This window comes from Dasypus novemcinctus, chromosome 4 (assembly GCF_030445035.2).
Source record: "Dasypus novemcinctus isolate mDasNov1 chromosome 4, mDasNov1.1.hap2, whole genome shotgun sequence".
Lineage (NCBI taxonomy): Eukaryota > Metazoa > Chordata > Mammalia > Cingulata > Dasypodidae > Dasypus > Dasypus novemcinctus.
In genome coordinates, this window is record NC_080676.1 from 111553893 (window position 1) to 111842250 (window position 288358).

General features: G+C 35.0%; 1 non-coding gene and 2 pseudogenes across 1 annotated transcript; 1 reads left to right on the top strand and 2 right to left on the bottom strand.

The window, feature by feature from the left end:
- Positions 1 to 13579: 13579 nt before the first annotated feature.
- On the bottom strand, positions 13580 to 202812 carry LOC101424906 (importin subunit alpha-1 pseudogene; annotated as a pseudogene).
- Positions 202813 to 266780: 63968 nt separating this feature from the next.
- LOC101447807 (ADP/ATP translocase 3-like) lies at positions 266781 to 269243 on the bottom strand (annotated as a pseudogene).
- A 7787-nt stretch (positions 269244 to 277030) lies between these two features.
- Positions 277031 to 277137, top strand: LOC111763413 (U6 spliceosomal RNA). The gene has a single exon (XR_002796290.2). It is a non-coding gene; the product is annotated as a U6 spliceosomal RNA (small nuclear RNA).
- The last annotated feature ends 11221 nt before the right edge of the window (positions 277138 to 288358 follow it).

Here is a 288358-nt window from a genome sequence, read left to right on the forward strand (position 1 = left end):
TTTTTGATGTACGATTTATGTAATCTAAAGCTTCTTTAAAAATAAAAAAATAAATAAAAAATAAACCATGAATCTTTACCCTCTAGGCATTTCCTATAATTTGAAGCTACATTTGGGCAGAAGTTAAAAAGGACTGAAGGGAATAACTGAAATCTCCTCAGTCATTCATGAGGATAAAAATGTTTATAGGCTCTCAGTCAAAACACTAAAAGGGCAATGTTCTAGAAACAAGGGTGAATCAGGTGAATATTGAATATTAACAAAATATAACCCAACCATTATTCCTCCCAATTCTTGGTTGGATTGAGATACTCAGCACCTCATTTTATTTGCCTACCAGAGAAAGGGGATACACTCTCAAATAGAAGATTAAATTATTTAAAGCAGAAGTTCTTAACCTTTTTGTTCCATCAGCTCCTTTGCGAGTTATGTGAAAACCATGGACCCTTACGAAGTTTGCACTAAACACTGTGTATTATTTAACAAATATATCACACCCATGTGAAGACATCCTCACAAGAATAATGTTTGTTTCTTTTATTTCAGTTCAAGCTCATGGACCTCTAGTTAGAGAACCCCTGGCCTAAAGGCTTTACAGTTCTTTATGTGCAGTTATTATATAGCTGGCATGGAAAAACTCAAGGAAAATATGAACACTAATGAAGATAAAAAGTAGTCAACAACTGAAGACACATATGTCATATTAATTCTGAAGGTACTAAATAAAGGCTTTAATACAAACATAGCTTATATTTGTATATGAAAACATAGATGGGAAGACTGAAAAATGGGTGAATGATGGAGAATTTTGCAAGAGAATAGGAATCCAAAAAATAATCAATTTGATGTTATAAAATGCATAATGCAATATCTGACAATTAAATCCAAGTGATGAGTTTAAAAGCACAACATAGCATAACACAGTGTGATGGCTTTTGGTAGTTAATTGGACTAAACTGAACTACATTCTCCAGAATTTTCTGTCTAGCATGTTTCCAACTAGGGTGGGCATAGCAGTTTGGCTTTATTTATGAATTCCAAAAATAGATATCAGATTATGTTTGTAAATTAGTTCTTCCCTCCAGGTATATTAGCTTATATTGGACTCAGAGGTTTCACTTTTACTTCATTAAACAATGATTAAGGTTTTGACTGGATCATGCGAGTGGGACATTGCATTGCACATCAGTAGGACTCACAGAGAAAAGACATGGCAAAGGAGAGAGTTGGAAGTTTTTTGAGCTAGAGCCCAGGAAGTAACCACAAAGTTTAATAAGACAGAAGAATAGAGACAACTCCACAGACATGGCAAAGGCTCCAGAAAGAGAGACAGAAAGAAGCCATTCACCTGATGGTCTACAGCTGACCGTGTAGAGAGAAGCAATCCTGAGCCTGGGAAGAATTAGCTTCAGGCAGAGAGATAAAACCTAGATAGCCTGATGATATGGAAGAAACTGGGACCATGGAAGAGAAAGGCTGAACAGCAACTATCTTTCTCCAACATGTGGCAACAGACTTTAGTGAGGGAAGTAACTTATGCTTTATGGCCTTGTAACTGTAAGCTTCTATCCCAAAAATAAATACCCTTTATAAAAGCCAGCAGGTTTCTGATATTTTGCTTCAGCACCCCTTTGGTAGACTAATACAGTGGGTTACAAGGGGAATTCTTTCCTTTGAGAGTTGAAAGACAGTAGGAAGTCCATGGCATTTTATAACATATACATACTATCTCCAGTTCTTTCATTGTAACACTAATATAGACGTTGTTGCAAGCAGATTTTGAAGATGTGATTCAAGTCCTTAATCAGTTGAGTTTAAATTAATCAAAAGACATATTCTAAGCATGCCTGACAATTAGTTGAAGACCTTTAAAAGAAGGCTTAGGTCTTCCCCAAGTTAAGAGACTCCCACATCTGGACAATAGGATTCTTTGCGCAATAAGCTTCAGCCAGTGCCCCTGGAGTAGCATATCAGTCATGATGTTTCTACTTGTTCAGCTTCTCTGGGTGAACCCTGATTTATACACACAGTAAAAGTGACCTGAGGCAAAGGTCAATAGAAAACACCTAAATTAAAGATGGATTCATTACTGAATGTAAGACAACTCAAAATATCATAAATAAATATTATACAATTGGATTTCCAATGTTTGAAAAGAGAGAATGGGTAAGAATTGGTATTTGTAGAGGCAATCTCTGATAACTATCCAAATAATAAGACATCAGAAAACTTAAAGAACACCAAACAAGATTTTTTTATTATTATAATCTATTTTATTGAAACATACTCATAAACCATTCAATCCATCTAAAGTATACAATCAATGACATTTGGTATAATCACAGAGTTGTGCATTCATCACTTCAATCAATATTAGAGTACTCTCATTACTCCAAAGAAAGAAAAACAAAAACAAAAATGAACCCCAAAACAAACAAAAAAATCCTTCCCTTAATAGTCATGTCTCAATCTCTCTATCCTTCTCCTTCCATACATAACTACTAATCTATTTCCATCTCAGTAATTTATTTGGATTTACATTTTGTGTAGATGGAGTCATACTTCCTTTTTTACCATTGATGGAAGGTTATTAGTGTGTTACTATACTGCCCATAGTTTTCTTTTGTTGCATTTTTTGCCTATATATCACCCTGATATTTATATCTTGTATCACTAATATACACTTATTCTCTTTCAGAGGAAAACATTTTTATGTATACATGATTAACCATATTCATTTTTCACAAGGTTTGTTATGCTATATAGTCCCATTTCTCATTTTTTAGCTTTCTTTCTGGTGATATACATGACCTTAGACTTTCCCACCTACCACTATCATACCTATTTATTAGTGCTGCTAATTAAAAACATTAAGATGCATTTTCACCATTTCTGTTCATTTTCAAACATTTACAAACAAACTTTTTACCAATTCTGTACAGATTGAACCTCAGCTTTCCATTCTCTAACTTTATTTTATTCACTGAGTTTGCCCATTTTATTCATTTCATAATAACAAAATCATACAATATTTGTCCTTTTGTGTCTGGCTTGCAGACAGGAGCAGACATAGCTAACGTAGTTGAACACCTGCTTCCCATGTATGAGGTCCTAGGTTTGATCCTGGTACTTCCTAAAAACAAACAAACAAATGATAAAACCAATTCTCTTTGGGAAGCAGATGTAGTTCAGTAGTTGAGCACCTGCTTCCTATTTATGAGGTCCTGGGTTCCATCTCTGGTACCTCCTAAAAGCAAAACAAAACAAAAAATATTAGGTCCTCTGGGTTCATCAATGTCATATGCTTCACAAGTTCATTTATTCTTATTACTAGAAATATACCATTGTATGTATATGCCACAATTTGTTCATCCATTTGTCAGTTTTGGATACCTGAATTGCCTCCATCTTTTGGCAATTATGAACAATACTATTATGTGCATCGGTGTGCAGATGTCTGTTAGTGTCCCTGTTCTCAGTTCTTCTGGGTGTATACCTAGTAGTGGTATTTCTGGGTCACATGGCAGATCTATATCTAGATACACATATTTGCAACTAACTCTGCTGCAAAGAAAAGAAAACTAGCAATAAGGCAGACATTATTTTGACTGAGTGATTCATTTTTAGGAGATTATAAAATGCATGAAATGTACATATAAAATTAGGAAAAAATAGAAATATCTAGGAATAGAGGATAAGTATGTTCTTTTATATATGATGTCATGTTTTGTTATATATCCAAACACATTTATTCATATTAATGCATTCATAATCACAAATATCCATATGGGCTATATTCATGGTACAGTGTACACATATGATGACTACTTTCTTATGCATGCAGATATATTTATATATTTTTATTTGTATATACACAAACATGTATATTATGTGCCCACATAGACATTAGAAATGTATTGTATGATATATGTAAAGGCAGGCAATATTCATAACTTAGAGACAGAATAAAATGTATTACCATAAGAGAAAATACTGTACTGTATGTTTTCACATATACCCACACATGCACATACACACATGAAAATAAAGCTACCAATGTTTAATCCTTTCATCTCTCAAAGGTGAATTTATGAAAATCTTCAAAATTTCATACACTGAGGACATGCTACTTTTATACTAATATCATAATAAAATATAATAAACATTTTAAAACATAGACTATAACCATAAAATACTTGCTGAGATGTTTAGACATTTTAAACTCATATAAATTATTTTAAACATAAGTTTACCATATTAAAGATTGTGAATTCTGTATTAGGCAATAAAAACTTGTTTTGAAACAAGATTCATGAGATCAACTGTATAATAGATTTTTTTTCCTTAGGAGGTATGGGGGAATGAACCCAGGACCTCATATATGGGGAGCAGGTGTTTAAGAATTAATGGAAATGCTGGATAATGTTTTGAGTATGTGGGGGAAATTAGTATTAAATCTTTTTCCAAAGTGCTCATATAAAGTCCCGTCAACATTGCTAGGGAGTATACCTGCTGCATATTTTTACATTGTATGACTGCAGTTAGTAAGATCTTTAATTTCTCTCAGTTTTAGAAGAGAGTTCCTGGGCATTTTTAAATAGATTTATTATGAGTAGTAAGTTTTATGATGCTATTGTAAATGACTTTTTTCAAATTTCTATTTTTAAATATTCATTATTATTATATGGAAATATAAAGGATTTATTTTTATTGACCTTGAATTCAGCAAAGTTTCTGAATTTGAATATTTTCCAGTGTTTATCAATTCTTTTTTATTTTCTCTATACCCAATCCATTCATCTAAAAATGAGTATTTTATATTTTTATTTTCTAGTCCGTACTCTGACTTTTTTTTTGTCTTGGTGCACTAGCAAAAATATCCAATACAACATTGTATCTAATAATAGATATCTTTGTTCGCAAGTATGGGGAAAAATATCAATATTTCATCATTTAGTGTTGGCTATAGATTTTTTGAAGATACACTCCCTTTTTTTCGATTAAAGACATTCCAAGTTTGTTATTAGTTATTCTGTTTATATGAACTTGCATTAATATTTTAATGATTTTCTAAATATATTGAGATTATAATATTTGTTTTCTACTTTATTCTCTTCATGTAGTACCCTGTGTTGTCTAATTTTTCAATGTTTGAAACAAATATGTCTTCTTTGAACAATGCAATCTTAAGGTATTATTCTTTTAGATATATCTGGATTTAACTTGTTAATATTTCATTTAGAATTTTCACATCCACATTCATTGAGTATCAGTGTAAAATTTTCTTTTCTTAATAAGTGCTTGTGTGGTTTTATTATCAAGCCTCTGGCTAGCACATAAAATGAGTTGGCAAGTGCTCACTATTTTTATATTCTATGGAAGAATTTGTGGAAATTAGCTGTACTTTTCTAAATGTTTGAAAGAATGAGCCATGAAAACATTCTGGCCCAGAAGGTTATTGTTGAGGAGACTTTTAATTACAATTACAAGTTTTTTGATACCGATGACATTATTCAGATTTGTGATATTTTCTGGTATTAATGTTGATAAAGTTGCATTTTTCAAATTATTTTCCATTTCATATATATTTTCAACATCCTCGGCTTAACTTTCCTTACATTATCTTCTTATTTAATTTATAATATCTGGAAAATCTATGATAATTTTATTCATTGCTGATGACAGTAATTTGTTGTTATGAATCAGCCATATTAGTGCTTTATCAATTTTTTTAGTCACTTGTGAAAATTACCTTTTCCTTTATAATTTTCTTTATATCGTGTTTGTATTTTTACTGGTTTCTGGTCTTATTTTTATTGTTTCCTTCTTCCTCTTTTCTTTGGTTTTTATTTGTGCTTTATGTTTTTTTCAGCTTTTCATTTGAAAGTTTATGTTATTGTCAAGTGCTGTAGTTAATTAATATATGGATATAAAATTTGTGTTTTTCCCTAGCTGCTTTACATTCCACAAGTTTCAGTAAATCATATTAACATTCAGTTCATAAGAAGTTTTATGTTGCATTTTAGTTTATGTTTTGACCCACATAATAATTAGAAGAATACTAAATAATTTTATCACTTTTGGAGATTTTCAAGTTATTTTTTTTATTTTTGTGCTCTAATTTAAATAACATAGTTTTCAGAGAGTATAAACTTTCTTCAATTTCAAACTTTAAAATATTTTTAGATTTTTTTATGGCTCAAATGATGTTCTATTTTTGTGAATTTACCAGATAGACCTCAAGTGATTGTATATTCAGCAATCTTTGGAACTAGTGATTATTTATGTACTTGTGTATATGAATGTACGTATGAATACATATATGCATATATACATACATATTCCATTTTTCCAATCTGTTCTGTCAGTTGCTGAGAAAAGTTTCAATAAATTATGAAGTATAAGAGTAGATATATTGACTAATCAACTTTTTCTTATAAAACTTGAAGATGTCTAAAAATACATACAACTTTTGGATTCTTATATTTTCATGCTAAATTGATCCTTTTACTATTACATAATTTCCCCTTTATCCTTGAGTTCTTATTGCCTTAACTTTTTCTTATATTCTTTAGTCAGTGTTTGCAGTAAGTATCTTTTTCAATTGCCCTCAATTTAAAGTTTGTCTCTTTTAAACGTCATACTTCTTGGTTTGTGAATTTCAGCCTACTCTGCCTTATGAGCTAAAACAGTAAAAGGGAAGTTTGTGGGTATTTTTATCTAAACATAATGTAGGAAATTTAGATTTCAATTTTGGGTTATAGACTTGATCACGTTTATTTCAATAGTGGAAGTCACGATTGAAAACTGACTTGCAGCATTTGGATTTATGTGAATTTGAGACATGGTAGGAGTGATTCTGACCTTGATGTATTAGAATTTGTTCTCATGTATGTAAAATTATCATCAATTTTTATACTTTCATGGGCATTATATAGCCTCTACACTGTAAAGCCATTTGCATCTTCTAAGGGAAACCCAGGCTATGACAGTCACTTCCTCCATTCCACACCTCTATTGGGAGAGCATATTATTTATGATTGAGCTAATTTGTATACAGCTATACAATAAATTGTTGTTGTTTAGCTCTTTTCTAATGTAAATTCATGTTGCATATGGGAAGTATTTTTCAAATTATATGAAAGCTACCATCTTCCAGCTAACTAAATCTCTTCCATATATTCTGTTATACATTCTCACTAAGATTTTGTACATTATTTTTAATCACTTGAGTAAAAGAGTCCATAGCAGATTTAGTTGGCTAGAAATAAAAAATTGGGTCACGTTTACTTATTAGGTGTTAGGATCAGTAACATTAGATTATCATATGATTTCTAAATATTTGATGCAATAAGTAGGCATTTTATGATATACATCACATAGAAATATCTTGCATTAATTTAATTTAGCATACTAGTTCATCAAATAACTACTGTAGTCCACTTCTACAGAATAATATATAATTGAGGAAGTTAAAATGTGTTTTTAATTTAAATATTATCATGAGAGGTAGGTTTAATTTGTCACATGGATATTTTTCATAAATATGATTTCCTTTTATTAAAATACTCAGGTCTAACAAAATTAAATCACAGGAATATAACTTAAACTCTTTTACTTATTTATTTGGTAATAAACATTTCTCTGTTAGGCTTGTTTTCATTAAGATATGCTTTTATTTAAATTGTGAAACTTTGTTATTACTAGTTGAATTGAATCCAGAACACAGAGGTAAAATGTAATATCTAACACGTTGTGTCTGAAAATTGGAGATAGCAAAAATGTACCTTAAACAATCAAGACAAGGAGGCTGATCAGCTTGAGGCCTCTCTTTTCTTTCTCTCTCTTTTTTCTTAACCACATATTCTTTTCCCATTTAAGTAACTGAATGCTCAAGGAAAAATATTCCTTAGTTCTATCAGAATATAAATCTAGCAAGTAACAATGAGTCTTATTTTAATTATATTTAAACTGAGTTCTTTCAATTGCCAATAAACATAACAAACTTTCAGTTGCCAATAAACATACCAAAAAGCTAGAGCATAGCTTTCAGTATCAGCATCACAAAGCTCCTATAAAATGAGAAATAAAGTGAAAAAAAATTATGACTTAATTTGTATTCCATCCAAACAACGTTTAAAAGAGCAAAAAGAAATATATTTAGATTAGATACAAAAAATACTTATATTTAAGAAGGAATATTAAAGAAAAGATTATTAGCATGGAACATATATAGATGGTGGGGTTTTTTTTTTGAGAAACTTTTTTCTTTCAATACTTCCCTTTTCACTGCCTTACCTCATCTGGTGGAACCACCTGTCCCTTATAGAATCAAATGTGAAATATATCTCCACAGTATTTGTCTCTGGCTTTGGAGAGACTTGCAGTTTTTAAAGAGGAAAAAAGCCAAACCTAGAGAATGTACCACTTGGAGATGATCAAGCACAGCATGACAACTGAGGAGGTATGAGAGGAAGAAAGTAGTTTTTCTAGTAAAGGCTGTTTCTATGAAATGAAAAAATGGATTGATCTAGTGTAGAGTTTAGGGGGAAAATGTGAGATTCTGATTAGGAAATATCTCAGGATTCTGTGTAGAAATTCTAGTGAAGAAATCAGAGTTTGAAGTCAACATTAGGGTGCTTGTTTGTACTCTCTACCCTACAAGCTATTTGATATTGGTAAAACCATGAACTGTGAACTTATATTTCCTTACCATTAAAGGAGCTATATATGCCTTCCTCCTTCAGAGGTGATGTGATCATAAAAATAATATGTGATTAATTGCAAATTCATCACACAAATATCAGGCATTTCTGTTACTGTCCATTGTAGTTGTCTGGTTTTCTCTCTGGTCTCTTTGCTTCTACTTGCATATTTTAATAATTATTTACATGACAATTAGTGAGATTTTTAAATCGAGTTAATGAGATAGGAAAGTGAAGATTAACTTGCTTTCTAAAAGAATAAACTAGAATGATGTGTCTGTGAGTGTGCAGAGATAGAAGGGGAGAAAAGAGAAAGAGAAAGAGAGAAGAAATGACATGCATATAAAATAATTTCCCAGGAAGTTATTTGCTTCAATCAGTGTAATATTTATTTTTGAAAATATTTAAGTAACCCCTTTTAGAATTTATCCTTGGTAATTTTCTTGTCTGCTACAAAACAACTTGCAAAAATTGATGGTATTCTGAACTATTGGTAAACTAAGACACGCTATGCATGAATTGATCACATGAATTTTGGCTATTTTAAAAGAGACGGTTTACCCTCAAGGATGGAATACCTACTGAGATTGTTTGATATAAATGTAACCAAATTTGATTTCAGGGATAAAATATATTGCCAAAGATAGCTTTGAACAATTAAAGTATGATTAAAGAATATATGGATGAAAAGTGAAAAGTCATAAAAAATGAACTTAAATGAAAAATTCTTATGTATATTGATACAAATCAAACAACCAGTTTACTTTCATACTATTTTGCTTATAAATGTATTCATTCACATGAACTTTATTGAAAGCTTTATTTCCAACAAAACGGGAGTGATATTGGAAATAGTGAAATCCTACCCTTCTCTTATAGGGAGTCTGAGAAGCAAAAGTGTGGATCATATAGAAATATGTGATAAAATATCCTGAAGAAAGCAAGGTAGCGCTTTCTAAAGTAGACTAGGAGAGAATGTATTTCCTAGCCAAATTGGCAGTTTCCTAATAAGTAATTTGAAGTAAGTGCCAGTGAATAATATTAGAACAACATTTAGGAGAATACTGGTTAAAATGGAGTAGAATAGAGTGTGCTAAATTGTCTCTACAGAGATTTGAGACAGGTAGTAAGTCACCTGTCTTCCCTAATTTCTTTCATTTCTTCAGTTTTAAAGTGGGAAGATAATGCAATATTTTTTTAAAAGATTTATTTTTTTATTTATTTCTGTCCCCTTCCCTCCCCCCCAGTTGTCTGCTCTCTGTGTCCATTCACTGTGTGTTCTTCTGTAACTGCTTCTATACTCATCAGCACTGGGAATCTGTGTTTGCTTTTGTTGCATCATCTTGCTGTGTCAGCTCTCTGTGTGTCCAGTGCCATTCTTGGGCAGGCTGCACTTTCTTTAGCGCTGGGCGGTTCTTCTTACCGGGCACACTACTTGCGTGTGGGGCTCCCTTACTCGGTGGACACCCTTGCGTGGTGGCAGGGGACTCCTTGTGGGCATCAGCACTGAGCATGGGCCAGCTCCACAAGGGTCAAGGAGGCCCGGGATTTGAACCGCGGACCTCCCATGTGGAAGGCAGACACCCTATCCATTGGGCCAAGTTTGTTCCCAATAATGTAATATTAAATCAAATCATATGCTCAATAACTAAAACATAATGCATACAGTAAATGGAACAATAATAATAAAAATTTAATTTAATTTACTGGGAAGCTGTGTAAGATTTTGCTTTTACAGAAAGGGAAGTCTACTTGGAAAATCAACTTATTATTAGAAGTTTCAGTGCATGTTCCCAGGAAATCAAGGACAGAATCTATATGTGCCATTTGTGTGTTTTGTTTTTTTTTTTTTGCAGGGAAGATGGGAACAAATTTATCCTTAGGTCATTACAAGTAACAGGAAACACTTTAAAATATTTTGAGAATAATTTATCAGAAAATACGTCATTGAAATATTGCAAAACTTAAATAGAAAATCTTTAGTAGTCTAATATGTTTAACCAAGTAAATGCTTTTGTGTGGGTAAGTCTCTCAAAATGTATTGAGTATTTTGAAATTACTGAATTCAGTAGCACTGAATTCAGTAGCACTGAACTGGTGTTATGACTTCAAGAGCATACCATCTGTGGTGGTCTGGAACCATATGTTCCCCAGAAAGTCATGTTCTTAAATCTAATTCATTCTCATGGGTATGAACCCATTGTAATTAGGATCTTTTAATGAGGCTCCTTCGTTAAGGTGTAGCCCACCTAAATCAGGATGGATCTTAATAAACAGACTAAATTCAGACAAAGAAAGAGGAAACTATGGAAGCAAGAAGCTGAAAGCAAGGAAACCCGGAAGAGAAGGGAGAGACCAGCAGATGTGACCATGTGCTTTGCCATCGGGCAGAAGAACCAAGGATTGGTGGCAGGTGGTCTTCAGGAAAAAAGCGTTTCCTTGATGATGCCTTGATTTGGATATTTTCTCAAACTCAAACTTTGTGAAAGCATTAAGCTTTTATCAACCCCATAAATGTCATGTCTTTAGGGCTAATGCATTCCTGTGGGGGTAAACTTACTGTAGGTGGGGACTTCTTTTGATTAGGGTACTTCAGTAGGGTGTGACAGTGTGGGTCTTAATCCTCTTCCTGGAGTCTATATAAACTGGATGAATACAAAGAGAGACACAGAGAGACAGCCATTGGATCCTACAGAAAGTCACAGAGATAGAGAAAAGCCATAGGAGCTGAGAGAGAAAACCACAGGAGAAGAGATATAGTCAGAGGAAGACAGAAGCCGAAAGCAAGGAAACCCAGAAGTGTAGGGAGAGACTAGTAGATTCTGCATTGTGCCTTGCCATGTGAGAGAGCTGTTCAGGATCACCAGCAGCCAATCTTTGGGGAGAAAACATCACCTGATGAGGCCTTGATTTAGACCTCTAAGGTTCTCAATCAAAATCTACAAGACTTAAACTTCCTATGGAGTCTACTTTAATGCAATATGTGGATGATCTTCTAATTTGTTCTAAAACTAAGATGTTTGTGAGGAGGATTCTCTTTACTTACTAGAGGTCTTGGGGTGGCCCTACCATCTCCCAATTCTTACTGTCCTTTCCTTAAACTGTAAGCTAGATACAGCTAGTCACAAGACATACTTCAGAAAACAGGTGCATGAAAATAAGTAGATCTTAAAGTCAGTAAACCTATTATTATATGATCTTTCCCTCCTTGCATAAACAATATGAACATCTGCTTCTTTGCTTATAATCAAAGAAGCATTCTGCAAAAGTCACATACAACCATACAGGCCTTGATAAACATCTTTAAATATATGTACATTTAATCTTGACCAAAGTGAAGCATTCTTTTAGAGTTAAGCTTACGCCTCCCTTGTAAATAACAACCATGATAAACACCCACCAACTTCTCAGTAGGTGAGGACAATTGAGCTCATAACTATCATCTCTACTCCTGCTGCTGAGAATGAAGACCCCATGTAAGTCCCTTAATAAATGCTCATTTACTTGACAAGCTGGACTTCTCTGAGTCATTGTTTGATCTGATGTATCCCTCTCAGTTCAGTAGGAAGCTGTTGTTTTATATAGCTCCTCAATATACTCAGAAAACTTAGCTAAAAAGGGACATAAAGCTTCAAAAGATAAACTACAATTTTGTCAAAGAACTGTGCATTATTTAGGTGATGATCAAATTCAAGAGGGGAAAAGATTAACTTCCATTAGACTCAGTACCATTCTAAACTTCCCTAGGCCAATTACAAAGGGACAATTTAGAGGTTTCTTAGGGTTAGCTGGGTAATGGATAGCTAATTTCTCAGCAATAGAAGCTCTATATCATGACCTTACTAAAACTAGTATTCCAGAACCAATTTCCTGGACTGATGATGCAGAGAAGGCATTTAGTCAACTAAAGACAGGTCTATCATAGCCACCATCTCTAGGACTTCCAAATTATAAAATTTTCTTCCTATTTGTACATGAAGGAGATGGACATGCTTTGGGAGTCCTAACTCAGAAGCATAAAGACAAGCAGAGACCTATCACTTATTACAGTCTAAACCTTGACCCAACTGTCAAGGCCTATCTACCTTGTCTTAGAGCTATTGTTGCAGCTATTGGTTAAGCTTTCTGAAAACATGGTTTTAGGCTCTCACCTGCATCTAATGATTCCCCATGCAGCACAGACTTTTCCTTTAATGCAAATTCTAAACATTTTCTGCTACCAGATGAACCTCATATGAAATCCTTTTACTGACCTTTTCCAATGTAACTATACATTGATGTATGTCCATAAACCCAGGCATGCTCCTTCCTTTCCTAAAGGAAGCTGAGACCCACAACTGCTTGTCCCTTGTTCATGAACTTTCTATCTCTAGGATGTATCTCAGAGATACCCTTCTTCAAAATCTCAATCTGATTCTTTTTCTAGATGGATCCTAACTTAGCACTGAAAATGATAATTATCTGGGAAGGCAGGTTATACAATAACTACTTCCCAGGAAACTATTGAATATAAATACTTCCCTGAGGTTAAGTCAGTCCAAATGGCTGAATTAATAACTTGGACCTGTTATTAATTCAGCTTATAAAATGGCAGACTTGCAGAAAGTGAAACTTTATACAGATAGTAGATAAGCTTTTAGTGTAGTCCATGATTTTCTGCAGGAACTCCCATAAAAAAAATGGCCTTCTTGTAAATGACCTCCTTGAGATGCTAAAATATCCAAGAAAAGTAGTCATTATACAAATAGAAACTTAGTCAAGGAGAGACACTGAGGAACATAAAGGTAATGCTCTGGCTGATCTCTATGCTAAAAAGGCAGTTCAGACAACAGTGTCATGTCAATAGCATATGATTTTAACACCTGTATACAAGATTAAGGAAGATTTTCAAGGCTTCCTGAGTACAATTCAAAAATCAACTTCTGAAATTGAAAAGCAAAATTAACCAAGAACTGAATGTTTCCTCCATTCTGACGGACTCTAGGAGTCTCACAACAGCTACTTGGTGGCACCTTTTGTACCTTAAAGTCTGTCTTAGAGGAATGCTAATGAGTAAAGGGACAAATTCATAATAAACTACTTGTTGTATCTGGTCTGATGGCCATATGTGATGTTTGATATTTTCCAGGTAGCTTCTTTCTGAATATTAGTTTTGGAGTTAGTTAGCAGTCTGGAAAGACAGTAAGTGCTCTTGCATCTATTACAACCCGAGTCTGTTCCTCTGTCCCAGTAACTATATTCCCTGTGAATCCTAGTGGAGGATTTAGTGGAGGAGTCACAATTGGCAATTCAGTAGCCCCTAGGAGCTTCATAAACTGGGGTGCATCTCCAGTTTTCACAACCATTTCAGTCAGTTCATGTGGACCATAAGTAAAATAGGAAATGGCCCAGAAGATATCTGTTAATACTTCCATACCACCATGATGCAGGAGATGAACTAGAATAGTAAGAATTTGCTCAACAGCATCTAATGGGGGTGCAGGATTCTTGTTTCAGCAAAGGTTTGAAAGCGTGCAGGTAAGATTATGTAAGTAACCACATGCTAAAGATGACATCAGGAACTACAAGTAGAGCCAACAGAGGATCAACTGCATCATACCTGATAACTAAATCTCGGAAAGATAGGCTGTCACCTGCAATGTTTCCTAGAGCCCAGACAGCTTGTTCACTGATGTAAGCATGGGGAGATGCCAACAGAGAAATGAATGCTGGGATAGCACCACCATCTAACACAGCTTTGGTCTGTTCGAATGCCTCAGAAGCAATGTTAGTGAGTGCCCAAGCAGATTCTAACTGAATGGGAGTATAGTCAGTTTTGCTGAAGAAGGACAAAAATTTTGGAATCAGACCAACCTGGGTTATGTTGTCTATGGGGGGCTGTTTCTCCCTAGAAAACAGTTTCCTAGCAGCTTGAGTAGCTTGGAGCTGGCTTTCCAAATTGTTGCTATTTATGCCTTTGACAATGCCATCAACAGACCTATTTACAGTCCCCTGGTTGTTATGGGTTTCCTGCAGTGGAGAAGTAGCATCATCAGGAAAAGAGCTGACATTTCTCCTTTCAGCATCTGGTCATCCTTAACTTTCTACAGCTCCACATTGACTTCTCTATGCTGTCGCCTCATTTCTGTACAGTCTTTTCCCTTCTTGAATCTGTTAAGGTGGACATCTAGTGAATTAGCATTCTCATTGGTGGACCTTGCTGTGAGACAAAGAGAGAAAGTGTGCAGTGGGATTGGCCTTCCACAAGAGGCAGTGTGGGGCTCACGGGCTGTGGGTTGACTCCCCTGAAAACATCCAGTGTGAGCTTTATAACCCAAGGAACAATTTTTTTTTTTTTTTTTTTTTACTAGAAATCAGAAGGATAGAATAGCCACATTCTGGGCATAGGAAATGTTCAGTTTCAATATGTTAAGACTCCTTTTACTTTCATGAGGTAGGAGCATACTCCAGGGGCCAGATCCACCTTTGGAGACACTATTTTTCTCCAAGTACTTCAAGGTTTTAATAACATTAGAACTTATTACAGTCAAGGAACACATTTCTGGTGGGCTGAAGGGTCAGGAAAAAGAAATTCTTAGTTAAATAGGACTAAGATATCTGCTAACCATGATAATGGTTATGATCTTCCTTTGGAATTTGCATCCAATTAGTTCTACATGCCAATATTCCAATTCTTAGAGGCAATAGATAGACTTATTATTCTCTTCAAAGACATGGTTTTGTATGTGGACCAGAAACCAAAATACTGCCCATAAATTGGGTTTGTTTCTGCTATACGGCCTATGCTGTTGTACAAAAGGGAAAACTAGAAAAGAAAATGAGGGCTCTTATGACCTCTCCTATACTATGGAAATTTGTAAAGAGAATATTGCCAAACTAGAGATAGCTTCAATGGATGATGGAAAACCCCACTAATGCTAAACTCACTGGGTGTTCTCTTTTTGGTATTGTTCTTGTCACTAGGGCTACCATTTCCTGTGTTGTAAGGTATACTATAAGATTACAGATAGTATTGGAAAAGGTAGCTTTGAGTTAGACAAATCTGTCTCCCACCCAGGGCTGGCTATCATCTCATTAGCAGGCAATATATCAGAATTTTATAAAATTACTTTAAAAAACTGATTGGTATTAGACTATATTCTGGCTTCCCAAGGAGGTATAAGTGCATTAGTAGTGACCCAGAAATGTATATTTTTAAATAAGAAATTGATCAAGAATTAGTCAAGCAGAAGCCCATTCTAGAGAAGGAGACAAATTGGATTATACACTTCCCAAATAAGATTAGTCTGATTCTCTTTTTGGTTGGCTTCAAGAGCCATGGGGAATTAATGTCAGTGATGTCTTAATAGGGGCTCTTGTTATCCTTTTAATCATAATATTTATAATACCCCTCATTCATTGTCTAATCTCTCAGTTCTTAAATGTCACTAGACAGTCACTGAATCAACATATGATACAACTAAGGATATACAAAAGCAGTATGAATAAGGCAATGAAAATCTTGAGCTTCAACTAACTGGTAAAATTGTCAATGTGATCAAAAGAGACTGTAAAATACAGCGTAACCTATAATTCATGCTTAGTGGCAATGCTTCAGAATGTGTTGATCAATTGCAATGAATGTACCACACTAATGAAAGAAGTTGTTTATGAAGGACAGGTTGGAGGTATGGAGAGTGGGACATGTGGGAATCCCCTATATTTTTTAATATAACATTTTATGTAATCTATGTATCTTTTAAAAATAAATAAAAAATATATTAAAAAAAAAGACTTTTAGTGGTTAATGATAAAGGAACAACATCTTTGGCTAAGCCTTGTAACCAAAAGGGGAGGAAATTAATAAAAATATATTTTAAAAAGCCTTGGTGATCCATCAGAGACAAAAAAGCTGGATCCTACTTCTTATTTGAGATAGCTCTTGAGTTTATATTGAAAGACCCAGTTAGGCAATTAAGCCCCCAGTTCATTGCACTTACTACAGCTAAGGGTGATTTTTGTTCATGCTACGTTCACTGTGATTTGACCTTGACTCTTATTTAGATTTTCTTCATTCTGGGACCAGACTGAAAGGAGCAACCTCTGGTAGGGATGAGTAATTCTATTAGAAGAGGGAAAAAAAGCAATTTACAGAGTCATGGATGGTCTCCGGTGTTATTTTTGGAATTTTCTATTGTCATTTTCCTATCCACTGATTGTTTCTTAAGGTATGCTCAGACTTATGTTTTTTCTAAGTTCAATCACTGAGATGAAATTCTCCATTTACTCATGCACATTGTTCATCTTTTTCACTAGATCTTTTATTAATCAGTCATTTTCAGTTATTTTTAATTTAAAAATTATTATACAACAAATTTGGTTTTTGTTGGAATAATGTACACAGAACAGCCAAAAACTTAACAGAGAAATCAGGAAAGAAGGAGTCAATGAGAACAGTAATATCTGATGATCTGGAAGATGTTTATAGATCCAAGACTTCATTCTCTGAAGAGTAATCAGGAAAGAAAATTCTGAGAAACAAGTCTCTGGCTGAAATTCTTTTGTTAGATACATGCACATTTAGGATTGTTATATATTCTTGCTGCTTTGATGATTGTATGATTGTGAAATACCTTTATTTCTGGTATTTTCCTTGCTATAACATTTATTTTATTTGATAGTAATATAGCTTTCTTGGTTAATTTTTGCAAGGTATATCTTTTCTCAATCTTTTATTTTCCACCTATGTAAATCATTATATTTTAGTGACTTCCTTGCATATTGTGCATAACTGGAGATATTGATTTTTTTTTACTCTTTAAAAATTTTTATTACAGAAATTATGGGTTTATAGGACAATCATGCATACAATACAGGATTCCCATACCCCACCCCACCAACAACACCTTGCATTGGTATGGGATATTTGTTACAATTGATTATAGCACATTTTATAATTGTACTATTTATTAACAGTAGTTACCTTTGCTACAATTGGTGATAGATTATTAAAATAGAACTATTATCCATAATTTACATTAGCTGTATTTTTCCCATATAACACCTTATTATTAACACCTTGTGCTAGTGTCATACATTTGCTACAATTCCTGAAAGAACATTCTTATACTTACACTATTAACTATAGTTCATCTTCTACAGTGGGTTTCACTGTGTTATCTACTCCTATGTTTTATCTTTCAAATTTTATTCTAATAACAAAGGCAACCTAAAATTTCCCTTTTTAACTGCATTCACCCTATAATTCAATGTTGTTAATTACACTCACAATTGTATGTTACCATCACCACTATCCATTTCTAAACTTTAACAATCAACCTAAATAGAAATTATGTAGAAACTAAGCATCAACTCTCCATTCTCTAACCGCAGTTTATCCCCTGGTAGCCTAAATGCTAGATTCTAACTATGATTTTGTTTATTATAATTAGTTCAGACAATTCTGATGTATGTGACAACATGGATGAATTTTGAGGACGTTACGCTGAGTGAAAAAAGCCACACTCAAAAGGACAAATATTGTACGATAGTGATATTTTATCCTTTCTACAAGTCTCCTTTATTTAACGTTCAGACCTTTTACATTTGCTATAATTCTATATATGTTTGGATTTAATTATATAATTTTATTTGTTTTTGGTTTTCCTGTCTTTTTCATTCTTCTGTTTCTCCTGTCCTGCCATGATTTAGTCATTAAATCTTTTTTAAGTATTCCATTTTCACTTGCTTATTTTGATTTTGACTATCTCTCCCTAAATAATTGTCTTCAGTTGTTGAAGAAGGGATTAAACACACATATTTACCTTTGCACAATTTAATTAGAATCAATATTTCATCATTTCAAACAAGATTTAGAAACATTTAATAATATAGGTCCCTTTACCTTTTATTTTGTGTTATGTATTATATTTGCATAGGTTGAAAACTCCAACAATGTTTTAATTTCCTCAGCTGATCAAGCAAATACCATGAAATTGTTCACTTTAAAGAATGGAAATTTATTCACTCATAGTTTGAGGCCAGGAAAATCTTCAAATCAAGACACCATCCAGGTGATGTTTTCTCCTGGAAGACTGTGGCATTGTGGGGCTAGCTGCTAGTGATCCCAGGGCCCTTAACTTGTCAAAAGGCAAGGCACATGTGGCATCTCCTTATCTTCTGGATTCAGCTTCTTGTCTCCTGTGGCTTTACAACTCTCTGTCTGAATTTCATTCTCTTATAAAGGATCCAGTAACAAGAGAAAGACCCATCAATACCTGAACTGAAGTAACCTCTTCAAAATGTTCCTATTTACAATGTGTTTACACCCAAAGGAATTGAATAAATTTAAGAACATGCTATGTCTGGAGTACCTACAATGTCAAAGCACCATACTCCACCATCTGGACCACAAAAACACATGTTCTTTCTATGTGAAAATTATATTCGTTCTATCACGATATTCCAAAGGCCTTAAGTCATTTCAGAATAATGTTTAGTACAAAGTTCTATCAAATTGTTTAAGCATATGTCTTTTTCTGTGGCACAAAGCCCCTCTGTCTGTAGTCTTATGATACCTAGAGAACAACTTATCTGCTTCCAATATACAATGGAGGGACAGTCATAGGATAAATATTTCCATTCTTACAGAGAGAAAAAAAACAGGGCTCATAAATCCCAAATAATTCTGAAACCCTGAAGGGCATACTCCATTAGATTTCAAGGCCTGAATTTCATCTATGGAAAGATCTTTGTTCTCTGGGCCTGATAAATTGGTAGCCCCACCTCGTCCAAGTGCTCGCCCAGCAGCTATGATTTCTTCAAGGTCTGGGTGAAGGTGCCACACACTCCATGCATCCCATGTTAGCCCCTGTCTTCCAACACTGGGATACAGGTTCTATCCTTTTAGAGCCCTGGTGTGAAGGCCAGACTCTTGGCAAATGCCAAGGCACAGGCTCCATCCACCCTCTGAGCACTGGGTTGACAGCACTCTTTCTGAAGAGGGGGGTGAAAGGTTCACCCTCTCCAAGCACCAGCCAGACTCACACTTTCCACTTACAGGGTTGGGCCTACTCTTTTGGCATACAAATATGTCTTTGATTCAGACTTCAGCTTCCATAATTCTACCTAAGAATTTATTTTACTTTCAATTTTTCCCTTCTTTGTCCCACTTAGTCCAGGTGGCAGTGGTTCAATTCATACAGATTACACAACAAAACTTGTCAGTTTTCTACTTAGTTTACAGTGGTCCAATCTATCATGTTAAATAACTTTCCACAGATCTTTCCTGGATAACTGTTTCTCCAATCCTGACTTGCGGTAAAAGGGCTGACTGGTTCCAGGCTAAGTTTTAAGCCCACACGGAGGGCACTATTCTCTGGGGATTGACTTTCTAGAAGCTCAGAATTTTCCAAACCATAAATGTCCAGTATCCTTGTGTCCAGAAATTCAGTTCTCAACTTATCTCTCTCCTATCACATTATACTATAAGCTACAAGGAGAATCTAGACTGCACTTGCCACACATAATTTGGAAATCTCTGTAGCTAAATTACAAAGTTCATCACCCTCATGCTATATCATCTATCCAACATTAAAACTCAATTTTGTCAAGTTCTCTGTCACTTTAAAACAAGGATCACCTTTCCTTGTTTCCAGTAATACATTCATCATTTCCATATAAGACCTCATTTAGCATTCATATTTCTACAATCAGTCTATTCATAGCAATCTAGGTATTCTCTATCAAGAATCTCACAATTTTCTAGCTTCTACCCATTTCCTAATTCTATAACCATTTCCATATTTTGGGTATTTGTAATACCCCTCTTCCTTTGTATCAAAATCTGTTTTAGTTTTCTAGGTTGCTTAAAGCAGATACCGTAAAATGGGATGGCTTAAAAAGGGGGGGGAAAGGAAATTTATTTTCCTACAATTTGAAGCCAAGAAAATGACCAAATCACGGCATCATCAAGGTGGTGCTTTCTTCCTGAAGACTGGCATTTTGGGACTAGCTGCCAATATTCCTGAAGTCCTTAGTTTGTCACATGACAAGGTACATGGCAGCTTCTCCCAATCTCTCCCTTCTCTTCTGGGTTCAGCTTCTTATTTCCAAGCTTTTCTCTCGCTGTGTCTGAATTTCATTCTCTCATAAAGGACTCCAATAGTAGGATTGACACCCATCTTGATTGATTTGGGACACATCTTAACTGAAGCAAACTCATCCAAAGTCCTATTTACACTGGGCTTACACGCACAGGAATGGGTTACATTTATGAACATATTTTTTGGGGGTAGCTACAGCTTCAAACAACTGGTATTAGTCAGCCAAAGGTGCTGATGCAAAATATCATAAATCTGTTGGCTTTTTTAAAGGGTATTTATTTAGATAGAAGTTTACAGTTATCAGGCCATAAGTAACAATTTACTTTATTCACCAAAGTCTATTGTCACGTGTTCTGGCAAGATAGCTTCTGATGTCTGCCAAGAGTTCAGGCTTCTTGGGATCCTCTTTTTCCAGGGCTCTGTTTCTCTCTGGGCTCAGCTGCTATGCTCTCTCCACAAGGCCAGCTGTAGACTATCAGTCTCTGTCTCTCTCCCAGGGGCTTCTGCAATGTCTAAGGAACCATCTTCATTCCTCTGTGTTCTTCTCCTGTGTCTTCATTTCCCAGGCTCCAGCTCAAAACTTCCAACTCAGTTTTTCCATGTCTTTTCTCTGTGAAAAGACCCTGTGAAAACTCCCCTTGGTGGGTGGGGACTCAATACTCTACTGAACACCCAATCAAAGTCCTAATCATAATTTGATCAATTAAAAGGGATACCTATGATAGACCAATTTACAAACATAATCCAATAACTATTTTTGGAATTCACAAACAATGCCAAATTGCTACACTCAATGCCCTGTGATTAAAGTCCATGGAAAATTGCAACAACCCAATCCAAACCAAAAATGGTACTGAATCTTCAGGAATGAAAGATTGGGTCATACCACCAGGCAAAGAATGATGGCCAGCTGAAGTGCTTGCTGAGAGTAATGGGAACATGGAATGGATAGTGGAAGAAGGTAGTGATAAATATGAACTTCAACTATGTGACCAGTTAAAGAAACAAGGACTGTAATAATCATGAATCTTTCTTCCTTGTTTCATTATGAGTATGATTGTATATGTACACAAAAAGAATTTCTTTGTTTTCTTCCCCAACCTTTTCCCATATCATATGACAAGTTGTATTAGTTTCATGTCATAATATTTAAAGATGTCAAGTTAAAGAATGAATATTACCCAAGGAGTTGCCCCCTATTCTGTAGGGAATTAATGTTTTTCTGGTTGTATGCAGGAGAGTTGAACATTGTTAGGTGGAAATATATATATATATGCATGTCTATTATTGTTTTTACTTAAATACTAAGCATGGTTTAAGGTAATGTGTATGGTTGCTGAGTTGACAAGGGGTGGACTGTGATGGTTAGGCTAATGTTTCAATTCGGCCAGGTAATTGTGCCCAGGTGTTTGTTGGAGCAACCATTGGGCTAATTGTAATACAAGGACATTTATGGATTTAACCACCTGTGAGTTTACTGCATAGATGACTGATTACATCTACATCAGTCAGGGAAATTGCCACCAGCAATGAGTGATGCTTTATCTAATCAGTTGAATGCCTTAAAAGGGGAAGTGATTTCAGCATTCAGAGAGAATTTTGCAACTTACCTTTAGACAGCCAAGGTCTCCTGGAAACTCATCAAGGACCTTCACTGGACTTTCATTGGAGTCCCTTGTTCACAGCCTGCCTGCCACACCTGGACTTGTGTATCCCCATGGTCACATAAGAGACTCTTACAAAATCTCATACTATTTACAGATATCTCCTGTTGACTCATTTCCCTAGAGAACCCTAACTAATACACCATCACAAACAATATAATACTTTTTTTTTTCACTGCCAAATTCCTTTATAAAAGAACAAAAAGAGAAGCAAAGTCTTTTATGTTTATCTAGATTTTTATTATTTCTCTTGTTCTTTTGTCTCTCCAATATTTCAAGTATCCTTCTGGTTTTATTTTCCTTCTGTTTCAAGAACATTCTTTAGCAATATTTTAGAAGCAATATTTTATCTGAAAATCTCTTTCCTTAAACTGTCTTCCATAAAAAAATTTTTAATAAATGTTAAGTTTTATACTATTTCTTTCTGGCCTCCATGGCTTTGGAATTGATTTGTGTTTGGATAATGTGCCTGAATGGCAATCAGTCCTACTTAGTAATAGTGTTTCTTTGTAAACATGGGTATGAGGAGTTTCCTGGCCATTTATACTAGTTTATCAGATTTGTTCATTCATAAGGATGATAATGATGCATTGCATCTGGTCTTGGTCAGATCTCTCCAGGACTTTGTGTTTGAGGCATATTGTAAAGGTAAAATATACCTGTGTGACCAGCAGTGTATAAGAAACCCTAGATAAAAATACATTTGGGGCACCCTCATTCTGAGGTATTCCATTCACGTGTTGGTGGTTTATGATTAAAATGAGAAATCTTGACTTGGTAAGTTCATTACAGAAGTAGGATTATAGGAACTTCAAGCTTGGCCTCTCAGGCCACCCTGTTGTGAATCAGCCTTTGCCTGTGATACATATTCTAATTTTAATGCTATTGTTGTATTGTATTTTTCCTGAAATATTTTAAGATTTGTCCTTTTGGATCCTGTACAGCTTCTTTAGCAATTAAACTTGGTTTCCATCATTAGCGCAAGTATAAATATATATAATTTTTATTAGTTTCTTCCAAAATTTTATAATTTTTACAAGTATGAAACTTAGTTTGTCTTCTCAATAGGAATTTATATGTTACATTAACTGACAGCTAAAATAAAATATTGTTCATTTGAAAAGACATTTGGTCATAGAGTAACTTGTATATACTGGTGAGAACTTAGAGTATATAATTCAATCTTTTGAATGATGCATTTATATATATTTGGAAATATGGAAAGTTCAAAGCAGCCTTATGAACATCAGATCTTTTGGCAGTTTGAAGATTTGTGGATCCAAGAAAAGATCATGCTCTTGGAATTTACCTATTTCTGTGGGTGCTGGGTCTTTTGATTGGACTGGATTCAGTCCGGGTATCTGTTGATTGGATTGAGGTGTGACCCTCTTACTGAAATCCTTTGTAAATGGAGGACTGAAAACAAAGACACAGAGAAAAAGTGACAGAAACAGAAAACCTGAGAGGATGTAAGAGATGAGATCTGGAGGAGAAAGAAAAGAGAGTTATATACTTGATTGTTCACAGCTGAGCTGCTAGAAAAAGGAAGCCTGGAGAAGTAGGCAGAGACTCAGATCGGTAGATCTGCTATCGTGTCTTGCATCTGGCAGGAGTCCAGGATCACCAGCCGCATCTCTGATGATGTCTTGATTTGGACATTTTTACAGACTCAGAACTGTAAGCTTTTAACCTAATAAATTCCCATTATATAATGAAAGCCAGCATATTTCTGGCATATTGCATTGGCAGCTTTTCAAAACTAAAACCAGTCTCCTGATAGCAACAATTTAAATAACCTGAATGGACAACTACCATATTTCCACCAGCAGTGGACTGACAGTTTAATCTACAAAGTAAAACTTTTCTTCAGGGAAATATTTAGGACCGTTTTAAAGCATAACTAATCATCTATTTTTCTAATTGGTATACTGTTGTAATGGGAATGTGACAAAACATGTATTGATTTTAAAAATACCTCTTAGTCTAATGGAAAATGTTTAAAGGTTTACTGGGACAATGACTGCACAACTCTGTGATGAAAGTGAGAGCTACTGAGTGTATAATTTGGATAGAATGTACAAGGCATGGGACTATATAACACAGTGTACCATGCGGTAGAAGATGGACTGTGGTTAACATTACCAGTATGAGAGTGTTTGTTCTCTCATGAACTATATCAAATGTGCAATACTAATACAAAATGTTAATAATAGGGGGGGTATATGGAAAAAATATACCAAGTGTACACTATGGACCATAATTAGTGGAAATAGCCTGATGATGTTCTTTCAAAATCTGTAATGAATGTTCCACAACAATGTAAGGTGTTTGGTGGAGGGGTGATGTACGAGAATTCCATACATTACATGTATGATTGTTTTGTAAGCTCACAACTTCTCTAATAAATAATACACCTTATTCTAGATAGCTTTAAGGGACAATTGATGAATTTTGTAAGTCAATGTCAGAAATAATGACAAAGTTATCAGTAGTTCAATTTTTCTCTTAATTTTCTAGTTGTTAATAAGGAAATGGTTTGGTTTAAATTTATGTCTAACAAATCCCAGTGCAGGGAAGAACATTATATTTTCACTTTTTAATTCTAGTGTTACTTAATAAGGAAAACAGGTACCTAAAATATGCAGAGTGAAATGTATTCTGAATTACAGTATCTGGCATTAGAGCACCTTTACAAAATTCTCAGTGTAGTCAAAGAAGTTGGATAATGAACAGTTTAATATACTTTCATTGACTAAATTTCTATATAAATTATAATATGGCTGGCTGCTGTAACAAGTCAGCTCTACAAATTTAGAGAATTTTATTTCTCACTCAACAATTCTGTGCAGTTCAATATTTAGACTCATATAAATACTCTCTTTTGGTCTTTCTACTTGTACTCAGCATGTTTATTAGGAGATATATTCATATTGTTGCATGTAATAAGCATTCATTATTTTATCTGTGAAGTTCATGTTCACATAATTCCTGAGCTTATTTCTTGGGCTGTTTCTTTTCTTGTTATAAAGTTCAGATAGTATATTATGTATACAAACTACAAATCCATCAGATATCTGATTTGCAAACATTAACTCCTAAACTGTGGTTTGTCTTTTCATTCCCTTAATGGTATCATTCCCATTGTTCATGAATGTTTTTATGATATAACTCATTGGAATTTGTGGTGGTTTGAAGCTGCAGGTACCCCAGAAAAACATATTCTTAAATTTAATCCCTTCATATGGGTATAAACACATCATAAGTAGGACCTTTTGATGCAGTACTTCAGTTAGTGTTTCCCCAGCCCAATCAGGATGGCTCTTAATCCTATTACTGGAGACCTTTATAAGAGGAATGAAATTCAGAGAGAGAGAAAGCCACAGGATGCAAGAAGCTGGAACACTGATGGAACCCAGAACCTGGAAGAGAAGAGACAGACCAGGAGACATCACCATGTACCTTGCCATGTGACAAGATAAAGACGCAAGATTGCCAGCAGTCAGTCCCAGGTGGCCATAGTCTTTGGAAAGATAGAATTGACTTGATGATGACTTGAGTTGGACTTTTTCCAGTCTCAAGCCATGAGCAAATAAATTCCCATTGTTTAACCACGCCCATGTCATGGTATTTTCTTGAGCAACCCAGAAAACTAAAACAAGACTCATGACATTATTGTTACAATTGCCCTGTGTAATTGTGGCTGAGAATTCTGCGATGGTACATGCAGACAAATTAAGGCAGTAAAGATGGTTACATTTCATTGATTTCAACTTATTATTCAACAACTGGCTGTTGGATAACATGTTCTTCTCTTCAAGAATGATTCATTATCTTCAAGCTATTTACGGAGGCTGATGTACAATGAATATTGCTTTTTGAAAAGTTCATTGTTTCATCAAATTCTCATTAAAACATGTTTAATTCCTTTTCTAATATATTGAGGTTTAAAATTGTTCAAAATAAATTTAAGTAATAACTGTAAAATCTGAGCTTTTAAAGATATTTGGACTTAGGGAACAAAAACAAAATGATTCTATGTGCATTTTTACCTGCTAGTGCTATTAAAAACTTTCAAAGCTTTTTTTCAATGCTTAATTATAAAGCATACTTTAAGAGTTGAGTCAAAATCAGTTTGAAAGAATGCTTCCTTTCTGACTTTCTGTTTTGAAACATTTTCTAGCTTCCCTCTTCTTTGTTCTTCCTGTCGACATTGCAGGGAAATATTCATAATAGAGCATTTTCTTTTCAGAGTAGTGTCTTTATTTCTAAAAACTAAAGTACTATAGTAGAAATTTGTTTTCCAGTGAATAAAGTAGAAAAGCAAATGTGTAGTATTTATCCTTTTTGAAGCTGTGTTTGTTTTGTTCTCTTTAATATGAGGAATATGTTGTAATTGGTAATATCTTTTTTCAAATCTTCCAGTTACTTCTATTTTTGAATATTCAATGACTTGAATTCTCCTATTTCTCTGAGAAAAAGTAGATTCAGATGAAGTGTCTCAGGAAACAACTTGGAATATATCAGTATTTACTGTATGAACCACAAATATTTGCTCTTTTATATTCATGTCTTAATGTCTGCACCTGAATCTCCTGTCTCATGTTTTTATATGTTTGTCTTTGAAGTAAAAGACAGGAAATCTGAATGCAAATATTTACATTTGGAATTTTAAGGGAGCAATGGAATTAAGTATCTGAATATTTTGTATTTTAAAAAATATTTGTATCAGAGTCAGCCTTGTATTTTTCAATTATTTTTAGGAGACATCATATTGTAAAGACTAACCAATATCTAATAAGGGAAATGAGCTTCAAATGTCATTGAAAGTTATAAGAGTGTAGGGACTTATTTGTTTCTTAAAAATACTTTCAATGTGGTAAACCACCCAATAGAAAAATTTATGTTCAAGTCTTTTGTATCTGCTTACATCTTATTTTAACCTAGTGAACGTAATTTTATTATCTCACTATTAATATTTTTATAATAAAATGCATACTATTTCATGGTTGAAATTAAAGCAAGTAGCCATTTTTGTCATGAAAAGATATGCTGGATGATCTCTATGATTTTAAGAAATTATTTTGAATGTTTTCTAATATATTTATAGAATTCTGTGTGTAGATGAAAGCGTGGTCTGTATACATGTGAGAGGGTGAGAGAGAAATGGTTTTGTTTTCAAATATTATTTAGATATTTAATGTTTATTTTAATATGAAAGAGAATAACAATAATCATGAAATAGATAAAACTAAATTCTATTTCCAGTTCTGTTATTCACTTCCTGTGTGACCTTGGACAATTCATCTAAATTCCTTAGACATTCATTTCATTTTGAAATGCTCATTTATAAGATTTCTGAGTTATGTACAATATTTTGAAATTTGATTATTAAGAAATATATTTTGGTTTGGATAATTTATTGTTAGAAAGAATAATAAAGTAAAATCCTTATAATTAGGGTACATTTGTACTATTAAAAGTTCACATGACTTATTAAAAAAGGAACTTTATAACAAATCTGAGAAGGGATATGAAGGGACTAAAAGTGAACTAAAGGAATGGACTCTGCTAGAAATAAACCACAGGGGTTTTAAAACAAAAACTATCAAGAGTTAAAAATAAATTATTGAATGTGATGAAGAATGGCTGGTTTCAATTTTAGGTAATTTACATAGATACATAAAATACTGACCCTCTGAAGCACTGTTTTCATAATTTTACTTCACTTGACCCTCTTCCACATATGAACTGTAACCATTTGCCAGCTGATTAGAAGTTTGAGCTTCTTGACCTCATAAATTACTAATTACCACTAAATTGGCCTCAATCGATTTGAATGTAATTTAAGCAGCATGGTTCTCTGTAATTGAACTAGGTGAACATTTTATTGAATGCTTATTTTGTTACATCAAGCTGAAAATGTTAAATGACAAACCAAAGTACTTCCTGAATCAATGTGAAGCATGTCTCAATCCTCAGTAGTGAGACTTTTCAAAATCACATTGTTTATTTTTTCCATACGGTATAGCTAAGGGTGGGTTAGTGAGTTACCAACTAAAAATCAAATCTATTTGTAGCTTAAACTAATTAGTGGATAGTTGCAGTTAAGTGTGATTTTAATATTTTCAAGGACTGGTTGTATTTTCAAAAATGAATTTAAATATTCACTGCAGTCCAATTAAATACCTAATTTAAGATATATAATATTTGAATAGAATTTCATATTAAATTCTTGAATGTTATCTTTACAATTTTAGTGAAAATTCAGTAGTAGATATCTTGCCTATTACAGGTTGCAATGTTGAGAATGTAGCAGAATTTTATTTTAATCTACTTCAAAATAAATGAGAATTGGGTTAAGTACATTTCATTCTAGTATTCCATATGTTCAAAGTAGCTTTTATCCACTATAAAGATTCATATACTAGTCTTCAATGAGGATATAAAATATTGTATTGTTTTTTTAATTAATGATTTTTAGTGAAAATATTCTTAAAAATTTTCACAGCTTTATTGATATATAATTCACATAAATTCTTAGGATTGTATGACAGCCATATCACCATCTAATTTTAGAACATTTATCTCCCCAAAAGATATTTCATGGATATTTACATGGATAATTCATATAAATGGAATTATATATTAGGTGGGCTTTTCTTGACAGTTTTCTTTCAGTTAGTATAATGTTTAAAAGAAGCAGCCTATCAGAACTTCATTTATATTGATAAATATTTTTTCATTGTGTGAATATACTACATTATATTTATGCATTTATCAATTTATGAACATTTGTTTATTTCCACTTCTTGGCTATTACAAATAATGCAACTCTAAACATTCACTTATAAGTTTTTGAGTGGACATATGTTTTATATCTCTTATTTATATGTCTAGTAATGGAATTGCTGGTATTGTCTAGGACTAAAATTGCTGAAAATTCTTTGTTTAACATTTTTTAAGGAACTGCATTTGCATCATTTTATATTTCCATCAGCTATGAATGAGGTTTCCAATTTTGCCCCATTCTGGCCATCTTAATATTTTTTCATAATAAATTAGATATGCAATGCAAATGCCTTGCTTAATGCATACATTTTGCAGAACTACTTAATTTTACTATAATAGCAGCAACATTTTCTGATAAATAGACAGAAGTAAATTTTCATAGTAACAGTTAATTATACGATAGTTGGTCTCAGGTTATTTTTATGATCTAGAAAGCATTTGAAGAAAAATAATGATACATGCAAACAGCTGCATTCATTTTATTTATAGGTATTATTTTGGAACAGAAACATAGTTTGTACTTTTTCAAAGATTACAATTGTGTGACAAAATAGTATTTTCTAAGGCACCAATGAAATTGTAATAGTGATATATTTGATAGTAAGTTTCATGCCTGTTTGTTTTAAATTTCTATTCTCTTACGATAATTATAATAAATAAGAAGATACATTACATGTATGTTGTTCAGTTCTAAGGACTACTGAATACTAGTGGTTAAATTAAGAATAAGGAACATCTTTTAAAGAAAATAAATAACATTAAAGAAAAAAGGCAAGAGTGAATGAATGTAATTTTGAATATTTATTACATTGACTTTTTTCTAAAGAGAATTTATTTTATTACACTTTTTGTGATTTCATTATATTGGTTTTTTTAATCTATTTATTTCTTGTGTAGTCTCACATACCTAAAAAGAGTGCGAAGTTTTTAAGAGAATACCATACTTTATGGTATTTTATTAGAGTGTCTGATGAATCATAGGGTCACATTAAATATATTTTGCATACCAACTTCTTTTAATGTGTAGAGCAAGTGGGTATTTTAGACTTATGTGAAGGGTGGAGGACACCTGGAATTTACAAATTATATAATTTCAACTTTCTATTCAAACCAAAAGCCATTACTTGAATTACATGGGTATCCAAGATTAGTAAAATAGTAAATTAGCTTATAAAATTGGTGCATTTTGGATAGGTGGACAATGAATTAGTTTTAAAATTTTATTTCTAAACATATAGCCCACAATGATAAAATAATTTTACTGTATTTCGTATTTATATATATACTTTTTCGGCATTAAATGGGGGTTTCTTTTTTTTACATCTGAATTGTGTATATAGATATTCCGGCTCTAAATTCACATAAACTTGACCATCATTTATGCCCAAATACAAACTCAGAAAAATTATATAATTGAATACTCATTTTGATAAGCAAAAATACACACATACACAAACACATATACTATATGTTGACATTAAATTTTCTTCGGCATCTACATTTCTGTTGCTTACATAATGCACATAATACTACTATGGAATTTTCATAGTTTAAAATTTCAAACAAAATTCAAGGATGATTGTGATTATTTCAAACATATAAGAAAAAATATGTTATTCAGAGGCATTAAGTATTAAAATACTATATAACCACTTGAGCTGCTTATATATTTTCTTAAACCAAAATCTTGCAAGCAAAAGAGACTCAGTCTAAACTATTAATTGAATGCCTTTCACCACTAATCCAGAGGCCACATGGAAGGGTTGATGACCTGAGAGTATTACTATGTATAGAAAATGCCAAAGGAGTATACAAAATTCACTATACTAAGGAATGATACAGATAATACCTAAAGCTACCCAATTATCTGGTGATTGGTAGTAATCCCTCAGTGCCAGGGAGGCTCATCCCTGGAAGTCATGCTGGGGGAAAGGTAATGCATTTACATGTTGAGTTTGGCTTAGAGAGTGGCCACATTGAATAACATGGAGGCTCTCAGGAGGTAACTCTTAGGCACTCTGCAGCTCAGTGAATGGACTGCGGGAGAGTGTAAAATACAATGTTAACTATAATCCATGCAGTGCAGTAGTGCTCCAAAATGTATTCACCAAATGCAATGAATGTGCCACAATGACGAAAGACGTTGTTAAATGAGGAAGGAGTCAGTGGGTTGGGGTATGGGGTATATAGGAATCTCTTATATTCTTTAATGTAACATTTTTTGTGTGATTTTTGTATATTTTTTTAAAAAAGACAATTAAAAATAAATTTTTTTAAAAATTACCCACTTAATATTTTAAGCTTTAACCTCCTTTAGTCTCTTACATGAAGAAAATGATACATCTAAAACTTCACAATTTTGTATTTAAAAAGTTATTAATCTATGGAATTTGGAATTTACAGTCTTAACCTACAAGATTTCTAAAACTATAATACTAAAGAAAATTAATAGCCCTACAGTATTTAAGAGTTAAAATAAAATTTCAAATTATTTATGAATACCTGAAATCCAATTTCTCTCTCTATAGTATTTCACAAAAACGTGTGCTTTGTCATAAAATGAGTGCTGAGATGTTTTATTAAGATATTATATATTTAGTAATATTAAATGTTATCTGATATCTCTTCAATGAATTGGCACTTCTTTCTGTATCTAGACCTTTGCTTTCAATTAGATACACAGGTGCACACACACTGTCATGTGCATGCACACATGCATATGTAGCTCTTTGTCAGAGAGGTCCATGACATTAAAACCTTAGAAAATGATAGGCATGAAACAGTAAGTGTTAAGATCTTCTTACATCAAGACTTTCTCCTGAGCCTCGGGCACACATTTCTCAATTTTAAGACACATTAACTGACATTAGTTTGTAAGGATGGAAGAATTTTTATTTTAATATTGTTAAGGATATTTTGTTAAGAAAGAGGGCATGATATAAAAGATTGCAGAATAATGATGGCATTTTCCATTCCTGTTTTTGATTATCTGTTGAAAACAATAAGGAGAATGAGAAAAGAAAGCACAAACTATATTTCGGGAAACTACAAGACAGCAAAAATTCTAAATACAAAGTAGAATTTTTAAAAAAGATGCAGAAAGCAGTGGTTATCAAGTAGTGCTGGTGTCAAAAGGATGAATATGAGAAAACTCTATAGCACCATATACCCAAAAGAGCTATAAAAGTACATTTCAAAAGTCAATTGCAACACTTTCATGCCAAAGCCAAATCTCTTATTTATTTTATTTTATTTTTTTATTTTATTTTATTTTTTAAGGTTTATTTATTTATTTAATTTCCCCCCCTCCCCTGGTTGTCTGTTCTTGGTGTCCATTTGCTGCATCTTGTTTCTTTTGTCCGCTTCTGTTGTCGTCAGCGGTACTGGAAGTGTGGGCAGCGCCATTCCTGGGCAGGCTGCACTTTCTTTTCACGCTGGGCGGCATTCCTCACGGGCGCACTCCTTGCGCGTGGGGCTCCCCTACGCGGGGGACACCCTTGCGTGGCAAGGCACTCCTTGCGCGCATCAGCACTGCGCATGGCCAGCTCCACACAGGTCAAGGAGGCCGGGGGTTTGAACCGCGGACCTCCCATATGGTAGACGGACGCCCTAACCACTGGGCCAAAGTCCGTTTCCCCCAAATCTCTTATTTAAAACAGCAACAATGGAATTTCTACACTAGACCCAGTTTAATTCCCCAAAGCCGAAAACGTAGGGGTTACTGAAGAAATCACACAAAAAATATTTATTCAAATTAGCCTTTCCTAGTGGCTATGGGGCACAACAGAGTTTTTTCATTGTGGAAAATTCACAGCTTCTTTCTCTAATGGGTAGGGAGTTAAAACACTTAAGCTTTCATGGAGAAAAATGGGTTTGGGAGCGTAGTTCGGGGGTTTTGAACAAAATTCTGTGTTTTTACTCCAAAATAAACTTTAAAAGACTCAGAAAAAAAAAGCTAATTTTCTTCTAAGAACTGCAATTATATAGGAATCAGAAAAATATGTACAAAGAATAAAGAAAAAATTGGAATTAACAGAAAATACAAATTCCAGACAAAGAGCTAACCTTATCCCTCATATATTGCTTCTGAGGCAATGAAAGCATTATAAGATATTCTGCCACATTTAAAATGCTAATGAAGGGACATGAGTCATGGAAATATGATACAAAGGATGACATGTCTTAACAGAGTATAGAAATATGTGGAAAGAATCATTAAAATATAATAAAAAGTAGGCAAATTTGGAAAGAGTACAGGGAAAAATAAGTACTGATGAAAGCATAGTAATGAGCTTGGGGAACAGACTATGATGAGAAAAATGAAAGAGTACTGAAGAACAAAATATAAAGGAATGTAGGGAAACTAATGTATATACAGAAAAGGAGATCCAACATATCTAAAACTGTCTTCCTGGAAAAAAAAGTAAAATAATAAAAGAGAAAAAATATTAAAAGTACAAGATTTTTAAAAAATCTATACTAGTTTATAGATTCATTTGAAAGGGAAAACTGCTTTATTTGCAAAAATCAATTTAGAATTATTTACTAAGAAAATATTTTGCTAATGTTATTGGGTTTCAAGATAAAAACTCCTTTGTGCAACTTGGCAAAATGTAATGTTACATGTTAATAGATGTCTATATCTTTCAGATTGTCCAGGTCAGTGCTAGTTTAGTCCTGTTGTCCCAATATTAGACTTAAAATTCACTTGTTACTCTTTACTATTATTATCATTATTGTTATGAGTTGCTTTAATGAGTGGTTTCGTTAGGCTGCTTAAGCAAATACCATGAAATGGTTTATCTTTAACAACTGGAATTTATTTTTTAATGATTTCAAGGCTGTGAAAATGCCCAGACAAAGGCATCATTGAGGTTATTCTTTCTTCCAGAAGACCCAGTGCTACCAGTCCTTGGTCCTCTGCCACGTGGAAAGACATAATTGTAGCATCTACTGGTCTCTCCCTTTTCTTCCAGATTTCATTGCTTTCTACTTTTTGTTTCCATGATTTCCTCTCTCTTTTTCTGAATTTAGTCTGTTTCTAAAGGACTCCAATAATAGCATAAAGACCCATCTTGAATGAGGTGGGTCGCACCTTAACAGAAGTAGCCTCATCAAAAGGTCCTACTCAGAATGGATTCACACACACAATGGATTAACTTTAAGACGATAATTTTCTGGGGTACATACGGTTCCAGACCATCACAATAAGCTTGATAGAATCCCATTTTTACTTCTAGGTTCTGTCATGATCTCTTTAATAGTGTATGAAATGCAGGTACAAATAGGAGTCTGAATGCTTCAGCTACACTGCTTTATTTTTAATTTACCATTTCATGTTGTAACATTTTAACTATTTCTTTTATTGCTTGGTAATTTTATTTTGCATTTAACTCTTTGTGTCAGTGAGCTAATAAATACACACATGCATATTTACTTAAAAGCTAAGAACTGAATTTCCATTGTTCAAGAAAATTATTGGTGAACATGTAATTTGCATAATGTTTGTCAATATTTACCTGTACTTTTGAGTGCCATATCGATATCCCTGACGACATGAAAACCAGAAGACACAGATGTACTAAAGAAGCATCAGCATCTACTTCAAAAGACAATAGTTTCAATGCTGCGTATGTGTTCATTAATTGTAACAAATGTACCAAACTAATGAAAGATGTTGTTAATGGGGGGGGGGAGGGGCTGGGGTTCTCCAATGTAATTCATACATCATGAACAGGTTAAGTAATTTAGTTCCAATTATGTCCCAATTAAAAATGAAAATAGTACTTTGGTTCCTAAGATAGTATTGCTTAAAAAACATGCAAATATGTTTTAAATCTAGATAGAATTATCCAGGGAAATCTGTTATACAAGCACTTCTGGAATCTAGCATTCTCCCTCTGGGTCTAAGCATGCATGAAAATGGTGATGCATGTCACTGTTTTACCCTTTAATTCCTCACTTATACTTTTCACTTCAAATATCTTGTTCTTACCTTTAATATTTTTATTAATCTTCCCCAAAAAGTAAAAAAAAAAAAAAATTGGCAGTGGAGTTGAAGATAATCATGGTTAAAATTGTAATTAGTAAATGTTGAGGAAATTTTTAAAAGTATCTTTCTTTACACCTTACAACTTCCCTTGCCCAAGAGCTAATGGATTTCTGATTTTCTCATTTTAGGTTAATCTAATTAATGATATTGTTGGAGAAATGATAAACTACTATTGAAATTAGGTTTGATTTAATCTCTCTCCCACTGAAAAATAAGATTTTACATTTGTTAAATTAAATTGCCTTTGATTTTATCTATACTGGGACTTGCCTTTGAATTTTAGAAGAATTATCATAGCTATAATATAGCGCAGTTGTATTATATAGTAGGGTATTACTATAGTAAGTACTTGGTAATTAGATTATAATAATGATGACTGTAATAACATTTTCAATAATTTTTATCACATTACATAATGAGTTTTTTCCTGGTTTAATTCACAAGCAGAATAAGAAAATAAATTTCTTACATTAAATGGGTGATTATGAAAAATAGAGACGATAGTTCAAGAGGATATATGGAAGTATTTATACTTGGTTCTTAAAGTTAAATTAAGTTGCTTATAATTAGTGACCAAAATTTTAAAAAGAAACACAGTAGTTGCATTATATATATATATTTGGAGGTACTGGGATTGAAACAAGGACTTTATACATGGGAAGCAGGTGCCCAAACCACTGAGCTATACCCACTCTCCCATAATATGCTTTTAAGGAAAATAAACGTGAGTGGAGGAAGATGATGTCTGAGATCATTGCTGGCTATGCCTTGAATGGGGGTCATTCCAACAACACAATTTGGTTCATACAGTCAGAGAAGCAATTTGCTATTTCTATAGGGCTGGCTGTGTGAAAGGGAAAAGAAACAAACTGTCACTGTGAAAAATAGTAGCAGTTTAAATAGATCTATGGTTATTCATTTGCATTGGTACTTACATATTTGCTAATACATTTGCCATGTATATTAATGAAGAATCTTTACTTCATAAATTCTTCTCCATTAAAACAATTTTCATGGGCACAAACAAAAATGATCCTTGCATATATGTACTGGTGCTTTAAGAAAATTATCTCTTTGATATAAAAATAATCAGAGTTAAGTCTCAACATGGAAATGTATTGTCTTCAAGAATTTTCTTATTTAAATAACATACGTTATTATGCTAGAGAGTTTATGTTCAGATTTTATCACTCAGAGTGATTCTTAACATATTTCCCATTCAAAAACACCTCTGGGTTATGCTGATATCCCATTACTAAGTGTGACTGGAAAAGGGTGACTTACAAAGTAAGAAGGGAAGAAAAAAGGAGTACTCTAAATTTCTTTCATATGATAGAAAAGGAAATGTTTGGTGATTCTAATATGACCTCCATGGTAGTTGAAAATAATTTTACATGTTCTTCATCCTCGACTTATTCTCACATTCTTTTCATTATTTTCCTTTCATTAATTGCTCAAATACTAATACTATCAGCTAGAAGTAAAATACCTTTTTTCTTTTCTGGTTATTTCCCTCAATTTCTGATGTTTGTTTGTTTTTGTTGATCCCTGCAGTCTCTTTCCAATGTTAGGTAATATATTACACTCACTGCTGTCATTGAAATACAAGAAGAATTTATCCTTCCTTTTTAAATCATGATGTAATTAGCTCAAGTTGAACATGTATGATTTTTTAGTTTGCCAAAGGCTTCCAAAAAAAAAAAATTACCATAAATGGGTTGGCTTTTATAATGGGGACTTACTGTACAAACTTACAGTTGCAAGGCTGTAAAAATGCCCAAATCAAGGCAACTTCATGCTGATTCACCAAAGGTTGGCTGTTGCCAGATCCTGGAGTCCTGCCACACAGCAAGACAAAATGGCAGATCTCCATCTGGGTCTCTGCCTTCTACCCCAGACTGCTTTGTCTTCAAGCTCAGCTGTGGGTGATCTCAAGCACATGGTATGGCCGCTCTCTTCAGTTCTGAGCTACATCATGGGTCGAGCCTCTGAGGAGTTTCCTTCCATGCCTCTGTGTTTTTCTGATTTCAGCCTCCGGCCTTTCTCTCAGCTTCTCATGGTTTCTCTTAGCCTTTCTGTCTCAGCTGTAGCTGATCCTGGAGTCCTCTTTCACAAAGTAGGGTAAAAAATGGAGGCTGTCTTTCACTGTGTGTTTCTGCTTTCAGTTTTCAGTTTATACAAGATCCCAGTAAGAGGATGGGGACCCAACCTGGGTCATGCCTTACAAATGCAGCCCAATCAGAAATCCCCACGAGCATAGGAATAAATTTATTCCAAGGACATGATCTTCTTGGATTGATGAAAGATTTTTCAAGCTGTCACAATAACTCTTATACACAGTTTACGTTACTATATTAGCACTCTATGATCATTTCCTGTTTCTTAAAGAAGCTCAACTACTTATCCTTGATATTTTAGTGTACGTATCCAGAGGACTTGCTTTTCCAGTAGTAACTTCCATAATTAAAGTCAGTTGATCCCTACCGGTGAAATATCTGATTATTTGGTTAAGTTAAATGTCTCCTATTATAATTCACCAATAGTGAGGGACATATAACACCTAAGTAAGAGAAGAAATGTGAGCTTGGAAGATTTATCTATTGCATTTACTTTTAGTTTTGGGTAAAATAAGATCAGCCACTTGCATTGAGGATTGCTGGGAAATACCGCTCTCCAAGAAAGGATTAGCCAGAAGACAAAATCAACTGAACTGCAGGGCTGTCTGAGAAAATGGGAAGATGAAATGCACCTTGCAAGAATGGCAGGTGAACATCATCTGGTGATAAACCAGTTTCAGTCTAGTAAAGATAGCTTATCAGAAATGAAAAGCAAACATAATAATCAACATATATCTGCTCACCACTTTGTAAGACCCCCTTTGTACTAAGGAACTTGAATGTCAGATATTCATTATAACCACCTCTCCCTCCAATTTGGAAATTCACTAAATGTCTTCATAAGAAGCTGTTGCCAGATGGCAACTGAGACTCACTTTGCGTCCCCCAGTTTGAGGTCTCCCTGCTCAAGCAGTTTCTCCTTCATTAAACCTGCAGCTTTGATTACACTGGTGACTTTGTTTCTATCTTTCTTTTGTAACTTCACTCCAATTTGTCATTTATTTTAATTTTAATTTTTTTTTTGCTTATATGCCAGCTAAAATGTTATCTAAAAAATCTAATGCAGGAATTCTGTGATCAAATGATGTCAGACAATTAATGAAATTATACCTATAAAATGACTGTCAAATTGGTCAGCTAAAAATAACCACTCATAACTGTAATGAAGCATGTGGATTTGTCACCATTTATTACTGAAAGAGAATCTAGTATGAACTTGGGCTACTGGTATTTTGAACAATTGTAGAGTCACTTGAATAATATACAATATCAGGAAAACTCTACCCATCTATAAAATTCAGATCAAAATAGAGATATAGGTAAATTTTGTCTCTTTCTTTCACCTCTAGGTCACTTGTCTCAAGGAGCCTAACTAGCCTATCCTCCCTTGGCACAAGTAACTCATCCTTGTATAGTGTTAGCTGATTATTTCTTAGATTATTGAATCCATGTCCTCTTATTAGAAGATATATAAAATTGATTAGCCTTCAAACCCTGAAGAAGGAATTTTGGGTGGTAGAATTTCAAGAAACTTCATGGGGCAGTGATGCTTTCCTGCACTCACTAGGCACTCACCTACTCCAGCTATTTGTAAAGTCAAACCTGTTTTAGTAGTTTTTAAAAATCTATTCTGGGCGGCGGACTTGGCCCAGTGGTTAGGGCATCCGTCTACCACATGGGAGGTCCGTGGTTCAAACCCCGGGCCTCCTTGACCCGTGTGGAGCTGGCCCATGCGCAGTGCTGATGCATGCAAGGAGTGCTGTGCCACACAGGGGTGTCCCCACGTAGGGGAGCCCCACACACAAGGAGTGCACCCCATAAGGAGAGCTGCCCAGAACAAAAGAAAGTGCAACCTGCCCAGGAATGGTGCTGCACACACGGAGAGCTAACACAAGATGATGCAACAAAAAGAAACACAGATTCCCGTGCCGCTTACAACAACAGAAGCAGACAAAGAAGACACAGCAAATAGACACAGATAACAGACAACCTGAGTGGGGGGCTTAGGGGGTGGGGAGGGGAGAGAAATAAATAAATCTTAAAAAAAAAATCTATTCTGGGAAGCAGATGTAGCTCAAGAGATTGAGCTCCTGCTTATCACATGGGAGGTCCCAGGTTCAGTTCCCGGTACCTCATGTAAGAAGAACAAGAAAGTGAGCTGGTGCTATGGGCAGGCATAATGAGCTGACTCAACAAAATGGTGCAACAAGGAGACGCAAAGAGTAAAGACAATGAGAGACACAACAAAGCAGGGAGCTGAGGTGGCTCAAACGATTGAGTACCTCTCTCCCACATGGGAGGTCCCAGGTTTGTTTATCTATGCCTCCTAAAGAGAAGAGCAGACACAGAGAGCACACAGGAAATGGACACAGAGAGCAGACGCAAGTGCAAAACAACAAGGGGAGAATAAATAAAATAAATCCTTAAAAAAAATCCTATTCTATAATAATAATATATACACAAATAGCATTTAATGAACAATTAATGTGTACTATGCATTATTTTTGTCATTTTACTTCTGTTAATCCATTACCCCTCAAAATAATCCCATGGAATGGGAATTATTACCATACTTCTTTTAAACAAGAAAAAAGCCTGAGGAAGAGATACTAACTGATGCACCAAGTTTGCATTACAAAATAAGGAAGAGCATATCTGGAATTCAAACACAGTCATGATACAAATAATTCAGTCTGAATTAAGACAGCTTTCTTAAATCCAGTTGATGTTAATATTTTATATGCTCTGGTTCCAGCCTCAGATCTTAATTTCTATGTTACATAATCTCAGAATACACTTATAAAATAAATAGACATGTTTTAAAAGTTAAATGACAAAATTTTGTAAAAATTTATTTTCTATATAGCATTATGCTTCTAATTTCTGTGGAATTATATATATACACCACTTATAATAGACAGTCTAATTTATCTTATTGCCTCTATGTGTAAGTTTAACTAATAAAGTGCCTTTCATTTCTAACTAATAGCACCAATTATAGTAGGGTCATTATCATATAGTATTAACAAAGGAACTCAATAAATCTATGCATTTTTCATTGTTTATGCACTTTCAATGCTCAACGGATAACTGAATGGCAGGAGAGTTCAGTTTCCTCCTTTATCAATATCAAAGTAAAGTGGAATTTAAAGTAACTTTCAAATTTGAAACACAATTGAATCAATTTTAGGCTATTGGAGGGATAAACCAAAAGTAATTTCAAATGAAAAGAGAAACTGCATTGTTTATGCTAATAATTTTCATTTATTCAATAATTAATCATTAACATTAAAATATGTATCAGAAATTTGTGTCATACTCATGTACATTTTCTGATAAGTAAATGAGAACTTGTCTACTTTGTATTTGTTTTCTGTTAACTCATCAACACTAAAACAAGAATTTATAAGAAATGCCTTGAAAATGGTAATTTAATAAGTCCTGAAAAACATTTTGATTTCTTTTTATTTTTGTTGATGGTATTACCAAAGTTTTTTATTATTGTTGGCCAAATGTGACCAAAAGTCCAAGGAAAAATGAATCATTAGTTGTAATTTTTTTGTAGGAAATTGAATATGACCTTTGATTGGTCACTCTCAGATACCTATAATAGCATAATTTTCTTCTATACTACTATGTAATTGTATATAATATTTTATATAATATTAACTATAATTACATTTATCAGTTTAAGAAAGAACATCCATTTTTCTATAATGTTAATTATATTCTATAGAACATTAATTATAATTTTATTTACCAGGTTTCTAAACTTAAGTTACACTGTAGCAGAAAGTTTATTACATCCTTCAATTTTTTTCAGCTTCCTTCAATCAGAATATTGTGTGTGTATTTTATTTCTTATTCTGGTCAAGCAACAACCATAAAATGAATTGAGTTGAACAAAGATAATTTACTAACTTGCCATTGAGGCTGGGAAAGAGTTCAAATCAAGGACGCTTCAAAACAATGCTTTCTTCCAGAAGACGAAAATTCTACTGGCTGGCTGCCAGCAAATTTTGGTTCTTAGTTGGTTATGTAACAAGACACATGGTGGCATCTCTGGATCTCTCTCTTCTCTTCCAGATTCCACTGATGTTTTAGCTTCTGATTGCTCCTCCTGTGGTTTTCTTTCTATATATATAGACATATATTTGAAATCCATCCTCTTAAAAATGACTCCAGTAATAGGATTAAGAACCATCCTGGACCACACTTTAACTGAAGTAATCTCATCAAAAGGTCTTACTAAATGGGTTCACACCCACAGAATGGATTAAATTTAAGAATGTTTTCTGGGATACACAGAGCTTCAGCCACGATGGAGTGCATATGGTATAGAAGGATAATAATACCAGGTAAGCTAATGAGTTGATTATTGAAGAAGAAATGGCTACTATTTGTTTGTTTTAGCGGGGGCCAGGTGGACCATGAGGGACTTGCAGCTCCCTCAGTGCCCAGCTTGATCACGCACTTTATTTTATACCACAAGTGAAAACATCACATTCAACCACTCTCACTGAAAGCTTTTGTTTCTAGGTCACTACAAATACAAAAGTTGCTCTTCTTTTCATTAGCCCTCTGATAACAGTTTTCTTAGAATTCTTATCTATACTCAGCTTATTTTTGTTCAGCACATAACCTTGCCCAGGGGCACCTCCTTCTTTATCTACAGTCTTCCTGTGAACCTTGGAGTCTGCTTCACAGGCTTCCGGGGACCCTTCTTTGCAGGTCTCCCCACAAGTTCACTTCAGGGATTTTGGTTCCACTGGTGGTTTCCTCCTTAGAGAATAAATAAATACGAAATTTCTTCATTCCAGTAACTCAAGGAGATGTAAAACATACGTAACCACATTTGGGATGATGTATCTCAGAGCTATGTGGGTGCTTCCAATTCTTCGGAAAGGGTGATCTGGAAATGAGCATGGTAAGAATGGTGTCATTGGGAAAAGACACTAGAAGATGAAATCTAGGACCTTCTCATCTAATACTGTTACCCTAGCATTTGCTTTCCTTCAGAAGTCAGCTTTTGGCAGTGGAGGAAGCAATCATTACTCTTATGTGTGACATAAACTCACTTTGACCCTAGTTACATTATTATGGTACCTTGTAAGAGGTAAGGGCTCTATTATTATTATTTTTCTTTATTTTCTTTTAATTGTTACGTTAAAAAAAAACGAGGTCCCCATATACTCCCCACCCCCCCACTCCACTACTTCCACATCAACAACCTCTTCCATCATCGTGGCACATTCACTACACCTGGTGAATACATTTTGGTGCACAGCTGCACCACATAGACAGTGGTCTGCATTGTAGTCTACACTCTCCCCCATTCCACCCAGTGGGCCATGGCAGGGCACACAATGTCCAGCATCTGTTCCTGTAGCACCACCCAGGACATATATATCATACAATGGTGGAGTAGATTGATGAGCATAATTTACTAGTGATACTATTTATTTGGTTAAGTTCAAGGAGCTCATTCTTCACTTTATAGCATTTAAATAGTTAAAACGTAGCATCACTTAATACACATTTTTAAAAGTCAATTAATTATAAAAATGAAAATTGTAAAGTTCAAAATAAGACTGAAAAATAGAATATCTCATATTACCAAGTTTGGTAATTTGGATTTATGTATTATAGAATACCAGTCCTCTTTTGTGAACCCATTATAAACTGGACCTTTTGATGAAATTATTGCAGTTAAGTTATGGCCCAATTAAATCAGTATAGTCTTATTTTTTTGAATTGGTGACTTTTAAAGATTTTACTGCTTTTTAAAATATATTTTTCTTTTTAAAGAGGCTTCAGATTACATAAATGATACATCAAAATATAGAGGAGGGAGAGGAAGTGGCTCAGGCAGTTGGGTGCTGGCCTCCCACATGGGAAGTACCAGGTTCTATTCCCATTGCCTTCTAGGGAAAAACAAACAAAAAGCAGACAACAAGCAAAAGCAATGAGCAGACAGCAAGCAAGCAAACAAGCAGACAATGAGCAAGCAATGGGCAAACAGATGGAAGCCAATTAAAAATAATAATAAATAAATAAAGCATAGCTTTTACTAAAAAAAAAAAAACCTCTCTCTACATATAGGGGATTCCCATATACTCCACCCCATCCCTGTCCCACACATTCCCACATTAACAACCTCTTTCATTAGTGTGGTTCATTTTTTACAATAGATGAATACTGAAGCATTATACTAGCCAAGGACTATAATTTATGTTATAGTTTACACTTTGCACCACACAATTTTATAGGTTGGACAAAATGTATAATGGTCTGTATCTGTCATTGCAATGTCATACAGGACAATCCCAATGTCCAAAAAGTGCCCCCATGTTTCACCTATTCTTCCCTCCTAGAAACTCTAGTGGTCACAGCCTTTACATCAATGATACAATTTCTTCTATTGCTAGAATAATCATAAGTCTACTTTAGTCCATAGTTGCTTTCCATCCTTATGTTTGTTCATTCCTCATTCTTCAGGATTTGGGGATGGTGATGCCCACCCTGCCTCCAATTGAGAAGGGTGCTGGATCCCATGGGTCAGATGGATAGAATTGTATTGCTTGCAGTTGCAGACACTCTCTGCTTCCTGGGGGGTATTGTCCATCACCATCCTTTTGTTAGTTGTTCTAGGTGAGTCCAGTGAACTGGTGAGTACGTGTTGCAACTCTGTTGAGATGCAGGACTCAACTGGCAAATGAACAGACTGAAGATAGAGCTAATTATAGGCTCAAATAAAAGGGGCAGAAGAGTCATGTGTAGGGAAATTATAAATGAGTCTAACTTTGTTACATTGGGGGGCATATATTCCAAATTAAGGCCCATTGACAGGGTGCCAAATCCTGGAGATTGTCTGCCCTGCCTACAGTGTCCAGATGTCTCTAGATTCCTTAAGAGCCATGCTGTTTGAGGCACTGTTTACTGTGGCAGTCAGCGAGATCCTGCTGAGACATGCATAACTGTAACCTCTGGAACAACTTCCCAACACGCTCTGAAATCTCTTAGCCATAAAGCTTGTTTGTATTTAATGTTTCCCCTTCTGGTCAAGGTCTATTCCCAGATGTATCGATTGTTGGTGTCAGTGCCAGGGAGGATTATCCCCACTTGTCTTATCCCATGCTGTGTGGAAAGTAGTGCTTTTGTATACTGAGTTTGGCTTAGATAAAGTCTGTATTTGTACAACAAAGAGGCTTTCAGGAGATAAGTCTTTGGCAATATATAATACTAGGCTAAGTTTCAATTTCACAAGAAAAGGTTCATAAGTACAACCATCAATATCAACAGCCTGGTGTAATAGTCTGTCCTCCTTCTCTAGGCACCTATTGCTGGAGGCTTTATCAAGAATGACATGGATAAAGAATCCATGGGGAGCAGCTAGAGGCTGGAAGTCCAAGGAATCCAGAAGAGAAAGGAGAAGACACTGCCACATACATTGCCTTGTGATGGAAAATCCAAGGAACCCCAAAGATTGCCACTCAGCCAAAGACAGCAACCCTGGGAGGAAGTAAGCCTTCTAGCCTTGATACTGTGAGCCAATAAATCCTCTTGTTAAGCCAACCCATTGTATGATAATTGTTTAGCAGTTGGGAAACTAAAATCCAACCTCTCACTATTACCATTTTTTGTTTTGAATTTCTTTCCATTTGTGCATATTTTATTATATTACTGAGATTGTCCAGTATATACTTTTGCCAACTGTTATAAAATTAAAAATTTGAAATGTTTTGGGTAGAATCAACTCTAATTCAACAGTAAACTTCTTAGGAACTATCAGCCTTTGCTTGTTATGTGTCTCCATGAATCTTATTCCATCTGCTTTTTATATTTCTGGAATTCCTTAAAAAGTCTGTACATTAATAACAGCATTCCAAAAAAAAGTTGAATTTGATATTTTGTTGAAACAATTTTGAGGGGGATTGTGACTTATCATACCTTTTACAACACATCTCCATAGTTGTTTTCTTAAACATAACTATAACAACATGAAAATTAAATACATGAAAATGTACTTGTATCTATAAATAATATTTCCCATAGCTACTTTTCTTATAAACTTAATTCACACTCATTTATTTAGCAAACATTGAGTATTTACTTTAGGCTAGACCCTAACAATTTAGTAGTGAAGTAAAAACAGGTTTTCTGCTTTAAAAAAGCTTATACTATAGAAAGGGGAGCTAGATATTAAGTGAATAAACAAATAGATGACCACGATTGTTAGATTGTTTAAAATAACTGTATTTCCTTGAAGTCGGTCTGGTGAGGATATGAGAGAATATGTGACTAGCTGCTCAAGAAGGATCCCTACTTGTTGAGGGAACAGAAAGATTTTTCAGGGTTAAGTTGTTTGACCTGTGCCATAATGAAAGGAGCCAGTGGGCTGAGCATTCCAGACTTAGACAATGGCAAGTAGAAAAGCACTAAGATAGGCACAGTCCTGGCAGTTTTAGAAAAAATAAAGAGAATGTAGAGGAAGTATAGTGAATGAAGTGGGATTATCAGGTGATAAATTTGGAAGAGGAGGCACTTGAACATTGGCTTGTTCATGCAAGCCACATTAGTTTTGATAGAGAATTTGGTTCAGTGCCATGGGAAGCAATTAGAAAGACAGTCTGATTTGAGAGAAGAAAGTGACATGATTTCAATGACTATTCAAGATGTACTAAAGGAAAAACATTTTAGAAAGGCAAGAAAAGAAGTAATTAAACCAATACAAGGAACTTTCAACCTCACAGTTTAATGTGAGTAGTTCCTCTGCTTAATAATGAATGGATGTTACACAATTCATTGTTACTGCTTTAGAGTTGAACAATGTACTGTTTTCAGATTTTGCTACTCTCCATAGTACTGTGGTAATTTTCTGACACATATCTTTCATGTTTACATTTATTTCTTTAGGATTAGATTATTCAAAGAGGACTTTTTCATCATAAAGTCTGAATCTTTAATGTTCTGGAAACTCACTGGAAAATTAATTTTCCAAATTATTTATGAAAATGTACTCCCCAAAACCCTGTGGATTTCCTATCTCTTCTAATTCTGCAAACACTTATTTTTCAGTATTTTCAAAATATCACACATGGAGCATATGCTTTAATGGTGCCTCTTCTTCTTGAGTACAAATAAACACATTTGTATAATTCTATCTCCTTTTGTAAATTATCCAACTATTCCTTTTGCCCAATATTTCATTGCTACTTCTGTTAGTGATTCAGAGTTCTTTTACTATTAATGAATTAAGTGATTTAACAAATAATTTCTCTTAAAATATCTTATTTTCAAGAAATTTACTTTTCATTTTTTTCTTTACATTTATTGACTAGAAATTTAAATAATTTTGAAAACTAATTTTTTTATATCCTGACTTTCCTTTTATATTTATACTGCAGTTTTCTAATGATGCTTAACAAACCACTCCAGATTTATAAGATAAAAAATAATTAGCTGGAGGATGGGTGACATAGGACTTCTTAGACTTGACAGCTGTTTTCTGTTCCATGTTGTCTCACTCTCCAGTAAGCAAGCACAGTCTTCTTTACAGGGTGGTTTCAGGGAAATAAAGAGAGAAGATCCAATGGTGAGCACTTTTGAAACCTCTTCTGGTATAATGTTTGCTAATGTCTCATAGGTCAACACAAGTCACCCAACCAAATCGGCATAATGATCAGTTAGCATTCATCCATAAATTACCCTAGGCTGCTCTAAAGAATCAGAAACTATTATTATATACATAAATTACAGATGCTTCTATCTTTTAAAATCTGTTACATATGAATAGTCATTTAAGAAGCTATTCTACTGAAAATTAATGTCATTAAATAAGATCATTATGATTTTGTATGTAAGGCTAATATTAAAATCTGGTACTTAATTTTTTCTAATAAATTTGTTTCTATGCATTTGTTATGGCTTTCAATTTGGAGACTTAAGCTTCTTATATCCTACATTCTGTTCTTTAGGTGACTATTAATTTGAGATGTGCCAATTAGCCTCCTTTTACCAGATTTCCCCAGAATGAATTCACATAGATCTTCAGTGATTCAATCTTTAACATATTCTCCACAGGTTCAGCTATTCATAGAGCTCTCATTTTGATAAAGTATTTTTAGTTTTTTGCTTTGGCTTCCTTTGAATTTGCGTACGACAGAGCTCTTCTCCATTTTGGGGCATATTAACTCATCTGCAATATTTTGTGTTCACAGTTGTTTCTATTTTGTATTTCATTAAGAGTTAATGGCGCTGCCCACATGGAGAGCTGACACAACAGGATGATGCAGCAAAAAGAAACACAGATTCCTGTGCCGCTGACAACAAAAGAAGTGGACAAAGAAGATGCAGCAAATAGACACAGAGAACAGACAACCAGGGTGGGGGGGGAGAGAAATAAATAAATAAAATAAATCTTTAAAAAAATTTAAAAAAAAGAGTTCTTTAATACATTAGAGAACATAATAAAGTATTATCCTTAGTACATCTTAATCTGGCTAACAGAATGTTTAAAAAGAGAAAAAAAGTTTTGAGAATAGTAGTTTTATTAAAACTTTGAATTATTAGTTGCCTCAGACAAAATTTGGCTGAATAATCACAAGTTTAATCACAACTGATTTGATTTCAATAAAAGTAAAGAATAAATCAGACTAAGATTAATCACTATCCCTACTGATCAACTGAATGATTATTGTGTTAGTAGGTTGACCAGTATTATAGATGAATTCTTGTGTGAATTCAAGTGGAGGAGGGTGATTTCCTGATAAATGGTACTTAAGGTTTTTATTATTTTCTGGAGTTTTCTGTCACTTATGGAGCACATAATAAACTTAAATTTTAAATTTTAAGTCTAAGAACACTAAATGAAACTTATGAATACCTGTAGAGATAATGAGATAAATATTATCATTTTATCTTAGACACCACTCTGAATAACTTGATAATTTATTCTAACTACTTCAATCATATTTTACTAAAAACGGTGTGAATATGTTTGTGACAGAAGTCATCTGTTCAGAAGTTTTTAAATGCTTAGTCAGCATTTTGTGGGTAGTCAATTTGACATCCAGCAATAAGATTTTTAAGTATTTGTTTTTTTAATTTTAATTTAATTTAATGAATTTATTGTCATTTTGATGTTAAACAGATAAAACATGAGATTTTCTATTTAAAATAAAATTGAAATTCATGGTTTGATATCAGTATAAACCTGAGATTAATAAATCATAATTTCTGTATTTCCTTTCCAAGTAAATGATTTCCTGATTTTCAAAGTGCAAGACAGGACAAAATAAGTTTAATGTTTTAATTCTAAATTCTTACAGAGCAATCTTCTGGTGGTCATGTACATATGTATAATTAGATTTAAATGTTTTCATATAATTTGAAATGTTGAAGTAATTTATATGCTGAGGTTTAAATGATAATTTTCAAAGGATGTATTCAGTATAAAATTTTTTTGGCATCTAATCTATGTTTGAATATTTCTATTCACAAAAATTAATAGCATTTTTGGTAAATGTCATTTATTGATGCAAGAAGATTTTCTTTAAATTGTTTAATTGCTACAAACTTTTGATGGTGGCCTCATATACTTTTAGGGACTAATCAAGTTTTATTTTCCAAAACATGTTCATCTCATACCCTTTTTCTTTTTGTTATTTTTTCAATGATTCCTTCATGTGAAGTTTTTCCCTACATACATAGGATAAGAGAAATTTGTAACTTAAAGGAAAGGTTATACTTGCTAAATTACTTGCATAATTGTTTGGCACAGGAAATTGTGCAAATACCTTAATTAGATTCACATTCTTCAGCTAAGTTCTGAAAATTTATCATTGAAAAAGTAAATTTACGTTTAAATGTACTCCTGCTACAGCTACAATTTAAATTCTACTTTAGTCCTGTCAATAAAAATTAAGTTTATATATATATACAAAAGACTGGTCTGATGGAGTGACAATCAGCTATGATGTATATGACTTTCCATCTGACGTTAGTTAATGCTTTCTGATAGTAAATAATTATAAGGTAGAGTCTGAAGGCTTAGAAACTTGAGTGCTGTTTTATAAAAAGTTTCTAAATTGAGTTTCACAAGTTTGTGATCATAAGCTGCATTTGATTAATATGTGACTAAAGCAAAACTTTGAACAAAGGAAGGAAATGGTGGTGAATTAAAAGAATAGATGGCCCTACAAGATGTGATTAAACTATAGGATATAAGATCAATACTCCCACTAAGGTAATTTATTTCTTGTTTGGAAAATGTTATAAATTATTTAAAAATGATAGTTAGTTGGGTTTATATGTAAGTAAACATTTCAGGGCAATAAACTCTAAAATTGTTATTTATAAATCAGTGAATATTAAAAAAATGTATATCGAGTTTCAGTTGGGGGTGATGAAAAAACTTATGTAATGGTAGCACAATCCTGTGAATGTAATTAATGCCACTGAATTGTATACCTGAAAGTGGCTAAAACAGAAAACTTTGAGTGTGCAAGCAGTTGAATGCCCACCTCCAACATGGGAAGTGCCTGGTTCAGTTCCCAGTGCCTCTTAAAGAAGACAATCAATGAGCAAACAATGAACAGGCATCGAGCAAAAATAACAAGCAGGTAAAGAGAAAAAACAATGAGCAGACAATGACGGAGACTACATCACCCTTTATAGTTGGGATGCAAATTCTGCCCCAAAACATCATTCTGTACACAACTCAGGAAACTTTGTCCTTCACATTTTTAAAATTGGGTTAAGAATGTTTCAGGTTTCAGTTATTTTAACTATTTCCATTACCATTGTGATTCTCATTCTCTTTTATGTGAATGTTAATTTTTCTTTAAAAGCTGTTGTAATAGTTTCTTTGTACATGCAATATTGTACTTAACATTACAAATGTGAGAGTGTTCTGTCATGAGCTATAACAAATGTACAATACTAATACATAGTGTTAATAGGAAGCGGTGTATGGAAAAAACATACCAATTGTATGCTATGGACCATAGTTAGTGGTAATAGCCTGATCATGTTTTTCATAATTTATAACAAATGTTCCACAACAATGTCAGCTTTTGATGGAGGGGAGATGTATGGGAATTCTGCACATTATGTATATGGCTTTGTAAACTCACAACTCCTCTAATAAAAAAATACATATATATATATGTATTTTATATATATATAAAATTATTTCTGAGTAGGGTACTTTTTCCATCAATGCAACATTTCAGACTTGGTAAAAATTCTATTTCCCCCTAATTTTTTCTGAATTAAACTACAAATAAAATTGAAGAATATAAAGATATATTCAAACATGAATACATAGGAAGTCTTTTTAAATAGGATATTTGTGAGATTACATTAAAAAGATTGAGAAAATAAGACAGGAAATACAAAAATTAGGTTAGAAAATAAAGACTCCAACCTTAAAGAAATGTTAAAACAGCTTCCATGGAAAGACAAAACAGTTAGAGCCAGAACCTTGCTGTCCACCATGTAGCAAGAGAATGAGGACTTTGGGGGTAGACCTCTGGCAAGAAAGGGCATTCCTACATAACATGATGATGGAGAGCTTAAAATTTCAAAGTATGTTAACAGCAAATAGTAGAGAAAAAAAGAGCTGAGATCATTTTAAATAATGTTAAAATATTATTTGAATGATAACAGGAGTAAGAGTGTTCATTTTTAAGAAAAATAGAGAGGATGAGATAAAAAAGGGAGATGGATAAAACAGAGGCTAAAAATGCACCAGTGGCATTAAACTACACTATCTGAATAAAGTTATAATGGAAGTTGAAGAAAATGAAGGTGGAAAATAAAATCTTATTGAAATAAACATATGAAACATAAAGATGAAAAATAGGACAGAATATGATACAGGAGGATGATAAAGGATAGTTGTTGAATAATTGGATGTGGTGTTTTAAAGTTTTATATTTAGGAATTTAATGTTATAGATAACAATGGAAATTAATTTCATTTTCAATGTTATTTATAACACTAAATTTCTGAACACAATACGATTATAAAATAACTTAGATCACAGAAGAAACTCACACAGTGCAGGTGGTATGAAATATGAAATAAACAGTCTAAAAATAAAGGTTAACATAAATAACACAGTGGTATTACTTTTATTTATTACTGTATTAGCCAAAGGGTGCTGATGCAAAATACCAGAAATCTGTCGGCTTTTATGAAGGCCACCCACTTATTTGGGGAGGAAGCTTACAGGTACCAGGCCATGGAGCATAAGTTATTTCCCTCACTAAAGTCTGTTGCCAAGTGTTAGAGCAAGATGGCTGCCGATGTTCAGCCTTCCTCGTCCTCTTAAGGCTCTGTGGTCTTAGCTTCTTCCATGATCAGCTGTAGGCCATCAGGCTCTCTGGTTTTTGTTTCTCTCTATTCTGTCCAGGCTAAGACTTGCTTCTCTTCATAAGTTCAGCTGTGTACGATTAGGCAACTGGCTCTGTATCTCTCCCTAGGGGGAATTTTCTCCAGCCTCAGCTGCTCTGCTCCTCAGTGTGCTTACCTCCTGGGTTCCAGATCAAGACCCCAACCTCCATTCTCTGTGGCGCAATTTCTCTGTGAGTCCATGCCCACCAAAGGGACAGGGACTTGACCTCCTACTGATGTGGCCCAATCAAAGCTTTAATCATTATTTAATCAACTAAAAGTAAAACCTCTCAATCCAATATACTCCAATATGCCCAGAGGAAAAGACCAGTTTACAAACATAATCCAATATTTCTTTTTGTAGTTCACCAATAATATCAAACTACACAATTATATTACCAAGTATTATCATGATGCAAGGAAGTCTTTACTATTTATGTCCTTCTGGTCAGCTTATAAATTGAGACAAGTATGATGCATAATTTGTCAATTATATACAAACTTGAAAAGTGTTATAAAATGGATTTTTATAAGAAAACAAGCAAGTTGAAAACTTAAATTTTAAGGATATTCATCATCCAATTTAAAATTTTATCTAATGTCTAGACTTGAGGACTGTTAAACTGTAGTCCATCAGTGATATATATTATTTTTAAACCACATACTTTAAGCTGCATACATATATTTAATGCCATGTGAAACTGCTCAAGATAAATTGAGAGAGGTAAAACAACTCCCCACCCTTTATGAAGCATTGGCTCTATATCGAGGACTGTAATTATTACTTAACACATATTGTCTTAAATAATATTTACAATAATCCTTGGGAATTAATATATTTAATCTTTTCACAGGTATGAAAATTGAGATACAGAGAGGTTAAGTAATTTTTCCAATTTCTCCAAATAAGGAGAGATGGAATTCAATGGGATCTTCTGGACTAAGAGGCCTGTGCTCTCTATTATATAATTGTTTATACAAACCACTAGAAGAATTGGACAGATTTCTGGTTTATATAGAATATATATCAGCAAGAGAATGCTACATGTCAATAATAATGGGAGTGAGTTTATACGCTAGAATTGTTTACTATATTAACAAACATTTATTTCCAAATGGATAAGAGGAATATAGGTGATGCCAAAAGTATTGAACTAAGCATTTTGGGGAATACAAAGAAACCACACATCTCCCCCAGTATGGAATACTTTATGTAATATAGTATGGAATTCCCCAATATGGAAACATATTGACATATCTGCACACAATAGGAAAGGAAGGGGTATAGTAGGCAAGATGGCTGCTGTGTGGTCTGTGACTTCCCCAGGAAGTCAGTTTATTCCAGGCAAAGACGAGAGCATGTAATAAAGTGTCGCATGCTCAGGATACTTCAAGTATTTCAGGTCACTGAAATATAAGGTTTAGTGTTCAGTGAAATAAATCATACATATTCTATATAATTTAATATAAATATAATGCATAAAGTACCTAACTTAAAATCTTGGAACTATATATACAAATCATAGAGAAGAACATTTTACAAACTATTAAAATTCTAAGGTAATCCCCCAGTCCTATATTTTACCAATGTATGCACAGCTTCATTATAGTATACCAAGAAAAGAACAACTATGGTTGGGCCTATAGTCAACCTAGTAGAAGCTGAAATGCACTGAGACTATGAGAAAATCACGGCCTCTAATACAATCTTCCATGTACTGATAATAACTACATTTTAATATATTAATATCATTTTTTAAATATAAAAATTTGTGAGCTATGGTCTTTATGAAATTGTTTTCTTATTAAAATAAAGCTGTTAAGAATTTATAATGGTAATCTGCTAATCACATTATTTTATAGTAATGTCCAAGAACAATAAATTAAATTAATATACAAACAAACTGCAGGATCTTTAAATATTATATGACAAACATTTCTTGATAATGACATGGTCTGACCAAACAATTTCTTTGAAAATCCACTTAGAATGAGCTATTGTTATACACTGATAAACCACACTTGTGAATGTCTGATTATGGTCTTGGATTTATTCCTGAATGTGCAAATTTCACATCAAATAGGAATAATTTAACACTCTCTTCAAACCTAAAGTCCAAATATAATTGAATGGAGCAGTAATCCTTTACTTGATAAATGACAAAACCTAGCATTTTTATTTTCATTTGGTATGCTGTTGGATATTGACTTAAGATGAGGAAGGTTTGTGTTACTGATTAACAATCAATACTGATCATGAGGTATCAAAAATTTTGTAATTTTCATGGTGATTTTAAATGCATTGGTAAAAATCCATTAAAAAAGGCTAGAATGGAAAATTTGAATGATAAAATAATTTTGGGTTGTTGGCTTATGATATTTTACTTCTTTAAACAATCTTGTAGTTCCTATAGTTCCAACAGCCAATACATATTAATATTACATTCTGAAGTGGACCTCTAAAAGAAATATTAATATAATATTATTGAGAATATTGATCATTGAAATTCTTCCAAATTAAGAAAATTCTCAAATTAATCACTTTTATCCATGGCATTGTGGCCTGATACATTGTTTGACTTCAGAGAAAGTAGCATGTATTATGCATGATATTCAATACCTAGAAAGAATAGGATATCTGAAATTATTATAAATTGGAATTAGAATGTGTCTCATGGATTAAAATATTTTAAAACTTGAAACCAGAAACATTATTGCTAGAAATTCAAGGAAAAATTTATTTAGTGAGGCACTATCCTAATGGAAAGTCAATTTATAGATGGAATGAACACTCAGACAGAACTTCTTTAACTGTGACTTATTCTCCAAGATATTAGAATTTATAGATTTGGAGTATTTTGAAAAACACACTAAAATATTAGTACATATTAACATATTTCTAAATTTACCTCTTTGAATAATTTTAGAGAAAATAAAATTTCATTAAAAAGTCATTAAATTAGTTATACTCTTTATATTTTATGGGTATGCAGAGTTATTATTTTACCTTAGTATATATAAACTTAAGCAATAGTGAATAATTATAAATATACCATAATTATGAACACAGAATAGCACACCATAAAATTTTCAGGACACTTAAATGTTTTTTTGTATTACCCAAAATGCTTAGTTCAATACTTTTGGCATCACCTATATTCCTCTTATCCATTTGGAAATAAATGTTTGTTAATATAGTAAACAATTCTAGTGTATAAACTCACTCCCATTATTAAAAAAACCCAACTGTGTGAATTATCAAGGAGATGATGTTTTATACATAGTATTTTACATCATTGTATTCCCCAATGTGCCTAGCTCATGTACTTTGCATAGTAGGTGCTCAATGACTATTGATTAAATGCAGGTAATTTGATATCTATAAATTACATAAGAACCTATTTCATGCTTCTCACTTGAGTGGAACAGAATAAAATATATTTCAAACAAGGCAGGTCAATTCCTCTTCTTCATTTGTAATCTAGTAGAAGTTAATAGACCCCATAAGTCACTCTCTGGGAATAAGTTACTTAGTTGGGAAGTCATCTTAACTCTTTCAATACTCAACAGACTATTTGGTGTTTTGGAGATTGAGCTGCTATCACAAGGTACTTGGGCAGTGGAGATCCTAATGTTCATTAAGTTTGGGACATGAACTATTATTCAGATGAGCAAGATTCCATTTTAATGTACAATAAATAAAGAAAATTAAATTGCCAATATTTTACCAGTAGTTCAGTATTGTTATTGAAAACAATCTATAAATTTTAAAAGAACTTAGGAGTCAAGCCATTATTTCCTCACACTACTTTTAAGAGTATATGGTTTGATTTCAAGACAAAGCAAAAGGTGTACAAAATGTTCTTTATTAATTGTTCAAAGTTAATATGGTCTCTGAATGTGGTAAGACAGAAACCCAGGAAATAATAGATGACCCTGACATATAAAAGCACATATACACATACACACACAAACACACAGAGCTCCTGAGCATTTAAGATACTAGTGGAATGTATGTTTTAGCAAATAAGAAAAAATTCTTAACAATTTATTTTTGTTTTTCAAAAACCTATCAATTATATTATTGTACTAAAATAATTTCAGCACACACACAATAGTACTCAGAAAACTTGAGCAATACTCATACAATAATGTATCCAAGTGAGCAAAATGATTTGTCATCTTATAAGATAAATACTATATTCTAGGCCTTGTGTTCTAATATAAATAAAGGCATATGGACATTGCTCTTATTCCTTAACAGCAGATGCTGACCTAAAAGTTAATTAAAAAATATCTACAGCTATTTAAGCCTTGTAATTTGATTTTCTTTATAAGTTTTTAGGAATAAAATTTATATAAACTTCTTTCTAAGTTGTTATCTATGTCTACCTAGGTGTTTATCAACTTTGGGTCTATATTTAGGTAGATACGTTAGCAAGTTAAAAGTAGATGTGATTTTAAGTTTCAGAAAATGTAGTCAGGTTGAAAAAAAATAAATTCCTCTACTATTTCACTATTGTGTTTATAAATTTTATCAAGTTAATGAAACTGTAAACCTTGGTTTTCCTCATATATAATATTCACATATTTCATAGAGACTCTCAATTCCATGACATTCTATACATCAATCATTTCCAATCTATATTTCTTCAAGTATTTATTAGATTCCATGATTTCTCATCATAATAATTTCAGTATAAGTAATCTCAATTCCCTTACTTCCTTCTCCTTTTGTTATAACTGCCCATAAATACCAAATTTGCATGAATCCAACCATTTGAATTCTCTACATATACATTTCTGGAATCAGTAAAAATTTTAATTTAATCAATACTTGATCAACTTGTTTGTATCATGGAATTTCAAGGTTCTGGAGATACTTAAAGACAAAGATCCAAGCCCATGTGGATTCAAATGAGGGAGACACATAATAAACAAGAAAATGAGTACAGTTGATAGTAAGTAAATAGTCATGTTTTAAGGGAAAAAATAAAAAGAAGAAAGTATAGGGATTATGTGTCCTATGGTCAAAGGAAGCTTCACTGAGAAGGGAACCTTTACTTAATACCTGAAGGAAGTAAGGATGTAAACCATGCAGATATATGCAGAAAGAGAATTTCTTTCAGAGGGAACAGCAAAGTGCAGAGTCCCCAAGGCAAGAGCAAACTTACCATGTTAGCAAGTAGGCCACTGAGATGAGTTTCTGATATCATCCTTCACCAAAGGAAGCTGAGATCACTAAAGAATAGGCCAGGGAGCACAGAAGATAGGCTTGGGACAGCTTTGCATCCGAGTAAATAAGGAGATGTTTAAGAATATTGGAGATATGTAAACAAGGACACTGACATCTGCTTGAAGGGACTCTAAGCAGTCAAATCTGAGACAATCTCTCTATGTGAAATTAGAGATATATATGTCCTGTTAATGTTTGCATGCAAGAATAAAATGATAAATGGAGGAATAAAAGTAACAAGGAAAGAATGGTAGATTTAAAAAGTGAGTGCTAAAACTTGGAAGTGAAATTTAATAAAAATGTTTACAGAATTAAAGTAACTTCCCTTTTTTTAATTAGCAAGAGGAAAATATTGACTTAGTAGGTAAAAGAAACAAGCCTGTCAAATGCAATGAATGATACTGGATTGGCTCTTGTACATGGAAGAAAAACACCTAAATAGGATATTATTGGGAAATTGATAAAATTTTGATAATAGTTATTATAGTTTTGATAATAGTTATTTCGATTTATATTTCTTAATTTTGATACTTTTACTGTATTTGTGAAAGAGAGAATGTCTTTATTAGGGAATACAAACAAGAATTTAGGGATTAAAGGGCATAAAATCCACAATTTATGTTCAAATTGTTCTGATTATGCACATAGACATGTATGTACATACATAAAACATACATATATATCTTATATGCATACAGCTTCATATTGATGATAAAAAATGGGGAAGATATAAAAAATAAGTGAATATGTTTAAAGTATATTCATGGGTTTTTATATTACTGCTGCAGCTTTGGTGTAAATTTGAATTTGTATCGAAATATATCATTTATTTTCTCTGCTCATTCATCTCCCAAATGAAATTGTTACTTCCTTTTAACATAGTCTTCTATTTTGATGATAGTAAACAGTTAACACATGTTTGTTAAGTACTTGAGAAGAAAGAGATTGTGAAGTAATGAAAGTTTATTTGAAGAAGATTATGTGCTTATCCTTTGATAGTATATATTTTCAAGCATGCTTTCCTGGATAGTTTCTTCTCTGCTTTAATCAAAAACATACTTTAATTATTTTTTCATCAAAGCCATGACAAACTTAACATGTTGTCTATGGGAGGTATTTGTTTAAATCTTTAGTTTGTAATATTTTATGTTTATTTCTTCTAAATTGCTGATTTTTTTCAAATATCAAGGAAATTTTAATGTGTAATTGAGATGAAGAATAATGATAGATAAATAAATAAAAATAGACATAAGAGGACAATGATAATATATTTAGTCCAGGGAAAAAAATTGCTTGCTCTGTTTTGATTTGATTTGTTTGTCCTCCTGCCTCCTACTGTTTCTGACTTAACACGGTGCTTCTTCTAGACTACACTTTTGATAATAGTTAAAAACAATATTTCCAAAGTGACTTTTTTTATTTCTAAAGCAACTGGCAAGATTAAAAATAGCTTTAAGAAATCGTACAACTAGAGACAGAATGATCATATTATTGCTGTTTATTGTAATTGACACTTTTTAAAGACAGTTTTCCACTAAACTATATTTTCAGCGTTAGAGTGAAAAAGGTATCTTGGTTCTACATTTCAAATACATGTATTAAAAAAAATGGGCCAACTTACTTTTTAAATCTAAAATAAGAATTCAAAAGCTTCATTTGTTAAAAAAGGTATTTTGATTTGTGCATTCTATTCAAAGTGTACACTCATTGGCTCTCACATTCACCACAGAGTTTGTGCTGTCATCACCTTAGTCAATTTTAGAACGTTTCCATTGTTCCAAAAGGAAAAAAAATCCCAAACTTCCTTATACTCCCTTATTGTTGTCCCTTAGAATTGATGTATCTTCTTTTCTATTTCTGCAAAAATATTACAATATACTGTTAGCCATAAGTTACATTAGTTACATTAGCTGTAATTTTCCCATCTATCACCATATACGTAATACTTCATAAAGGAAGAACATTCTTACACTATTAACCAATCTGCATCTACCACACAAATCAGTGTTATATAGTCTCTACATTATTCTCTAGCTTCCTTTCAACTGAAATGTGGCATCCACAGATTATCCCTTTCAGTCACAATCACATTTATAAATCAGCAGGGGTAGTTATATCCCTATAATGTATTACCAGGAAGGTTAGGGGAAAAAACACATCAAATGTAAGATATTGGCTATAGTTGGTAATAATGTTTTCTTTCATAGTTTGTCACAATTGTTTCATGACAATGAGAGGTGTTGGTGATGGGGTAAAGTATGAGATCCCTGTATGATGACATGCATGTTTGTTTTGTAAGTTCACAACTTTTAATATAGTTTGCTTATTGTTTATGGTTGCTCATGGATTAATGATAAACTTCAATAAAAAAATTTTAAAAAGGTATTTTATACTTTGATATTTGTTACCTCATGATATATAAATAAAATTAGTTTTTTCATATATTGCAGATTAAAAAATCATGAAATATAGTGCTAAATTTCAAATAATTAGAAATCACAGTTTATATTTTAAAATGCTTTGTAACACCTATTTTCTTTTCTATAGAAATTAAAATTACATAGAAGAGAAAGTCAAAATCTACCAATCAAAGAATTATCACAAAATTATTATCTTTAAATAGAGATCACAATAAAATTGGGTGGATCTGTATAGAAACAATTTCAGAAAATTTACTCCTAAATTTAGAATTTAAAAAATCCTCAAAGTAAACTTGCAATGTCATTATGTGTGTTCCCACAAGTACTAGCTTTTTGTACCAATTAGTTCCTTAACTAACAATCTGCAACAAATTAAATATAAGTAAATGCCTTTAGCATCAAATCAAATGCAAAAGAAAAAATTCACACTGGATCCAATATATACTTAGTGTGAAGTACTATTATAGTTTTAATAATTGTTTAAATAATTAACAATTCTTTAAAAGATTTTGGAACATCTCTGAGTTTCTTATGACTAATATCCTATGATATGTGATACTGCATCATAGTACTCAGGTTATTAGGAAGATAATTTTTTTTCAATCTGAATAAAGTCAGGTATAGTAGAACGTCTGAATAGCATATATATCATGAACTCTTACTCTATCACTATCAACAAGTATTTTTATTTTAAATTTATATTTTTAAATTGATATATAATAATAAAATATATTACAGAAGTTTGGTTTTAGATTTCAGCTTGAAATGTGTATTATTTGTACATATCTTATGTACATATAAGAATTTATCTAAAAAATCCTATGACATGGATATAAGTTCTTAGTATGTTGTTCATACTTCTGTAAATATATCATATCTATGAATTATACATACTATTAGCACATAAATGCACACTTTTAACACATACCACATACATGAAAAAGAGTATTGCCTCTTACTTTGGAAGTATGTTTAATATTAGACAGTCTTCATTTATATAGCATTTAACTGTATTGCAGGCCAGAAAATAGGTATGCATCTATTTCCACTATATTTACCAAATATTGTAATTCATAAACAAAGCTAGGGATGAAGGGTATATGAACTAAAGTGAAGATACCTGGGGCTAGTTCATATTTTCTAAATTTACCTATTTTTATACTGTATGTACGTTTGCTAAAACGGTTGTTAAATAACTCTTCTGCAAATAACTGAATGTAGACATGCACACACTCAAGAATTTCTTGCTTACCAAGGAATCCATGCACTCATTATATGTCATAATCTGTGTTCTTAATCAATATGCACTGTAGTAGCTCTCTATACTTTAAAATTTATTTAGCCCTTTTATTTTTTGGTTTTATTTTGTTCTTTTTTGAGGTAAAGAAGAGGTGAAGAAAACCAGTACATAGCTAACCAAATAATGTCTGCACTCTGGTGTAGATTATCAATGTATAAGTATAGCCATTAAATAAAGCTTTTTGCATGTATTGTTTAATTCTCAGTATTATTATACATTATATTGCAAAAACTGACAGCTTCATATGTGCACCAAGCATATTGTAAATTAATCATACCTAGTCAATGAAGGTATATCCGTGAGAAAACAGGTCCACAGAGAAAAGGTGGCATTGGAGTGGAGTGGGAAAAGTGGACATGGTGGCTGATATGGGTATGGGGAATGACAGGAAGAGATGAGATGTGGAGGCGCCTTTGGGACTTAGAGTTGCCCTGGATGGTGCTGCAGGGGCAATCACCGGACATTGTAAATCCTCCCAGGGCCCACTGGATGGAATGTGGGAGAGTATGGGCCATGATGTGGACCATTGACCATGAGGTGCAGAGATGCCCAGAGATGTACTTACCAAATGCAATGGATGTATCATGATGATGGGAGTGAGTGTTACTGGGGGGGGGGGGGGGAATACTGGGGTGGGGGTGGTAGGGTTGAATGGGACCTCATATTGTTTTTTTAATGTAATATTTTTACAAAATCAATTTTAAAAAAATAAAATAAAATGTTGATAATGAAAAAATAAAATAAAATAAAATATTAATGCTGAAAAAAAAGTGGCTTTTGCATTTTGCTTGAGTGAGATTTGCTTAAGTTTGAGGGGTAGGGTTTACTGTGGTTAGAAAGACTGAAGGAGTAGGAGGAGAAGGGTGTGTTATGTGCATGTGTTTAGGGATGATGGGCAGTAATTCTTTTTTATGGTTCTGACTAAAATTATTTGCTTATTATTTTAAAAGGGATAATGTTATCCTAGGAGAGATTCAAATGTGTGTCTATCAATTATGGAATGAACAGCCAGGTCAAATATGGTTGATCTTATAAGTCAGATAGGAACGTAGAAATGTCCTTTGCTTCTTTTTTTGTTAAGGTCGCTGGGACTGAACCCAGAACTGCATACAAAGGAAGCAGGTGCTCAACCACTGGAGCTACATCCACTCCCCAAACTTTGCATTTTATAATATGAAGGTCATTTGTTCCTTTGACAAGGAGAGATAGATCATAATGAGAAGAAGAAAGCTTGCTTGAAATAGTTTATGAATTGAATATGAAGAGCAAAGGTATATAATGGATTTTTCCAGAAAACTGGAAATGAAATACAGCAAAAAGTGGAGCAGTAGTTCAGAGGATGTTAGGACAGCAAAAAAATTTTTTTTTTCAGAAATCCTGAGTCAAACCCTGTTTTAGCATTTATTTCCCCTATAGTTCCTGATTTCTCTGAATTTGCAAAGAATTGCTTTATTAATCCATACTTTTATGATTGATGAACATTCCTTTTTTTTTTCTTTAGGAGACACACAGGAACTGAACCTGGGAGGTTCATGTGGGAGGTGGACACTCAACCGCTTGAGCTACATCTGCTCCCGGAGCCTTTCTTTTTAATCCGACATTACAGTTGCATCAGTCGTGAGGGTTGTTCAGGTTATCTAATCTGACTCCGTTTTTGTGTATAAAACTTCATTGGCACACAGACACATACAGTCCTTTGAGTATTTTCTATGGCTGCTTTCATGCTAAAACAAGAACTGTGTAATTGCAACAGAGATCTTAGCACCTGCAAAACCTAAAATATTTACCATATGTTCTTTTACAGAATAAGGACAACAGAAGCTAGGAGAGAGGCATGGGGCAGATTCTTTCCTAGAGACTCAGTGTCTCTAACAACTGGATTTCATATTTTGGACCTCTAGACTGTGAGAAAATACATTCCTTTTGTTTAAAGCTACCCAATTTTTGGTACTTTGTTATGGCAGCCCTAGGAAACTAAAAAAAAATGTCAATATAAGATTATTAAAATAACTTCTCTGCCACTTCTGAATTTCTGAAGATAATAATTGATAACAGATTGAGAAATGATTTGGAATGAGCTATCTGCGCCCTAAAATAAGTATTTTATTTTGTGTTGCTTAAATCACCTCTTAACTGGAGGTTACTGATTTTCACTGCCCATCTGCACTATGAGTCACAAGAAGTCATACATGTCAAACACACACACACACAAACACACAAACTTTGCCCTGTGATTTGAGAAAAAGAAGAAAGGAAAATCTTTAACTAAACAAAAGACCCTGTGGTCAGTTCCTTTTGAGTTTACGAGTTTTTATAATATCAAACCGTTTCCCTTGAGAACTAAAAATGTAAGATTAAAAGTACCATGGAAGACAAGAAAAAAATGATTATCTGCTAAAGAAAAGAGTGTAAATAAATTTAAGCAGTTATCAGAACTAAAATATTTCGTGTAATATTTTGGAAATTTCTGTTTTCTGAAATTTGTTTTTCTCCTATATTTTACTTTTAAAATATCATTGCATAAAGAAAAAAAAGATCCATAGTGTTTATTTGAAAATACCTATTAATGTGATAAAGGACAAAAATAAGTAAGATTAATAAAGAGAAATTAAATATAACAATTGCAAGTGCTGAAATTAGAAATATGGTTAGGACAAGATTGTATGTAATTATTAGAGCACATCTTTTTATCTTTTTAAATTGTCAAGGAAATAAATTATATCAAAGCTAAATATACATCACTAAAATTTACCCAAACTGAAGCTGAAACTTTACCAACCAAATAGCACCAAAGAGATTGTACACACAATTAAACACTGCTTATTGAAACAAAGACACAAATACAATATTTGAAACTGAGAAAAACTAACTTAGAATAAGATTTTCCCTGAATCATTTTAAAAAATCCAGTGCCTAAAAGGCTAATTTTTTCCAATCAATTTTATTCATTAGCAGATCTTTCATTCCAAAACTACACAAAGATAATGTGTGTGTGAGTATGTGTATGTATTCAACAATTGCCTTCCTAAAAATATATTCCAGCCGCTTTTCATAAAAATAAATATTTTGGATGTTATGTGGAAGGTCTTAGGGAGAGAAGATGCACACACAAATAGCAGCCAAAAATGCATGAAAGGACAGCTTTGTTAGAGTAAAGGGCCTGGGAGTAGGGGAGAGAAGGAAGAATGAAGGTTGCAGGTGGCCAGGGCTTACCTAACCTAGGCTCCCATGAGGGTCAGTGTAGGGGATGCGAGAAGAACATACGGGTCCTGAGCTCTTGCCTTTATTGTGATCCTAGGGGAGGAGTGATGTTTTCCCAAGGATGCTTGGGATTGGCAGTTTTAAACTATGCACTGCAAAGGGCAGAAGCAGCAAGACCCATTGGAAGAAGCTGAGGGAGGCATTCATCATGCAGACCTTATGGAGCCAAATGTCTTTCTAGTTGTCATTACAACCATGGCAGGGTTGACTGGGGTGGTTGCTCAGAAAGGGAATTTACGCCTAGGCCAGGGAAAATGGTGAGACAGCAAATATAATTTATTTTGCACCATTACAGTATTCTGTAATGCTCCTTTACTATCTTTGAATAAAACTCATAGATAAATGATAAAGTAACTCTACATATACACACACACACACACACACACATACATATACATATTACCCTAATTGCTATATTAAGAATAAAGGCAGCTAATTTATAATAATACATTAAAATAAATACATGTTCAAGTATTAGTTCACTAGAAAACAAAATCATATATTTGTATTTAGAGTCAGATGCTATGCTAATGGGAAATATCACCACAAATGTGACATTTACAAATGCAGACCCCTAGATATAAGTGTGTTGGACTTAAACATCACTATTGGTGTTTCTGGTGGTAAAGGGATTTTAGGAAATGACCAACAACTTAACAAATTGTAGACTCTCCTATCCTATGTTCTTTGAAAAATGAGTTTATTTAAATTCAAAAATAATATATTTTTGCATAAAATGTTTTTAGAGTCTATATTACCCAAATGTCCACTAAGACACTTGAAAACCTATTGAGATGGACTGAATGAATTCTATGATTTCCATCCCTCTCAAGGGCATACATTTTCCCCCTCCCCCCAACTTGCTGTTTTGCTGTCTATGTCCATTTACTGTGTGATTTTCTGTGTCTGTTGCATTTTGTCTTCTCTTCTTGTTTTCTCCTCTAGGCTTCACCAGGATTTGGTCCTGGGAACCTCCAATGTGGGAGAGAAGTTTCCTGTCACTTATGCCACCTCAGTTCCTGCTTTCTGTCATGTCCCATCTTGACTCTCTCCTCCATCTCTTATTTTGTTCTATCATCATCTCTTTTAGTTGCATCATCATCCAACTGCATTACTTGCCATGCAAGATTGGCTTGCTGCACAGGCCTGGCTCACCTTTCCCAGAAGCCCCGGGAATTGAAGCCCAATCACTTGAGCTACATCCATTTCCCAAGGATATGCATTTTTAATTATATTTCTCTCTGTTATTTGGGATCTAACTACACGTAACTTTAATACAAGATATTAAAAATTATGCATTTCCAACATTATTGATAGTATTTTAAAAAGAAAAATACTTAACAATTCCAGCTTTAGAACATTAACTCTAGGTGGTTGTTGACAGAAAGAGACATCTATAATGGAGGGGTCTAACAATAAGATCCTGATTCTAGGATTTTTTGAAATGATTATTTTGGGCATTAAATCATATGCCCCACAAAAGACATGTTTAGTTCCCAACCATTGGTACTATAGTTGTGAAACCATTTGTAAATAGGACCTTTGAAGATGTTATGAGTTAAGGTGTGTCCAAAGTAAATGAGAAGTGAGACTTAATCTACCATGGCTGAAGTCTTTATAAGCAAAAAGAATTGGACACAGAAAGAGAGAAGCCACAAGTTGCACCCAGAATCTGGGAATTAACAGAACCTGGACGAAAAAAGAAAAGTCACTGCCATGTTCATTGTCATCTGATGGCTAATTCAAGGATTGAGAATGGCAGGCAGCCAGCCCCAGAATGCAACAGTGGTTGGGAGGAGAAGGCATCGCCTTGTTAATGCCTTGATTTGGGATGTTTCCTAGCCTCAAAGCCACAAGCCAATAAATGCCTGCTGTTTAAGCCAAATCCATTATCTGACATTTGTTTTTAGCAGCCAGGAAACTAAAACAATTATTCACTATATTAAGAATATTAATACACCACCAGGAGTGCCTAGGGGAGAAATAACTTCAATACAACCACAGATACAACAGTAAAATACTTGATTAACCAAAGTCAGCAGCTTAAATTGCCCTGAGAAATGAATGAATAAGCACCACAAATGAGAAAGATTTACCTTTTTAAGCAGCCAAGTCAGCACCTGCACATCCACGTGGACTGACGGAATATCTAGATCAAATGTATGACACAGAGAAATACCCAAGGTTTTGCAACACAGTAATTTTAAAGGGAATGTAGAAGCAATATAAAACACAGTAAAATTAGTAAGGAAATCAAAACGTATGCCAGAATATATTGAAGACAGTTCTTTATTTGATAATTTTATGAAAATTCTTTATTGGCCAGAGAAAATGATACATCTACTGCTTAAAGAAGGTATTTTATGAATAGTGACTTTAGAAAATAATCTCGTAATCAGTCAGTGCATGAAACCTCTGATCCTAAGGACTTTCTTAAAAAAGAAAACACTACTCCTTCAGAAGCCTGAATTAAAAATGGCTATTTTTGATTCATACACATTTTAAAATTAATGAATTTGGAAGATATGACACTTATTATAGATATGACACTACATCATAGTTTTAGAAACAACCAAGAAGATATTTTTCAAATATTGTAAAGAATAAGAATTTTTAAAAAATGTGTTAAGATATTAGAATTGCCACAATACCAAGTGTTTTAGGATGATTGTCTCTGCCAGAGATAGAGATACAGACTTGTAAATATGAAAGGGGAATTCACATAGAACTCAGGTCAAGAGCCCTTTTTTTGGTGCAGAAAATGAAAATAATTATATATAGTTTTCTTAATTCTACATAGTTTTCATATTTTAAATAAATATTTCAAGAGTCATGTAAAATTTAAAACTTAAAAGTAAAAATGTATTTGTAAAGCATATTAATTCTTCCATTAACTAGTTACCACATATACACTAAAATATTCCACCCCAATTTTCCCTTGGGTTCCAACCTCATCTCCAATGCTATGTCGAGAACAAACCAGGGGAAATTAAGAGTACAAGTTGGAAGATGATTTAAAAATCCAAGTTTGAGATGATATGGTTTGGGCCATTGTGTTACCATCAGAAATCATGAAGAAGTTGGAATCTGCATATATTTCAAAAGTCAAGGCAACAGGATTTCCTTAAACACTGGATATAGTATATGATATTCTAAAATGTCTTTAGTAATTCCAGGTTGTTTAGTGTGAACAATTGGATGAATGTAATTCCCAATAAATTAGATGCCGAGCCTTGCAGGAAAAGACCTTTGAGAGGAAAGATCAGGAATTCTGTGCTGGCTATATAAATTTGAGATACCTCTTGTACATCAAGTAGACATGTCAAATAGGCAAATGGATATAAAATTTGGTGGGAAGGGGTAAATCATTAAGTAACATATATGGATTCATTAGTGATAGCAACATATCTTGCTGGAAAACCTTGATTCCCCTGTTGTTGAGAAAATATGAATGCCCTTGAGATTAGGTTCTTGTCCTAGTATATCTTAAACTTTAATGAGTAGCACTTCCAGAAAAACACTTAGAAGTAGATTTCACTCATTTTAAATAAATGCCCTTTTTGCCTCTCCCCATTGCTTTCTTATTCTTGCTTCAAGCACAAATATACCCGCTAGAATTTTAAAGGTTGTCTTTCACTATGAGGAGGCCACCTTGAACATGAAAGGCCAAAGGAAATCAAATCCTTGCTGTCATTATGAAACCATCATGCAAGTTCTGTATTGCCTGCCTTCATTCTGTATGAGACACTTCATTCTTTATGAGACAAGAAGAGATTCTTAATTTAATTAAAACACAAACAAAACTCTGTATTTGGTTGTCCCTTAGTAGAAACTGAAAAAAAGGCTTAGCAAATATACTAAACCTAATCTCTTCAATTCTTCCACAATCTTTGTTTTTCCTACATTCTAGTAAATAGTAAAAAGCTAGAAAACTTATTTATTTTTCCATTTTTCACCTGTAATGATCACTCCTAAATTAAACCATTAACCAGGTTCTGTAATTCTGTTAGTTCGACAACTAAATATTTCTAAAATAGAAAGCAAAACAAAAATTAAATGTTGCAATTACTGTTAGACAGTATAAAAGATTTCCTAATTCCTCTCCACAACAGACTACTACTATCTCTTATTCTTTTCCAATCTTAATAACCAGCTCTTAGAGCTGTTTTAAAAATATAGGAGTTAGATTTAATTTATCTTTTTTTATTGTGTCTAGCCAGTAATTTAACTTCATTGTATGAATCTCTAAAATATATCCTAATCCTTTTCATCATCCTTACTTTTATTTATAGCACAGAGTACTATCTGAATTTGTCATATTCATTCACTAGCTTACTTATTTGTTGTTTGTCTCCTTCCCCAAATAGGGCTCATGAAATTAAGTTCCATGACTGTTTTGTAAATATTCCTGTCTTTAGTGCATGGCACAAAGTATGTATTTAACATAACTTCTGACACAAGAAATACATGTGTCGTGTGTATGTGATGGTTATGTCATGTGTCAATTTGTCTACATTATGATATCCAGTATTTTGGTCAAAGCAGCCTGACGTGATTGTTATTGTAAGGTATTTCATAGAAGGATTTAAACCATTAGCTAATTACATCTATAAATTATTACATCTAAAATCAACAAAGGAGATTGCCTTCAGCAATGAGAGGAGTCTCCTTGACAAATCAGTTGGAAGCATTACAAGAAAAACTCAGAATTTCAACAGTGAGAAAGAGAGAAAATGAAGAGTTTCTATTTCTACTTTAGACAGTCAGCTTCACCTGAGGATTTCATTCTCACCTTCAGTGGAGTTCCAACTTGAGGCTTATCCTGGGGAATTCTTCATCTTCATTGAGGTTTCCCATTTAAGACATGCCCTACAGAATTTAGATATGACAATCCCTATGTTTGCATGAAATGATTCCTGTGTAACAGTTACACACACACACATATGTGTATGTACTGTCGATTATGTTTCTCTGGTGTACCCTAATACAATTTCTTGTACCAGATATTGGAGTCTGCAATTGCAAATACCTACAAATATGGAAATGGCCTTGGTATTGAGTAAAAGGGTAGATGCTGGAAGAATTGTGAAGAATTAAAAATGAGTGAAGAGACAACCATCAAGATGGCAACAGAGTAAGGAGCTCTTAGAGTCAGCTTGTGCTACAGGGCAGTTAGTAATTGCCCAGAGCTATATAAAGCACCTGTTTGGGGGGCTCCAGGAAACCAGAAGAGCATCCTACAACATCCTTAAAAGAATGGAAAGAGAAGACTGCCCATCTGAAGAGAAGATTTGTAAGTAGAGTCCTCCACCCTCCTGAGGTCAGTGCCCATCCTCCACTGGTGGCACAAGACGCCTTGGGAGCTATTCGGCAGCTGGAATTGGAAGCTCCACTTCCCAAAAACTGAGAAGGAAGAGATGGTTGGGCACCAACGTCAGCTACTGCTCAGTAAATTCAGCAGGCTAAAGTATAATCCTAAGAATAGCTAAAGTTTGAACCAGTCCCAGTCAGAAACAGGCCAGTAACTGCCATCTTAACTCTGCCCCTGGCACAAAGGAAAGTGGGCAGACTGAAAATCACAGTGCTGGCAGATACAGGCTTCTTTCCATCCAGATCAGATTGCGGGCCTAGCATAAACCCCAGCCCCACCTCTGGAAGGGAGGAAGCTGGCAAGACCTGTGCCAGCCTCTCCAGGAAAATACAGGCCATGTCATGAAGGCTGGTGATCATCTTATTCTGGTGGTGCAAGTCATGCTGGGAGCTGTTTTGTGGCTGGAGTTGGAAGCTTCATTTCCTAAACACAGAGGAAGGAGAGAGGTTAACCACCAGTTTCAACTACTGATTAGTAAATCTGGCTAGCTAAAATATAACCAAAAGAACAGCTAAAGTTTGAACCTGCCCAATTTGGAAAGCAGTTGGTAGCCACCATTTTGACTCTGCCCCCAGCATGAGGGGAAGCTCGACTGACTGAAAATCACAGTGATGGTAGAGACCCATTTCTCTCACCCAGATTGGACTATAGCCCTAGCCTAGGCTTCAGTCCCACCTCTAGTAGGGAGGAAGCTAGTGTACCTTGCACCAGCCTCTCTGGGTAACTGCAGGAACATCTGGCTGGCACAGACTGAATAGTCAGAAATCTACAGGGGCAACTGCAATCATTTTGGTACCATGAGGCATAGATTGCTGCCACCACCTGCAGCTCCATCCCTGCCCCAGGTAGGGGAGAAAGAGGCTTGAAGTTTCATTAGTCTTTCTGGACAATACAGTCTAGGCCTGCACAACTTGGATTATTACACACAGCTGTGACTCTGTCTCTATCCCTAACAAAGGAGAAAGTTGGGAGAAGTTTCATCAGTCCCTGGGGCAATGAGGGCAGATTGAGCCTCTACAGTTTACAGTACCAACTACCTCCTTTGCTCCTACTATACAACCAGTAAGAGAGAAAGGGCAAGAAAGCCCTAAATTAAAGAAAGAAACTCACCCAGAATAAATATATCTAGTAAGCCAGATGCTAAGATGCCAACAAAAAATTACAATCCACACCAAGAAACAGGAAGATATGGCCCAGTTAAAAGAACAAAATAAGACTGCAGATGACATAAAGGAGTTGAGAAAATTATTCATATGAAGGAGGTAATGACTTGTTGCCAGAAGAAAATAAGACATGATGTAATCTAGGAAACAGAACAAGAAAAGAATGTTCTTTGTTAAGACTCCCTTGGTCAACAGGCCAGATTAGTAGAAAGAAAAAAAGTCACTTTGAATAGTTAAAAGATAAATGGCCTATCCCTGTTTCTAAGGATAAGATAACAACAATAAATCTGTATGGGCTTTTAGTATACCGACTTACTCTATAAATAGGTAACTGAATAGAAATAAACTTGTCTGTAGGCATTGACTTGCAGATCCTCTGATCCCTTCTGTCTTGCCTTTCATTCCCGATACCCTTTGGGCTGGATGCAGCAATCATAGATGTTCAAACAAATCTCCATAATAAATTCAATGAGATGGCTAAAAAGATTAAGGCTATTAAGAAGACATTGGATAAGCACAAAGAAGAATTGGAAAGCATATATACAAAGAAATATAGCAGGACTTATGGGAATGAAAGTTGCAATAAATGAAATTAAAAGTACACTGGAATCATATAATAGCAGATTTGAGGAGACAGAAGAAAGGACTGGTAAGATTGAAAAATGGCCTCTGAATTGAACATACAAAAGAACAGATGAGAAAAGAATGGGAAAAATTAAACAAGTTGTCAGGGAACTAAATGACAGCAAGATATGTGCAAACATATGTATCATGTGTGTCCCAGAAGGAGAAGAGAAGGGAAAAGGGGCAGAAGAAATATTTGAAGAAATGATGGTAAAAATTTTCCCATCCCTACTGAAGGGCATAGATATCCAATGTCAAAGACAAAGAGAGAATTCTGAGAGCTGCAAGAGAAAAGAAATTATACCATATAAGGGATACCCAATAAGATTAAGTTGATTTCTCATCAGAAAGCATGAAGGCAAGAAGAGAGCGGTGTGATATATTTAAGATACTGCAAGAGAAAAACTTCCAGCCAAGAATCTTCCAGCAAGATTGCCTCTCTTCTTTATCTTTTTAGATTTTTAAAAATTTAATTGCCTTTTTGTAAAGATACATAGATCACAAAAAATATTACATTAAAGAATATAAGAGGTTCCCATATAACCCACATCCACCCCACCCCACTCCTCCCACATTAACAATCTCTTTCATCATTGTGGCACATTCATTGCATTTGGTGAATATATTTTGGAGCACTGCTACACTCCATGGATTATAGTTTACGTTGTAGTTTACGCTCTCCCCGAGTCCATTCAGGGGGTTATGGCAGGATCTATAATGTCCAGCATCTGTCCCTGCAATATCATTTAGGCAAGTCCTGAAAATGCCCCCACATCACATTTCTTCTTCCCTCTCCCTGCCCTCAGCAACTACCATGGCCACTGTCTCCACATCACTGATACAATTTCTTCGATTACTAGAGTCACAATAGTTCTATAGTAGAATACCAGTAAGCCCACTCTAATCCGTATTTTATTCCTCCATCCTGTGGACCCTGGGATGGTGATGTCTACTCCACTTCAAAAATGAGAGAGGGCTTAGATCCCACATGGTTGACGGATGCAATTTTCCTGCTTGCATTTGTAGGCACTCTCAGTTTCCTGGTGTGGTGGTTGACTATCTTCACCTACCTTTTAGCAGACCTGCATAAGTCCAATGAGCCAGAGAGTAGGAGTTGCAACTCTATTGAGGCTCAGGGCCCAGCTGGCTCATAGCCAGTTCAGAGATTCAAGTCTCCTAAGTATACACCAACCCAGCACCAACCACAGATTCAGTACAAGTGACAGAAGAGGCATGAGTGGAAAGGTCACATCTGAGACCAACTCCATCACACTCAGGAGCACAAATTCCAAAGTAGGGCCCACCTACAAGGCACTGAAATATGATGTATTGTTCCAATATTAAACTCATCCTAAACAAGATTAATGCTATTTGAATTTTCCAGCCAGGAATCTTACATCCAGCAAGGTGGTCTTTCTAAAATGAGGGTGAGTTTAGAATATTAACAGATAAACAGAAACTGAGAGAGTTTGTAACCAAGAGACCAATTTTGTAGGAAATAATAAGGGGTGTAGGTAATACTAAGGGGTGTGTCTTTTCTGAAAAGAAAAGACGGGAGAGAGAGGCTTGGAAGAGAGTCTAGAAATAAAGATTGTATCTGTAAAAGTAACCAAAAGTCTCGAAAGAGTGGTGAAAATAAAATGACAGATGAAACTCAAATATTTTGAAATTTACCTAACAAATGATGTAAAGCACTTGTATTCAGAAAACTACAACACATTGTTAAAAGAAGAAAAAAAAAGACTAAATAATTGGAAGAAAATTCCATGGTCAAAGATTGGAAGACTAAATATCATTAAGATGTCAAATCTACTCAAATTCATATATGGATTCAATGTAATCCCAATGAAAATTCTACAAGCATTTTTTAAATAAATGGAAAACCTGATTATCAAATTTATTTGGAAGGGCAAGGTGTCCTAAATAGCCAGAAACATTTTAAAAAGGAAAAGCAAAGTTGGAGGAGTCTCACTTCCAGACGTTAAGTTATATTACCTAGCTGCAGTGGAATTGGCATAGAAACAGACACACAGATCAATGGAACCAAACTGAAGGTTCAGAAACAGATCTTCACATCTATGGTCAAGTGATTTTTGATAAGCCTGTCAAATCCTCCTAGCTCAGACACAACAGACCATTCTATAATTGGTGCTGAGAGAACTAATTATCCATAGCCAAAAGAAGAAAAAAGAACACCTATCTTACAACTTGTACAAAAATTAACTCAAAATGCATCAAAAACCTAAATATAAAAGTAAGAACCTTGAAACTTCTAGAAGAAAATGTAGGAATATATCTTCAAGACCTGGTAGTAGATGGTGGATTCTTAAAGGAGATAAGAGGAAGACTGTGATGGGCTGCTGATGCTTAATGTATGTAGAAGTTTTAATGATCTTTATTGTGAAAATGTGGAAATGTATGGAGTTGATGGTAACATATTATAATGATTAACGGCTTGTTTATAAATGGTAATGTGGCAGAAGAGGGTAGTCTAGGGATGTAAATGTCAATTGAAAGAAAATTAAAGGATAATCTAGGGACTGACTAACACAGTATACAAACACAGAGGTAGATGTGAATATGGTTGATGGTACAGATGCAAGAGTGTCCTTTTGAGCTAGAGCAGGTGTGCATCACTATTGCAGGGTGGTGTGCATGTGACAAAGCATGCGAAACATATAACTGGAGTGACTTATGGACTGTGGTTAACAGTAATAATGTAATATTTGTGCATATATGCCAAAGATGTACTGTGGCGATAATGGGGTAGTGTGGAAAAAGTGTGCCAAATGTATGCTATAGAACTGGTAGTAGTCTGATAATATTATATAAGAATCTGTAATGAATGTTCTACCATGGTGTGGTATGTTAATAGGTGTTATATAGGAATCCTGTACATGTGCATGATTGTTTTGTAAGTTTACAACTTCATTCATTAAAATATACTAAAATATAATAATAGGGTGGGTTGGGGGAAAATGCACCAAATGTAAGATAAGGACTAGAATTAGTAATAAGATTTTGACAATAATCTTTCATAATTTATAACAAATGTCTCACAACACGGCAAAGTGTTGGTGGTGGATTGACGAATGGGACCCCTGAATTATGTTATGCATGTTTGCTTTGTAAGTTCACAATTTTTACTATATACTGACTGTTTATGTATGTTCATGTATAAATGATATGGTAATAATAATAGGTTGAGTTGGGGGAAAACTACACCAAATGTGAGATACCTTGGTTAGTAGTAATATTCTGAGGATGCTCTTTAATTATTAGTTAAAAATATTTCACGACAATGCAAGATATTGTTGGTAGGGTGAGGTGAGGTGTGAGAGTCTTGTATGATATTATGTATGTTTGTTTTATAAGTTCACAACTATTACTATACACTTATTGCTTAAGTTTGTTTATGTATGTATGATATACTTCAATAAGTTTTAAAATGGAAGAAAATGAGTGAGGAGTTGTAGTGAAAGTTTATATTGTCTTAGAGGATACTTAATTTATCATAAATAGAATTTTGATAGAAATATGGACATTAAAGTTATTTTTGGCAATGTCTTAGAAGGAAAAAAGTGCATAACTGAAAATGGTGAAAAAGGTGATCTTTATTTAAATTGACAGAGAAATGGTTGAAATTGTGTTCTGTATGGAGGCAAGGCAGAACTTGTAAAGGATGAACTTGGGTATTCAGCTGAGATTTATAAGCTAAGTGTCAAAGGTGCTACCTGGTTTCTCTCTTCAGCATATAGTAAAATATGAGAAGGGGATATATTGAAAACCCAATTCTTAAGCACAAAGATTCCAGAAAATGGTGATTTTGAAAATTCTCAGCTTTGCCAGATAGTGTGCTCTGGAGACTAAGCCAGATACAGCTCAATCAGAAACCTTCCTGAGCTCTAGAAAGTTAGTCCCCAGAGAAAAGGAATCCATGTACAGGTTTAACTAAACAATTCTTTGCTAAAGTGGATGTGACTGAACATGTATCTGGTCAGTCATTGTAGTGGATGTCAGGATTAGAAATGTAGTTATCCAGGAAGGATCTGTTGTATTGTCTGATGGTTTAGACACCCTGGAACTGAGTGCAAATCCAACAAGGTTTTATTAAATTTGTATGACTAGAAGCAAAACCTAAAAGGAACAGAAGAGGGATGAATTGAAAGAATTATCACATCAAGGTCAAAGTCATGGAAGTCAAGGTACTGAAGAGATCACCTCAAGCCAAGAGAGTGGGCCCTCCCACATGTGTGTAAAGGGCAGGTCCACCTGTGAACTTGAAAGGGACTGTCCTTGTGTCCTATTGTTCAGGGAGGATTCTGCCACCCCACTTCCCAGAGATGGTGAGGCCTGTACCCTGACATTCTCAGAAAGCCTGACTAACTTCCCAATGCTCAGAGATATTGGGGCCTTGCCATATAAAAGTAATTGTCATAACAAATCAATAGCAGATTGGATCAAAATAAATTCATCACTTGAAAGCAGATTCAACACCATGATGGTTTAATACTCGATGCAATTTATTTGCTTGCTTAATTCCAAGCTGCCAACAAAACCAATAATCAATAGCTAGGTCAAGAGCACACAATACATTTAAAGGTAGAGGATCCCAGACACTCTAAAGTCCATCAGTTCAAGGGCCAACAGAAGGCAGGCAGTTACCTCTAATGATAAGCTCAGGAGCAGAGTCAGTGGAGGGTCTAAAGCTGTCTGTGGGAAGCATTCATGATAGTGGAGTGGCGAGGTCCGCAGCAAGCCTTGCAGCACAGCAGATTTTAGAGTCAGGGTCAGAGTGACAGGGGGTCACCTGCCTCTAACTGATGTACACCAAAGCAGCATCTGAGTTTTATGCCTCAGAATTCTCATTGTCAAAGGTTTTATCACAAGAGTGTCTTTCTTGGATGACATCAAGCCAGTCCATACTATATCTTTGTCTGAATGCCTAGTTATCACCTGTTATAAAAACTGTTTTACTCAATATGTTTGCATTTTATCTGTGGTCAACATATATACAATATTTTGGAGACTCAAAATCATTAATATCATTTCAATACACAACAATCCTGACCCCATATTCAGGGAGAGCATGGCTAGTGCACAAGCACTTTGAAGGGTGGATTGCTGCTCTGTCTGAGCCAGATGGCAAAGCATCAAACCACAGATGTCTCTCAGACCTTGGGATTTAAAGGAAATTCCCTGCAGGGTTTTGGATTTGTTTAGAACCTGTGACCCACTGTTTCCCTTCCAACTTCTCCCTTCTGGAATGGGAATTTCTGTCCCATGCCTGCCTGAGAATTATATTTTGGAAGCTTACAACTTATTTTCTAGGTTTTACATGTCTGCAGACAGACAGGAATTTTATTTCAGGACAGACCACACCGATAATTAATTTTGATGAAACTTTGTACTTAGCATTGTTACTGAAATAATTTAAGGCTTTTGAGATATTGTAATGAAATTAATGTAATTTACATGTGGGAAGGACATGACTTTTTGGGGTCCAGAGGGTAGTTGTTGAGGATTGAATCATGTCTTTCACAAAAGGCATGATCAGGTACCAATCCCTGGTCTTGTGGTTATGAACCTATTTATTAATAAGACCTTTGAACATGTTATTGTTTAAGGTGTTCCCAAAATGAATGAGGGGGCTTTTATCCAATATATGTGAACTCCTTATAATGAAAGGAAATTGGATACAGAAAAAGAGAAACCACAGAGAGAAATGAAAATCTGGAAGTCATTGGAAACTGGAAGAGAAAGAAATTGCTTCCAAGTACATTGTCCAAGTATCCCCAAAGATTGCCTGCCAACCACAAAATCTGACCCTAGGAGGAGGTGAGCCTTCAGGCCTCTATAGCCATGTGTCAATAAATTCCTTCTCCACTAACCCATTTTATGGTACTTTTAAAATAAGCTTGGAAACTTATACAATGTGCATGTGGTAATATATGTATTTTCAATACATATTTTCATTTACATACAGGAAAGAGGGGAATGAACAAAGGAGTTTTACACTTAAATATGACATAATTATAAGTCTGAGAAAGTTATCACTGAACTGGACTGAGTTCTTCTGAATGTGACTCTTTGAAGTACTCAACTAAGAAGAATATGGGTTCAAGATTTTTTAAAAAAGTAAATTAAAAATTTCATATCAGAATCTTTGACTGAAAAATTGATACAAGCAACATTATTCCAAGTAATTTACTCAAGTGTCTTATTCAGGAATATAATCAGTATTTTGAAAATGTGAAACTTTCAAATTGGGCTTAATACAATGATGTTAGTATAAGATGTCAAGATTTCTTAAAAATTGGAGAGTGCTCAAAAGATTGCACAACATTTTTTCAGTACTTGATATTCATCTAACTGAAGGCAAAAAATTCTACAAATTATTGGTTGTGTTAAAAAATTATATCATATTTCCTTAACAAAGCATAAATAAGTAACTATTTTCTATAGCCAAACAGAGAAGGATGAATTAAGACTCTGTCAGCCACTGTCTCCCAACTTAAAACACTCAAATTTTGAAATAACAATTAGCTATATGATGAAAGTGAGCAGTCCCTCCATAATATTATCAGCAATTTTGATTTAAGATCCAGGGTTCTCTGATGGTGTCTGCATACTTTTTTGCCTTTTGCAGATTTTCTATTTTCTAAATATAAAACATAAGTAAAAATAAAAAAACAGCTTGATGAATATTGACAGTCTGTGAAACATTACATTTTTCCATTTATTATTATTAAATAATTATAAAAAAGATTGCTAAAGATCATTATGTATTATTATGTTTCATTTAAAATATTTTGTCAAAATGCAAGTTAAAATAGTGAATAAAAAATTACCCATTAAAATTAAATTATGTGAACTTTTACTCAGAAAATGTTAATGTATGTATTAAGATACATTCTTGCTTTGAAACTGTGTGCCTCTTAAATTGTAAATTCTGTGTGTTTGTTCTTTTGAAATTATACTGGCGGTTATTAAATTATTAGTTCAAACTTAATGAGTTTAGTCCTGAATCCAGATACTTAATCATGCTATATGATATTCATTATACCTTAACTTTGCTGAATTTATACCCTAGGTTAATGAAAATGTCACAGTCAAAATATATCAATGATCCATTTGTAGAAATGATGCTACATTTTGGTGGGTTTTCTCATTTTTACACCAATATCTTCTAGACAAAATTAAGGCCTTAGCTCAAAGAATTTGATTAATCATATGACATATAGAGATAATTCAATACTGAGAAGTTCTGTTTATATCTATAAGAATTTTTCTGGCTCCAGCCTGCCACTGAATATCAGACTGTCTTTCAATGTTTCAGATGGATGCCCATCAAGCATCTGATTGAAAATTCCAAGACTAGAATTGCTTACTTTTTTCAAGGGATTTTCCCCAAAATTTGGACTGTGAAAATTATTGAAGCAAAGCAGAACAATCTCTAATTTTCAGCTATCTGTACTAGTGTAGACATTCCAAATTTTTAAAAATTATTATTTCCCCTAGGTTTTCCTGTTCTATCAGCACATTATTTTCATGATCTTTTGTTTGGGGTTTCAGGTGTAGAAGAGGAAGGAAGCAAAAGCTGACAATCTTCTTAAGACACAGAGCTGGGACAGGCACAATTATCTTCTGCCACATAGTATAGTCAAGGCAAATCACAAAGACAGACTGACTTCTAGATGTGTGGAGTAACTTATGAATACAAGAAGGTAAGGAATTGATGATGCCCATCTTTGTAGTATATCAGCCACAATCTATTTTGTGTTAGATTTTAATAAATCAAGCATGAATTCCTAATTTTGTAATAATAAAATTCTTGATTAATCAAATGGAAGTCAATGGCATTTCTAGGGACAAAGAGAGCTATCACTTAATGGCAAAAGAGTAAATCAGGAAATCATTATATTTTTAAATTTGTATGCACATATGATATAATCACCTCAAAATAGGTAAGTGAAAAGACAATAAACCTAAAAATAGAAATAGAAAATTCACAATCACACCTGGAGGTGATAGAACAAACACAAACACACACAAATAACAATGTTATAGAAGTTCTAACACAATTAACATACTCCAATCGAAATATATAAAGCATTGGGACATATAAAGTTGAAGAGCACATTTTTAAGTCACATGATCATATAATAGGTGATAAGCCTTGAAAATTTTGAGGCCTCAAGAAAATTTAGAGTCCTTTCTAGAATGGTCTATAACAGTAGAGAAATTAAAGAAGTTGAAAATGTGGTAAATGAGCAATCACCAAATGTCTGTGACTTAAATAATATTCTTTGATGTAATCCAAAATCAAAGAAGAAAACCCATTGGGAATTAAAATATTTTTAACTACATGATTAAAAAAAAGATAAAAAAAGATAAATCAAAACTTGCTGTAACCTGAGAGGAAAATTCCTTAATGCATGTAGGAAAAGACTGACAAAAAAAAAAAAATACAACTGTCTAACCACCTTAAGAAGTTAGAAAACAAAAATTAGGAAGTTAAATTCGAAGAACTTTGGAGAAGGAAATAAAATAGGAAAACATAATGAGAAATCAGCAACATCAAATTTGATTCTTTAAAAAGATAAAAACTGTGACTCAATATTTAGTAAAATGTCAGAAAATGCTTGAATACATGAGAGCAGCAATAAAAAATATCATGCATGAAATAGGAACTATAAATGAATTACAAAAAATATGTTCTAATTGTATTAGAAGCAAATTTTCAAAGAATTTGAAAATTTAGAAGTAGACAAATAGAAATGCATAACTTTTAAAAACTAAAAGAAGACACTATAGAAAATCTCAAACTACCCAATTTTGATTTATAAAAATAATATTATTAAAATACTTTCCTCATGAAATCTCTAAGTCCAGATACCTTCCTCAATGAATTCTTCCAAAATTTAATATATTCTCTTCTAAAAATTAGAAAACAATGAGGACTTTTATGAGGCCAGGAAAATTTTTATTTCTCAAACCAGACAAGTGCATTAAAAAGAAAAGAAAAGCAACCTCTCAGAGACAGGAACAGTCCTTGCACTTTCAACAAGGCCTTGGTGTTGCTGAGAGTTTGTTTGACATGCACTTCTATGCTGACGCCCTCTTCATAAACAATTTTACACAACGCTAACATCAGAAAAGGCCCCTCTATGAATGTAGTGTGATCAAGACCAAAGCAAGTATACTCCACATTCTTGTACAAATCAAGAGAAAATCTTAACATTGTCCAAACTAGAAAAATGACCAAACATTCCCATATTCTGATCAATATAAATGATTGCTTTCTTTTTATACCAATTACAGCTATAGCATTTTCTTGTTCCTCCCACCTTCAGGATAAAAGTATTAAGATACTCAATCATATGATTATTTCTTTCCTGAGCATTTTCAATCTAGAGAAAAGTCTCACTTCCTTCAACAGTCTGAAAAATCCACCAACATGAAGGACAGCTACCAAAATAAGCATTCAAAGAAGCTCTTACTGAAAGTTGCTCTGTTCCCAATGGCATGCATTCATCCTTGTTGCAACAAACCAATAAATCCATCTTTCTTCAAATATTGGCGTGTGAGTTCGTTTTCATGAGTTTGCCACAGTGGGTCATCATCTTCTTCCTGGAGTTCTTTATTAAAGAGATGAATTCAGAGAAGCCATGGAAACAGGAAGCTGAAAGCAATGAAATCCAGAAAAGAAGGGAGAGGCCAGCAAATGCTGCCATGTCCCTTGACATAGGACAGAGAAGTCAGGATTGCCAGCGACTGGTCTTCAGGAAGAAAGTATCATCATGATGATGCCTTGACGTGGACAAACCCCTCAGCTTAAAAGCTAATAAATTCCCATTGTTAAAAGCCAACATATTTCATTGCTTTCAGCAGTCTAGCAAATAAAAATACTGAAAAGGAAAAATGTGGAATTTTTTTCACATGCAAAAGCTGGTATCATTCTGCTTTTTCTCTCATTAATTCTTAAATACATAAGTTTTTCCAAGTTTGATTTAAGACAAAAAAATAGAGGATGAAATCAGCTTCCTTTAAATTCTACATGTTTTTATTTCACACTGTGTGTGGTACATGTTAGTTAATAGGTATGTCCTTAATTGAAAACATAATCCTTACAAAATCTTTAATATAATATTTTCCCTTATAAAATTTCAAAGTTTTACTAATATCTAGAGATGAAGCAACTATTGGAATGCAGGTTCATTTCAGCATGATAAATGATCTTGAACATTCATTATAGCTTCTATTACATAAATTTTAACTGTTTTATAAGTTAATGAACAAAATAGCAACTTGTCATCTTATAGTATATCAGAAGATAAATTGAAGGAGATGTGCTGTTTTCACCTTCTTGATGAATCTCAAATGTGATAGATGAAATGCCAGAGCATTATAATAAATGTGAAGCAAAATAGCCTATTAATCCTACTTGATACGTGATGTACCAAATTAAGAAAGATTATTTCTGTACCTCATGTACTTGGTGTCTTTAAGTTTTCTTCTCCAGACACCTTGCGGTTTAAAAACAAAAGACTTCATGGTTTAAAAACCACAACTTATTATATCAAATTAAGGCATACAGATTGGATGTGGAGAAGGGGAACTATATAAACAAATCTTCCATTCTATATTAATATTTAGATAGCAAATGATGTATATGCAGTATATGCATATATCTTTTTTATTGATCCATGTTCCTATGTTATAATTATGTTCCTAATATAAATTATACATTTCTATGTTATATATTTTTATGTTATAAACATTAATTTATTATATATGTATGAGAGAAGAGAGCTTAATATAAGTGCTCATTTTAAAAATTTAATGAAAGAATAATTTCTTTTTTAACCTCAGCTATTACTACATTTGACATTATTTATAAATGATTAAGTGTACTATAACAGAAGATTTGACCCACAATTTTCTCCCTAGTATTATTCCTCTTCTATTATATTAAATATAATTATACCTTAAAATTCATCACTTTGGTTTTATATTACTTTCTGATGTGTGTCATAAGCACACCCTGACAATAATATTACACTTTTTTAAGTGTATTTTGAGTTTTTTCTCTTTGTTTGCATCTGAAAAATCTGCATTTGATATTTTTATTTTTTTATTTTTAAAAAGACTCAGCTTGCATAAATGTTACATTGAAAGTAAAGAGATTCCCATGTGATTCACCCCCACCCAGCCTGCATTTTTCCCCATTAACAACATCTTTCATTAATATAATACATGTGTTAAAATTGTTAAATGCGTATTGAAGTACTGCTACTAACTCATGCCTACAGTTCACATTATGATTTCACTTTGCACTGCATAATTTTGCAGTTTTTGACAAAATTTATGATGGCCTGTATTCATCATTGCAATGTCATGCAGAATAATGCCAATGTCCTAAAAAGTGCATTATAATTTTTGTATATTAAGTATCCAGGAAGTGTGTCTGGACATGTGCACATGACTGCACATTGGCATTAGTGTGCAATATACACTATAATGAATGTGATCTCATATATGAAATTAAGAATTAGCAGTATTTTGATGTTTAATTTGAATATTTTACAAAAGGGGAAAGTACATCATCAGCTTGAAAAATCTTTTTGTCCAAGAAATTAGGAAATGCTCCAAGCATGATGGTGAGGATATTTTTAATTCAAATGTTTTAGCTGTTGCTTCTGTTTAACGCAATGTGAATTTTTGATTATTAATCCTTCCAAGAAGCTATGGAAGATCTAGTAAAATAAATTCAAAATATATTATTCCAAAGAATAATAATCATTTTCTGATGTTTATACAGATTTTCTGAGTGACTTCCCTTTTTCTATTCAAAAAATGATTGAATCAAAAGTTCAATTTGCTGGTGAAAATTATGTTCATTTACTTTGCAATTCATTGTAAACTGCTACTACATCTTTTAGGACTCTATAGTCATAGCAGTTGTGTAACCTTATACTGTAAAAATCATGTTTTCTTTCACCTTCATCTTAGTTTAAAATGGGCTGTCATGTTTCATACTCTCTTTGGTCACACTGCTATTTCCATCATGTTTTAAGTTTGGCAATTTGAATACATTTTTGCACTCAATATTGGGTTCATAGACAAATATTTTCATAATTATAGAAATTCCCTCTCTAAATAGTAAATAATGTAAAGAAGGATGATTTTTGAAGATAAAACTTAAAATATACACATGGATACAGTGAGTAATCAGATTAGAAAAAAGAATGGAATTTTTAGCATCTTGGATTCCCAAAATTCTGTTCATGTCACCTCATTTTAATCTCAAAGAACTATAATTAGGATGTGTTCAAATTGTCACATGGGAAAACTTAATTTATCCTATTAATCCCCAATTCCAAAATTAATATGTAATTAAAGACAGATAGGCTGAACCATAAAGAATAAAAAGCTCAAAAGTCAGAAGTGAATGATTTATTGAACAATGTCTAGGGTAAAGAGATATTGAACTGAAAAGTATTCTCGGGTAAGGTGTAGAACTACTTTAACAAACTTCATAATTGCCTTGATAAATTATTCCTCAATATTAGTCATTTTTCCTTGCTCTGGATCTAGTGCTATGCAAACATCCTGCTAATTATCACTCAGGTTTTCCATGTAGTGTGATATTAGAAAGAACTGTCTATTTGTGTTATATAAGCACTGAAATTAGTTCATAAGTATATTTTCCATATTAAATTAATGATATGATAATTATAGTTGTATACCTTTGTCTCTTACATGTTTTATTGCTATGTTTCTTCCCATATTATAATCAATTCTAGAAAACAGACACAAGACAAAATTCCAAGCTGCAGAATACAATACATGTACAAATACAATGCCACATTTGGGGGTGAGCTCCATGGTCCTCTTTACCCTAACCTATTCTTGTGCCTTCTCAAATTGTATGCAGGTGACCTTGATCTTGAGTTGGTTCCACATGGGGGATGTGTACAAAGGAAGTATCAGAGGGAAATAGCCTTTTATGCAAGGACTTATTTTATATACTAAGAAGACTTTCAAAACAGTAACTGTTTGGACTGACCTTGGTAGTTAGAAAAAATAAGATGAAATAAAATTTCATAGAGGAGAACAAACTATCATCCTTCAATGCAAATCAACCACGTACTCTAATGAATGACTCTGATGCCCATAATATAGTTTCTGTGAATTGCTTATGTTGATGGTGTGCAGCATGTCATTTACATTCCATGATAAATAATAAAACATCTCTGGTGGAATAACACTTCCATTATACTTTCTATTATAGCCTGTGACCAAGTTGAAATTGAATTTCAAATTTAAAATCTACCCTGGCCTATTGCAATTTTTACAACTGAACTTGAATTATTAAATTTCTTTCATGACATATTTGAAAATCACAGACCAGAGTTTAATTGTTATTAATTGCATAGTATACATAAGTAAAAGAAACACATTAAGAGAGATGAAAAAGTATATTTTGTTCTAATAAAGACCTGATGGACGAACATATTCTTCATCTGTAGAACACTCAAAATCTTTTCAAATTAACAGAAAAATTGGTTTAAATATTGTTTTGAATACCACACTGAATTTTGTTCTTTGGTGCATTAAAAAAAAACATTTTTTCTTTCTCATTTCAAGTAATATTTTACCCTTTATCCAGTTAAACCAAAGAATCAATGCGAGCTAAACAAAACAACTGCATATATGAAAAGCAGGATTTCAAGGAGAATATGTCCTCTGTGTTTCATCAGCAAGCCTTGTTAACTTGTAAGAATGATTCATTGGTCACTAATCATAAGAGCAAATCAGGACATGTAAGAGGAATGAAGCAGAGAGGTTTGATTCGGGATTGGTATTGGTTTTACTTGCTATCAGTTCAGTTAATTCCTTTACCTCTTTTACTATGAAGTCTTTTTGGGATAGCCACTGCTCACTGATCACTTGTATTTATTGACAAATTTGTTTTTGCTTTTAACTGAATGCTAATTCTTATTGTATTTATATTATTATTGATACTACTATTTTCATCATTATTATTTTCATTATTATTTAGTAATATTTTCTTTATATTCCAAGCACATTGCTGAAAATTTTGTGTGATGAAACCATTTACTTGTCACAGTTATGCAATAAGACAAGATATTCATTACCAGATTTCATCCCTAAGTAAACAAAGGTCGATGGAGGCTAAGATCAGATCTGTAGAAAAGACAGACAGCATTACGCCCTATAAAACAAACATAACAAATAAAAAACAAAACTTTCTATCCTTGGCTTTAAGACAATATGCTCTGTATTAGCCAGGGTTTCTAGGGAAACAGAATCAAAAGAGATATCTGCCAATAGTATGGGATTTTTTTTTCATTTTTAAAATTATTTTTAATGGTCTTTTTTAAAAAAAGATACATGGATCACAAATAATGTTACATTAAAAAATAAAAGAGGTTCCCATATAACCTACACTCCAACCCACCCACCTCCACTCCTCCCACACCAACAACCTCTTTGATTTTGTGGCACATTCATTGCATTTGGCGCACTGCTGCACTGTATGGATTATAATTTCCATTGTAGTTTACATTCTCCCCCAGTCCATTCAGTAGGTTATGGCAGGATCTATAATGTCCAGCATCTGTCCCTGCAATCTCATTTAGGACAACTCCAAGTCCTGAAAATGCTCCCACATCACACCTCTTCTTCCCTCTCCTTCCCCTCAGCAACTACCATGGCCACTTTCTCCACATCAATGATAAAATTTCTTCCATTGCTAGAGTCACAATAGTTCTATAGCAGAATACCAGTAATCCCACTCTAATCCATCCCTGTGGACCCTGGGATCATGATGTCTACTCCACCTCAAAAATTAGAGAGGGCTTAGATCTCACATGATTGATGGATGTGATTTTCCTGCTTGCAGTTGTAGGCACTCTCAGTTTCCTGGTGTGGTGGTTGACTATCTTCACCTCCTTGTTAGCAGACCTGTGTAAGTCCAATGAGCCAGAGAGTAGGAGTTGCAACTCTGTTGAGGCTCAGGGCCCAGCTGGCACATGGCCAGTTCAGAGATTCAAGTCTCCTGAGTATACACCAACCCCAGCACCAACTACAGATTCAGTAAAAGTGACAGAAGAGGCATGAATAGAAATATCACATATGAGTCCAACTCCATCACACTCAGGAGCACAAATTCCAAAATAGGACCCAATGACATGGAACTGGACTCCAGAGCCATCTGCCATGACCATAGAACATATAGTTCACTGCAGTCCTCAGGAGCACCAGTACCAGGGGTTGTATCTACTTTAGTGGTCTCTGGGATCCTGCTGAGATGTGTGACCCCTCTGATGACCTCCTGACTCATTTTGAAGTCTCTTAGCCTTATAAACTCATTTTCCCCCTTTTATTCAAGGTCTTTTTCTGGTTGCATCACCAGCTGGTGATTGGTAGTAATCCCTTGGTACCAGGGAGGCTCATCCCAGGAGTCATGTCCCATGCTGGGGGGAATGTAATGCATTTACATGCTGAATTTGGCTTAGAGACTGGCCACATTTGAGCAACATGGAGGCTCTCAAGAGGTAACTTTTAGGCACCCTGCAGCTCTAGGTCTAGTTGTAATTTCAGGCACAATGGCTCATAAGCAAAGTCATCAGTATCAAAGGGTCATCATTGTACCATCCTTCACTGGTCTTTGCGCTTGCACTTGGGGGATTGTTGCTGTTTCACTGAGAATTTGTGACAGAGCTCGCCTGGCTAGGAACTCAGCACTCCCACAGTTGTTGTTTGTAACTCTAACTACTATGACAATACCCATGAATATCTGAACGTTTTTATATACCCTGTATACATGTCCTGGAGAACTCCCTCCCAACCATGTTTCCCCAATCAATAACACCCCACACCAGTGTGCCTCCCCTACCACAGCTGAACCCCTCTGGAGTCCAAATCTTCAAAAATGAAGACTAATATACGGCCAAATTCAATTAGTAGGAAAATGAAATAGTAATGATGGGTTTAAAGATTAGAAATAGGATACATACTAATTTAGAAAAACTAAAATAAAGTAAAAAATAAATTCAAATATTTAAAAATGAAAAAAAAATTGTAAGACTTTGTTTCTGACATTTTGCCTTTCATCACTGTAATAGGTGTTGCCCTGTATGTACAGTGACAAGGCAATTTCTTTTATTTCTTCCTCATTGTCTCCATCTTTTTAATGTTTAATTTTTTCTTCAAAAAATTTTAGATCATGGTAAAGTCACATATACAATATAGAGGACTCCCATATATCTAACATCAAACCCTTTTCCCTCTTCCCCAGCAATGATATTTTTACATGTTCATGCTATATTTGCTGCAGCTGATATACAGATATTGAAACATATCTACCAAACATGGTTCCATTTTGGCTTACATTATTGTTTATATTTTAGACCATACACTTTTCTAAATTTTTAGTTACATTATGGTTTACCTGATGGTTTGCATTTTAAATTATACACTTTTACAAATTTTTGGTGAAATTTAACATGCTCTATATCCATCATTGCACGATCCTGTGGAACACTTCCATTGCCCCCCCAGTTACTCCTGCTTCCATGTATTCTATTCCTTCCTCCCCTCTCCCCTCCCCAATCAGGGCCCACAGTGACAACCACATTTCACTGCTTGAAGGATCAGATTCACAGATATTTGCAATAGTGCTGAGGGCTTGACACACTAGACTGTCCTCCCTCATTGGGAGCCACCAATTCTCTCAAGAGACCTCTTTCCTCTGATGTTCACTGTTTGAGAACATCAGTCCTCCCCAGGATGGGAGTATACCTTTCCTCATTGTATGGGTATCCACTCAATGATATACATACTATGAGAAGATCAGCACTCACACACTCTCTAGAAGTCTGCCCCTGTGCCAGATACCCCCCATTAAGCATCTTAAACATTAATCCTTCCATTATTATATTTTCTATTGAGTTTTTTAAATTATATCTTCATACACATACCCAACAATCTCCCATGTTCTTCTCCCCCCAATTCCTTGCGCCATTTGACCCATTCTCCCTACCCTAGCCCCCTCCAGTCTGCAAAGCTCCATCCAATAGTATCCTTATGCCCTGTCTTATGTCTTCCCTGTACAACTACTTATGTGCAATTTTATAAAAGTCTCTCACGTTACCAAGGGGGTGCATAAGTCCAGGTTCCACAGGCAGGCTGCAACCAGAGGCTCCGATGAAAGTCCAATGAAGGTCCTTGATGAGTTCTGGGAGACACTGGCTGTACAAAGATGAGCTGGGAAATTCTCACTCAATGCTGGAATCACTTCCCCTTTTAAGGCATTCAACTGATTGGATCAAGTGTCACTCATTGTTGATGACAATCTCCCTGATTGATATAATTGTAATCAGCTGTCTATGATTTACCACTGCAGTAGAGTCAATGATGACTAAAGTCCATAAAAGCCCTTGTATTACAGTTAACCCAGAGCTTGACCAAACAACTGGGCAGAATTACATGGCCGAGTTGACACATTAGCCTCACTATCACATGCTCTAACTACTCATTTTACATGCAGACAATTTTTAACATCAAAATCTTATTATAAATTTGCAACTGATGGAACAACATTTTAGATCTCTTCCTTTTTCCCACTGGCCTAACATATAGTTCCACTAGTCTGACAGATAGTAAGTGCTCATAATGCCTCAATTAGACATTTTGAATATGCTGTGCTCCTTTGCTTGAAACCAAAATTATACTATATACAAATATGTCTGATGAAAAATATGAATGACATTTACTTATATATGTGCTCAAAATGGCAAAGCCCTTTTTAACTTATGAATTTAAATATTAAAAACAAACTATTTAAAAGTGAAATAAATGTTTTTAAATTCAAGTGACTACTGCATACAAGATAGTAAGTCTCATATAACTTACTATTTATTTTCTTGATTTTGAAGGTTACACATAATTAACCCTGTAAAAGTACTTCTTTCTAAATACATTTTCTTACTTTACTTTGTTCAAAAGTAGTGAAGAATTAGTTGTGTGGAATTTTCTAACTGTAATTTTTCACAAATAGTTTTGTCTTTTCTAAATATCTAATTTCAAGAAGATTTCATAATAACAATCAGAACTACATATATAGTAGTGCATTTTAAAATTCACTAAATACTAATGAACAAATATGCTTCTAGAAATATCATATATCAAGAGAAGAATAATTTTATAAGAAATTAAATTTTCATTGAATTTAACCTAATTTTTAAGACTTGGAAGGATGATTATTTTCACACTTAAATTAAATTTGCAAAATTCCAAGCGGCTTTCCAACAATGAGCTACAAGAAAACAATTTCATGCCAAGTCTTAGATTTCTTAAAAGAAAAATCTTGTTGCTTGTTATTTTCTATGGGATATTACTACTAGTTTTTTTTGCAACTCTGTAAGGATCTATACATTAAAAACTGTTTCAAAAGTTTCCTGAGAATGATGTTAAGTACAGAATAATGCTAATATGGAATTACTTGGCACAAGTCAATAATTAAATATTTAATTCCACCATTTTTGTACTGTGGACATAATTGTCCAAGTTCATAAAAATAATAATGTGAACTACATTTAATTATAATAAAACAGTTTGAATTTTCCATAACTTCCTTTGACATTAAATCAGTTGCTATGTAGAGAATTTAATTACAAATGACCTTTTTCTATATGGAATGCTGAACTCACATTCAATTTATTTTCATTTAATAGGAAATATTTATGATAACAATGATAATAATTACTCATTTAGAAAGAAGCTGAGCATTTATTCCTACCCTCCAATGAGTGCTTTCAAAGTTAAGACAATAATAGTTCCTTCACCTCTGATCCAAAGCATCTCAATTTTTAGTTTTTAAGATTTAATTAATAAAAAAGAAAAACAAAACAATTGAGCATTTTACATATCTTCTAATTCATTTTGACTTTTTATTTTAATGAACATTTTAGCAAGTCACTTTAACACTCTGTAAGGTTATAATTGCATGTAACTCAATTTAATTTTTGACTACAAAAAATGAACATTACAGAAATTACATTAATGTATTAATATTTGAATTGAATATTAGTTGGCATGCTTTCAAAAGCATGTATAAAATATGCCAAATACTTTCCTTTTGTCTGTTTAATGATTTCAATCTTCCTCTGCACTGATATTCACATATAGTAATACCATGAAAATTTATTCTCGTGATCACAACCATGTATTTCCTGTACTTTTGACCAAAAAAGTACATTTCCATAAATCGTACATAAAATTAATTATATTTTCATTTCATTGTCTTAAAACCAGTTATTGAAGTAAGTTAAAAGCTTATAAATATTAAGAATAGATGGATAAATTCCCACATGGTTCAATTCCTAAAAACAGCCCCATAAGGCATTATTATATGTTCTGTCTCTGTCACCCTGTCATTTTCTCTTTCACTTTCTTTCTTTATAATTCTTTCCCCCTCATAACATTAATGCATTTGGTTTAAGCTTTGTTATATATGTTTATGTTATACATATGCATGTGTGAGATTAATTTGGAATAGTATATATTAGATTCCTATCTCTGTTAAAAGACAGGAAAATTAAGTTTAGATTAGGCTGTGATGTGCTTCTTTTTCCAACTTGGAAAAACCCCTTTATACCTGAAAACTACTGAAGTAGGACAGGTTGACTAAGTACTAATTAAGATACCTTTTGTTCATAAGGTTTGAATTTTTTATTCAAAAAATTCAAAGTAACATTTTAAGATGGACTTGAAAAATATAAAAATAGATTTTATGAGTGTGGTAATATAGGCTAAGTAATGCTATGGTCTAAAATCAAAATCAATAATCAGCATCTTCACAAAAAATATTTATTCCCTAAGTCACATAAAATTCAACATAGGTCAAAGAAACTCTCTAGGGTCATGGTCCTCCATGATCTCAGTTGATTTGACCTTCAGCTCCAAAATTTGCATGAGTTTTCTTTGTACCAATGCAGGATAAAAGAGCACTGTAGTGTCTTCCCCACCTAATAGATGCTTTAGGCAACCATTATATTTTTGAACTAATCCATTCCTGTGGGTGTGAAATTCTTTTGATTGGACTATGTCAATGAAGCACGACTCAGTTTGGGTCTCTGCACTCTTGCTAGGCCTGGCATAAACAAAGACACTGAGAGAGACACACACAGGAAAAGGGAGCTCTGCCATTTTTGACCCTGCAGTGTGAAAGGAGGACTTGAGGATCACTAGCAGCCAAAGCTTAAGCATGAAGTACCCAAGAGCCTGGGCCCATGAATTAGCTCAAGATGAAAAATATGAGCTATATGCTCACAGCTGAAATTGGGAAGAAAGCGAAGTAGCAGAGAGTGGAGTCCTGGTAACAGACAAGCCTTATGCTGGGTTGCCCTTAGCTGAGTTTTGGAAAATGGTAGATTCTGGAAGGGAAGGCAGGGAACTCAGCAGAGATCAGTGGCCAGATTCACCACGTGGCAGGACACTAGAATCGCCAGTAACTGACATTGGTGAGAAACCATCTCTGTTAATGCCATGATTTGAACATTTCACAGCCTTGGAACTACAAGTATTTACCCCAAATAAAGTCCCCATTATAAAAGTCAAAATACTTCTAGTACTTTGCATCAGCAACCCAGTAGCAAACTAAGACAGGCAGCAATGTTTACATATCTTATGTTTATCAACCATTAGCCAGTTATGCAGCCCCAACTAAATAGCAAGGGCGAGGAGGCTTGCCTAGAAGTAGAGGTTAGTTTTATAGAAGTCTCCATAACAATTTCCCATTATTTTAACAGGTGAAAAGCAGAATTTGAAAAAATTCTTGACTTGCCCAAGGTTCTACAGTATCTTAATAAAAGACTTTTGAAAGGTGTGCAGTTTAAAACCTCAACAACTCCCATGCCCTGCTTATACTACAGACCAAACCTAAAATGTAGACTGTCGTTTTTCAGAAATATACTCCAATTTGATTGAGGATAGGATGGTTTTATATTTAGGATGATATTCAAAGGAGATATCTGTAACAATTGAATAACAATATAAATCTGCAATTATAGTTCAGAGTAACAAAGTTCCTTGTGCTTGATTTATCTCTGAATCATTTTCTTAATTTGTTTTCCTAAAGCCTGGAATATAAATTGTTTCATATATAGCAAAAAATTTTGTGACTCCCAATTATTTATACATAAATAAATTTGGAAGGAATGCCAATTCATACTTGCTGCTATGAACATATTCTAGGATATAGACTATTTTTTCTTTTGTAATTATTCACTATCAACAGATCAGCAACTCGCAACATAAGTGTCAAGAATATAAGAAAATGTGATGCTTCCTAGTAAGAGCCTAAAGTCATTTCTTATCTGTGACTAGAGCAACTGCTTCAGATTCAGATGGCATATCTAATGGTTACAGTGAGGACCTTTGTATTTCTCAACAGTCATGATAAGTAGGGCAATAACAGATGTCTAAAATCATGGAGGTGTATCTTTAAATTAGTTTATGATGTAATTTGCATTAAGAGACCAGACAACTGGACTAAATCTCAATAAATTTGAACACAGAATTCAATCCAAACAGGTGGAAACACACACACAGACATACACACACATATAAAATCGTACTTACTTAATAAGAATCACATTCTCAGAATTTTCTTGGGAAGGACATACTTTTATCAAATATGGTTGGCTATTTTAAAAGATTAAGACCCTCTACATGGCTAAGTGATAATTTGAATAAAGGTGCAGTTATTTAAGTGGGAAGTAGCTTTATTTAATATTAAGGCTTCCAAGTTTGATGAGACAACTACTTATTTGTCATGCAATTTAAGTAAACAAAAATGAAAATAACTATATAATGCTATAAATTTTTACTCCACTATATTTGACAAATTACTTTTGCTCTTTAAGCCACCAAAAGCCAAATGCACTATACTTTATAGTAATATAGCTATAATTTAAAGAGAATTCAGTTTTGAAATTAATATTGAGAATCTTAACTTTAAAATAGATGCTTGTTTATACACTTCTGGAAGGCTTATTTAATGTAAAATCACCTTTTGTAGTAAATTGTTCTAAAGCGAGACACTAGATTTCATTTTTCATATATGTCAAAGTGTACCACTAACTGTTCAGCTAACCATTTTTCAAGTTTTCCTAGATACTAAGGGTGGACATGTGGATAAAAATTCACTAATGAATTATGAATAGAAGGAATGCTTAAAATTCTGGCTTCACTTGTTTGAAAGATGGCCAATATTGATTTTTTTTTTTTTTTTTTTTTTAGGATATACCAGGGATTGAACCGGGGACCTCATACATTGGAAGCAGGCACTTAACGCTGAACTACATCTGCTCCACTCTTCTTTCCTTTTTGATGGCTTGAAATGATGTTCTTAGTGTCATGTGTAGTTATGAGAAAGATTATCTTTCATTGATAGAGTGACCTTCTCTGAAATATTTTTAGGAAAGAATTTATTCAGTGAACCAGATTAGAAATAAAACCCATGTAATTGTGTGTATAAAACTGTACTGTTTCTCCATTTTGCCAGCCTCTTTCCCCATAGACCATATCTCTATATAACAGATAATTCTTAACAAGAGATGACTTTTTTTATATTCATTAAGCAGAGAATGCATATTTTCCTTGACTAAACCCATCTCTAGGCTTGAAATTACATATTTCCTACAAACTATAAAAGTAGTTTGTTTTGTAACGTTTTTTGTCATCAACTCAATTGAAGATAAATTTATGGACTTAATGACTCTTTATATCATTTACACCCTATTGGTCAGTGTTATTTTATAATAGTTGACAAATTTAGGATTTTTAACTCATAAACAACCTACTGTTCATTTCAGCAACCATATACATCCATCCATTATAATGAAATGTCGAAAAAAATTTTAAAATGTATTTATACACGATTTTTATTATATCACACTAACAACTGCTATTTTCCTGCCATAAAACTTGGTTAATCCAATTTTAGTTATTTTAAACACTAGGACTTCTATTAACCTGACCTGGCCCGCAGGTCAAACGAACCGGCACCTGAAAGAGGGAGTGGGAATTGGGTGTCAAGAGGTGAGAGAAACAGAGACAAGACAGGATTCTGATCAAGTCTCCGTTTATTGAGGGCAGAGCATCAGAATATATACTAAGGGGAGGGTATAGCAGGGGGTGATAGGCTGATGAAGCGGCTCTTCCATATAAGGCAATAAAATGCTGTTACACCACTTGCTATAGGTTGTGAGTCTTCAATGCTGGTCATGGCTTCAACATCTTGTTGCGCAGGCGTGACACTTTTTGCCCAGGAAACTGGGGAAAGGGGAAGAAGAAGGCGGAAGCACAGGGGTGGAGTAGGCGTACTTATGAAAACCGCCATGTTGCTGGAGACCGCAAAAGCACGTAGCTCCGGGCGGCTCCCCACATTAACCTCCTTTGAGATAAAAAAGTAACCTCTATCAACATTAAAACTTTCTACATTTGTCTTTGCTTAATAGCCTTTTAAGGATGCTAAAAATAAAATTTTGAATATGGTTATGAGCATTTGCTTTTAGATTTTAGTATAAATTGATAACAATCTAGTAATGTTTCATATTTTATATATGTTCTTACTTCTAGTAATATAAACATTTACTGTATAAATTTTCTCATTTAATTATGATTTTTTCACACAATTGTAATGTAGATTGCTGTGCTCCAAATCCTTGATTATACTTTTTTTAAGACTATTTATAATTAATCTTGTGTTGCTTTTCAAGCCTTAATTACATTTTGACATTTCAACTTCTCTCATGTGACCCAGGCTTCACTAATATTATTGAGAATAGAAGGTTTAGATTTTTAAACTATTATTTTAAATGATCTTTTTGGATAAGATATGTTACAGCCTGTATTAGTCAGCCAAGAGATGCTGATGCGTAATACCAGAAAACTATTGGCTTTTATAAAGGGTATTGATTTGGGGTAGGTGCTTACAGTTACCAGGTCATAAAGCATAAGTTATTTCCCTCATCAAATTCTGTTGCCATGTATTGGAACAAGATGTCTGCCAACATCTGCCAAAATTTCAGGCTTCCTGGTTTCCTCTCTTCCCAGGGCTCTGTTTCTCTCCAGGCTCAGGTATTGTGCTCTATTAACAAGGCCAGCTGTAGACTGTCAGTCGATTGGCTTTGTCTCTTTATCCTTGGCTTCTGCCATCTCTATTTTTCTGTGTTCTTCTCCTGTGTGTTCACTTCTGGGATCCAACTCAAAACTCCCACATCAAATCTCCAACATCAAAACTCTATCTCCTCTACTCTGCCATGTAGTTTATGTCCTACTGACTTGGTCCAATCAAAGCCCTAATCATAATTTAATCATGCCTAGGTACAGACCAGTTTACAAACATAATTCAATATTTAATTTTGGAGTTCATAAGCAATATCAAACTGCTACACAGACTATTTTTCGTTTTGATCACCTGAAAATCTCATATGAACTTTTTAAATAAGAATTCATTAATCTCAATTTCCTTAACCCCCGTTTATATTCTTTAGGTGTTTTATAACTTGAAGTTACAGTCTATAGTTATGTTTTTATAACTCCTTTATTTGAATATGTGATTCCTGAATCTCAAAAAATTGATGAATACTAATATAACTTCCGAACAACTATTCTTTTTCATTTTTTTAGAATCATATTTTTATTTATAATTTGTATGAGAGAAGTGGTAGCTTTACAGGTTGATTATGCAAAATGTACAGAACTCCCATATACCACCTTACAACCTATACTTCGCATTGGTTTGGAATATTTGTTACAATTGATGATAGCACATTTTCATAATTGTACAATAATTATATTGTCCACAGTTTAACTTAGGGTTCACTGTTTGTGTAGTGTAGTTCCATGAATTTTTTTTTAAATTATTCTGTTGCCATTCACAAAATCTAACATTTCCCCTTAGAGTCATATTCCCTTATATGTTTCAGTGCTGTTATTTGCATTCACAATGTTGGCATCATCCATTACCAAACATTTCCATCATTCTAGATACAAGTGCTGTACATTTTAAGCCTCAACTTCCTATTACTAAACTGCATCCCCTGCCCTTGTAACCTATATTCTAGACTCTGACTCTATGAGTTTGCTTACTCTAATTGTGTCAAATCAGTGAGATTACTATATACTTATTATTAATGTAAGTTCATGTATAAGTGATATACTTCAATAAAAACATATTAAAAATGGGCTAAAGACTGGAACATACATCACTCCATAAAAGATAAACAAGTGGCCAGAAGGCAAAAGATGTGCAACATCATGAATTGCCAGCAGTATGCACAATACTGAGGTATCACATCACACTGATCCGAATGGCTGCTATTAAAAAAAAAAAACAAAACAGAAAAATAGGAACATTCATTAATTGCTTGTGACAATATAAAAGAGTGCAACCTCTGTGTACTGGTTAGGCAGGTTATCTTAAAGCTAAATAATAGAACTACCATATGACCAAACAACCATTCTTAATAAATTGTGTATATCCGTGAATACTGGTACTTTGCAGCTACAACACCAGGGGCAAATAAGTGATTTATTCATTGCTATTTAAGTTTTATCTTTCATTATCAAGGACTGTGGCTGGGTAATTTTACTGCGGTATATTAAACCTCTGTCATATCTCACCTGATAAGAAGAAACTTCCATGAGAATATCATGAAGCATGAGAAGACAATGATGTTTTTCACTGAAGGCCCAGTTATTTGCAATTCATTCACAATTCTGCCACTGTAAACCTTCAGAAATTGATATACAGCATCTATTTAACAAAAACGTATTAATGTAGAAGGGACCAATTTGGTTCTTGAATTTCAAACATTATCTTAATTAAATTGTTGTTCTTATACTACATGTGCTTGGGGCCCTAGAAATACATGAGTTCTGTAAATGAAAATATTAATAATGCACATGAATTTTAGTTTATAAAATATCTCTGGATCCCCAGATATAGAAAAAGTCACCTCTTAATATAGTTTCTGTTCATTAAGGTGGATTTTTTCATTGATTATCAACTTTTCTAGACATTGACCAAAACTGCACAATCTTTCAATTATGCTAGTACAGAATAACAATAATTAACTGTTTTTGCTAATATAGAAATGATAGAAAAATATTTTCTATAAATAAGGTAAATATATATGCATGTGTGTATAAATTATCTCTATGTGTGTATGTGTATATTATAATTCCTTCTCAAATATTTGCATATTATAAAATATCAAATTTTCCAGACAGTGTTTATGGTACTGCTTTTAATTTATAAATGGTTTTTGAGTTAAAAAAATTTTTTGAAAGGAATTTATTTCAAAATGCATATAAATATTTATTCATTTTAATTTTCTTCCTTTCTTTTTTACATAGATGCCTCATAAATCAAAACATATATTCTCTCATAAATGTTCTTATAGTGCATGTACACCAGGATATGGAGAATGTTTAGTTTTACGCCAAAATTAGAAATGTAATATATTTAAAGATAATAGTGGTTTTTTATTATTTATATACATGGTATTAACTAAATTATAGATATTTGTGATCTGATAATTGGTAAAGGACATTAAATCTAAGAACATTTAAAGATTTTGTGACTGAATATATGTTGATTGCACAAGATAATCACTTACTAGTTCCTGTAAGATGAATATGAGAGTAAATATTATGATACATCACAAATGCTATTCAATGCTTGTGGGTAATAAACATATTCTTCCAAAAAATGTTTATTCAGTGCTTACCATGCACATCATACTGTTGCAATGTGAGTGACAAAGTTATAAAATATGTTGTTTCTGCCAATATAGAGCTTATATTCTAACAAGAAAGATGATGACATTTACAAAACTAATTTAATATAAAGTAGATCATACAAGAGCCACACAAAAGTATTAAAAAAAAAAGTGGGTTGGATGTACAAAGTTAGAAAAAAATATTTCTGGCTGAAAGTTCAGAAAATCTTCATAAAATTAGAATTTCTGTTGGCTCTTAAAGAATAATTAAGATTGGGAATGTAGGAAAAGCAGTTTGGAATGGTTCAATGCATGCAAAATTAATGGCATGTAGAAGACAGGAAGGCAAGAAAGCATGAAAATTCTGGGGAAAATGAACAGTCCAGTTTGATGTTATCTAAGACTCTGACTGATAGTAAATACTTTTAACATGCACATAAAAAATTAGAAAGTTTAAATTATATCCTATATTTCATAATACAAACTGAATGCATTTGCCTGAAAGTCATATTTAATGAAGATTATAGGATATTGATGAGAAAATGAATAAAAACTGTATATATTTGTCATTGCCATTTCTCTCAGAATACATTACAAATTACCTAAAGACAAGGATTTTATATTTTTTCTTACTTTCTCAGACACACTCATTTAAAAATAAAAAATCAGTTGGTACCTATTACAGTTGTTCAATAACTGACGTATGATGACCAGATTGATACTAGAAATCTTCTTTATTTAAATTTCACAATGTCTCATTTTTAGGAATTTGACTCATTATTAGTAATTATATTTAATCTAAGTGATGGGTATAATTACAAAGAGAATGTTTGAATTTAACTTTACACCACATATAAATAGTAGTTATTTTTGTTTTTTGCCTCCTGACTGAAATGTTCTATATCCTCACTGAAATTCCTTACTTCACATATATCAAATTATGGGAGATTTTTTTTCATTTTCTTGAATGTAACCATTAATTGAATTTATATAGTAACACCATCTTGTAAAATAACTACATTTTTCAGTTGACAATATAAAAGCACATTAGTTTGTCTAATGTGTCTGATTCTCACTGCAGCTAACTACATGTATTTATTAAATTTCTTTAATATTATAAAGCAAAAGATTATCAATAATCACAAAAGATTTTGAAAGAAACAAGCTAAAAGATAATTATTGTACTGGATTTAGCTTGTAATAATTGCCATTGTTAGAGCTGTATTTTGTATTTGCATTGTCATAAAAATTTAATATAAAGATGAACAAGATGATCTAAATAAATGGAAAAATATTTCCATGTACATGGGTTGGAAGACTAAATACCATTAAAGTGTCAATTCTACCCGAACTGATAAATATTCCAACAGCCTTTTTTTGAAATTCAAAGGGCCAATTATCAAATGTATGTGGAAGGTTAAAAGTCCCTGAATACCCAAAAATATCTTTTAAAAAAAGAGCAAAGTTAGAGGACTCTCTTTCTGACTTAAAAGCATAATATCTTGCTACAGTGGTAAAAATATAATGATACTGCCATAAAGGTAGACAGATTGATCAATAGAACCAAATCAAGAGTTCAGAAATAGATCTTCACATCTATGGTCAAATGATTTCTGACAAAGCTTTGAAATCCATTCAGCTGGATTCAACAAATGGTTCTTGGAAAACTGGATAATCTTATGTAAAAGAAAAAGGACCCCTATCTCACACCTTATACAAAAGTTAACTCAAAATGTGTCAATGACCTAAACATAAAAACTAGAACCGTAAAACTCCTAGAAGAAAATTTAGGGAAATATCTTCAAATTATTGTGTTAGGTGGTGGTTTCTTGGATTTTACACACAAAACACAACCAATGAAAGAAAAAATAGATAAATGTGACTGCCTCAAAAATAAACACTTTTGCTTTTCAAACAATTTTAAGAAAGTGAAAAGGCAGCTAACACAATGAGAAAAAAAATCTTCAGAAACTACATATCTCACAAAGGCTTGATTTCTGTGTGACATAAAGAGAATGAAAAGCAATCCACTTTTTTTAAATGGGCAAAACACTTGAATATACATTTTTCTGGAGTGGAAAACAAATGGCCAAAAAGAACTTGAAAAGATGCTCAATAGCACAAGCTATTAGGGAAATGCAGACCAATCCCTGTCTAAATAAATAACATGACTTTAAAATGCTGTTTGACCTAATGTAAGGGGGAAATGGAAAGGAGAAATGAATTTATATGGCTACGAGTCTGTAAAAGAGTCTGGAGGCTGTCAGAAGGATTGCCCTTATGCACAACTGAGCAGAGTCTAAGAGACAGATAAAGTAGATACAACCCCCAAGTATTGGTTCCTTTGAGGGCTAAAGAGGCCCATGGGTGCTATGGTCATGGCAGATGGGGTTCACTGCCATATCAGATGGCCCTTCTTTGGAGCTGGTGTTTATGCATGATGAATCTGGACTCAAATGGGATCTCTCTTCATAAGACTTTCATGCTACTGTGCTGGAGTTGTAGTTGGTGTTGGGGTTTAAGATATATTTAGGGGATCTGAATCTCTGGACTGACAATTTGATAGCCAGGCCCTGAGCCTCAACAAACTCCAGCACCTACAATCTGATTTATTAGACTCACCTCACTCAGCTAAGATGGAGTTGAAGAAGGACAACCACCACACCATGGAGCCTAGAGTGCCTACAACTGAAAGCGGGAGGATTGCATCCAGTATCCATGTGGAATCTGAGCCTCCTCTTGACATAGAGGTGCAATGGACACAACCAATCCAATGTCCACAGAGAAAAGGTGGCATTGGAGTGGGAAAAGTGGACATGGTGGCTAATGGGTATGGGGAATGTCAGGAAGAGACGAGATGTGGAGGCGTCTTAGGGACTTGGAGCTGCCCTGGATGGTGCTTCAGGGGCAATCATTGGACACTGTAAATCCTCACAGGGCCCACTGGATGGAATGGGGGAGAGCATGGGCCATGATGTGGACCACTGACCATGAGGTGCAGAGGTGTCCAGAGATGTACTTACCAAATGCAATGGATGTGTCATGATGATGGGAATGAGTATTGCTGGGGGGGGAGTGGTGGGGTGAGGGTGGTGGGGTTGAAGGGGTCCTCATATATTTTTTTAATGTAATATTTTTACAAAATCAATTAAAAAATAAATAAAGTGAAAACAAAACAAAACAAAACAAAAAAAAACTACAATGAGATAACATTTTGCACCATACAGAATATATTTAAAAAGAAAACTAGGAAACTACAAGTGCTGGGGAGGATGTGGAGAAATACAGACAATCCTTCACTGTTATTAGGACTGTAAAATGGTATAGCATCTGTGGAAGATAACTTGGCAGTTCCTCAGGAAGCTAGGCATAGAAAAGCTGTATGATCTGGAAATCCTGCTACTAGGAATATATTCAGAAGATATATATTCTGAAAGCAAGGACACAAACAGATATTTGCATTCCAACATTCATAGTGGTTTTATTCACAATTGCTAAAAGGTAAAAACAGCATAAGTATCTGTCAACCAATGGATTTACAAAATGTGATATATATCTACAATAAACTACCATTCAGCTGAAAGAATCAATAAATTGAGGAAGTACATGACAACATGGAGGAATCCTGAGGATATTATGTTGAGTGAAATAAGGCAGACATAAAAGGACAAATATTGTATGATCTTACTGATATGAACTAAATATGATGACCTATGGAGTGGACTATGTAGTATAGGGTGGTATGAAACAGAATGCAGGTTAAGAATGTGGAGCTGATGCCAGGTGTATGTAGAATGTTTAATAAGGTCAATTAGAAATATGTGGTAATGGATGGAGTTGATGGTAGCACATTAAAAGGAATGTAACGAACTGTTGACTTATGGATATGATTGTCACTGAAAAGACTAGTCTAGGGAGGTTAAGTTAGTTGGAGGACTTTAGGAAGATAAAATAGGGAATGTATAACAATGATTTTGGTGGTTGTATTAGTCAGCCAAATGGGTGCTAATGCAAAATGCCAGAAATCTGTTGGTTTTTATAAAGGGTATTTATTTGGGATAGGAGCTTACAGTTACCAGGCCATGAAGCATATGTTCCTTCCCTCACCAAAGTCTATTTCCACATGTTGGAGCAAGATGGCTACCTATGTTTGCCAAGAGTTCAGAATTTCTGAGTTCCTATCTTCCCAGGACTCCATTTTCTTCCAGGCTTAGATGCTATGCTTTGTCCACAAGGCCAGCTGTAGACTATAGGCAAGTAGCTCTGTCTCTCTAACCACGCCTTCTGCCATATCTATGAAACCATCTCTATTCCTCTGTGTTCTTCCCCTGTGTGTTCACTTGCCAGGCTCCAGCTCAAAACTCCAACCTCCCTTCTCTGTGGTGCAGTTTCTCTGTGAGACCCCACCTACCAAGAGGGTGGGGACGGAACGTCCTACTGACATGGCCCAATCAAAGCCAGACAACATTATTTAATCAAATAAAAGTAAAACCTCTGAATCCAATACACTCTGATATGCCCAGAGGAAAAGACCAGTTTACAAACACAATCCAATATTGCGGTGGCTTGCTCGGTCGGTAGAGGTGGGGTCTGGCTGTGGACGAAGGGTCGGTCCAGCTTTGCACGAGAGGTCAGTCCCGCTTGGGACGAGGGGTCGGTCCCACTTGGGACGAGGGGTCGGTCCGGCAGCAGACGAGGGGTCGGTCTCACAGGGGTTGTGCGGTTCGGCTGACGGGGTCGCCCGGCAAAGCCGGCGACGAAGGGGTCGCCCGGAGAAGCAGGCGACAAACTGGGGACAAGGGAGGCCAGGCCCTTGTCGGGGGCTCTCAGGACTGGAGGGCACACGGCAGAAGAACTACCACGGAGACAAGGTAAACACGCAAGTCCAACTTTATTGAGGGAGAGGCAACAGTTTTATAGGGGCTGGGGAAGGCTGATTGGTCGAAGCCATGCCCTGTTCTGATTGGTTGCCTGCGAAAGGTCAGTGGGAGGTGCTGGACGGGGGAGGGGTGGTGGTTAGGGATTGGCTGTCGCTGTTGCTGGGGGAAGGAGCAGGGTTTAGGGATTGGTGGCTGCTGTTGCTGGGGTGGAGGGCAGACTTGAGTTTCCCACCCACGCCTGGCTGTTGCTGCTGTCGGGGGAGGGGAAAAGGGCAGACTGGAATTTTACGCCCTGCGCCTGTGCAGGGAGAAAGAAGAAGGGTGCCGCCCCACAAGGCATCGTGTGGCGCCATCCGGGAGGAGGGATGGCCGCGGAAGCATGGCTGCTGAGAAGGGGAGACCCGAGGGCACTCTGCGCCCATGCCGAGCTCCCTTCAGGGGTGGCGGTGAGTCTGACCAGCCACCCTATTATGGGGGCAGTGGCTTGGCCTGCCATGGCTGCTCCCCCGCCAGGCCAGCAAACCACACTTCAGCCCGAGGAGTGACCGCACAATATTTCTTTTTTGGAAGTCATCAATAATATCAAACTGCTACACTGGTAGATGAGGGTTGTGATTAATAATATAAATATAGGAATATTCTGCAACAAAGTGTTAAGAATATGGTGATACATGAAAAATATAATTAATAGAGTTAGCAACAATATTGTAATATTTTCATAGCAAAGAAAGTACTATATAATGCTAAAGGTAAAAAATGTTTCTTTTTATGATATATGAATATGATTAAGAATTTTTTCCTCTTCATTTTCATTAATAAGAAGACCTTGATTGTCATTTAACTAATCTGTGTTCATCTGAGTATTTGTCTGTACACTGGAGGAACAAATGAGTTTGTTTTTGATATTAAATGAGATAAAAATGCCTGGACAGAACTTTTTTGAAGTAATACTTCCTTAAATATTTATTTATTTATTTTAATTTAATTATTTTAATTTTATTTAATTTTATTTTTTACTAATTTTACTAATTTTTATTTTATTTTTTAATAATTTTTACTAATTTTATTTTTTACTAATTTTATTTTTGCTAATTCTCAAGTTTTATTGTTTTAAATGGCACCCATGAACAAGGGCTATTTCTACATCAGTAACAGGAAAAGGGGGAAAACTATAAGCCACAACCAGATTTGGCTTGAGCTAGACTTTTAAATCTGTTTTGGACCTCTGGGAGGCTGTGATACAAAATTTTTAAAAATAATTCAGTATTACTGATACACATTAATAAAACATACAATTCATCCATAGTGTATCAGTGGTATTTGGTATAATCACATAGTTGTGCATTCATCATTTCATTCATTACCAGAGCATTTTCATTATTTCAATACTGATAATAAACAAACAAACAACAAGAAAAGTCCTTACCTCTCAATCTCTCTGTTTCCCTTGCTGTACATAGCTGCTATTACTGGCTATTCATGCACAATTATTTATTTGTTTATTAAGCAGCTTTATTGAGATAAAAACACTCCAAAAATAGGAATAGAAGGAAGCTTTCTCAATATGGTAAAATACATTTTAAAAAACCTCCAACTGGCACTGTACTCAATGGTAAACACCTGAAAGCTTTTCCACTGAGATTGGGAACAAGAAAAGGATGCCCACTGTCACCATGGTTATTCAATATTGTGCTAGAAGTTCTACATAGAGCAATTAGGTTAGACAAAGAAATAAAAGGCACCCAAATAAGAAGGGAAGAAGCAAAACTTTCACTATTGGCTGATGACATGATCCTATATCTAGAAAATCCTGAAAAACCCACAACAAAGCTACTTGAGTTAATAGATAAGTTCACCCAAGGGGCAGGATACAACAGAAAAATCAATAGTGTTTCTATACAAGACTGATATGCAATTTGAGGAGGAAATCAGAAAAAAAAATCCATTTATAATAGTGACTAAAACAATCAAAGATTTAGAAATAAACTTAACCAGGGACATAAAGGACAAAACATTGCTAAATGAAAACAAAGAAGACTTAAGTAAATGGAAGGACATTCCATGTTCATGAATTGGAAGTCTAAATATCATTAAGATGTCAATTCTACCCAAACTGATTTATAGATTCAATGCAATCCCCAAAAAAGTCCCAACAGCCTTTTTTATGTAATTAAAAAAGCCAATAATCAAATTTATTTGGAAGGGTAAGGGGTCTCAAATAGCCAAAAATTTCTTAAAAAAGAAAACTAAGTTGGAAGACTCTATCTTCCTGACTATAAAGCATATTATTTAGCTACAGTTATAAAAACAACATGGTACTGGCAAAATAACTGACATATTGACCAATGGAACTGAAACAAAAAATCAGAAACTGACACATCTACAGTCAATTGATTTTTGACAAGGCTTTTAAGCCCACAAGCTGAGGCAGAACATTCTGATCAACAAATGGTGCTGGGACAACTGGATAGCCACATCCCAAAGAAAGAAAGAAGACCCCTCTCTTAAACCTTATAAAAAAATTAACTCAAAATGGATAATGTTCTGATAGTCAGCTCATTTATAATTTCAGTGAAAAACATTTCCAAGATGATTTTACTTTTAAAAATTTAAAGATTCTTGGAAATTGGGTAGTATTTTTTGCATAATTCAAGAAAGGTGGCTGCATTATTTTAAAACAACTATTGGATTAAGAGTTAAGTTATTCATGATCCACTCTATTGGACAACAGAACACACTTGATATAGTTAAATATGAATTTTTCAACATTTTTGGAAGCATTTCTGCTTGACCTAATCAATTAATTCTATCCCTAAATATTTGAAGAGTTGTCAACATTGGCATGAACATTTAATTCCTTGTTCTTCTTTCTGGCAGCCTCTAACATTCATGCAAAAGTTACTGAAAATTAGAGAAAAAAAGAGTTGAGTAGATAATAAATAAGATTATGTTTTGATTTGATCTTTCCATATATGTGTGTTTAGTTAAATGTCAAGTATTTAACATTAAGACCTTTTGATATCATTCTAAATCTAAATTATTTTGGAAGATTCTTGTTTCTATTCGATCAAGTGTTCAGTTCACTCCTGTTATATAATAAGTCCCTTTTCCTGGGCAAAGAAAGCATAAAGTGTAAGATAGAACACCTAACTTTAAGATGCCTGCAATTCAACTACAAAGGTAAAAAAAGTAATTGTGAGGCATTTGTTTTGATGTCCATCTCATTAACAAAACTCACCAATTTAACCTATGATTATAGGTGCTTTCATTCTTTAACTACTGTGAAATTTTACCTCAGTATGTTTTACAAACATAGTGCATAATCTTGCCTTAGCTCTTAGAGCTCAGGACTACATTGACCACTGGAAAAAGTATGGGTCCTGTTCAGATTGATGGACAATAATGATGAATCTACACTGGTTTGCAGCCTCAAAAAGCATTCTCTATGCACCTGTGCTTTCAAGCTCTTAAGAGACCATTTTCTGGAATGTCTCCTATGCTCCTAATATTTTAATTTATTTTCAACCTAGTTAAACTTAGGACATTTAATAAGACTAATGATTTAAAAGAGACTAATGATATTCCTTATTTGTTAAAATTGACCTTCATTCCACACTAGTCTTATCTGCTTAAACTTACTATGTCAATCTAGTCATGTGTCATTCTAAATAGAATGGCTTCTTCAAGATAAGCTAACTCTGATAGTGTTACTTCATTTAAAACTCCCATTAACTGACTGCTTTCAAGGTTGTGCTCTCTGTGAATTAAAATTGGGAGATTTAGATTAGAATTAGACTCCCTCTGCCTTATTTGCATATTTTTATCACAGACTTATTCATACTACTCCTCATCTCCTATTTTCCCCATTATGTATGCTAGCACACGCATTATGTATGTTAGCACATCATTGCCTTGCAACAGATAGAGGATTTTCATCTGAATGGCAAGCCTTTAACTTTTGCTTTAACTAACCCATTTAAAGGTGGCACAAAATATAGAACTTTTTTGTCCTTTATCATCCTTACCAAATATAATGCTTTACATTCATAGAATACTTTAACATCATATATTTTACCACTAATTACATAATTCTCATAATAAACCTATGAGATTATTAGTATTATTCTATTTCACCAAAAAGGAAACTGACCAAAGAAATTAAATGGCTCACCCATGACCATCTTGATCAAAACTTGGATTGAGCCCATGTTGTCTAGCTCTAAGTCATAGATTTTATCAAAAATTATTTAATGGGAAGCAGATGTGGCTCAAGTGACTGGGTTACCACCTATCATATGGGGGGTCCATGGTTTGATTCCTGGGGCCTCCTCGTGGAGGCAAGCTGACCCACACAGTGAGCTGGCCTATGTCGAGTCCTAGTCAACACAGGAGGGCTGGCCCACAGGACAAGCTGGCCTTAACAGAGAATTGGCACAGCAAGATGACACAATAAAAAAAGAGACAAAGAGGAGAGAAGCTGCAAACCAGGGAGCTGAGGTGGCTGTATTAGTCAACCAAAGGGGTGCTGATGCAAAATACCAGAAAATATTTGATTTTTATAAAGGGTATTTATTTGGCATAGGAGCTGACAGTTAGCAGGCCATAAAGTGAACTTACTTCCCTTACCAAAGTCTCTGCCACGTTTTGGAGCAAGATGGCTGCTGATGTCTGCATGGGTTCAGGCTTCCTTCTGGGTTCCTCTCTTCCCAGAGCTATCCTCTCTTTGGGCTCAGCTGCTCATTCTCTGGTCTCTGCAGCTGCAAACTATGAGGCAAACAGCTCATCTTTCTTCCCAGGGCCTTCTCTCTTTCCTCACCATCAAACTCCTCTATGTAATTACTTCCCAGACTGGGCTCCAGCTCAAAACTCCAACCTTCCTTCTCTGTGGTGCAGTTTCTCTGTGAGTCCCTGCCCACCAAGGAGATAGGGACTGAACATCCTGCTGACATGGCCCAATCAAAGTCTTAATCACTATTTAATCAAATAAAAGTAAAACCTCTGAATCCAATACACTCTAATATGCCCAGAGGAAAAGACCAGTTTAATAATCCAACATTTATTTTTGGAATTCATCAATAATATCAAACTACTACAGTGGTGCACAATATTGAACACCTCTCTCCCACTCCAGGAGGTCCCAGGATTGGTTCCAGGTGCTGCCTAAAGAGAAGACAAGTAGACACAGAATAATGCACAGCAAATGGACACAGAGAGCAGACAATGAGGTGTGGGTGGAAATAAAAAAGCAAGCAAACAAACAAATAAATAAATAATTTAAAAATAATAGTAATATTTAAACTTTTTTAAAATTGTGGAGTGAAGAAATCTATGAATAAATCAGAAAACACTTTGAATAATTTTGTGGCCTAAAGTTACTATAATGTCAACAACTCAACTAACTTAAGTTACAGTTATATAAGGGAGAAAAAGAATCCTGTGGCAATTTTCAGTTTTTGTGGACCCCAGAAAATCCTATGCATGGAACCTTTTAATTAATTTTCTTCAGTTAAGGGCCTTTGAGTAGATTATGTAACCTAGGGTGGGTCTTAATTCCCTTACTGGAGTCCTTTATAAATGGAGTAATAAAAAGCCACAGGCACTGAAAAAGGCTGCATAAAGAAGAACCCAGAAGCTGAGATAGAAGGGTACAAGAACAAGAAGAGAGGGGCGGGGCAAGATGGTGGTTGAGTGAGTGCACCTGATAGTCTCTCCTGCAAAGAAGTGGCTGAGCAGCATTAGAAATTCTTCAGGACCAGGCTGTTTCGGGATTTTGCAGGGCAGGAGGTGCCTGGACATCGATTTTGTGGGAAGGTAACAGAGAAAATTCGTATAAAAGATAAAGTTGAGGCTCTCTTACATGGAGTTAGGGGTTGCACATGGGACGCTCCCCACTGGGGCGGTCGGAACCACGGCACCACACTGGCACTGAGGCAGCAATTCCTGGAGGCTCTGCGATACTGGGGAATTCATAAGCCCTGAGTGGGCTATTAAGGGACTAACAGGGCAGGAGGCATTCGCAAACCGATTTGGTGAGACAGATGGAAGTTTCTTGTGAGGTGGGGAATTTTTGATTTCTGACATGAATAATAGTGCTTCCAGCTAGAGCCCTGCCCCCAAGGCCAGCTGCTGATCTGCAGTGGCCTTAAATCACTTGCTGTAAAGAGATGTCACCAGGAGGCTATTTTGGGGGATTGCAGGGTGGGAGGCATCTGGAAGCTGATTAGGGGAATCTTTTGAGAGGTGTGGGGTTTTTGGTTTCAGACATTGATACAGCACTTCTGGCTAGAGCTCTGCCCCCTAGGCCTGGCAGTAGATCTGCAGCGTCCTTAAATTGGCTGCAATATAAAGGCGCCCCCAACTGGCTGTTTCGGGGGCTTGCAGGGTGGGAGGTGTCCTGAAGTCGAATTGGTGATACAACCACAGAAGAGACACTAGAGAGAGGGGGAATTGTGGGTTTTGGACACATAGGTCAGAGTTTGTGGATGTGACCTCCCCCATAGGGCTGGCACCCAGCTGCGGGGATCCCTGAAGGCTGTGTTGCACTGCGGTGCTCCCAGGCTCCCTGTTAACTGGATTTGAGGTTGCAAGGTCTGTGTCCCCTAAACCCTGGTGGCCCATACCCCAGAGACTCACACCTCTTGAGTCTGCAATATCACAGATATACCATTCCTGAATCCACCATGCCCTGAGGCCCATCTGGGGTCCTTGATTGTCCTAGCCCTCAACGTTTGTGTTTTTTTTTTAATTTTAATTTTAATTTTTAATTTTTAATTTTTTATTGTCCTGGTTGCTAATATTGCATTATTTCCTAGTCTTTTCTCCCATTGTATCCCCCAAGGTCTTTTTTCTCATTTATTTAGGGGTTTTTTGTTGTTGATGTTGTTGGTGTTCTATATCTTCTTTTCTTTTCCTTACTTGTTCCCCTCCCTTTTCTTTACCCACCCACCCTTTTTCTTTCTTTCTTCCTTCTCTCTCTTTTTTTCTCTCTTTTCTCTTGTCCTTCATCTTCTTCTTTTTTTATTTTATCTTAATTATCCAATAGGTGCTACAGGGAACACCTCACATTTGCTGGGTTTCCTCATCCTCCATTGCCTCATTTCTGTGTGAATTGATTTTGGCTACCTACACTATCCCCTTTCCCCCACATCTTGATATCTTCCATCATCTACTGTCTCTCTTATATTCCACCTCCCTTTCTTTGATCCCCAAATTGTCTAACTCTTAATTTCTAATACCTTTGTTTTGTTATTTCTTTTATCCACTATTGAAACTATTGCCTTTCTTTTCTCTTTCCATTTCTCATGAAAACACTAGATTTTTAATTCATACCATATTCCTCCCATATTCAGTCAATTACCTCATTATAGGTACTCTACTTACTGCTATAAATCTACACACTTTACATCAATCTAATATCCATCCTACCAGATCTCATATTGTTGCTCTGTTAACATTTATTACCAATAGTACTTTACACATTTTCCTTTCTTACACAATTGCCTTTCCCTGGCTCTAATACTTTCCTTCAAAGTGAACTCAGCCAGCAATAAGAAATTAGAATAAGAAGAACAAAGTGACAAAGAGAAGATATAACACTTACACAAAAACAACAGCTAATTAATCCCCAAGACTAGACAAAGAAGCTAAGGAACTGATTAAATCCATCAAGATAAAATGATGACCAGACAGCAACAAAAATCTACAAACCAAACCAGTAATCAGGAAAACATGGCTGAATTCAATGAACAAACTAAAAACCAGGAAGGGGAACAGACTTCGCACAAGTAATTAAAGATTTCAGAACATATATCACAGACAAATTTAATGAAGTAAAGGAAGAGGTTAACAATATGAAGACAACAGTTGGAGGGGAAATTGCAGACATATGCAAAAAGGTAACAGATATGATGGGAATGAACACCACAGTTCAAGAAATCAAATATGCACTCACAGGAAATAGCAGCAGACTAGAAGAGGCAGAGCAGAAAATTAGCGATGTGGAAGACAGTACATCAGAAATCAAATAGATAGTAGAATTGATTGATAAAATGATAGAAAAAATACAGCTAGGACTTAGGGACCTGAATGACAATGCAAAACACACAAACATACATATTATAGGCATCCCAGAAGGAGAAGAGAAAGGAAAGGGATTGTAATGAGTGTTGCAGGAAATAATGGCTGAAAACTTCCCAAATCTACTGAAAGAGACAGATGTACATATCCAAGAAGCACAGCGCACTCCACTGGTCATAAACCCCAACAGGCCCACCCCAAGACATATACTTGTAAAATTATTCAATGCTCAAGACAAAGAGAAAATTCTAAAAGCAGCAAGAGAAAAAAAAAATCATCACATGCAAGGGAAGCTCCATAAGATTAAGTGCTGATTTCTCATCCGAAACCATGGAGGCAAGAAGGCAGTGGTATGATATAGTCAAGGAACTAAAAGAAAAATTTTCCAACCAAGAATACTCTATCCAGCTAAACTAGCATTCAAACGTGATGAAGAGTTCAAAATATTCACAGATAAACAGAAATTGATAGAGTATGCCAGCAAGAAACCTCCTCTTCAAGAAATTCTAAAGGGAGTTCTGCAGGAAGAAAGGAAAAAATAGGACAGGCAGAGTTGGAGGAGAGTGTAAGAGCAACAAAAAAAACAAAAAGAGAAGAAAAAAAACCAAACAAAATATGACAAACACAAGTCCAATCAAAATATGGCTAACATAAATAATTCCTTGAAAGTAATAACACTGAATGTCAATGGATTAAACTCACCTATCAAAAGATTCAGATTGGGACATAGGATAAGGAAATATGACCCATCTATATGCTGTCTACAAAAGACACATCTTAGACCCAGAGATTCATGGAGGTTGAAAGTGAATGGTTGGAAAACAATCTTACAAGCAAACAATAACAAAAAAAAGGCAGGAGTGGCCATATTAATATCAGACAAAATAGACTTTAAATGCAAAACAATTGTGAGAGACAAAGAAGGATACTACATATTAGTGAAAGGGACAATCTCTCAAGAAGAATGAACAATCATAAATATTTATGCTCCTAACAAGGGCACCTCTAAATACATGAGGCAAACACTGGAAAAACTAAGTGAAAGAATAGATGCATCTACAATTATAGTGGGGGATTTTAATACACCACTATCAACTCTGGACAGAACATCTCAAAAGAGAATCACTAAAGAAACAAAATATTTGAACAGTATATTAGAGGAGCTGGATCTAATAGACATATACAGATCATTACACCCGAACGCAGCAGGATATACATTTTTCTCAAGTGCCCATGGACCATTCTTCAAGATAGAACATATGCTAGGCCACAAAGAAAGGCTTAATGAATTCAGAAAGAATTCAAATCATACAAAACAATATCTCTGACCACAGTGGAGTGAAGCTTGAAATCTGCAAGGGACAGAGGCCCAGATTTCACACCAAGATATGGAAATTTAACAGCACACTCTTAGAAAAAAAATGTGTCAAAGAGGAAATCTCAAAAGAAATCAATGACTACATTGAAACAAATGATATTGATAACACAATATACCAAAATTTATGGGATGCAGCAACAGCAGTACTGAGAGGGAAATTTATAGCCATAAATTCATACATCAAAAAAGAAGAAAGAGCAAAAATTGAAGAACTAACTGCACTTTTGGAGGAATTAGAAAAACAACAACAAAGTAATCCCACAGGAAGAAGGAAGGAAATAACAAAGATAAGAGCAGAAATAAATGAAATAGAAAATAAGAAAGCACTTGAAAAGATAAACAAGACCTAGAGCTGGTTTTTTGAGAAGATCAATAAAATTGACAAACCTTGAGCTAGACTAACAAAGAAAAAAAGAAAGAAGATGCAAATACACAAAATAAGAAATGAGAAAGGAGATATCACCACTGACCCCACAGAAATAAAGACTATCATAAGAGGATACTTTGAAAACTCTATTCCAACAAAAACGACATTCAGAGGAAATGGACAAATTCCTAGAAACTCATAAGCAGTCTATATTGATGAAAGAAGAAATTGAAGATCCTAACAAACCAATCACAAGCAGAGAGATAGAATCAGTCATCAAAAAGCTCCCAACTAAGAAAAGCCCAGGGCCAGATGGCTTCACAGGTGAATTCTACAAAACATTCCGGAAAGAACTAACACCAATCCTGCTGAAACTCTTCCAAAAAATGGAAACAGAAGGAACATTGTCTAACTCATTCTATGAGGCCAACATTACCCTAGTACCAAAGCCAAACAAAGACACCACAAGAAAGGAAAATTACAGACCAATTTCTCTAATGAACCTAGATGCAAAAATACTTAAGAAAATACTTGCTAATCGTATTCAACAACACAATAAAAGAATTATACACCACGACCAAGTGGGATTCATTCCAGGTATGCAAGGATGTTTCAACATAAGAAAATCAATCAATGTAATACACCATACAAACAGATTAAAGGAAAAAAAATCACTTGATTGTATCTACAGATGCAGAAAAAGCATTTGAAAAATACAGCACCCTTTCTTGATAAAAACACTCCAAAAGATCAGAATACAAGGAAATTTTTTGAACATGATAAAGAGTATATATGAAAAACCCACAGCCAACATGGTTTACAATGGAGAAATCCTAAAATCCTTCCCTCTAAAGTCAGGAACAAGACAAGGATGACCACTCTCTCCCCTGCTATTTACCATAGTCTTAGAAGTACTTGCTCGAGCACTGAGGCAAGAACCAGATATAAAAGGCATTCAAATTGGAAAGGAAGAAATCAAAATTTTATCATTTGCAGATGACATGATCCTATACATAGAAAACCCTGAGAGGTCTACAACAAAGCTTCTAGAACTCATAAATGAGTTTAGTAAAGTCGCAGGTTATAAGATCAATGCGCAAAAATCAGTAGCATTTCTGTACACCAATAATGAGCAAGATCAGGAGGAAATCAAGAAACAAATACCATTCACAATAGTAAATAAAAAATCAAATATTTAGGAATAAATTTAACTAAAGATATAAAAAACTTATACACTGAGAACTATACAAGACTTCAAGGAAATCAAAGAAGATCTAAATAAATGGAAGAATATTCCCTGTTCATGCATAGGAAGACTAAATATTATTATGATGTCTATCCTACCAAAACTGATCTACACATTCAATGCAATCCCAATAAAAATCAACACAGCCTTCTTTAAGGAACTAGAAAAACTAACTATGAAATTTATTTGGAAAGAAAAGAGGCCCTGAATCGCCAAAGACATTGAAAAAGAAAAACGAAATTGGAGGAATCACACTACCTGACTTCAAAACATACTACAAAGCTACAGTAGTGAAAACAGCATGGTATTGGCATAAGGAGAGACACACAGACCAATGGAATCGAACTGAAAGCTCTGATATAGAACCTCATATATATAGCCATATAATATTTGATAAAGCCTCCAAACCCTCTCAACTGGGAGAGAGTGGCCTATTCAACAAATGGTGCCTGGAGAACTGGATATCCATATGTAGAAGAATGAAAGAGGATTACCATCTCACACCTTATACAAAGATCAACTCAAGATGATCAAAGACCTAAGTATAAGAGCCAAGACCATAAAGATCTTGGAAAGCAGTGTAGGGAAACATCTACAAGACCTTGTAATAGGAAATGGCTTCGTGAACATCACACCAAAAGCATGAGCAGCAAAAGAACAAATAGATAAATGGGACTTCCTCAAAATCAAAGCCTTCTGCACCTCAAAGGAGTTTATCAAGAAAGTAAAAAGGGAGCCCACACAATGGGAGAAAATATTTGGCAACCATATATCTGATAAGAGATTTATAACTTGCATATATAAAGAACTCCTATATCTTGAAAATAAAAGATAAACAACCCATTTAAAAAATGGGAAAAAGGTTTAAACAGACACTTCTCCAAAGAAGAAATACAAATGGCTAAAAAGCACATGAAAAAATGCTCCAAATCTTTAGCTATCAGGGAAATGCAAATCGAAACTACAATGAGATACCATCTTACTCCCATAAGATTGGCAGCTATAAAAAAATAAAAAAAGAAGAATACAAATGCTGGAGAGGGTGTGAAGAAATGGGAACACTCATCCACTGCTGGTGGGAGTGCAGAAGGATCCAACCATTCTGGAGGACAGTTTGGCAGTTTCTCAAAAAACTAACCATAGATTTGCCATATGACCCAGCAATTCCACTGCTGGGTATATACCCAGCAGAACTGAAGGCAGGGACACAAAGTGGTATATGCACACTAATGTTCATAGCAGCATTGTTCACTATCTCCAAAAGTTGGAATCGACCCAAATGCCCATCAACAGATGAGTGGATCAATAAAATGTGGTGTATACTTACAATGGAATACTACTAGGCTTTAAGAACAAATACACTACAAACACATGTGATAACATGGATGAATCTTGAGAACCTTACGTTGAGTGAAGCAACCCAGGCATTGAAGGACAAATACTACATGACTTCAATGATATGAAATAAACAAGCTGCCTCAGAGAGCTAGTGACTGGAAGATAGGCTTACAGGAAATCGGGGGTTAGAGGAAGTATGTAAGCTGACATCTACATGGGTGAAATCTCTGATAAGCTGGAAGTAAGTATGTGTACAAGGAAGGGATAAAATGGGGGCATAGGGTTACCTTTGGGTGGGGCTTTGGGAATTTGAGGGGGGCTAGGGATGGGTGGATGGGTAATATTGCCCAAGAAATTGGGGGGAGGGTGGGGCAACATACGAACATAGGAGATTGTCAGGTGTTGGTTGAGAGTATAATGCTGAGAAAACCTTTTCAAAATATAATTAGGAAAGTTACCTGTTTAAGATACTCAAAGGGGATAATCTGACACAGGATAGACTCCTATCTGAATATCTGAATGCTCATTTTGTCAGAGTGGGTTATACCATTGGGTAGAGACCCATATAATGAGAGTGAAGATATACCCACATCCTGGAGAGCACTGATGCCATCAAATAGAGGGAACTGTATCTCTCAAGAGAAATGGTGGCTCCCTGAGCATTAGAGCAGTTGAGCTAGTCAAGATCTCAACACTGTTGCAAGTATCTCTGAACATGGCTCCTCAATAAATGAAGATTGACTGTCACTGTGGGCCCCAAGGGGAGGAGGAAATAGATATTGAATAGGTGGAATGAAAGTAAATGTGAGGGCAAAAGAAGTGTTTCACAAGAGTACACAAGGATGGATATAAAACATGTAATATTACACCAAAAACATATAGGGGAAGACAGACTAATAATGTAAACCATAATGTAAAACATAGGATAACTAAAAAATTTAGAAAACTGTATAGTCTAAAGTAAAAACCACAATGTAAACACAAATGTTACCTTGTTTGAAAGCTATTGTCTCAATATCTGTACATCAGTTTCAGTAAATATGATAAGAATAAGTTAAAAGATTATTGCTGTGGAAGGGAAAAGGTTTTATAATGGATATGTGGGAGTACTGTATATTGTATAGAAGAATTACTGTGACCTATGGCTCTTGTGAAGAGAAGCTCAATAATTAGGAAAAAAGAAAAGAAAAAGATAGGATGTAGAATTTTTCCAAATCAATATGTATTCTATACCTAACCTTTAAACTCATCGCTATATTCCATTTTACTAGTAAGGGAATCTGACATTATATTGGGCTTCACTTTTCAGGAAGTTTTGGATCACAGAGTGGATCAACAGTGGCAGCGGAGGAATACTGGTACGGGATGTTATTGACAGGGGACATATGGGTGACAGGGAGTTATACAGGGCATGTGTCCAGGGTGCATGGAAATGTTTGGATATACTCATAGTGGAAACAATTAAAAACAACAGCTGGGGGCATCCTGGGTTCCTGACGGGGGGGGGGAGCTCTGTCGTGGTCCCTAGGGGAGCAGTGGCAGTCCCCCAGGAGCAACGGCAAGGACTAGGAAGGAATGAGGGTTCAAGAGTGAGCCCCTGATACTAATGACTATGCTTGTGAGCCTATACACCTGAAATAAGAACAAGGTCTAGAGCAGCACTGTGCCTAAGAGTTCCCTCCTGACAGCCTTCATGTTACTCAAATGTGGCCAGTCTCAAAGCCAAACTTAGCATGTAAATGCAATGCATTCCCCCCAGCATGGAACATGACACCCAGGGATGAGCCTCCCTGGCACCGAGGGATGACTACCAAGTACCAGCTGATGACATAACTAGAAAATGACCTTGAATTAAAGGTTCAATGCAGACCAGTAGAATATTCCTGTCTACATATAATAACAGGAGTTAAAAATGCTGTTTGATCTAAAGTAAGAGGGAAATGGAAAGGACAAATGAGTTGATATGGCTATGAGTCTCTAAAAAAGAGTCTGGAGGTTGTCAGAAGGATTGCCGTTATGCACACCTGAGGAGAGTCTCAGAGACAGATAAAGTAGATACAACCCAGGTATTGGTTCTTTTGAGGGCTAAAGAGACCCACAGGTTCTATGGTCATGGCAGATGGAGTTCGCTGCCGTGTCAGTTGGCCCTTCTTTGGAGCTGGTGTTTCTGCGTGATGGAGCTGGACTCAGATGGGATTTCTTTTCACAAGCCTTTCATGCTACTTTACTGGAATTGTAGTTGGTGCTGGGGTTTAAGATATACCTAGGGGATTTGAATCTCTGGACTGACAATATGATAGCCAGGCCCTGAGCCTCAACAGACTTCAGCTCCTACACTCTGATTTATTGGACTCACCCCACTCAGCTAACATGGAGTTGAAGAATGTCAACCACCACACCATGGAGCCTAGAGTGCCTACAACTGAAAGCAGGAGGACTGCATCCAGTATCCATGTGGAATCTAAGCCCCCTCTTGACATAGATGTGGAGTGGACACAACCAAGCCAAGGTCCACAGGAAGGAGGGATACAGTAAGGATTAGAGTGGACTTAATGATATTCTATTCATGAACTATTATGGCTAATAATCGAGAAAATGTGGCATTGGTGTGGAAAAAGTGGCCATGGTGGCTGCTGGGTGCGGGGAATGGGAGGAAGAGATGAGATGTGGAGGCATTTTCAGGACTTGGAGATGTCCTGAGTGGTGCTGCAGGGACAATTTTCAGACATTGTATGTCCTCCCATCCCATGGCCCACTGGATGGAAAGTGGGAGAGTGTGGGCTATGGTGTGGACCACAGGCCATGGGGTGCAGCGATGCCCAGAGATGTACTCACCAAATGCAATGGATGTATCATGATGATGGGGGAGAGTGTTACTCTGGTGGGAGTGGTGGGGTGGGGGCGGTGGGGGTGAATGGGGGCCTCTTTTTTTAATGTAATGTTTTTTTAAAAAATGAATAAATAAAATTTTAAAAAAAAAGAACAAGAAGAGACAGTCAACAGAACACAGAGGCTAAGAGGAAGCCATTTTAGCTAGAAGCCGAAAACAATGAGGCTCAGAGGAGAGGGGGAAACAAGCTACTGTGCCAAATGTGCGATCACTCACTGCTGCAAATCCAGTGAAAAGTATCTTTGATGATGCCTTGATTTGGACACATTCAGGGCCTCAGGACTATAAGCTTTTAACCTAATAAATTGCAATCATAAATGCCACCTCATTCCTGATATATCACTTCAGCAGCATTTAACAAACTTAAACATGTACTATTAGTAATAACTTCAAGACAACAGGCATAAACTGCAACTATTCAAGGCAAACAGAGTATGTTCATCTTACTGCAAATCTGAACCTTACTAAGTCTTAAACTCTGGGCTGATGGACAAGGATATTTTATCTATTAGTCCCTCCAGTAACTAAAACACACACACACACACACACTAAACCATTTCCAATTGACCCCTCAACATAAAACACCACATCCTTAATAAGCTTCATAGTGTCAGGTTTCCTTCCTTCTTTTTTTTCTCTAGGATAGTGGATTTCAAACTTGTTTATCACAAGACCCCTTTACAATCTTAAAAATGATTGAAGATCCCAAAGAACTTTTGTTTATGTGAGTTACATCTATTGATATTTATTACATTGGAAATTAAAAATATAAATTTAAAAAATATTTATTCACACATTAAAAATGATGATAAATTTATTACCTGGATGCTTACATATTTTTATTAAAAATAATTATATTTCCAGAACAAAATAAAAATAAATGAAAAAATGACAGTACTTTATACATCTTTAACTCTTTAAAATCTGACTTAATCCAAAATAATTCAATTCCCACATACCATTCTATATTCATTTTATTGAGGTATGTTAATTTGGATATTAGGAGAGTATCTGACATCAAACAGGTAAATAGTTGGAAATGGTAAGAGTATTTGAATGCCCTTTCCAGACAGTAGTAGTAATTCTTTGACAGTACACCAAAACTAAACAAATGACAGTTTCTTGAAGATTAATTGTAGTGAGAAATCTGAAACTATAAATAAAACTTTCATATACCATTACTCTAAAATATTTTGATCTGTCTGGAAATTTGAGTGTATTGTTTACCCATGCATGGTTTCTTATAACGTCATGCAATGGTTATTTAGAAAATATTGTTCCACTTAGTTATGTAGATCTTCCATATATTGACATATTTCATGACGTGATATTTAAAAAATCACCTTATTTCAAATAGCACAAACAATCTCATAAAAAGTCTTTAAGTATCAGGAAGATATCAAGTTAATGGTGGATACAAACTTCCTAAAAATATAATTTTCAGTTGAAACATCAAAGTCTGTTGTTGCAACAAATACTATAAGCGTTTTTTGAGTGACTGATTTATTTTGTTCATTTTTCAGAGAAAAAAAAATCTGCCAGATTTGTCACTTGTTCTTTCATTTAATAATGTGTTTCATGGAAAGCAAAAACAAAAACATGACCACCTAGTTCAGCTGGCAACATAAATCATCACACAAGTGCTTTTCCTTCATACAAATATATTATGCACTGTAGCAGCAGTGTTTTCTTTATAGTTCCTATTTTATCACACAGAAGATTAAAATCTTTGTTCTTATGGATTAAGGTTTAATAAAATTAATGATTTTTATGAATTTATAATAATAAAAGTCATGCTTAAGTGAAATTGGCTTTTAATTTAAAAAAATAAACTGTGAATGTGTGGCATTAACAAAATACAATGATTACTAGTATAGTATATTGCCACTCCTTTGATTTTTCCTGTGGCACTAGAGTTCAACCCATCACTGTTTTTGCCTTATCAATGCAAATGGCAAGACAGTAAAAAGAGCAAGTAACATCTTAGCATTATTTTAAAAATAATTTTCACCTCTCAGAATACTTGGAAGTTGTTTTGGGATGTTAGTAAAAGAGTGGTATATTGGAAAAACACACCTGAAAAAGAGAATTCTGTAGTGTAAGTTGTTTTGCATTTTGGCTTTCAGTATTCCTGACAGGATTCAGCTCTCTCAGACAGGTATGCCCTTTTTTAGAAACTGGTCAGACTAACTTCCTTGAAAACTGAGAAAAGTCTTAAAATGGCAAATAAATATCTACCTTTGGGGAAAAAATGTACAAAAAACATTGCTAAGAACAACTAAACACTGTGGCAGTCAATTAGATCCTGATGAGATATGCATAAGCATAACTTCTGGAATGACCTCCCAATGCATTCTGAAATGGTTTAGCCATAAAATACTCATTTATATTTCATATTTTCCCCTTTTGGTCAAGGTCTTTTTTCAGATGCATTGCTTATTGGCACTTAGTAATAATCCTTCAGTGCCAGGGAGGCTCATCCCCAGAAGTCATGTCTCATACTGGGAGAAAGGTAATGCATTTATATGCCAAGTTCAACTTAATGAGAGGCCACATTTGGGCAACAAGGAGGGTTTCAGCATGCAACTCTTAGGCAATATATAACAGTAGTCTGTTTCACGTTCAGAAGAAAAGGTTCCTACGTACAATCATCAATATCAAGGGTCTGGCATAATGGTCTGTCTTCCTTCACTAGCCACTTCCGATGTACTCAGAGAACTCTTGCCATTCTATTAGAGAATGTAGCAGCACTACCCAAGATGAGAATTCAGTATTCTTTTGGTTATTGTTTGAGTCTCCACCACCAAGGCAATGCACCGTGAACACTTGAACATATTCTTATGCCATAGAGGCATGCCTTAGATGCAAACCTCCCCATACATGCCCCCATCACCAGCATCCCATACCAGTGATCCTCCCCTGCCACACTTGCTTAAGTCATATAATATTTGCCCTTCAGTGACAGGTTTACTTCACTCAATATAAGGTCTTCAAGATTTATCCATGTTACCACATTTTTAAAATAACATTCCTTCTTACAGCAGAGTAATATTCCATTGTATGTATATACCATGGTTTTCTCATCCATTCATCTGTTGATGGACATTCAGGTTTCTTCCAACTTTTGACAATAGTGAATAATGCCTCTATGAACATTGGTGTGCATATATCTGTTCATGTCTCTGCTTTAAATTCTTCTGGGTATATACCCAGCAGTGGTTTTGTTGGATCATAAGGCAGGTCTATAGTTAGCTTCCTGAGGAATTGCCAAACTGTTCTCCCCAGTGGCTGCAACATTCTACGTTCACATCAGCAGTAGATAAGATTTCCCATTCCTCCACATCCTTTCCAACTCTTGTAATCTTCTGTTTTTTTAATAGCCACCATTCTAACAGGTGTAAGAAAATATCTCATAGTAGTTTGACTTGCATTTCCCTAATAGCTAGTGATATCAAGGATTTTTTCATCTGCGTTTTTTTTAGCCATTTGTATTTCTTCTTTGGAGAAATGTCTGTTCAAATAAATCCATTTTTTAAATGATGTGTGTCATTTGATTGTGTGTCTTTTTTATTTTTAAGGTGTTAGATTTCTTTATAGATGCTGAATATTAGGTCCTTATCAGATAGATGGTTACCAAATATACCTCTCATTGAGTAGGCTGCCTTTTCACTCTTGACAAACTCCTTTGAAGCACAAAATTTTTTAATTTTGAGAAGGTCCCATTTATCTAATTTTTCTTTCTTTACTCACACTTTGGTCAGAGTTTATTAAACCATTTTCTACTACAAGATCTTATAGATGCTTACCTACATTATCTTCTAGGAGCTTTATAGTCTTAGCTTTTATATTTAGATCTTTGATCCATCTTGAGTAAAATTTTTTTATAAGCATGAGATGATGATCCTCTATTATTCTTATGAATATGGATATCTAGTTCTCTAAGCACCATTTATTAAAGGGGTCATTCTCTCCTAGTTGATTAGGCTTGATGGCCTTTACAAATATCAGATGACTGTAAATATGAAGATCTATATCAGAATTCTCATTTCTGTTCTACTGGTCAGTATGAATTTTCTTGTGCCAATAGCATGCAGTTTTGACCACTGTACCTTTGTAGTATTTTTTTAAACAAATCAATTTTATTGATACATATGGATAAAATACAAAGCTTATCTAAAGTTTACAATCATTGGTATTTGGTATAATCATATAATGTGCATTCATCACTTCAAACATTGTTAAAGTATTTTTATTATTTCAATAATAATAACAATAAACACAAAACAGACAAACAAGAAAATCTCTTACCTCTTAATCTCTGCTTTCCTTGCTGTACATAACTGCTATTTCTGGCTATTCTTGCCTGATTATTGAGTTGTTTATTAAGCAATTTTATTGAGATATATTCACATACCATATGATCTATCCAAAGTGTATAGTATAATCAATGGCTTTTAGTATAATCACAATGTTGTATATTCATCATCTCAAAACACTTAGAACAATTTCATTATTCCAAAAAGAAAGACTCCATACCCTTAGCAATCCTTTCTCAGTCCTACATAACCACTAATCTAATTTTATCTTTATAGATTGATTTAGATTTACATTTTGTATAAATAGAATCACACAATATGTTGTGCTTTGTGTCTGGTCTCCTTCACTTCGTATAATTTTTTTTGTCTGATATGAACATTTTGTAGTATTAACCTTCATTTGTTCAGCTTAAAAAAAACCATCATATTTATGCAATTTTACCCATATTCATGTTTCACATAATATATTTATATTTCACATAATGTATTTAGTTCATATAGGGCAATCATACAATATGTGTCCTTTTGTATCTGGCTTCCTTCACTCAATATAATGTTATCCAGATTCATCCATGTTATCATATGTTTCATGAATTCATTTGCTCTTACAGCAGCATAATATTCCATTGTGTGCCTACCATACAATATGTTTATCCATTCGTCAGTTATGGACACCTGAATTGTTTCCAACTTTTGGCTATCATGAATAACACTTTGTTGTGAACTTTGTTGTGCAGTTGTCTATTCCAGTCGCTGCTGTAAGTACTTCTGAGTATATACATGCAATGGTATTGTCAGGTCCCATGGCAAATCTACATTCAACTTCCTTAGGAACTGCAAAATAGTCCTCCACAGTGGGTTTACCATTCTATAAATACATTCTTACCAACAGTGAATAAGCATTCTTATTTCTCCACATCTTCTCCAACATTTAGTTTTCTGAGTTTTTAATATTGACCAGTCTAATAGGTGTGCAATGATATCACATTGCAGTTTTGAATTTCATTTCGTTAATCACTAGTGATGTTGAACCTTTTTTCATGAGTTGCTTCATGATTTTTATTTCTTCTTTGGATAGTTGTCTTTTCAAGTCTTTTGCACACTTTTAAATTGGATAGTTTATCTTTTTATTATTAAGTTGTATGCTCACCTTCTCTGTTACTAATATTAAACCCTTTTCAGATATGTGATTGTCAAATAATTTCTCCCATTGAGTCAACTGCCTTTTCACCCTTTCGACAATGTCCTTTGAGATGCAAAATAATTCAATTTTGAGAAGGTCCCATTTATCTATTTTTATTGTTGCTGAACATGTTTTGGGTATAAGATTTAAGAAAATACTGCTTACTACAAGATCTTCAAGATGTTTTTCCACACTTCTAGGAGTTTTTTAATTGTTGTTTTATACTAAAGTCCTTGTTCCATTTTTAGTTAATTTTTGTAAAAGGTGTGAGATAAGAACCTTCTTTCTTTCATATGGATATATATATATATATATATCCAGTTCTCCTAGCATCGTTCATTGAACAGACTCTTCTGGCCCAGGTGGATGGGCTTAAGAGCCTTGTCCAAAATCATTTTACTGTAGATGTGAAAGTCAATTTTTGAGTTCTCAATTCGGTTACATTGGTCAATCTCTCTGTCCTTATGCCTGTACTAAAGTCACGATATTTTTGCCTATTCAGGGCCCCTTCCAAATAATTTTGATTATTGGCTATTTGATTTCTATAAAAAAGGCTGTTGGGATTTTTACTGGGTTTGCGTTAAATCTGTAAATTAGTTTGAGTAGACTGACATCTTAATGATATTTAGTTTCCCAATCCATGAACATGGAATGTCCTTCCATTTATTTAAGTATTCATTTTCTTTTAGTAATATTTTTTAGTTTTCTGAAGACAGGTTATTTATGACCTTGGTTAAGTTTATTCCTAAATATTTTATTGTTTTAGTTGCTATTATAAATGGAATTTTTCTGATTTTCTACTCAGAATGCATATCAGTAATGTAGGGAATTGCTATCAATTTTTGTGTATTAACTTTCCATCCCACCACTTTGCTAAAATTGCTTACTGATTCTAGTAATTTTGCTGTGGACTTTTCAGGATTCTACATATAGGAACATGTCATCAGTGATTGGTGAAAATTTTACTTCATCCTTTCCTATTTGGGTGCCTTTTATTTCTTTGTCCAGTCTAATTGCTCTAGCTAGAACCTCTAGCACAATACTGAATAACAGTTGTGACAGTGGGTTTCCTTGTCTTGCTCCTGATCTCAGAGGAAAAGCTTTTAGTCTTTCACCATTGAATACAAAACTAGTTGTAGGTTTATCTTATATGCACTGTACCATATTAAGAAAGTTTCCTTCTGTTCCTATCTTTTGGTTGTTTTTGTCAAGAAAGGGTGCTATATTTTTTCAAATGCCTTTTCAGCATCAAGTGAGAGGATCATGTAGTTTTACTTCTTCAATTTACCAATGTGATTTATTACACTATTTAGTTGTCCTGTGTTGAACCACCCTTGTATACCTGGGATAAAATCCACTTGATCATGGTGTATAATTTTTTTAATGTGCTTTTGGATTTGGTTTGCAAGTATTTTGTTGAGAATTTTTGCATCTATATTGATTAGAGATATTGGTCTGTAATTTTCTTTTTTTATACTATCTTTATCTGGTTTTGGTATTACGTGATGTTGGCTTCATAGAATGAATTTGGAAGCATTCTTTCATGTTCAATTTTTTGGTAGAGCTTGAACAAGTTCAGTATTAGGTCATCTTTGAATGATTGGTAGAATTCACCTTGGAAGCTGTCTGCTCCTGGACTTTTCATCTTTGGGAGGTTTTTGATGACTGTTTCGGTGGCTTCATTTGTGATTTGTTTGTTGAGGTCTTCTATTTCTTCTAGTGTCAGTGTAATAAGTGATTTTAAAGTTTCTAGGAATTTGTATATTCTGTCTACGTTGTCTAGTTTTTGGCATACAGTTACAGTTGTTCATAGTAATCTTTATGATCTCTCTAATTTCTGCAATTTCAGTGTTTATGTTCCACTTTCATTTCTTATTTAAATTGTTTTATCTTCACTCTTTTTTCTCTCAATCTAGGTAAGCATTTGTCTATTTTGTTTATCTTCTCAAAGAAACAAATTTTGTTTTGTTGATTCTCTCTATTGTTTTTTGTTGTTGTTCTTGATTTTATTTATTTCTGCTTTGATCCTTGCTATTTCTTTCCTTACATTTGATTTGGAATTGGTTTGCTGTTCTTTTTCTAGTTCCTCCAAGTGTTCAGTTAGGTCTTCAATTTTAACTCTATCTTCTTTTTTAATGTAAATTTTAAGGGCTATAAATTTGCCCCTTGTACAGTCTCTGCAGTGCCCCATAGGTTTTGATAGGTTGTGTTCTCATTTTCTTTCACCTCAAGATAATTTGCTTATTTCTCTTGCAAAGTCTCCTTTGACCCACTGATTTTTAAGAGTGCGTTGTTTAATCTCCATATACTTATGAATTTTCCCTTTTTCCATCCATTATTTCTAGTTTCATTCTGTTATGATCAGAGAAAGTGATTTGTATAATTTCAATCTTTTTAATTTCATTGAGACTTGTTTTGTGACCCAATATGTGGTCTAACTTGGAGAAGGATCCATGGGCATATGAAATAAATGTATATCCTGCTATTTTGGGGTGCAATGCTCTATACATGTCAGTTAGGTCATGTTTATTTATCATATTATTAAAACTCTCTGTTTCTTTATTTATGCTCTATTCAGTTATTCTGTCCAATATTGAGAGTAGTGATTTGAATTCTCACCCTATCAGTGTGTGCATCATGTATGCTAGGGCACTGAAGTTAGGTTCATAAATATTTAGTAAATTTATTTCTTCTTGCTGAACTGTTTCTTTCATTTGTATGTAATGACCTTCTTCATCCCTTATAACAGTTTTGCATTTAGAATCTATTTTGTCTGATATTAGTATTGCTACTCCAGCTCTTTCTGGATTACTATTTGCATGGAGTATCTTTTTTGAACCTTTCATTTTAACCTGGTTGTGTCATTATGTCTGAGGTGAGTCTCTTGTAGAAAATATAGAGATGACTCATACATTTTATTCATTCTATCAGTCTATGTCTTTTGATGGGGGAGTTCAGGTCACTAACATTCAATATTATTACTGTAAAGGCATTACTTACTTCATATATTTAGACTTTAGCTTTCTGTTGTCATACCCTTCAATTTACCCTTTCTAGTATTCTTCATTTCTATACTCTTCTCCAAGGTTTCCACTCTCTCTTTTTTTTTTTTTTTTTCAGGCTGAAGCACTCCCTTCAATATTTCTTTTAATTCTGGTCTTTTGGTAACATATTTTATTAGTTTTCATTTCTCTGTGAAGACTTTGAAATCATCTTTGTTTTTGAAGGACAGCTTTGACAAATACATAACTCTTGCCTAGCAGTTTTTCTCTTTCAGTATCTTACATACTTCATACACTTCCTTCTTCCCTCCATGGTTTCTGATGAGAGATTGTTACTTAATCTTATTGAGGTTTCCTTGTGTATGATGCTTTGCTTTTCTCTTGCTGCTTTCAGAATTGTCATCTCTGATATTTGCCATTCTGAATTGTAGGTGTCTCAGGGTAGGTCTATTGGAATTATTCTATTTTGAGTGCATTGTCCTTCTTTGATAGTGATATCTGTGCCTTTCATAAGGTTTGGGAAGTTTTCAGGCATTATTTACACAAATATTCTTTCCTCCCTTTTTCCTTCTGGGACACCATTAATGTGTACTGTTTTTGCATTTACCATTGTCATTCAATTCCCTGAGGCCCTGTTCCATTTTCTCCATTCTCTTCTCTTTATGTTCTTCTGTCTTTTCCATTCTACATTCTGTCTTCAAAATCATGATTCTGTTTTTGAGGAATTCAAATGTGCTTTTATGTGCCTCTAATGTATTTTTTATCTCATCCATCATGACTTTCATTCCTTTAAGTCCTGTTACTTTTCTTTGCAGATTTTCAAGTTGTTTTTTATGTTCACCCAGTGTCTTCTAAATATTCTTTATCTCTTTATTCATATTTTCTTTCAATTCTTTAAATTGATTTAGGAGAGTTGTGTGATTAACAGTGACAAATTGTCTTAAATCCTGTATCTCTTCAGGATATTTGGTTTGTTCCTTTGACTGTGGCATCTCTTACTGTTTCCTAGTATGATATGTAATTTTTTGTTGGTATCTACGCATATGAATGTGCTTGTTAATTTATTCTGATATCTGATTTCTCTTTATAGACTATTGTCTTTTTTTCCCCACAGCTCTTTTTTGACATTTGGTTCAACTTTAAAATTCCCCACCTTAAGTTAGCTAAATTGCCAGGTAGTCACTAATGCAGTAGAGATTTTCTCCTAGAAGTTAGGGAATAGAGAGACCTTAATGCATTTTTTGCCCAAGCAATTTCCAGACCAGCCAAGAGATGGCACTTGTTCAAGCACCTTTCAACAGAGGTGTATCTCTTGGCATTCCTTCCTTTTAGTCTGGCTGGAGCTAAGATTCAAAGCAGACTCTGCTGGCTGAATTCACTGTAGAAAAGCTCCTTGACTCCCCTTCTTTTTCCCTTGGAACTGTTGACAGGGAGGAAGATGTCTGCTCTCCTCTCAGTCAGCTGCAATGAATAAGGGGATTTACCCCTGCTTAAGATGCTGGTGGTGGGGAAGGGAGCCCTTCCCAGTGGCCTGGAAGTTTTAGTAGCTCACAGTTTGTTGCTTTTGTTTCTTCCTATCTCTGTCCCTCACCCTCCTGGGAGTTGTGAAGCATTCTTCTTGTCTGCTGATCCTGAAAGTAGATCTTTCAGGCAACTTTTGAGTCTTTTTCCATTGTTTTTGTGAAAGAGCTGAACTTTGTCTGCCTAATCTGATGTCATCTTCCCACAATCCTCCCTATAGAATGTTTTAAAGTCAGATAGTGTGATTTTTCCAATTTCTTTTTTTTTTTTAACATGTCTTTGGTTATTTGGGGCCTCTTTGCCCTTCTAAATGAATTTCATAATTTCATTTTCCAATTCAGTAAAATATGCTGCTGTAATTTTTATTGAGATTGCATTAAATCCATAAATCAATTTGGATAGGGCAGACATCTTAATGATGTTTAGTTCCAATCCATGAACATGGAGAATTCTTCCATTTATTTTGGTCTTCTTTAATTTCTGTTAACAATGTTGTGTACTTTTCTGAATATAAGTTCTTTAAAACTTTAGTTAAGATTATTCCCAGTTAAGTGAATCTTTTAGCTGCTGAAATTTTCTTGATTTCCTTCACAGAGTGCTCATTATTAGTTTACAGAAGTACTACTGATTTTTGCATGTTGATATTATATTCTACCCATTACTGAACTTGTTTATTAGCTCTAGAACCTTTGTTGTAGATTTCTCAGTGTTTTCTATGTAGAAGATCATGTCATCTGCAAATAGTGAAAGTTTTACTTCTTCCTTTCCAATTTGGATGCCTTTTATATCTTTTTCTTGCCTAAGTGCTTGAGTAAGCACTTCTAACATAATGTTAAATAAGAGCACCCCAGAGACTTAAATCTTTGGTCTGTTCACATGCAAATGAGTCCTGAATCTCAGCAGAGTTGTAATACCTGCTCTCCAGGTCAATGGACTCACCCAGGACAACTAACAAGGTGATAATGATGGACAATAACCATCCCAAGGAACAGAGAGTCTGCAGCTGCAAGTAAGATCATTCCATCCATCTGCCCTGTTGGATCTAAATCCCCTCTCAATTAGGAATAGTGTGGGTATCATCATCCCCAAATCCTTAATATTGGATAATGAACAATGGACTAAAGTAGACTTATTATTATTCTTTTATAGACATTATTATTCAAACAATGGAAGAACTTTTATCATTGATATAAAGGTAGTGGCCACCAGAGGTTGTGAGTGAAGGAGAAGTAAGAATATGTATAACATGGGGACATTTTCAGGATATTGGAGTAATCCTGCATGACATTGCAATGATGGATACAGACTATTATACATTTTGTCATAACCTATAAACTTGTGTGGTGCAGAGTGTGAACTAAGATGTAAACTATAGTCCACAGTTAGTAGCAATGCTTCAGTATGTGTTCATCAACTGTAACAAATGTACAACACTAATGAAAGATGTTGTTAATGTGGGAAAGTTTGGAAGGGGTGGGGAAGGGACATATGGGAATCCTCTATATTTTTCATGTAACATTTATGTAATCTAAAGGTTTATTTTAAAAAAAGGAAAACTAAATAATTGTTTTGATATACCAGCTTATCTAGGGATATGAATATAAAACTTGAGAACACATAAAGATAAAAAAAGATTAAATATATGTACAAGGACAGTAAAAACTATAAAATATATAGGAATAAATTTATCTAAGATTAAAAAAACTTGAGAACTCAGCATTTATAACTACTGTATCCTACAAAGTTGTTTGATAGCACATCATTTAAAAAATGCATGGCCCACTGTGTGTTCATGGAACAGACTGAGGTGTCCAGGCTACAAGCAGAGGAAGGCCTCCAGGAAGGCAAAATTTCAGTGCTCTTAACAAGAGGAAGCTGGGAGTTAAGTGTGAGAAAGAGTGGCAAGTCACCCAGGTTAACCTCATCTTGACATAATCAGAAGCAAAGAAGGTAAAACAAATTCTTAAAATAAGCTTGAATGTATAGGTGTGAACAATAGTGTTCAAAGGAGGGACACTACTTTTACATTCTTTTAACTTAGAATACATGAAGGCAATGGAAATTCTGTTAGGACAAACTTATTTCTGATGGAATCAAAGTGTTCATCAAAAACAAAAAGACAACTGACTCCTTTAGTAATAGAAGTGGAGCATGTAGAATTCTTTATAAAATGCAAATTATCAAGTGAATTTATGTTCAATAACCCAAATATAAAAGGAATTTTTATATTTTATAAAAGCCTAAGTAGAAAACTACAATATTTGAAATTTTAATTTAACATTTAATATTTTAATATTTGAAACCCCAGGGCTACTTATTTGACTATAATCACCAAGAGTACACATGGAAGTCATGAGTCTTCTATGGTTTCTTATTAAAGAAATCAAATTCCTAGGATTTATAATATATAGGAACAAAATATATAATGCAATTTTGAGGAAAAATCTAATGCTCTAAAACAAAGTTTCTGTAAATATAGTTTGATGAGACTCTGGTACCAGATTCATCTTTTTGGATAAAAGTAGATTGCTTAGCTCCATGATCTACTTATTGTGGAGCAAGTTGCTACAATGGTTTATAGTAGGAATATAGGTTCAGGGCACAACAGACACTTTCAGAAAATAGTATCTTTATTTCTTGGAGAGTATAAAGAGTCCAGAAAGGGCAAATACTCTCCTTGACACTAAAACAGCTCAGAGTCCAGAAGAGCAGGGGAAGAAGTCTCATGACAGCTGGTCTCCCAGGATGGTCAATACTGCTCTCCATCAGGGTTGGTAGGTAGCAACTCCATATTCCCCACTCTGTTTCTGATAAGAGATACCAATATATAGTGCCTGAGTATGTTTGTATCCACCTCAGGTGAAAGGGATAGAGGTTCTGCCACTGAGGATTCCTGTTCTTGATTTCTGGGTTTAAGGTTTATCAGGGTCTATTCATTAGACTTATCTCCCCTAGGCTGTGGAACTGCACACAACAGATAAGGAGATGGGGGTAGCAGAATGAGGCTGGAGGATGGCTGCTTAGTGTGTGTTCATGATTTCCCCAGAGAAAGAGGTGGGGAGAAGGTAAGTTCTGAGCAATGGCCACTTCATAGGTGTCTGTGACTTCCCCAACACCTACTCAATCAAAATCTCTGGACTTCTCGCAAGATCAGAGTTGATGATTATGGGCATTATTGTCTAAGAACCACTTTCCCAGAGTCCCCCAAAGAGTGCATCAGGTCATGCAAAAATTCCAAAGCAAAGTTTGCAGCTTGGCTTTTTTTGAGCTTTACTCTTTTGTTCCTTCTTGTTCTACTCTAGGATGGATCACTAAAATGGTGGGATCATTAAAATGGTGGTATAGTCCTGCCTTTGCCATCTGAATTTACAATATACCCAATGTGTTCAACAAATTTCTCACTGGGAAGCAGACTTGGCCCAATGGATAGGGCTTCCGCCTACAACATGGGAGGTCCGTGGTTCAAACCCCGGGCCTCCTTGATCCATGTGGAGCTGGCCCATGCGCTGTGCTAATGTGTGCAAGGAGTGCACCCCATAAGGAGAGCCACCCAGTGTGAAAGAAATGCAGCCTGCCCAAGAATAGCACTGCACACATGGACAGCTGACACAGCAAGATGACGCAACAAAAAAAATACTGATCCCTGGTGCCACTGATAAGGATAGAAGCAGTCACAGAAGAACACAGAGAGCAGACAACTAGAGAGGGAGGGGGGAGGGGAGAGAAATAAATAAATAAATTTTTAAAAACAAGAAACAAATTTCTCACTGAAGATGCCTATGATTTCAGTGTCATATATTTATTTTTCTCTTTAGCTTTTAGGAAAGTGGTTTTTGTTCTATTGCCTGACACTTTTAGAAGGGCAATGAGGGGTGAAGTGAAGGCAGAAATAAGAGAGTAAAAAAGTAGGATTTTTCTAGACTCATTTTGTTTTTCATTCCAGGGCTTCTTAGCATTTAGGAGCAAACTGGTTGATAGTTGGATTGAACAAGTTTCAGGCATAAATTTCATTGTCAGGGAATCAAGTGAAGTCCTTGGTACTGAGTGTTTCTTGTCTGGTCAGACATCAACCTGGCATTTTTTTTCCCCTTTTTTCAAGGCTTCTCAGGTTCACTATATCTGCCTTAAAATAGCTGATCTCCAATTGTTTTCACAGTTCAAGGTTTCCCCTTGGAGGTTTCTGAGCACCATACTACAAGATATGTACCAGGACTCTTTTCTTTGTCTTTAAACATTCTATAATAACTAAGGTCATTTCTAAACAGTATATTCATGAATGATTAACTTCTTTGCCTACTAATGAAGCAGATCCACACTCGTTCCCTGGGTTCTTGTCGGGCATAGAGAACTGAAGTTCACACTAAGGTTGATCACACAAGGGAAAAGCCTTCACTAAGTCAATAGAGATCAGGAGAGCAAGTCTCAAATCTGTGTCCCTGAACGAGGAAGTGTAGGGTTTTTATCATTTTCAGACAAAAAAAAATGTGGGGTTATGGATGTTGGGATGTTAAAGGATATTGATTTGTTTAATTGGAAGTGTGTAAGTGCAAGTCTCAGAAGCTAGTTTGGGCAAGCATGAGGTTACAGGTTACAAACTGGGTGATAAATTGCTTAATTAACATCTATTATGACTTAGCAAAGTTTGGCTGGGGTAATACATAAGGTTGTAAATAGTTCAACCCACATAAGATAATAATAATGAGTTTTAAGCTAAACATTTGTAAATCCCTTCAACTTAACTAGACAAAATGGACCATTAAGGAAATGTTAAAAATCAACTAAATTCAGCTCTAGCGTGGGTGAAAAGATAAGGGAGAATACTAGTGGGGTCTAGTTATCAGTTAAAGGTTTCACAATTATAAAAATAAAACATAGTATATAAACTCAAAGAAATAGTTGCTAGAGAAATCCTCATATAATAATTCAATGATTATAATTATTTCTTAATTCTCAGTACATAGTTTCAATTCTTCCATTCTGTTTATAAATTCCTCAGATTTTGCTAGGCTCAGACAAGGAGAATGGAATGGTAAACAGGAACTTTCTATGTGCAGATAAGAGGAAGGAGAAATAGAAATTTACTTTGTGATTAAAAGACAATTTCTTAGTAATAGGTAACAAATACATACCTACATTGCTACAAGCTATGAAAGTGAGATTACATAGTTAAAACTAAAACATCTTTCATTAGCTAAGTCTAAAACTTCAGGTTGCAGTGTAACATGTAACATATGACTGCTTTTGGTCTCTTTCACTTACAGCTAAACTCATCAAGCTTTTTATCCCTGATGTTTTGATTAATGTTCTAAAAGCAACAGTCTCTTTATGTTCCTGTCCTAAATTATCATTGCCACACAAAGAACTACCTACCAACACCTCTATTGTCTTTGCCACACAGAAAACTATGTTTTATTGAGGCCATTTTCCAAATCCTTTTCCTCTATGCTCTCAGCTACCAACTTGTTATTCTTTAGTTAACAAACTCCCACATCTTCAACTTGTTATTAATTATGCCATCCATCTTCTTATTCTAATGCCTACATTTTCATTCACTTTTGATTGCTTCATGGGTCACTCTTCTTTGAATACAAATAATCTCTTTTTTTGTCTTTATTTTTTTTGATATTACATTAAAAAAATATGAGGTCCCCATATACCTCCCACCCCCTTCACCCCCCTCCTCCCCCATAACACCAATCTCCTCCATCATCAGGAGACATTCATTGCATTTGGTGAATACATCTCTGAGCACCGCTGCACCTCATGGTCAATGGTCCACATCATAGCCCACACTCTCCCACATTCCACCCAGTGGGCCATGGGAGGACATACAATGTCCGGTAACTGTCCCTGCAGCACCACCCAGGACAACTCCAGTCCCGAAAATGCCCCCACATCGCATATTTTCCTCCCACTCCCTACCCCCAGCAGCCACTATGGCCACTTTCTCCACACCAATGCCACATTTTCTTCGATTACTAATTACAATAGTCATGAATAGAATATCAGTAAGTCCACTCTAATCCATACTCTATTCCTCTATCCTGTCGATCTTGGAATGGTTGTGTCCACTCCACATCTATATCAAGAGGGAGCTTAGATTCCAGATGGATGCTGGTTGCAATTCTTCTGCTTTCAGTTGCAGACAGTCTTGGCTCCCTGTGGTGGTTGATCTTCTTCACCTCCATGTTAGATGAGCGGGGTAAGTCCAATAAACCAGAGTGTAGGAGTTGAATACAAATAATCTTGAAGTCACCAGGGGGTTTTATTCTTGAGCTCTTTTTATCCTTCTCAAGGCAACAACATTTATACCCAGGACTTCAAAAACAGCTCATGTGTTGGTGCTAAGTCTAAAAATGTTCCTGATTCTTAGAATGTTACATTGAACTACAATATTTCATGCTCATTTAAGTGTTACCTTCAAAAACAATAACTCTACTCTGCTTTGCCCAGGCCAGATTAGATGTCATTTATCATTCATTGATTCATTTATTCATTCAGCAAGGCTATGTTTAGCACTTCTGTTTATGCTCTAGGTTAGGCAATATGGAAAGAAGGCTTCTTACCCCCATAGATTTAGCATAGTTTAGAGAGTAACTGCTATGTAAAAAATTAATTGCAATCTAAGTTTTGTGCTGGTTGAGTCTTTTGTGGACCCCAGCAAAGAGCCACATCTACTTCCCATCAGTTAGATCACATTTGATTAGATCATTTCAATTAATGGCCTTTTATTAGATTGTGAGACCCAGAGTGGGTCTTTATCCTCTTATTGGTGTCCTTTCTACAGAGGAGTAAAAGCAGAGACACACAGAAAAAAGCCTCAGAAACAGAAGAAGCAGTCTCAGAGTTGGGAAGCTGGAATCGGAAGAGCACAGAAGCATGGAAAGAAGCCCCTGAGAGTTTACACCCATGTAACATCTCTAAGCTAAAGAGATGAGGCCTTGAGAAGAGGGGAAAGGCTAGTGGACTGACAGTGATATGCGCCATGTGCCTGATTGCCCACAACTAAGCTCAGAGAGAAAGTGAGCCTGGAGGAGAAGGCAGATACTAGCAGCCTTTTTACTTTGCCACATGGCAGGAGTCCAGGATTACCACCAGTCAACTTTTGGTGTAACAGCCTCTCTGATGATGCCTTGATTTGGACGTTTTCAGAGCTTCAGGACTGTAAGTTTTTAACCTAATACCTTCCCATTATAAAAGTCAACCAATTTCTGATATATTGCACTGGCAGCATTTAGCAAACTAAGACAATGTTACAGACATAAAAGATTGATATAATGATAACATAAAGTTCATGAAGAGAAGAGTATTTCAGTTATATCTGGACATGTGAGAAGAGTTATAGAGAAATGAATTATGAGCTGTATCCTAAACCATGACTATAGGGCAGTAGCCAAATGGATTGAGGTAATTCTGAGTGCTGGAAACTATGAGGAAGCTGCATAAATATGAGAAAAGGGTTTGAAGTCCAAGGCTGTCTAAAAGACTACAAGTAATTGGGTTTTTCTGGAATTTAGGGTATGATAGGAAAGCAGAGCAGCATATACCATTGAGATATCAACAGCGTCCAGAACTCAAGAATGTGAACTGAATCTTATGGGAAATGTAAAACCAGAGAAGTGTTTAAGCCACCATTGTCATACCACGTATATGTGTCTTTCTTTGTACATATTAAGATATATTATATTGTTCATTTATGTGGCTATCCTCAAAGAAGAGACTGTATACTCTGTTTTTGAGTTTTAATTTTGGTTTTTTAATCTGTGTCTAGCATGCAACATGCCATAGGCATCTAATAAACATTTTAATGAATGAGTTACTTCTGGTAGTTTATGTAAGCTTTTTTTTAAAAAAATCTATTTTAATGATATGTATCAATAAAGCATAAATCCATCTAGAGTGTACAATCAATAGTATTTGATGTAATTACATATTTGAGCTTTCATCACTTCATTCTTAGAGCACTGTCATTATTCCAATAATAATAATAATTATAATAAACAAAACACAAACCAACAAAACTCATCCCAATTTCTCTATGCTTCCCCTGCCATACATAGTTGCTATTCTTTTTCTTTCTCTGTAGTATATTTGTATTTACATTTTGTAAAATGTCTTATATATGCAATATAAACCATATTCCCATTTTACATGAAGTTTGACTATCTTATACAGTCCCATGTTACAGTGTTTAGCTTTCCTTCTAGTAATATATATGACCTTAGACTTTTCCTTTCAACCACTGTCATACCCATATAATAGCTCTGCTAGTTACAAAAGGTTGTTTGTAAACCTTTGGAAATGAATAGAAATGGTGACTGTAAGCTTTTGGAAGAAGAGCCAAGACCAAAACCTTGCTGTCTTTGTCCAGCTCTTTTTAAAAATAATATTGTACTTTATTCATGTATTAAGATGCTGATGAAAAAATATATGAAGTCGTATAACCTGTATTTCTTTTTGGCCTTAAAATTGAGGCTCACAAACTTTCACCAGTGAATGGATGACAAAGACTTTACATTTGTGGATTTTAGCATATTATTTGCTATGTTTCAGAATTACTTGTTTGTGAAATGACTAAGGCACGCACAAAAAAATGGATGTCTCTTTTAAAAAGAAGTTTTATCATTGACTGGAGAACCGTATTCATTAATAAAAATTTGTAATGTATATAGCATTGGAATTTTCCTGATCACATTTTAGATGCATTTATAAATGTTTTGAAATAGAATGCTCATCAGCTTGTTGAATCAGGTTTTCATTCCATTCCTGCTTTCACAAATGATTTTCATTTATTCTCTGTCATGTACTTTTGGCTTCTGGTGATATTTATAATGAGTCAATCAGCAAAGGTGACTGACTGAATTGATTTATGCCAGATGGACCTATCCCCTTCACATAAAAATGGCATGAACTCCATAAATCTAAGTTCTAAAGGTGTTAGCCAGCTTTAATGAAAGCAGAGATATTCACCCAAGAGGAGTTAGCAATGTTTTTCCCTTGTTACTTTATCCTATAAAGAGCAAGAAGAGTTCTGTGATAGAGCTGACGTAACATTTCATTATTTACGACTTGTCACCTGTTTTGTATGGATTATGCATTTTAAACCATTGAATTTTTAAATATGTCCCAGAATTATTGATATAAAGAGACTCTCCAACATTAATTAGTTAGCAGGTATGAGTAATAACAACAATAGCATTTGTTGAGTAATTACTTTGTACTAGTCATAGGGGTAAGCACTTTGCATTCTCATTTATTCTTCAGGAAAGCCTCCAATGGTAAGTACTGATATGGTTAATTTCAGTTAGCATTATAGAGAAACAGACATTAGAGAATTTAAACAGTTTGTCGCAGTCATATCACAGGCAAAGGAAAGAGAAACAAATTATACCCTTACGGTTTAATTCCAGAGCCAAAGCTTTTAAACACTATATTGTGGTACCTCTCATTTACTACAGTCAGAAAATTGGTAGAGGATTTATTTCTATAAGACTAGTGCTATCTAAATAGAAAAAGTACAAATACAATTTAATATGAACCCACTTAAAAATGGTGATCTATCTGAAAGTTCAATAATCACTGGAATAAAGGAAAGTATGGTTACCCATAGCATAAACTCAGCATAAATAATTAGGAAAATATTGAAATGATATACACAACTAATTGAAAGGAAATGATAGAAATAATGATGTTAGGCAGAAGTTGGTTGGAAACATGTTTCTCCCAAATAATTTTTTTCATGATAAATAAGCATGACTTATGTTTAATTTTGTTTTCTAAGAATTAAAATAATGGAAAATAATAAAGTAATATTTAATTGTAGTTGCCAGTATCAGGAATTTCTTTCTTGTAACCATAGATTATAAATCACAGTGAAGAAAACAGAACAAATCTGACTCAGAGAATCTTGGAGAATACTACTAGCAGCTTGTGCCATCAACTTTCACAAAAATATTATATATGAGCCCTGTGGATTATTAACATATCATTTGTCTTCCAAATCTACTCCTTACTATCTCACTATAAATGAAACTGATTACTATTTCAACTGTTTGGCCTTAAAAATTATAAAGTCATTTAAATTTAAAAGTATGTAAATATATATTAAATGAATACACCTTTGACTTAATATATTAAATTATATGTTTAATAATATATAATTTAATATATGAAATTAGATATTTAATAATATATAATTTAATATATATTAATAAATATATATTAAATGATAAACCTATTTATCTTCTGGCAAATAGGAACAATTTTCTAGTATGTCTTAGTGATGGAAAATCTACAATGCCTTTTCACAAAAACCTACTTTTAAAACCTCCTATTTAAAACAATGTATAATTTCCCTAATTTTGGCATGAACAATTATGTTTATGTAAGATAGAAAACATATGAATTGTCAGATTTTGTCTTATTATTATTATAGGGTCCTTAATAATTAGTAAAATAGAATACAAACATGTTTTCAGACCAGAGCTGCCATATACAGCTGTGTAGGTTGTTCTTTGCATAACTCTAGGAGATGCCAATCACAGTATTGTAAAAGTGGTGGTCTTATATCAGACCCAATCTCCATTTAGATGAGAAAGGACATTAAAACTAAAGGGTCCATTAGAAACATTCAGACTTGGGGAAGGAAGTCATCATGGGGATTTCTATTTATGGCATAGAAAAAAGAAATTGACATATTTAACATGCTTTCTCACATAAGACATATTTATTCTCTCTTAGTTTTATGTAATGAAACTCGGTTCTCTGTAATACTAAAACAAATTCATTAAAACTTAAAACCCACTCATGGAAAAAGACCTATGTCAATCTTAACCTTGCAAGGTGTACAAATTATCTATACAAAGTAACATAAAGGAGAGGGAAGGATATAAATATTTTATGTTCCAATGGAGATGTTGATACCTATGAGTGTGTTTCATTTCCATACTTTCAGTAATAAGTAATATTTTCCTCTCATTTTCTGTGCCCTTATTATAGATTGGTCAGCAATAAAAAGTATTTTTATGTTTCATTAGATAAATATTAGGTACTATAATCATTCATCTTTTGGTTTAATTTCCCTAGAAGAGAGTTGCTAGTTGAAAATGAAAATTTACCAACAAGTTTTTTTTGGAAAAACAAAATTCAAATTATTTGAAAAAAAATGAAAAATATCTAGAACAATATTTAACATTTATTAAATGCTTTTTGAAAGCAGGCCGCATACCTTAGAACTCAAAAGGATACAAAACCACAAGCATTACTTTCTTTCCATCCATTTTGACTAGAAGCAGAAATGTCTCTAATGGTTATTTAAATGACAAAATGATTGCATTGCATCTGAAATTTGCATCTTTCAACCATTCTTTTATGTCCTATATTCTAATGTCTATTTAATTCTTTGATTGTCGATTGTTACTATTTCCCTTGAAAATATGAGCTCTATATTGAAAGGGTCCTTTAGACTAATATAAAAGCATTTTAGGAATGTGGATGACCGGATTTATTATTTTTATCTTGGCCAATACAATTCTGAGATAACTTAATTGGATGTACATTATAAAATTTTTAAAAGTGTTACATAATTAGTCCCATTAGTATTTTCTCTTGTTTCCCTTATAGTCTATTATTTTAAAAAACTGAAATTCCTAGAGAGGGTTACCTAGGAAGGCAGGAACCTTGTGGGTTTATTTTCCTTTAGATCTCTTTAGATCAGTACCTACATTGCTAATCCTGTGTTTGGCATGTAGTAATCCCTCACATTGTGGCATGAATGAATGAGTAAATAAAATTAATACTTAAAGGGCTTAGTTCTGGTTAAAACTTGGGTGACTTTAAACTTATATACCACTTAAAATTAAATTAGAAACTGTTAGCCCATTTGGCAAAATAGCCCACCTGTGACCCTGGTTGGCACTGGCAAATCTCCCCCACCAGCAAAACAGCTGACAACTTTTATTGAACCTCTGGCTGACACTGGGGTTGGTGTATACTCAGAGACTTGAATCTCTGGACTGGCCTTGTGCCAGCTGGGTCCTGAGCCTCAGCAGAGTTGCAACTCCTACTGTCTGATTCGTTGAACTTACCCACATCAGCTAACAGGGAGGTGAAGATGGTCACCCACCACACCAGGGAACTGAGAATGCCTACAACAAGCAGGAGAATCACATCCATCAACCACGTGGGATCTAAGCCCCTTCTCAATTTAGAAGTGGAATGCATAGCACCATCCCAGGGTCCACAGGATGGAGGAATAAAATATGAATTAGAGTTGACTTATTGGTATTCTACTTTAGAACTATTGTGACTCTAGCAACTGAAGAAATTGTTATCATTGATGTGAAGACAGTGGCCATGGTAGTTGGTGAAGGCATGGAGAGGGAAGAAGAGATGTGATGTGAGGACATTTTTGGGACTTGTAGTTGTCCTAAATGATATTGCAGGGACAGATGCTGGACATTATATATCCTGCCCTAACCCACTGAATGGACTGGGGGAGAGTATAAACTACAATGTAAACTATAATCCATGTGATATAGCTGTGCTCCAAAATGTATTCACCAAATGCAATAAATATGCCACAACAATGAAAGAGGTTGTTGATGTAGGAGGAGTGGGATGGGGTGTAAGGTATATGGGAACCTCATATTTTTTTAATGTAATATTTTTTGTGATTTATGTATCTTTTTATAAAAAGGCAATTAAATAAAAAAAAGTTTAAACCCCACTCCTGCTCCTAATTCAACAGAATATGCTAGTCTCAAAACCAGCCATGAGAATATCAGGAGATTATCAAATGTTCTGTTTGACATTCCAACACCTCCACCTTCCCCTCCCCAAGACCTCCTCCCAACAGGGCAAAGGTCAGTAATATTCCACCGCATGTCTATGTGCCACATCTATGCCCCTCTTCTGTAAACCTGCCTCGTTACCCCAGCTCAAAAAAGCAATCCCAACCAGGACAGGCAGGTTGAAGTTTCATTTCAGATCCCCACAGTGCCAATGATCTAATAAATTTCTATGCTTGAATTTTGGTCTGTCTCTGAGCTTCACTGAACCCAGACCTAACAGAAACAAATCTTATTTGTAAAAATGGGAAAAAAAACATGACTAAAAATGTTGGCAAATGGCTCAAGTGAGATTTTTATATAAATCACAAGGATTTTGAGTGTGTTTGTATAACAGGAAAATTGGTCAATAAATGTAAATCCCTTCATTCCTCTTCTCCCAACACTCTTCTTGTTATTCAGTTACCCATAACTTTGTAAGAATGAGTTTTTTATTAACAATAGAAAGAGGATTTCACTTTTTTTCCTGTAAGTAAATTCTTTTGAAAGAAAGCATTTTAAACTCCTCAATTTGTGAATTCACAAATATTGGAGAATGCTATATTTACAACCGCAACTATTAGGAAAAGAACAAAATTTTATAGGCTAATCATGTTCTTGTAAAATCACCAGTTGGATTTTTTGTTTTTAAACAAAATTATACAGAAACCTAATTTGCTAAAATATTAAATCTTTTGGAAGAAATGACAAAGATTAAAATCAAATATACCTGAAATGCTAAAGATAATGTTCTTCTCTTCTGGCATCTGATAGAGGTGACTTGACTTGGGGGACATAAATGCTGTAGTGGGACCTATGTCAAATTAGCATTGATATTGTTTGTAGAGGCTAGAAACTTGAGAAAAAAGCACATAGGAAGTAGAAAATGTCATTGAAAGAGTACAGAGAAATGTTGACATCTATGGCAGTACTTACTGGTCAAACTTTAGTGAATATTTGAGCTTCAAAAAATAGCCCCATTTGGGAATTAGAATGTCATATTGCCCTAGAAAGAGCTTATGGAAGAGCAGACTCCTGCTGCAATTCATATGATAAAATTCATAAATATACCTCAATGTGAAGGTGCAAAGTAGTGTTCATAAATATATTTTCATACTGAAAGAAGTACCTCCAAAATTTGGCTCCCAAAGGAGTAAAGCTTAGAATGTCTGGAAAAGCCTGGATGAAGTTCAGAGGGAAACAAGTTACAGATCGTATGTATTAAACAATCATAGATGTCAACATTGAATCTCTCTCAGTGAAGCTATTACCATGAGTATGTAAATTTTGCATGTATGAATTACTCATTCTAGAATGAAGACGTATATTATTTGCAGATCCTAAATGCAGTAGTAAACATAGGTATCAATTAATGATGCAATTATTATGTGAATTAATTAAACTTTAACTGTGAAGAATTGGTGGGTTGAGATAATTTTTTTTTCCCTAATAATAATTGAGATGTTTGATGTTCTCTCTAGTAGGGCTACTCAAACTTTAATGTGCAGTCATATCATTTGGAAATGTTGTATCAGTTAGCCAAAGGGGTACTGATGCAAAGTACCAAACATCTGTTGGCTTTTATATAGGATATTTATTTGCCCAGGGTGACAGGGACTCAACCCTGCATACCCTAATGAAGTGGTTGTATCAAAGCCATGATCTTAACACAATCAAGTAAATGTAAAACCTTTGAATTTAATAAAATCAAAGGGTATCACACTCAGAGGAACTGGCCAGTTTACAAACATAATGAATATCTCTTTTTGAAATTCATAAATAATACCAAATGGAAGAATTATGTCTGGTGTGGGGTTAAGATTCTGTATTTCTGACAAACCTCTAAGTGATGCTGAGGCTCCTGGTTTGTAGAGAAAATTTTTAAAAGCAAGAATGTGGTGGAAACCACTTTTGGCTCAAATTGTAATTTGTAATTTTTAGATGTTTAGATGTGTCAAAATGTGTGCTATTTGTTCAGTAACACATTCTATGATATTTTGCAGATCTCAACAAAATGGAATACTTTGGTGCTCACCCCAGATGAATGAGAAATGTTATGATTTAAAAAATAATGCAATCTCTTTTTCTAATATATATATACTTTTAAATTATTTTTTAAAAGATATTTAAGTTACATAAAAAATATAGAGAATTCCCATATACCCCACTCCTTAGCCCTCCCTTATTTTCCTGCATTAACAATATCTTTCATTTGTGTGGTACATTTGTTACAATTGATGAACACATTTTGGAGTATTGCCACAAAGTGCAGATTATAGTTACATTGTAATTTACACTCTCTCCCACACATTTTTGTAAGTTATTACAAGATATATAATGGCCTGTATCTGTCATTGAAATGTCATTCTGGACAATTCCCAAGTCCCGAAAATGTCCCCAAATTACACCTATTTTTCCTCCTCCCTGCCCTCAGAACCTCCAGTGGCCATTGCTTCCACATCAATGACAAATTTTTTTCCATTGCTAAAATAAAAATAAATATGTAGTAGAGTAACAGTAAGCCTACTCCAGTCCATCATTCATTCCCCAATCCTGAGGATTCTTGGATGGTGATGACTACTCCATCTCTAATTGAGAGGAGGCTTAGATCCCATGGGGCAGATGAAAAGGACTGTGTTGCTTGCAGTTGCAGTCTCTCTATGTTCCTTGAGGTGGTTGTTGTCCATCATCATCTCTTTAATAGTTGCCCTGGGTAAGTCCAATGAACTGGAAAGTAGATGTTGCAACTCTCTTGATATTCAGAGCCCAACTGGCACGTGGACATGCCAAAAATTTAAGTTCCGTGGACATATACCTATCAAGTCTAGTACTAATTATAGGTTCAAAGAGAAGGGACAGAAGAGCCATTTGTAGGGAAACCACAACTGAGTCCAACTCTGTCACACTGGAGAACATAAATTTCAAAGCAGGGCTCACTGGCAGGGTGCCAAACTCCTGTGCTATCTGCCCTGCCTATAGTGTCTGGATGTCTCCAGAGCCCTCAGGAGCCCTGCTATTTGAGGTGATATTTACTTCAGCAGTCATTGAGATCTTGCTGAGACATGCATAATCATAATCTCTGGAATGACCTCCCAATTCACTTTGAAGTCTCTTAGTCATATAAACTCATTTGTCATTACCTTTTCCCCCTCTCAGTCAAGGTCTTTTTTCACTTGCATTGCTAATTGGTGCTTATCAATAATCCCTAGGAGCCAGGGAAGCTCATCTCCAGGAGTCATGGCCCATACTAGGGGGAAGGTAATGCATTTATATGCTAAGCTTGGCTTAGAGAGAGGTTACATTTGAGCAACAAAGAGACTCACAGGTGGTAACACCCTATGATGCTAGGCTAAGTTTCAATTTCAAAGGCAAAGTTTCATAATACAGACATCAGTATCAAGAGCCCATCAAAGTCCATCCTCCTTCAGTAGTCACTGCTCCTATACTCCAGGGATTCTTGCTGTCTCATTAGAGAATATGGCAGAGCATCCCAGGATGGGAATTCAATATTCTTTTGGTTATTGTATGAATCTCCACCCACTGTGACAATGCCCCATGGACATTTGAACACATTCATATGCCTTATAGGTATGTCCCAGGTGAACTTCCTCCCATGCATTCCCCATCTCTGATACCCCATACCAATGATCCTCTCCTGCCACAGTTGTAACCCATTTGTGATCCAAAACTTCTTCAAAATTGAAGCCAACAAAATAACCAAATGCAATTAATAGGAAAATGATATAATAATGATTGTTTTAAGCATAATGAACAAAATACAATTTTTGAAAAGTTTGAAATAACAAAAAATATAAAATTTAAAAAATTTTGACATTATATCTTTCATCACTGTATGACCCATTGTCTTGTATATACAGTGACATTTTCTTCCATTTTTTCACCCAGTGTCTTATTTTTTTCATTTTGTCTTCAAAGAAGCTTTTTAGGTTACAGAAAATCACATACAAAATATAGGTATTTCCCATATACCCAACATTCTCCCCATTTCCCCTATTAATAATAACAAACTGAAGAAGATATTTGCAATACAGAACTTGAACATTTAGCAACACTGGAGAGAAAATCCATGGTGCATACCCAGTTTGGAAGGACTCATGGGCATTGCTACTTCTTTTTACATTGTCACTGGCTAGATCAGACAAACAAAAACTTAATGGATTTTTATTCAATGAAAGAGGAGCCTCAGTTTGCTGACCTAACTCTGCTAATCACTTTTGTAAAAGATAAATATTATTTGTTATTAAGTCAGAAATGATCCATCAAATCAAAAGTGTTAACAGGGCACTAATACACAATTGATTCAATTATGTTTTTCTAAGGTTATAATTATTAAATAAAGTGATATATTTTCTCTGATATAAATATGTTATAGCCCATTAGTTTATATTAGCATTTATAGCACAGTAAAATCCAGTCACTGTGTTTGTATGTTTGATATTCCCAGGTCTTATAAAATCTTTTTGAAAATTAAATCTGTGTGGAAATTTCCAGTTGGACTTTACAGGTTTGATTAGTAAGCAGTTAAAGAAAAATGTTGAATATTTGCATTTTTACAGAAACAGGCTGAGTTAGTATTTTACATTTTTAAAGTAAACATTTTTAATTGAATTAAATATATATTGCTTATTATTATTAGACTATTGAAGATATTTTCTAAAAGGAAATTCCATATTTTATCAATTTATTAAATTCAAATATATTTATTAACTAACTTACTCTGTGTGAGTTTTGTAAGCATACATATATATACACTGAGGAGAAAAATCTACAGCTGAATATTTCAAAGCATGTTTTACAAATCTACATATAAGATGTACAACCAATTTCTAATTGCTAGTGGATTCTTTATTCTCCATTGTTATTTTATTTTCTAGACACCTGCTTGCTCCCTGTTATTAATATTATTAAGATATTTTAATAATGTGTTTTTTCTACTTTATTGTGTTCTATGTTCTGTTATTAGGAACTATCACTTGGCTTTTGCAAGTGAATGCAAATTGGACAACTTTTACAATTTTCTTTAAAAAACTATGTAATAAGATGCTTTCTGTTATACAAATAAAATATCTATAGAAATTTTTTAACATTACTTAGATTTCTTTAATATTTGCTTAGTTGCTACATCATATTTGTCACAATGCATGTAATCAGACTGGGTAGGGAAATTGTATGGCCCAATAAGTGTAAGTTAGTCTTCACTAAATATCTTGCAAAACATTTATTAAGAGAGAGTGATTGACAGTAGGTCATCAAGACATATTGCTACTATACAGGTAGATCATGGGACCAGGCAGTGATACAGAAGGGGAATTAATTATTCTACATGAAAAATCTCAATGGACTGATGAACTTCCCTGTTTATGTCCTGTATTGATAGCTATTGTGGTTAAAAATAATATAAACCTGGATGCTTTTTCAAAATAGAGGAAATCTCTTCTATTTAGAGCTTAAATCTCTAGATTCGTTTAGTAGATGGTGTTGAGTAGGATATTTTCCTCTTTGAAAAAAAAAATGCTTTTAAAGCTTTCCACAATATTACTGAGGATATTTAAATGCATTTTTATTACAGAAGTTCTATTTTTTTAAAAATATTGATGTTTAGTTTTTAGAGCTTGAGGGGACTTCAAAATCACATAACCACTTTTTAATATTTCTAATAATAAATCTGAGACTTGACAAGCTGACGTCACTTTCTCAAGGCCAGATAGATAAGAAATAGAAAAATTAAGAATTTAACATAAATCCTTTGACTATGTTTTAAGGCATCATAAGGCCTTTCAAATATAGATTTATGTAATTCATTCTTTTATTTGGTCATTTCATAATTCTGTTAGCAAATATTTCCTTTACAGGAATCGAAATAACAATGGAATCTCTGTTTTCTAAAATGAAGCACATTATATATTACTGTCCCTAAGTAAAATGATGTAAAATGTAATTTCATATAAAAGTTACTTTGAAAAACCTCCAACATTGATTTGTATTTGGGAGGTATACCAGAAGATCCCTAACACAAAATTGTGGACCACTGAATTGTAATAATTTCCAAAGATTTTTAAAAAGTGTTATTAGTTTTTTAATATTTGCCATTCTTTTTTGCTGTTGTTGTTAATTAGTGTCTTAACTATCACAGTTAGTTTTTCTTAATAGTGAATTAGTTAGCATACTAAACTGTGCTTATAGAGAAACAAAATAAATGTATGCATATATATCAAATGGTTGTTTTAAATCATGTATTGAAAACAACCAATACATTCTTAATGTCTGCTTTAAGTGTTTAAAAATTACAAAATACTATTTCAGTTAGATTGCATTGAATAACTGCAAAAATCATTTGTATTAATGAGTCACCATCAGTACTAAAAGCTTCAGAAACCTGTCAATATGTTAATATAATTATACTATTATTGCTGTCCATAAAGTCTAAACAATTTTACTGAAAAAGACTATAGTTAATGGTAATATTTTGATGGTACACTTGCAAAGTTTGTAGCAAATGTTTCACAACAATGCAAGTGTTGATGGTGGGGTGATGTATGGGACCCCTGCATGATGTTATGCATGCTTACTTTGTCAGTTTATAATTTTTGCTATGCACTTATTGTTTATATATGTTCAGGTATGGATGATATACTTCAATAAAATTAAAAATACATTTAAAAAAAAAGAAAAAAGGTATGCAGGCAACCAACATTTATATTGAAATAATAAGTTCCTAAAAGGGACTTGGATGTAAGAACATATTTCATTTATAAAGAGATCAGTAGGAAGGGACTGAATTTAAACTGTCATCTCCAAAGAGCATAAGGGGTATATCACAATGGTATTCAGGGTGTTTAAAACTTTGAAAACCAGTGAAAACTAAGATTATAACTGGTACTTTTCTCATTTATCAAATCAATAGAGACATTTTAAAAACTGTGAAAGTTCTTTGTTTATTTTTTATTTGCTCAGTTCTGTATTTGAGGGAATGTTATCTATTCCTGTGATGTAGAAGTAAAAGTTATGCAAGTCACAAGACTTTCAGTGCCGTGAATTAGCTAATACAATATTGATAATATTGTCCAAACTTAAATGGCTGCAAGTAAAGTCATTGTGTTAGCTATATTTGATGTTCCTGGTCCTAATGGGAACAGCAGGGAGTGAAAGAAGGACATGATATTTTTGCATGTTTAAGTGTGTGTTTGTTATATTATAGTTTCAGCTAATTTATCATTCTCTCAAAACCAATCTAAATTTCAAGCTGTACTTTGGCATGAATTATTCAAACATGAATTTTTGTAATAGAGAATTGTACCGTGTAAGTGAGAATATTTTAGAAATAAGGTATTATGATTTTTTTTTTAGATAAATAACACTTTTGGACTAGAAAAGAATGAATATTTTCTTAGAAATTTTTCAATATTCTGTAATTTTGGTTGCCTGATAGAAGGAGCTAAGAAAAACCAGCAGTCCATAATCTTTTAGTAACTACTATAGATCTAGCTGAGAAGTCATAAAAAAAATTAGTTTGGGTTCTTTATAACTTCCCCATTGTTGCTTAACACTGTGGAACTTTACTTAAAATTTAAAAAGTATTAACCTATGTACATGGCAGAAATAACATGGTATTCAACTGATACCAGGGCTTTTCAACACTGGTATAGGGGATTAGAAAGAACAGACTTTTTGAATAATGACATTTTAATGATTTTTGAAATAGAAATGTAGTCATTTATATATATGTATGCATATATACTTATATATATGTTGATTTGAGCATTTGCCATTTGCCTATAATATGAGGTGTAAATAGTTTTCTAAGTTTTCCTTCCCCTTTAATGTATTTCTTACCATATTCTTTTTCATGGAGAATTTTTATTTGTATGCACTCCAATTTATAATATTAATCATTTCATTAATTATTTCTATACTTTAAAACTGTTGGCGAATCCTACCCTGAGTTTATAAAGGAATTTTTCAAATTATCTTCTAATATTTAATTGTTTGATACATTTAGATCTTATTTCTTTTCAGATGTAAGAGAAAATGAAATTGAAATGTGTATGGCAACATGGATGAGCTTTGAAGATACAATGTTGAGTGAAGAATTAACACCAGACAGAACAGGAAAAGTATTGTATGATTTAAAACAACTAAAATAAGCAAATTCATATAATCAGAACATAGAATATAGGTTACCAGGTGTGGGCTGTGGATAGAGAATGGGAAGTTAAGGCTTAAAATGAACAGAGTTTCTATTTAGAGTGATGAGAATGTTTTGGTAATGGATGGTGTTACCATCAAAGTGACAGAGATCAATGCTGTGACCATCAGGATTTTGAGAAAGTTTATTGTGAGCAACTCTTTAAGGAAAACAAGAAGTAAAATTCTCAGACCTGTCTACCCAAGCTGAAGAGATGAGATATTTATGCAGTTTGGGTAGGTGCGCCTAGGGGAGTGGTATAGGATAAAGTGATATGACATAGGTTAAGGGGCAGACTTTAATGGAAAACGCACAGTTCAAAATTATGCTTTTTCATATGATGCATTCTCAAAAACGGCCGCTTAGCCTGATCAGAGGGTGTGCTTTTTACATTGTAACTAGGGAAAGGTAACTTTAGATTGGGGCCTCACCTAATTGTGCATGCCCTAGTGGCTAGAGTTGGTCAGAACCAGCTCTAGCAGGCCTGTGAAGGGAGAGGAAGGAGTAACTTTTCCTGAAGTGTTGCAAATATCTTCTGAATAAACATGCGGTAGTTGGAGCTGTAACTTTCAGTTGGCTGCCTGCAAAACAAGCTCAAGAAGAAAAGGAAAAGTTACAAAAGCTTTAAGGAGGAAAAGATATTATTAACTAGTTCTGAGCTGTTTCATTAACCTTTGGTGAGTCTGTTAGGAAAGGATTTTGAAGGGAAGGGGTGCTGAAAAGGGAGGAATAGTCAAAAGATGCCCAATTTTGTGAATGCAATTACTAGCACTGAAATATATATCTCAGTGTTAATAACAGGGGAAACTGTATACATGGTAACTGAGTAATAATAAAATCCATGGGGTTATCTTACAAAATACATGACAACATGGATGAACTAGAGTGAACCCTAGTTAAACATTGACTTTGATCAACAGTATAATTAAAAATTGTGCTAAAGTCTATCAAAAGACTATTCCATATCAAAAGCAAAGGGCTCATGGTTGGGTTGTATTTATAGATCCTGTAATATAGGGGTGATTTTCTGTAAAGCCAAAATTTCCTCTAATAAAGATAAATGGCAGGGGAATGGGAAACCTGGTGCCTAAGAATTCTGCCTACCACGCAAAATGATGCACTTTTTACAAAAGAGGAAACAGACCTCACAAGGTTAACTGAGGTCATAACACTATTAATTGGGAGAAGAGAGAATTCAAATCCAGGATGTCTGGTTTCAGATAACCTTATCCTTTTTTGGTTTTGTTTTGTTTTTGTTTTATTTATTTTTATTTTTAAAGAACCTTTAGATTACTTAAATGATACGTCAAATAATAGGGAAATTCCCATATACCCTATCCTTCCTCTTCCCACATTTTCCCCCATTAACAACATCTTTCATTAGTGTAGCATGTTTGTTACAATTGATGAACACATATTAGAGCATTGCCACTAAGTACGGATTATAATCTACTTTATAGTTTAAACTCTACTGCACAATTTTATAAGTAATAGCATGATATATAATGGCCTATATCTATCATTGCAACATCATTCAGAACAATTCTGATGTTCCAAAATGTCCCATATTACGCCTGTTTTTCCCCTTCTCCCTCCCCTCAGAACCTCGGGTGGCCACTGCCTCCACATCAATGATAAAAGTTCTTCCATTGCTAGAATAACAGTAAGTCTATAGTAGAATAGCAGTAAGTCTACTCTATTTCATCCCCTTATTGTAACAATAAAACTTTCAAATAGAAATAAAAAAAACAAAGAAAAACAAGTAGCTTCCATTCTTTAACTTCATTCTATTTTCTGGTGATCTATATTCTGGTTATTAACTCCATGAGTTTATACAATATATTTAGCTCATAATAATGCAAACATACAGTATTTGTCCTTTTGTGCCTGGCTTGCTCCACTCAATGTAATGCCCTCCAGGTTCATCCATGTTGTCATGTATTTTATGACTTCATTTCTTCTTACAGCTCCATAATATTCCATTGTGTATATACACCACAATTTGTTTATGCACTCATTGATTGATGAATACCTGGATTGTTTCCATCTTTTGGTATTTGTGAATAATGCCACCATAAACATCAGTGTGCAGATATCTGTTTCTGCCACAGTCTTCGTTATTCTGGGTATATACTTAGTGGTATTTCCAGGTCACAAAGCAAATCTATATTCAACTTCCTTAGGAACTGCCAAACAGTCCTCCACAGTGGCTATACCATTCCACACTCTCACCAACAGTAAAATAAGTGTTACTCTCTCTCCACAATTTCTCCAATACTGTAGTTTTCTGTTTTTTTAATAGTGGCAGTTCTAGTAGGTATTGTTGCAGCAAAGCCAGGAGTTCTGAACCACAGAAAGACCCAAAACTGGCTCTCTAGAGAGATGGATGAACAGTTTCATTATGTACAGGCCCTGAGGAGAGTCAGTCTCCAAATTCTGAGTCCCATTTTTCAGTTTTCATAGGTTTATATAGGATTTCAGGAGGGATCAGCATAACTTTTGCTCATTGGCTAATGCATTGCTAGGTGAAATTTTGCAAGTGGGGTTACAGAAGCCGAATGCAGCTGCAAGATTATGGGCTGATTTACAGAAGCGGGGTGGGAGGGAGTCACATGGTTGATATCTTCCTGCTAGGCCATGTTTTCACAGACTGATTTACAGAAACAGGGGGCAGGAGTTATTTATTTGATATTCTCCTATAAGGCCATGCCCTCACAGGCCAATTCACAAAAGCAGGGGCAGAAGTGACTTGTTAGATATTTCTGCAAGGCTATGCTTTTTATTTCTTAACAGTATGAAATGATACCTCATTTTTGCTTTGCTTTGCATATCACTAATTGAGAATGATGTTGAACATTTTTTTCACATTTTCTTTTTCACCATATGTATTTCTTCAGACAAATGTCTGTTCATATCTTTTGCCCACTTTCTAATCGCGTAGGTTGTCTTTCTATTGTTGAGTTGTATGATCTCTTTAAATATCATGTATATTAAACTCTTACAGATATGTGATTTCCAAATTTTATCCCATTGAGTTGGTTGCTTTTACACACTTTGACAAAGTTCTTTGATGTGCAAAAATGTTTCATTTTGAGGAGGTCCCATTTATTTATTTTTTTCTTTTGTTGCTCTTGTTTTGAGGGTAATGTCCAAGAAACCACCATCTACTACATGGTCTTGAAGATGTTTCCCTATGTTTTCTTCTAGTAGTTTTATGGGTCCTGCTTTTATATTTGGTTTGATACATTTTGAGTTGATTATTGAATAGGGAGTGAGATAGGGGTTGTCTTTCATCTTTTGTTATAGATATCCAGTTCTCTCAGCACCCTTTGTTGAGAAGACTGTTTTGTCTCAGTAACATGGACTTGTCAAGTTTGTCAAAAACCAGCTGACCATAGAGATGAGGGTCAATTTCTAGACTCTCAATTCTATTCTGCTGATAAATGTTTCTATCTTTTTGCTGATACCATGCTGTTTTGGCCACTGTAGCTTTCAAATATGTTTCAAAGTCAGGAAGTGATGTCCTCCCATGTTACTCTTCTTTTTTTCAGATGTTTTAGCTTTTTAGGTAACCTTTCCCTTCCAAATAATTTTGATAATTGCCTTTTCTATTTCTGTAAAGTAGGCTGTTGGAATTTGGTTGACATTGCACCAAAGATCATTTTAAATGGATTATAGAGGTTTTCTATAAAAAAACAATTCTATACCAAAAATTAAAAATTTAAACAACTCTCCATAGGTTAGATTGAAACTTTGGATACTTAGATTTGAAAGATATTTCTTTTAATGTAATATTAGTAAATATCAGAAGGTTTTGCCTTCATAGTCTAGTAAATAGCAAAGTATTGTTTTTGTGCTGTTTTTTGTTATCCTGTGTTTTAGTTTCCTGGCTGCTACAACAAATACCATGAAATGGATTGGCTTAAACAATGGGAAATAATTGGTGCATAATTTTGAGGTTAAGAGGAGTCCAAAATCAAGCCTTCATCTAGGGGATGCTTTCTCAAAAAAGAATGTGGTGGTGGTAGAGCCAAGATGGTATCAGAGTAAGGAGCTCCTGGAGTCAGCTCATGAAACAGGGCAGTTGTTGGTCAGCCAGAGCTACCTAAAACACCTTTTGGAGGACCCAGGAGACCAGAGGAGTATCCTGCAACATCCTTGACAGTGTGGAAGGAGGAGATTACCCATCTGCACAGAGGAACTGTGGGTAGAACACTCCATGCCATGGAGGTTGGTGCCCCGGTATAAGCTACCTCAGGAGCTATTCCGTGGTTGGAGTTGGAAGTTCCATTTCCCCCAATAAAAATGGGAGGAAAACACAGTGTGGCACTGACTTCAGCTACTGATTAGTGGATTTGGTGGACTGAAGTAGAATCCTAGGAACAACTAAACTTTGAGCCTGTTCAGGTCAAAGAGAAGCCAGTGGCCACCATTTTTACTCCACCGCAGGCATAAGGGGAAGAGACACTGACTGAATATCATAGTGCTTGTAAGGAACAGCTTCTTTCCACCCAGGTTGGATTGCTGATCTAGCCTAAATCCCAGTTCCACCTCTGGTAGGTAGGAAGCTGGGGGGATCTGCACCACCTCTCTGGGAAGCTGCAAGCCACACTGCCCACCCTCCTCTAGGGGCACAAGCCACCTCAGGAGCTATTATGTGGCTGGAGTTAGAAGTTACATTTTCCATAAAAGGTGGAGGAAGAGACAGATGTCCACTGACCTCAGCTACCAATGAGTGGACTCTGCTGGCTGAAGTATAATCTTAGAGACAGCTGGGGTCTGAGCATGTCCAAATGAGAAAGTCTGGTTGTCCCTATTTTAACTCTGCCCCCTGGCATGAGTGAAGTTGTACTGACTGAAATTCCATGAAATTAGGGACGGGATTCTTTACACCAAGAATGAATTGCAGCCCTAGCTTAGACTCCAGCCTCACCTCCAGCAGAGAGGTAGTTGGCAGGACTTGCACGAGGCTCTCCAAGCAACTGCAAGTGCTCTCCACTGGCAGAGGCTGAATAGTTGGACACCTGGGGCTGCATCCCCACATCCCAAGACAGTAGGAAAGGAGATGGGTATCCTTGGCCTCTTCAGTCAATGGCAGGAGTTTTCAGCCCATGCAAACAGGTTTGTTGGGTGCCTTTGAGTCCATCTCCACCTCTGTCCCCCCACAAGATAGGAGGGGGCTGGTGTTGTCTCAACCTCTCAAGGCAACAGTTTTGGGCTGCACAAGCCTGACTGTTGGGCACCTGTGGCTCCTACTCCATCCCCAATAGGACAAGAGACAGACAGTGTTTTCCCAGCCTCTTTGGGTAACTGCAGGTGCTTTTGGCCCACACAGCCTGGTCTGTTGGGTACTTGTGGATGCACCCTCACCCCCAATAAGAAAGAAGGGGGCTGGTCTTTCCACAGCCTTTTTGGGCAACAGCAGACATTCAGCAGGCATGGACTGGACTATTGGATGCCTGTGAATCCTCCCCCACTCCCAATAGGATAGGAAGGGTCTAGTATCTTCACAGCCTCTCTAGACAAAGGTAGGTACTTTCAGCCAATAGGGACTGAACTGTTGGTTGCCTATGGATCCAACCCCATGCCTTAAGAGGATAGAAGAGGGCTGGTGTTTCCTCAACCTCTCCAGGCAATGGCAGGTATTCTCAGCCTAAAGGAAATGAACTGTTGTGCACCCATAGAGCCATCCCTATCACCCAATAGGATAGGAGGGGGCTAGTGTTTCCTCAGCATCTCTGGGAAATGGTGTGTACTTTCAGCCTATAGGACTGAACTGTTGAGCTTTTGTGGTTCTGTTCCCACCTCCTAAAGGGCAGAAGGGACAGTACTCCCTAAACCTCTCAGGGCAACTGCAGGCATATTTGGTCTACAGAGATTAAATTGTTGGGCTCTCTAGAGGGTCCATTCCCACTCCCAGCAAGGAGTGGGTCTGGTGATACATCAGTTTACCTGAGCAACTGTGGTCATTTTGGACCCACACAGCATAGATTGCTGACCTAATCTATAGCTCTATCCTTGCCTAAGGTGGGGGAGGAAAGGGTGTGAGCCTTCATCAGTGTGTCTGGGTGACTACAGACCATCTTGTGCCCAATTAAGATTATTTTACATGGCTACAGCTCTGTCCCTACCCCTACAGAGGAGAAACGTGGGAGAATCTTCATCACTCCCAGGAGCAATGTGGGCAGCTTCAGGCTCCATAGCTAACAGCACCAACTATAATCCCTGGCTCCTATTGCACAACCAGAAAGAGAGAAAAGATAAGAAATCCCAAAACTAAAGGGAGAAACTGCACCGAGCACCCAGAATAAATACATCTAACAAGCCAGATGCAGAAACACCAACAAAAAATTACAATCCACACCAAGAAACAGGAAGAGATGGCCCAGTTAAAAGAACAAAATAAGACTCCAGATGACATAAAGGAGTTGAGACAACTAATCTTAGATATTCAAACAAATCTCCTTAATAAATTCAATGACATGGCTAAAGAGATTAAGGATATTAAGAAGACATTGGATGAACACAAAGAAGAATTTGAAAGCCAACATAGAAAAATAGCAGATCTTATGGGAAGGAAAGGTGCAATAAATGAAATTAAAAATACACTGGAGGGATATACCAGCAGATTTGAGAAAGCAGAAGAAAGGATCAGAGAGTTCAAAGACATGGCCTCTGAAAGTGAACAAATAAAAGAACAGTTGAAGAAAAGAATGGAAAAAATTGAACAGGGTCTCAGGGAACTAAATGACAGCAAGAAACATGCAAACATGCGTGTCATGGGTGTCCAGAAGGAGAAAAAGGGGGAAAAGGGGCAGAAGGAATATTTGAAGAAATAATAGTAGAAAATTTCCCAGCCCTATTGAAGGACATAGATATCCATGTCCAAGAAGCACAACATACTCCTATGTGAATAAATCCAAATAGATCAACTCCAAAACACATACTAGTCAAAATGTCAAATGCCAGAGACAAAGAGAGGATTTTAAGAGCAGCAAGAGAAAAGCAATGCATAACATATAAGGGATACCCAATAAGATTGAGTGCTGATTTCTCATCAGAAACCATGGAAGCAAGAAGACAGTGGTATGATATACTTAAGATATTGCAGGAGAAAAACTGCCAGCCAAAGATTTTGTACCCAGCAAGATTATCTTTTAAAAATGAGGGTGAGATTAGAATATTTACAGATAAACAGAAGCTGAGAGAGTTTGTAAAAAGACCAGCTTTGCAGGAAATACAAATGGTAGTGTTACATCCTGAAAAGAAAAGACAGGAGAGAGAGGTCTGGAAGAGAGTCTAGAAATGTCAACTGTATCAATGACAATAATTAAAAGTGTCAAATATAAAATGACAGGCAAAACACACAGATCAAATCGATGAAATAAGAACTGCTTTTACAGTAATAACATTGAATATTAATGGATGAAACTCCCCAATCAAAAGACACAGACTGGCAGAATGGATAAGAAAATATGTCATCTGTATGTTGTCCATAAGAAACTCACCTTAGACCCAAAGATACCAATAAATTGAAAGTGAATGTTTGGAAAAAGATATTCCATGCATGCAGTCCCCCCCCCCCCCCCCCCGAAAAAAAAATAAGCTGGGGTAGCAATACTTATATCAGATGATACAGACTTTAAAAGTAAATCTGTTATTAGAGACAAGGAAGGACATTACATATTAGTAAAAGGAATGATTCACCAGAAGAAATAACAATCATAAATATATATGCAACTAACCAGGATACTCCAAGATACATGAGACAAACACTGGCAAAACTGAAGGGAGAAATAGACATCTGTACAATAATAGTTGGAGACTTCAATACACCACTATCAGCATTGGATAGAACATCTAGGCAGAAGATCAATAAAGAAACAGAGAGCTTCAATAATGTGATAAATGGGCTAAACCTAATAGACATATACAGAACATTGCATCCCAAAACAGCAGGATATACTTTCTTTTCAAGTGCTCATGGGTCTTTCTCCTGGATGGACCATATGTTGGGACACAAAGCAGATCTCAATAAATTCAACAAAATTGAAATTATACAAGCACTTTCTCTGATCATAATAGAGTAAAGCTGGAAATCAACATATCAGAACATATGGGATGCTGCAAAGGCTGTGTTGAGAGGAAAATTTACTACCATCAATGCTTACATTAAGAAGAAAGAGATAAAATCAATGCCCTAACTACGCAGCTGGAGGAACTAGAAAAAGAACAGCAAACTAATCCTAAAACAAGTAGAAGGAATGAAATAACAAAGATCAGAGCAGAAATAAATGAAATTGAGAACAACAACAACAACAAAAAAAAAAACAATAGAGAAAATTAACAAAACCAAAAGGTGGTTCTTTGAGAAGATTAACAAAATCAACAAACCCTTAACTAGACTGACAAAGAAAAAAAGAGAGAAGATGCAAATAAATGAGACAAAAAAATGAAAAGGAGAACCTTACTAGTGGCCCCACAGAAATAAGGGAGATCATAAGAGGGTACTATGAGCAACTTTATGCTAAAAAACTAGACAATGTAGATGAAATGGAAAAATTCCCAGGACTGTACAAACAACCTACACTGACACTAGAAGAAATAGAAGACCTCAACAAACCAATCACAAGAGACTGAAGCAGTCATCAAACAGCTCCCCAAAATGAAAAACCCAGGACCAGATGGTTTCACAGGTGAGTTCTGCCAAGCATTCAAAGAAGATTTAATACCAGTCTTACTCAAGCTCTTCCCAAAAATTGAACAAGAAGAAATGCTACCAAACATTCTATGAAGCCAATATCACCCTAATATCAAAGCCAGATAAAGATACTATCAAAAAAAAAAATGTACCGACCCATTTCTCTAATGAATACAGATACAAAAATCCTCAATAAAATACTTGCTAATTGAATCCAACAGTACATTAAGAGAATTATCCATCATGATCAAGTGGGTTTTATACCAGGCATGCAAGGTTGGTTGAACACAAGAAAATCAATTGGCATAATACACCACGTTTATAAATCAAAAAAGAAAAAGCACATGATCTGATCAATTGATGCAGAAAAGGCATTTGACAAAATACAGCATCATTTCTTGATAAAAATGCTACAAAAAGTAGAAATTGAAGGAAACTTTCTAAACATGATAAAGGTCATACATGAAAAACCCACAGGTAACATTGTACTCAATGGTGAAAAACTAAAAGCTTTCCCATTGAGATCGGGACAAGACAAGGATGCCCACTGTCACCATTGTTGTTCAATATAGTGCTAGAACTTCTAGCTAGAGCAATCAGTTAAGAAAAAGAAATAAAAGGCATCCAAATTGGAAAGGAAGGATTAAAGCTTTCACTATTCACAGATTATATGATCATATATCTAGAAAATCCTGAAAAATCTACAAAAATCTGCTACAGCTAATAAATGATTTCAATAGAGTGTCAGGATACAAGATCAATATGCAAAAATCAGTGGTTTTTCCATACACTAATAATGCACAATCTGAGGAGGAAGTCAGAAAAAAAATTCCATTTACAATAGCAACTAAAAGAATCAAATATGTAGGAATAAACTTAACCAAGATGCAAAGCTCTTGTACTCAGAAAACTATAATGCATTTAAAAGAAATCAGAAAAGACCTGAATAATTGGAAGAACATCCCATGCTCATGGATTGGAAGACTAAATATCATTAAGATGTCAATTTTACCCAAATTGATATACAGATTCAATGCAATCCCAATAAAAATTCCACGAGCATTTTTTAAACAAATGGAAAACAGAATTATCAAATTTATCTGGAAGGGTAAGAGGCTCCGAATAGCCAGAAACATCTTAAAAAGGAAACATGAAGTTGGAGGACTCTCACCTCCAGACTTTAAATCATATTACCTAGCTACAGTGGTAAAAAAACAACATGGTATTGGCATAAAGTTAGACACATAGACCAATGGAACCAAACTGATGGTTTAGAAACAGACCCTCACATCTATGGCCAAGTGATTTTTGACAAGCTTGTCAAGCCCTCCCATTTGGGGCAGAACAGTTTATTCGATAAATGGTGTTGGGAGAACTGGATATCCATAGTCTAAAGAGAGAAAGAATATCCCTATCTCCCACCTTCTACAAAAATTAAGACAAAATGGATCAAAGATCTACATATAAAAGGAAGTACAATAAAACTCCTAGAAGAAAATGTAGGGAAACATCTTCAAGACCTGGTGGTAGGTGGTAGATTCTTAAACCTTACACCAAAAGCATGAGCAACAAAAGAAAACATGGAAAAATGGGATGTCTTCAAACTTAAACATTTCTGTGAGTCAAAGGATTTCATCAAGGTGAAAAGGCAGCTCAGTTGATGGGAGAAAATAAATATTTGGAAACCACTTATCTGATAAGGGTTTGATTTCCATTCTATATAAAGAAATCATACAATTCAACAATAAAAGAGCAAGTATTCCAATTTAAAAATGAGCAAAAGATTTAAATAGACATTTCTCCAAAGAGGAAATACAAATGGCCAAAAAGCACATGAAAAAATGTTCCATATCACTAGCTATTAGGGAAATGTAAATTAAAACAATGAGGTATCATCTAACACCACATAGAATGGCCATTATTTGAAAAACAGACAATAGTAAGTGCTGAAGAGAATGTAGAGAAATAGGAACACTCCTTCACTGTTGGTGAGAGTGTAAAATGGTGCAGCCTCTGTGGAAGACAGTTTGGCAGTTCCTCAGGAAGCTAAATATAGAACTGCAATATGATCTAGCAATTCCTCTGCTAGGAATATATCCAGAAGAACTAAAAATTATGACACGAACAGACATCTGCAAACCAATATTCAGAGCAGCATTGTTCACAATTGCCAAAAGATGGAAACAACCCATGTGCCCATCCTCTAATGAATGGATAAGCAAAATGTGGTGTATACATAAAATGGAATACTGTGCTGCAATAAGAAGAAATGAAATTGGGACATATGTGATAACATGGATGAGTTTTGAAGACATTATACTAAGCGAAGTAAGCCAAACACAAAAGGCCATTGTGTGTTCTCATTAAAATGAACTAAATACAAATAATAAACACACAGAATTAAAGACTAGAGTATAGGTTATAAGGAGATAAGAGGAGGGTTGAGAAGAACTATGGATGATTAATGTATGTAGAAATTTGTAGACGTTGACTGTAAAAGTGTGGAGATGGATAGAGTTGATAGTAAGACATTATAGTGAGTAGCAACTGGTTTATAAATGGGATTGTGGCTGAAAAAGGTAGCCTGGGGAAGTAAATGTCAATAGAAAGAAAGCTAAAGAATGATCTAGGGACTGAATAATACAGTGAACCCAAAAGCAGCTGAGAATTGTGGTTAAGGGTACAAATGCAAGAGAGTCCTTGTGTGAGCTAGAGTAGATGTACATCACTATTGCACGATGATGGGAATATGAAGAAACATGGGAAAACTACAATTAGTGTGAACTATAAACTGTGGTTAATGGCAATACTATAATATTCTTGCATCAATGCCAAGCTGTGCTGTGTTTATAATGGAAGTGTATGGAAAAAAGTGTGCCTATATGCTATTGACCATGATTGGAGGTAATAGTCTGATGATATTGTCTCATAATCTGTAACAAATGTTCCACCAGGGTGTGAAGTTCTATCAGAAGTCTACATATCAGTATGATTGTTTTGCAAGTTGACAATATCTGTAACAAAAACATATTTTTAAAAAATAGTATGGGTTGAAGGAAAAATACACCAAATGTAAGATAAGGGCTATAGTAGGTAATAATATTTTGACGATGCTCTTGAATAGTTTGTAACAAATGTTTCACACCACTACGAAGAGTTGGTGGATGGATGATGTATGAGACCTCTGTGTGATGTTACATGTGTTTATTTTGTAAGTTCACAATCTTTACTATACACTTACTGTATATGTGTGTTGATGTATGAATGATATAATTCAATAAAATATTATTTTAAATTAAAAAAAAAACAGGAGGAGGGGTGCCTCACAATTTTGAGGAACTAACTCTGGTGGTGTCTTAACTCTTGTATTTTACTAAAGATAATGTGAAGGATCTGATTCTTAAAGTATCAGAACTGTAAGTTGAAAGTTACAGATCCAGAAGGGAGATGCCCCCTTACATTGTTCACAATAGAAACCATCACTATCATTTAAAAAAAAAAAAAAAAGAATGTGGTGATTTGAGACTGGGCTGCCAAAGAACCTTGGTCCTTGATTTTTCTGTCACAAGGCAATATACATGGTGGCTTCTGTAGACCTCCAGGTTCTTCTTTTGGCTTTCTTTTGCATCTGAATTTCACTCTGCTTATAACAGTCTCCCATAATAGGATTGAAACTCATCTTGATTCAGTTGTGACTCATCTTAATTGAAGTAGCCTCATCAAAAGGTTCTATTTATAATGGGTTGACATCCACAGGGATGGATTGCGATTAAGAATATACTTTTCTAGGGGTAGATATCACCAAGCCACACATAATGTATGAAAGAGTAATCAGGGAAGTAGATGTTGTCAAAGAAAAATCTGAAAATGAGAAAACAAGCAAGGATGACTTTATTCATAACTACCATGGTAGAGGAGAGAGAGTGGAACTCAATTCCATTGAAACAAAAGACAACAAGCTTTTTAAGGACTGGGGAGTTGGGAGATGGTGAGGGGTGGTGGGAAGAAGTTGATCACTAGGACTGATAATTGGCTTTGACTAGGACTACTTAGTTCCAAACATTTTTCTCTGTGATAATTAGCTACCTGGTATCTGTAATGGAAGGGAGGAAGGAAGGAGATAAACAGCTAATAGATTGGAAGTGTCTCAGGTTCCTGAACAATGTAAGGGCCTTGGTGAGAGGGAGGTCAAAGAGAAGACTGTCTAAAGATAATCAGATTACAGAAAAGATAAGACTGTCTTGATCAATATTTAGAAAAATTGTGCTGCAAGAGAGTTTTGTGGAAGCAACTAGAAGTATGTAGCATGTAATAAAATAGGGAATATTTCTGGTGGCGAAAGGGTTTCCAGGGTTTAAATTTGGATGTTACAAAACATGGATGTGAAAAATATATGAAGAAATTCTGTCGTGCTAATTTATTTGAAGTAAAGTGTTCTTTAAAAAGTAACTAAGGAAAAAAATATATTTAGAAAGAGTATTTTGAGAAGATAATTTATGTAAAAGAAAAAAAGGCAAATAAATGCTTATTCTAGGAAATAAAAATGACCAGCAACTAAAAAAACAAAAGTTGTTTGTCATGGTGAAACGATAAGAGAAAATTTCCTTCTTGTTTTCCCTTTTTTCTTGTATTGCCATCTTCTCCAAATTTTCCTCCTCCATTTCCTTCACCATGATAAATAAGTAAATAATCTGTTTTAAAATCCTGGATGTGTTTTTAGATCTTTAATTGCAAACATGTTTTATTGTAAACTCAAAGGTTATAGTTTGTTTATTTTTTTTTTGATGGCAGCTTTTTATATTTGAGAAAGATATGCACAACATAAATGCTTTCCCTTATATAAATCCTAATGATTAGATTATAAATATTTTGTAAAGAAAATTGTTTCATTATTCTCCAGTGTCTTTATTCTTTTTCTTTCTTCTCCATTTTTTGAAGTAAAAGAAGTAAAAGTATAAAACAAAAGCTGATGCAATCAAAGATTAAAAGTGATTCAGAAATGTAGAAATAAGTTAACAATTTGATTTAAAGCATGGAAAAATATCATGTAAATGTTGATTGCTTAGGGTAATTAAAGATTTCATTAAAGTCTCAGCACAAATAATCCCCCCGGCAAACATGAGAATGTAGAAAAATGTACTGTTATAAATATTATGATAGTATTTTCTCTTATTTTCATTTTGCTCTACTGAGAAATAGTTACTTTTTTTCTTAGAGTTGTTAGACATTGATGAGTTTGGATCAAATGAACAGATAATAAGGAGCACAGTTTAAACTCTCCAGAAGAATGCTTGCAGCAATATGCTCAACTGTTAAAAAAACAAAAGCGAAAACAAAACTTCAGTCAATTAAGCCATTGGATAATGGATCTTTTGTGTTCAGGTAACTAAATAAGCTATTCATATAAAATATTTATTAACCCTCCTTTGTTTTTATTCCCATTAGAGGGTTTAAAAGAAAATGACATTGTTAGTGCTTTCTCTAAATGATCTTTTATTGTGACTTATTGTAGAGCTCAATTTTACTCATCTGCTTATGATGATGTTGGGTACTCTGGGGGTAATAAAAGGAAATAATATGAGGCTTACTCTCATCCCCTTGTGATAATTTTTTTCTCTAGTCTACAATATTCAGACATGAGGAAGTGCAAACCAGTGCTTATTTTTATGCAGTGACTACTATCATATTCATTTTAATGTAATCACATTATTTACCATCTGTTCTTTGTTTAGCCAAAATTGATTTTCTATATAGTTCATTTGGACACTTGGGAATAATAAGCTATTTATTTGCACCAGTTTAATGTCTTAGCTACTAGAATTTTAAAAAGAAAATATTTTTCACAGGAAAATGTGTTTTCAAATAGCCTCTAATGCAATATATTTTTGCATTATCCCTTTTTGTTTTATAGCTTCTTAAAGAGGGAATTACTTATGTTCTTCATTCTTTTCAAGGCCTTACATCATAATGAAAGGGGCAGTTCATCTTTTAAAATGAACATTGATATATTTTTTTGAAAATAACCTAAAAAAAGAAAAATTTGCTCTATGAAGCTATTTTTTCATGGCTAGATGCTGTTTCATGTGAAATGGCATTCTCACACATGGTTAATTCTGCCATTACATAATATTATTTGTTATAAATTGAGAAAATTGTTTTAAAAATGACTTAATTGCTTCTTTATTGGAACAAATTCAATAGACTTTAGTACGATGTATAGTGAATGATTTGTTAAATAGTGGTTATGTCCCCCATATAAAGAACACTAGAACTACACATTAGTTAAACACAGTTGGGTGTATTACTTTCTACAACAAGGAAGCTAACATTATGGGGGAAGGGAGTATCCTAGTGAGAGGGCTTTCAGTGCTGCTTTTTAAAGGAATTGGGCCAGTGGTAGGTGATACTGAGGAGAGTCAAGGAAGCTGGCCATTTATTTAGAAAGGGGGAATAAACCTATGATCAGTGTTTTCATTTTCTGGCTGCTTGTGATGGAATGTGATGGGATGTCTTAAACAACGGGAATTTATTGGCTCATGGTTTTGACACTAGATGGAGTCCAAAATATAGACATAATAAAGGTAATATTTTCACTAATAAGACTGGCATTGTGGGGCAGGCTGCTAGTCATCTTTAGTCCTTGGGGCCTTTTCTGTAGCATGGCAGTGCACATGGCATTCTCTCCTAACTTCTTGAAGCAGCTGCTACCTGCTCCCTCTGGTTCTTCTCTTCTTGTGACCTTCAATAATAAGATTAAAATCTGATCCTGATTCATCTGTTTAATTCTTACTTGTTGAATTAATATACATTTTGTAAGCAATATATAAAATTATGATTTATATTGACCTTTTGCATAGTATTATGACTAATGACATTGATTAGCAATAGCATTAAGTAGTGACCTCTGGAAATGTTGAGTGGTGTCACATGGAGAATGATATTATGTGGCAAGTAAAGTATCAATTTTTTGCCTATAATCCACATATAACATGACACTTCAAACCAAAGAATGTTTCAAAAACTGTTCCTTAGTGGAAGGATAGTGATGGACTAAAAGGAAGAGCTGAATGCTCTCAACAAAAATAACAGAGAAAGAGCCAAAAGTTGTCCAAAGGACCTGCATTAGGGGTCAGCAGAAAAGAGCAGTGCTACAGAACCCCCAGGAGGGTAAGGGACTGAGAGATGAAGATGCCAAAACAACAAATAAGAGTTACCAAGCCCAAACAGCATCCAGGAAGGGCTTCCCCCTCCTACTCCCAAGATATTAAGCTGGGTGAAAACACATGGTTCACTGGAGTCAACTGAGAGGGGAACAGACATCTTCCTCCCTGTCAGATATTTCAAGGGAAAAGAGAGGGGGAATCAGGGGGCTTTTCTTCTGTGATTTCAGACAGCAGAGCCTGCTCTGAAACTTCACTCTGAAAATTCAACTCAGGAACACAGGAAAACCCAGACTGAGATACCTCTGTGGAAGGGAAACTGATGAGTACCATCTGCTCCCAGGCTGGATATTGTATGGACAAAAACTGTTTGTGGTACTCTCTGTGTCTTCTTATCCCTGGGAGAAAATCTGTGTCCCATCAGGAGTCCCCAAGCTGATTTTATAACTTAAGCCAGGCAATTTTAAAGACTTAGAATAAGTTGAACCAAATATCAAAGAGCTGTGGGGGGAAAAAATAAGCAAGAAAGAGAAAATGACCATCAGAGTAAATTCACCAATTCAGATGCCCAAATAATTATAAGTCATACCACAGAACAAGAAGAGAAGGCCCAGGCAAAGCAACTAACCAAATATTCTGATGAGATATAGGTTTTAAGACAATCAGTGATAATCACACAACTCTCCTAAATCACTTCAAAGAATTTAAAGAAATATGATTAAAGAAATAGAGGATATTAAGAAGACTCTTAAAGATAAGAATAGAAGGAAGCTTTCTCAGTATGGTAAAGCACAGATATGAAAAACCTACAGCTAGCATTGTACTCAGTGAGGAAAGGCTGAAAGCCTTCCTGGTGGAATCAGGAAACAAGCCAGGTGCCCTTCAATTGATGAATGGATAAAAAAAACTGTGGTATATATACATGATGGACCATTATGCAACAGTAAGAAGAAATGAAGTTGTGAAGCATACGACAACATGGATGAACCTGGAGGACACTATGTTGAATGAAGCAAGGCAGACACAAAAAGACAAATACTTCATGATTGCACTGTTATGAACTAAATATATTGTGTAAACTTATGGAGTTAATAATTAGAACGTAGGTCTCCAGAAAATAGAAGGGGATAAAGAATGGAACCTAAATGTTAATCTCTGCAGAATTGAAAAGAGTTTGTTTGTAAATCTTTGGAAATGAATAAAAATGGCTAAAGCATATCATGGTGTTTGTAACTAGAAGTCTATTGTATGTCAGTGATTAAAGGGAAAATCTAAGGTCATCTGTATTACTAGAAGGAAAGCTACAAACTGTAACTTGGGACTCTATAAGAAAGCAAAACCTCATCTAAAAAATGAGTATGGGTGATATTCCATATGTCTATTTTTACAAAATATAAATACAAATATATTAATACTAGAGAATAGGAAAAAGAATAGTGGCTATGTAAGGCAGGGGAAGCATAGAGAGATTGAGAGGTGCTGAGTTTTAGTTGGTTGTTTGGATTTGTTTATTATTAGTAGAATTGGAAAAATGAGAGTAATTTATGAATGACTGAAGTGAAGAATGTATAAATATGTGATTACACGGAATACCAGTGATTATACATTTGGATGGATTTATGCTTTATTAAGATGTATAGATAAAATTGATTTTTAAGAAACAAAATTTATCCTCATTCCCACTACGTGAAGGGGAAACCATGTTCTGCAGAGGAAAGAGGGCAAAGGACACATAGGAAAAAAAAAATTCAGGTTAGGTGGATAAAGAGCTACAGAATCACAGAAAGATTTTAATTAAGCAGGGAAATAAATATAAAAATAACATATTATAGAAACATGAATCCTATACAAATCAAATACTAAATATTCAGTACTTTAGTTTTATACTCCAAATAAGTGTTTAAGCAAAGATACAATATACTTTAGAATAAAAGCCAAAAGAACAAGAAGCAAAATCCTAGTTTTGACATTATGGCAAGAACAAAGCCAGATGCTCTAGTTAAAAGATTACCACTAATTTCTATTGAAGAGAAAACAGATTTACATTGAACTCAAAGGGTTATTTCTTGATTTTACTACATATCTTTTGCAGTTTGGCTAGGAGGTTTGCTCTGTGGTATCCTACCTCCATGGAATATGACATTTTACATCTGATTCCCAAAGTATCCAGCAGGAAGAATCACATGCCAATTGCATTCAGTTGACCAAAAGGGGGTAAAAGGGAGAAAGGAGAGACAATCTTACCATTGGAAGAAAATGTTATTTTGAAATACGTGTTGCACAGCAAATATTTTAAGCTTTTACAGCATCTTCCATGATCAAAAGCTCCTTGCTGTAAGGCAATTTAATTAGTATGTCTAAGCATGTCTGTTTTGTACATATCTAGGTAATATGTTAGTACCATGAATGTGAATATATCTGACCAGAAAACCCTCTTTCTAAATTTAAAGTATAATACATGTTTACTTGAAAAAGAAATCTTTAGAAATATAGAAAAATGTGAATAGGAAAGCAGTGATTACTCATAATACCATAACTAAAACAAACCAAAATGACTGAAGTTAACATTTTGGTACATATTATAGAATTTTAAGACCTGCACAGATTTTCATATATTTTTCCTTTAATGGATTCAGACTAAACATGCTGTTTATTTTTACCTGCTTTCATTCATAAAGGCATCTTTCCATCTTCCATGGGAAGCCCTTAATTGCTATACAACAACTAAGTCTTGTCATTTAGATGGCTTATAATAATAATAATGATAAATTTAAATGTTAGTGAAAAATCCAAAACCTCTGGTGTTTCAATGTTTAGAGTTTAAATTCCTTGAATTAAAATTTGGAGTTCAAAGTACATAACTTATTAATTTAATTATGCATTTCTAAATTGCTGTCATGTTAAGTTTACGTCAAATATACATTCTTAATAGTAGTGAGAAGAGTGTCCATTGGTCAGCCATTATAAATGTCTTATGATAATGGAAACACATGTGTTTTTATAAAATACACTGGATATAATCTGCCCTTATTTTTGAACCCGTTGTTACAATGAGTCTAAATTCATAATTTTCCATAGCCATATTTTAGCCAGTAGCTTTTGTCTAATGTTCATCCATATTGATTACATGTAAGCCTTTATAAAAATAAAATATAGAGACTACAGATGTTGGTAATATTGAAATCTTGTGAAATTAAAAATGTGAGTGATGTTTCATTCTTTATATATGTAGTTTCACCAATTAAATTTCATATAAAAATATCATTACTAACGATCATGTCATGTAACAAACATGAAGGGAACCCAAGTGAAAGATTTTTTAAAAATTGCCAATAAATGAATTTCAAAAGTAATCAATATAAAACAGCTAAAATCCCCATGCTTTTAAAACATGGCTATTTTGAGGTATATTTGGATTGATTACCTAAAAGTCAATTTAAGAAACATGCAATCCATTTTTTCTTGTCAAAGGAAATGATTAAATTCTATTATTTTGGCCATCTTTAAAACTGAATCATCCAACTAAAAAGCATTTCTAATGGTGAGTCACGTAAGTATTTTATAAAAACAAACAAAAAAGGCAGATGAACTCAATAAAGAATCATTAAATATTTAGAATAGTGTCCTCAGAATCTCTGGGCATGGATTCTAGAGTTATACTTCCGTGTGATTCTGACTCAAAATAACTCCTCCAAAATGGCCACTTGAGCCTCCACAGTGATAGCACATTCAATCATTTAAAAGATACTAGTTAACTACCGTATTTCAGAGCTATTTTAGATATCCAGGGATAGAGTGGTCTCCTAGACAAACTTTTGGCTTTTGTGTTCCTAACTTGTAAACAAATAATATAATTATTTTAGATAGTCATAGATATCATTAAAATTATATGCATCAAATAAAATGAAAGTTAATAAAATATCAGCAATACAATATATAGTAACTTGAAAAATTATTAGACAGAGTGGAGACAGAAATCGCCACCTTATAGAGTTAGTATTTGAACTATATAAAAGAGCCAGGCAGGTAAAAGGAAGACTCAGAACTAACAGTGTAAAAGAGAGCCAGGAAAAATGACCAGTGTGGAGGAGGAGGGAAAGTCTTTGCTGTCTATGGTAAGATCTGTGTTTGTTTTAAATTCAATAGGGAATGAAAAACATGATAAGAAATGGTTTGGATTTTACAATCATATAAAATAAATTATGCAGAGAAAATTAAATGATGGGGCAATTGTAAAATCAATAAGATGTTTGTTTAAAAGTTTTTTTTGCAATTGCCTACGATGAATGATAGTAGCATGAAAACACAAGTAGTAGCCTCAGGGATTGTAAGACTACCTTAGAATAAAATTTGGAGATGGGTTTAAAAGGATTTGTTCATGAATTTGCAGTAAGGATGGAAGCAAGGATAATAATTAAAGATGATTGCTAAATTATTGACTTTAAATATTAGGTCGATGACAGTTCCATTTCTGAAATAAAACAGAGAGGCTAAGACCAGATTAAAATACTACAAGAAAAGAAAATTATAGGCCAAAATCCACTATGAATAAAAGTGCATAATTTCTCAATAAAATACTATCAAACCAAATCCATCAATATTTAAGAAGGGTTATACACATGACCAGGTGAAATTTAGTTAAGGAATTTAAGGTTGATTCAACACACGGAGATCAATAAACATACAGAAATCAATCATGTAATTTGCCAAAATAGCATAAGGGCAAAAAACACATTATTATCTCAATAGGTATAGTAAAAGTATTGTACAAAATCCAACACCATTACATGATTAAAAAAAAAAATTCAACAAACTTGGAAGAGAAGGAAAGTTCTTCAATCTGATGAAGAGATGTGTGAAAAATCCATAGCTAATATCATAATTAATAATTAATGGTTAGAAACAATGTTTTCATCCTGAGATCAGGGAAAAGAAAAGAATGCCTACTTCTGCCACTTCTTTTCAAAAATTGTACTGGAAATTCTAGCCAGGGAAATTTGTCAAGAGAGAGAGAGAGAGAGAGAGAGATGGAGGGAGAAAAAGAGCAAAAAGAGCATGAGCACAAGAGGGCAAGGACCTAAATGTAAGAGCTCACACTATGAACCTCTCAGATGAAAATGTAGGCTTGAATTTTCATGATCTTGGACTAGGCAGGTTTTTTTTTTTTTTAAATATGACATGAAAAGTATAAGCACAAAAAGAAAAAGTAGATAAATTGGATTTCAACAAAATATAAAACTTTTATACTTCAAAGGACACAATCAAGAATGTGAATAGAAAACTCACAGATTAAAGAAAATATTTTCTTTTTTTTTAAAGATTTATTTATTTATTTAAATCCCCCCCTCCCCTGGTTGTCTGCTCCCTGTGTCTATTCTCTGAGTCTTGTTTCTTTGTCCGCTTCTGTTGTCGTCAGCAGCACAGGAAGTGTGGGCGGCGCCATTCTTAGGCAGGCTGCACTCTCCTTAGCGCTGGGCAGCCCTCCCCATGGGGCACACTCCCCGCTGTGTGGGGCCCCCCTACACGGGGGACACCCCTGCCGTGGCAGGGCACTCCTTTGCACGCATCAGCACTGTGCATGGGCCAGCTCCACATGGGTCAAGGAGGCCCAGAGTTTGAACTGCGGACCTCCAATGTGGTAGACAGACGCCCTAACCACTGGGCCAAGTCCACTTCCCGAAAATATTTTCAAATAACATATTTCTAAGGAGCTAGTACAAGGATTATGTAAATAATTCTTACAACTTTACAGTAAAAGGAAAAATGATCCAATTTTTAAAAAGTGAAATAATTTTAATGGATATTTCTCCAAAGAAATTATATAAAGGCAAATAAGCACCTGAAAAGATACTCAAAATCTTCATTAACTAGGGAACTACAAATCAAAACCACAATGTGCTATTGCTCCAAATCCACTAGGATGTCTGTATTCAACAAGATTACGTGGAGAAATGAAACTCTCATACATTGCTGGTAGGAGACTCTAAAATGGTGCAATTTATTTGGAAATCTCTTTGATATTTACTCAAAAGTTAAATATAGAGCTACCATATGACCCAATAGTTCCCCTCCTAGGTATATATCAAGGAGAATTGAAAGCATATATGCCCCTAAAAACTTGTATACAAATGTTCAGAGAAGCATTATTCCTAGTAGTCAAAAAGTTGAAACAACCAAAACACCCATCAACTGTTGAATGGATAATCAAAATGTGGTATAACCCACACGATGGACTATTATTCTACCATATGAAAGAATGAAGTGCTGATACAATGTGAAATCATGTATAAAACTTGAAAATGTTAACCTAAATAGAAGAAGACAGAACCCAAAAGTCATGTACTATATGATTGCCTTTATACAAACAGGCAAATAGGCAAACCTGTAAAGACAAAAAGTACATTAGTTGTGGTTAAGGGCTGGAGGCGAGGGGTAGTGACAAGGGACTACCAATTGATTTGGGGTTTCTTTTGGAGGTGAGGAAAATGTTCTGGAATTAGATAGTGATGATCGTTTCACAATTTTCTGACTACATTGAAAGAAAAATAATCGTACAAGAGGCAAAATTTATGTCATGTGAATCATGTTTCAATAAAAAAAGAAGACAGTTTTGAAAGTAGTAGAGATTCTGATGTAAGATTGAAATTCTCAAAATCATCCAAACAAATATTATATAGTCACAGCTCTCAGGATTAAGTAACCAAGTCAAGAAGCTTCTTAATTCCATGTCTGAGGAAAAGGAAATATGTTTGGAGTAATGTGGGTCAGGTGACAGCTCCAGATCCAATCGCAGTAATTGAAGTGGAGGCATCGTGTACCTTTCTAACTGTCCTGTAAACGGTGAGAATATATTCCCGAGCAGGGAATATATGCAAGTTTTCTTGAATGGGACCCTGAGAACAATGAGAATATAACTGGACAAAGAGATGATGATGATTTTCGTAGTCATACAACAATATTTTCTGCTTCCTCTTTCTCTGGTCTAATTTCCCCTCTATACTGACTGCTTCTTCACAACTTTAAAAACAAAAAAGGGAAAAATTTAGTTCTTGTACAATGAAAGAGTTTCCTTGTTTTACACTAATTCTCCAAATCAGAAATGAAAACATCTGAGATTAAATTGAAATAATGGAAAGAGATACTTTCTTTTTTTTATCAGATAATTTGGAAAATTACTGTTTTAAGAGGATATACAATTAATATGAAATTTTCTCTTTAACAAATCACATCAATTTTAAACTTAGAATTTTTTTGCTGAATATCCTACAGGTTAAACCCATATTCTTTCTCTTAATTCATTCCTGAAAGATCTTTCAAATGGCTTTTCATGACACATTATTTTTAACTTCTCTTTTCATTTCTTTTGATGTATTGTTGTAGGGGTTTATATAAAGAAATACAATTATTAGACCACTCACAAAATCCAGATAAGAACAATTCTATTATATAAAATAGTCACTTGTGCAGTCTTTTAGTGAGCAACCCACCCCCCCCACCTCCATACTCTGTCAAGGTGCTCACTTATCTGTTTTTATTCTTATAATTTTGCATTTCCCAAAATGTAATATAAATGGAATCAGATTTTGAGTTTGACTTCTTTTATTTAATATAGTATATTAAAGATTCATTTATGACTTTGTTGTTGTTGTTTTGGTTTTTTGGGTTTTTTTTTTTTTGTATACCTGTAGTTCACTCTTTCTTATAGTTTAGTAATATTTCATTCTAGGTATATTAATGGTTGTTTATCCATTCACCTGTGGAAGGATTTGGGTTGTTTCCATTTTTTGATGATTTTGAATAATGTGGCTGTAATTATCAGTAAACATTTTAAGTGTGAAACTAAGCTTCCAGTTCACCTGGGCAAATAACTAAGAGTGTGATAGTTCTATAACATTAAAAGCGAGTTTGCAGGATTCCCATATAACATCCTATTATTAACACCTTGCATAGATATGGAACATTTGTTACAATTGATGATAGCACATTTTAATAACCGTACTATTAATTAAAGTTTATGGTTTATGGTTCATTGTTTATATAGGGTAGTTTCATGGGTTTCTTTTTTTTTTTTTAATTTATTCTGTTACCATATATGCAATCTAACATTTTCCCTTTTATTCACATTCAGGTATGTATTTCTGTGCTGTAAATTACGTTCACAATGTTGTGCCACCATCATCAACAACATTCCAAATAGGAACCCTGTACATTTTAAGGCTTAATTTCCCTTTCCTTATCCCACCCCCCCCCATGTCCTGGAAACATATATTCTAGATTCTGACTGTAGGAGTTGACTTTGAATAATTATTTCAAATCAGTGAGATCACACAGTATTTGTCCTTTTGTGCCTGGCTTATTTCACTCATGATATATTCAAGGTTCATCCATGTTGTCCTACGTATCAATACCTCATTCCTTTTTATGCTGAATAATATTCTATTTTACATTCACTTTGTGCAAAAGAAACAGTCAACATCCTGTAATCATCCTGGCAAGACTAGTTAACCTTTATCATCAATTTAAGATATCAATTTAAGGGCAGATATATTTCACAAAGGGACAGAAAAGAATATATTTGGTATGCATGTGTTCCAAACACATGTCCCTTTTGGTATGCTACTGTCCAATTTTGGTGGTTAATGAACATGTGCAGCAGCCAAGGTCTGAGAAAGGAATGATGACTATGAGCTCAGGCCCCTGAGGGTTAAGGGTCTGGCTTAAATCACCAGATATGCCACCTAAACCAGCCACAGAGCTAAATGATGTTAAGGGGAATCTGGAATGGGTAATAGAGGACGGAGAGGATAAATATAAATTATACTTCACTGCCAGCTGTCATGACTAAGGCTTATAGTTTGTCTTACTATTCTTCCTGGAAATTTCAATAAGTAGGAGAATCTTGGAGGTGCTGTTGCTAAGTGAACTTACTTTGAAATGGAGCTATACAGAGAATAGGCTGTAGTGGATGCTATTGTATATAACATGGATCACCCATTAAAGTTCAAGGGGGATCGTACTTGCCCAGAATGTTGTCAGATAAACTTTCACAATTAAGACTCTCCTCAGCCAAAGGAAGTTGCCTATCTCAAGATTTTACCTGGTCTCCAGGGACTGCCCCCCATTCAATGATTGATTCATATGAGGGTAAAAATGTCTGGTCCCATTTTCTCAACTTTGGATATCTCTGAATGATAGTTCCTATTTCACAACTATGCATGAGAAGTCTTGGTTGCAATTACATCACATTTCAATTTCTTTCTCTGCCTATTCCTGTTGCCCATATTCCCTCAAAGATTTTGTTCCTAGGAACACTTTGCAACAATCTTCATTTACACATCTTGATCTCAGAGCCTATATTCTAGATATTTTGATGAGTAGTGAAAATATACTAGAGATCACAAAATTAACATATTTACAAAGGAAATGCTAGCTAATATAAGTGTATATATATATACAAATTTACACACACAGATACAAATAAATGTGTGTACAAACTTAATTAATATTGCTGCCAAATATTTATTAAGGGTCAAGATCCACTTGAAGAAATTTACAATGATAAAGTCATTATGACTCTATCATGTATAAACTATTATTGTCCTTTTAATAGATGATGAAACTTGGACACAGAGGTTTTTTTTTGTTTTATTTTGTTTTTTAAATTATTTTTTCCCCCTTCCCCTCTTCCTGCCCTGCTATTTTGCTGTCTGTGTTGTCTTCTCATTTTCTCTCTTCTGGAATTCACCAGGATTCAATCCTGGAGACCTCTGATTGGAAGAGAAGTTCCCTGTCAACTGTGCCACCTTCGACTTACCCTTTCAACCACTACCATACCTATTTAATACCTCTGCTAGTTACAAACACTATGATGTGTTTTCACCAATTCTACTCATGTCCGAAGACTTATAAACAACTCTTTTTACCAATTTTGCATGGATTAAACCTCAGCTTTCCATTCTCTACCCTCATTCTATTTTCTGGTGACCTACATTCTGATGATTAAATCCATGAGTTTACACAATGTATTTAGTTCATAATAGCACAGTTAAAGAGTATTTGTCCTTTTTTGTCTGGCTTGCCTCACTCAACAAAATGCTGTCTGGATTCATCCATGCTATCATATGCTTCACAGCTTCATTTCTTTTTAAAGCTGCATAATAGTCCATCATGTTTATGCACCAAAATTTGTTTATCCTTTCAAAATTTGATGGATTCCTGGGTTGTTTCCAACTTTTAGCAATCATGAATAAAGTTGCTATGAACATTGGTGGTCAGATCTCTGTGTCACTGCTCTCAGTTCTTCTGGGCATATACTAGTAATATTACTGCTGGGTCACATGGCCAATCTATATTCAACTTCCTTAGGAACTGCCCAGTAGTCCTCCACAGTGGCTGTGCCATTCACTAACAGTGAATAAGCATTCCTATCTCTCCACATCCTCTCCTACATTTACAGATTTCTGAGTTTTTAATTATTGTCAATCTGATAATTGTGATATGCTATCTCATTGTAGTTTTGATTTGTATTTCCCTATTTACTAGTGATATTGAAAATTTTTTCATGTGTTTCTCTACCATTGTATTTCTTGTTTGGACAGCTGTCTCTTCAAGTCTTTTGGCCATTTTTTTAAATCAAGTAGTTGATCTTTTTGTAGTTGAGTTGTAGGATATCTTTATATATCATGGGTATTAAACCCTTATCAGGGGTGCAGATGTACCTCAAGTACTTGAGCACCACTTCCCACGTACAAGGTCCTAGGTTCAGTCCCTGCTACCTCCTAGGAAACAGTCAAAACAAATGAATGGAAAAACACCTTTCCTTTGGGAAGTGGATGTAGCTCCGTGGTTGAGTGCCTGTTTCCCATGTATGAGGTCCTGGGAACAATCCCCAATACATCCTAAAAAACAAAACAAAAAAAAACCTTTATCAGGTATGTGATTTCCAAGTATTTTCTCCTTTTGAGTCAACTGCCTTCTCACTGTTTTGACAAAGTCCTTTGAGATGCAAAAATGTTTAATTTTGAGGAGGTCCATTTATTTATTTTTTCTTTTCCTGCTTGTGCTTTGGGTGTAAGGCTTAAGTAACTACCAACTACCACAAGATCTCAAATTTTCTTCTGGGAGTTTCATGGTTGTTGCTTTTATATTTAGGTCCTTATCCATTTTGAGTTAATTTTCTACAAGGTGTGAGATAGAGGTCTTCTTTCTTTCTTTTGGATATGGCTATCCAGTTCTTCCAGCAAAATTTTTTGAATAGAATGTTCTGGCCCAGCTGGGAAGGCTTAACAGCCTTCTCAAAAATCACTTGACTGTAGATGTGAGGGTCTAATTCTGAGTTTTTGATACGGTTCCAATGGTCAAGTTGTCTATCTTTATTTCAGTACTGTGCTGTTTTTACCACTGTGGTTGAATAATATGCTTTAAAGTCAGGAGATGAGAGTCTTCCAACTTCATTCTTTTTAAAGACAGTTTTGGCTCTTTGGGGCCCTTTATCTTGTCAAATAAATTTGATGTTTGACTTTTCCATTACTGCAAAAAGGCCATTGGGAATTTACTGGGATTGCATTGAATCTGTAAATCATTTTGGGTAAAATTTACATCTTAAAGATATTTAGTTTTCTAATCCATGAACTCGGAATGTGCCTCCGTTTATTTAAGTCTTTCTTTTTTTTTTTTTTTTTGCAGTGTTTTATAGTTTTTTAATACAGGTCCTTTATGCTTTTGGTTAAGTTTATTCCTGAATATTTTATTCTTTTAAACACAATTATAAATGGAATTATATTAGTATCATTACTCCAGTTCCTTTTTGGTTATTATGAAATATCTTTTCCAACCTTTCACTTTAAACCTGGTTGTACTCTTACCTCTGAGGTGAGTCTCTTGTAGACAGCATATAGTTGGCTCATATATATTTTTTCAATCCATTCTATCAGTCTATGTCTTTTGATTGGGAAGTTCAAGTACTGTAAAGACATTTGTTTCTTCATCCATTTTGTCCTTGGGACGTCTGTTGTATATCTTACTATAATCAGTCATTTGCCCTTTAATTTACCCTTCCTAATAATCTTCATTTCTACAATCTTCTCCAAGTCTCTCACCCTTGTTTTTTTCTTTTAGGCTTTAGCACTCCCTATAGTAACTCTTATATTTCTGGTCTTTTGACAGAATGTTCAGATTTTGTTCTCATCCTCATTTTTGAAGGATTGCTTTACTGGATACGGAATTCTTGGTTGGCAATTTTTCTCTTTCTGTACTGTAAATACATCATACCTCTTTCTTCTCACCTTCATGGTTTCTGATGAGAGTTCAACATTTAATCTTATTGAGGTCCCCTTGTATATGTTGCTTTGTTTTTCTATTGCTGCCTTCAAAATCCTCTAGTTATCTCTGATATTTGTCATTCTAAATAGCAGTGTCTCAGGGTAGGTTGTTGTAGATTTATTCTGTTTGTGGTGCATTGTCCTTCTTGGATATTGATTGTTATATCTATCATAAGGTTTGGGAATTTTTCAATCATTATTTTCTCAAATATTCCTTCTGCCTTTTTTTCTACTCTCTTCTTCTTCTGGACCACCAATAACACATATTTTTGTGCTTTTTGCATTTTCTTTCAATTTTCTGAAACCCATTTCCATTTTTTCCCCATTTTTTTCTCTTTCTGTTCTCCTTTCCTTTCTAGCTCGAAGTTCTGTCTTTGAAATCACAGTTCTGTCTTTAAACAATTCAAATCTGTTAAGTGTCTCTAATACATTTTTAAATTAATATATAAACACACATAAACAATAAGTATATAATAATAGTTGTGAACTTACAAAACAGACATACATAACATCATACAGGACTCTCATAACTCACTCTATCACCAATAACTTGCATTGTTGTCAAAACCTCTTAAACTAATGATTAAAGAGCGTTGTCAAAATGTTACTACTAACAAAAGTATTTTACCATAACCAACACTATTATTATTATCTTTATATCATTTATATATGAACATACATAAACAATTAAGTGTATAGTAAAAGTTGTGAACTTACAAAGCAAACATGCATCACAACATACAGGGATCCCATATATCAACCCTCCACCAACAACTTGCATTGTAGTGAGACATTTGTTACAAATTATGAAAGAATGTCAAAACCTTACTACTGATCATAGTCCTTATCTTCTATTTGGTGTGTTTTTCCCCCAACCCACCCTATTATTATTTTTTAAGTATATTTTTTATGACAGAAGTTGTAAACTTATAAAACAATCATGTACATGTGCAGAATTACCAAACAACACCCCTTCATCAACACACCACACTGTGGTGGAACATTTGCTACAGATAAGATAATATCATCTGATTGATACCATGTCCATAGTGTACATTTGACTCACATTTTGCATACTGCCTCATGATCAACACATTACATCTTTCACAGAGATGCAAGAATATTATATTATTACTACTAACCACAGTCCATAGGCCACTCCAGCTGAATTTTTCCCATGCTTCTCTACATTCTCAACACCCTGCAGTAGTGATGTACATTTTCTCTAGCTCACAAAGGACACTCTTGCATTAACCACAATTCTCATCCACCTCTTGGTTTACTGTGCTATTCAGTTCCTAGATTATTCTCTAGCATTCCGTCAATTGGCATTTACATACCTAGACTACCATTTCTGCCACATCCCAATTTTAAAACTAGCTATTACTCTCTATGTGTTACCATCTACTCTAAACATTTCTACACTTTTACAGTAAAGCTAATTAAAACTTCTGTGTACATTAAACATCAATAATCCATCTTAGTCCTCATCTTATCTCCTTTAAGAATACATCACTTACCACCAGGTTTTGAAGATATTTTCCTACAATTTCCTCTATAAGTTCTATGGTTCTTGCTTTTATTTTTAGGTTTTTAATTCATTTTGATTTAATTTTTGGATAATGTGTGAGATAGGGGTCCTTGTTGCTTCTTTCTGCTATGACTATCCAATTCTTTCAGCACCATTTGTTGAATGGATTGTTCTGCCTGAGCTGTGTGGGTTTGACAGACTAGTCAAATATCACTTGCCTATACACATGAGGGTCTGTTTCTGAACCATAAATTTGGTTCCATTGGTCTATGTGTCTGTCTTTATGCCATTACCATGCTGTTTTACCATGCTGTTTTTATAGCTAGGTAATATGATTTAAAGTCTGGAGATGAGAGTTTGCATTTCTTTTTTATGATACTTCTGGCTATTCAGGACCCCTTACCCTTCCAAATACACTTGATGATCATGTTTTCAGTTTGTTTTTTTAATGCTGGTGGAATTTTTATCAGGATTGCATTGAAACTGTATATCAATTTGAGTAGAATTGACATATTAATGATATTTAGTCTTCCAATCCATGAGCATGGAATGTTCTTCCAGTTATTTAGGCCTTTTAAAGTTTCTTTTAACATTGAGTTGCAGTTTTCTGAATATAGGTGCTTTACATTGTTGGTTAAATTTATTCTTATTTGAGTTTTATCTGTCATATTTTATTTTCACCACTCTTTTGACAATTTTAGTTATTTTAACTGATACAATCTTCATTTCCAGACACTATTCCAGGCTTTCTCTCCTGTCTTTTCTTTTCAGGATCTAGCACACCCTTTAGTATTTCCTGAAAATCTGGTCTCTTGCTTAGAAATTCTGTTTCTGTTTATCTGTGAATATTCTAATTTTGCCCTTATTTGTGAAATACAGTCTTACTGGATATTCTGGGCTGGAAGTTTTTCTCTTGTAGTATGTTAAGTATATCAGACCACTGTCTTCTTGCCTCCATGGTCTCTGGTGAGAAATCAGCCCTTAAACTTATTGGATATACCCTATATGTTATGCATTGTTTTTCTCTTACTGTTCTTGGAATTCTCTCTTTGTCTTTGACATTTGAAATTCTGATGAGTATGTGTCTCAGAGTTGGTCTATTCAGATTTTTTCGGATGGGAGTATGTTGTGTTTCTTGGGTATGGCTATCGATGTCCTTCAATAGGGTTGGGAAATTTTCTACCATTATTTCTTCAAATATTCCTTCTGTCCCTTTTCCCTTCTCTTCTCCTTCTGGACACCCATGACACATATGTTTGCATGCCTTTTGCTGTCATTTATTTCCCTGAGACCTTGTTCAATTTTTTTCTATTCTTTTCTTCATCTGTTCTTTTGTATGTCCACTTTCAGAGGTCATTTCTTCAAGTTCACCAATCCTTTCTGCTGCCTCCTATAATCTGCTATTATATGATTCCAATGTTTTTAAAATTTCATTTATTGCACCTTTCATTCCCATAAGACCTGCTATTTTTCTATGTATGCTTTCAAATTCTTCTTTGTGCTCATCCAATGTCTTTTTAATATCCTTAATCGCTTTAACCATCTCATTTAATTTATTAAGGAGATTTGTTTGAACATCTACAATTAGTTGTCTCAACTCCTTTATGCCATATGAAGGCTTATCTTTTTCCTTTAACTGGGCCATAGCTTCTTGTTTCTTGGTGTAGACTGTAATTTTTGTTGGTGTCTTGGCATCTGGCTTACTGGAGTATTTATTCCGGGTGCAGTGCTTCTCTTCATTTTAGGGCTTCTTGTTTTACTCCCTTGCTGATTGTTCAGTAGGAGCCAAGAATGTAGTTGGTGCTATAAGCTGTGGAGGCTCAAGTTGCCCTCATTGCTCCAGGGACTGATGAAGCTTCTCCCAACTTTGTGCTTTGCCAGGGGTAGGGACAGAGTCACAGCTGTGTGAAATAATCCAAGTCACACAAGCCTAGACTATAGTTGCCCAGAGACGCTAATGAAACTTCATGCCCCTTTCTCCCCTGCCTGGCGTGGGGATAGAGCAGCAGGTGTGGGCAAAAAATCTATGCAGTGTGGATCAAAGAGGACTGCAGTTTCTCCTGTAGACTTCTGATTTTCTCTCTGTGTCAGCCAAAGTTACCTGCAGTTACCTAGATAGGCTGGTGCAGTGCACACTGGCTTCCTCCCTGCCAGAGGCAGGGCTGAAGTCTAGGCTAGGGCTGCAGGCTGATCTGGGTGAAAGAAACCAGTTCCTACCATGATTTTTGGTCAGCTCAGCTTCCCCTCAGGCTGGGGGTGGAGTCAAAATGGCAGCCACCAGCCTCTTTCTGACTTGGACAAATTCACACCACAGCTGTTCCCAGGGTTTTATCTTAGCCAGCCAAATCTACCAATCAGTAGCTAAAATTGGCAGCCAACCATCTCCTCCTCCCTGTTTTTGGGAAATCGAGCTTCCAATTCCAGCCACAGAATAGCTTCTGGGGCTGCTTATGCCACCAGAGTAGGATAATCACTGGCCTCCATGGCTTGACTGGTAATTTCCCAGAGATGCTGACACAGGTCCCCTCAGCTTCCTCCTTGCTGGAGGTGGGGTTGGGACCGAGGCTAGAGTTGCAATCTGATCTGGATGGAAGCTGGTCCCCACCAGCACTGTGATTTTCAGTCCACCCTGCTTCTCCACTTGCCAGGTGTGGAGTTAAGATGGCATCTACCAGACTCTTTCTGGCTTGGATAAACTCAAACTTTCACTGTTCTCAGGATTACATTTTAGCCTGCTGAATTTACTCATCAGTAGCTGCAGCTAGTGTCCAACCATCTCTTCCTCCTTCATTTTTGGGAAGTGGAGCTTTCAATTCCAACCACAGAACAGATCCTGAGGTGATTTGTACCACCAGTGGAGGATGGGCACTGACCTCTGTAATGTGGAGCACACTACTTATGAGTCTTCTCTGAAGATGAGCAGTCTCCTCCTTCCATTCCTTCAAGGATTCTGCAGGATGCTCTTTTGACCTCCTGGAGCCCCCACACAGGTGCTCCTGCTAGCTCCATAGTGCTCTGGATGTTTACTATCTGCCCTATAGCAGGAACTGATTCTAGGAGCTCCTTACTCCTCTGCCATCTTGCTGGTTCTCCCTCTAATACATTTTTAATCTTACCCACTGTTTCTTTCATTCCCATAAGTTCTGTTACTTTTCTTTCCAGGCTTTCAAATAGTTCTTTATGCCCACTAAGTTACTTATTAATGTGCTTTATTTCTTTAGTCATTTTTTATTCAATTATTTGAATTAATTTAAGAGAGTTGTGTGATTATCATTAACTGTCTTAAATCTTTTGTCTCTTCAAGATATTTGATTGTATTTTTGGCTGAACCATCTCTTATTCTTTCATATATTGTTTGTAATTTTTTCTAATGTCTAGACATCTGAATATATTGATGAATTTACTCTGATGGCCAATATCTCTCTCTTGCCTATTGTTTGTTTGTTTTTTTTCCCCTCCAGAAGTCTTCTTTGATATTTTGTTTAAGTTATTCTAAGTCTTTAAAATTGCCCAGTTTGAGTTATCAAGATTGGACTAGGGACTCACTAGTGGGTTGCAGATTTTCTTTCAGGAGTTGGGGTTAAAAGAGACCTAAGTAAAATTTTTCTCCATGAAATTTCCATACAAGCCAGCAGATGGCATATGTAAACACACCTTTCCACAGAGGTGCTTCTTTCTTTCTCTGCTGTCCTCTGTTTTGTTCTGACCAGAGCTGAAATTCAAAGTGGGCTCTTCTCACAGAATTTACTGAAGAAAAACCTCCCTGATTCACCCTTCCTTTTCTCCTTATAACAGTTGACAGGGAGGAAGATATCTGTTGTCCTCTCAGGCAACTGCAGTGAGCCAAGGGTTTTACATCTGTTTAATATCTTGGGGCATACAGCATGGGACCCCTTCATAGCCACTGTGGGGGTTTGGTAGCTTTTGTTTGTTTTTTGGTTCTTCATGACTCTGTTGCTTACCCTCCTAGGAGTTGAATAGCACTGTCCTGGTGTCCTGACCCCCAAACCAGGACTTTTGGACAGGTTTTGGTCCTTTCTCTGTTGTTTGTGAGAGAATTGAGCCTGCCTGCCTATTCTGATGACATCTTCCTGGATTCTGTCCTTTGTTTATGCATTAACCTTTTCCTTTGCCTGCAGTTCTATTTGTTTGTTTTATTGTTTTCATTCCCTAAATTAGGGACTCTCATTTCATTGTTTTTCACAGTGCCATAACTTTATTTTTTCCTAACATTTATCAGCTTCTCAATTTAACTTATTTGTTTATTGGTTGACTTATTTATTTTTTCCAGGCTCCTCCCCAAATAAAATAGTTTATTGAGAGTAGGTAAGTTCTGTCTTTTTCACTCTACATAAAAGGAATTCAATACCCATTTGTTGATAGAGTGAATCAGTATGTGAATTATTTGTATAAAATTATGTCTAATATATTTTGTTTTTACAACACAACACTAGTTTTGATTATATGATCACAAATTCTTTGCTGTCTAGTTGTAGAGTGTATGTCATCATCCCTTAAAAGTGGTCTGACTGTATGTGACAGAATTAATATTTTCTTAGTTCTGGACTCTAGATTTCAAAAAGCTTTGAGACTTCCACCTATGCTATCTTGGAAGGCTGCTTCATACCACTCTGTAATCAAGTTAAAGTAGCTCCCTGGAGGTTAAGAGGCCCTAGGGAGCCAGAACCAAATGCCAAACTTAAGAGTGAGACAATCTCAGACACAGCACCACCAACTTTTCAGCTGCATGAATTAATCCAGGCAGGAATACTCCTTTACTAAAACTTAAAAATACATGGAATTGGCTTTCTTACCAGATAATAGGTTGTTGCTTGAAAGGCAATAAGAAACCTATTAGTAAAGATAGGAAAAGAATCAGAGAGACTGACAGAGACTGGAAAAAGAAAAAGTCATGTTACATAGTTGCTGAACAATTGGAAATTAGAGTGATGGTGATAAACTGGCAATGAAAAAATACTCAATGAATTTGTGGATCTGGATCAAGAGATCTCTCAAGAGAATGTCTTATGTTATAACTGATCTGTTTTAGATACATATTATAAGATATGGGAAGAGAAGGTTCATCTAAAGAAGGAAAGTTTTGGTTTGCTAGCATAATTTAGATGTTACCTGAAAGCTTACGAGGTGCTGGGTCAGAAAATAAAACTATTCCTCTTTTTTATTTTGTTTTGTTTTGTTTCTCCAAGCAACATCAGATTTTCAAACTAACAAATGATCTTAGGGGAATATTTAATCACAGTGTGACTATATGTACCACTGTTAAGATCTCAGGAAAATTCCAGGTTGCATCTTAAAAAGAGACCTTCTAAGAATATTAAGGGCTATATATGACAACAGCATCCACCACAGCCCAAAGAAGACAGATCCTGTCTTGAAAAGAATTGTGGATATGGCTATTTGAGCATGGAGTGAATAGCAATTTTATCCATGGGAAACCTTCAAAGATTTTAAGAAAGGTATCCTGTTGAAAACATTCCAACCTGAAATAAAAGGATCAATAACTGTTCAAAATCAAAAGAAGCTTTTCAGTCCCAAATGCCTTTAGACAGGAAAGAGGCTGACAGAATTACTTAACAGCAAATTTAGCCATTTTTTATCATAAATGAAATACCTCTCAAAGGATAGAGCTTGGAACCTCAAAGGCAGAGCCAAGAGCTGAAGAGCACAGTAATTTGGAGACTATAACCAGATAAGATAGCAGAGCAGGGAATTGGCCATGGGTCTTTGGTTGTATTTCAGAATTGTTATAAAACAATGACTACTATGTACCTATCCTTCCCTTTTTTTGAATGGGAGTATCTATTGTGATTATTTGTTCCTGTTGCCACAATGTCTAAAGAAGTGTGAGGGAGAGATTTTTTTTTTCATCCCACTTTTTAACTTTTAACACCCAAGAACTTCATAAAAGGGCTTTATTCTTTATCTTGAGCAGATGATGATAATCTGGACTTCGAACTTAATGCCACAGTTGGATGAGAGATTTGGGGATCTTGGACATCTATCCTGTATTTTGCATATATTGCCTGAAGTACTGACTGTGGTGGGTTAAATAGGGCCACTAAATTCTTGCAGCTACTCCCTTGAGGAGATGGAGTCTATTTACCTATACCGTGAATTTGAGCTATACTTGTGATTTGCTTTGGCTAATAACATGGAACATAAATGACATTGTGAGTTCCAGAACCTTGCAGTTCTTCCAAAGTCCTTCCTGGTTCTTCTTTCATCCACTTGGAATTTTGAGCTAAGCCTGCCATGTAAGGATGCTGGTCTAGTTTATTTCAGGATAAAAGAAAAGGATCCAACAGCCAACTAGTACTATCAGACCTTCCATACCATCTTACCTTCTTGCTGAATACAGCAACGAGTGAACCCATGCAAAACCTGCAGAATAACCTAACCAACCCACAGATCCATAATTAATGATAAACAATAAATTGTTGTTTAAAGGCACTAGCTTTGATGCAGCACTACATAACTGGTATAAGTAAGTTTTGGGTAAATAGTGAATAATTATTCTTTTTATTCTGCTTGATATATCAATGTATTTAGAAAACCTTGGGATCAACATTTTATTCTTTATATATACTGACTATCTGAAAAATTTCTTTCCAAAATCAAAGTGAATCTGCAAAAAATGTTTTTATATTTAATATATTAAGTTTTTGCTCAACTTTTTATTGACAAATATTTATTGAGTGGCCACTGTAACTTTAAGGAACTGTGTCTATTACAAAATGGATCATGAAATACATGAAGCCTAAGCTGATAAAATAAACTTTAAATTTTAATTTCATAACAAACAAAGAAGTTTATCACTCATTCTCTATCATTCTTTTAAAGCATATTACTTAGCTACAGTGGTCAAAACAACTTGGTTTTGGCATCAAGATATATAGAATAGATCAAGAGAATTGAATTGAAAGTTCAGAAATAGATCCTTACACCCACAGTCAAGTGATTTTTGAAAAGGATACCAAGCCCACTCACATGGTCCAAAACACTCTTAAACAAATAGTGTTGGGAGAACTGGATATCCATATCCAAAAGAATGAAAGAGACACTCTATCGTATACCTTATACAAAAATTAACTCAGAATGAAACAAAGTCCTAAACATAAATGCCAGAACCAAAAAACTCCTAGAAGAAAATTTAAGTGTCTTCAAGATCTTGTGGTGGGAGGTGTTTTCTTAGCCCTTACACCCAAAGTATGAGCAATGAAAGAAAAGTTAGATAAATGGAACCTTCTAAAAATTAAATGCTTTTGTGCTTTAAAGGCAAAGGAAGTTAAATATACAATCCAACAATCCCACTCTTAGGTATATACTCAGCACACCAATGCACATGGTAGCATTATTCACAATTGACAAAAGATGGAAACAACACAAGTATGCATCAACAGGTGATTGTATAAAAGGTGATTGTATAAACAAAATGTGGTATATGCAAATGATGGAATATTATTCAACTATAAGGAGAAATGAAGTTGTGATACATATGACAACATGGATGAACTTTGAGGACATTATGTTGAGTGAAACAAGTCAGAAACAAAAGGAAAATTATTGTATCTCAGTAATATGAACTAAATATAATAAGCAAAGTCATTGAGTTAGTAACTAGAATACTGCTCACCAGAAGATAGAATGAGGCTAGAGAATGGGGAATAGAAATGTAGTTTGTGCACAGTTTGTAACGAAGTTGATTGCAGTATTTGAAATAGGACAGAGATGATGATAGCATATTAGACTGAACATAATTAGCAGCTCCAATATGGTGGTATGTCTTTGGTTAAAAGGGAAAGTTTAGGGTTGTATGTATCATTTAAAGCAAAGCTAAAGTATAAAACTTGATATTGTATGGCATGGTGAACTTTCTAGTGATGAATGAGTGTGGTTAAGAGTACAAATATAAGACAGTTCTTCCATGAATCAGAACAAATGCACATTAATATTACAAGATATTAATAATGTGATATTTGAGCTAAAATTAATTTAAAGCAAAATGTAGACTGTAGTGAATAGTAATAAATGCATGTTTTCTCATCAATTGTAAAAAAAAAATAATTATCCAAGTGGCAGAAACCAGATGCAAAGTAATGCACATTGTTTGACTCCATTTATATATATTGTAAATATAAATAAAGCTATAGAAATGGAAAAATATCTTTCCTGATGTGAGTGGTACAACCTGGGAGTAATTAAGCTAAATATTTTGCTTCTATCTTCATTCTCCATCATCTTGAGCATTGACATTATGAGCATTTTCTAGGCATGTGACAATACTACAACTTTTCAACAAGAAGAAAGAATAAAGAAATGTGGGAAGAGAGTGCTCACTGTTTTAAGGACCAGACCTGTGAATGACAGTCATCAATTCTATGTGCAAGCCAAAAAATTCTGAAAATTCACTGCTAGTAAATTCCAGAGTGATAGTAACTATTATTTTGGCTAGTACTCATCTAGAAACAAATGATGACTTTTTAATAAATGTCATATAATTGTTAAAAATTAGTGTTTCATAAAAGACACAGAAGAGAAATAATCACTGCACTTATCAATGTATGTTTATGGAAGAGTATTAGATATATGCATATATATGTATACACATGTATTTACACATATGCATATGTATGTAATTTTATTTTATATAAATTTATACTTTATTAAAGAAGTCCTATTTGATTGTCTGTAGTAATAAAATTCATCCTAAAATAGAACAGTTAACTCTTTTTATAACAATGTAACATCAGAGAATATAATATTAAAAATTAAATCACACAATTGCACATCTTTCCCCCCAGCATGACATGTGTGAGTTTATATATGCATACATTTACTTATATTATAAGGAGAGAATTATCCATAAAAAGTTATATTTCTTTTAAATATATATTTCTTTTCAATATACTAACAGATTTGAACAGGTAAAGAAATCTATGGTTAATTTTTTGCCATGTTTGACTCTCCTGTGAACTATGTGAGGTAAAGTACATCAAGAATGACAATGATTATTTTATGGTAAAATGGAAAGTGAGTTAGCTATACTAACTTTTATTAAAAGGCACTATCCAAACAGTGAACTCTTAGTTAAACCTTGGACTATAGTTAAGAGTACAATTATAAAAATATGCTTTTATCAGTTGTAACAAGAGTACCACACCAATGCAAGGTGTTAGTGGTAATGAGGTATTTGGGGATCCTGTATATTATGCATTATTATTCTGTAAACACGCAACTTCTCTAATATTTTTAAATGAAATATAAAAATCTGTATTAAATGAGTATATTCATGAAACGATGACTGTTTTGTGAAGAAGCTTAGAAGTCATCAGGGCTAACTTGACATCCAAAGCATGAATCCTTGTGATCATTCTCCCTTCTTTGCATATTCTGTCTTTTATAGCTCACAACAAAATAATTCCCTGAAAAATATTCTGTGATCCATACAGACTATGTAATGTGCACGAAAAGTAGAGCTAGCATATTTCCTCACATCATTATTCTCTCCAGCTTCATTGCTAATATCTGCTAGTATTGAAAAATAAATAAAGAATAAAAAAGTATTTACATTTTTATTAATCACAACGTCAGGGGGTGATGAAAAATCCTTGCAATATTAAAATTTTGATCAGTCTTGTATCATAGCATGATTCATCTAGAGGGAATGGAGGTATCTAGGTTCTAGTAGTACATTGTAGCTTCACTAGCTATACAAATCCCATCACACATACTTGGTGAATCATGTTGCATAAATTTTGACAAGTCCTAAAATTCTCTAAGTATTAATTTTTCATCTGTGAAAAGATTACATGAGATCTGAGGTTTCTATGAAACTTTATAGCCAAAATTCGCAGGAATATAGATCTGACTTCCTATTCAAGAACTATTTCCCAATGAACTAAAGCTATCACTGTTTAAATGGAGATCTCTTATAATTCTGTGTGAGCTCCTGGGCAAAAGCTGCACCTAGGTAGTTTTTTTCCCTCCATCAGTCTAATTATGTCTCTGTTGTCTAACCCAAGTAGTCAATTAAGTGTGACCAGATAAGAATGTTTCTGAATATGATGCCTCCAAAGGTATCTCATACCAGTTTGGTAATGTATCATTTTATTGTAATTTCCATTAGCATCAATTGAGAAATATATACTAATACATGACATTATTATACTAAATCTAAGAGCCCATATTTCTGTAGCAAAGTACCAGAAATAATTATAGTACATAATGGTTAATCAGCAGCTTATTATACCACCCCTGCGGTCTTTATCCCTGAATATTCTTTATGTGTGAACCTAGTTTTTTAACTTTAAGAAATAGAATGTGCCTTGTACACATAGTTTTGAAGTTAAATTATCGTATAGCATTTTTAATTGACGCAGTCATATATTATGATTGCTGGAACAAGCACAAAATCAAGATTTGTGTAAGAAAATATGAAAATCTTGAAACTGCAATAGCAAAGAGTAAAATGACTGTTACATGCAGAATTAATAAGAGTTTTCATCGTATTCTTTTTCTGAACTCACAGTAAATAATCACATCTTGACTAATACTTGTAACTCTTTTAAAATATTTATTTCAAATTTCTCCATAAAATATTTCATTGATGAGAAAAATTTAAAAACTCAACATAAACTATTTTTCTTCTGTGAGATTAAAGTGAAAAAAAATTCTAAAAACTTTATCTAGACCTGATATTATTCTAACTTAAATATTTTTTCAATTTTAAATATTTTGCCCAGACTATGACGAGTTTTATTCTAGTAAAATCATAATTATCTTGATTGAAACAATGTCATTTTTGATCTTAAAAACAGAATGTGTTTTATTCAGGAAGATACAACTTGCATCTTATCTTTTGGTACGCATTATAATCAGACTTACTGGTGCCACTATTTATAAAGTATTTATAAACTTAGAAAGCAATTTCTGAATGGCTACTAAAAGAAATAATCATCCTAAAAAAAATCTAACTAACTGTTTACACTTTAAATGGATATTGAAATAAGATAAGGTCTTAGAAAAAGATAATATTTCCTCAAGCAATTTTTCATTAATACTTTTTACCAATGAGTTATGTATTGAATAATCACATGCTTGTACATTAAACTGAAGACAATTTTTAGACTGTCTTAATCATAAATTTCTGATTAAAATATTTTTCAATGGGAAAATTTTATATTTTAAGTGCTTCATGAATTCAGGGAGTTATGTAGAAAATCTGTAAAATGCATTTGTAAATTAAGCTTTATTATAATATAGAATAAATTATTTTGCTAATATAATATCAGCAGAGATTCTAACACCCTTAAGCCAGTTATTTTTATTGTTTCATAACATATATTGACATTTTATAGTTAAAAGTGTTTGTGAAATATTAATTGATTATTTTGATTTATGTTAAAAAAGACTAACATGTAAGAATATGATTTAGGTATTTTAAATAAATTAACGTTTCTTGATTATAAATACAAAGAATAAAAGAAGAGTTCAACAAAGAAGGAGATGTATCAGAGACTGAAATTCAGCAACATCAGGCATCATGTACAGGAAATCATGAGAAGAGAAGAAACAGGCTGGCAAATTCAGGGGGTTATCATGAATTAAGACTGCTAAAAGGCAGAGGAAAATGGTATGAAGACAACCATCCAATAAGTTTTGAACAAAAGATACAAAAAGCTAAGTTTGGAAATTTTCAAATAAGATGCTGGGGGAAAAATGAAGATAGAAATCTCTGATTATTAGGTATTGTGTTTAAAAATCAAAAAGCTAGATACCAGAACAGCAAAATAATATTATTCAATGAAGCATATGCTATCACTAAGTCACCTAACCCAGCCAAGGATTGATGACACAGTATAAGAAGAACGAGCTAATACGTAATAAAAAATCAGGAAGGGAACAAGAGCTAATTCTTTTGAAATAATCTTTATTTGTGCACAAAATTATGAGAAGCTGAGCAGCAAATTAATTTGGAATAATTAACAAATTTAAAACTAGACTTGTATTTTGTAAATATCAAATGTGGCATCATGAGACTCTCTTTTTGTATATGTATATTTTTCATAAATTGGATTACGTTCTCCAGTGGAATATGTGTTCTTCATCTTAGCCTGTGTTTCCATGTACTGCATCTACATATAGGACATTTTGAGATGTTAGTGCTTGTTAAATTGCACTAACTGAATCATGAAGGGTCTTAATCCATATTATTGGAGGTCTTATAAAGAGAAAAACCCGGAAGCCAAAGGCAGAAAAAGCTGTAAGGTTGAGCTAGCAGCTGTGAGTCAGTGGAAATCAGAAGCGAAAGACAGGAGGAGACCAAGGATATCACCATGTGCCCGGAAGCCGAGATGCACGCCATGGAACTGCAAAGATGGTGGCAAGTCAGCACCAGAACTATATGATCTTAAAGGAGAAAGCATTTTCTTGTCAAAGCTTTGATTTTGGACTTCTAGTCTTTAGAATTAGGAGACAAATTCCTGTCATTAAGCCAAACGGTGTGTGGTATTTGTCATTGCAAACTATTATTATTAGTAAAATAAGACATTAGTTTTATTATATTTATAATAAGACATAGTATATATATATAATATGAGTTTGGATATAAAACAATAGTAAGACCCACAGATGTATATATGTATACTATACACATATACATATATTGGAAAATAATAATTTATTGAACACTTTTATGAATAATGCTTCCTTTGTTTCTTCATAAGAAATTAAGAAACTTGTAAGTAAATTACATTGTGATATATAAACATTATAAATTAAACTACTAATCTGTTTCATTGTCTTTGCTCTAAACAAAAGACAATACAAAACACAAATTTAAATAGAAACATAAAATGAGATTGAACTACTAGCCATGGCATTCAAAATTAATCAAGTATATTCTTTCTTTATCTTCTTTCTTCATATTTAACAGAACTTGTGCTTAAGGTAAACTTTAAATCTTAAATATTTTATGCTACTCTTTCTAACTCTTAGCTAAATGGGAGGAGGATGCAAAAAAAGGATATAGAAATAGCTGGGTAAGTAAAATGAAAAAAATGATGAATTATAGTATAGTCAGTAAAAACATTATTTCCTATTTTTTCATGGGTTTTTAGAAAAAAGGAAGAGAGAAGAGAGAAGGGAAAGCTGATGAAATATAGCATTCATTGCATCTGTAAAGAGTGCATTTTAAGGGAATGAATAGTTAACTGGAGGAGAAACTCAACATTTTATGAGAAATTTACTTTCATTCTCTAATCTTCACTAAAAGTCTTGTTGACAGAATAAATGTATGTAGTTATAGAATAAACTAAGGTCAATTCAATTTAATGAATTCAAAATAATTACTGAAGCACTGTTAATTTTCTTATTTTCTTGTAACATACTATGCACTAAAATATTTTCTTAAAAAATGGAAACGCTGTACTTTTCATTAGAAACTTTGGAAATCAGAGAAGATTGGGCATTTTGCCATGAATAAATGTGAAAGTGTTAGACAGTATTTTAGGAACTAAGCTTGCTAGAGTATGAACATTATGGAAATATAGACTTTCATCATGGCTTAATCTGATCATCCTCCAAGTTCACAGCCATCTAATCCCATAATGCTCTCCATTGACTAAGTGTTATTTCCCCTTTTCCTTCATAAACCTTTTGAATGGGCCCACATGAAATCTTTTCTTTGACAAGTAATGAGTGCTGTATCATCTCCAAATAAGTTATTTTATTTTATTTTCTTCATTAAAAAGAAGGCTGTACTTTTCCTTATAAGAAAATGGATATTTATTTATTTATTTATTTCCTTATTTCCTTATTTATGGTTCTTTTTCTCTTACACCAATCATCTCAGAGGAAATCAAAGAAATGGAGATCCATTTTGCTCACCAAAGATATTTGTAAATCATTATTTCCCCTTTTCTTTTAGAATCCTTAAAATTGAATGAAGTTTACAATATTTAAGTATACTATGACCCCCCTTCCCTTAGTCTATGGAAGACTAACTCTTGACTCACTCTTCCACACAAATCATACACAATAGTTCTTGACCTTGGTATCTTTAAACTCAACACTGATGCTTCTTTTCCTCATCCTTATACCCCCCAAATGACTTTTCATTAGCTCCAACTCAGTTTCCCCCTCCCAGATCACATTCCAAACCTTGCCTTTTCTAGAAACTTTTTGCCTTCTAACTAATTTAAAAATCCATTCTCTAGGTATAATATGCTGTCTTTCCACATTTCTTTGAATATACATCTAAAACCCTTTGATTCTTCGTATGTCCTCTGCCAAAGCCCTCATCAAATCTGCCTTCATCTCTTACTTGTACAAATACAATTGTCTCTTAGTTGGTCTCTTTCTACACTTGCCCTTTTATAATTCATTTTCCCAAAGCAGACAGGGTATTCTTTATTAGAAATAAACTAGAACAAATCCTTGGCCTTCCTAAAACTATTTATTTAGTTGCTTAAGAAAAATGTTCAAAGTTTTTAATAGTCTAGTCCCAATGGTCATCCTCAAACCTGTTAATCAACACTTAAACATATCAGGAATTCTTAAATCATTTGATCCTGAAATTTCTCTTGTAGTCATGTGTGCAAAAGATTCTCATATGGGACCATATGGAAGGTAGAATTATAAGAGGGCCCCAAGATTTCTTGCTAGCCTGGTGTGCATGCTTGCATAATCTCCAAGATTGTGAATATATTATACAGCACAGCTGATCTTAAAATAGGAAGATATTACCAATGGGCATAACTTAATGGCACAAGCTTTTTAAAAGCAGAGTTTTTTCTAGTTGGTCAAAGGTGAGGAAATCAGAAGACACACTCCAGTTATCCTAGCAGAAAGCCTACATCCATGTTGTAGACTGTTGATGGGATGGAGCAGCCACTAGACTATGAGAGCAGGCCCTGGCTGTCAACCAGCAAGAAATCATACACTGCAACTGTTCAATCACAAGAAAATAAATTCTGCCAACAATTACTGAAGTTGGAAAAGGAAGTAGAGCCTCAGATGAAAGGCGAAGCCCTAGCTAACATCTTGATTTTAGCCCCATGAGATCCTAAGCAGAAAATCCCACCTTGCAGAAATTAAGAATAAAATTGCATTGCAAACCTCTGTGTGTGTGTGTGTTTGCTACTTAGCATAGAAATGTAATGGAAATAAATAAGGAACTTTAGCAAAGAGCTAAACACAACCAGGGTATCTGTCACTGAGAAAAGGAAGAGCAAAATATAGAGGATATGCAACATTGAGTCCTACATAGAAATTAGGAGTATCAGAATACAATTTTACAAAGCAACAAAGACAATAAAGCCCAGTGCGAAAAAAAAAAAAGAGTAAAACTGAATGTCATGAAATGATTTTATTTAGTATAGCAGGTATCATTTCTGATAATTAAGAATATATGTTTATAAAGGGTTAATGCAAAATTTAAAATGCAGTTTGTAAACAAACAAGGGAACATTAAAATCATTAGAATGGTTTTATATAGGGAGGAGTTTGGAGTGGGTAATCTATGTAATAGGGAATAAACAAAACAAAGTAGGAACAATGATAACAATGTTTCATGAACTGAAAGATTGTGACTAACTCATCCACCTACACCTGAAGTAGGGGAAAAGGATATGCAAAAATAAAGTCCCTACAAACTCTTTCCTTCCTTAGGATTTTTACTCACATCAGTACTGTTCCCCTAAAATAGAACTATTTGGTTCTAAAGAATAACTGAAATGTCACTTTGTCATTGAGGTTTCCCCTGATATTCCAGTTGAAATTGCATTTCACTATGCAAATTGTAGTCCTATAAGAAATTAATAGCATATTGTACATTTCTTTGGAAACAAACAAACTTTTTTTTCTATGATCATGTGTTTTATGTCTCTACTCTTAGTAACTTCCATTAAGGAGGAATTGCATTTCTCTGACTACCTAAAGCCTTCTGGTTTTGAATTAATTACTGAATCAAGGAATGAATGACAACAAACTGAAATGGGTTGAAGGAGCTTGCACTTCCCCTTTTCTAGGAATAGGCGCATTTTTTTAATAGAAATGTCAAAATAATCAAGATTATTTTGTGGAAAATATTTTCATACTTTCTGTGATAGACTGAATTAAATACCTCAATGAAACACATGTTTTCAAACTTAATCCACATCCTGTGGGTGTGAAACCATTAGTAAATATGTTAAAGTGGATCAGAATAAGGACTCATTTGAGAACAGGATCTTCAAAAGTCCTGTTTAGATGTGGTTAACTGAATCAGGTTGGGTCTTAATCCATATTATTCAAGGCTTTATAAAGAGAAGAAAGCAGAAACCAGAGTCAGAGAAAGACACAGTGTGCAACCGGAAGTCAACAGAAATTAGAAGAGTAGATATTGAAGAGGAACCTCAAGGATTACAACAAGCCAACTCTGGAAGAAAGCATTGTCTTCCTGATGCCTTGATTTTGACTTCTAATCTTCCAAACCATGTACCAAATTATTCCTTTTGTTAAGTCAACCCATTGTGGGGTATTTGTCATAGTAGCCTGGCAAACTAAGACAATCCTGTCTTCCACTTACTTTTTTTTTTTAAGATTTATTTTATTTTATTTCTCTCTGCTTCCCCCCTATTGTATGCTCTTTGTATCCATTTGCTGTGTGTTCTTCTGTGTCCATTTGCACTCTTGTGATACAGGACCGGGAAAATGTGTTGCTTTTTTATTGCATCATCTTGCTGCATCAACTTCCGTGTATGCAGTGCCACTCCTGGGTGGGCTGTGTTTTTTTCACAAAGGGAGGCTCTCCTTGTGGGGTGCACTCCTTGTGCATGGGACTCTCCTACGCAGGGAATATCCCTGCATGACACAGCACTCCTTGTGCCCAGCAGCATTGTGCATGGGCCAGCTCACCACACGGGTCAGGAGGCCCTAGGTATAGAACCCTGGACCCTCCATATGGTAGTGGATGCTCTGTCAGTTGAGCCACAGCTGCTTCCCTTCCACTTACTTTTAGCTTAGGATAACCTTCCTTTGATTCACAAAGGAAGTCTTGAATATGCAGTTCTAAAGTTATGTTTCATGAGGGCCCTTCACTACTGTCACCTACTCGAAGTGGTTTTTTTGTTTCTTGTCTTTTCTTTGTGATGGCAATGATTTTGGACATAAAAAGACAACTTGATGTATTTGCATTTAAAATTAAAAATTTATTGCCATGAATATGTTTCCAAACATATTCCTTTCTCTTTTGTTTTCCATTTCTTTGTAATGGATACATTTTCCCTTGCCTGGATAAATTGTTCATAGATATTTGTATCCTTTGGATCTGGACTTTATACAATGTTTCTGACCGTTCTAGAAAATGCATTTCCTTCAGAAATGAAGCTTGAATAAAACTTTAAAGCATCATTACCACAAATGGATGTTTCTATTTGAAAGCTCTTTTATAGTCTCCATTGGAGAAAATCACTTATGTGGTTGATCAGCCCATTATGTATTATGCCAAAAATGTTTTTAATGGTATATCTCTTTTTCTTATTATTCCATGTACAATTCAGCAGATGTTTCTCTTTTTCCATAAAAACTATTAAATAATACCTCAAATTAAATAAAATCAAAGATGTAAAATCTGGGTTGCCGTCTGGGTCCAAAAAGAAAGAAAAAATTATTTATTTACTATTTATTTATTTATTTAGGAACCTGAATATGAATGGATTTAGGCAAAAATACAAAGAAGAATTTCTAAAGAGAATTACGTTTACATAAAAAACTTAAAGAAGCAGAAATATGACTGAATTTATGGTAAACTAATATACATTTTCTTTTTAAGTGTTACAAAACGATGAATGTCCTTCTTTAAGGTGTTTATCTTTGTTTTTTCCTAAGTAAAGTATAGAAAGAAACTAAGAAAATAAAATAATGCAAAAATGGGGTTTTCAGGGTATATTAGGGTCTATGATTTTAGTGCACTGTAAACAGATACCCAAATACTTATAAATACATACTAAAAAGGATGAAGATGAAGTTTTTAAAAAAATTGAGATCTTAACAAGGAGAGGAACTATTACTAAGTACTTCTGTCCTATGTTGATTAATCTTCCCAACACAGCCTCCTGCCCCCCTTAAATAAGGCACTCTACATCATTTTGACAATGAGGAAAATGAAGCTCAAATATTTAATTTGTTCAAGTTAATGGAACCAGGATTTTCAAGATCACTCTTCTGACCAGAAGTATGTGTATCCTCCTTTCTATCTTTCACATCTTAATCTCTCTTCCAATCATTCATTCATCCAACAGTTATTTATTGAGTAGTTTCTGTATGTAATGTAATGTTCTGGTCACCAGAGTGGAATAAATAGTAGAGTATGTGCTATCACTTTTTTTGATAAGCCCACCTTCACTGTCTTCTGGACAATTAAAGCCTCCATACAATCAGAAATGCATATGCATGTTAATAATTTTTTTTTTACTATGTACATTTTCTTTATGCTTTAAAAATAAGACTGTCATTAAATGACCTAACTCTCCCACACCTGTTGAGAAGATATGGATAATTAAACACCTCTCAAATTTTATGTTTGTGGATAGTTACCAGTTAAATATTCTGGTATGTCTGGCAATACAACAATGCCAAAATAGTTTTTAAAGTGAGGAATAAAATAGATTTCATGATTATTCTGGAAACCATTTTCAAAACAGTAAAAAGTTCTGCCACATTAGGAAAGCTTTTAGGAACTTCCTAACATCTCTGTTTTCTACTGAACTGATAAGAATGCAGGGAATTCTACCAGGCAAACAAGAAAGGAATTTACAAATGTAAGGCTTGACCTGATCTTAAGTAACCAATTAAGCCCATGGCAATTAAACTTAATATCTGAGTTTGTGTTCCCTCAATTTGCAAATTTTCAGAAGTTTATACATAGACCTTCAAGCAGTCAGGACATTTATTCATACTTTTAAAAAGCATTATCCTTGACCTTGTATTAATTGATTTCTTGCCAATTATGTGGTTATTTATTTTAAAGCATTTGGGTTATTGCCTATATGTAGATATATGTACAAAATTACCATATTTCTCTGTACTAAAATTAGCTTGAGACATGCAAGCCTCCCTCCATTGTCTCTGAATTTTCCAGCACTCTGAGACCTATTGATACATGTAAGCACACATTCACACCAGCAATACTTATATAACAGGCCTTAGTATGTTTTCTTGTACCAGCATATAATAATCACTGTTGAAAACCACTTCCTGATGATTTTTCATTGTATAAAGTTAACTTTATTTAATTTATTGTGATGATCATGGTGGTTATGGAAACAGTAGTAAAAGCAGAAATTTAGCAATTTAATGCTGTAAAGAGAAAAGAATGAGAAGAAAGTAGAAGAATGAAGAAAAGAGAAAGAGGGAAAGAAGAGAATAAGTGAAAAAAGAGGCAGAAGAGAAAGAAGATTGAGAAGTAAAACCAATTAAAATGATGAAGAAATATCAATCATGAATGTCTGGCTAATGACAATTCCTAGCCATAAAAAAAAAAAAAGTAAATATGTTTATTTAGAATCTGGTACCATTTAAATGGTTAAAAGTATAGTAATGCATTCAATTTAAATTCAAGAAAATGTCATATTATGTCAGTATAATGGTTGAATTTTATATGCTTTATTTAATTAAATATTTTAAAATAATGTGTGTCATTGCTTTTATTACTTCTTTATTAGTATATTACAATTGTGCTTTGGGGTCATCCATTTCAATGGACCTCATTTGACAAAGGAGGAAAGAGGAGAGTTTAAATTTCACTGTTGCAGCAGACACCATCAATGCTTGGTCTTATACCTCCCAGGATTCCTTTTACTATTTCTTGGCCAGCTTTGGCATGCTTTTGGTTCCAAAGACATCTGTGACTCCTCTGTGGAGGACTGTCCTTGGGCCACTGAAGCAGGAGAAACTAGAAGCCTAGGAGCTAAGTTCCCCTGGGGTGGCTCCTAGTCAAGGGCTGACTAGTATAAACATCAGGCTCCTTTGTGTCAGGGTGGAACAAACTCTGAGGCCTAATTTACATTCCAGATTTCCTCTGTGGAATCAGGCTGATGCCAGCTACAACTTTGCTTTACTTCTTCGTCTTCCCATTCCTTCTTGCCTCAGACCATTTACTGCTATATTGTGGGAGCATTTCCTCAACTAATCACCCTTCACCTAGACAGGAATACTTATCTCAGGATTTGCTTCTAGGGAACTTGACCTAAGACAAATAGTAAAATTGTAAATCAATAAATGAATTGCACAATAGATTTTTGGATGTTTTGTGGAAATCAAAAATTTAAAAATTGTATCACTGAGAATGGAAAGTGTTAACAATGAGCACCCAAAAACACCCAAAACTGCTTGAACATTTTCCCTCAAGGGTTGGTATGGGTGCTTTGGAATGGAGTATATTAGTATATGTTTGTGTGTATGTGAATGTATGTGGCAGGTTATGGAGGTAGAGAGGGTGGTGTTTGGTTTTATTATTACTGTTAAAGAAAAACTACAGATTATAGTAACATCACACTTGGAAACTGAGAGTAATGTAAAAGTTCATGGAAATTATGATAGCTATTATATGATACCAATAATATTTAATTACTATTATCAAAACACAATTCATTTTAAAGAGTTATGTTTAATACATATATACACACATATATGTGTGTATTTAATAAAAATGGCTAAATCTGTGTTCACACCATCCAATGTGACATAATTTGTATATATATAACTTCATTATACATATTTTAATAGGCAAAAATGGGAATGAATATGCCTTATATGGAGATAGATGCATTGAAAATTTTGGTCTCTTCAATATCTAGATTTGAACTTTTATAAAATACTTTTAGCAAACTCAGACTCAAAAATATTACTGATTTCTGCATTGGGCAGTGTCCCCAAAAACAATTAGTTGGATAAATGGTTCTGTATAACTTGGAGTCATTAGGTTCAGGCTAATTAGCTTTTAGTCAAGAATGGCAAAAGACAGGATCCCAACTCTTACTAGAATTTTAAAAAGAAAAAGTCATCATGCAAAAATTATTTGCCCTATGTAACAAGGAATTTCAGGTTTCAAACACAGCTGGATCTAGAACTTAATGTATGTTTTCAGGACTATATTTTTTAATTTCTCTAAGATCCACCACTCCTACTTTTCTCCTCTTCTGTTTGGCTTGTCAGGTGAGCTGTTTCTATTCAACAGTTAAAACGGTGGATGGCGACACCAAACATATTCTAATAAGAAAGCAACACTGGGAAAAATGTGTACCTCTTTCTTTCTAGCTCAGTGTAAACCCAAGGATGTTATTATTGGTTAAGAAGGTGCCATGTATTTATTCACTGTCTCAAGGGAGCTATAACTCTCTGATGGGGCAAGTCTGAGCCTATACCTTATTCCTGTATCAGGGCAAATGTAGTCCTGAAACCTTTGCTTGACACCTCAACCACATACATGAAGAGATGGAGATAAAATTCTGTGATTAGGCAAAGTGGAAATAGGTGTAATATAGATGAAAGCAAAATAGGCACAGAACAGTATCAGAACTAGATATCGCCAGGTTAAAGTACCATCTTAAAATTCTCAGAAATTGAATCCAAGAAATTGATTGAAAGCCAATCAGAAATCACAAGAAGAAATTCAGGGAATGGAAAAAAAAAGGTCAATGTGTATTGACCCTCTCTGATTTGGTGTTTTTAGTTTTACTGAGAAAATGTGCAGATGAACAATTCCTACAAAGGCTGAAACACAGTATTCAGTTCTCCAGATAAAAGTGAAGTAGATAGATAGATAGATAGATAGACAGATAGATAGATAGAGAGATAGATAGATAGATAGAAAAATACCATATAATATAGATATACCTATCTACAGATATATGTAAATATGAGGAGTTTTTTTTAATAGGAATTAGCTCATGAGACCATGGGAATTGGAAAGTTTTGAATTCTACAGAACAGAACACCAACTTGGGAACTCTGACGAAGGTTTGAATTAATTTCCAAGATGTGGGTTGCCTGAAGTTGAGATAGAAATCGTTCTTTCTTTTTGACTGCCAAATTCATCAGATCTGTCTTCAAGGCTCCAAGTGATTGGATGAAAGTTTTCTCATTGTTCAAGACAATCTCCTTTGTTGATTGTAGCTGTCATCAGCCATAGATGCAATCAACTGACTAATGATTTAAGTCCATGAAATACTTTCACAGGACCATCAGGCTGTGCTCGCTTGATCAAACAACTGGACCTCATAATCTAGTCGAATTGACACATGAACTTACCATCAAACAATATCTTTTTTGGTTACTTTTAAACTTCTAAAAATGACACTCCTTTTTATCATCTCTTTTAAGTCTTGTACTTCAGTTTTATCTTTGTTAATAAATGTTGATTGTAACATACCTATTTACAAATTTATAGTATTTAGATAGAGTCACAATAATTCATTATTTTGTTGGTCCATTTATCTAGTAAGCCAATACATACTTTTGAATTGCTTGCCAGGTGTCAGAACTATGCTTAAAGCATGGTATGTAAAAATTGTCAGACCACGTTTCCTCTCCTTGAGCGTCTCAAGGTATAGTTAAGAATAGACATATATAAAATATCTGATCAAGTGCCGCCTTTGTAATTTCTGTAAATTGGATAATATCTGGCACATACTAAAAGCTCCAAATGTTTGATGAGTGGACAAATAAATGCAAGAATACATAATACCAGTATCTTACATGAAACATATTTGCTATAGTTATAAGTCATTGAAAGTATACATGAAATATTTAAAACACATTTTCTACCAAGCCATATTTTTCCTCAAAATAATAGGTTAGCTGTAAAAACCAGTTAGGTAATTAACTAAATATTTTTTACCACAATACTCTTTTCTACCTATAAATAAAAAGAAAATTAATGGAAAAGTTCACATAGAATTTTTGCCTTTCAAAATCTGTACTTGCTTGGATCTTTCCAGAGAATACAGAGCAGCCGTTGTGGATCCCCAGTGGTCTTGTGAAACCTGCAACTGTGTCAACAGACAACCCTGATGAAAGCCTGCAGTAATAATAGTCTCCTTTTATACGGCGCAGTGGTTTCATCGTCGTCCTCCTCCTGATCGGCGTCACTCCCGCGGATTGGACAAAGGTTCAACAAGGTCTCTTCATCCTTATCACTCTCCTCTACATTGGTATTCTTATTCTAGTAATATGCTTCCTTTTATCTTAGTCTCTATCCTCCTTACAGCCCTCTTCCCCTCCTCCATTATAAGTAGGGGAGAAAGCAAAAGAGATGTCTACTCCTGGGAATTTGTAGTTAGAGAAACCTTCTCCCGCTAGGGTCGTACCACGTCTAGCAACATTGGATCAGGCCGTTGTCCACCCACGGGGTGTATAAATGCTATTTCCATTAACTTCCACCCTTTGTCCTTTACACTTGATAACCCCACACCCCCTTGGTACGCTGTTTGGAATCAACCCTACGCGTGCTTCCCCTTTCAACAAACTGAAGCATATTGTATTAAATATAATCATAATCAGTCTTACGGTGGCTGCCCATATTGGACCTGTCAAATTGGAGCTTCTTCCCTCAGCGACAGAGGGCCACCAGCCAATCGCGCGCACCAACCTGAAGTCTGCTGTCCCATTCGCCAATCCTTCATAAGATGTCGCCCAAACCCAGCCTATCCGCGATTGCCACCTCTCCCCCCGCCCCCACCATAACCCATATAAGCCGATGTACTCCCTCAATAAACCGGACCTGCGCCACGAGCCTGCTTCTCCAGAGCGGTTACTGTGTGTTCTGTCCTCTGCCGTCCTTACCTTGTGAGGCCGCCATCCCGCATCTCCCCCCCGCCACACAGGTGGGCTGGAGAGAGTAGCGGAGACCCACTGCGATGCCGATGTGTACTAATTTGAAATGATGAAATTGATTTCCAAGAAAATATATTCTAGTCACTTGAAGATATATTAAATTAATTATTCTTCTTTAAAAGTAATTATTGCAACATTTACTTTATAGACAACATTAGAAAGAATTTCCTTTTACAGTAGGGAATACACAGATATCTGGACTTTCACTTGTGTTTGATTCCCCCATGTATCATTTGCATAAGATTAAATAATGGGTGATTTAAAAGTACAGACATGTGTACAGATTCAAGGGGAAATGGTTGGGAATGTATTGCTTTGCCTTGATAAAGTTGTTAGGTATTAAAGGATACACTTATTTACTAAAATAACTATTATGAAAAAAACTTATATTTTTTCTTAATTCACCATGTGTGAAAGAGCTCTGGTACGATGAAAATAAATAAATATACACAGATACATAGGCATATCCCTAAATACATACATATACATATAGTTAGAAATGAGATGTGGTAGTTGACTAAGAAGTAAGATAAATTTTGGAGATTTAGAGATTGAATATAAGAGTACTGCAATGATGAAGGAGGTTGTTGATGCGGAGGAGTGGGAAGGGTGGGGGATGAGGTATGTGGGAACTATTTATATTTTTTAATGTAACTTTTTTGTGATCTATGTATCTTCAAAAATACAGTTAACAAATAAATGCTCATAAAAATTTAAAAATTTTAAAAAAGAATGTGTACAAACTGGTTTTGGATATAAGAAACAAAAGTAGTTGGAACTTTTTTGCTGTTGTTTTCATCCATATGGCACTAAATAATAGCATCACTATTTAGTTGTATCCATGATGTCATTTTCTGTAAATTCTTCTTAATGTGGTTACTCAGTCTCAGTATAATTTTTAAAAAATCAAATTTCATCATATAGCATACTGGATTAAAAATTGCTTTTTATGTTAATTTTTTAAACAAACATTGCAATAGAATACATTGTTAATTCTTTGCCATAATGGTATTTAAATCCATTAATGTTATTTGGTTTTATTCTTCCTTAATTTTTTCTCAAAAATATTAGAAAATCTCCATGAAAACTTTGAGTCTGAATACATAGGTTAATACTGTCCAGAATTATAATTTTTATATGAAATCAGAATTACCTAATATTCTTGGTTAACGAAAATGTTGTCTTAGTAAGGAACAAAGAATAATTGAACTAGGAATCAACAAATACTATTTTCAATTTCAGACTCAATGTTTGCTTTGATACTTTAAGAGACCTTTTGGTTTCTCAGCCCACCAGTTAAATAAATAAGTTGAACAAACAAGGTGTATTATCTCTTTATTCTCCAGGATTCTAAAAGACTCATGAATTTACTTCAGTTCTTGCTCACAATTGCATATTCCAACAGTATACTAAATTCTGCCTTAATCATTGAAATAACCCTCACAAACTCAGTAGCCCTTTTTGCCACATTCAATAACTTAGAACAGTGATATATGCTAATATGAATACATAAGTTCAGTTACTGACTCTGCTCTTTTCACTTTTTGCTGAGTTGTTCTCTTTCCTAATTCCTCTTTCTCAAACAAAGGTTTGAACCAATGAAGTCGCATTGGGATCTTAAGCCATTTTTTGGAGAAAAGAAAGATTGAAACACGTAAACACTCATTGGATCATTATATTCGTCCAAAAACTATGTTGAGTATTCTGAATAAATTATCTCATATAAATTTCCTATACTTTTTTGAGGTAGGTGTAGTTGAGATGACTAAACATTATAGCTATTCACATAAATGTCAGAGCCAGGATTAAAACTCTGATACATCTAACATGAACTTCCATGCTTCCACATAAACTATAACTTCCAAAGTCATATCTTATATAAATACAACTTTCTTTGCCTCATATTTTTGGCTCAATTTACAGTATTTATATTTTATTTTTCTCCTTAGTTTCTGTTCCATTACTGGCCAGTAAGTTTACTTCTCTTTCTGGAAAAAACAAAACTCTGCTCAGAAATTCCACCTGTCTGGCACCTGATCTCCTTTCTAGCTTTCTCCATCACCAACAGTGCAGAACAGGATAGTTATTTCACCCTATTCCTCATTCAGAGTTTCTTTTCAATAGCTCCAGAGCCTTGCTCTTCCTATACATTCCTGGCAGTTGTGTCTTAACCCAAAATTTACTTTCCTGAGTCCAACCAAGCCTGTTACGGTCTTTGGTTCCTAGGATCAATAGCCATATTTACCATATCCAGTACACATTTTGCAGATTGCTCTAATCCTCAAATAAACACTCTGCAAATAAGTTTTTGCCTCATTGGAGAGCATTGCTATCTTTCCTTCAAATTTGCAAGTTGTAGGCAGTCCCCCAAAACATAACAAGAGTCAAAATGATGATATTCGAACCCAGATATACTTGTTTATCTGCCAATGTTTTAGGTTAGTTTTGGTTATTATTCCTTTATAGATACCAAGTTAATCCTATGACATTTTGGCTTTGTTTGTTTAATGTTTGTCTGAAATCATTAGCTTTGTCTGAGAATGATGAGAAAAACACTCCCACATTAACAAATTTAAACTATGCATATGTTATAAAAATCATAGTAATTAAAAGAACTTGGTTTGGGTGTTTTTATTCACAATGACCCCTTGCATTTCTTAGTACTGTTTAATGGTACGTGTCATGATTGTAGGTAAAATATATATACATGAGTTTTCACTTCTTCATGTCACCTTTATATTATTTTAAACATGAAGAAATGACTTAATTGTATGTACATTATTTTAGTTTTCTATATGCATTCATACTGTTTTAAGATCAGAAAGTCATTGTTAAGAGGTGCTTACCTCAAGATTGTGTAGTAGTATGTGATAAATACATTGTTATTTCATGCTTTTCTACAATTTCTAATTTTCTTTTCTAATAGATTTATTTTCTTTTTAAGATTTATTTCTCTCCCCTTCCCCCCCCACCCTAGTTGTCTGTTCTCTGTGTCTATTTGCTGGGTCTTCTTTGTCCTCTACTGTTGTCGTCAGTGGCACGGGAATCTGTGTTTCTTTTCCTTGAGTCATCTTGTTGTACAGCTTTCCGTGTGGGCAGCGCCATTCCCGGGCAGGCTGCACTTTCTTTCGTGTTGGGCGGCTCTCCTTAGGGGGCACACTCCTTGCGCGTGGGGCTCCCCTACCAGGGACACCCCTGCATGGGAAGGCACTCCTTGCACACATCAGCACTGCGCGTGGGCCAGCTCCACATGGGTCAAGGAGGCCCCAGGTTTGAACCGCGGACCTCCCATGTGGTAGACGGATGCCCTAACCACTGGGCCAAGTCCACCGCCCTAGATTTATTTTGTAATCATCAAATACTGTATAATAATGATTCATGTGAAGAGACAGGATGTACATATGAAATTATATTTCCTTTATAGAAAAACATATAATACATATTATTTAGGATTAAGTAATTTTCATGAAATATCAAACACTTCTATTCTGCGTTATATAGTCTGTAAGAGATGAAAACACTATAAAATATTTAAGCTGCCTTAATGGACGAAAATAAACTATTATTTAAGTGTCTTCACAATATTTAATTCATTTAGTCATAATTCTTCATTTCATGCCCCTTTGTAACATATTATTGTGTAATACTTTTAAAATTTTAAATCAAGTTTAGTTTTATATTCTCCAGTAACCATAAAGAATTTCATATGTGACAACACAAAATGCATCCATAATGAACCGAAAAAATATATAAAGGAATCAAAAGATGACTTTTATTACACTATGCCACAAACACAAAAGACACTTTTATTTATCCCATATTCAGCATAGCAAGGTGAACAAGGCATGCGTAATCTTGTGGAGCAAACAAATAGCATTGTAGAATGTCCTGGATAGCAAAGCTCATGGAATATTCATAGAACTTAAACAATGTATGGTTTACAGATTTAATATAATATTTTGTCATTGAAGCATAGACTTCTAGTTTTCATAAATACACTTTACTAACATATTAAATAAAGGAAAAAAGATAACTTTTCAAGGAGGGGAGAGATTTCTATTTGGATAAAGTGAATTTAAATTGCTGATGGATTTTAAACACAGAGAGATGTCTAATTGCCAGTTAGAAATATGCTTCTGAAACATTGAATAAAGCTGGGAGCTGCAGATTTGCTCTACAGTGTGTTACTGAATCCCTAAATCTAATATTTCCCAAGATGAGAAACTTGTATGATAAAGAAAATAAAGACAATACCATCATCTCAAGGGTTTAAAGAGCAGCTGAGAGAGGAACCATAGGCAGGATAGACCGTATAGTAATATTCAGTAAATAGAAGTTATATTAACAAACGGTACTCTCTGAAACTCAAAGAAGAAAATTTCAAGGACATGGTCAATAGTGTTTTATAGGCAATGTACATATGCACTTCCGTTAATTCACACATGTTTGTGCTACACATTTACTCTTCAATCAATATTAATAATTTGTATTTTATATTAAATTCTCCCCTAGTAAAATAATCCAAAATAATTATTGATATTTTATCATATGTAAAACTTCACTGCAGAAGGTAATTTTGAGTATTCTTTTTTTTTTTTTTAAAGATTTATTTTTATTTATTTAATTCCCCTCCCCTCCCCCGGTTGTCTGTTTTCTGTGTCTTTTTGCTGGGTCTTGTTTCTTTGTCCGCTTCTGTTGTCGTCAGTGGCACGGGAAGTGTGGGTGGTGTCATTCCTGGGCAGGCTGCACTTTCTCTCACGCTGGGCGGCTCTCCTCACGGGGTGCACTCCTTGCGCGTGGGGCTCCTCTACGCGGGGGACACCCCTGCGTGGCAGGGCACTCCTTGCGCGCATCAGCACTGCGCATGGGCCAGCTCCACACGGGTCAAGGAGGCCCGGGGTTTGAACCGCAGACCTCTCATGTGGTAGACGGACGCCCTAACCACTGGGCCAAAGTCCGTTTCCCTTGAGTATTCTTATGTTTGAAAAATAACTAGAGAACAAAATAATGTCCACATGAACTGAATTCTCAGTTCTTCTAGTAATGAAATAATTGGACAAGTATTGAATTGATGGAAGTGCCTAAAGTTACAAAATAGTTTAGGAACATAAAAAAGCCCCAGCTCATTTTATTTCTAGAAACTAAGCAAGCAGATGAACAGTTGAGGACTTTTATGGGTCACACCGTTACAACTTAAGATTCCAAGAAACTATCTCTGTTTTGGACATACTTATGTTTGCTTTGGGACACTGGAAGAAGTTTGGTTTCTACATGGTGAGTTCACAGAGGCTAAGCTGGTATAAGCATGTAGTGGACAGAGCTTTTGTTGGAAGAACTCTGTGTTCTATAAAGCAGGAGTTGACAGAGGTCTTACCCCAGTCAGAAATTAAAACAACTCATGTGTCTTCTCACCAGAGACTATGGGTATGTCCATTCTAACAGGAACAGAGGATCTGCTGACATCCACTCATAAGCCATATTACTACTGGATCTTGGGACCCAGTAGTCTTTCAGTACTGGCTCTCTACTTATCCTACTTTTGGTATTACTCCCTGGGCAACTCCAAGATTTGCTACCCTCCCCAGGACCTAATCCACTTCCCTCACCTGTGCTCTCCCAAATAAACCCAATTCCCTGGGCCTTTGCTGACTTTTAAATTTTTCTCTTCTGGAAAATAATTTGAAAAATTAGATTATATAATTTTGTTTTGTTTTCAAAAACCTATTTCTGAAGTTAAGAAAAAGACAAATTGATAACAAATCCTTGACTGCTGCTTCTTTCTCTTTTGTTTCCTGCTAAGACAATTCTTTTTTTCTGGGAGATGATGTGAGTGCATCTGACCAGCCATGCCTGCAATAATTCATAATGGAGAGAATTTTGAATGTATGTACTATGCTTTGGATTGCCAAAAAATTTGAATCTTCTATTGGTGTTAGAGGCTGAGATTAAAGAATTTTTGAAGTTCTGCAGTGAGAACCCTAGAGAAGAAAAAATTGACCCAGCCAGATAAACAATAGTACCCACTAGGAAATATTGAAAAGTGAGGGGCTACTTGTAGGAATTATAGTAAAGAAAAGGACAGTGGTGGATTTTCAGAATATTTCCCTATATCTCATTGTAGTACAATGTAAAACTATGGTGTTAATTGTAGATTCAATAATTTGGACTAATTATGGGTATTAGAAGTTCACCTGCTTCATCTAGCAGAGTAGTAGAAAGACTCATAGAAAGTATAAATTTAGAACAGTGGTTGACAGGCAAAGAGTATCTTTCCTTATTATCTTTTATTATATCAATCATAAGAAACAGAGGACATGTTTTAGAAACAGAGTCTTTTTAGTGCACTACAATTATTTTCTTGTAAAGTTGGTGAGTTAACTAAAAAAAAATTACTAAATGTAGGTTCTGGCGGGCACCACCTATACAAATAAGATGTTTTTATACTATCTTGCCACAAAATGTGATGCTGTAGCTTTCAACTAATGTTGAATTTTTCTTTTCATTCCTCCTCTTTAAGAGATGGTTCTTCACCTTGTTCTATTATTGAAATCAGCTTGAAAGGTTAAACAGTCAATTAATTCACTGTTCCTGCCTTACTCCAGCAAGTGTAAATAACACTGAAAAACCTTCATTGCATACGTTAGATTTGGAACTTACTAGATCAAACCTTCACATTTCTCACCATTGGAAAACAACTGAAGTGCCAAATGCACTTTTAAAGAGGGCTATTAGCAATTCAGTTGTTAAATAAAAAAAACTGAAGCGTTTAGAAATTAGACTTTGAAAATCTTTTTTTTTTTTTGTCTTAAGGACAAAAACAAACAAACCCTTTAAATATGATTAAGGTTAATGTTCTTCATTATTTTCCTATTTTAGCACATTTGAAAATCTTTTTATTTTTGTCTTAAGGACAAAAACAAACAAACAAACCCTTTAAATATGGTTAAGGCCAATGTTCTTCATTATTTTCATATTTTAGCACATTTGAGTACACCCAGGAAAAATGAGGTAGGAGGGTAAGAAACCTGGGGGAGGCATGTGGAGAGTCACTTTATCTTAGAGACGGGAGGCAGATGGAGAGTCACTTATCTAAAGACCTGAGGCGTGTGGAGAATCAGAGACCCCTATGTGTGGAAAGACCAACAGCTGACAACAGGTTACAAGATTTCAGGGGAAAGACACCTGCCTGCAAGAGATAGAAACCTAAGGTTATTCAACTTATCTTGTAACCTTCCTTTTGGCCAAGGACTCATAAAATGCCAACTAACAACCCCAAGAGGTAGCTCTCTGCTGGGAGGCTACCTATATGCTTCTCAGCATATACCCACCCACTTGTTCCTGCTTTCCTTCTTTTAACACTGTTCAATAAACTGTCTTGTTGCCTAGTTCCATCATCGAATTCTTTCCTAAGATCAAACAAGACCCTCTCTATCAGTAGAAGTTTTGGCAACCATGATGCGACCTGAATATAAAGTTAGTACCAAAACATTGGGTTGGTAAGTAAATCCTCTTCTCATTCTCACTGCCCTGTGTCCACCTCTCTTTTTTTTTTGTTCTTTCTACCACTCTTCCTTTTATTTGGTAGGTCTCTCCAGATTAAACACCGTCCAATGCCTCGTGGGCCAGGTCCTCAGAGAGCTGTTCCCTAAACCCCCACCCCCACCCTGCCCCAGCCCCAGGAGCCAGAAGTGTCTGCTTTCACTCTCTTGGCCTGGGAATGCCTGGGATGGATTTGAGAACTGCAGGCTCTTTTAACTGGGATACCTGACTCTCCTGTTATTTCTTCTCCCCAGACATGGGCAGTTTCCAATCTAAGCCAGCAAGTGACTTCCCATTAGAGTACCTTCTTGCAAATTGGCAGGACCTTCCAACCAAGATCTTTGCAAACAGAAACTTATCTTCCTCGTAATGACATTTGACCCCCAATATAACCTAGAAGATAATGAAAATTGGCTCCTTAATGGGTCTCTTAGCTGGAATACAATCCTGCAGTTAGAACTCTCCTACAAGAAGTTGAAGAAATGGGGAGAGATTTCCTGTGTCCCACTCTTTATCAAAATCCCAAAATGTGGGGCACATGTCCCATTTGTTATCAGAAACAAATGGGAGTGGAACAGGACAAACCCTCCTCCAAAGGAACAACAGCTCTGGATCACCCCAATAACAGTAACAATGAAGATTGTCTTGAACTAGCCTGTCCTCCCCTTCCCCACCTGTCTTTGCAAGGAGCTCTCCTGACAATTCTTGAACCTAAGTGAGAAGACCTTTCTCCTTCACTTCCTTCCCTGTACAATCTGGAGCCCCCACCTATCTGGAGAGGGTGGTCACTTAACCTTTCCTTCCCATACCCGAAGTATCACTTCCTACACCCCTTCTGCTCTACTGTGTTCACTCCTGGAGGTGGCAAACAGTGAAGGGGTACCTCTTAGGGTTCATGTCCCCTTCACTCTGGCAGACCTGGCCTAGTGTAAATGCCAATTAAGTAGGTTTTCAGAGGACCCCACCAAATTTGTGGAGGAATTTGTTTCTCTGACTCTCTTATATGTCCTCTCCTGAAAAGATATTCAGGTAATTGTCTCTGCATGTTTCACCCTAAGGAAAAAGCCTGAATCTGGGAAGAGGGCAGAAAACATGCTGACAGTATGGCTAGAGATCAACCCCAAGTTCACCAGCAAGGGATATTGCCATCTCTACCCAGGACCCCAGCTGTGACTATCAGACAAGGGGAGGCCTCAGAGGATGAGACCATATGTTTGCCTGCTTAGCTGAATGAATGAAAAAATGCATAGTTACACAAATTAACTTTAATAAACTTAAAGAAATTACTCAGGGAAAAAAGAAAATTCCAGCACTGTTACAAGGCTGATTATTGGAGGCCCTTGAACAGTTCACCAACCTGGACCCTGAGTCAGCAGAAGGAAAAATTGTTCTGAACACCTATTTTATGAGCCAGTCAGCTCCAGATATCAGGAGAAAACTCTGAAAACTAGCTTTGGGTCCCCACTTCCCAACTAATGAGCTCTTAGACTCTGCCTTTTGGTATTCAATAACCAGAACCAGAATAAAGAAACAAGCTAAAATCTTTCCTGTGGTTGTGGAGGAATAACCGAGAGTAGCCTCTACACTGTTCACCTAAAATGTAATACCCATAATTGTTCACAATGTGGGCAACCAGGACACTGGTGAAGGGAGTGTCCTGGGCTACCTTCAAATGGTGGGAGCAGGGGGGCAGCCCCACCCAACACCTTGCCTCAGATGTCACCACATGGGGCACTGGACACAAAATTGCCATGGCCGGCTTCGGATCAGGGGATTGCTCAGGGAGGCAGGATCATGGTACCTAGAGCCATGGCCCTAGTGGACATGGAAAACATGCACACCAATGAATGAGGATGCCCTGGGACCTTCCCTTCTCCAGTCTAGCCTTCTGTATATCACTGGAGAAACTGAGGATGAACCTTAAGATGCCAAGTAAGAGTATTTCTTTCTTATTAGATACTGGAACAGCTTACTCGGTCTTAACTGAATTTAGGGGCACTTTTGGGAAATTAGTGCAAACCATAAGAGTTGAAGGGCAAAGAAGAATCGGGTTTTTGACCCCCAAATTGCTGTGCATTTTTCAGGGGCAAATATTCTGCCAAGAGTTCTGATTGGAGCCAAGTTGCCCCACAACACTATTAGGAAGATATTAGGTGGTTTAACTTATCAATACAACCAGTTCCAGGATTTCAGAGTCCTTTTGCCATGGTCAGTTGCCCAGCAGCAACGCCTAAAACCCTTTTACTGGATTCAGAAGTCAATCCTGTGGTATAAGACACCTCCCAATCGTGAGTAGTAGCTCACAGACCCCCAAGTCAAATAAAATTCCAGTTACAGGGACCATTCCCTCCAAAAAAACAACATTCATTTAAGTCCAAAGCCACTGAAGGGCTAAAACCTCTCATTAAAAAGTACCTGAAAGCTGGCATCTTAAAACCTTGCCAATTTCCATGTAACACCCTAATCCTTCCAGTCTAGAAACAGGATGGCACCTACTAGTTAGTAAAGGACTTAAGGGCTATAAATTCATTTGTCTATCTAATACATCCAGGAGTACCCAATCCACACACCACTCTTAACAAGATACCAGCAGGCATGCTGTGGTTCACAGTTTTGGACCTGCAGGATGCGTTCTTCAATGTACCAATTCATAAAAGCAGCCAGCTTCTGTTTGCCTTCTGTATTAGTCCACCAAAGGGGTGCTGGTGTAAAGTACCAGAAATCTGTTGGTATATACCCTAAGCATGTTATACCCCAAGCATATTTACTTGGGGTAAAAGCTTACAGTCCCAAGGCCATGGAAAGTCCAACTCTAGGTAACATAAGAGGTACTTTTTCACCAAAGTCTGCTGCCCTATGTTGAAGCAAGTTGGCGGGAGATCTCTCCTTGGTCTCTCAAGTCTTCCGACATCAGCCTCTGGAATAGGGTTTGTTTCTTTCCAGGTCTTCTCATCTGCTATGCTGCTCAACTGCTCTGTTCTCAGCTGCAAACTATCAGGGAAATGGATCATCTCTCACTGGGACTATAGCTGTTTGAGCCTTCTCCTTTCTGTCACATGGTAGGACCTCTTTTTAGTGTCCCCAAGAAGGCAGCGACTCAATCTGAGTCATACCCTGCTGATGTGGTTAAATGAAAGCCCTAATCTTAGGGCAATTTAATCAACAAATATCAGTTGAGTCTACTGCATTCAAAGTTATCACGCCCAGAAAAATAGATAAGTTTACAAACATAATCCTTCTCTTTTGGGATTCACAAATAATCTCAAACTGCCACATTGCACCTTTTGAATTCCAAAAAGACTTTACAATATTCAAAAAACCTTAAATCCTATCAATAGCAATGCTAAGAAAAAAATCACTTCACAATCAGTTACAGAAATACAGTTTGTCTTGGGGCAAAGTCCCCTTTGCCTGTAAAATTGTGAAACTTACAAATTAAGTTATCTGCTTCCAATATGCAGAGGACAGACATAGGACAAACATTTGTGTTAAGATTAAGAGAATTTTGGAGGTAAACATGATTCAGAGGCCCCCTACAATTCTGAAAACCTGCAGGGCATACTCCATTAGATTTCAAAGTCTGGGAGTCATTCTTAAGATGATGGTTTCTTCTCCTTGGGCCTCATGGGTTCCACCCTTTCTGCAAGCTTGTCCAATGGCCATTTTCTTCCTTCCATCCTCATCAAGCATCTGGATGGTGACTGAACTCCAGATCTCACACTCCAAGAATATTGGGGTGATAGCTACCCTTTCCCCAATCTGCGGGGTACAGTCTCTACCCCCTTAACACAGTGAGGTGGAGCAACATTCTCCCTAATCTCTGGCATACCCTCTGAGAACACTGAGGCTCAACCCTTTCAGAACAGTGAGGTGGCAATCTGGCCTTCCCTAGTCTATGGGAAACAGGCCCACCCTCTCAGAGCTGTAGGGCAGCGACCTCACATCTCTAGAAACCAAAGAACCCCACTGAATCTCCCCTGAAAGATTTCTTAAATTCCAAATCAAATTCCTGGAAAACCCAAGTCTCACAATAAAGCTCTACTCTGTTCAGAACCCAGATACCCTGTTGCATGACCCTTCAGGGGAATCACTAAGCCGTAACTATTCAATGGTCCTAAAAATTTCATAGACGCAGGGACTAACTTGTCTGAAACCCCCCTGAGCTCACCTAGAAACTCGTGACAAATTTGGAGTGAGTGTTGCAAGATATGCCATAGTCTCTCTCCAGGGAACCATAGAAGGTAAACCCATTCTCACAGAAACATCAGCCCAAAAGGCCAAGCTCATAGCCCCCACAAGGATTCTAGAGCTTGTGAAAGAAAAATCTGTTCAAATCTACACTTACTCTAAATATGCTTTCCTGGTAGTACATGCTCATGTAGATATATGGGGGATGGGGATTCCTTACTTTGGATGGATTCCCCATTAAACATAGTAAGGAAATAAAACATTTCGTAGAAGCCTTAGTCCTACCCTCTAACAGATTAGTAGATCAAGCGGCACGGGGAATCGCTGAAGAACCCCATTTGTTCAGTGTAATTGGAAGGAAAATGTACGGGAATGGGTAACTGCTAGCCCATTTATCAGGAAACCTTTAGCTCCAATCAAATCACCTAGCCTTTTTCCAGAGATTCCCTCTTTACCTGAAAATCCCTAGTACAACCCAGAGGACCATGATTCAGCCTGTAACCAGAGATTTGAGCTCCAGCCTTCAGGAAGATATGTAAAGAAGCAAAAGATTGGTTACCCCAGGCCGTTATTAGGAAAATTGTAAGCCAATATTACTCAATGAATCATTGGGGGCTATATGCCTCTCTTGCAGAACTAGAAACTCTGGTTGCCTCCTCAGATCTTTTACAAACCTATAGAAAGTAATTCAGGCTTGCCCAACATGCCTAGTAAATATTCCACATAAAGGAGTCATGCAGAAGAAGCCCACCTTAACTAAACTTATCCAATGGTGGGAAATATATCCAGGGGAGGGTTGGCAAATTGACTTTACACAAATGCTACCATGCCAAGGATGTAAGTTTCTTTTACTCATGGTGGACACCATCCCAGAACAGAAAGCTCAAGAAGTAGTGAGGCTCTGTTAAAATAAATTACCCTTATGTTTGGCCTCCCAAAATCAGAGTGACAGTGAACCAGTTTTCACCTCACAAATCACCCAACCTGTGAGTAAAGACTTGTATATCAAATACATTTTGCATAATGGTTGGCAACCTCAGTTATCAGGCAAAGTTGAGAGGGCCAATCAAACACTTAAGAAAATTTTAGCTAAAATGACCCAAGAAACTCATTTAACTTGGCACACTTTATTACTGATTACCCTCCTTAGATTCAGAACTGCCCCTTAGGCAAAAATTCAGCTTTCACCTTATGAGTGCCTGAATGGCCATCCATCACTCACTCATGACCAATTGATTGATTCTGAAACTAATGCTATATTTTATTATTACCAGGAGCTCAAACAGGTCCAAAAGGTGCTCAGTGGGTATGTAAATAAACTTTCTCTCACCCCAGCCTTACAAGATCTAGAAGCAGGCTATATCTCTCCAAGAGATCAAGCATATATAAAAATCTGGAATTCATCCCACCCAAAAGGAGCACTAGACACAGTATGGATAGGACCTTATAATGTCCTCCTAACAACCCAACATGCTGTAAAAGTTGCTAGCCATAAAAGTTGGATTAATATTTCCAGAGTTAAGCAAGAACTCAATCCATTCTCAGCAGCAATGGAAAAACAAGCATCCTACACATGTTAGCCAATATGGGACATAAAATAACTATTCAAAAGAGTTCAGTCAACATACATGAAATCTTAAAACAGCAGCAACAACTGAAAAAACTAAGTATCACATGGTACCTGTATTGGTCAGGGATCTCTAGGAAAACAATCAGCAGGAGATATCTATCAATAGTATGCAATTTTATAAGAGTCTCTCATGTGACTCTTGGGATGCACAAGTCCAGGTGCTGCAGGCGGGCTGCAAACCAAGGCTCTGATGAAAGTCCAGTGAACGTCATTGGTGAGTTTCCAGGAGATGTTGGCTGTCCTAAGACGAGCTGGGAAATTCTCTCTGAATGCTGAAATCACGTCCTGTTTTTAGACATTAAGATGATTGGATAAAGCATCTCTCATTGCTGGTGGCAATCTCCCTGATTAATGTAATTATAATCAGCTATCTATGATTTACCACTGCAGTAAAGTCAGTGGTGACTAAAGTCCATAAATGTCCTTGTATTACAGTTAGCCCAGTGCTTGCTTGACGAAATAACTGGGCAAAATTACCTGGCTGAGTTGACACATTAGCCTAACCATCACAGTCCATCCCTTGTCAATTCATCAACCATACATATTACTTTAAATTATACTTAGTCTCTAAGTGAAAACAATAAGAGATATGCATCTATATACATTTCCACCTAACAATGTTCAACTCTAATACATACAACTGGAAATGCATTAATTCCCTACAGAATAGGGTAAGTCCTTAGGTAATATTCACTCTTAAACTTGACATCCTTAAATATTACAACATTAAAGTAATATAACTTGTCATGTGGTAGGGGAAAAGATTGGGGAAGACAACAAAGAAATTCATTTTGTGTACATATACAATCATACTCATAAAGAAACAAGGAAGAAAGATTCATGACTCTTTCAGTCCTTGTTTCTGTACATGGCCTAAGCTCATATCTATCACTACTTTCTCCCATTACCCATTCCAAGTTTCTGTTACCCTGAGCAAGCACTTCAGCTGGCCATGGTACTCTGCCTGGTGGCATGACCCAAATTTTCATGCCTCAAGATTCAGGGCCATTGGTAGTCCTGCTTGGATTGGGTTGTTGCAATTTTCCATTGACTTTAATCACAGGGCATGGCAGTACTACAAGATGCCCTACAGGATCTCCAATATTCCAGGCAAACTCTTCTTTACCTCAATTATGCAGATGGAGTCTTATTTCCCCTTGATAGTCAGGATCAATCATTCTAGCCAGGACAGTAATTTCCTTCTTTACCTGTTGATTCAGAAGTAAGAGGAGACCAAAGTGGCCAGGTGGCAGTCTTAACTTCCAGTTGATTGGAATCATTGTTGTATTACCTAGTGGCAGTATTCCTTTTTGGGGACTAAAACCTGTAGACCAGCAGAACTTTAGGTTGCAGGGGCAGGAAGCAAATATTTCCTCGTGGGTCACTAGGGGTAATAGTGAGTCGTGCCACTCCTATGCCCACCCCTTGATTCCTGGACACATGAATCCTGATTAGGGGAGAAACAACACCATGAAGTGGATGCTGATGTAGAGCAGACACAGTCTCCTGGAGAATAATGCTCCAGCCCTGTAAGGTATTGCCACCTAGTTGGAACCATAATTGATTCTTCAAAAGGCCATTCCACCATTCTGTTAATCCAGCTGTTTCAGAGTGATGGGGAACATGATAAAACCAGTGAATCCCATGGGCATATGCTCATTCCTACACATCATTTGCTGTGATGTGGGTTCCTTGATCAGAAGTAATGTTGTGTAGAATGACATGGCACTAGATAAGACATTCAGTAAGACCACAGATGGCAGATTTGAAAGAAGTATTGGGTGCAGGAAATGCAAACTCATATCCAGAGTATGTGTTTATTCCAATTAAAACAAATCACTGCCCCTTCCGTGGTGGAAGTGGTCCAGTGTAGTCAACCTGCCCCCATGTAACAGGCTGGTCTATTCAAGGAATGGTGCCATATTGGGGGCTGACTGTGAATTTCTGCTACTGGTAAATTTGGCACTCAGCAGTGGCTGTAGCCAAGTCAGCCTTGTTAAGGGTAAGTCCATGTTGCTGAGCCCATGCCTAACCTCCATCCTGACCTCAGAAGCAACTTTGTTCATGAGCCCATTGGGTAATTACTGGAGTGGCTTGGGAAAGAGGCTGAACATTAGTCACAGAGTGGGTCTTCTTATTCACTTGATTATTAAAATCTTCCTCTGCTGAAGTCACCCCTGCTGAGCATTCACATGGGACAAAATGATTTTCATGTTTTTTTGCCCACTCAGAAAGGTCTAACCACATACTTCTTCCTTAAACCTCTTTGTCAGCAAATTTCCAATCATGTTCCTTCCAAGTTCCTGACCATTCAGCCAAAGCACTGGCAACAGCCTATTAATCAGTGTAAAAATGCACCTCTGGCCATTTTTTCTTTCAAGCAAATCAGTAACCAGGTGCAGTGCTTGAAGTTCTGCCCACTGGGAGGATTTGCCCTCACCACCGTCCTTCAAGGATGTCCCAGAAAAGGACTGCAGTACTGCAGCTGTCCACTTTCAGGTGTTGCCTGCATATCATGCAGAACCATCTGTGAATCAGGCCCAACTTTTCTCATCCTCAATCAACTGATTTTAAGGGACTCCCAAAGAGGCTAAAGCTGTGGGCTGGAAATGAGAAGTTAATATGGCAGGGGTGTTGACCATGGGTATTTGGGCTACTTCTACATGTAACTTACTAGTACCTTCAGGACCTGCTCAAACCCTATCTCATATATACTACTTCCACTTTATTGTTGTGTGCTGCTGTGCACACCCAACTTTATGGTTTGTTGGGTCAGAAAACGCCCAGCTTATGATAAGCAATTCCAGTCTCATGGTAACTTGATGACTCATGTTTAAATGTTTGGGCTCTACTAAGGCCCGGTAGCAGTCCAAAAGCTATTTCTCGAAAGGAGAGAAGTTATCTGCAGAAGATGGCAGGGCTTTGATCCAAAATCCTAAGGGTCTGTATTGTGATTCTCCTATAGGAGCCTGCCAAAGTCTCCAGAGAGCATCTCTATTTGCCACTGAAACTTTCAGCATCATTGGATCTGCTGCATCATATGGACCAAGTGATAGTGCAGCTGCACAGTGGCCTGGACCCATTGCATAGCTCCTCTTGTTCTAGTTCCCAATCAAAACTAACAGATTTTCTGGTCACTCAGTAACTGGGCAGATGTAGCACACCCAAACAAGGAATGTGATGTCTCCTATATCTGAAGAGACCAACTAAGAGGCCAGATGTAGCAGCTTATCCTTCCCTTTAGAAGGGACTTCTTAACATGCCCCATACAACTGGACATCTGAAATTTTGCCCAGGTAGAAGGACTCTATATTTTTGTTGGGTTTATCTCCAATCCTCTCTCACCCAAATGCCTTACAAATAAGTCTAGAGTCTCCTTCTTCTTGCTCATTAGGTTCTATCAACATGATATCATCAGTATAATGGACCAATGTGATGTCTTTTGGGAGGGAGAGATGATCAAGGTCCCCTGCAGATAATATTGATATAGGGCTGGGCAATTGATACATTCCTGAGGCAGGACAGTGAAGGTATATTGCTGGCAAAGGAAACTGTTTCTGGTAGTCTTTACTCATAGCAATTGAGAAAAAAGTGTTTGCCAGATCAGCAGCACCATACCAGGTCCAGGGGATGTGTCGATTTGCTCAAACAATGATACCAATTCTGGGAAGCAGCTGCAGTTGGAGTCACCACCCGGTTTTAAGTTTATGATAATACATTGTCATCCTCCAAAATCTATCTGTTTTCTGCACAAGCCAAATAGGATGGTTGAATGGGAATGTGGTGAGAATCACCACCCTTGCATCCTTCAAATCCTTGATGGTGGCACTAATCTCTGCAATCCCTCCAGGAATCGAGTATTGCTTTTGATTAACTATTTTGCTAGGAAGGAGCAGTTCTAAAGACTTTCACTTGGCCTTTCCAATCATAATAGTCCTCACTCCACAAGTCATGGATCCAATGTGGGGATTCCGCCAGTTACTGAGTATATCTATTCCAATTATGCACTTTGGAATTGGGGAAATAGTTGAAGAATGGGTCCACAGATACACTAGATCCACTGTGAGAGGGACCTGAGCTAAAATTCCATTAATCACCTGATCTCCATAAGCCCCTATGCTGACTGTTTTGGGTCTCCTGGAATTAATATCACTTCTGATAGGTCTGTAGGTCTCATTGGGGGAAAGGTGGGAGGACGATTAACAGGATAAATTTTGGGCTGTTTAATTGGATGTTTCCCAAGGAGACTTGGCTTTGTCTTCATTCAAGGGGTTCTGGGTCTGTATACTTTCTCAAGTCTGGGAACTGATTAAGAGACTGTGATTATCTGCATCTGTAATTTGAGTTAGGGATTTGTTCACTTAACTTAGAACTCTTCTGTTTATACAGATACAGAAGAAATTTAGTAGACTGCTCATTTATTTCACTTCTAGGTTCCTCATAATGTACTTGCCAATGCCATACCTCTATGCAATTCAGACTATTTTGAGTGCTGCTTTGAATCTGCCTTTCATTGTGGTAGCCATTCCCTCCTTGTCTTTGGCAATTAACTGCTGAAACATGTCTTTTACCACACCAAGAGAGCCAGTCATTCTTATAATGATTAAGGATTCTAATTTCATTACAGCTTTCCCTACAGTAATATGTGTACTACAGAGAGGAGCAACCACAGAGCTCTTCAGGGAAGATGAAGTTAGTCTTACAAAATTATTCCTCACAGTCCTGGTTAAAGTTGTGTCCTCTGGACATTCCTGGATGGGTGGCCAGGTCTCAAAGGGTAAATCCAATTTAGCATTCCAATCTCTCTAAGTGTTTGAATTCCTTCTTCTACTGTATACCAGGGAAAACTGGTCATCTAAATCTCAGAAATGCTAGGCAATCTTTTGGTCCATATTTCAATCAGTCACACAAACTGTTAGAGCCCTTTCTAATCCCTCAAGCTACATTGCTGAATCCAGAATTTGTGCCTAATGGGCCCATATCAATAAATTCATCCTGATCCAAACTTATATTCCTTCCACCATTATCCCATATCCCTAGCATCCATTCCCACATATATTAACCTGATTTCTTTTTATATTAGTTAGAAAACTCATGCAGTTCTTTCAGAATTTAATATATTTCCTCATGGGTCACACATTGTCTTTCACCTTTGGGAACTTGTTATGATTTTAGTTTAGTAATAGGTCTCAAAGACAAGAGGGGTGGTGGTGATGGGGAAGGAGAGGGATTAGAAATGTCTTGCAAGCTCCTGACCTTAGGACATTCCCTTGAATTTTCTTTTTGTGAGACAGGATTAATCTCTTCAGGCAGGGTTGGAATTCGGATTCCTCAGGGCAGAACGGAAACTCAGCAATACATGCCAGAGTTTGTATGGTACACATCTCAGGGCTGGAAGGAGGTCTGGACTCCCTGGGCCATGCTGGAGGCTGGGTGATACATGGTTGACAAGATGTGGTTTCCACAGGACAGGCCATCACAGGTGTATCTGGTAAAGTCTCAGCAGAATCTTGGGTAACAATATTTCCACCAATATTATCATCATCCCATATGTCTCCATCCCAATCCTCTGGGTTCCATTCCTTTCCAATTAATGCCTTCACTTTAACTGCAGAAACCCTGTGGAGTTGAGATTTTAGTTTCTTTTGTAACTCTGCTACTTGTACAATGAGTGTCTTGAGTTTGGTACTCAGATATTTGAATCCTATGGCTACAGGAGACAAGATTTTCTTCCAGAGCACACATAGAAAATTTCACATCAGTCGTGCAGTATTTAAGTCTCAAATGTGAAGCCTATAACACATCTCTTTCTTTTGTAACTGCATCCAGATAATCATGGAAAAACCAGCCAAAATCATTATACCTTTTGACTCCATAACACTCTGTTAAGGTGTTGAAAACACTCTTGCCAAGGTCTTTGCTTCTTATAAGCATGGAAGTAGAATAGAGTGATATTTTCATATCTCTATTGCCAACTCATTCCATGGACTGTTAGCAGCCTCTTCATTATTGAAACGGGAGTCATTAATACCCTTGAGTCCAATTAGCTTAGACAGTCAATTGCAAAACTCCCAGAACCACTTCAGACATTCCATGTTTAAGACTCTGTTCCTCAAGAACCACTTCTGGTACCAAGCTCTATTAGTCAGGATTCTCTAGGGAAACAGAATCGACAGGAGATATCTGTCAATAGTATGCTATTTTGAGTCTCTCATGACCGTGGGAATGCACAAGTCCAGGTTCTGCTGGCAGGTTGCAGACGAGGGCTCCAATGAAAGTCCAATGAAGGTCCTTGATCAGTTTCCTGAAGTCATTGGCTGTCCAACGATGAGCTCTGAATTTCTCTCTGAATGCTGAAATCACTTTCCCTTTTAAGGCATTCAACTGATTGGATAAAGGTCACTCATTGCTGATGGCAATCTCAATCTCCCTGATTGATGTAGATGTAATCAGCTATCAATGAAGTAAAGTCACTGGTGACTAAAATACATAAATGTCCTTGTATTACAATGATCCTACTGCTTGCTTGACCAAACAACTAGGCACAATTACCTGGCTGAGTTGGTACATTAGTCTAACCATTACAGTACCTGTCTTGAAACCCCTACACTGCAACAGCCCTTTTAGGATTGTCTCCTGCTTATTGCCACTATTGTCATATCTGTTTTAATAACCCTACCTTGGTAGATAAACAGTTGTTTAAAAAATAAATAAAAGTCAGTATTTATGACTCCCACCACCCTTCTCTCCTAACTCTTAAGCTTCAAATAGCAGGAACAATCTACTACAATCTGTAGTTTAGCATGCAGCCACAACCTTAAACTGTAGTAACTATTGCCAACAACCATGTGCACAACTGGAGCTTACTTTATGGAAGCCATCCTGATGAAGCTGAGGACTTCTTCCTAAACCAATCTCATATAAACTGTTCTGCAGGAACTCAGTACTACCAGAATAGACCCAACCCCAAGTTTTTCTTTAAAACCACCACCTTAAATGGCCACAGTGATCTCATCAACAGCTTTATCAGTGGAAACAGTAGATTCATTTTGGAGTAAAAGAATGCAGAAGAGGGACTCTCCCGTTCAAGAAAGAGGGGAACAAAATGAAACTTGGAATAACACCCTCTCTTGCTCCCGTAATTGCAACTAGAATGGCCCTGTCCTGAATTCAACTTCCAGCACCAAATGAACAGGCAAATCATTTGTGGACAGGAACATGGAAATAAGCCAGCTGGTTGCATTACATCAGTTTGCAGCCTTATAGCCACCATCTCCTTCTCCACTACTCTGGAGGCAAGAGAGGGCGGTTTCTTTCTCTGAAGGGCTGTGCTCCCTAGTTTCCTAAGCCTAGAAATATATTTCACCAATGGTTCAGAGTCCTTCTCTCTCCTGGCCCATCATATCTTCAAGGCCCATCAGAAGAAGTTTCCTCTCCCAGTTCTTATTTTGACCTTCACCCCATTAGTGGGAGATGGATTGGGAGCAGAGGGGCTCACAACCACCATACATTCCATTATAACCTCTCAAAGGAACTAGCACAAGAGCTAGAAACAACAACCAAGAGCATTTTATGACTAAATAGCCAGGTAGATTCCCTAGACGCTGTAGGCCTTCAAAATCGAAGAGCCCTAGACTTGTTAACTGCCTTTCAGGGAGGGGTATGCATGTTCCTCAAGGAAGAATGTTGTTTTTATATCAACCAGTCATCAGAAATCCTAAATGATCTCTGAAGCCTAACAGATCAAGCCACCCACCTCAAGGAGGTAGCTAAAAACCTGGATTCCCTCTTTGACTTTTCCTGGCCAATATTTGGTCATTTCTTGCACCACTCTTAATTCCCCTAGACTTAATACTCCTTGCATTGACCTTTGCCCCTTGTATCCTACAGTGCCTTCAGTCCTTTTTTCGGTGGCAGATCCTAGCAGTACAGATTATCTCCTGCTTGTCCAGGGATATGCCCCTTTTCAATGCCATACCACCAGAAACTCCTGTAATACCATGCCCCAAAGACCCAGTAGCAGGGACACCTCTGAGTTTCACTCAAAGGAGGTAGGTATATAGTCCCAGGTGGCAGAAAGCAGTTATGGAAGACGAGACCTCCAGTTCACTCCTCAAAAGATTTTGGGTTGCATATCAGAGAAGTGGGGATTGAGGTAGGAGAATAACAAACCTGGAGCATGTGGAGAGTCATTTATCTAGAGACCTGAGGTAGGTGGAGATCCACTTATCGAGAGAGAGGCATGTGGAGAGTCAGAGACCTCTATGTGCAGCAAGATCAGCAGCTGACAAGTTCCAAGATTTCCAGGGAAAAACATCTGCTTCAAGAGATTAGAAACCTAAGGTTATTCAAACAATGGCTCAATTTATCTACTAACCCGGGCCCTTGCCCAAGGACTCCATTTGGAAGTTACCTGTGTGTTTCTCAGCACATGCCTCACTCACATGTTCCTGCTTCCTTCCTTTAACATTATTCAGCAAACTGTCTTGTTGCCTGGTTCAGTCCTTGAATTCTTTCCTGCAATGAAAAAAGAACCCTCTCTGTCAACAATAGCATAGAAAAGCAGAAAAATAGTCTGTATTTAGTACACAAAAGCACCATACTATATTTCTCATATCACAATCAGAAGTAAGGAAAACTGCAAAAAGAAGCAAAATTTATTTTACAAGGTGTATGGTTAAAACAACAATATGCAGATAAAGAAATGGAAGACTACTGGTCAGACACTGCAGCAGTTTGATATTATTGATGAATTCCAAAAAGAAATATTGGATTATGTGTGTAAACTGATCTTTTCCTCTAGCATCATATTAGATTATATCGGATACATAGTTTACTTGATTAAGTAATTATGTAAACCTCTTGTGCCAGTAGAGCAGTAGAGTATTGAGGGTGGGGACTCACAGATAAGAGGCAAGGCAAAGGACAGAGTTGATGGTTTTTTGATGTTGGAGTTTGGATGTTGGAATTCGATGCTGAAGTCTTAAGCAGGAACCCCAGAAAGAGAGGAACCCTGAACCCAGAGAGAAGCAAGACCCTGGAAGGGAGCAACCCAGGAAGTCTGAACCCTCACAGACTTCAGCAGATATCTTGCTCCAACACATGAAAATAGACTTTGGTAAGGGAAGTAACTTACCCTTCATGGCCTGGTATCTGTAAGTTCCTACCACAAATAAATACCCTTTATAAAAACCAACCAATTTCTGGTATTTTGTATCAGCATCCCCTTGGCTGACTAATACAGAGACCAAAAACAATTATATGACATATATTATACTCCAGCTTTAATTTTAGATTTAACTAATGAATAATATTTTAGTTTTAAACATGTAACCTCACTCCTGCAAACCATGGCATGTAACAATGCATTGTTTCCTACTAATGAATACCATCTTTAGTCAGAAAATAAGTTCCTGTTTCCACTGTCTGGCAAATTCCTGTTATTCAATCCCTAACAAGCTCCTATTTTTCTTCTTCCCCTTGCTTAACCCAGTAAAACATGCACTGAATAGAGAATCCTGATATCAAGATCACTCTAACCAGCACAATTAAAATGGACAGAAAAGGGCAGCTATAAGCTCACCTCCTCTCCCCCTTCTCTAATGCCCAGTTTACAGACCCTAGTTTGCAAGTGGGCTCAGCCAATGGCATCTCTGACCCCATCTTACTGTCTAAAAAAATTCCTGCTTCCTTTGCTTGTGAAGTCAGATTTGAGATTGCTTTCCTGACCTCCATCAGCTTTTAAAAGAATAAATTAAAAGCTTGTGTGAGCACTTCTTCTATTGACACCAATATTCTACACCAGGCAAAAACCCAGAGAACTTGTGGGGGTCCGTTGCACTGGGAGATAAACAACTGGGCTCTTATCTTGATTCTACCTGTAAATGAGCAAGCTTGACCTCCTACTCCTTTTCTGTAAAAGTAAGTTGAACTAGAGATATCTTGAGATTTTTTAAAACTTTGAAAGTTTATGGTTTCCTATTTTTAATTAGCTATACCAACCACACAATGTATAAATCTTGCCACATAGTTAGCTGGATTTTTGGATAATGAGGACAATATATTCATGAAATGTTCTATGAATTTCGTTTACTTTCTTTCTGGCTACTTGACTACCTCCTAATTTGAACATTGCTTGTATTAAATTGTAATTATTTTTACATGTTCAGTCACTCTCAATAAACTGTAAGTTCCTTGAGAGCAAAGAATTAATCATTTTCCAATTTCTTATGTCTAGCACAGTGCTTAGTTCATAGTAATTGCTAATCAAAACAAGCGAACTAAATAATTATTTATAGGAACTGTAATAACTAAGTTATGGGAAAAAATAAGAATTATTTTTAGGTAGCAAACTTGAGAATTTCTTCATGTTGATCAGTTTGCCAAAGATTGTGGTAACTTCTATTTCAGATAACTCATGGAAGCTCTGTTTCTATTTGCTGGTGTGATTTATTTGCATTATTGAAGAATAATTCAACATAATGTGTCTTGCCAGTTATTCTAGAAGAATAATGAAAGATTGAGAGCAAGATAAGCAGTGGTTAAACTAAAGAGAAGACTGCAGTATCCACAGGAAGATAAGGATTTCAGATTGATTTCACTCAGAAGAAAAGAGCTCTGTGCAGAACTGGCAGTGGTTCAGTCTGAAAGCCATTTCCGTAATTCACAGACATTTGTTTTCACAGCTTGTTTTGTCCTTATATTTTTCATAAACCAAAATTATACATCAAAAGCAGATTGTTAGAGCAGCACCATTTTATAAAGCTTGCTTTCAAGTTTTGATAATTGTAGGACCAATTTCTAGCTCATTCGTTATCATAGCAATGCCCATCGCCAGTTTCCCAGAAATGGAAGTGGAGTTGGCAAAATGTTCATAAGTAATTATGTTTAGCTATTGATGCATGAAACATAATGTTACATTTTAAGTGCTATAATCTTACTTTGATTTTATCAAAGTTCTCATACAGAAGCTTTGATGTGTGAGGGACCCTGGTGAATAACCCCATATTGGAAGGAAATGTTTGCCAGCTACAATGAATATTCAAATATGTTCTTAACTTTAAACTGTTAAAGCATTTCTTCCTTTGAGACATAAAGTGGATATCCTCCCATGTGTGGCAAAGTGTGTTGGGAACAGGGGGTGACAGTGTGCCAGTTCCAAATAGATGCTTTAAAAGGCATTGTTAATTTTCAATATATCTTACTCTTCCCATCTGTCAAAGAGTGGCAGTTCCCAAAAAAGAGCTTCTCCTTCACCTGGGATCTCAGTATAAGAGTTGGGAAACAGAGTAGCCATCCTGCAGCAGCTACATGTAACAAAAGAAAGAAATCCGTGTTGCTGCAAGTCACTGGAATTCAGAAGTTGTTACTCTAAAGATAACAGATTCAGACAGCTTTGTTTCCTTATATTATGATAACAGGGTTGATCTCCCCTAACCTCAGTTAGAAAAAATGACAGGTATTGTGATTTATTTTTTCCAAGATTTGTCTATTTCCATCCATGGAGGAAAGAATGAAAATCTGTGGCCTTGGCAATTAAAATAATAAGGGATATAAGAATTTAAAATATTAACTATAAATTTTGATGTTATTAGTCATAGTATGGGATGCTCCTGATAAATCCGATCCTTACTGAAGTAAAAAGATTTAACTCCCCTATTAGGTATATTTTCTTTTTTATTTCAATAATTATCTAATTTCCTTTTAGTTTTCCCTTTTCTTCTTAATTTCTTATATGGGTTATTTACAACTAGGTCATTTACTTTCCAAATATTTTATGTTTTTCTAAACATTGTTTATGTTTCATTTTGTTATTTAATTCCTTGCAGGTAAGGTAATATTTCAAACTTTAGAAATTTGTTTCATGACTTCAGGTAAAGATTATTTTGCTGAATAAATAATGTGAACTCTTGAAAAGACTGTCCAACTGTTGTATGTAGTATCCTATAAATGTAAATTAAACCATGGTGGTTGATAAATTTGTTCATATCTCTTCTGTCTTTAATTTCCTCCTTTTTTTTTTCCCGAGAGTGGGGTGTTGAAATTTCCCTTTATGAATGTGGAATTGACTCTTTACCCTTTAATTCTGTTAATTTGTGGTTTATATATTTGGGAATTCTATCATTAGGTGATTACAAATTTATGATTGCCAAGCCTCCTTATGAGTTGACTCTTTTATCATTATGAAATAACCCATTTATCTCTTGTAGTATCCTTTACCTTGAAGTCAATTTGTCTGATATCAATACAGCCACTCCAAACATTCTTAGGTTTGTTATCTAGTATATATATATATATTTTTTCCTATCTTTTTAATTTTAACTTGTGTTTTTAATTTAAATGAATTTAAATGCATTTGTGTAATATAGATGACAGCTTTGCCTATGGCTTTCTTCTTCATAGTCACTGTATATTACAGCTACCAAACTAATTCAGTCTGAGTGTGAAGGCTGGTGATTTACAAACTGTTGCTCAAGAAATACTAGTTGTGGGACAGAGATCAAAAGTAATCACGGAGGAGCCGACATTCAGTAGTTGAACGCCAGTTTCCCACATACAGGTCCTGGGTTCAATACCCAGTCCTACTACCTCAAATACACACACACACATACAAACACACACATATGCACACATTACATATGTAAAATAATTATGTATATATATAATCAGAAAGCATTATTATTAGTGCACTCTATCTCAGTATGATTCCTGATTCTATGACATTCCTGTACATAAAGAGAATTCAAGCCTTTGAAAAGAATTACATTCATAAATATTTTGGCATGAACTTAACTGTTACTACTTGGTTATTCAATTGTGGATATTTTGACCATGGCTTTAAATAATTTTACTCTTATAAAATTACAAAGTTATTTCTTAAATCATTTATATTGTATTACCCTATAATATTACCCTAGCTATTTCATTTTTCTGAAGTAAAAGTTTCTTTTTCTGACATTGAGGCTGAGAACAAAATCAATTTTCTATATACTATTCATGTTTAAAAACAGTATGCTAATATTACTTCCTACTACTTCAGAAAATGCTGTTAGATGGAGTTGTTTGAATGAAATTATGTTGTGAGGCTCAATATGATGTCATGGCATTGCTTTTGGAAATTCAGACCTGGCTAAGGGATTTCCTTTTGCTCCATTAGCTACTTTATCGTATTATTTATTGCTGATACAGTCTCAATTCTACTTACATTTAACTTATGCTACTTTCTTGATAACAAGAAATGTGCTTTCAAAGTATTTTTTTCTTCAAATACTATAAATAAAATTTCTGATATGCACACTCCAAGTTAAAGATTTGTTTCCCAAAACAAATTTACTATTAATCCAGTATTTGCAATGACAAGAAAAGTGTTTGCTTGTAAGATGTAGGTGATACGGAATTATCAGGTCTGACAAAGAGTCAAAAATACAAATTTTTATAGACAACTAATTACAGTTGAACTTCTCCATTTAAAGGTAGAATCATGTAATTTTATTATTTTATTTTTGTAAATTAAGTCATTATTACTTTTTGAAAAAAAATTATTTATTTATTTATCTCCCCTCCCACCTCCCCCCCCCAGTTGTCTGTTCTCTGTGTCTATTTGCTGCGTGTTCTTTGTCTGCTTCTATTGTTGTCAGTGGCACGGGAATCTGTGTTTCTTTTTTTTTCTTTTTGTGGCGTCATCTTGCTGTGTCAGCTCCCCGTGTGTGCAGCACCATTCCTGGGCAGGCTGAACTTTCTTTCTCACTGGGCAGCTCTCCTTACAGGGTGCACTCCTTGTACGTGGGGCTTCCCTATGCAGGGAACACCCCTGCGTGGCAGGGCACTCCTTGTGCACAACAGCACTGCGCATGGGCCAGCTGCACACGGGTCAAGGAGGCCTGGGGTTTGAACTGTGGACCTCCCATGTGGTAGATGGTCGCCCTAACTACTGGACCAAGTCCTCTTCCCCATTATTGCTTTTATTCAAGTTAATAAGTCTTTTGTAAGTAAATTGTAAAAAATTAGAATAATTTTATTCAGGATTTTGGATGTAGTTATGTAATTGTTCATCATGTTTCTTAAGCCATCACAAAATCATTCTTGTCAACTCCACATTTTAAAAAACTTTATAGGCACAATTATTTTTTAATTCTTAGTGCAACAGACTTAAAATCAACTTGACAAAATATTATAAATGCTTTTAACTTTTATACCTATCTTGCCTTGGTCATGTATTTAACAGTTTGAGAATAACACCAGTCCATGGACCACTCTTTGAAAAAACTCTGGGATATAAGTTTCCAACAAGTCTGCCTGCAAAATATTCTGATCTTATATAACTTACTTATCCCCTAGCATTGAGTTTTTAAATGTTTAATTAAAATATATTTATACTTCAATTTATAATATTACTGAATCTCTTATGAATTTCAGATTTTTATTCAGAACTTCCATAATTATGAATAATACCTAGAATTGATTATGTAATTCCCCCTTCATAAAGATCCTCAATACCAAGAATAACATCATTCTCTTATGTTTGACTTCACTAGCGCTGTCTGTTAAAAATATCGAACCATTTACAAATATATTCATTTATGGAAATACTAACGACTGATTTATAGTTCATGATAACAAACTGAAAAACTGCTGAGTTCTAAGACCTAGATTTTCCCAGTTATCTGGCTTTGTTTGTTAGAGGGATGGAAGTATAATGAAACATAACTTTCCTAGGATAAAACTTTAACCAAATTCCATCAAATGAGATAAATTAAAATATAATATTTTTACCAAGAAGTAGAAAACTGCTTGGAAACAATTGATTAAAATCCAAAGACAGCTTATCTGAACTTACATTAAAGAGTAGAAAGTGATGTTTGGAAAAAGTTTTTGAACATGTAGAAGTACATAGAGAAATGGGGATGGGGATGGTTGTGGTAGGAAGAAATTTGTTGATAGATTACCTGAGGCCTTAGAAGTAGGAAATAAACTATTAAAAGCTTTACCTTGGTTTAAACACAGAAAAAGCCATAATTTAAACTAGTGGGCCCAAAATATTTTTAAAATGCAAACTGCTAAAAGAACAATTAGAAATAAACTCAATCAATGCTCAGAGCATATTCCTCAAAAACTTTCCCAGGATTTTTCTTGACACACATTTGCATCATTTTGAGGAGATAATTTTTCAGCATATGATGTAGGTACATACTTCTGATTTGATTCTCGAATGCAGACTTAAGTGACAAAAAGAGATTATATGGATATAAACATAAAGAATGGGTGTCATAATGTGAAAAGAAATACTTTAAGATTACTGAAGTGTTTTCCAGTTCAACAAGCAGTCCTATGGAAAATATTCAAGTATTTGATTTTGGATGAGCATTTTAGAAAACTGGAAAATATTTTATCGATTTCAGCTCTAAAAGAAGTTATTGAAATTCCAAGTATAACCAAATTGTCTAAAAGGTTTAATTGTATTAAAAATTCCAATGGGTTACTGTGTTTTTGAGTTATGTATCCCAGAAAAACATGTTTTTAGACTTAATCCATTCCTGCAGTATGAACTCTTGTAAATAGGACCTTTGCTTAACATTGCTATGGTTAAGGTATGGTCCAGCTGAACTAGGATGGGTCTTAATACTTTTACTGTAAGTCTTATAGGGCAGGTCGCAGGGAGAGAAATTCACACACAAAAAAAACAAACAGAAGCTGAAAGTCAATGAAACCTGGACAAATAACAAACCAGGAGAGGCTGCCAAGTGCACAATCGTATGACAGAAAAGCCAAGGACAAAGGATTGCCAGCAGTCAGTTCCAGAATAGTATAGTCTTTTGGGAAAAAGCATCACCTGGATAACCCTTTGATTCTGGATTTCTCCTAACCTCAAAACAATGAGCCAATTCCCATTGTTTAAACCAACCCATACATGGTATTTGCTTTGGCAATGATGAAACTGAAACAGTAACAGTTGCCTTATCAAAAATTGAAATACTTCACAAAATGGTGATATATCTTGGTGGTATATGCATATATGAAACTGAAACAGTAACGGTTGCCTTACTAAAAATTGAAATGCTTCACAAAATGGTGATATATCTTGGTGGTATATGCATATATGAAACTGAAACAGTAACGGTTGCCTTACCAAAAATTGAAATGCTTCACAAAATGGTGATACATCTTGGTGGTATATGCATTTCAATCTAATTAGACAAATTTGTAATTATATGTTATAAGCTTACTGTATTTCCTTGCTTTAGTTACTTTTTCTAATAAACTTAGACTTCAGCATCTTCTTGTAGTTTACAGTAAGTATGAAAAGAAAACTACCTTCCTAAATTACAATGTACTCTAAATTCATTAAAAAAGAATAAATATATTTATAACATTCTAATGTAATTATGTCAATTGTGTTACAAGATGATATGAGATATTTTAATGGCAAGAAAATTAGTATTACCAATGACTATTTTATTTTAGCTAAGTGTTTGTAAAAGCTATTGATCAAACAGAATCATTACCAACATTTCACATTGACAGAATGAGCACTTATGCTGTAAAAAAGAAATGTCCAAAATACAAAGTGAAGTATTTCTATCTTACAAACCAATGAAAGAAAATGACTTTCAAATCACTCCAAACTGTTTAAATTGCTTTTCAGTGTCCACTTCACACATATATTTTAAGTTCATTATCACTGAGTGTGATGGTGAGGCTAATGTATCAACTCAGCCAGGTAATTGTGTCCAGTTGTTTGGCCAAGTAAGCACTCAGATAATAGTAATACAAGGACATTTATGTACTTTAGTCTCCAGTGACTTTACTGAATAGATAGGTTATTACATCTACTTCAATCAGGGAGATTGCCATTACCAATGAGTGATGTTTTATCCAATCAGTTGAATGCCTTAAAAGGGGAAGTGATTTCAGCATTCAGAGAGAATTTCCCAGCTCATCTTTGGACAGCCAACGTCTCCTGGAAACTCATCAAAGACCTTCAATGGACTTTTATTGGAGCCCAGGTTTGCAGCCTGCAGAACCTGAACTTACGCATCCCCATAGAGTGAAAGACTCTCCTAAAATCACATACTATTGACAGATATCTCCTGTTTGGTTCCCTAGAGTCCCTTGACTAATAGAGTTTGGTATTAGAAGTGGGTCTTGAGGAACAGAGTCTTAAACATGGGATGTCTTAGGTGGTTCTGGAAGGTTTGCAGTTAGTTGGCTCTGTACTCTAATTGGACTCAAGGGTACTAATGACTCCCTTTCCAATAATGAAGAAACCACTAATAGTCCATGGTGTGAGTAGGAAATGGAGATATGCAAAATATCATCCCTGGTTTCCCCAAATCCATGCTTATAAGAAGAAAATATCTGGGTGAGAGAGTTTTCAACACTTTAACAGAATTTTGTGGAGTAAAAGTATAACAATGTTGGCTAGCTCTTCTTAGATACTCTGAATTACAGTTACCAAAGAAAGACATGAGTTAAAGTCTTTGAAGTTGAAACTTAAACACCATATGAATGATGTGAAAGGTTCAATGTGTGCTCTGAAAGAAAATCTTGTCTCCCATAGACACAGACTCGAAATATTTGAGAACCAAATTCAGAAACTCATTGCATGAGTAGCAGAATTATAAAGGAAGCTAAAATCTCAAACCCACAGGGGTTTCTGCAGGTAAGTGAAGGCAATGATTGGAAAGTAGTGGAACCCAGAGGACTGGCATGGGGACCTATGGGATGATGATAATATTGGTGGAGACATTGGAACCCTAAATTCTACTGAGACTTTACTGGATAAACCTTCAACGACCTGCCCTGTGGAAACCACACCTCAGCAACCTTGTATCTCCCAGGCTCTAACCTGTTCCAGGGAGTTCATATCTCCTTCCAGCTCTGAGGCAGGTACCCACCAAACTCTAGCATGCACTTCTCAGCCTCCAGCCTGCTCCAGGAAGTCTGGACCTTCTCCCAGCCCTGTGGCAGTATGAGCCAAGCTTCAGCATGCACTGCTGCACCTCCAGTCTGCCCTGAGAAATCTGCCTTCCAACCCCTGCCTGAAGAGATTAATCCTGCCTCACCAAAAGAAAATGCAAAGGAATGGCCTGAGTTCAGTATCTTGCAAGATATTTATAATCCTTTTCCTTACCCACTACCACCATCTCTCTTGTATTTGAGACCTATTAATAAAATAAAATCACAACAAATCCTCAAAGGTGAAATGCAAAGTGTGATCCATAAGGAAGTATATTATACTCTGAAAGAACTGCATGAGTTTTCCAACTGATATTGACAGAAATCAGGGAATATGTATAGGAATGAATACTAAGGGTATGGCATAATGGTGGAAGGAATATAAATCTGAATCAGGCTGAATTTATTGATATGGGTCCATTAAGCAGAATTTCTGGATTCAACACTGTAGTTCAAGGCCTTAAAAAAGACTCTAACAGTTTGCTTGGATGACTGATTGAAATATGGACCAAAAGATGGCCTAGCCCATCTGAGGTTGAGATGACCAATTTTCTCTGGCATATAGTAGAAAAGGAAATTCAAAGACTTAAGGAGATTGGAAGGCCAGAATGGATTTATCATTTGAGACCTGCCCACCCATCCAGGAAGATCCAGAGGACATACTTTTAACCAAGACTGTGAGGAATAAATTTGTAAAACTAATTCCATCCTCCCTGAAGAGCTCTGTGGTTACTCTGCTCTGTAGCCCAGATATTACACAATCTGGGAGTGCTGTAATGGTATTAGAATCCTTAAACATTATGGGGATGATTGGAACTTGGTCCAGGAAAAGTCAAGTATCCATGGTTAATCAGCAAAGACAAGGTGGGCATGGCTGCCACAATGAAAGGCAGATTCAAAATAGCACTCAAAAGGGAGTTATGGCATTGGCTAATATATCATGGGTACCTAGAAGTAAAATAGATGTGCAGTCTACTAAATTTTTTCTGGGTCTGTATAAACAGAAGAGTTATAGTTCCAGTGAACAAAACCCAAACTCAAATTACAGACACAGAAAATCACTGCCCTTAATTAATCTGCAGACTTGAGATAGTTTACATAGCACCTTGAATGAGGGAAAGGTCAGGTCCCTTTGGTGAAGTGTACTGTTAAACTGCCAAAAATTTATACTATTTATCTTCCTCCCACCTTTCCCCAAGGAGACTTGTAACCAGATTTTGTCTAGATTTTAGGCTATGCTGTAGAAGTGAATTTCAAGAGCACATTGACTGTGTCAGGCCAGTAATTTATTAAGGTAGGGAAGGAAAATAAATGGTAGGAAATAACAGATCATGTGTCCAAGGTAGAGAGGAAGGGGCTGAAAAGTAATAAAGCAGGCTGATTCACAGACTACAGTTTTCCATTATAGGCTATAAATGCCGAGGTTTTACTTGCATGTTAATCCATGCAGGGGAAGAAGGTGGCCAGAATTGGGTCCAAAGGGAAGACAGCGTGTTCAGACCTTGCACCTGCTTTTTGAACTGTTAATTATTCCACCCCTTTGCTAATAGCATAGGAGTCCCAGCTATTTACTATTTTGATTGATTACCCCACTCATCAATTCCCTGAGAAGGTACACTGATAAAGTCCTTTGGGAATATCTGGGGCTTCTCCAGATTTCCTCTGAAGGAAATCTCATTCCGAATGGCAGAATCTTGGGGAGGGGTTCTTTCAGTAGCCATCCTGGGGATATTGACATCCATGTGGTCTTCTTGCCAGGTTCCAGATCCATCCATTGATTCCTTATCTTACTAGCCAGCTTCAGAACTACAGCCTTTTACCAGAGTAACTATGCATTGGGGAAAAGGAAATGATCAGATATTTCAGGGACTATTAGACAATGGCTCAGAAGTGACAGTAATTCCAAGAGACCCAAAATATTGCTGTGGTTCACCAGTCAGCATAAGCACTTATGGAGATCAGGAGATTAATGGAGATTTAGTTTAGGTCTGTTTCACAGTCTCTCCAGTGGTTCCCTTGGTCCCTTCTGTGGTTATTTTCCCAGTTCCAGAGTGCATAATTGGAAGAGACATACTCAGAAACTGGGAAAATTCCCACATTGGATCCCTGACTTGTGGAATGAGGGTTATTAGGGTAGGAAAGTCCAAGTGGAAGCCACCAGAATTGCTTATGCCTTGCAAAATACTAAATCGAAAGCCATCCTGGATTCCTGGAGGGATTGCAGAAATTAATGCAACCATCAAGGATTTGAAGGATGCAGAGGTGGTGGTTCCCATCCCTACTCAACCCTCCTATTTGGCCTGTACAGAAAACAGATGGATTTTGAAGATGACAGTAGATTATCATAAACTTAACCAGGTGGTGACTCCAATTGATGCTGCTTCCCAGATGTGGTATCATTGCTTGAGCAAATAAACACATCCCCTAGTACCTAGTACACCACAGTTGATCTGGCAAATGCTTTTTCTTAATTACCATTAGGAAGGACCACCAGAAACATTTTTCTTTCAGCTGACAAGGCTGGCAGTATATCTTCACTGCCCAGCCTCATAGATATATCAGCTTTCCAGCCCTATGTCATAATATTGTCCTCAGGGATCTTGATTATCTCTTCCTCCCAGAAGACATTATGCTGATCCATTATATTATTGATATCATGTTGATAGGACCTAGTGAGCAAGAAGTAGCAGAGACTCTAGACTTATTTTTAAGGCATTTGATGAGAGAGGATGGAGATAAATCCAATAAAAATACAGGGTCCATAAACTTCAGTAATATTTGTAGGTGTCCAATGGTGTGTGGCTTGTCAAGATATCCCTTTTAAAGTGAAGGATAAGCTGTTGCATCTGGCCCCTCCTATGATGAAAAAAGAGACACAATTCTTAGTTGGTCTCTTCAGATTTTGGAGACAACACATTCCTCATTTGGGTGTGCCACTCCTGCCCATTTACTGAGTGACTAGAAAAGCTGTTTCTTTTGATTGGGGACCAGAACAAGAGGAGGCTCTGTGACAGGTCCAGGCTGCTCTGCAAGCTGCACTACCACTTGGGCCATATGATCCAGCAGATCCAATGATACTCAGAGTTTCAGTGGCAGAGATGCTGTCTGGAGTCTTTGGCAGGCCAGTACGGAAGAATCACAACACAGACCCTTAGGATTTGGGAGCAAAGCCCTGCAATCCTCTGCAGGTAACTGCTTTCCTTTTAAGAAACAGGTTTTGGCCAGTACTGTGTGTTATTAGAGCCATCAAGTTACTATGAGACTGGAGTTGCCTATCATAAGCTGGGTATTTTCTGAATCACCAAATCATTAAGTTGGTCATGCACAGCACACTACATAATAAAGTGGAAGTGGTATATAAAAGATAGGATTAGAGTGGGCCCTGAAGGCACAAGTAACTTCCATGAGGAAGTAGTCAAAATGCCCATGATCAACACCCCTGCCATATTACCTTCTCTTTCCCAGCCCACAGTTTTGGCTTCTTGGGGAATCCATTACAATCATTTGACTCAGGATGAGAAAACTCAGGCCTGGCTTACAGATGGTTCTGCACAATATGCAGGTGCCACCCAAAAGTGGACAGTTGCATGACTGCAGCCCTTTTCTGGGACATCCCTGAATGATCATGGTGAAGGAAATTCCTCCCAGTGGCCAGAAATTTGTGCATGGCCCTTGGTTGTTCATTTTACTTGGAATAAGAAATGGTTAGAGGTACATTTGTACAATGATTCATTCAAAGGTTTGGCTGAATGGTCAAGGACTTGGAAGAAACATGAATGGAAAATTGGTGACAAAGAGGTCTGGGGAAGAGATATATAGATAGACCTTTCAGAGTGGGCAAAAAACATGAAAATATGTGTGTTCCATGTGAGTGCTCACCAGAGGACGACTTCAGCAGAGGAAGATTTTAATAATCAAGTGGATAAGAAGACCCACTCTGTGATTAATGTTCAGCCTCTTTCCCAAGACACTCCAGTCATTGCCCAATGGACTCATGAATTAAGTGGCTGTGGAGGTTAGTATGAGCTCAGCAACATGTAATTTCTCTCACTAAGTATGACTTGACAACAGCCACTGCTGAGTGCCCAATCTGCAAGCAACAAGACCCACACTCAGTCCCCAATATGGCACCATTCCTCAAGGTGACCAGCCTGCTACCTGGTGGCAGCTAGCCTACCTACTTTGGACCACTTCCACCACGGAAGGGGCAATGATTTGTTTTAACTGGAGTAGACACATACTTGGTATATGGGTTTGCATTCCCTGCATGCAATGTTTCTTCCAAAACTATCATCCATGGACTAACCAAACATTTTATCTACCTCCATGGCATTCACAACACATTGCTTCAGATCAAGGAAGACATTTCACAGCAAAAGATGTGCATGAATTGACACATGGCCATGGATTTCATGGTCTTACAATATTGTCCATCAGCCTAAAGCAGCTGGATTAATAGAACAGTGGAATGACTTTTTGATGACTCAATTACAGTGCCAAGAAGGTGGCAACAGCTTGCAGGGTGGGAACAATGTTCTCCAGGAGGCTGTGTATGCTCTAAATCAGCATCCACTCTTTGGTGCTGTTTCTCCCATAAACAGGATTCATGGGTCAAGGAATCAAGGGGTTGAAATAAGAGTGGCATCACTCACTATTACGCTTTATGACCCACTAGGAAACTTTTTGCTACTTGTCTCTGCAACCTTAAACTCTTCTGGTCTACAAGTTTTAATCCCAAAAGGAAGAACGCTGCCACCAGGTAACACAACAATGATTCCAATCAACTGGAAGTTAAGACTGTCACCTGGCCACTTTGGGCTCCTCTTACCTCTGAATCAATGGGTAAAGAAGGAATTACTGTCCTGGCTGAGGTGATTGATCCTGATTATCAAGGGGAAATAGGACTCCATCTGCATAATGGGGGCAAAGAAGATATCCTGGAATATTGGAAATCCTCTAGGGCATCTTGTAGTACTGCCATGCCTTGTGATTAAAGTCAATGAAAAATTGCAACAACCTGATCCAAGCAGGACTACCACACATGAAAGTTTGGATCACCCCACCATGCAAAGAACCATGGCCAGCTGATGTGCTCATTGAGGGTAACAGGAACATGGAATGCATAGTGGAAGAAGGTAGTGATAAATATGAACTTTGACCATGTGACCAGTTACAGAAATGAGGACTGTAATAGTCATGAATCCTTCTTCCTTGCTTCCTTATGACTATGATTGTATATGTACACAAAAAGAATTTCTTTTCTTCTCAACGTTTTCCCATATCATATGAGAAGTTGTATTAGTTAATGACATGATATTTAAGGATATCAATTTTAAGAGTGAATATTACCCAAGGACTTGAACCCTATTCTATATGGAATTAATGCATTTCGGGTTGTACATAGGAGTGTTGCCCATTTTTAGCCAGAAATGTATGTATATGCATGTGTGTTATTGTTTTTACTTATAGACTAAATATAGTTTAAGGTAATGTATATGGTTGCTGAGTTGACAAGGGGTGGACTGTGATGGTTAGGCTAATGTATCAACTCAGTCAGGTAATTTTGCCCAGTTGTTTTTTCAGGCAAGCATCGGGCTAATTGTAATACAAGGACATTTATGTACTTTAGTCATCAGTGACTTTACTATATAGATAGCTGATTACATCTACATCAGTCAGGGAGATTGCCATCGGCACTGAGTGATACTTTATCCAATCAGTTGAATGCCTTAAAGGGGGAAGTGATTTCAGCATTCAGACAGAATTTTCCAACTTGTTTTTGGACAGCCAGCATCTCCTGGAAACTCATTGAGGACCTTCATTGGACTTTCATTGGTGCACTGGTTTAGAGGCTGCCTGTGGAACCTGGACTTGTGTATCCCCATGGTCATGTGAGAGACTCATAAAATCTCATACATTTTACAGATATCTCCTGTTGATTCTGTTTCCCTAGAGAACCCTGACTAATACACTTAAACATATGTTTTTCTAAATGCAATATAAACATCAGGAAATAGACTTGTAGAATTTATGGAAGATTATATTTGATGAGTTACTATGCATATTTTACTAGAAGATAATATAAATCTAATCATTTTAAAGAAGTACAATTTCTAAGTAGTAGTTCTGGTAGGAGTAAAATTTTAAGAATAAAAAAAATTCTTAAAAGGAAACTTATTTTGGACTATTTTCAGAGTCCAATATATTCCATTTTTTCCTGCAATTGATAAAATTAATCCACATTTTCTAAGAACAGGATCATATTTTCTCCTGAATCAGGTACTTGATGCTAAATCTCTCTCAAATTAGAAAATGTCATATTTTAATTTTATAAAATAATATTTATAAGAATCCTGTTTCATTATATTGTGTTACATGTGAACCTTAGAGAAAAATGTATGTCTAATCTTACCCATTTATACCCCCAGGTATTCCATAACCTAAGACAATGTTCAAACCTACTGTGGTAGTTTGAATTATGCACTGCAATAAGAGATATGTCCTTCATCTTAATTCTCCTTCCTATGTGTGTGAAACTATTTGTAAATAGGACATTTGAAGATATTATGTTTAGTTAATGTGAAGACAACTGATTCAAGGTGGGTCTTAATCTATTTCACTGCAGGTCTTATATAAAGAAACCAGAAGAGAAAATCATAGGGATAAGTTGAAAGTCAGTGGAAACCAGAAGAACTTATACAAAAGAAGCTTGGCATGTGACAGGAAGCCAGATATGAAAGTTAGGAACTCCAAGGATTGTAGCAAGTCAGCACCAAATGCTACCAAATTTGAGGAAAAAACTAGTCCTGCTATGCCTTGATTTTGGACTTCTAATCTTCAAAACTTGGGGACATCAATAATTGCTTATGCCAAACCATTGTGTGGCATTTGCCATAGCAGTCCAACAACTTGTATTTATCAAGCACCATAATCTGTATGTTTTATTTAGGCATATAGTAATACATTATCAATAAAACAACAGTGTTTTTTTTCACTATCTTTATGATCTGGCTGTACGTATTAGAAGTAGAACAATCTTACATACCTGTGACCATCTTGTTTTGATATGAGGATAAATGTTGGAAAATAATAATAAAAAAAAACCTTGCTGATTGTTTTGTCACAGTCCAAAAAATCACAATAAATATATTTATGTGTTGTCATTCAACATAACGTTTTTTTCTAAAATTTATCTAATAGCTAAGCATTGTTCAAAATACTTAGATGCTTGAAATTACCCAATCTTAATCTTTAATGTTGAAATGCCATTACATAAAAATTAATAACTTGATTTTCACTAAAGAACATTGTGGACAAAATTGATAAACAGTTGAATGAAAGTGAGAAATATTTTCAATATTGATTTGACAAAGAATTAATATCTAGAATATAAAAGGTACTGCTGAAAAACAACAAGAAAAATTACTCCAAAGAAAAAATAGTAAAGGAAATGAACAGGAAATTTTTAAAAGATTGCATTTAAAATCTGAGAAAAATGAGCATCTACATAATTCTAAATGTTGACAGTAATATAGGACATAGAACTCTTCCAGCACAAGTGATGGACATATAAACTAGTGTAACCATTTGGAAAACAATCTCTTCAGTAACTAATGACTAAGAAATGACACTTGTACATGAATATCCCAGGAATTCTTAAAATATGTTTCAGAGGAGACATATATAAAGATAATGTTGCAGCATTGTTAGTAGTACTGCAGGGGCAATTTGAATATCCTTTAATGAAATAATGTAAAGAGTGCAGTATAATGTGGTAGATCTAGAAAACACAAATATATATCACATATTTATCATGCAAACATATATACTTATACACACTTGCAATATAGTATTCAGGAACATTCAAATATAGATATACATTGACTACATTAAAATAATTTCCTATTCATTGGACAAATTTGAATGGAGTGTAGGAATAACAGGAAATAATTGAATAAATATGTAATATTGAAAAAGGCTTTGCAAACTCCAATTAAAATAATTCTCAATGAACAATTAGGATTATCATGACCTCAATGCTTTGCACCTGAGGTTTTCTCCCACATGTGGCAAATAAACATGAAAATTCTGTGATCCTCTATTCATAAAGCATTAATGTATGTAGATTATGGATATAAATATGAATTAGATACAATCTGTGGTCTGAAAGAATTTGAAATCTAGTGAAGGAAGCAGATATATACAGGACAATATTAGGAAGTGAGTTGTGATAAGAGTGCAAGCAAGGAGTTATGAAAGTAAAGGAATAGAAAGATTAATTTTGAACTGGGTGTTTTGGAAGATTTATTGAAGAGAAATAATTTGAGATGTACCTACAAAGGGGATAATATTCACAATTGAACGAGGAATGAGAATCAGCTAAAGGTATGATAGTCTATGTATGCCATGTTGGAGCATACATGAGGGACTACCAGCAGAAAGGACTACAGAAAATTTGAAAAAAAGATAGGAGGTGAGCGACAGGGATAAATTTGACATTCTCCTTGAGATTCTGGTGCATGTTGGCCAAGAAAATAATCTATGGTCACCTTTCTGAGATTACCAGTTTCAGAAAGATAGCTGGATTGAGAGATATTTATCCAAGGAGGTCAGAGAGAAGGAGAATGTGGGAAAAAAAAGTCATAATTTGTAATATAGTACTAAGAATGAGGTCCAAATGACTGGAGAATGAAACAAGAAACTGAGGACCTGATGGGATGCAATACTAGTTGTGTTTTAGGTGTGGATTTGGTTAAGATTCAAACCAAATAGAAGAGAGAGAGATTAGAGACTCACATATTATATTGGGGCACATCGTTATACCCATAAGAGCCTGGGATATATGAGACTTCCAAGGTGAAAGAATAGGAAAGAAGCACAAAGAGAACATAGTCTTGTGATAATGAGAAGGTGTGCCCATGCTCATAAGCCATATTAGTGGTCATTGGTCTAGAGTCCAATCCTGTTTGTATGTTACTAATCAAGTTGTGATCATGAAAATCACAGATTTCTGGTCATTGGAGATAACCCTGGAATTCTGGATTAGACAGTGGGCAAATTGCCAATTGGCAAAGCCTAATAAAATGAATTTTTAATAAATGAATCATTTTATATATCAGATAACTATACTGAAACTTCAATGTTTTATAATATTAATAGCACCAGGTAGAGACTGAAATAATTTAAACAAAAAAGAATGTAATACAACTTAGAATACTAATGAAGCCCAGATGATTCAATATGTTTAAATTGCTATTTTAAGTCTCTTTGAAGAAGAACTTAATTTGAGCAGACCAGATATATGGATTAAAATATGGACTTCCATGTATTTATTAGAATGCAATCTATGAAAAGGAGACATTTTTACCTGTTTAATTACCAATGAAGTTAGATTTATTAGAAATACCTTCTTTTAGTAAAGCTTTAAAAAATTAATGTTTTCAGAAGAAGAATATTTTTGCAAAAATAGAATACAAAAAGAAAAAAAATTAATGGAGAGTTAGAGTGTCAATACTAGGCATATGCAGTTGTTTTCACTTAGAAGTCATATTTTACAACAATATCTTTAGTTTTTTTAGAACAGCTACATAAAACTATCTATCTATTTATCTATCTATCTATCTATCTATCTATCTATCTATCTATCTATCTGTCAGTCTAGACTCTTTACCCTAATAACCACCTTCAAATTTAATAAATGTGAAAACAGATCTGGAATTCCTCATTTGTGAGAAATGCTTAATTCAAATCATAATATAATAAAATATGATAATAAAATTCAGTTTAATTGTGACATTACTTTATTTCATTTTAATTATTTTGATTTTATTTCTTTATAAACTTTAAATTTACTTTATAAATTCTACATTGGTAAAGCCTTGGATTATTTTTAACTCTTTCAAAATGAAGTTATATTTGCCCAAGAGAAGTAAGTTGCCTTCACAGTGCATATAATCCTAGTTTGAAATATTGAATATATAAACATATAGTATGTTAAATATGAAATATTTACCAGACTCTATCTGAATAGCATTAACTTAATGAAAAATGGTAATAGAGCTTATCTAAAATATTTGGGGTGTGTACATAAATATGTATAGCTAAATAAATATTAATAAAGAAGATAAATGTTTAATTTTCTCAGAAATTATTTTTATTATTGTGCTAATTGTAATATATTACTCTCACTTCCGATTACACCTACTTATGACTTATTCTCTGTTACTTTTCTGAGACTAAATAATTAATAGTTCTATGTCAATATTTTGCTTAGGGTCAAATGTTATATGGCTCTGTGTTATGACAAATATTTTCATAATAAATTTATTTGTAAAAATAAAATAAATAATATTATTTCTTTGTAATATGTGTGTATACTCCTGTGGCATGCAGAGCACTGGGAGGCAAACAATGAGGTATAATTTCAATTTGAATGTTCTTTCATATTTGATTCTACATTTCTTTTACATTTTTATGCCTTCTACCTTGAAATTTTATTTCTGGACAAAAATTTTTGTCTGGCTGTCATACAGTCCTACTGTTTATAGAGCCATAAATATATAAGTTATTTTTTAAATAACATAGATCCACAATTGATAGTTCTTCCCCCCATTTTTTATATATACTTACTAGAAAATATAAATCATTAAATAGAATTTTTAAAATTTCTGCCTCTATTTGTAGGCCATGCTAGAAAACATTTGTATTATTTAGATTCAGCATTAGGTTTAGTTTACTCCCCATAACTGTGTGTACTTATGTGGTGTGCATGTGCATCATTTCTGTGTGCTGTGTGTGTGTCTGTGTTAGGTATTTGTGAGATGTGCTTGTCTATAAGTATGGGGTTATGTTGGTGTCTGTGCTGTCAGCCTTTCTTATACAATGTGCCATCTTAAAATTTGAATTTTTTATGTCACTGAATAATTTAATGTGTTTAATAAAAACTACTATTATAAGTTAATATACTATATGCAAGTTTGTAGACTCTTGGGCAATAAAAGAAATTATATGATTGATGATTAAAGTTAATAATTGACTAATACAATCCGATAGTTGGAAAGAAACTCAATCACTCATCTCTTACTTTACTAGCTTTTATTTTATTTTTTTAAGACTTATTTTTTATTTATTTCTCTCCCTTCCCTGCCCCCCCCCCCCCCAGTTGTCTGCTTTCTGTGTCATTCACTGTCTGTTCTTCTGTGTCTGTTTGTATTCTTGTCGGCGGCAATTAAATACAACTCTGAGTGCTTGTTCAGACTGTGCTCAAAGATTGCTACTGAGACGACCACATCACTTTTCGTGGCAGTTCATTCCTTCTTTCTGTTGCTCTATTCAAAATTCTAACTTATTTTTACTTTAAATTTATATCTGAGACAGGTGCAAACACTTGCAACAATATAGAACTTTTGTTTTCCCTATTTCACATGGAAATCTTTCAACTATTTGTACAAAGTTGTCCACAGACCCTCACAATATTAGGGGCACTGCATAAACACTACATTCGATAAAATATAGGTGTGATTCCTCTCAGTCATTCCTGTCTGTTTTCTCTGAATGTCTCCATTTTCCCATAGGACTATGTATGTGTGTTATCAAGATAGGAATCACAACTCCAGAAATACTTTGACTAGTAAAAATTAGAGCAATTTATGATTTTCTTAATTTTTCTGCTGAGATATAATATCTTGGCAAGGAATAAAAATGCCTTCAAGTAACCCAAGTAATCAGGCATATATATAGATATATATATTTTATTTCTCTCCCCTACCCCCCCCCCCCACCCAGTTGTCTGTTCTCTGTGTCCATTTGCTGTGTGTTCTTCTTTTTGTCCCCTTCTGTTGTTTTCAGTGGCATGGGAATCTGTGTTTATAAGAACAAGGCCTAGAGCAGCACTGTCCCTAAGAGTTCTCTCCTGAGTTTCTTTTTGTTGCGTCATCTTGTTGTATCAGCTCTCCATGTGTGTGGTGCCATTTCTGGGCAGGCTTTCTTTTGCACTGGGTGGCTCTCCTTACAGGGTGCACTCCTTGCGTGTGAGGGGACACCCCTGCATGACACGACACTCCTTGCACGCATCAGCACTGAGCATGGACCAGCTCCACAAGGGTCAAGGAGGCCCGAGGTTTGAACCAGGGACCTCGCATGTGGTAGGCAGACGCCCTATCTATTGGGTCAAGTCCGCTTCCCAGGCTTATATTTAGACAACAGGTAATCTGATAGCCAGTCAAGGTCTTGTGGGGACACAAACTGTAAATTCAGGTCATTTCACTTTACTTTTTGGCTTCATGCTTTTTTTCTCTTTTGTTTTATTTTTATACTTTCATTTTTCTCTCACTTCAGATCAGCAGCTCTTTGCAGTCATGTCTTCTATTTAACCCTTTCTTGAGACTCATCATTCATCTTGTATCTTCAAATGGCATTTTAACTCCTGAGTCTACATGACTCTACTGCCTTAGCTTCTTATAGCTAAATTAAGTGGTTTCTCAAGTGTTCCCATTCCAGAATCCCAGAGGGGTTAAAATGATTTGTGGCTACCAAATCCTTGTCTTTGGATGAAGGTTGATACAGGCTCATATTGGCAGAGGGATATAGTTGAGGCAATTCTCAACAACAGGTATGGGATGAACAGTATGGGCCACACAATGGCCCATTGTTTCATTTGTCATTTCACTTAGGTAGAGACAATAGCAATACAATAAGAACAACATATTCAAAGTATCCTGTGGTTTGAAGTCCTAGTTCTGCCTTTCACTTAGTTTGAGATCCCAGTAAGAGTCTTAGTTTATCATTTTTAAAGTAAAGATAGTAACTGTATTTACCTCTACTGTAGCTATGAGGAGGGGGGAGATATTCCATGTCTGGCACATCTTAAGTGTTCTATAAATATTAAACAGTATGAATATCTAACCTCATTTCTCTGTTTTTACCCATGAAGATATACCATTATGTTCTCTCAATATTTCTGGATTCCTACTATTAATGGGGTCATTCTTGGTAAAAATCCAAGATTTTGATCATATCCAGTTTTCCTGTCTGAAATATTTCACATTTTATTAACTTGTGTTAAAGTTAAGACAAAGTATTTCATTATGGCCTTTCAAAGTATCTGTGAATATCAATTAAGAGAATCAGGTCATTCAAATGTTTTGTGGTTAATGAATACATTGGAAATTTCAACACGTTGTCCTTTTTCATTGCATTTAGATAATTAAGAAATGCGACAGAACAGAGTGTGAATCATATGGCGTTTATTTACACATGGTAGGCTATGGCAGTCATGAGGCTGAAAGCCACCTGCTACCAAGAGAGTGAACTGTGAATTAGGCAAAGCATGCCTGTGCTGGCATGTTGAACAGCATTATGAAATGTGACTCATAAAAGCAAATTAAATATATTTTGGAGTGTGATAAAATAATAAGGGGCATTAATGTCAGCAAAACCCATCATCAAGGATTTTGTGAATTTTGATCAGTGTAAATAAGAGAAAACTTCATAATTTTGTTGGAAAAAGGATTGACTTTTTGTTTTCATGTTAGAAATGTAGGAATCTTAGAATTTATTCCTTGTTTGGGCATTATGTGTGGTTTAAAACACAGATATTAACTCAGTGATGTGCCAAATAGCTAAACCTATTTTTAACAAATCAATGCATCCACAGGACAGCTATGTTAATAGCCAAAGCTGCATGGTTTTCTTAATTTTTATATGTATTTCTTTTGATATTCTGATTCCAATTCCTACCACAGAGTCAATTTGATTCCATTGTGTTCTAATAATTCTCAGATACCCAGCAAATAATAGCCTCATATTTACTAATATAATAATATATGTGTAATTTATTTGATACTTTATCAATTTATTCTCTTCTATGATTTACAGATGACTTTAACAAATTTATTTTTATTCAGTTTGAAATCATAATTATGATAAATAAAATACAATATAAAGAAAAAGAAATGATTTTCCATATCGTTCTTTTACATTTAAAATTTGTTTTGTTAAACATAAATCATATTCTTCAAATGAACTAACAACATCCATGGAAGATTTACAAAAAAAAATTACACACGTGAAGAAAAATTTTTTATCTATCTTCAAAATATGTCTGAATCTGGCCACTGTTCAACACTTCCACAAAGAGTACGCATATATATATACTTTATACAGCTTCCCCTTATATTAACATCTTATAATCACAGAGCATTCATTAAAACTAAGATGTTTTCCTTTGTATAAAACCATTTACCACAGTTCAGAAGTTATTGGATTTCATCTTTTCTTGGATCCAATTCTTCAGCCTTAGTTTTTAATGACAGAAATTTTTTTTAAGATTATTGGTCACTTATTCTGTAGAATGCCTTTCAATTTGAGTTTTTCCATGTTTAGATGATGCATTATCAGGAAGATTATCACAGAGGTAATGAATCTTTCTCAGTATATCATATAACAGGTTATATGATGTCACATGTATTATTCTGATGTTTACCTTGATCACTTGGCTCAGCTGCTGCCTGGCAGGATTCTCTACTGTAAACTTACTATTTTTCCCTTTGTAATTACTGAATATTTGGTCTGAGGTATGTTGAGACTATGTATGCATACTGTTTCTGCTTTAACTTTTTCCTAAAAATTTTAAAAATACCTTCTGCACTTGTAAATTGACATTCTTCTGTATAAAAGAATTGTTGTTTCTCTCACATGTATTTGTTTATCCTGATATTCATTTATATCTATATAGTCTCATAGATATTTATTTTATTCATTGGCTTATAATCTAGTTGTTATTTATTTTTCATTTTGTTGCCCAAGTTGCTCAACTTTGGTTGATTTCAAATTGGTCCCTACTCTTCCTGTCAGGGCTGTCAGGTCTCTGTCCTTTTTTTCACTTTTTTTTTTTTTTTAAATATTTCCTCAATTTCTGGCATGACAAGAAATTCTAGGCTCATGTTCTCATGTTGCCATGTTGTATTTTCTCTGTCCCAGTCCTTGAATCAATCTAGTAGCTGGTCTTGGGAAGAAAATGTTGTCTTGATGATGCCTTAATTTAAACATTTTTTTGGCCTCAAACTATAAATTCCCATTGTTTAACCAGCCCATTTCATGATATTTGCTTTCAGCAACTTAGAAAACTAAAACAACATGATAATCCCAATAGACTCACAAAAAGCTTTTTAAAACAAAACTCAGCATCCTCTTTTGGTTTTAAAAAAATCAGTAAACAAGAATTGAGGGAAACTTCCTCAACCGGATAAAGGGCATATAGGAAAAACCCACAGCCGTTACTATATTCAGTGGTCAAAACTGCTAACTTTACCTCTAAGATAGAAAACAAGAAAATGATGGCCAATGTCATCAGGGTTATCAAACATTGTAGTTGAAGTTCTAGCCAAAGGAATTAGACAAGAAAACCAATTAAAAATCATCTAAGTTGGAAAGCAAGAAGTAAAATGTTCCCTATGTGCTGATGTCATGATCCTATGGATAGATAATCCCAAAATATCCACCTCAAAGCTAATAGAGTTAATAAGCAAATCCAGCAAACTGAATTCAGTATTCCTTGTGGAGTACAAGGTTAGGATGCAAAACTCAGTGGTCTTTCTATATATTATTAATATACATACAGAAAAGGAAATCTGAAAAGGAAAAGATAATAGAAATATTAATGAACATGCAGTGAAGAAAAAGGAAATAGGACTTTTTATACATTATTGGTGGGAATAGAAAATGGTGCAGCCTCTATGGAAACAGTTTAGTAGTTGCTCAGAAAATTAAATATAAAATTACCATGTGATATGGCAATCCCACTTCTAAGTATATACCCTAAAGAATTAAAAGCAGAGATTCAAACAGATATCTGCAAATAACATAGTAGCATTATTGGAACTTGCCAAGAGGTGAGAACAACTCAAGTGTCCATCAACAGGAGAATGAATAAACAAAATATGGTATAGACATACAATGGAATAGTTTTCAGCTGTAAAAAGCAATGACATCCTGATACATGCTACAATATGAAGACATGTTAAGTGAAATAAGCCAGATACAAAAGGACAAATATTGTGTTATTTCATGTATATGAATATAGAGTCAGAAATTAGAATATGGGTTACCAGATACAGGGTTAGGAGTGGGGAGTTAATGTTAAATCACTAAGAGTTGATATTTGGGGTGAAGGACAAATTTTGGTAATGAATGATGATGATAGTGGCACAGCATTGTGAATGCATTTAACTCCACTGACTTATATACTTGAAAGTGAATAAATGTTTAATATTTAGTTGTATATATACTAGCAGAATAAAAATATTTAATGTGGGACCACACAACACAAAGGTAGACCCTTAATGTAAATGATGGCCTATACTAAATAACATAATTTTAATAATATCCCTTCATCAGTTGTAACAGGCAGCACTCTAATGCAAAATATTTATAACAGGGAAAAATGCATGTGTGAGAAGGAGGTACATGGGAGCTCTGTATATGTGTTTGTGTGTGGGATGTGTATGTGTACTCTGATATTCTGAATGATTTTTTTGGTAACCTAAAACTGGTCTAATAAAATAATATTTTTTAAGTGAGGAAAAATTCACTCAAGCTCATAATTTTTGTGGCAGATTAACTATTTGAGTATCCTTTTTACCATAAGCTTTCCCATGACTTAATAAAAAATGGGATAAAATAAGAAATTGGGAAACAAACATAATAATATTTAGATTGTACACAGGACTAAGTGAGTTGGAAAATAATATTGAAAAGTTTACATATAAGACAATTAAGAGGTATAAAAGCTAGATTTATGAAACAACATTCAATATGTATTTTAGATAAGCATTAATAGAAAATGGACCATAATTAATGAGGAAATTAAAGCAAGAAGGGAAAGAAGTGGTACTCTGAAGTATATTTGGGTTATAAAACCAGGCTATAAAGAAAAAAATAAATTGAAGTCAGAATCCAGGAGAAATGAGATCTGGCAATAATAAGAGTATGAATGAGATTAGGTAGTGATTATTTGCCCAGGCTGTTCATTTGGGCCAGAGAATTAGGGGTCAGTTGCTTGTGACAAATTCAAGACTAAAAATTAACTAATGAATAGCAAAAAACAGACAAACATATGCTGTGACAATAGCCAATTAATTTCTATTTCAGATAACTTCAAATTAGAAGTAAGATCAGATGAATTAATATCATCTCTGATGTGTTATATTGATTAAAACTTTGTCAAATATTTTCTATGAATTCTGCATATCATTAAGTTGCTATGCATTCCTCATCTTTGCCTAATTTTACTAAATAGTTAAAAAATGTTAAGGATTTTGGAAACATATTGCTTGCAATTACTAAATAAGAATACATCTTCATTGCACATAATCCATTGCTTATTTTATTCTACATTTGTAATAATGCATACTTTTAATATTCAGCTGAAAGTTGAATTGTAAATGACACCTGTTATTTATTTAGAATCATTGCTTCCATAATGTCCAAATTTTCATTCACAGCTTCCCCAATGTTGCAATCATGTTAGGTAAGCATTTAATTCTCAATATTGAATTCTAAATATTATTTAAGTATAAAGTGTATCTATTATTATTGCATATACTTTAAAATTTCTAAATAAAATGTGTACCACAAAAAATATCCTATTTTCTTGTTCTTTTTAAATCAAAATTGAAGTAGGAAAACAAGAGTAGGTGTAATTCAATGGCTCGTGATTTTGGCAGCAAATCTATTTTAAAATATGAATGAGTGATCTATACTATTAACCTACTATATAATGAATTGGATTTGATAGCGTTTAGAAAGCTATGTACACCAATATGAGAATAATTCATATTTTAATATTGATGGCCAACATTTTTGCAGTAATATATGTATGAAAAGGGAAAGAGCCTATTAAAGATGTATGCAGAAGGAAAAAGTTGGTGATATTTGAAAAATGGCATGCCAACTATGATTTTCTCTGAAAGCTTATCCTGTAAAACTTGAAAATAAGAATGAGAAAAATCAGATTACAAGAAAGATGATTACTTTCTGATTCATTGCATTTAAATTCTTCTGATGTTTGAAAAATGGGGGCTATGATAGTCATATATAGCAATTTAAATTATGAGTGAGAGAACCAAAAGATATGTACAATAAAGGGTTGCAAAACCAATTTAAATTATAAATTACTCAACTGAACCTTTTTAAAAAATATGCTTCTCTAGGGTTAATGGCTTTCCTGGTATAAATAATATACAAAAAGTAATTATAATATGTCTTATTTTCCTGGTTGTATTATTTAATAAGTTGAATTGTGAGCATTAGAAGATATATTCATTAAAAAGATGATAAGTTGCAGAACAGGTGTAGTTCAGTGTTTGAGTGCCTGCTTCACATGTATGAAATCCTGTGTTCAATCCTTGGTACCTTGATTTTTCATGTTTGTTTTATTTTTAAGTAGTCTTTAAAGTATGTCATCAGGACATAGCAAAGGTTAAGCTTATGCACATCTCAGCAGGATCTCACTGACTGCCAAAGTAAGTATTGCCTTAAGAGTGGGGCTCTTAAGGGCTCTGGAGACATCCAGACACGATACCCAGGGCAGACTCAGAAGTCTGGCACCCTGCTAGTATGCACTGCTTTGGAATTTATGCTCCCCAGCATGACAGAGTTGGACTCAGTTGTGGTTTCCCTACACATAGCTCTTCTGCTTCTTCTATTTGAACTTATAGTTAGTACCAGAGAGGATAGGTATATGCCCAAGAGACTAAAATCTTTGGGTTGTCCATTTGTTATTTGGGTCCTGAATCTTAACAGCATTGTAACACCTACTCTCCAGTTCACTGGACTCACCCAATACAACTATCAAGGAGACAACGACAGACAACAACCATCCTAAGGAACAGAAAGAGTCTGCAACTGAAAGCAAGATTGTCCCATCCATCTGCCCTATGAGATTGAAGCCCCCTCTCAGTTAGAGGTAGAGAGGACATCACCACCCCTGAATCCTCAGGATTGAGGAATGAATGATGGACTAGAGTAGACTTACAGGTATTCTATTATAGACTTATTTTGATTCTAGCAATGGAAGAACTTTTGTCATTGATGTGGAGTCAGTGGCCACTGGAGCTTCTGTGGGGAGGGAGAGGAAAAAACAAGTGTAATATGGGGGCATTTTCAGATTGGAAGTTGTCCTAAATGACATTGCAATGACAGATACAGGCCATTATATAACTTGTCATAACTTAAAAAATTGTGCAGTAGAGAGCATAAACTACAATGTAAACTATAATCCATCCTTAGTGGCAATGCTCTAAAATGAGTTCACCAATTGTAACAATGTACCACACTAATGAAGGTTGTTGTTAATTTGGGAAAATGTGGGAGGGGTAGGGAGCTGGGCTTACAAGAATCCCCTATGCTTTTGTATAACATTTTGTATTCTAACTATCTCTTAAATAAATTAAAAAGCATATAAAAATACATTCAAATCAAAGAGATAGCTGTAAAAAGAAGTTTCTGGTTTTAGGTACTTTTTAAAAATTAAAATGTCCTTCCTTGCCTTGAATTCCTTCTGAGGAAAATTCCAAGAAACATAGAGTGAGCTATCACAAAAGTATTTGTAACAATCTGTCAGCAATTCAATTATACCCTTGAGTTTAGTTGAGAGCACACACACTCACATACACAAAAGGAAATCTCCTGATCTGCTGATGGATTTACCTTATACTTGAAGTCATTCATCTTTTCAGTATTTTCAATTTTCCACTTTGGGCTCTTGGAGTTTTTGTTTGCATTTTTAAATTTTTTTAATGTTAATTTTTGTTTGTTTTTCAAAGTTTTTTTGAGGCATGACTTACATATCCTGAAGTTCACCCATTTAACATACACTGTTCAATGATTTTTAGTATATTTACAGTCAGCAGTCTTCACCATAATTTCATTTTAGAATATTTTCATGGCCCTGAAAATAAATAATGCGCGCATTATCAGTCCAACCTAGCACAATGCAGCACAGTAAAATTCAGGTTGGGTGAAAGATAATAACTGAATAGGTTTTGATATGTACAGGCAGGGAATAGAAACCTCTTTCCTTCCAACTTCTCATATGGAAGTTGAGGATTTAGAAAATGATTCCCTTAAAATTCTCCATGTTCTGGTACCTTTTGGAAAGTCTCCATATATATACCTAAGAGTTTATTTTACAATGTAAAGGAATGCTCTTACAGTTTCCTAGGGCTGCCACTATAAATTATGACAATATTCGTGGCTCAAAACAAAAGACATTGATTTCATACAGTTCTGGAGGCCAGAATTCCAAAATGAAGATGTTTACAAGTTTGGTCCTTCTGGAGGCATTGAGAGGAAACCATTCCTTCTCTTAGCTTCAAGGGGCTGTAAGCAATCTTTGGAGTTCCTTGGCTTGTACATGCACTACTCCAATCTCTCTCTGCCTCTTCTTAGGCTTTCCCCTGTGTTCCTCTGCATCTCAGATTTCCCTCTCCTTTCTTGTATAAAAATACCATCATTGGATTTAAAGTCTGTCCTCCATTAAGGGTGATCTCATCTCCAGATCCTTAACTTTAATTATACCTACAAAAACTCTATTTCCAAAGAAGGTCACATTTACAGGTACTTGGAATTAGGACTTGGAAATATTTTGAGGGAGATGCTATTCAAATCACTACAGACGCCATGGGGTAGTAAAGCATCATTTTATATTTTGAAATCTATTCATCTACTAAGATAGATAATAAAATCAGTATGTAAAATTCCCATAGCAAAATTTACAGCTAGGAATTGATAAATTACAATCAACAGAGTTGAATTACAGATAGATAAACCAATGGTTTGAAATTTTTGGTGAAGTTAGTTATAAAAACTTTGAGTCAATGCTGGCTGTCTGCTTGAATCCTTTGAATAGTGTATAGATAATGAGAGCGTTCTCTTGCAACATGCTGCCACTGACAAAGAGTTGTTTAAGTTTCATCTCTTCCAACCATATGTTTAAGACCTTTCATTCATCTACGAAGTTATAACATTGTAGATTCAACAATTTAACAATTTCTGTAGTACTTGATATTATGGCTTTATATCATGTGATCTTATCTATACTTCATGTTGAAGAAAACTCATTGACTGTCGATAAGGGCCACTGAATGCTTCCAAATTGGAACTAATCAATGTGATGCATTAGATATAATAGTTGGCTTGTATTTTTGTTCAATATCTTTCCAAACGGTATAGATTATAATCAAATTTCTTACAACTGCATGACATTTTTACAGTGCTATCAGAGAAAAGCAGATCCATGATTCCTAACTCATGTTTACTTTGGGATTACTCAGTCAATGGAAAGGGTGTAAGAATAGCTATTTATTTGTTTTCTCTTGACCTCTATCTTTGACTCTTACTCATGCTCTCTTCAACATTATGTATTTTTATAGAAAGACAGTTTTATAAAAAAAAAGTACTCTTCTCTAAAGCTTCATTAGAAAATATGATGGAATATTTATTCCATAATTGATATTGGAAAATTCTACTATGTGCATTTAGTTCAATCTCTTCCCCAATATTGAATTTTTAAGTACATAGTCCTGATAAATTGACAATCATTCTCTATTGGAAGAAATAGAATGTCAGAAAGCACCAAATTTAAGAAGCAGCTATTTGGAATTTTTGGATAACTCTATTACAAAAACCCTTCTTTATTTTGACCTAATAAAGTCATCTGAGTTTTTTTCTCCTCTTGGGCCAATGTTCACCTCATAGAAAAATACAGGTAATTCTTTGGGAGCTGAAGTTTCACGATAGAGAAAGAAAGAGGAAAATAAAACACAGCATACAAATTAAAAAACTAAGATTTGCACTATCCTGGGATTCTAAGATAATTAGAAGCAAGTCATATGTTTAGTCATAGTTACTAGATAATGATATATGAACATATAACTCTCACTCTGTTATTCACTTAGAAAACTTTTACTATTGCCGGTTATGCCTCAATTACTTGGGTAGGGTCTTAGTCATCTTTGTCTATGAAGTAGTTAATACCATAAGACTCTTGTTATTTTTGTAAAAATGTAGGGAAAAAGAAAAGGGACTGTTGAAAGGAGAATTGGACATAAAAAGGAGAAAGTATATCTTTTCTGTCTTTTTTTTTCCCACATGACAGCTCTTCCTGTTGTAAATGATTACCTTTAACATCCTAAGTTTTCTAGTGGAAAAAATAAAAGATAGGTGACCACAAATCCAAATGTATGTAGCATATAAGCAAAGTAAAATTTGTAGGTAATGTATAATATTATGAATAAATAAAGAAAAAATTAAATTCATGATTTTATAAATAGTTTTAAAAATAGTCTAAAGGAATACACTTTTGAAATTATAAAGGTACTAGCATAAATGAATTGATAAAATGGTAACAATCAAATAGGCAATTAGGCAAAGAAGAAAAAAAATTATTTGCAATGATGTCTAAAAGAGATAAAAACCCTTGGCAAATTACAGAAGATCTAATAAAGACAAAGGTGAAAATTAGAAAAAGATTGTAATTTTTGTTTCCCTAAAAAAGGAGAGAACTGAAATAAAATGGATTTTATCTAAAAGCTTTAGAGAGCTTCTGGTAGTGTCAGCATTTCAGGAACCTTTCTACATTTCTTAGCATTATGGCAAACTATCTCAGCATCAGAAATGACATCTACTGAAAGATGATGATACTCTACTTAAAAACAAATTGCAGGAAAGCAGATGTGGTTCAAGTGATAGAGTTTCCACCTACCATATGGGAGGACCCAGGTTTGATCCCTGGGGCCTCCTGGTGAAAAAAAAGAAGAGAAAGTGTGCCTGTGCAGCAAACCAGTGCCTGCATGAGTGCCTGCATGGTGAGTGCAAGTGCCTGCGTGGTGAGCCAGTGCCTGCTTGGTGAGCCAGTGCCCATGCCAGTGAATCATACAGCAAGATGATGATGAATCAAATGAGACAGAAGGGGAGAGTCAAGGTGAAGCACAGCAGAAACCAGGAACTGAAGTGGTGCAATTGACAGGGAACCTCTCTCCACCTGAGGGGTCTCCAGGATCAAATCCTGGTGAATCCTAGAGAAAAGAAAATGAGAAGAGAAGACAATACAGACAGCAAAAACAGCAGAGCAGGAGGAGGAGAAGTGGGGAAAATAAATATTAAAAAAAAACAAACAAACAGATTTAAAGCCAGCAAGATGATGGTGGAGTAAGGAGCTCCTCAAGTCAGCTCCTGCTACAGGGCAGTTATCAAACACCAGAGCTATCTGGAGCTAGCTGAAGCACCTGTTTGGGGGGTTCCAGGAGACCAGAAGAGCATCCTGCAACATCCTTGAAGTAATAGAAATAAGAGACCTCCTATCTGTAGAGGAGATTCATAAGTAGAGTTCTCCATGCAACAGAGGCCAATGCCCATCCTCCACTGGAGGCACAAGCCACCTTGGGAACTATTCTGTGTCTGGAATTGAAAGCTCCACTTCCCAAAAATGGGGGAAGAAGAGATGGTTGGGCACCAGTTTCAGCTACTGATGAGTAAAATCAGTGGGCTAAAGTATAATCCTAAGAACAGCTCAAGTTTGAATATATCCAAGTCAGAAAAAAGCCAGTAGCTGCCATCTTAACTCTGCACCTGGCATGAGGGGAAGCAGGGTGGACTGAAAATCACAGTGCTGGTAGGGCCCAGCTTCTTTCCATCCCAATCAGATTGCAACTCTAGCCTAAACCACAACCCCACCTCTGGCAGGGAGGAAGCTGGGGGGGGGGGGGTGTTGTTCTAGCCTCTCTGGGAAATTACTGGCCAAACCATGAAGGCTGGTGAATATCCTACTTTGGCATTGCAAGCTGCCCCAGGAGATATACTGTGGATGGAATTGTAAGCTCCATTTCCCAAAAACAAGGGGAGAGGAGATGGTTGGCCACCGAATTTGGCTACTGATTAGTAGAATCATTTGACTGAGGTATAACCCTAAGAACAGCTAGGGTGTGAGTCTACCCAAGTAGGAAAGAGGCCAGTGTCTGCCATTTTGACTCCACCCCCAGCATGAGGGGAAGCTGGGATGACTGAAACTCACAGTTATGGCAGAAACCAGCTTCATTCACCCAGATCAACCTGCAGCACTAGGCTAGGCTTCAGCCGAACCTCTGGCAGGGAGGAGGCTGGCAGGCCCTGTACCAACCTATCTGGGTAAACTGCAGGTACCTGTGGCTGGCACAGACTGAATAATCGGAAGTCTACCAGGACAACTGTGGTTATGTTGGACCTGCACTGCATAGTGTGCTGCCCACACCTGCAGCTCCATCCCTGCTCCAGGCAGGGGACAAAGGGCAATGAAGCTTCATTAGTCTCTCTGGACAAGTACAGTCTAGGCATGCATAACTTGAATTATTACACAGAGCTGTGACTCTGTCCATACCCCTGACAAAGGAGAAAGTTGGGAGAAGCTTCATGGGGCAATGAGGGCAGTTTGAGCCTCCATAGCTTATAGCACCAACTACATCATTGTCTCCTATGGCACAACCGACAAGGGAGAAAGGGCAGAAAACCCTAAACTAAAGAGAAAGACTGCACCCAGAATATATACTCTAGTAAATCAGATGCCAAGACACCAAAATAAAATTATGATCCACACCAAGAAACAGGAAGTTATGGCCCAGTTAAAGGAAAAAGATAAGCCTCCAGATGACATAAAGGAGATGAGACAACTAATCATAGATGTTCAAACTAATCTCTTTAATAAATTCAATGATATGGCTAAAGAAATTAAGGATATTAAGAAGACATTGGATGAGCACAAATAAGAATTTGAAAGCATACATAGAAAAATAGCAGGTATTATGGGAATGAAAGGCACAATAATTGAAATTTAAAAAAATTTTTTGGAATCATATAATAGCAGATTTGAGGAGGTAGAAGAGAGGATTGGTGCCTTGAAGAAATGGCCTCTGAAAGTGAACATACAAAAAAACAGATGAAGAAAAGAATGGAAAAAAATTGAGCATGGTCTCAGGTAACTAAATGTCAGTGAAAGATGTGCAAACATATGTATCATGGGTGTCCCAGAAGGAGAAGAAAAGGAAAAAGGGGAAGAAGCAATATTTGAGGAAAGAATGGTAGAAAATTTTCCAACCCTGTTGAAGGAAATAGATATCCATGTCCAAAAAGCACAACATACTCCCATCCAAAAAAATCCAAATAGACCAACTTGAGACACATACTAATCAGAATGTCAAATGCCAAAGACAAAGAGAGAATTCTGAGATTAGCAAGAGAATAGCAGTGCAAAATTTATACAGGATACCCAATAAGATTAAGTGCTGATTTATCACCAGAAACCATGGAGGCAAGTAGACAGCATTATGATATATTTAAATATTACAAGAGAAAAACTTGCAGCCAAGAATCTTATATCCTGCAAGATTGTCTTTCATAAATGAGGGCGAGTTTAGAACACTCACAGATAAACAGAAACAGAGAATTTCTAACCAAGAGACCACATATTCAGGAAATACTTAATGGTGTGCTAGAGCCTGAAAAGAAAAGCCAGTAGAGAGAGGCCCAGAAGAGAGTCTACAAATGAAGATTATATCAATAAAAATAACTATAATTGTCAGAGTGCTGAAAATAAAATGTGATATAAAATTCAAATAGTCAGGAATAAACTTAACCAATGATGTAAAGCACTTGTATTCAGAAAACTGCAACTCAATGTTAAAAGAAATAAAAAAAGGCCTAACTAACTGGAAGAACATTCCATGATCATGGATTGGAAGACTAAATATCATTAAAATATCAATTCTACTCAAATTGATATACAGATCCAATGCGTTCCTGATAAAAATTCCACCAGCATTTTTTAAAAATTGAAAACACGATCATGAAATTTATTTGGAAGGTTTAGGGGTCCTGAATAGCCAGAAACATCTTAAAAAAGAAAAGCAAACCCTAACCTCCAGACTTGAAATCATATTACCTAACTATAATGGTAAAAAAGCATGATACCAGCATAAAGTCAGACATATAGACCAATGGAAACAAACTGATGGTTCAGAAACTGGCCCTCACGTGTATGGTCAAGTGATTTTTGACTAGCCTGTCACACCCACCCAGCTTGGACAGAATAGTCCATTCAACAAATGGTGCTGAGAGAACTCTGTTACAAGAGATCTGAAAGTAGGAAAATAAGGCAACCTTACTAAATACATTAATAAAATTAGAGAAAAACTAAATAAAAAATAAAGAATGAGAATCATTTGCATTATTATATACCATGAAGTATAAAGTAATTTTAATCACTATATATCATCTTCTGAACAGTTTCAATTGTGCAATGTCTATAATTTAGATATTTAAAATATAAATCATTTAAACTAAAATGAAAAGTATTTAATATGCCTATTTCTATAGCTTTTTCTTTATATTATTGTTTTAGAAAAAAATGCTAAATTGGTGTTTTAGTTTCCTTGACTGTTTAAACAAATATCCTGTTATGGGTTTGTGTATTAGTCAGCCAAAAGGATGCTGATACAAAGTACCAGACATCTGTTGGCCTTCATAAAGGGTATTTATTAGGGGGTAAAAACTTACAGTTACCACTGGGTCCTACTTTGGAATTTATTCTCCCCAGGTTTTCAGAGTTGGACTCAGTGTGGTTTTCCTATACGTGGATCTTTTGGCACTTCTTTTTGAACATACAATTAGTACTAGAGTTCTAAGTCTAAGAGACATAAACCTTTGTACTGTAAATGTACCAGCTGGGCCCTGAATCTCAATGGAGTTGCAATACCTACTCTCCAGTTCACTGGACTCACCCAGGACAACTGAAAAAGCAATGATGATGGACAACAACCATCCCAAGGAACAGAGAGAGTCTGCAACTGCAATCAAGATTGTCTTATCCATTTGCACTATGAGATTGAGGCCCCTCTCAATTAGAAGTGGAGTGGGCATCACCATCACAGACTACTTAAGATTGGGGAATGAACTATGGACTAGAGTCACTGGTATTCTACTGTAGACTTATTGTGATTCTAGCAATGGAAGAACTTTTATCATTGATATGGAGGCAGTGGCCACTGGAGGTTCTGAGGTCAGAGATAGGGAAAAGCATGTGTAATACGGGGAGATTTTCAGGACTTTGGAATTGTCCTAAATGAGTCCATGTGATGGCCAGGCCCTGGGCCTCAGCAGACTTGTAGCTCCTACCCTCTGGTTTCTTGGACTTACCCTGGCCAGCTGACAGGATGGTGTAGAAGGTCAACCACCATACCAGAGAGGCAAGAGTGCCTACAGCTGCAAGCAGGAGAATTGCATCCATCATCCATGTGGAATTTAAGTCCCTTCTTGATGTAGAGGTGGACTGGACATAAGCATCCCAGGGTCCACAGGATGGAGGATTAGAATATGGATTAGAGTGGACTTACTGGCATTTTGCTGGGGAAGTATTGTGAATAGTAAGAGAAGAAATTGTAGTAGTGATGTGGAGAGGGTGGCCACAGTGGCTGCTGATGGTAGGGAGATGGAAGAAGAGATATGGTGTGGGGGCATTTTTAGGATTTGGAATTGTCTTAGGTGGTGCTGCAGGGAATGATGCTGGACATTGTGTGTCCTGTCATGGCCCACTAGGTGGACTGGGAGAGAGTGTGGACTGCTATGTAGACCACTGTCCATGTAGTGCAGCAGTGCTCCAGAATATATTCGACAGGTGCAGTGGATGTGCTGCAGCGATGGAAGAGGTTGTTGATGTGTGAGGGGTAGGGTGGGTGGGATGTGGGGTATATGGGGACCTCATTTTTTTAATGTAACATTTAAAAGAAAATAAAGAAGAAAGAAAACCAGGTACAGGCCATTTATATATCTTGTCATAACCTACAAACTTGTGTGGGAAAGAGTGTAAACTACAATGTAAACTATAATCCATACTTAGTGACAATTTCCCAAAATGTGTTTATCAATTATATGGACAGTCCCACACTAATGAAGGATGTTGTTAATGTAGGAAAATGTGGACTGTTTAGGGAGCAGACCATATGAGAATCCCCTATATTTTTTACATAACATTTATGTAATCTAAGTATCTTTAAAAAAAAAAAAAGCTTACAGTTGCAATGCCCTAAAGAGTCCAACTCAAGGCTGCTTTCTCTGACAAAGTCAGTTGTCTCATGCTGAAGCAAGATGGCATGTGATCTCTGCCTGGTCTCTAGGGCTCCCCTCTTCTTCCTAAGGGACTGTGGGCCCAGCTTCTTCTGATTGTAGCTATAAACTGGTATAGGGCTTAGCTGTCAGGACTTCCTCAACTGCTCAGCTTCTCTATTTTCTTCTGCTACAAGCTATCAGGCAAATGGCTCATCAGTCTCTGGGCTTTAGCTCTTTAAGCCTTCGTTACTCTAGAATCTATGTCTCTCTCTCTCTCTCTCTCTCTCTCTCTCTCTCTCTCTCTCTCTCTCTCTCTCTCTCTCTCTCTCTCTCTCTCTCTCTCTCTCTCTCTCTCTTTCTCTCTCTCTCTCCTGTGTCTTTGGAGCTCTTTCTCTTTCTGTTTGTCTTCTTGAGTGAGGGTCCATTTATATCAGCCCACCAAGGGGGTGGGGATGCAAACCTGAGTTATGCCTTACTGGCTTGGTTGGATTAAAGCCCTAATCATAGCAGGTAATTTATTCAAGACATGTCAGCTGAATCTAATGCATTCAAAGGGTTTCACATCCATAGCAACAGACTAGTTTACAAACATAATCTTTCTCTTTTTTGGGGCTCATAAAATATCAAACTGTTTAAAGAATGAGCATTTATTAGCTCACTCTTTGGAGACTAAAATAAAGTCCAAATCCAGATGTCATCATGGCAGTGCTTTCTTCCCAAAGACTGGCATTCTGTGGCTGACTGCTGGTGATCCTTGTCCTGAGCTCCTCTTTCACATGGCAATGCACATGGTTGCCTCTCTTGGCCTCTCCATTCTCTTCCTGGTGTCCCTTGATTTCAGTTTCTGGCTGCTGCCTATGACTTTCCCGAAGTCTGAATTTCATTCTCTTATAAATCCAGTAATAGGATTAAGACCCATCCTGAGATGAGATACACTTTAACTGTGTAGGCTCACCAAAAGGGCCTACTTACAAGGGTCCATGCCTACAGGAATGAATTAAGTTTAAGAACATGTTTTCCTTGGGTACATGTAGCTCCAAACCCCCACAATTGATTTAAAATAATCTGTTTATATTTCTGTGAGTATGCTTTCAGAAAACACACTTTAGAAATTTTCACCAATTAACAGAAATAGCTAGTGGGCACAAAAGTTATAACAATTTAGACAAACATCTTAAAACATATGGAATTTAGATTTTCTGTAACTCTAATAAAACTTGTTGAAAATTATTTGAATTTCATAATTTGGAAAATAAAATGTCATGAGAATATTTTGTCTTTTTTTTGGAAAGAAACTATTTTTTCTCTCTCTCTTATCTATCTATCTCTCTACTGCTCATGGGTAATTTTAACAAAAGAGACTTTTCACTAAAATACTGGCTTATTTAGGAATGAAAAAAGACCAAGCCCATTTGTAAATACCCTTCTTACTAATGATTTCTTTCTTTCTTATCATTACCTAAAAATGGGAAATATAAGAATTTTGTTCAGAACACGTATATATATGGTGATTATATTTGTCAAATGTATGACTTAAAACTATTTTCTCCTTGCTGATTATTGTACTAATGCATTTATATTTATATATGATCATATTTATTTATATCCCAAAGCAGACTAATATCTTATAATTGGCAATGGTAAAATCTTATTACTTGAAGGTATTTTCTATCTTCAAGGAATAGCATTCCTTTTGCACTTTTCTGTTGGAACATTCCGTGAGATTAAATACTTAAAAGTCTAGTGTGTGATTTGACACATTCTGTTCACTAGATCATCTGTCTAATAAGATAGCAAACTGCAATGAATTGAGAAATTGATTTTACCCAGTTTTAACTTAATGAAAAAGAACCTGGTCAATCACTCTGGAAGGTAGGAGATAGAGTTGCTTATTAAGACTTAGCTATGTTGGAAGTCAAGCAACTTTCTGCCTTTAGAGATAAGATGTAACTGAAGAGAGTAGTCTCTAACAAAAAGGAAACATATTGACAGGATATACATTGTTATGCCAAATGTGCTTTGATATTTGCCAATGAATTGACATCAGAAGCTTCATGCTATGTTTATTTTGTAGTTCAGCAAAACAAAAGAAAATAGGTTTATTTGTACCTTTCTTTTAAAAAGCAAGGAGAGATTACTGGGTAGCCTAAATTTTTTTCTTCCTGAATATTTACTCCCCTCTCTCCTTAGTCAAGTGTAAAGAAAACTTGACTTGTAAAAACTTTATTTTATGTCTTAAGACAAAATATGTCTTAGTGGTAAATAGAATCTAGATTTTTGAGTACCTTTAGTGGAAGAGAGGAAGTGACTTTCTCAGTAATGAGTCCAAGTCTCATTTTATTCTGAGGAAATGTATTTCCTTCTTTTTCTGATCTGCCTAACAAATTTTAAGTGCCTTTACTTATTCCAGCTACATCCAAATATATTTTCATTAATAATAGTGACTGGATAGGGATAGTAGTCAGTAGTTATGTAGCTAGAGAAAACTATGCTTCTTAGGGTTCACAGAATGCACATTTTTGGGCAAACTTTGACATTTGGTGAAAACTCAATATCCTTGTCTTCAGGCTTCTGCAGACCTTTCGTGATAGACTATCAGACTAAAGACCAAAGAACCCTCTGCTTGCTACAATTTCTCAAACTAAGAGTAGATTAAGAACAGAGGTTGAATTTAACCTCCTTTCAGCTCCTTTCCACCCAGAAAAATTACATTCACTTTTCCTAGCTCAAGTTTGTTAAAATTTTGAATGTCTCATGTCATCCTGCAAAAAAAGATTTGAAAGGTGTTCTCTTTTTTTTTTGCTTTTATATAATATTTTTTATTTATTTTTAAAAGATACTTAGATTATGTAAAATGTTACATAAAAAAATATATAGGATCCCCATATGTCCCACTTCCCACACCTCCCTCTTTTCCCCACATTAACAACTTCTTTCATTAGTGTGGTACATACATTGTAATTGATGAACACATTTTTGGAACATTACCACACAGCATGGATTATAGTTTACATTGTAGTTTACACTCTCTCCCACTCCATTCTGTAGGTCAAGCAAGGATATATAATGGCCTGTATCTGTTATTGCAATACCATTCATGACAATTCCCAAGTCCTGAAGATGCCCCCATATTACACCTATTTTTCCCTCTCCCTGCCTTCAGCACCAACTGTGATTGCTTTTTACTGTAGGGAGCCATGAGTGCCTACAACTGCAAGCAGGAGAATTGCATACATCATCCATGTGGAATCTAAGCCCCCTCTCGATATAGAGGTGGAGCAGACATAACCATCCCTGGGTCCATAGGATGGAGGAACATAGTATGGACTAGAGTGGACTTACTAATATTCTACTGTGGAACTATTGTGATTAGGAATGGAAGTAATTGTAGAATTGATGTGGAGAAAGTGGCCATGGTCTGCTGAGGGTAGGGAGAGGAAGGAAGAGATATGATGTGGGGGCATTTTCAGGACTTGGAGCTGTCTTGGGTGGTACTGCAGGAACAGGTGCTGGACATTGTATTTCCTGCCATAGTCCACTGGATGAACTGGGGGGGAGTGTAAACTACAATGTAAACCATTATCCATATGGTGTAGCAGTGCTCCAAAATGTATTCACCAAATGCAATGAATATGCCACAATAATGAAAGAGGTTGTTCACGTGGGAGGAGTGGAGTGAGGGAGGTGGGGGGTATATAGGGATCTCATATTTTTTAATGTAACATTTAAAAAACATAAAGAGAGGGAAATAAAACATGGAGAGCATCTGATTTAGTAGGTCGGGATGATGCTGGTGGGCTAAGCACCACCTTGACAAGTGCTGTTAGGCATGGAAAAGCTGGTGGAACAGTGCCTGTACATGGTAAATTTCATAAGGGAAGGTACAGTTCACAGACACCCCCAGGGGTTCTAACAATGGGGAAGACACTCCTCTAGGAAACTGTGGGACTAAATTGACTAATAGTTAACTCTTTCATAATATCACACTACCTAGTGCTTTTAAAAGCCAGGAATTATTTGATATTTATACATGTGCAAGTATTATAAAAAGGGAAAATATAAGTGCTTCAGTGGTACATATACTGTGTTTTTTTTTTTTAAATATTTCCTTGAGCCACAATGACAGGTAAGAAGAATAATTTGTATCTCAGAGTTAGCAGTTGTAACAGTTTTCATTTATAAACCTATTAATTATTAATCTAGGATAAGATACTTCTGGAGTATCTTAAGGACCATAGTATAGACAAGGGGTTTGCTGTTAACTGTAGTTCAATTATTCATTTATTTACCATATTTACCATATTTTATTGAGTACCCTTATCTGTGTTAAAAAGTTGAATAGGAAATGATAAGATGGAAAAATGAAGAGAATATTATTATAAATGTTATTAATGACTCTTCAAAGGTACTATTATCAATAGGCTGTTAAATTTCTCATTCATTCTAATTAATCTGTTACTATTGCTTAAAGGAGCAAAATATAAGCTATGTTAGTTTGATGTTTTCTTCAGCACAAAATAGACTGCCCTGTAGATGCTGCTGCCTTGCACCGAGACTTTGATGCCCTGGTACAGGCCTCCCATGCCGTCAGTCTTGGTGCTCTTCACGATGCAGTCTCTGAAGCCTTCGAATTCTCTTTGAGTCAGATTTCCTAGCATTGACCCCAAATGAGCTCTGGCAAAATCCAGTGGGAAGACCAAGCAGAGAGAAGTGGCTCCAGCCGCCCCACCGAAGGTCAGGTTGCCAGCAAAATACCACCAGAACTGCGTGTGCTTGTCTGTACCACCAAAACAACACCTGCTTATACTTATCTTTAAAGGCAAAATTGAGGGCTTCATTGGGGAAGTAGCTGATGACATCGACCAAGTTACCCCTCCTGAAGGAGAGGACGGCCTGCTCCTTGGGAATGCAGACCATACAGTCCACGATACTTTGTACTGTTTGTCAGTGGTGATCCGTTCATTGGTGTGTTGTACCTGAAGCAGCAGCTCGACTCGCTCGATGGGAGCCACAGCCTTCTAGGAGATGGCTCAGCGCAACCTAGCGGCATCGAAAACTTTTGCAATTTGTTAATATAAATGGAAGCAGTAGCTAAATTTGTGAATGAATTCTAAGAAATTTATATTCTTCACTACAATTTCAGGTATTAGAGTGAGTGTAATTTAAAGGAATTCCTTGCCTGTAATTAAGAATTTTTTTTCTTTTGTATGCTATCAAAATAAAATGCAGAAGTGAATTCATGGCTGTGATATAAAATTTCAATATTCATTTCTAATTGTCAATATAAATATCTATGTCCATCTTAACAACTTCTTTTTAATTGCTTATTTGTTTATAATTTTAAAATATATTTATTTATTAAAGTAATATTAAAATATAACGAATCAACATTTATATTTATGGTTTAATCATTAATAGTAACAAAAAAGACAAATGAATAAAATTCGCATTTACCATGAAAATTAGGATTCTGCTACCTACAAATTCTGAAAACTACTTTTTAATAAAACTTTAAACTTCATTTCTTTGCAAAAATTTTGTATTTGTGTGTTTGTGTGAGGTAGGAAATTAGAGGAATAAAATAAAATTTTATTTATTCTCTGAACATATTTAGTTTATTTGAAGTAGAATTAATGAAAAATGCAATTCTGACTAGTGTCTCCAAATAAGTAAACTAATATCTATGATAAAGTATTAGAAATATTTTAGTTTAATTGAAATAAACATTTTTTATACATCTTTACTCCTTTAAATAAGACTATGAATCAATCAAAATTCAGCAGGTTTAAAACATTTTTGATATACCCACACTTCTGGATAAAGTTAGTTCATTTTTAAAAGCAAAAAAAAAAGTATACCAAGTATTAAAAAGGATATATTTTCCAGATTTTTATCTTGGTGCCTGATATCACTCCTATAAAGAATTGCCTATCTATTAACAATCAAGTAGTGGACGATTACACTACTTTTCAATCAGTTTGCAGGGTCCATACTAATTTAGAATGGAATCTATATCATTAAATTAAAACATATTTAAGTATTCTTGTCACATAATAGCCACAGGTATGTTGTATAAATTATAATTTAGTTTTGACTATTAATCTTTAGTATTTTTCTTATTACAAACTATTATAGAATGACTGTAGAACTTTTTGATAATACACCTATAATTCCATCACCTATCCTTTTTCTTTGCATGCATGTATATGAATGTAATAATAAATTTATTTCAGTCTTAACTGCCCCAATTTTATTTGATTAGTAATATATAGATAAATTATGTTTTTATTGAATGTGCTTCTGAAATGACATAGTTTGTCTGAATTTATATTTTATAATATAATTTTATATTTTATAATATAATTTATTTAAACTATCTCCATTGGAATATTTAGGTTGTAATTTTTCATGATTGTTATAACCAATATTATGAACATGAGGAAATATTTAAGGACCATCATAATTATGGATAAAATTTTCACAGCAGGTGGTGAGCAGAAGAGTATGAATATTTAAATGTTTTTAATGCATATATAATGATAATATGTATTTGTTGGTAGTATATGAAATCGTTTTCTCTAAATCCTAGCAAACCTTACTAAGAGGCACATGGTTTAAGTAATTTTCAGTTTGCTAAATAAAAAAATATATAGGTTTTAAATGTGTTTTCATTTCTCTTATGAATTTATACATTATATATAAAAGTTGTTCATATTTTATCTTTTATATAAGGTTATTTTAAACTTTTTCCTGTTATTTCAACTGTATTTTTGTTTAGGTATTTTTAAAGTTAAAATTTAATTAAATTAAAATGATTAAAATTTCCCTGGGATTTGTTTTGAAGTATGATATGAAGGAAGTATTGAAGATTTTTTTTTCCCTAATGGTGAGTGTTGATTTATCCTGTACTTACTTACTATATCCATAGGAATGTTTCTGAACTTAGCAGTCATTGCTTGTTTATTATTCTTAACTTCAGAATCACTATGTCAATCAAGAGTTTGATTTAAAGTCCCTCTAAGTTGTACATCAATCTGGTTATGTAGATTAGCAACCAAGTATATTAAGTACTCCATTTCATAAGCTACTGTAATTTTCAGTCTTTATTTCCAAAATATATCAATGTATGTGTACTTTGAATGTGGTTTCTATTTTGATGGCACTTAAAATGTAGGAGGCAATAAATAAAAAACATAATAAAATTATGAATTGATAAATTATCTATGAAGGGAAGGATGAAATTACTGGGATCACATATGTGTGTATGGGACAGAGTGCATTCCTGAGCAAGACTTTCCAAAGAGACAAGGTTTAAGAAAACGTGAATTCATGCTAGAGCTGGCACTGAAAAAAATAATAGCGTGCTACAGAATTTCAGGTAAAGAGAATAGACTATGCAAATGCTTGTAGCAGGAAACAACTCTTTAAAAGAGTGGATAAGTGGCTGGTGAATCTGAAGCTTTCATCAAGTTGATGAAAGACATGTAAGAAGAAACTAGGTGATGAAGCAACTACATGAGACTTGTAAACTGTTTAGATTTTGCTTCTCATAACATTCAATTAAGATCTACCGCTGAATTTCTTGTTTTTGAATACCATTTTGAAAGGGAAATATACATTTCATGGAATTAAGACTAGTATGGGATCCCCACTGATTTTTGTGATTTAAATGTTTAACAGACCGCTTCACTGAATTTATTACATTGTGTATAGCTTGCAAAATGATAATATGCTGTTAACGGGCTCTTTAATTTGTTCTTCATTTTAATGGAAATGCTTTAGTATTTGAATATTATATTGATGTTGAGTATTGGTTTAAGATATGTAGTCTTGATCTTATTAAGGATATAAACATTTTCTTCTTATGTATCCAGGGATTTATGATGAATTTTACTAGAGTTTGGTTTTTTTCCCCCTCAATTGATGAATTTTACAAAATTTCTTTCCTGTCTCAAAATAATCATGTATATCCCAACATGCTTTGATTTATTTATACCTTTATACATTTCAAGTAATGACAATTTATTCTTTTCCTGAAATAAAAAGAAAATACTTGGTCATATTTTATAATTCTTTAAACATCTTTATGGATTTCATTTTTTAGTACTTTATTAGGTCTAAACATTTTTTTTAATTTCTTATTTTTATAGTAGTTGTTCTATTTTGCTGTTTCTCTGCCTAGATTTGTGTGTCAGTTGTCTCCTCTTTTGACAGTTACTACCTTCATGTTCATGTCTAACTTCTTACATTTTTCTTGGAGAGACTGTCCTTTATCTTTCTCCTTACTAAAACAAGTTTGAGAAAGGCATTTCTGATGTCAGTGTCTCAATTATGGTTCTCATTTCTATTAGAATTCTAGCCCCTTACCTGATCCATTTTGATTTTTCTTTCATATTAGTCCATTTTGATCTCAGCTATACTTTAATTATTACTTTCTGCTTTTGTGTAACAGAAAACATATCTTATTCCCTGTCTCACATCTAGTAAGCAATCCGTATTTTTTTCTTTAGATAAATGAATGACAAGATAGCAGTGGATTGTTCTCAGAAGTGAGTTTTTCTGCTTCTTTAAGTGATCTTTCTTCTCTCTAGATATTTAGGATTTTTTTTGTTCCAACTTGTTTTATAGTTTTTTCCTTACCCTTGACAATGATGAAATATTCACAGATGAAAAGGGATGCAAAACTTGAAAAGTGGAAATGCCTTAACCAAAAACTGTCCATTGATTGACTACTGAAATTCTACTTCAAAGTTAATGCTTGATATCAAGGTGCTATGAGCAGCTCTCAAAACTTTCTAACTCCACAATTAATAATAATTTTAGAACCAGTCAGTGCAAGTCTACTATTCCGGGGAGCATTTTCCCATAATTGAATAGACTAATACCTAGAATTCTGAAATAGGGTATGAAAAATGCAAATTTCCAATACATAAAACTGCTCAAAAGTTCTGTTGTCTCTACTTGGAAGTAATTATTTGGAAGTAATTGTTCCAGAATATTGCAATTTTATCTAGCATTTCTTTATCCTGTCTAGATTTTGTTTCATTATGTAGAGATTTTTGTTCTTTTCCTTGAGATTATTAGCTAAGAGTAGGGAGGATGCAGGATGAGAAGAGTAAATCCAATAATATTCCACATACTATTTTTTAGGTTGTAGAAGGGTCTACAGTAGTTCTATGTTCTTGTTGTTAAAGTTCATGTATACTCACACAGTTCATAAGTACAGTTTCTTGCATTGCATAGTTGAGCAGGTGGTTTATTATTTCAATAAGGGTTTCCATGAGTTTAACTTTAGGGAGATTTCCTCAATCACTCCAATGAAGGTTTTCTGTGAATTCCCCAAGAGAAGCTGACTGGCTGAAGTAGAGATGGAAATTCTTCCTTCTAACTGCTGAAGTCATCAGTTCCCACTTTAAGGTTTTCAACTGATTGGATGAGATTTCTCCCATTGTTGAAGGCAACCTTCTTAGAAGATCGTAGATGTGATCAGTCATAGGTACAATAAACTTACTGTAGATTTAAGTCCTTGAAACATCCTCATAGTAGCAATCAGTCCAGTTCTTGTCTGACCAAACAACTGGACACCATAACCTAGCCAAATTGATACTTGAAATTAACAACCACATAGTGTCACTTCCAAAACATTTCTTCAAATTTCATATATTTGATGAACAGCATTATTACTATCAGACTCATAAATATATCTCAGAGTGAGAATTTCTCTTTTTTTATTCTATGTGTGCTCTGAGTTGGATTGGCTTTCATTTCCTAGGTTTATTAGTGATTATTACTCCTTTATTTTGTGAACTGCTTGTTCTTATTTGGTATTCAAATGCTATTCATTAGATTTGTAAGAACTATTTCTATGGTGAAATCAAACAAGCTATAAATTGTAAAAAAGCTTGCCCTTATATCTTTGTTTCATCTTATTTTGATTATGATTATGGTATATAACTAATAAAGAAAATGTTTATGCAGCAAAGTAAACAATATTTCCATTTATGATTCTGGATCTGGGAATTATACTTAGAAAACTTTCCCTTGTTCTTTTTTTTGTCAAATCCCAATGTTTTCTTTAATTCATAAAATACATAACATGAAGTTTATCTTTTAAAAATATTTGGATATTTATTATAGTGTTATGAACATAGTTATAGGTAAAGTTATGGAAACATAAAACCCAATGAGTGCTACTGTGATAATATATAATAATTTAAAATGCAATTCATATACTGATTGATTTAATTTTTGTATTTGTGAATCATGCAATAGTCCATATTTCTCTCTTATTTGTACAATGTGTACAACACAAAATGGGTAGCTGAATCTCTTAACAGAATCTTTCAGCTTCTGTTTGAGAGTCCCACTTTACACACTCCTTAAATCATCAGAAATGATGAGAAATCATTGGCTGTATCAATGTCCAATATCATATCTACTTGGAACTTCAGCATCCTTGGGTTCATCTGTGGAGTAGCTCTCAGGTGAGACTCCAGTTCTTTGACCTTGGAAACCAGCTCCCTCAGCTTCAAATTGGGCCTGATGGAGTTCTTTTGAGAGATTACAGAACAGAAAGGGCACAATAAACCCTCCCCATGGGGCTCTTTCTTCAATGACTTGATGCAGTGCAGGCAGCCAAAATATCCAGATTTTAAGTACATGAGATTTTCAAGATAACTCAGACACAGATCTATGTGCTTCTTTAAAGTATTCATGCATGTTACTCTACTTCATGAGATTTTCCTCTGACCTCAAGATGCTTCCAAAGGCAGCTTAGTTCTAGCATGAGACTGATTGATAAGGGGATTTTATAGTGGGTTCTTCTTCCCTTGTTATTCATACCAGGCCACAGCTCTTTAATCCAATCTAATTTTTATTTAATATGACAGAAATAAGATATTTTTAAATGGATGACATAAATAGATAAGTACAACTTTTTACTCTACATGGAAATCCAAATTGAATGTGAATTGCCTTTTCAAATATTTCTCACTTGAGTATTTATAAATCTCAACAGCATTGCTTATGTGTAAGATTCTTGAGTTTATACACAATTAGACACGTATTTATAATTTCATTACTCTTACACCATATATTCAGAAATTTTTTTTTTTAAAGATTTATTTATTTATTTAATTCCCCCCCCCCCTTTGTCTGTTCTTGGTGTCCATTTGCTGGGTCTTGTTTCTTTGTCTGCTTCTGTTGTTGTCAGCAGCACGGGAAGTGTGGGCGGCGCCATTCCTCGGCAGGCTGCACTTTCTTTTCACGCTGGGCGGCTTTCCTCACTGGCGCACTCCTTGCACGTGGGGCTCCCCCACGCGGGGGACACCCTTGTGTGGCACGGCACTCCTTGCGCGCATCAGCACTGCGCATGGCCAGCTCCACACGGGTCAAGGAGGCCCGGGGTTTGAACCGCGGACCTCCCATATGGTAGACGGACGCCCTAACCACTGGGCCAAAGTCCGTTTCCCCAGAAATATTTTTAGCTCAATCTGTAAATAAAACAATGGTAGACAGAACTCCCATTTTATTTGACTGGGATTTCTTCTTTAGATCTAAGCTTTCATCTTTTTCTTTACTATTTTCTCCTTTAAAAAACTTTATTCGTATGAGTGCATAATTTGTGTCAATACAATGCAATGAACTACTTAATTTATTTAAATATAGGTTTCAAAATAAATATATTGGAAGATTTGGTCTAATATTTTGTATAGTAAATATTGACAGAATAAACCCATAATAAACTCTTCGGGTTCCTATTAATCCTCTCTTTCCTAAATTAGAACTTCAGAGGAAACTTTACTCCTCTCTTGACTATGTCAAATTTTATGTATAAAATGAATGAAGGCAATTGTACCAATTGCCTCCATATTAAGAATTCATTTTACATTGTTATGTAATTTATTGAAGATTTTTTTGTCCTCTTTATTTCACAAAACTCATGAAGGAAGAGACCATGATTTTTGCTAGCACTTAAAATTCATTCTATATGGTAGCACAGATCACAGATCCTGTCAAATATTGCTTATTAGATATTTTTTGCTTCCAGTTCAATTTTTTAAGAAGATTTATTATTATATTCTAAAATTTATTTCCTCCCTTTGTGACTTGCTTGCTGTCTGCTCTCTGTGTCCACTCACTGCACATTTTTCTGTGTCTGCTTGTCTCCCGTTGTTGCGTCATCTTGCTGTGCTGGCTCTTTGTGGGCGCGGGCTGTCAGCTCTCTGTTGTTGTGGGCCAGCTTGTCTTCACAAGGAGGCCCTGGGACACAAACACAGGGCCTCCCATATGGTAGATGGGAGCCCAATCAATTGAGCCACAACTGCTTCCCCCAGATCAATTTTTAAAGAGAAATAAGGCCCTAATGAAAAATATAAAGCACCCCAGCTTTTGATATACAACATTACTGTCACTCAGTACCCAAGGAACCCTGACATTGACCCTCCTACCACTACCACACATTTTGAAAAGTCCCAGCCATCTCACAAGCAACCTCCCCTCCCCCATTTAAAGATAATAAACTGCATCTCATATTTCTTTTAGTTATTATGTGATTTCATTTTTATAACATTTAAATGTCAATCTTTCTGAAATAGAAAGCTAAGACAGGTGGAGGAGGAAACTACATTGATGTAGTTTGTCATGGGCAATTTGAATTTTTATGTCATACTTATGCTGCATTTTATTTGCTTGATTTCAGTACTTTTATTTCTTCAAATAAAAAAATGAATTTATTACCTAAGATAGAGCTCTGCAGTAAATGCAAAATTTGTTTCCCTGATTCTTAAATTCCTAGAGCATTTAACATTAAATAGCTGTTTTGAAATACATAGCAGCCCAGGTATTAGAAAATGTAGGGTTACATTTTTAAACATGCTATTTGCTAATTTTTGGACCTCTTCCCAGTCTTTTATTCTCTCCAATTTAGAACCTATGCACCTTATTAAAAACATGCCTCCAAAAAACCCCAGACAGGATAACGGCTGTTAAAAAACAAATTATTGTCCTTAAAAAGCATTAGAAACTTGGCTTTTACCTGATATCTATTCTTTGATATAAAAATTTTAAAAGATAGAATTTAACTTTAAGGAGGCTGCAACATATTTAATATCCAAATTTAAATTCTCCCTATTATTTTCCTCTAAATATTGTTCCCAATTTCTTCTTTCGTCTATTTTATTCCATGTTCCACATATTTATTCATAAAACCAATTCTTTTTATCACTTTTAGAATATATGCCTCACTTTTCGTTTATGTCATTCTAATTAAACATAATCTACCATAGTTCAAAAAGAAAAAAAGTCATTCATTTGGAATTATCCTAATTGTTCCAGGTGTAGTTGCTCATTAGCATCAAATTTTTATGAGGCTGCTAATATTTGTCTTATGAGGCATCAGTTGGTGGTGGAATAACAAGATTCTACTAAATCTAAAGCTAAAGTGATAGTTTTTATAATTGAAAAGGAAGAAACGTGTGGGGATATTGCCAAATTCTTGAGTAGAAAAGAAAAAAATGTACTCTATCTCCTTAAAATCTGTGTTCTGCGTGCAGTTTTTACCTAAAAGAAGCATAGCTCTCCATATAAAGTATAGTTTTGTGTTATATCCTTGAAAATTTTTCTCAAGGTTTTCTTCCTCTTTATAATAGTAGAAAAACTTCAGAGTCCCTCAAATTTATAAGAAATTTAATTATATTTTGTCCAATAATTTAACATTCCAAATTATACTAAATAGGCAGATGCTGATGTTCAGTGCAAATGAAGTCAGGCCAATTCTAGCCAAATCAGGCATAAAATTATACTTTAATAAAAACTTTAATTCTACTTTCTATTGCCTTTTTCTCTATATCATGCATGTGTAGGCTTCCTGTGTAATCTTGTGTACACAGATGCCAATTTTATTGCTTTGTTAATTTAGAAACCTGAATATTGAAAAGAAGATATTAGTGTATGCAGGAAAAAACTACTGAATATAAAAAACATATCAAGATGTTGATGGAAACCTACTATTTAAATAATAGCTAAAGAAACCAAGGTAGAAGAGTAGTATTAGCCTCAAAAGTTCTTTTTTAGGAGTGAAGACTTGGCTAGTCTAATTCTTTTTGCACTAAATATTTTATTATAACACAAGGAATTGAAGGAAACACAATGGAGAATGTAGCTTTTAGACCACAGCAAGATAGCAAAAACATTCAACTACTATTTTACTAGAAAATAGGAATGTGAAAGCTAAAATCAGAGAACCATGCTATCATTTATTTAAAAGTACATATTGCCTGGGAATGTGGGTAACTAAGCTAATGACAACTGAATAAATCCAAATCGCAAAATAATTTTATAAAACGAAGAAGAAGAACAAACAAAACTAGACAAATCCCATGGATTTAGCATGACTAGAGACAGAGAAGGTCCAAATTTCAATAAACTGTAAATAGACTAGTACATACCAAATTGCAACAGAACCATATGGCCTGCTTCTTTCCAAGTCTTTGATACTTAGTGAACAAAGGTAGTCAAAAGAAACTTACATAGAGTGAATAATTAGAGAGCAAAAAGCGGGGATAAGAATGACCCAAATTTACTGACAGAAAGAGAAAGCTTCATTTACAAGCACAAATAATGAAAATGATTAATGTTAAATTAGAGAAGCCAACAAGGAAAGAACTTGAACGTGTATGTGGGACTTTAGGGAGCAGTCTTGTTAATAAAACTTTAAAGGGAAAGAGTAAAAATGGAAGTAGTGCTTACTTTGGCAGCACATATACTAAAAGTGGAATTATACAGAGAAGATTATCATGGCCCCTGAACGAGGATGATAAGCAAATTAATCATGGGGTTCATATTTTTTTCCCATGCATCTGAGTGCAATTGAATGAGAAAAAGCCATATTTCCTGATAATGGGTAGGTAAAATATAAAAAGGTAATGTGGGACAAAAACAATAGAAAGAGTGAAAACAGAGGAATATGGGAGCAGAAACCATATATGATCTTGAAGCTAAATGTTATCTTTTCAAAGAAGTAGCTTATAGGTGTAAATTGTGTAAAACAAACTATAGGGTAACTATAAAAGAAGCATGTAGAAATATAGAAAAACAAAAACAAGAAAATAATTAGTCAGATATATCATGAAAGATTACCTATACAGAAAAAAAATTGCAATAAAAGAAAAGAGAGACAAAAAAATGGCATATAAAAAACAAAAGGAACACATCTCTGAGCACTGCAGCACCTCATGGTTAGTGGTCCACACCATAGCCCACACTCTCCCACAGTCCACCCAGTGGGCCATGGGAGGAAATACAGTGCCTGGTAACTCTCCCCACAGCACCACCCAGGACAACTCCAAGTCCCAAAAATGTCCCCACATCACATCTCTTCCTCCCACTCCCTACCCCCAGCAGCCACTATGGTCACTTTCTCTACACCAATGCCACATTTTCTTTGATTACTAATCACAGTAGTCCGTGAATAGAATATCAATAAGTCCACTCTAATCCATACTCTATTCCTCCATCCTGTGGACCCTGGAATGGTTGTGTCTACTCCACATCTATACCAAGAAGGGGCTTAGATTCCACATGGATGCTGGATGTAATTCTCCTGCTTTCAGTTGTAGGCACTCTTGGCTCCCTGGTGTGGTGGTTGACCTTCCTCACCTACATGTTAGTTGAGTGGGGTAAGTCCAATAAATCAGAGTGTAGGAGTTGCAAGTTGAGGCTCAGGGCCTGGCTATCACATGGTCACTCCAGAGATTCAGGTCCCCTGGGTATACACTAAACCCATGCTTCCTTAGTAAGACCTAGCACTTTCACCATGGTGGAAATTGCAGAGTCCAGTTGTTGGCAAAGCCAGAGAACCACCTCAAGCAATTCTGCATGTCCTCTCTTTGTTGCTGAGTTACACACAGGGTTTCAGTTTCAGCATGAAGAAACCCTATGTCTTCTATGTTTCAGCATGAAGAAACCCTATGCTTTAAGAATTAGCTAGAGAGTGACAGTATCAACAGAGCAACCTAAGACATCCCCTGGAAAAGTCTCCCCTCAGAAACAACTAATAAAAGACAAATATCATTTGCATGGAAATATGGAGGATGATAGAAATTGGAGGAAGACTTCACAAATGCTGAATTGAAGATAAAAAACACCAAAAAAATAGGAGATCTATGAGCCATGCAGCCAGTCTGGATCCTTTCCCCTCACTAAGCCCCATGCAGATTAAGAGTTGCACAGAAGCAAGCCATGGAGCTACTCAGAGAACTGGGCTGGAACCCCAGGTATAATCAGCCACAGGGACTCAAGTTTTCAAAGACCCTGGGCAGAATACAAGGAACAGAGGAAAGGCAGCTTTCTCTCTAGGAGGTGAAACAATTGCACACAAAAAGGCAATCTTACAAGTTGCCCAGCATATCTAGGGCAAGAATCAGAGACAGGAGACCTAAGAAAATCTGAATAGATAAACATGAGCTTCCCTAAATGTCCAAAATAAGTTATACCAAGTATCATACAAGAGCCTTAATATACAGCAAATCTCCAATACAACCCTAGGCAAGAGGGAAAACAGACATTTAGCATTAGATTGTCAAGATAATCAGCAAAAGATTACAAGACAAACAAAGAAATAAGAAGATATGGCTCAGTCAAGGAAACAAGTTAAATATTTGTGCTTATAATGTCCAGGATCTGTCCCTGCAATATCATATATCCTGCCATAACTCACTGAATAGACTGGGGGAGAGTGTAAACTACAATGTAAACTATAATCCATGCTGTGCAGTAGTGCTCCAAAATGTATTCACCAAATGCAATCAATGTGCCACAATGATAAAAGAGGTGGGTGATGTGGGAGGAGTGGGTGGGGTGGGGTGTGGTGTATATGGGAACCTCTTATATTTTTTAATGTAAGACTTTTTGATCTATATGTCTTAAAAAATACAATAAAAATAAATGCTAAAAAATAAAAATTTATGTTTAAATCTAAAACAAAAAAAAAAAAAAAGGAAAAATGACTGAAGTACTGCCTATGCAGTAATAACACTGAATTATTTAATGGAATACTCCCAAATCACAAGACACAGATTGACAGATTAAAAAGCATGATCCAGCTATATGTTGCTTATAAACGACTCACCTTAGACCCAAAGACATGAATAGAATGAAAGTATGGAAAAAATATTCCATGTATATAGTAACCAATAGTGAGCTGGGTAGCTAAACAAAGCTAGATAAAATAGATTTTACATCAAAATCTGTTAAAAGAGACAAAGAAGGACACTATATTAAGGGGCAATCCAGCAAGAAGAAATAGCAATCATAACTATTAAGGAACCTAACAAGACACAGAGTACTACATATTGTATGATTTCATTTACATAAAATGTAAATATAAATCAATTTATAAAGATGAAAGGAAATTAGTGGTTGTGTAGGTCTGAGGAAGGATGTTAAGAGGTATGGAGTCTTTCTTTTTGGAGTAATGAAATTTTTTTTTTTTGTTTTAGATTTAAACATAAATGATTTGGTATTGTGCATGAAATGGATGCCTTGGTTTTTCGGAACTCTTATGACAAATACTACAAAAACAGATTGGCTTATAAAACAATTTAGGGGAATGGGTGAAGCTCAGTGGCTGAGCACCCACTTCTGATAAATGAGGTCCTTGGTTTAATCTTTGGTACCTCCTTAAAAAGAAAAATAATAATTTATTGACTCACAATTTCAGATGCCATAAGTCCCAAACCAAGGCATCAGAAAGGTCTTGTATTGTCTAAGAGCCTATAATGTTCTGTTGAGTTTATCACAATTCTTAGGGTTTCTTGACTTGCATCTCTGCATTTATCATATGGCAATGTCTTTGGTATGATCCTGTGGCTTTCTGTGACTAATTTACCAGAATTTCCTCTTTTATATGGCTCCACCCTCATTCAATTTGGTCACATCTTAATTAATAATATCTTCCAAAGAACCTATTTGTAAATGGATTCCAAGCCACAGGAACAGAGATTAGATTTAACATATCTTTTGTGGGGTACATTATTCAATCCTGAACAAAAGAAGACAGTAAAGAACACTGAGCATAAGTATAATTGGATCACTGAAGAAGACAACAAAAATAATGGATAATAACTAATATTGAAAACGAAAATACAATTTCATTTCTGGAAAAAGATCTGAATCCACATACAAATATAAGCACCAGAGAAAATTAAACTACTAAAATCAATCTTGAGACATTTCATAGAAATTCTATTAAACATTAAAGTTAAAGAAATTATACCCTGGAATTCATAAAATAACAAATAACTTAAAAAGAAAGGAAAACCTGATGGGTGTCGGGTTTTACCAGTGAAGAAGCATTTTGAAAAACTCAAGTGTACAAAGATAGATACAATTATTTTACATCTAGCTTAGTGTCTTCTAATTGTCAAAACAATGAAAAAGTTGAAAATAAAAAAAACAGTTTTCCTCATGCAAATACTCAAGGAATTCACTACCCATGAATCTTTCTCAATTTATTAGATGAAAATCTATATCTAAATAAAAAGTTACTCATGAAATCTAAGCAAAACGATTAGCAGTGAGTATTCATTACAAATCTAAGTAAAACAAGGGTAACAAGAGAGTAAAAAATAATATCATTATATTGTATGCTCTATAATATGCTATATTGTAGGTGTTGTATGTTATGAAAAAGTAGAAAAAATGAAATTAAAAATCAAAGAGGAGGGAGAAATAAACAGAATGTTGAATAAGCTGATGGCTTGCCATTTAAGTAAAAGATTGAAGTTCAAATATATCATTGAAAATTGACAAACCAGGTTGTAAAAATCAAACTATAAAATGGGAAAAAACATATTTTAAAAGGTACACATACAAAGAAAATATTAGAAAAAAATTTCAAACCATTCAGAAAACAAAAGAAATTTAATAAACAAAAATAAACCAAGAACACATACCATAATATACTTAATAAATAAAACATGATATAATCTGAGATGTTTAACACCAAACATAAATATATCTTCATATCAATATATCTAAATAAGTATAACTTCCCTATAATATAAAGAGAAAGTCAATTAGCAAACAAATCAAAACATAAGTATCTGAAATACAGATATTAACAATTAACCTTATCGAGCAGCAATCGATAATAAAAACCCTCAGCAATCTAAGAATAGAGGTAAATTCCTTCAATGGTAAAGAACATCTAAAAATATCCTACTGCTAACATCAATCTGAATGATGAGAAACTAGATCCTTTCCCCCTAAGGTTGGGTAACAGTAAAAGGATGTCCCTTCACAACCCTTATTTAACAATTTACCAGACATTCTAGTTAATGAAAAGAGAAAAGAAAAGGAAATTATAGGTGTGCATATTGGGGAGGAAGAAATAAACATGTCTTTATTTACAAATGATATAATTGTTTATGTAGAAAATAAAGAAGAGATGAAACTATGGATGACTGACCACAGTAGTTTCAGGATATAAGATTTATACACAAAAGTCAATTGATTTCCTATATAGCAGCAATGAAAAACCGAAATTTGAAATTAAATATACAATGCCATTTATGGTAGCACCAAAATATGAAATAGTTATAAATCTAATAAATGTACAAGACTGGTATGAGGAAAACTATAAAATATTGATGAAAAAGATCAAAGGATATCTATGTAAATGGAGAGATATTCCATGTTCATAGATAAGGGTACTCAACACTATTGAGATGTTATTCATAAATTGAGATGTACATTTCAACACAATTCAATTAAAATTCTAACAGATTATTTTGTGGATATCTACAAACTGAATTTAAATTTTATAGGGAACCATATAAAGATAATGTAGGGAAACATCTATGAGATCTTGTAGGAAATGGTTTAATTAATTTTACACCCAAAGTGCAAGCAATGAAAGAAAAAATAGATAAATAAACCTCCTCAAAATTAAAAACTTTTGTACTTCAAAGGAGTTTGTGAAGAAAGTGAAAGGGCAACCTTCTTAATGGAAGAAAATATTTGGTAACAATTTATCTGATAAGGACCTAATATCCCTCAGGTATAAAGAAATCCTAGATCTCAAAAAAAAAAAAAAAAATCCAAACAGCTCATTTAAAAATGGCAAGAGTTTTGAATAGACATTTAGCTATTAGGGAAATGCAAATTAAAACTACAATGGGATATCATCTTACACCATTTAGCTCATGGGTATTAAAAATAAAACAAAAAAGGGAACTACCAGTATTGGAAAGTTTATGGAGGAAAGGGTACACTCAACCAGTAATGGTGGGAATGTAAAATGGTGCAGCCATTGTGGTGGACAGCTTGGTTGTTCCTCAGGAAGCTAACTAGAGAACTGCCATATGATCAGACAGTCCTACTTCTGCTAATATACTGAAAAACCTTGAAAGCAGGGCCACAAACAGATGCATGCACACCGATATTCATATCATCAACAGATGAAGCAATAAGCAAATTGTGGTATGTACATACAATGAAATATTACTTAGCTGTGGGAAGGAATGCAGTATTAACACATGGGACAGCATGGATGAATCTTAAAGACCTTACATTGAGTGAAGTAAGCCAGTCACTGAAGGACAAATATTACATGACCTCACTGATATAACTTAAACAAATTGAGTAAACTCACAAAACTAGACCCTGGAAGACAGGTTATCAGGAAACAGAAAGGTATTGGAGAGTGGTGAACTGATGCTTAATATGGCAAAAACCTATGCTAAGGTAGAAGGGGGTGGTTGGACTGTGGTGGGGGTTAAGGTGGTGCAGAGATATGATTGGGTTCAACAGTGCTGAAAATGAGAGGAAGTATGTTGGAAGGGTTGTGTTGGACTACCCATGAGAATGGGGAGAAGTTTGGAGGAAAGTACAGGTGAGCTCTGAGGAATTGTAAGTATGTGGTTAAAACCACAATTGTGGGAATGTTCTTTTGGAAAATATGGCAGAGGTGTGTTACTGATGCAGGTCATCAGGTGTAAAAGGATATGTGGGATAGGACATGCCCAGGGCATGAGTCCATGAAATGTGAACATCTTCATCTTATCATAGTGTGTTATCTCAGTGGGTGGAGACCCACATAAGAAACAAAAAAATATTAAAATCCCATCCTAGGGAGTCCAACTATGTTCTCAATTAGAGGAACAAGACTCTCTGGAAAATGTAGGCAGTGCCTAATAAAAGAAAACAGACCAATATGCCAAGCCTTCAATATTATTGCATGCAATTATGAAAGTTATTCTTGAAAAACTGAAACTTAGTGGTTACCATAGGTTCTGAGGGGAGGAAAAGGGAAGAATAGAATAGCTGGAACATAGGGCATTTTAGGGCATTAGCATTGTTGTGCATGATCTTGCAATAATGAATACAGGTCCTTCTAAATTTGTTAAAACTTATAAAAGAGTATGATGCAAAATGTAAATCATAATGTAAACCATTGACCATGGTTAGTAGCAATGCTTCAATATTTATATATCAGTTATAACAAATGTATTATACTCATGTAAGATATTAGTAGGGCAGAGTAGGAGAAGGGAGGAAGTTGGGAATATGGAAATCCCCTATATTTTCTATGTGGCTTTTCTATAACTGAAAGCTTCTTGAAGATACAGTGAAAAAAATAAGACACTTGAGAGAACATATGGAAGAAATTGTTACTGTACATAAATGATAAAAGATCTTATGGTGATGAAAGACACAATGAAAGAAACATTTAAGCTTTTATTTTTGTATTTTGATTTTTATTATTATTTTATTATTACATTTATTTGTTTATTTTTTATCTTTGTTTTGGGGTAGGTTTTGGATCACAGAATGGTCACAGAAGCGGCAGAAAAGGATCACGGGTGTGGTGTGCCAATAATGGGGGATGTGTGGGGAGGGGTTCACCCGGGGCATGCCTCTGTGGCATATGAATATGTTCAACTGGTCATAGGTTATTATTTCAGTGTGTGGAGACCCACACATAATCAAAAGAAGATTGAATTTCCATCCTGGGAAGTCCTGCTACATTCTCTAGTAAAACATCAAGAATCCCCCAAGTTCTTGGGCAAATACAAAGTGAAGGAGGACAGACAATTACGTCAGCCCTAGATATTGATTTTTGTAATTGTAATTGTGAAATGGAAACTTAGCCTAGTGTTATATATTGCCTGAGTTAACTTCTGAAATCCTCCTTGTTGTTCAAATTTTGATCTCTCTCTAAGTCAAACTCAGCATATAAATACAATACGCCTCACATAAGCATGGAACATGACTCATGGCGATGAGCATCCCTGGCACAGAGGGATTATTACCAACAATTAACGAGTGATGAATTTGAGAAAAGACCTTTACCAAAAGGACTAATATGGGATTGTCAGGATATGACCAAGAGGTTAGACAGATAAGGCTCAGCTCTCACTAAAATATCAAAGAAAGAGCCAGAAGCTGCCTTGGGGATCTGCTTTGGGGAACAGCAAACCAGGACCTTGCTTCACAACTCCCAGAAGAGTGAGGATCAGAGAGAAAAAGAAGTCAAAACAATATTTGTGAGTTGTTAAATCTTCCCACTGCCAGGAAGAGCTCGCTTGCCCCACCACAGAGATATTAAGGGAGGATAAAACTCCTGGAAAATTGTATCTAAATGAGAGGAGAGCAGATGTTTTCCTCCCTGCCAACTCCTCTAGATATACATAGAACAGGAAGGTGCACTGAGTCATCTAGGACGGTACTGGACAGATGGGGAAGCCAGGGGAAAGTTGTAGGTTGCTTGCCTCAGTGGCTGGAAGCAGAGCACACATGCAGCCGTCAGGGCAGATAACCTAGGTGGAGCCCCTGGTCCCTGCTCCAAACAGGAGTGTGACAGCAGATTCCCAATGAGGAAGAGGAGTCTGGGAGGGCAGAGAGTGATTTCTTTGCAGTGAGTTTAGCTAGTTGCTCCCATTGAATATCAGAAGGGACCCGTCACTCAACAAGGAGAGGGGATGGGGATCTTCTCAGGCAGGCTGTCATACCGAGCCACATAGACAAAGAGAGGAATTACATCAGAGAGGAAGCGGAAACAACCGACTGACCAGCAGGATTCTGGTGGATTGTAGGAAATCTAACCTGCCCAAGGGAAAAGGGGCTGATAGCTTACTGAAAGGCTAATTATCCTAAAGAGGAAGAATAGTTCCTTGGAAGAACTCCTGCGTCGCATATATGAGATTGCTGGTTCAATTCCTCACTCTTCCTTGAGAACTGATCCAGAGGTTCAAACATCCAGGGAACATATAGACATTCTCTTTGTATTAGCTTTTCTTGGATCGCTTATTTAAAAAAAAAAAAAAGTTTCCTTTTTAAAAATTTCCCTTATTTTACTCACTAAAACACAGTGCAAAACCTGCAAAGGGCAGATGCAGTATAAGTGATTGATGAACACCAGCAGCCTGAGAAGATCCTTAGGGGTGGGTCTAAGAGAGAAGACTCTTTTTCCATGTTTATTTTATTTTTATTTTTTTCTTTTTAAAAAGTGTTTCTGCTGTCTCTTTCTTGCTTGTTGTGTTTCCACTTCGTTTCTCTACTTGTTTGTTTTTCTTTTTTTCTTCTGTTTACTGATTTACTCTACTTATGCTGTTTCTTTTTTTTCCTTCACATTTATATTATCTGTTTTCTGTTGTTCTTTCATTCCAACTCTTTTATTTGGTGTCCAATTTTTCTTGCTTCTATTACTCTCTCCTTTTCTCTCCATTTAATTACTTTTTTTTTTTTACTATTTCCTTTCTGTTTTCTCTTTTCTTTTCCCCACTTCATGACATTCCATCCTTTTAATTCAGTCTGTAAATTTCTGTTTCTTTTTTCATTGTTTCATCCAGGTTTCTAATCTTATTCCTCTATGCTTCTCACTCATATTAATTTTTCAATATCCTAGGTCTTATATGGTTCCTCTCCTACCTTTTACTATTATTAGTATAGTTATTACTATTATTCTTTTTTCTCTTCCTATCTCTTTCTTATTCAATGGTCCTAATTTTTTTCTCTTCCTATCTCTTTCTTATTCAAGGATCCTAATTTTTTCTTTCAAGAGAACATAGACAACAACAATGAAATAGAATAAAGAGAATGTAGTGTCAAAGTGAAACCTTACCACACACATATACACAAAACCAACAAAATAAAACCATAGAATAGAAAGAGAAACTAAACAATCTGAAAAATGAAATTGGAGGAATCACACTACCTGTCTTTAAAATATACTACAAAGCTGCAGTGGTCAAAACTGCACGGTATTGGCATAAGGATAGATACACTGACTAAGGTAAGTGAATTGAGAGTTCTGGTATAGATCTTCACATATTTAGGCAACTGCTATTTGACAAGGCCGCCAAACCCATTCAACTGGGGGAGAATGGCCTCTTCAACAAATGGTGTTTGGAGAACTGGATATCCATATCCATATCCAAAAGTATAGGAGAAGAACACTATCTCACACCTTACATAAAAATTAACTCAAAATGGATCAAAGACCTAAATATAAAAGCCAAGTTCATAAAGACCTGGGAGTATGGATTAGAGTTGACTTACTGATACTCTATTCTGGAACTAATGTGATTAGTAATGGAAGTAAATGTAGTACTGAGATGGAGAAAGTGGCCATGGTAGCTGCTGAGGGTGGAGAGTGGGAAGAAGAGATGTGATATGGAGGTATTTTCAGGACTTGGAGTTGTCCTGGGTGGCAGGGACAGTTATTGGACATTGTATGTCCTCCCATGGCCCACTGGGTGGACTGGGGGGGGAGAGTAAACTATAATGTGGACCATTGACCATGTGGTGCAGCAGTGCTCAGAGATGTATTCACCAAGTACAGTGAATGTCCCATGATGATGGAGAAGGTTGTGGTTATGGGAGGAGTTGGGTGAGGGGGATGGGGGTATATGGAGACCTCATATATTTTTAATGTAACATTAAAATAAATAAATGAATGAATTGAAAAATAAAATAAAAAATAAAACCGGGTGAAAAAAAGACCTGGGAAGATAATATAGGGAAACATCTACAGGATCTTGTATTAGGAAATTGTTTCATGAACTTTACAAAGAAAGTACAAGCAATGACAGAAAAGGTTAGAAAGATGGGACTTACTCAAAATTAAATACTTCTGCACCTCAAAGGAGTCAAGAAAATGAAATGATAGCCTGTTCAATGGGAGAAAATATTTGGTAAACATATATCTAAATGGGGCCTAATATCCAGCAAATATGAAGAAATCCTACACCTTAAAAATAAAAAGACAAACAATCCATTTTAAAAATGGGTAAGGGATTTCAATAGACATTTCTCTAAGAAAAAATAAGTGGCTAAAAACCACATGATAAGATGCTCTACATCACTATCTATTAGGGAAATGCAGATCAAAACTTCAGTGAGATATCATCTTTCACTCATTAGACTGGCAGCTATTAAAAAAAACAGAGGACGACAGGTATTGGCAAGGATGTGGAGGAATGGTAACCCTTATCCACAGCTGGTGGATTCTACATCCCAGCTGGAATGTAGAATGGTACAGTCACTGTAGAGGACAGTTTGGTGGTTTTTCAGAAAACTAACTATAGAACTGACATACAATCCAGCAATTCCTCTGCTGGGTATAAACTCAGAAGAACTGAACGCCAGAACAGGAACAGATTATACACAACAATGTTCATAGTGGCATTATTCACTATTGCTGAAAGTTGGAATCAACACTAATGCTCTTTAACAAATGAATGAATAAACAAATTGTGGCCTATACATAGGATGGAATATTACTCAACTGTAAGAAGGAATATAGTATTAACACACCGGATAACATCGATGAATCTTGAGGACTTTATGCTGAGTGAAGCAAGCCAGGCACTGAAGGACAAATACTTCATGACCTCTGTGATATGAATTAAGCAATTTGAGCAGACTCATAGAGCTAGAGTCTGGAGGACAGTTTTACAGGAAATATAGAAAAGGAGAAGAATAACTAGGGCATTGGCTATGGCAAGCTAGAAGTTTGTAGTTGTATAATGAAGGGGCAAGAGAGTGGTGTAATGATACTTTTAGA